The sequence below is a fragment of the Musca autumnalis genome, unplaced genomic scaffold, assembly GCF_047663935.1.
Source record: "Musca autumnalis isolate F117 unplaced genomic scaffold, ASM4766393v1 scaffold_4, whole genome shotgun sequence".
NCBI classification, from domain to species: Eukaryota; Metazoa; Arthropoda; class Insecta; order Diptera; family Muscidae; genus Musca; species Musca autumnalis.
In genome coordinates, this window is record NW_027411977.1 from 151,634,432 (window position 1) to 151,922,789 (window position 288,358).

Consider the following 288,358-nt stretch of genomic DNA (forward strand, 5'->3'; position numbering starts at 1 on the left):
TTAATACTAACCGGCCTCTGTCGCCACCCCAGATTACAAGGTAATCTTTGTTGTTGAATAGAAAAGAAATACATCAATAAACCAGCATATTATTTAATATTTAAACTGATACTGCTTGTGTTTTATTTTCTTGTTCTTTTTACCCCCACTGCTCATCATTACTTTACTGAGTTATCGAAGCCTATGGATTTCCCCTCCCTCACCTAAACAGGGATAAAATGAAATGTTTTTAAATTTGGCAAAAATATTGGCCTAAAAAAAAGAAGCCGTTTTAGTTATGTTTTGCTGAATAAAGCATAAATATTTGTTTAAATTATTATTATTTCGTATTGAATTTTTTTAATGCAAAAATATGCAGGTATATTTGACTAGAGAATAAATTTATTTAGGTAAAAATTATTACATTTAGTTTTCTTAAAAAGTTTTCATTGATATGTCGAGCACTGGGTTTTACAAATGCATATAAATTGAAACGGTTTATTTGAACTCTATTTCCGTTTAAGAGGCCTCATGATCTATCCCAACAACCCAATAGTTTACTCAATGGGAAACCTTCTATGTTAATGTGGATAAAGCAAAATCCGCCCATTTTCTTGGGAGTTTCAAGATAAATTAAAGAAGTATTCCTATTTTTCAAACCAAAATGTATGTTTTGTTACCCAAAATATGTGCTTATTTTGGCTATAATATCCAAACAATGATCCTGATCATGATAGAACAAAGAAGGTAGAGTAAATACAACTCAACAACAATCACATAGGAATTTGTTTTTGTTTGTACTGTTAGTGTCACCGGTAAATGTAAACAAAACAAGGAAATGTCTATAAATTATTGGAATTTATAAAACTAATATTGTTTACATTTGATTGAATATTTTGAAAAACATGAATAAAAAATCGTTACATTTTCAATTTCAATTTCATATCATTCCACTATATGGATAATTTTACGTAGAAAGTAGTTTTTGCAAAAATGTTTGGGGTGGCTAAAAATTCATTGAAAAAGGAGAAGCTTTTTCAAACTTTTGTTTTTGAAATCAAAGTAATTTTGTAATTTTTTCAAATTTAACAAAATACCACAATTATTAGCAAATATTGTACTGGGGCTGGATTCTTGTTCTATGAACATTTGAAATGAAAAATATTTTCTTGATATTTTTTTCATTTGATATTTATTTTCTTTATAAAATTTTTCATTTCACATTTTAATAGAAACAGAATTGAGCCCCTGTGTGTGCGGTGCGGTATTATAGTGTGCGGCACATTGCTTGGACTTGGAAGAGGTTACATATCTCAATGGAGAAGTCTTTACGGGAAATAGTTTTTTTCCGAATGATAAATTTTTCCTCAAAAAATATATATCCCTAATATACATTGAAAATTGAAATAAAAATATAAAATGTCGTATGGTATTTGACACTAACATTACAGCCCAGTTCAGTCAGCTGGGTATTGCTGTTACCTTATATTGTTCTACCATGGATCCCGATCAACTTTTGATTTAAATGTTTTTATAATTTTTGATGGGTAAATGGACCTATATTTTGAAAAAAGTCGGATTACATTTAAAAATTACACATTTTACAAATATTATGTAGTCTACTCACTGATGTTCCTTCGTAAACATTTTTTAGTGATAATTGTGTTTATTAAAATAATTAGCGTTTTTATAATATCTTTTTAAGCAGAAATAAAACCGCGATAACTTTTGCCCACAACAACCAAAAATTGGCTCGCGAAGAGATTCGTACTTCGAATTTTTTTCTTATCATATGTACCAGAAATATTTGATATAGCGCGAAAAAAATGATTTATTTATTTATTTATTTTTGAAATGGAATATGAAATACGTAATTAAAAACATTCCACATATACCCTCGTTAGCCTAAATGCTGAGGGTATAATGAATGTAATTAACGTTCGTTCATATAATCTTAGTCGGGATTGCCTAGCCTTCTTCATCATATACTATGTAAAACTGTAATGACATTCGTACGTGTTTCAAAAACTCGACCAATTTCAACCAATTTGTGTCAAATTCTTCTTCTTCATCTTACAAATAAAAATCAATGTTTTTATGTTCCGTATAGACTCAAAAACGGCTAAACCGATTTTCCTGAAATTTTTCCCCGGGCTTCCACCTCGCTACGTGGGTGTAAGAGATAGCCTCATATGTTCTCCCTACAAAACAGAAACTAATAAATAGACATCGGATTTTGGTATAATTTTGAAATTTCAACCAATTGTAACTACGTTATTATATAGCATTATATCGTTCCAATGATAGAAATTCGATGTAATATTGAAAATAATCAATAATACGTTCAAAGCTCCAGCTTATATTGTTTAATAAAGGAATTGTTTGCATTATAACTTTAAAAATATGTAAAAATCCGATGTTTACTAATAAATTATCGTAAAATCGAAGTGGTAATGAAATTGGTACTGTAGTTAAAGAACAATGCTAAATTAATGTGACGATCAGGAATGACTAAAACTCTGTGCTAATAGTGTGGTTAACAAAAATAATCGCTATTTTTATATAATGCTAAAATAGCGACCGAATATCTAAAAACGCGTTTTAAGTTGACGATTGAAATTTGACTTCCCAACTTAAAAAGATTATTACACAAAAAATAAAATAACTACTTGGAACCTATTTTGCAAACAACTATCCAGCTGATCATAATACGATTCTTCAGGCGGAAGTCCGAGCGATAACAGAGTGTCTGAACTGGTTTGACACTCACACAAACCCTACCACTGCGAACATCCTTACGGACAGCAAAGCAGCCATCACGGCTATAACAACTACTCCCAACATGGTACAGTAAACATTATATGGGGATTAGGGGTAACGAAATAGCAAACTCCTTAGCAAAGCAGGCAAGGGAGCAACCTACAGTCAGCCTAGATAACGCCAAGCCCTTAAAGGCGACGCGCATAGAGCTAAAGGCATGGGCAAAAGATGCACATACATTCTGTTTCATGTCAATAGCACATTTCAAATTGCTTTTTGTTACTTCAGTTTAGTCGATATCCGTGGCATAAACTCGGGAAAGTTTATATATCTTGGTTTGTAATTTTATGAAGTGTTTTTCAACAGAAAGTTTGGCTTCGATAACGTACCGTTAGAATTTTTCTTAATTTTCTTTCAAAAATCCCAAAAGTTGTACGGTTTAAATTGTTTCATCGGAATAGCACATTTTTTAATAACTTGAGTAAAAATGTAAATTTTGAATGCTACTACTGTTACGATTCTTTAAAATTGGAATAAATAAAAGCTATTTCAAGTTTAAAACGCTAAAATTGGTCGAACTATGACTTTAATACCGGGGAAATAAGACCTTATGAAAGCTGTGGACTTTAATTGTCTATAATACGTTATCAATTTGGCATAAATTGACAGTTTCTTCATATTTTTATAATAAAAAAATAAAGAAAAACGACGGAATGAAGAGAGATGGTGCTAAATAAACTTGAAATTCTACTGAAAATTGGGTATTTTTGATCGAGAAACTTTAAATTCCTACGACTTCTAATCCATAATACGGGTCAATGTTGGCATTAAGATAAGTTAATCATTAAAATATCAAGTGATTGTTATTGCTCTGAGTCTGAGCCAGCATACTATAAAGAAAAAACGAGATCCTTCCCATACACAGCAAAATATTGTTGAAAGATACTTCATAAAATTACAAACCAAGATATATAAAGTTTCCCGAGGTTATTCCACGGATATCGACTAAACTGAAGTAACAAAAAGCAATTTGAAATGTGCTATTGACATGAAACAGAGTGTATACCCCTCTGGAATAGAGAAGACAAGGGGAAAAACACAAAAATCCTATGGGGGGAACCCAGACGAGGACAAAACAAAGGGACTACTCGATCACATCATGACAATCGAGCTCAAAACATTAAGAGACTATGTCAATATGACAGAAATCTAAGACTAACGTCAATAGAATAATCAGGAATTTTAACTAATTCATACACAAAGTTTACAACCTCATCCTGACCGCAAATTAGAGCGCACAACAGGCCTACTTTATGGCTTAAGTGTATGTCCACACAGACATGTGGTGATCCTGCATCACCCCTCTTTTCAACCTTACCTAATCTAACCTAAATGGTCGATATCTATATGCATTTCTTTTGCCAAAACAGGTACAAATATTGCACAAAGTAGTCATTATTAAAAAATTTTGCTAATGACAGAGTTTCGGCCGGTAACAGTTATTGGTACGAAATTAGAACCCTTATGGCAAACTTCGAAATGAAAGCCGTTAAATTTATTTCTTTGGTTAAAAAGCTCACGTGTTACTTACTACTGACAATTTCAAATGTTTCGAATACTTTTTTCATCAAATATTCAACTCTTTTTGCATAACTTGCATATGTTAAGATGTTTCGCATGCTTACCTGCTTACAAAGTCCAATTGTCATATTTCCAAAAAAAACGAACATATTTTTCACACATCATTTGGAATATTTTCGGTTTTATTAAAAAAAAAAAAGAAAAAACAACGTAAATACATATACTATGTATCCTTATATTCTACGTCTTTAAAACTAACACAATTTTTGTTTTTAGAGAGAAGTACAAAAATTTAGAGAGGATGAAAAAAGAGAGCAAATGTATGGACATAAATTCACATGTTGGCATCCCACGGATATGGTAAATCCAGTTCACTGCCACACTTGGGATTGTTATCCATCCCACAGGGATAAAAGTGGGGCCATTTCTTTATGATGCGGTAGACATTGGCTCCGGGGCTTCTCGTTTGTTTGGTCTATAGAAAAATGTTATTTTTTAAAATGTATTGACTATTAAATCCTAAAGTTTTGTTTTACCTGATTTTGAGCCACTAATTTGTAATTCAAATCAATAAATTTATTAGTCAGACCGTAAGCCAACAAGTACTGCGTAGCCTCCAACTGCTTCTCGTTCGGTTCGTAGCGTCCATAGTCGCCCATGAAAGTGATCGCCAATGAACTGTTGGCATAAGTATTTGCCCAGTTCCAACCACGACCGACGTAGACATAACCATCAGAGCCAACCTGAAATGGCATAACAAACGCACGTGATTAGATTCGCCATATTTTTGGCATATGAACGTATGTTGTGTTATTAGTAGACATCGGATTTTGCATATTTGCATATTTTTTAATATTAAAGATACGAAGATTCTGATTGGACCAAATTTCGTTTCAAAGAAATCTAAATTCAATGGCAGGGTCATATTTCGTATTTATTTTGCATATTTGCATATTTTGCATATGCACAAAATATGCAAAAAATATGCAAAATATGCAAAAAATATGCAAAATATGCAAAAAATATGCAAAATATGCAAAAAATATGCAGAATATGCAAAAAATATGCAAAATATGCAAACAGATTTTGGCCGAAAATCGTCATAAAAGTCATAAAATTGTCATTTAAAGTTGGAAAAACCATCAAAAAATACATAACAGTGTCAAAACTAAGACTGTTGACCGTATAACGTCGATTTTTTCAGCAGATTATTATGTTATTGAGACCGTTTACGACAGTGTGGTGTAGGGTATAAAAATTTGGTATTGTAATACCATTTTTTTATTATTAAACTCTGTAAAAATATAAAATTTGATAAAATATCAAACGTTTTATGTAAAATTCAATATTTTCTTTTTTGTAGCATCTTAATTTAATTTGTAGCATTGGGCTGGTTTTAACTCAAAGGACCAAATCGATCTCGGATTTTTTAGCCGGGGAGCCGCCTATACCTTTTAGTATTGTTAGATTTTAAGATTGTCAAAGTTTGAGCACATTTTGAATATGTTAAAGCGTGGTACTGGGGACTCGAAGTTATGAAAATCTATTTTTTTTTTTGCTATTTGGCGACTTCGACGGCCCATATATGTGGAACGGTTAAAGCTACTTGCCCGTATTATGCATTTAATTAAAAGTTAATCTGTTCTTAACATTTCTTGCTGAACAACAAAGTACGTAAGTGTTACTGAATTCGAGATAATAAACCCAATGTCCCGAAAAAGGCCTTAGGGCAAAAATGGAGTCTATTAAAAAACCAACTTTTTTCTTCCTATATTATCAAATTTTTGCGAATGAAAACGAATATATTTTACTTTATTTGAAAATGCTGCCTATTAGGGCGAAGATCTATTTTAACTCATTTCTCGTTGGAGTCGAGCTTAATGACCGATGATGTTTGCAAGTGAAAAAGGAAAGCCGAAGATTCGAACCCCCACAACCACCATTATGTGACATGTTTCGCCTTTTGTAGAGACTCATCAGACATATCGGCCGTGGAATGGCATCGCTATCCATCAAACATTTCCCTTTTCAAATGTACCTTCATTGTATGGCTTCAATGACAAATGCTTACATTTTGTTCATACATATTTTAATTTACTTATGCCCGTAATTTCAACGCCTGGGTAAACGGGTAGGTAGCTACCTATTAGTTATCTTTACCTACGCGTTTGGTAATTTCTACATGCCATTTACAGAAGCGTCTAAATTTTGAAATCATGTGGTAATATTGGTGATTTTCATTCATGATTTCGCAAAATCATTGCCACATAGAAGTGTTTTACAACTTTTGACACATTGGCAACGATTAACCAGGTAAAATCCTTGGTGTAAGTAACACGGCCGTTTTTGACTCGGTAACGTTACCTATGCGTTGAAATTACAAAATGTTGCTTACACGGGAGATATCTGTGAACTTATAGATAGCTACGTGTTGAAATTACGGGCATTAAGGGACTGACATAATGTGGTTTTGGAGCCATCTGGGTACAGATGACAACTTGGTGATGAACTCGACTCCTTGCTATGTCGCTCACAATTGTCAAGTTATTTACCATCCTTTACCCCTACTGGTTGTTGATGTTCTGTGGTCAAGTTGCATTATCTTTATCAAGAAATTCGGAGTTAAAGTTTAATCTCTTGAACAACAATATGGTCTCACTTGTAATTATGCCTGGTAAACCTTTTTCTAGGAATTTCGGCAGTTGATTTTTGTAAGTTTAGATCGATTATTTCTGGAGAATTTTCTATCTTTGCTTTGTTAAGATTTTTGTCGTCTTTTCGATCTTTACGGTGTTTTGCACTATGGGATCAAACAATGCCAGAGCATAAGTTCAGGACTCTCAGAACTCTCACTTATATGGGATACCAAATAAATAAATAAAATAGAAAAAACATTCTGGGGGCGTCCAGTCTCGAACGATTTAAACGCAAGGTGCTTCTACGGCCTCTTGTTCTTGGGAAGTGGGTTGGGCAGTAGTTTTAAAACACTCTCGCCTACTTCGTACTTGGATTTGTCAATCGCGGACTATTCTTATAGAAATCGCTTGAATATGTTTGGTTGATGTCCGGATGTGCTTCCAAACTTGCAGTCAAAAATCCATCTCAACAATTTTCTAACAAGTTTGTACGGTGGTACAGAAGCTCTCGACCTAATATCTGCTCGAGCTGTTGAGACCCCATTTTTCTAGGCATTTGTACACTGCTAGTTCTTGTTTCTCCCATGAGCTACTGTCAGTTTCAGGAACACCTAGGAGTTGTTCTTTACCCCCATGTGATACCAGAGCAGCAACCCGTTTTTTCTTCCCTGTTTGAGAATATTTGTTAATAGTTTTCCATGCCAGTGCACACAAATAGCCTCGTTCCTTGAAGCTGTTACGTTTATTTTTCACGGCTTATTCACCGCTGTTCACGGATAAAGCTTTTAGAGATCTTATATTTGTAGGGGCCCTCTCCGATAGCTTCTACTGTAGCCATAATGATACTAGTAACGTTCCTATACACCTTACAGGGGTCCAGCACCAATGACAATTGCATAGTTACGATTTTCTTGAAGCCACGCTTAATTGTTTTCGGGACAGATGGTTCTTCAGATTCTACGATACGTTTAGCATCAAAACTAGACCTAGACCTCATTGAAAATGTATTGAAATATGAAAACATTGACACACAAATTTTCGAAAAAGGAAGTAACAACATAATTAATAATCTGTGGTATCTTAGTCCTGAACTTGCTGACCTGGCATTGTTTGATCCAACGGTGCAAAACGCCGTAAAGAGCCAAAAGGCGACAAAAATCTTAAAAAAGCAAAGATTAAAATTTCTTCAGAAATATTCGATCCAAACTTCCAAAAGAGCAGCTGCCGAAAATCCTAGAAAAAGGTCTGGCATAATTCTTGTTGTTCAAAAGATTAAACATTAACTCCGAATTTCCAGGAGGCGCAAAGGATGATAAGCAACTTGAAAGTTGCGAACTACATAGCAGAGCGTTCTTCAAGTAGTCAGCTGTACCCAGATAGCTCCAAAACCACATGATGTCTGAATCGCGAATAAATTTAAAATGGAGAATAGTCTCCATTTTCTCACAAAGGCGTACCTAGTCACGTTTTTCGGGACATTGGCTTTATTATCTCGAATTCTGTAATACATATTTAGTATTAGATTTATTATATATACTTATATTTTGTTGTTCAGCAAGAAATGTTAAGAATAGAATAGCCTTTAATTTAATGCTTAATATGGACAAAAAGCTTTAACCATTCCAGAAAAATGGGTCGCCGAAATCGCTAAATAGCCAAAAAATCGAGATTTGCATAATGTCGAGGCCCCAGTGGCAGATGTTAACATATTCCAATTGTGCTCAAACTTTGACATTCTTAAAATCTGACCGAAATAAAAACTTAATGCGGTTGCCGCCTTAAAAAATCCGACATCGATTTTTCCCTTTGCACAATAACCAGCCAAACGCTACAAATTATAACAAAGAAAATATTGAATTTTCATAGAACGTTTGATATTTTATCAAATTTTATATTTTTGCATAGTTTAACAATAAAAAATTGTATTACAATACAATTCTTTTATACCCTACACCACACTGTCGTAAGAGGTCTCGATAACACAATAATCTGCTAAAAAATCGACGTTAAACTCCCAACTATCTTAATTTAGAACACTTTGAAGATTTTTGACGATTTTTCTAACATTAATTGACAATTTTACGACTTTTATGACGATTTTCGGCCAAAAACTGTTTGCATATTTTGCATATTTTTTGCATATTCTGCATATTTTTTGCATATTTTGCATATTTTTTGCATATTTTGCATATTTTTTGCATATTTTGCATATTTTTTGCATATTTTGCATATTTTTTGGCATATTTTTTGCATATTTTTTGCATATATTTTGCATATTTTTTGCATATTTTTTGCATGTTTTTGATATGACCCCAAATATCGAAAAATTGGCCCTTAAAACGCCTAGATCCAAAATTTGAGTCCAATCGGATGAGAAATAAAAAACATGCAAAAATCCGATGTCTAGTTATTAGATTTACATTTTTTTGGTTAATAATATACTAGTGGCACTCTTTGGTTGACATACGTAACAATTAATATTATACTTACATAAAAATTGGATTGTATATCCGGGAGACCTTTTTCGGCAATGGCCGAATCTTGAATGGTGCGCATTTTAATGGAACACTTATAAATGGTATAGCAAGATGTCGACTGAACTCCAATGTGGGTGATTAACACATATGGTATGGGATGATTCAAGGGCACTTTAAGCTTGTTGGCCAATTCTGAGGCGCCCCATTGCAAACGGTCGACCACAATGTGCCCGTTTCCTAGATTCGGAACTAAATCACTCTAAATAAAGTTAATAATAAAAGATTTCAAGTCACTGGAGGTTCTCTTACATGTGTCATGCTCATAGTTATTGCTGAAAAATATAGGACCTCGCAGCGGTTCAGGAGGTTTGCGTGTCAGTTCCACGTAAATTATTATAGCAGCTACAATCAGTACCAACGAAATGAGGGCAACTAATAATTTTGATGTCGTTGTAATTTTTTGTGACACTGTAGCACTTGAAGTATTTCTTGTTTGATTTATTCCTGAAACGGGAGATGTTAAAGAATATTTTAAAACAGATTATACAATTGAAGAAAAACAAATTCATCTGTTGAGACATTCTTTTCGAAACGTTATAATTATACAGAGTGTTATAAGTAAGTAATCGATAGTAGTCGATAAGGCTGGGTTTTTGGAAATTCGCCCTAGAAGGGTGCGAAAGGTACTAAAAATTGTGTACTTTGTGTGGCTAACCGACTAATAATTAACGCCCAGACGAAACGGCCGAAGCTAGAATCCTGAAATGTTGGGTGGTGTTTAGTCTTGGTGCGAAGGTAGTCGATAAGGCTGGGTTTTTGGGAATTCGCCCTAGAAGGGTGCGAAAGGTACTAAAATGTACTAAAAATGGTGTAATTTGTGTGGCTGACCGACTAATAGTCAACGCCCAGACAAAACGGCTGAAGCTAGAATCTTGAAATTTTCTGTGGTGTTTAGTCTTGGGGCGAAGGTAGTCGATAAGGCTGGGTTTTTGGGAATTCGCTCTAGAAGGGTGCGAAAGGTACTAAAATGTACTAAAAATGGGGTAATTTGTGTGGCTGACCGACTAATAGTCAACGCCCAGACGAAATGGCTGAAGCTAGAATCCTGAAATTTTGGTGGTGTTTAGTCCTGAGGCGAAGGTGGTCGATAAGGCTGGGTTTTTGGAAATTCATCCTAGAACGGTGCGAAAAGTACTAAAATGTAATAAAATCGTGTAATTTGTGTTGCTGACCGACTAATAATCAACGCCCAGACGAAACGGCTGAAGCTAGAATCTTGAATTTTTGGGTGAGGTTTAGTCTTGAAGCGAAGGTGGTCAATAAGTCTGGGGTTTTTGGAAATTCGAACTAGAAGGGTACGAAAAGTACTAAATATCGTACCATTTGTATTTGGCGAACCAGTAGAGCTAGAATTCTCAAAATTGGAGTGAGCGTCATTGATGGAATATAGAATATACGTACCGACCGGTTTTTATAAACTCGAATTATAAGTACCAAATATACTACAATGTACTAAATTTAGTACAATTCGATATTATGTGAACGGATAGACATAAAAGCTTGAAATTTGGAATGAGAATCAAAGTTGAGAAGTAGGCTTGATTGATACAAGGGGGTGGTTTTGTAAATGTGTACTTATGTATAAGAAAAGTACTAAATTTGGTACAATTTGGATTTGGGTGAACGGATAGAGCTGGAATCCTAAAATTTGGAATTAAGATTACTGTTGGAGTGTAGGACTGAGGTAGTTTTGGAAATTCATACTTATGTTTTCGAAAAGTATAAGCGGTGCTAAATTTGGTACAATTTGGATTTGGGCAAGCGGATAGAGCTGGAATCCTTAAGTTTGAAATTAAGATTACTGTTAAAGTGTAGGATTGACGTAGCTTTGCAAATTCGTAGTAATGGGTACGAAAAGTACTATTGGTACAATTTGATTTTGGTGAATGGATAGAGCTGGAATCCTGAAATTTTGAAATAAGTTTACCGTTGGCGTGTTGAATGGAAGTAGTTTTGAAAATTCGTACTTATGTACTTAGAGTCACAGTTGGTGTGTGGGGTTAAGACATGGTAGGGGAACAGAGAGAGCTGGCAATGAGAATCACATATTTGAATAATATTTGAAGTTTATGCCCTGGTCTACGAAAAGTACTTACTTTGGTACCATTTTGAATACATACAAATACTAAAGTTTGATAAGGGTATTGAAAATACCTCGACTAAGGCTACGAAAAGTACTAAACTTGATCATTGGTGTAGGAATAAAGGTGAAATTATATAATTTGAAATAATACAATTAGTGTATGCAAAGTTCTTAATTGTAATATACAATAAGTGTTTTAGAATTACTAAATTTCACTACATATTGAAGCACTGATATGAATGAATTGGCAATGACATTTATTATGAGTCCCAGTAACTCGCGAACAGTTGTTATATACCATAACTTTTGAACTTATTTCGGTAAAATAAACTGTTTTACCCCATTCAACGAGGGATTTTTTTAAAATAATAATTTGAGCGGATAATGTAAACATATAGGAAAAAAAGCGTTGAAGGAAACGAGTTTTTTGTATCAATTACCAATTAGTGGTTTGCAACCCAATGTAGAGCTTAATGCTCAAAGAAGAAGTTAAATAATACACTTCAGAGATGAGGTTTTTAATGTATGATTTTTTAATATATCCACTGTATGTACCTCAAACGGATGCTGACATTTTGAAGACTGAAAATGGAATTTTTTTGAATTTTTGTTCTAATCGGGAGCAGCAGCTGGATTTATCTAAAAGCGTATTATTTGACTGTAGTACTCGCGATTTCGCATTTTTTAATGTATAACATGAGTGTGTAGCCTTCATAGGATTACAGCAATCTGACCTCAAAGCCGAAATTTTTGTGCGTAAATTTTTCTAAAAAACCTGCTTTTTTGGTTCAAAATTGCGAACGTTATTCGATTTCCGTGGAAACCCGCGTAAATTTAGTTTTTTTTTACGTTCTGAATCTGATAAGCCACGGCGCGTCTAAATCCATCCACTGGATCGGCGGATATGATACCCCTCAAATTTCGAAAATCTGCAAAAAATGTTTTTTGAAAATAACGCGTATTTAAATGCGCTTTGGATGTGTTACTTCTACTCAAATAAAGAACGATATGCCCGCTTAAAATGTGCAAAGACAGATATTTAAAAACTATAGCAAATCCCGAGATACAATTGATTTTGTCTAAAAATTGTGCTCGATGTTACATCCACGGTTCTTCATGGATCGTAATGAATGGACATCAAATGATGTATTTTTTAAAGGTGATCATCGAAATCGGATGCGCATAAAATGTAAATGAACTTCGTGGAAATTATTACCATTTTACTGTTTTTTGCACCCTAATATGCAACAGATACTCCATCATGGTCGCCAAATAGAATTTCACAAACTGTACATCAAATAAAAGAGATTGATTCGCTGCGTTCGAAAATCGGATGCGCATCATGTACATTACATCAAAATATTCGCCAATAGGAAAACTATAAGCGAAAAATTTGTTACAACTGAATATCTTCATTATTGTGTGAAATTTTGACGAAAATGACGATGAACTCAAAAATTTTTTCTTTAATTTTTCTTATGAAACCATAAAAAAATAAAATTGGAGTAATACGATTTTTAGTTTTTTCGTCACATTTTCTTCGTATTTTTGCTAATAACATGAATATTATAGCTCTATTGTATCAAAAATATGTTTGTAAATACGTAAAATTATTTAAAAAATTTAATTTTTCGCGAATCCATTGATACTTTTCGATTTTTTTTGCATCATCGCAAAGGGTACAAATGCAGTTAACGGTAATAGGATATAACATGTAAGCCGCGATTTTTTCTAGAATTTTTTCTATTTATCATAATTAAAACGGTCATATCTTTTGCAAGCAACTATCAAAATTGGTAACGAAAACAGATTTAGAATGTCGATGTTTTTCTTAATCTATGTACCAAAAATCATTGATGTAGTATCAAAAAATTTTGTTGATTTTTTTTGAAATGGAAAAGACGAATTTAGACATTTTTCTTGATATATGTACGTATTTACACTTTTGAGTTATTATCCAATGGATATTGCAACAACTAATATAAAATATATTTACTATGAGATCATATCATTTTTTGTAGCTATTCAAAGGTAAAAAGGGTAAAAAGCCTTTATTTAATTAAAATCACTTTTATGCTATAGAATCAGAATTCGATTAGATTTTACAGAATTAATAAAAAACAAAAGATTTGGAAAGTCCACACTACCTGAGGTAAAGGCCCAAAATATCAAAAAAAAAAAAAAAAAAAAATATGCCTATACCAACTACATTGGGTAGTACGTAAGATAACCGTCGAAGGGAGAAATCTCCCACACTTTCTCTTTTAAATGTTTGGCAACATGTTTTGTGTGCGGCCCTAGTTTAAACGGTACAATTTTTTTTCGAGGCAAATCCATACTCCTTAAGGAGTTGGCTCAAAAACTCAAAAAGCCCCTTGAAACGTCCGAAGTATGTTTTTTGCTTCTTTTCTTTAGGTCCGGGGCTGAGGGTATATCTCAGTCGGCATAGCTGACTGATACTTTCTTACTTGTTTCAAGCAATCTTAAGCATAAGAATAAAACATACGATTTTCGAGGTCCATAAAATTGGAAAATTCTGATCAATAACTTCATTGTTTGAGCCAAATCACTTTCCGTAGAGCTATTTCCTTAGCTTTGAATAATGGAAATAATGGCCAGTGTGGGCAAAATGGGCATATTTTTTTCGTTTTTAATCGATAGAGCGAAAACGTGTCGTCCATTTTTGAGCTTTGAAAATATTGTATTTCATATAATTTACTATGGGAAGATAAAAAAATCACGAAAATATTGATCCACTCTCGTATTTCCCGGGAAATCACGGATTCCCGTGAATGACGATTTTATGATTCCCGTTTCCCGGGAATGATGAAAGCCGGGAAAACCCAATACCCTAGTATGGACATTTCGGAAATGGCTTACTTTAACATCCATTCTTCTATGGACAGGTGCAATAGTGGGTTACAAGAACAAAACTTTCTTTAAAATTGTAAGTTTTTTAAAGTAGCCGGCCTTGGGCTTTAAGGCTTTTTCATATGAACAGGTGCAAAAGTTGGATACACGAACAAAACTTTCTTCAAAATTCTAAGTATACTTAAGTAGACGACCTTCGGCCGGAGATTCAAGGCCTTCTCCTAAACATCATTTCTACCTAATGTTTAGCCTTACAACGCGACGCTAACTTTAAAGAGTTGTGAAGGAATTATCCCATTTGACCATCGAATTGGTTGTAATGTGGTATTTTGTGTTTCCAGAGCCTAGAAAACATTTATACCTAAAATTGTTTATATATGTAGGTCGCGTGTTGATATAGCTCGTTACTTCCCGATATTCTGTATTTTGAAAGTTTTAGTCACATTTTGTCATCGAAGTGGCTGATATGTGGTATTTAGTCTTCATTGGTGGAGAATTGTCGGCATAGATTTACCTTTTTATATAGCCCTCGCCCCTATAATAAGTTTTTAGCAGCATTATCTTATAGAAATGGGTAAAATTCGGTTTGTGGTCTTCGTTGGGGATATGCATTGTGTTTAGTTCTTCATTTCTGACGAAATTTGTTCTAAAAAAGTTTGCCAAATTTTATTGAAATCGGTTCAGATTTGGATATAGCTTCCATATACGTAATATATTCGCCCAATTTGAGGTATTTGGTGCACCAAACACGCAAATTCCGTCTATTTTTCGTGAAATTGACGGAATTTGAAAAATGTGACGGTATTTGGTCTAGAAATAAGTTTGCCATATTATTTTGAAAGCGGTTCAGATTAGGATGAACCTCCCATAAATTTTGTCGGCGGATTTTATGTGTTTGACGTGCGAAATACAGTATTGAACAGAATTTTTGATGAAATATGAAAATTTGAATATTTGATGAAATTTGAAATCGTAGTGTATTATAAAGTCGGCCCCGCCCGACTTTGATTTTTTCCATAATGGTTTATTTTTATTTATTGTTCCCGCAAACAGTGAGTAGACATAATTACACGTTTTTGTGTAGCCCCCATACAAGAGGTACGCCCCGTTTTTGCATTTTAAGCTTTTAGCCATATTATTCATTTTATACCTTCAACAATAAGATGTGGGGTATATTAAATTTGTCATTCCGTTTGCAACTACATTAAATATTTGTCAGAGAATCAAAAAATTATATAAAAATTAAGGTATTTTTATACCCTCCACCATAGGATGGGGGTATATTAAGTTTGTCACTACGTTTGTAACTACTCGAAATAATCATTGTAGACCCACAAAGTATATAAGTTAGACCTACGAGAGCTTAGGTCTGAAAAAAAATTAAGATCGTCTAGATCCTAATTAAGATCTTCTAGATCTTGTACGCGTTACTTTGTCGAAAAAGGACCGCGGACCCTTTTAAAACTGGAGTTCAATTATCAAAATTGAACTTAAGTGACACTTATCAAAAGTTTCGCCGCTCCCGAATTAAAAAAACCGTTTGTTGATTTAAGACGACTTTATTCACTGACAGTTGGTAAAAGAGTGAAGTTAATGTTGTGTTACAATCATAAACTAGATTACAAATATTTGCTTATTTGACATTATGATTTTCCATGAAATCATGTCACTTAGCTTTTAATAATTTGTTGTTACCAAATTCTATTAAATTTGTCTGCACGCGTCGAGCGTTGCATTGGTTGACCGGAAATTGCATTTCTTGGGTTTATTGAAATCGGACAGACGAAATGTTCTGCAAAGCAGTTTCATTGAGTTGGCTGCCTTTGGAACGGAAGTGTATTTTCTGATTTATTAAAATAATTAATTGGAATTTAATATTTGGGGCAGACGAATGTCTGCAATGTGCTTTTGCAACGGAAGTGTATTTTCTGATTTATTAAAATAATTAATTGGAATTTAATATTTGGGGCAGATGAATGTCTGCAATGTAGTTTAATTGGAATTGAGTTTAACAGAGTATGCAACTTTATTGTTGCTGAGCTTTAGTTTTATTAGGTAAAACAACATATTATGTGTTAACTCCTCCCCCTTTAAAAACGATTGTCCTCAATCGTTAGAAATATGGTAGGTCATCCACTTTTTGTGGCCCTGGTACTTGAACTTTGTTTTGAGTGATTGGGAGGATCTGTGTTAACCCGTGACTAGGGGCAATTGTATGAAAGACTACGTTTTGTCGTTTTTTCATGAAAAACCCAGTTATCAATAGACATATAGCAAAAATTGAAAATAGAGAGAAAATTGTATATTTGGTAACAACTGCTTCTGACTTGAGTTCATGGATGGACTTAGTATTATTAATATGCAAATGGAACATTTCCAATGATAAAAGATTTATAAATTCATCTTCGACAGGCGTTTGTTGTATTGCTGGTGGATTAATTCTTGATAATGGAGCTTCTAAATTTTTGTACAATTTGTCATTAATGCGTAACGTTGCATTGTGGAATTCTATCAAAAATGTTCCATTTAAAGTCTTGTTATTTACTGTTCCACTGAAATCATTAAGAAAAATGACACCGGGTGAAATATTTTCTATCGGAGGAATATGATACGCGTTAGTTATTGGACAGGATGAATTCGATCCGTGTAGTAACGGTGGGATGCAAGTATCGTTGGAAATATTTACCAATTGGTCATTTTGACAAAATTTTACATGTTTTGTTACAACGCATTTGCTTTTTACGCCAAATATACTGTTATTATTTTTTATAATTTCATTAAACTTAGTACTTATAATTCTATTATTTCTTTTTACAGGTCTGATTAAAAAATTATGGAATATTTCTTTGCTAGTTAGAGGGATTACAATAATATATAAAAGTTTTTTCTGATTGTACAATACTTTAATTTTTGCAAATTCTAGGGCTTCTTCTATTGATGTAATAATAATGTTATCTTCTTTTATTTTTTCGAATGCAATTTTCATTTCTTCTTTATTTAACAAAAATGAGTTTACAATATTTTGTTTTGCCCATTGCATTGCGAATTTAATATTAGTTAGTTCTTCTTTTGTGAATCTAAGTTTTATCTGCATGCTGAGTGCAGCTTCATTTACATAGTTAGTATCTTGTTTTACTACTTTTGATATTTGATTTGTAATTTGGGTAAGGTTTTGTAATCTCTCTGTGAAAATATCATTTATGATTATTTGTTGATTATTATTTCGGATTGTTTGGTCTAAATCATTTTTAATCAATTCAAAATCGTCGTGATCTGGAGATCCCGCGATATATTTCCAGGCTGTGCCTATCATATTAATGGCTCTTTTTTTCCTGTATGCTTCTACTGGCTCTATGGATTCGAGGATACCGTGTATTTGTGATATTTCGTGCGTAAGGAGTGGGAAAAAAGGATTGGATTTAGGTATGGCTTGTGTTATTTTCCATTGTATGTCATTAACGAGGTTCCTGTATCTGTCTATGTCTATGATGTGGATAATGTTAAATGTTCCATCCTGTACTTTAGCTGGACCATTGTGAATTGGTACAAGATATGACTGTGTGAAGTTAAAAACATGCATGTTGATTTCTGAAGAGGTGCAAAGAAATGCTAGGGTTCTGTAAAAAGAAATATAAAGAAGGTCTCAGTTTTTAATGTTGCTTTTATGTACTACTTTTCCTGATTCTGTAAGAATAGTTGTAGAATGGTTTTCTTTTACTATCTCTTTTTTAAATCTTGGAGACAATTTGGTCCCTAGACGCTTATGGATTTTTACATAAATTTCGTCACCTGGGTCAAATTGTTTGATTGGTTCCCGATTTTTATTATGGGTTTTAAGGTCAGCTACCTGTTTGTCTCGTAATCTTTGGATATTATCTTGTCTTGCTTTATCATACATTTCGGGGTCTATGCTAACTCGTCGTCCGAAAAATACCTCGAGTGGTCTTTGTCCTGTTGTGCTATGTATAGTATAATTGTATTCGTAAATTGCTCTGTCCAATAGTTCAAGAAACGTAGGGTATGTCCGTTCAGTTCGAAGGCAACGCATAATTTCAGCTAGGGTTGAGTGAAATCGCTCAACCTGACCGTTCACGACACTCGCGTATGGTGGAGCTTTGTAGATTTCTATTTCCAATTGGTCTTGTAACATAAAAATTATTGATGCCGAATTAAAGGATTTCTCATTGTCAAAAACTATAATTTTTGGAACACCGAATAAAAATACTAATTCTCGTAAAGGTTCTCTTATATCTTCAATGGCTCTTGACTTAATAATTCTACCCTGCGCGTATTTTGAAAATTTATCCAATGCTGTGAGGACAAGTTTATTCTCCGTTTTGAAAATATCAATGTGAAGGATTTCTCCAGGATATGAAGGTATTGGTGTTTCCCTTAGTTCAGGCTTCGGTGGATGCCTGTCGTATTTGTTTTCTTTGCAAACAGTACATTGCTTTACGATCTTGTTAATTTTATTGTTCATACTGGGAAAATAATATTTTTCGAGAATCTGTATTTTATTTTCTCTGGCATTTCTATGAGCTCTTTTGTGTGTGCTTATAATTATTTCATCCTGTTGGTTACTATCTTTAATATCTTCAACTTGGAGGTTCGTAAATCTAATGCGGTATTTTGCAAAGTGCTGTGGGAAAATTTCTTGAATTTTTCCCATTAATGTCTCGGGTGCTTTGATGCCATTGATTACAGAGGGATTTAAGTAATTTTTCAGAATTTGGATTAACTGATCAGGGGTATAATCTATTCCTGGAAGTATATGCCTGTGGATGGTTGGGAATACTATATCGAACTGATAGGAGTTTGTTGCACTAGGGTCAAAGATTATCTGATTCTTAAAAACGTTTATTGGTGCTTCGACACTATAAATAAGGTTATGTGAGGAACTATCGTCACTATGTGTCATTTCCGACATAGAATTAACTTGCGATACTTCAGGCACTCTGGATAGGGCATCTGCCACTACGTTACTTTTTCCTGGTTTATAAAAAAGCTCGTAGTCGTATTCTTCCAATATGGCTTTCCATCGCTTCATCTTGTTATTATTATTTTTATTACTGAGAGCGTAGGTGAGTGGCTGGTGGTCTGTGTATATTTTTACTTTTGCTGTTCCATATAAAAAATTCCTAAGACTGTCAAGGGCCCAGACGATAGCAAGCATTTCCTTTTCGTTCGCCGCGTAATGCTCTTCTGCCTTATGCAGAGTTCTTGATATAAAGGTAATGGGCTTGTCTCCTTGAGACAAAACTGCTCCGAGAGCATAATCTGACGCATCAGTTGTTAGCTCGAAGGGATTGTCATAATTTGGATAGTACAACAACGTATCTCTTGATAGTAGAGAATTTTTTATCTTTGTAAATGCTTCCTCCTCTTCGGTATTAAATTTTATAGAAATTTTAGACGACTGTTTTTTTGATATTCGACCCTCTTCACCTCTCAAAAGTGACGTCAGTGGTTTTGCCAATTTTGCAAAATCTCTTATAAAACGGCGATAATATCCCGCAAGGCCTAGGAAGGATCGAAGTTCTTTAATAGTTCTGGGTTGGTGAAAGTTTGCAATGGCTTCAACTTGTTTTGGGTTTGTTTTTATACCTGCCTCGGATATTATAAATCCGAGAAATTCCACTTCTTGTTTAAAAAAATGACACTTGTCCAATTGGACTTTCATATTTGCTTCTTCTAATGTTTTGAAAACATTATGAATATCACGAATATGGTCCTCTTCGGATTTGCTGTATATAACTATGTCATCGATATATACGTAGCATATTCTCCCTATATGTTCGCGGAGAATATCATCGAGAGCTCGTTGAAATATCGACGGGGCATTTTTTAAACCAAATTGTAAGCGAGTGAACTCGTATTTGCCATTATTAATAGAAAATGCAGTTTTTTCCACATCAGAGTCTTTTAACGGAATTTGATGGAAGCCGCTTTTTAAATCCAACACAGAAAAGAATTTGCTATTTCCTAACTTCCCTAAAATATCGGCTATTTCAGGAATTGGATATCTATCTGAGATTGTCACAGAATTTAGTTTCCTATAGTCTATTACCATCCTGTATTGTTTATTCCCTTGGGAGTCAGGCTTTTTATCAACTATCCATACAGGTGAATTGTATGGTGATCTTGATGGTTGTATGATTCCATCGTTTAGCAACTTTTCCACTTGCATCTCGACTTCACGTTTTAATGAAGCCGGATAAGGGTAAAATTTGGTATACACTGGAGAATCATTTGATGTACGGATCTCTCCAACTACCTTAGTTGTGTAGGTTAATTTCTCGTCTGGCTCTGCGAAGAGCTTAGAGAATTTATCTATTAAGAGATTCATGGCTTCCATTTGCCTAGTATTTACACTTTGGCTAACATGTTGTTTAAGTCGAACCTTGGTATGCTGGCGAACGATCATATAATTTTTATTTGTGTAAATGACTGCGTCTAAGGCTTTTAGACTGTCATTACCTAGAATGCCATGGAAAGATTTTAGACTAGGCATTAAGTAGAATTTAAGTTTATCATCTAATTTGAAAAGGTTTATGTACGTGTGTGATATAATTTTTACATCGCCTGCTACAGATTTTGCGAAAAACGGAATTTTGTTTGGGATTATTTTTTTTACTAAGTCCGGTTGGATGTAATTTTTACTAGATCCTGTGTCAATTAAAATTTTTAAGATTTTTCCGCTCTCCGTTCGACATTCAAAATATGGAAGCGAAGAGCTTGTCATTCTAAAAAATGAATGTCATCAAGCTCCAAATCTGTTTCATTGTCTGGTATATTACTTTCAGAATAAGGGTCATAGGAATAGTTTTCCTGATCTTGGTCGTAATTTTGTGACGTTTCTTGTTCTGTAAAATAATCCTCATAACTAATGTTGTCGGGCTCGAACGTATCTGGTGTATCTGTATTTATATGGAATGTTCGTTGTGCCTTCGGTGGACTAACGTTATGGTTTGACGATGGATTAGGGGGTCTTTTATCGAGGAATTGATGTTGATGTGGTCTATTTGAATAATTGATTTGCTGTGAACGAATACTACGATCGACATCCATTGGTTCCGCTGGCTTTGGTGCCGTTGGGCGTGGTGGAGGCTGTTTCGGGTGGCCGAAACTTGGTGTACCAATATTGTAATTATTGTTCATTTTAGGAAGATTATGTGGGTTAGGTATGTAGGCTATGCTTGGGTGGAACTCTTGTTTGTTCTTTTGAAAATTATATTTCTGGGTCGGAGATGTTTGATGATGGCTTTTTTTAATTGGCTGAATATTTTGATTTTGGGCATGATTAGTGCGGAATTTCTGGTTTTCCAGTTTGAGGCACAAATGAAGAGCCTGGGGTAAATCCGCAGGTTCTCTCATTCCTAGCAATCTTGGTAGATCCCCATTTAATCCTCTTACAAATGTATCGAGGGCTTTGTTTCGATAAGTTTGTGTTAGTAGACTTAGAGCCTCATTTCCAGCCTCTAATCCTCCTAGTTTGTTTAGTATCAAAGATAAATGTGAATAAACTGCCTGATAAAATTCTTGAACCGTTGAGTTTCCTTGAATTAGACCTGTCATTTGGTATTCTAACGTTGATACATCTCGTTTGTCGGCGTAGTGTAAGGTAAGGCACTTGGAAATTGCTGGCCAATCTAAAGGAGTGTTGTACGACTCTAGTGCTATGTCTGCATTACCTACAATTTTATTCCTAATTATGTTCAAAATACCATAGTATTTCGGAGTACCTTTCAGATTTTCATAGATTTTTAAAATTCTTTCCACACTTTTTCTCCAGGAGTTGAACTCTCCTGGTTTTCCCGAGAATTCCCTTAGACATTTAACAATGTCAGGGATTTTGTCTAAATCTCCTATATTGCCTAAATGTTCCGCGTCGATAGATTGGTCTACCGTGCTTGTATGAATGGCGTGCGGGTTTAACGCAGCCTGTATCTGGTTATTAACAATTTCGAGAATAAGATTTTAAGGTCTGTCAAGTTTATTTGTCCTTCGTTCCTGTTAGGTTGTGTTGGGGGATGTGAAGGATTTGGGGGGGGGACATTTAGGATGGGTGGTCGCACTAAATTATTGGGATTTGCCATCTTAATAAGAAGCTAATTTTGCCAAGTACAAATTTAGGATGTTTCACAGAGATTTTTATTGTTTATTTTAAGATGAATCGACTATTTTCTTTTTCTTATTTTTTCAGAGAGGGCTTGAGATTGTATTAATTCAAATATATATGGTTTCTATTTCTATATCTATTATTGTAAATAGTAATTATATCTTACGATAATAACAGCAAAGTTGTCATCTTGGGACTGTGGGTATATAGTGGGTTTCGCTTCAATATCTCGGCTTCTTAGATTTCTTCCCTTCCTTCAATATTTGGCTTATTGTGGCACTGGCTCGTTTTAATATCTCGGCTTATTAGATTTCTTTTCACTTTTTAATAGTTGGCTTATTGTGGCACTGCCTCGCTTCAATGTCTCGGCTTCTTTAATATTTCGATTATTGTGGCACTTTAGATTTGTTTCCACTTTTCACACCTTTTACTTTTTAGTTTAGGTTTTTGTTTTCAATGTTTTTGTTCTTTAAAACATTTACTTTTTTGCACTTTTTTTATTTTTACTTTTTAATAAAGGTTTCGCTTTTTTTCAATGTGTTTATTTATTAGATGTTTTTTTTTTTTAAAGTGTTCACTTTTTTTTGCACTTTTTGTACTTTTTAGTGAAGGTTTTGCTTTTTCAAAGTTTTTTTCTAATTATTAGATGTTTTTCTTTTTAATGTTCACTATCATTTATTTTCACTGGTGAAGCGGCTTGCGTTCAACGCGTCCCTTTCCTTAAGTACTCGGGGGCCTCTTTCTTCACACTTTTTTTTTTAATTTTGCTCGGGCGCCAGTTAGACCTACGAGAGCTTAGGTCTGAAAAAAAATTAAGATCGTCTAGATCCTAATTAAGATCTTCTAGATCTTGTACGCGTTACTTTGTCGAAAAAGGACCGCGGACCCTTTTAAAACTGGAGTTCAATTATCAAAATTGAACTTAAGTGACACTTATCAAAAGTTTCGCCGCTCCCGAATTAAAAAAACCGTTTGTTGATTTAAGACGACTTTATTCACTGACAGTTGGTAAAAGAGTGAAGTTAATGTTGTGTTACAATCATAAACTAGATTACAAATATTTGCTTATTTGACATTATGATTTTCCATGAAATCATGTCACTTAGCTTTTAATAATTTGTTGTTACCAAATTCTATTAAATTTGTCTGCACGCGTCGAGCGTTGCATTGGTTGACCGGAAATTGCATTTCTTGGGTTTATTGAAATCGGACAGACGAAATGTTCTGCAAAGCAGTTTCATTGAGTTGGCTGCTTTTGCAACGGAAGTGTATTTTCTGATTTATTGAAATAATTAATTGGAATTTAATATTTGGGGCAGATGAATGTCTGCAATGTGCTTTTGCAACGGAAGTGTATTTTCTGATTTATTAAAATAATTAATTGGAATTTAATATTTGGGGCAGATGAATGTCTGCAATGTAGTTTAATTGGAATTGAGTTTAACAGAGTATGCAACTTTATTGTTGCTGAGCTTTAGTTTTATTAGGTAAAACAACATATTATGTGTTAACTTATATATTCTTGATCAGCGTGCAATTTTACATCGATATAGCCATGTCCGTCCGTCTGTCCGTCTGTGGAAATCACTCTAGCGTCCGAACGGATTGACGTAGGTTGATGAAATTTTGGGAAAATATGTTATATTTACGTAGGACTTTTGGTATTGAAAGCGGGCTATGTAGGTCCACGCTTTCGTATAGCCCTCATACAAAATGACGCGTGACGCGTCTTCGTTTTAAGGAATTTTTAAGATATTTGGCCCATTTTACCACCGAATTGGTTGTAATTTGGTACTTTGTGTCTCCAGAGGCCAAAAAATATTCCTACCAAAGTTGGGTTATATAGGTCCACGTTTTGGTATAGCCCCCATATAAGGCCCCATATAAAGTACGCGTCATTTTAATATATTTTGAATGTATTAGACCCATTTGACCACGGAATTGGTTGTAGTTTGGTATTTTGTGTCTTCAGAGGCCAGAAACATTCCTACCAAAGTTGGGTTATATAGGTCCACGTTTTGGTATAGTCCCCACATAAGACCCCTTATAAAGTACGCGTCATTTTAATATATTTTGAATGTATTAGACCCATTTGACCAAAGAATCGGTTGTAACTTTGTATTTTGTGTTTCCAGAGGCTAAGAAACATTTCTACCATAAAATGTTTATATAGGTCCACGTGTTGATATAGCCCCCATAATACAATATCTCACGATTTTCGATATTTTGAACGTTTTAGCCTCATTGTCACACCGATATGGCTGAAATTTGGTATTTAGTCTTCTTTAGGCGTAAAAAACTTTCCCCCAGAAATTTGTAGGTATAGGTCCACGCCATCATATAGCCCCCATAGAACGGTACCTTCCGAATTTCGGTATTTTGAAGGTTGTGGCCACATCAATCCACCGAAATGGCTGAAATTTGTGGTGGAGGGTATAAAAAGTTCGGCCCGACAGAACTTAACGCTTTTCTTACTTGTTTAATTTGTCAACGCAACTTAGGACGGAATTACAACGAAATGTATTTTAATGAACTACAGTGTACTCGAACGAAGTACGGGCTGGCGAACTGCATCCGTGGCTCACACAAGAATCGTTTGTTACCCATAAAAAAAGATGAAGGCAAAGGGCCGATTATTGACTATAGAACTTTGCCTTTTTCTTTTCCTGGCAAAATACGGAATTTTTTGTCGTCACCGATTGTTAATTTCATTTTGGGATTCGATAGTAATCATACTGAAAGTAAAGTTGGATACACATTGTCAGTTTTGAATGACAGCTTTGCTCAAATAATCGGTTATTGTGCGACTAGAGCTGGCAAACTATCGATATTCCCAACATTAGATACTTTCGATATTTCATTTCAAAAAATCGATAGCTATCGATATTATCGTTAATTTGTCATTACCATTAATTTGTTGAAATTTTGCACAAGTACTTCACAGTAATATAAAGGAAAAAACACAATTTTTATGTACATAATAAAAAGTACACAAAAATACGATTAACTTTTCTGAAAATATGTACGTGTGGCTACGAACTTACTGTCTCACATCCACAAAACCAAAAAGCCTCGCAATTTCTATTCAATTGAATAGATTTAAGGTTAGGGGATTTTAGTCCGATAATATCGATAGACATAATTATCTGTCGATATTGAATTTTTAAAAAGTAATCGATACTATCGATAGTGCCCTCTATTTTTTGTCACCTCTAAGTGTGACCGTTCAATTTTATCATTCATCATACAATACATACATTCAAGTTACGCTCTAAGGTCACTGGTTCACAATTTTTAGCAAATCTTGATCTTTCGTTGGAGGATCTTTTCCGTGTTTTTTTTTTTTTTTTCTTAAAATGGACGAAACATTTTATAGGTGTTGGTATCAGGATTTAGCCCGAGGTATTTATCAATTTAGTTTTGTTATATTACATCAGCAATTAACACAAAAAAAATATATATATATGTGATGATGTGGCCCTTGTTGGTAGTTGAACTTGTTTGAGCTTTCTGGCTCCCTTTTGCTGATTTCGAATAATGACTATTAAATATTTAGATGATGCCAATAAGGATGTCTTCTTAAACATTATTATGTCAGTGAATCCGATTTCGCATACTATTTTGATTGGAAAGAATATAGTACCCAAAAATTCGGCATTCCAGCCTCTCCAGTAGCGATTTTATTGGATTTGGAACACTTTTTGGGATTTAATAAGATGGTACAGAATAATATCTATTCATTTAGTGAAAATGGAGTCATTTCAATACTATTGAGAGAGGAAATAATCCTCTGTTATAGGTCGTTTCAAAATACTGCACTGAAGATGCTGTCTTTTCCCTATACTTTCCAGAGGTATTTTAATGTTTTCAAAGAGAAAATCAGACTATTTTACAATGGTCTATTTTCCGACAATACACATTGAGTTAAATATTCGTTCTTTGCATACTAGTCTGTGGCCGATTCGTCATTGTTTGTTATTAACAACAAACAATGACAAATCGGCCTCATGACGGTTTTTTATCAGTGAACTTTGTCACATTCAATACTGTTCGACCATTATTAGCCGCAAAAATCATAGAAATGCTTAATGACCACAAGATATTTGCACAAAAAACCCGTTTAGTTTTTATATAATTTGTTGCCATAAACGAATAATTAATATAATTTTTTTTACAATTTGGTCTTTGGCGTTAAGTTCGGCCATGCCGAAATTTTTATACCCTCCACCACGAGTTTTATTGAAGTAAATGGAACAATTAGTTTCTTTTCGTTTATGAAGAAGACTAAATACCAAATTTCATCAAGTTCGGTAAAACAATGTGGCTAACCTTCAAAATACAGAAATTCGGGAGGCACCGTTCCATGGGGGCTATCAAAACGTCGATCTATACCTAAAAATTTCTGGCGGAAAATTTTTAGACTCAACGAAGACTAAATACCAAATTTCCGATATTTCGGTAAACCTTCAAAATACCGAAAATCTAAGGGGCATATAGGAACACGAGGAACTACATATACTGATAGTTCTCTTCTGGAATATTGTATAACCCCATGGAAGACTAAATAACAAATTTCAGTCTTTCGGTGGGATATTGACGTAGCAACCTTAAGAAGTAGGAAAATCGTGAGGTACCGTTATATGGGAGCTATATCGAAACGTTGGCCAATACCGACGAATTCGAGTCAGAAAGGCTTCTACCTCCAATAAAGACTTATTACCAAATTTCAGCCATTTCAGTAGGTTGCTGTAGCCACAACCTTCAAAATACCGAAAATCGGGAGGTACCATTCTATGGAGGCTATATGAAGGCGTGGGCCTATACCTAAAAATTTCTGGGAGAAAGTTTTATACCCGCAACGAAGACTAAGTACCAAATTTATCCATTTCGGAGGAATATTGAGGCCACAACCTTCAAAATATCGAAAATCGGGAGGTACCGTTCTATGGGGACTATATGAAGGCGTGGATCTATACCGACAAATTCCATATGAAAAGTTTTGTACCCCAAGTTAAGACTAAATACCAAACTTCAGCCATTTCGGAGGAATATTGAGGCCACAACCTTCAAAATAGCGAAAATTGGAAGGTACTGTTCTATGGGGGCTTTATGAAGGCGTGGACCTATACCGATAAATTTCATATGACAAATTTTATACCCCAAACGAAGACTAAATACCAAATTTCAGCCATTTTTGAGGAATATTGAGGTCACAACCTTCAAAATACCGCAAATCGGAAGGTACCGTTCTATGGGGGGCTATATGAAGGCGTGGGCCTATACCAACAAAATTCCTGGGGAAAAGTTTTATACCCCCTACGAAGACTAAGTACCAAATTTTATCCATTTGCAATACCAAATATCCTATGAGTAATAGAAACTTCTATACCAAATTACAAAGCTCTATCTTAAAAATTGCGAGCTGTATCTTGATTTCAACAGACGGACGGACAGATGAAAATGGGTATATCGACTTAGAATTTTACCCTGATCAGGAATATATATATATATACTTTATAGGGTGTGCCATAAATATTTCGGTGTGTTACAAACGGAATGACAATTTTAATTATACTATCCATATTATGATGGAGAACAAATAAAGAAAACAGATTTAGGACAGTACAAATTTCTCATTTCTCTGCCTCCGCTCGTAGTAATCAATTTCATTACCCACTGTTATACATTTTGTTATTTAAATATTGAATCAACTAAATATGGACTTAAGCTGAAATAAACACATAGCAAGTAAAAAACAATTTGTTTAGAACATCAAATGAAGTCTGAGGTTCTCTTGATATTATTTAGTGTATTATAGCTGGTTTACACTCATGCTCCGAAATCCACTGAATTTCACGAAATCCTGAAATACACCCCGTTGTTTATACTTATTTTTTTGCTGATTGAACATTAATGAAAAAATGTGTTGTAAATTAAATTTTTCATTTAAAATATACGAAATATGTAACATTACTGCTTTATGTTGAAAGTTATCGTAAATTAACCAGTTAATACTAACAAATTGACAAATAAAAAATTGTATTATCGTTTAGAAAAAATTTTGAATCATTTAGATTGATAAAAGTTGTGTTCCAGAACCTGCAGAATAATACTACTTGCACTATTTTTCCCTTTTTGTGCTCGAAATGAGTTCCCGTACTTAGAAAACTAGTGAAACTTGTGCTTCCCTTTAAACCAAAAATGGCGCTGAATGACAGACACCCTCTTCTCCTAATTGCTGCTTTGGCCGAGTTGGAACTAGAAACTTGAGCAAATTTGTTTGGAAAGTAATTTTTGACAATACCCTCTTTTGCTTTAAAAAAGTACGGGTACACAATGAAAAATAATATAATAATTGCTCCACAAACATCCCAGATGGGACATGGGGGATTTCTCTCATATCAATGAGTGCACCCCGATTCAGACTAGCTCAATGATATGGGGCCTACTGGCACTATCGATAATATCGATTATTATTTAAAAATGTAATATCGATAGATAGTTTTGCCTATCGATATGATCGGAATAAAAACCCCTAACCTGAAATCCATTGAAATAAATGGAAATTTCGCTGCTTTTGGGTTATGTGTGTGTAGGAAAGTAGGTCCGTAGTCACACGTACACATTTTTCGGTAAAATAAAATGTATTTTTTAATTTTTTTTTTATAAAATAAAAGCAGTTGTTTACTTTTCTGTGAACTACTTTTGCATAATTTCAAGAAAATCATTGACATTTCCGCCATTTTCATCTCCAAATTTATGGCGATGACAACATAACGATAATATCGATAGCTATCGATATTTTAAAACATTATATCGAAAATATCTAATGTTGGGAATATCGATGGTTTGCCAGCTCTACCGCACGCGTGTCCTGAAAGACACCAGTTGTACAGAAGTTTTACATGGCTGAAATACTCAGGAAATGTCGCCAACATCACTGAGGGGTATTTTGCGATCGTTGAAAATTTGATGTTGCCTGACCTGGGAATCGAACCCACGACCTTTAGCGTGCAAGGCGGGTGTGCATACCATTGCACCACGGTGGCACCCAAACGAATTTATTTTGTTCACCTTGTTTACAAATTTTGATATTAAAATTCCTTTGTTACATAAATTCTCCATCTACATTTTTTATTGTGTTACGTGCAACTTTTGGTAATTTTTTAGGCAAATACAACCCTGTTGTATATAATGAGTACTGTGCTTTCGATGTTGATTTCGCTGAAATCACTAAATGAAATTATTTGATTTTTGTATGAGAATCATGATAAATTTTGTGAAATCACGAAACGCCTCCGAAATCACGAAACGATGCCGAATGTAAACCAAGCATTACGACCACAATGATTCGCCTATAAGTATGTTACAACAAGTAAAAAAGAATCAGTCAGCTTTGCCGACAGAGATATACGCTCAGTCTATGTGAATTGGAACTTTCATCTACGGACAGATCGAATGTATTTAGGGTCTTTTCAGAATTTTGTTGCACTTTTTGGACATTTGAACTTGCTGACAAAAATGTGGATTAGGATTAAAGTTCAAAAGGGAGGAGGGAACGGACCGACATAGTGCATTACGGAAGTGGATCTTAGTTTGAGAGTCATATCTTTTCGATAGATATCGCGCCCACCAGTCATTTCAGTGGGTTATCGTATACCTGTTGGACCAGTATTCCAGGAAGCATGGACATGTCCATGGAAAACATATATGGCTGTAAACAGGACCACAAAAAACATCATCGGTATAAATTTGCAAAGGATCTCCGAACAGACCCTAAACTGCACTTGGACACTAATGTTGAACTTTTGTGGGGGAGGTATCCTAAGGAGAGGACCGATATGGGCCACTTTAGAAGATAAACTAAGTTTGGACCAAATATGACGAAGGCCAAATGTTGGACCAAATCGGTTTATCAGTTAGAGAGTTATTGTGCTCTCCAGCTACTACATATGGTGCCATAGGGTTTTTTTACAACTTTCGGGCTGTTTTCCCAAGAAGTATGGACTTGTCACTGAAAAAACTTTTGCCGTTGTTATTGAGACAGCGATTGCAAGTTGCTTCAACAGAAATCAAAGTTAGTCAAGAGCAGGTCTTAAAGTGAACTTAACCGAAATTTTGTGTGGGAGGTACCCGAAGGAATGGGCAAATAAAGTCCATATTCAAACCTGATCTATACCTGGTAGATATATGGACCAAATCGGTAAAGTATGGACCAAACTGGTCCTTCCCTTCAAGAGTTTTGTGTGGGAGGTACCTGAAGGAGTGAACCGATATGGCTTATCTTCGAACTTAAACTAAGTTTGGACAAACTATTGTGAAGGCCAAATTTTGGATCGAATCGGTGGATCCGTTCGAGAGTTATCTTGCGCTCCAACCACTACACACGGTGTCATAGGGTTTTTTTTAACCTTTCAGGCTATTTTCGCAGGAAGTACGGTTTTGCCCCTGATGAAACTTGTACCGCCGCATGGGGTGCCGTGAATACAAGTTGTTACAACAAAAATCAAAGCGATTCGAGAGCAGGTCCTAAACTGAACTTTTCCGAAATTTTGTGTGGGAGGTACTCGAAGGCGTGGACCGATTGAGTCCATATTGGAACTTCATCTAAGCTTGATAGAAATTTCACGATGTGCAAACTTAAACTAAGTTTGGACAAAATATTGCGAAAGCCAAATTTTGGACCAAATCGGTTCATCCGTTCGAGAGTTATCGTGCGCACCAGACATACAGACGGACGGACATTGCTAAATCGACTCCAAAATGTCTGAAACACATTTCGTCCAAACATACTTGGGGTCTAAAACCATTATTTCGATGAGACCCGTATTTAAGTGTATATACCCTCGTTAGCATTAATGCTGAGGGTATAAAAATTCGCGCCATCTGTGACCGTCATCAAAAATTGGTGATAGTACCTTCAACCATTTTGGCATCACTCAAATCTTTTTTAACGAAGATAATAAAGACCGGGAGCCACCGTGGTGCAGTGGTAAGTACGTCCGCATTAAACTAAGAAGGCCTGCGGTTAAACTAAGAAGGCCTGCGGCATTAAACTAAGAAGGCCTGCGGTTCAATCCCTTAACAGAATATCAAAATTTTTGGCGGTGGCAAATGCCCTCAGTGTAATGCTAGCTTAAATATCCTGAGTATTTCAGACACCCCGTTCGGACTCTGCGATAGAAAGTTGGTCCCTTTATCATTGAGCTAATATGAATCGGAGTACACTCATTGATATGAGAATGTCCATTCCGGCGTGTTGTGGGAACATATATAAGTACGTATGTAGATAATAAAACTAATACGCCGGATTAACCCAATGGGTTTGGGTTTCAAATGTCAATTCCATAGAGCAAACGTCAAATAAGTCCTCATGAAGTGGATTAACCCGGCAAAAAACTCTAATGTAACCGTACTATTATTAACGCTTTAAATATGCAACCATAAAAGGAACATGTAACGTGGGAATATGTATGTTGTGTTCTTTTTACACAATGGACAAAACTTTCACATGAATCAAAAAGTTTATCGAAAAAATAGTAGTTTTTTAATGGGTGCATAGAGATGTAGAAGCGGCCAAGATTAACCACATATTGCCTTTTACAAGAATAAATAGTTTAAAAATTGATAGTTATTGCAATTTTAAAAATTGAGTGCATATCCAACTGACTCACTTTACACTCAGTGAGAGGATTTCTTTGTCTATACTTTTGTTAGTCTATGATGGGTGTGAACGATTATGTTATCGTTAACGCACGCAGCTTACATGATAAGACTATGTTAACGGTCTATTATAAATTACGTGTAAATTTATGGCATGGGAAACAATATCAATATCGCGATATTCAGGTTTCCACTTCTCAATTGTTTACTTTGGTGGATAACCTGACATTTCGCAAAGACATACATAAATACTATGTATACTATGTCCATGTCTATACTTTGCATTATGAAAACATGGATCTATACCGGTAATACTCAGCAGGAATGTTTTATACCAAATGTTAGCCAGTTAGGTTAGATAAACTAAACTAAAACTATAAAAATACCGAAAATTGCGAGGTATCGCTGTAAATATATCTCTGCAGGAATGTATTTTACCTCCCATGAATACTAAAAACAAATTTCAGATGTTTTTGTTTTCAAAATTCCCAAAGAGGGATGTACCATTCTACCTTTACTGGGGAAAAGTTTTATACTCACAAAGACTGACTACCAAATTTCAGCCATTTCGGTGGGATAATGAAGCTAAAACCCTTAAAATACTGAAAATCTGGAGGTGCGGCCTATGGGTGTTATATCTAAACGTGGACCAATATAGTCCATTTTCAATACCAAACATTCTAGGAGTAGTAAAGATCCAAATTATAAAGCTACATCTTAAATATTGCGAGCTGTATCTTGATTTCAATAGACATAGGTTTATCGACTTGGAATTTTATTTTGATCATAGACTAATGAATTTATAGACGTCGGAATGCTCTCACCGAGTATGTTCGAATTGAGTGTGGTAACTAAGAAACTCAATATAAAATGCCAAAAAAAAAAATACAACTTAACAACTATTTCGTTATGGAAAAAGACTACATAGGGTTAGTTTTTGATGGGAACTATATCCTCAGATAAAAATTCGTCTTCGAACTTTCTTGAGTTTTCGGGTTTGAGTGACTTGACCGCGGAAAAATTGAGTAATCCGTCGTCTGTATGTTCATTAGTCTATGTTCTGATCAAAAACATGTGGAGGATTTGAGTGAAATCGGACACTTTTCCAAAAAGTGTTTTTTTGATTTTCTTTTTTTTGCACTGTTGGATTGGCCAGTAAAATGAAACTCTGAATCACTGAGCGGTGATCAAAAAGCAACAAATAAAATATATGTCAGGTAAAATCGGTATCCTAAAATGTTGATCACAAAATATTTACAGTTCTTTTAATCTGCTTACTTTTTCCAGGTTTTGATGGTGAATCTGCTTTAGAACTAAAGGAACCAAAATGATTGAGACGCTGACGAGTCCGTTGTGAATTGACCTTCAGTAGCAACTTCATGTTTTTATTGCGAAACACTTGTCCGAGGGAATTGAAAACAAAAGGGAGGATAATTTATACCGTTTTTTTTTTTTTTAATTTTCGGTTTTGTTCTTTATTGCACAAACGACGGAAAAATAAACACAAATATTTCAACGATTCGTAATTCGTAAAAAGGCATTTAGGTATACTCATATACAACAGATGTATGTAGATATGTTTGATTGCACTACGGATGGTCGTTTTCAGATATCAGCACGTACTGCACTAAACAAAGACCGTCTTCTTCTCCTTTTCTTTCAGTTTTAGAATTATTATTACGAGTAGTGACGAATCAAACAAAGCACACAATTATCTTTAATTATCTTCATTTGCGTTTATCATCTTTTGTGAGCGACGACCGTATATCCATGATAGTGTCATTGGCTTTGACATAAGTGGTCTTAATTCGACTTTTTCTTTGTTACATTTCCACACAAATTCCCTCCCGCGTATATGGTATTAATCGAATGACACATTCACTTTTATGACATACAATATGTATTCACATATGAATATTTATGTATGGATGTAGGAATACGTTGGATTATTAGATGGGAATATAAAATTATATATTTGGGGTTTCACTTGAATCTGAGATTACTATTTTGACTTAATGCTCGCCAGTGATTTGAACCACAATTTGTTGATAATTATTTTTTATAAATTTCGATGATTCCGATGCTTTACAATTTCTGGACATTTTACCGGTTATTTAAGCGTGGCGTATGGTGTCATAGCGTCGACTGTTGTACGTATTCCGCTGTAGCGGAGCAAAACACACAATATACAATAATGAACAAAAATCGCTTATGTGATGGTTGTTGGATGTTTGGTGTTTCTCTGAGTGATATTGCTGGTGGTTTGACTGGTCTTCCTACGAGGCGGCGACAATGTGAGTAAACCAACCAACCATTCATATCAATCAGCGATGACACACATTATTATTGAGTACGATTTTACGTACTGTTTATCTATATATAAAATAAAAAAAAATTGTTTGTGCCTTATAGACTCAAAAACCGCTTAAGTGATGTTCCTGAAAATTTCAGAGTACATTACAGCATCGCCTGGAATTAAAATAGGCGTTGATATGGAGATATAGCATCAGAATCATAGGTACCTCCAGAAAATGTAAATTTTATATGCGATTATAATAATAGAATGATGACAGATATGGTCTACAAATTTTGTCGATTGGGAGTGGAAGTGGGAAGTAAGTATACGTCATCTCTTACAAAATAAGGGGGAAGGGTGGGGTTTTAAGGGCAGCAGTTTTCTGCTCTGAGCTACCAATATCAAATATCATATATTTTAATTTGCGAATATCTGTAGAATGGTAATAGATATATTCTCCAAATTTGGTCAAACTTAGTGGGAAGTAAGTATACATCATCTTTAGCAAAATAAGCTGGGTGGGGCCAAGGGAGCTACTCTCCCCTTTGAGATGCTAATACCAAATATCATCTATTTTAACCACTATAAGCTTGAAAGCTTGAAAGGCTATCAACTCATAAGAAGTTATGCTAAATCCAATCGAACGTGTCTCGAAAAGAATGCGGGTAGGCAATGGCTTAACTGCCTTTCCCGTTTAATTGCCTCATAATCTAAATCCCCAAAAGTTTTTAATATAAATGAGTTCAAACTGTCCCGGTTAACTACTTTTCTATAAGTACCCAATTCGGATATTTACCTATCAAATATTTTCCCAAAAAGAACATTTATTATTACTTTTCTCGGTTTATTACCCGCAATGGTATATTTCTGAGACAATCGATTTCGATGACTACGTGAATTGTGATGAAGATGTCCAGTGATATCCCAGCAAAATTTGAAGGAAGGGGTTCTATGCGATGACGTGATTTCATGGCATATTTTGCATTGGTACAAAGCAAGTAGTGAAAGATCCGATATTTTCATTAGCATTTAAACCCATGCAAAGGAAGTCGTGAAAGATCCGATATTTTCATCAGCATTTGAATCATTTGTACATATCACTACAAAGAAACAAGTCGATTTGTACATCCCTACAAGTAGCGACATCAAAACAAAAGAGTATACATTTCCAAAATTTTTGTTATAAAATTAAAAATTACAAATTAAATGTAGGTTCACGAACTAGAAATTCTTAAAGGAGTGCTGTTGGAGTCCATGTTGAAATCTGAACTGGTGATGAGAAGATAATAGAAAAGCTTTTGTAAGATGAAACAAAATCAGTGGCTGAGAGTGGACGAAGTAAACTCTGTTGCGGTGCAGCGGCGGTGATTAAATTGAAATTTTGGGTGTAAACTTTATGCTGATAAATTAGTTCTAATTATTTTATGAATTAGTTTGAATTAATAAAGAGTTTGGTTTGTCATGAAAATCACATTTTAATACAGAATTTTCCATTTTCCAAACAAGACATGCCAAAGGGTTGGTGAAAATGAGATGTCAAAGCATTGGTCAAAATGACATGCTTAGGATCCGACAATGAATGTCATCTTAAGATCCGAAAATGAATGTCACCTTATGGTGGTCACGCTCATATAAAATTCATGAGTGGAAATGCTAAAAAGATGACATGCCAGATCACTTGCACCCATGATTCAATAGCATCCTTGGCATCGAACATTTTGCTGGGATGTTATGGTGTTAAGAGCATTTTACACTTGCACTTAAAACAGGTGTTTTGGGAGTTTACGTCATTTATTTGAAAGATATTGTATTGAATTGTCAACTTAAATGATGAATGTTTTATAAAACATGTTATGTGTAAAATGCATTTTATGATCACAGATGAATAAATTTCTTATTGACTTAGACTTGGTTTTATTTTTTGACTTATTGTTTTCTAATTGTTGTCATTTTTGTAAGGTTGAGATGAGATTTTTGTAACTACCCACATGAGGTAGATATGCGAGATTTTCGTAACTGCCTTTCCCGCATAACTACCCCAATTTTTTAGAATTTTATAAAAGGTAGTTAACCGGGGAGCAGTGTAATCAAACTACAAAAATTAATATGTATTTTTGCTTTATTATCCCCCGCCGGGGATAACAATCTTGGCGCGATGCGGGGGCTAGACGTCACAACACTCTCATTTAACTTCTTGTAGTGTTGAACTGGGAGGTTGTGACTGACCAAAGGTTATCCACTCTCTGTCACGCACCAACACGATGCACTAGAAATTCATAGTGCATCTCTGGACTGAGTGACACATATTTGGTAGCGATCTCCTACCAAAATAATGGTGAGATCCCCTAACACCGGGGTGTTATGCGACCTCGTGCTCATCGGTGTTCCAAAGGTTTGCAGTTAGGGTACCAACTGTATTAGAACGGAGCCTCGCTGATACCTGGGCACCTCAGCGAGTAGTTCAGCTCTAGTCATGGTAGTGGAGGGCTATGCCATGATCGTCCTCATCTCCCCCATTTACTCCTTTTTCTCATGGACATCAATTTTAAAAACTTTAAACCCCCCAATTCTAATTCACCCTCGGTATCGACCAATGCAAATAACCCGGACAATGATGCACCTCGTGCTAGTACGACCCAATCCCTGGGCTGGGACGACAATAAGACACTTGACGCAGTAAGTGACGCCATTAACCAGCAGAGCAGGGAGTTGCTCGATCTCCTAAAGGATAGCGAGACCCTCCGACTCAGCCAGGAGAGCCCCCCTCCATGGGACTGGGAGAGCTGGGAGGACGATGAGATGGATATCACAATTATCCCGTCTCAATCGTCCAAAGAAGTTCTCCCATGTGCCTTGGAGAGCTCAAACCTCGCGGTTGGGGATCCTGCTCCCGCAGGGGATGAAGTGTCGGTCAATTCCGACAAACCTTCCTTATGCAGGCAAGATGCTTTGGTTGAGGAGGTTACGGAGGAGGAAACGACGACGGCCTCCCCCCTTTCCCCTTCAACCAAGTCAAAAAGGGCCAGGCTAAGGAAGGATAAATATAATTATCGGAGAGCCGTGTTCTACTGCACGAAATTTATCGGCAGGAATCCAACTGAGGTAACTCAGGCGGAATTCAGGGAGATTGGGTTGAAGATTCAATTTGTGAGGCGTTTCGAAAGGAAATATCCTCACATTGAGAAACTCTTCCTCCCAATCGACCGAATCCCAACCCCTGCGAAGGATGCTGTTTCCAGCTCAGCGGCTGTGAAAAGAGCATCTTCCACAGGGACCTCGACTAAACCGATGGCGTCGAGTTGCTCGAGTCCTTTGCGGTCATCTTTGACTGCGGTAGGACCAAGCAGCTCGACCTCGTCGGCCCCTACCACGACGATCCGCTCGGGAATCACTGGTGTGAATCCTGGCGTTTCGAAGTTGGCGCAGGAAAAGACGCAGCCTCAAGCTAAGCAGCCGCTAAAGGTACCGCCTATATCGACTGCTTCGTCGGTGGCTGCGGCTGGACCTGCAGGGGATAAGAAGGGTGGAGAGCGAGCAGCGGCGACGATTGTGCAAAGGTCTGGTCAACAGACCATTGCAAAATCGTCTGCAACTGTCAGATCTCATTCTTCTGGAGGAAGGAAAGATGGAGCGTGGCACAGGGCTGACACGGCGAAGATGCATGTGGCGGGTTCGAGGGATGGCCCATCGACCTCAAAACAGGGCGGATCTTCGAGGACATCTGCGCAGGAATGCGTTAAGAGGGTTAGGTCCTCCGAAGATCCACATCCTGTTGCTAAGAGGGTGGTGGAGCATCAGTCGAACAACCAGGTGAAGTCCTTCGCAAAGTTGGCCGGTCAAAAGGAGGTAGAGAAGGCTCAACCGGGGAAGGCCGACCAAGCCGACCAAGGGCTGAAACCTTCTCAACCTACTGTTGAACGACCATCGGTGTCAGCGGGCTCCGAGGTGATGGTCGCTCCGGATGATCTTCGGGTAGCGATTATTGATAGAGCTGATCTGGATGGGAGGATCAGCGATTCACACTGGATAGAGGTGGAACGTCTTCTTAGGAAGATCATAACGTCCGACGAGGTAGACGCCAGGAAGACCGGCTTTGGCCGGGCAGTCGCTCATAGGGGCATCAAAGTCCTCTATTGTCAGGACGAGGAATCTAAGGACTTTCTCATCCAGACGATCGAGGGCGCTGGTGAGCTCTGGGAGGGCTGCAGGCTGGCCGCGGTTCCTGTGGAAGAGATACCTCGAAGGATCGTAGCCACAACATGGGTCCCCCCTCCAGACTCTGACGTGGAGGAGGTCATGAAGATGATCAGAAAGCAGAATAGAGGTCTCTTCATCGACGATTGGAGGTTGCTGAACTTCTTCAGAGAAGGAGAAGGCATGGTGATGAGATTCACCATAGATAGTGAGAGTGCTAACTACATCAGAAACTGTGGGGGAGTGCTGTATTTCGGTTCTGGTGGACTCCGGTTCCGGATCCCGAAGTCGCAGTGAGGTTGTTCAGCAGCATGGCCTGCGAGTGGTGCAGATTAATCTGCATCATTGCAAGGCTGCGGCTGCTGAACTCCTCCTCTCCCTCACAGTTTCTGATATAGATATCGCTTTGGTCCAGGAACCCTATTTATACAAAAATAGGGTTTCTGGACTAAACGATAAGCGCTTCTCACTATTCTTCGCCAATAATGGTGAGAAGGTAAGAACCTGTATTGTAGCCAAGAAAAGTCTTAATCTTATCCAACTCTACAATTACAGCGATGGAGATACGACTGTAGTGAGGCTAGACGAAGATACCGGTAGGGCTTTGGTACTAGCCTCGGTCTACATGCCGTATGATGCACCCGACCCACCTAACGGATTGGTGCGCAGACTGGTGGAGGAGACTACGGGCATTTGCAGGTTAGTGATGGGCTGTGATGCGAATGCTCATCATTTCCACTGGGGAAGCAGTAACACCAATGCGAGAGGTGAGTCCATATTCGATTTTATTTTAGCTAATAATCTGCGAGTATGTAATAGGGGTAATACTGCCACCTTCCATAATAGGGTAAGGGAGGAAGTCATTGACTTAACCCTTACAAATATGGAAGATACATCCATAGTAGACTGGAGAGTATCGGAAGAGTGCTCCTTTTCGGACCACAGGGCGATACACTTTCGAGTCTGCTATGAGTGTAAACGGCAACCGCCTCATCGCAACCCAAGGAGGACAAACTGGGAATACTACAACTCCCTTGTTTCCTCGTGGTTGTGCGAGTTCTCTGAACCACGCACAACGGAGGGATTAGATGGCCAAGTTGTAGATCTTACACGTGTCCTCAAGGGCTGCTATGAGAAGTCTTGCCCATTATCTTATCCTGGTAGGAGAACTCAACCAGTTTGGTGGAACGAAGAGTTAGCCAAACTTAGGAAGAATAGCCGGAAAGCTTATAATAAAGCTAATAACACTAAAGTTGATGCCGATTGGGATCTCTATAGAGAGAGCTTCAATAGGTATAAAAGTGAAATCAGGAAGGCTAAGAGAAATTCGTGGATTAGCTTTAGTGAGTCTATAGAGGGGGTTAATGCAGCAGCTAGATTCCGTAAGGTGATCTCAAAGGATCCTAAGCCCATTGGGAGCATCAAGCGGAATGACGGTACCTGGACTAACTCCGCTCTAGAGACTCTAGACCTGCTAACAGGAACCCACTTCCCTGGGAGCGAGGTTGCCTGCTCGAGTAAACCCGGTGTGAACACGAGGAGGACCCACACCTCAGAGGAGTTGGCACTTGTCGACAGGATAGTAAGCTATCACAGAATCTCATGGGCGATTAGCACTTTTCAGCCCTACAAGTCTTCGGGACCGGATGGTATTATCCCAGCGATGCTTCAAAACGCACCTGCCGTCTTGATAATCATTCTTCAGAAGATTTTTAGGGCATGTCTACGACTATCGCACATTCCGGCACTGTGGAAGGAGGTAACAGTGACCTATATTCCCAAAGCTGGGAAACCAAGTCACTCGTTGCCGAAGGACTACAGGCCGATTAGTCTCTCCTCCTTCCTTTTGAAGACTTTAGAAAGGTTATTGGATTTAGAAATAAGAACTTTCATAGGCCAAGACCTTATAAGCAACTCACAGCATGCTTACATTAAAGGGAAATCGACAGAAACAGCGCTACATAGTGTCGTAGGGTACATAGAGAAAAATCTGAATGATTCGAATTTCACTCTGGCAGCCTTTCTGGATATAGAGGGCGCCTTTAATAATGTGAAACTCGAATCCATTCATTCTTCTCTAGAATCATTGGGTGTCCCCTCTATCCTAATAAACTGGATCGATAGCATGCTTAGAAGCAGGCTAATCAATTCTAATATTGGGGAGAGCTCCATCAGGAGATCTGTTACCAGAGGCACTCCTCAGGGGGGAGTTCTGTCTCCCTTACTCCGGCTACTGGTGATAAATGGGATACTCACTGATTTCGACAAACTAGGAACTAAGGTAGTTGCTTATGCGGATGATGTAGTCATCCTCATTAGTGGGAAATTTTTGTCTACATTGTCTGATCTAATGCAGGGAGCACTTGCCAAACTCTCACGCTGGGCGCACATCAATGGCCTTGGTGTGAATCCGGCTAAGACAGAGCTGGTGCTCTTTACCCGAAAAAGGAAAACCGCCGAGTTCGTACCACCAACGCTGGATGGAGTACGGCTAAATCTCTCTAAGGAAGCGAAGTACCTGGGAGTGATTCTTGACCATCGTCTCAGATGGAAAAGGAACACAGAGGAGCGCACTAAGAGGGGTCTAGTTGCACTCTACTCCTGTAAGAACTCCATAGGTAAAAGTTGGGGTTTGAGACCGCATGTGATTCACTGGTTGTTTATGACAGTGGTCTGCCCAATTTTGACCTATGGATGTCTTGTTTGGTGGCAGGCGCTGAACAGCAAGCCAAACTTGTCTAGGTTAACTACTGTGCAAAGATCTGCTTCAATTCTAATTACAGGAGCAGTGAAGAGCACCCCTCAGGCAGCACTGAATGCAGTGCTGAACATCCAGCCTCTGGATATTCTTGTTCAGTACCAAGCATCCCGTAGTGCCTTGAGGCTCAAGGAGCTTAACCAGTGGCGCTCTTCAGGGTCTGGACATGCTAGCATTTTACAACAGCTAAGTAGTCAGATCGGACTAAGGGTTGGGAGGAGTGTAACCGATTACATTTCGCCTTCACTGGATTTCGATGTAGCGAAGGTGATTATCCCTGATAGAAGTGAATGGGAGCATGGCAGACCACTACCCGATAGCCTTTCCATCTTTACTGATGGTTCGAAGATGGATGTAGGTACTGGAGCGGGGGTGTACTGCGAAGAGCTAAACATTAAACGCTCGTTCAAGCTTAATGCAAATTGCAGTGTTTTCCAGGCTGAAGTCTTCGCAGTATTGAAGGCCTTAGAATTAGTAGCAGGAATGACGGACAACGCAGGCAGGACAGTTACAGTCTATGTAGATAGTCAGGCTGCCCTTAAGGCGTTAGGATCCTACACTATTAAATCTAAGATCGTTCAAAAATGTAGGTCCACCTTAAAAACTTGCAATTTAAGCGTCAACCTTTGTTGGGTTCCAGGGCACTGCAATGTTGAAGGGAATGAGATTGTTGATGAATTAGCAAGGCGAGGCTCCCAGTCCTCTGACCTTATGGTAGAGGACTATGTCAAGCCACCGCTCTGCTACTTCCTCGGCAAACTCTGCCAGCTCTATGCAGAGAAAACCGTAAGAATTTGGCAAGACGCACCTGGTTGCAAGGTGTCGAAGTCAATCTGGCCGGCAATCTCAGGGCGTAGAACTGCGTCCCTTCTCTCACTTTGCAAGTCGGAAATCAGAATCGCTACAGGGGTCATAACCGGCCACTGTAGAATAAGATCTTTGACTTGTAAGTGGGATGATAACAACATTGAGTACTGTAGGCTATGTGAGGATGAGGAGGAAACGGAGACAATCGAGCACCTTTTATGTAGATGTCCTAGACTGATGATCAAAAGGCATAGACTATTTGGTGTACACGTGATTGACTCTCTGTCTTACTTCTCCTCTATTGACCCTACTATCCTGGTGGTTTACTGCAAGAGTCTAAAGTGGCTCTGGGGCGGGTCAGAACAGGCTTAGCATAGTATAGAAAAATAATCTCTTTCTTCTTAAAACAATCTGCTACTCTCCTTCACAATTACTCATCCTTCTTATTCTTGTCTCTTTTGTCTTAACACTTTCTCCTTCCCTCCTTTCCATCTTTCCAACCTAATCCACATTCTCCTTCCACTTAGCTCACCATATCATCATCTGAAGGCCCACAGCACCATTCAGAATACAATCTGCACTCTCGTAACATCGTACAGCATCGCCCATAGCAAAAAAACACACTACACCATCAGCACTCACGCACCACCGTATACCGTATGCACAAATCACCATATACCCATCAGTCACACATCACCACAATCTGTAGTTACGCAACATAACACATGCCCGCACATAGAAAGAAACACATTACACTTTCCGCTACACATCTACTGTGAATCTTCTTTTCAACACTATCCATCATCTATCCATAAAATCCACAACCGCACACTTCATCATCATCAATAGCCTTGTATCATCATATGCAGACAAAGGACAACATTCAGAACATACATCACAGCTCATGACTCCTGTACACCATCATCACCACACGTAACATCATACAACCTCATCGATTACACACAACATATCACACTTCCACTTCACATCATCACCATCTACATTCACACTTCACCATATAGCCGTATCAATAATCACTTCATCAATAGCCGACTTAAACCCACATCATATCACAACAACATCAATAGTCAGGATGATCACAATGGACCTCAAGGTCTCCGAGTGGAGTGGCTGCCAGCACGGCAGCTGCGCATCCTAAACCTAACCTAACCTAACCATCGTATTGAGAATTGTGGCATGTAAGAGTCATCACCATGTTACAGTCCATAATGTCATTAACTGAAAAGTAAGCGGGTCGTTCAATGGGAAAGCTACCCCATAATGTATGGGAATAATAAATATAGTATATCAGACTCACTATAAATGTGAGAAACATCAACCCTGATTGAGCTAAATCTTATAAGAATCTGTGAAGTTGCGAAAAAAATAAGGTGGGAAGGCTCAGGAGACACAGCAATGGACCCAATATATAGACTAGTGAATTTATAGACGACGGAATGCTCTCACCGAGTATGTTCGAATTGAGTGTGGTAACCAAGAAACTCAATATACTCAACTTAATAAATATTTTGTTCTGACAAAAGACTACATGGAGTTAGTTTATGCTGGGAACTATATCCTCAGATAATATCCAAGAAAATATTGCCATTTTCCCCAAAAATATTTGATATTTTCGATTCAACACTGTATTAAGTTTTCATTAACTTCTTACGAATCATCATCATTGTAATGTACGGTGTCGCAATTTGGAAGTGGCAGAGCGAGGTACCTCAAAGGAAAACATATTGACAATATTGTACTTTTAGCCAATATTTCCGTGAAATCCTTCAATGTTTCTGGAGGTTGTCTTTTTACCAATTACAGTGTTAGAAAAATATAATAGGAGCAGTAGTGCGATTTTCTAACTCAAAATTTGAGTTAGCGACAAATGTCGGTAAAATTAAAATGCTTACAATTTCGGTAATTAACGATACTATCCGGTAAGTTAGCGACCAATACAAGTAGTCGTAAATTTCTACCGATAGCAACAGTGTTGTGAACTTTTATTTGAACTTTTCATTCATAATTTTGCGTTTTAATGTTACCGATTTTTGCGGTAACTCAAAAATGAGTTGCAAATATCGTATGTCTTTCTGATTCATTATTTATTATAAGCTTTAGAGCTTTTAAACCTATTAAAAGAAATGAATAAAGCAAACCAATCTAACGTGTCACGAATAAAAAATGAGGGTAGATAAAGAAAGGGAAGTAACCCCAATAGCATTAAACATTAAAATTGAATATTTCAAATTTATTATTGGTTTGGAAATCTACAAACTGTGTTATCATCACGCAAAGGGTCAAAATGTGCCAACATGGTAGGATAAGCGGATAGTCACATTGGGAGGTCATCTAACAGATTAATATAATAAATATATTGTAGTATATCAGTCTTAGTATTTGTATCAGAAATTGGAATCTAATATCAAGGTATGGAGTCGCGAAAAAGGGGTGGTCAGATTCAGAGGAGAAAATAATCCTCAAAAGGTACTGCAAAGATACACAAGAAATTTATGTCGTATTTGTTAATCAGTAGAACATCAATGAAATCATTTAAAGCTATATGAGGTTGCACTTTTAGTAATTGTTAGAGAAATATTATGCGGAAGGACATTAGAAAGAAGTATCCTCAATATGACGCCTATATTTCAGTTTCACAATAACAGGCGTTATTAAGAATTAATGTAAATTAATATTTAATTTTAATAGTGATTTAATCATTTTAATAGTGATTTTGTTATAAGATATTGGATTGAATATCTGTTTGAGAATAAATTTCGTTACTATCGTATAAAAACACAATCGAAAGCGCAATCGAAATTATTCAAAAATAGTTATCGATTTTAACGGAAATTAAACGGTGAAAATGTATCGTTTTGTAAGCCATATTCTCTTACGCTGTTAAATTACTAATCTATAATTCTTCGTAAACATTTTGAATGCTTTTTGAATTTAGTGACAAATATCTAATATATTTGGAATTGGATAGCTTCAACTACGGTGGTGTAGCATTGAGCTCTATTTTTTTTTTTTTTGTAAAAAAAATGTGATTATTTGTTGGATTTGGTGAAAAATTAATTTCTAATAGTTTTGGAATTGAGATGTTTTAAAATCGATTTAGGCATTTAAAAAATATTGTAATGACAGGTTGTCGATGCGTCTGCACAATTTTTATCATAAATGACACTGACAGATTATCTTCTTAAGGTGCTGAATATTTATTTTTGCACAGTAAAATCTTCCTTATTTTTCTAAAATAAGTTACTGATTCTTAATGTAGAATAAATGTCCCACAAAAAAATATGATTACAAAAAAAAAACGTACAAAATGCCATAAATTCCATCACTGGCATCAACAAGCTATTTTGTTATGGCGTTAATAGTTTAGCCAGCGTTGCCGGTTATGAATGACTGATAAAAAGTCACGAATTTCGAATGCCTCAGCTTAAGTTGCAAAAAGTAGCTAATCGCTGACGTAGCATGGCCCAAGATAACTCTAATGGCATGGGTGGTGGTGCTGGTTCAGGCTGCAATGAGGGTATATTGACGTAAATTCCCAAACATAACTTGGTCATTGTACGCTTAATGTAATTTTTACACGTTGCAAATATTTATGCAGTTTTCACAACACTATCTCAAATTGATTCATCGATAGTAGCACACCTACATTCCTACATACAGTATATTTTTATATTTTGTAGAAAGAACATTTTTGAATTTTTTATACCCTCCAAGTAATATGGAGGGTATAATTTTATTTATCTTTCCATTTGAAACACATCGAAATATTCGCCGGAGACCCTATAAAGTATATATGGGGACTCTGAGTGAAATCGGACACTTTTTCGAGATGAAGTTTTTGGTTTTCTTTATTTTTTGCTGCGCTGATGCTGCTCATCAGCAAAACATTTTAGTATACTTTCAGACTTTTTTTGACTAACGGTTCCAGAGATATCGCGCTCAAAGAATTACTCACAACTTCATTAATATTGGTTTGTCAAAAAAATTTGAAAATATACTGAAATATTTTGCTGAGGAACAGCATCAACACAACGAAAAACAAAGGAAATCAAAAACACTTTTTGCAAAAGTGTCTTGATCAGCATGAAATTCTAAGTCGATATAACCATGCCCGTCTGTACGTCCGTCAGTCTGTTGAAATCAAGATTCAGCTCGAAATTTCTAAGATAGAGCTTTGTAATTTGATACAGAAATATTCTCCTAGGATGTTTCGAAAAGTAGAGTCGCGATAATTGCCCATATCCAATATCCCACCGAAGTGGATGACATTTAGTATTTAATCTTCGTTAGGGGTATGAAACTTTCCACCACGTCCAAGTCTTCTTTGGTATTTTGAAGGGTATGGCCTCAATATACCACTGAAATGGCTAAAATTTGGTATTTAGACTTCGTTGGGGGTATAAAACTTTCCACGCCTTCATATAGCCTCCATAGAACGGTACCGATATTTTGAAGGTTATGGCCTCAATATTACACCGAAATTACTGAAATTTGGTATTTAGTCTTCGTTGGAGGTATACAACTTTACACCTGAAATTTGTCGGTATAGGTCCACGTCTTCGTTAGGGGTATACAACTTTCCACATAAAATTTTTAGGTATCGCTCCCAGCGTACGTAAAAATACTTTATGAAACATTTCCAATGAGTTCGTTCCGTATTTTCCATAGGAACAATATAAAACGAAACATAACCCACTTTGACTGAACTCGCTGTTTTGTTTACATTCGTGAGTGCGATAAAACGAATAGCGAAAAGTTCTCAATTCGACAACAACAGATCGAAAACGAAAAAGTTCAAAACACATGAACGATTCAATGAACAAATCGAATAATTCGAATTACAAATGGAATAATTCGAATTACAAATAAAATGTTTCGAATTACAAATGAAATAATCGAATTACAAATGAAATGTTACGAATTACAACTGGAATGTTTCGAATTACATCTGAAAAAGGTGTGTAACTACAAAATGATAACAACAGTGAAATTCATTAGATACGTTTGAAATTACAATCTTCCAATAAAAAACATGACAAAGAAAAATTGATCAATAAAAAAAAAAAACGTCAGAGAAAAAATTTTTTCCTTCGATATTCATACGACATTATTACGGAAAGCACCTCCTATTTTCATATGACATTATTCCGAAATCGTTCAGAAATCTGTACGAAAATTCGGAGGAAAAAAATCGCTTTCCGAATTTCCCAAGGATTTTTTTCCGAATTCTGAACGAAATTGATCCGTTTTCGCTCCGACATTTCGTTCAGAAATTATGTCAACCACTTCATACAACTTTCGTTAAGATATCGTTACGATTTCGGATCCGACGGCGGACGTAGCGTCCGAATTTTGTTCCGATTTCGTTACGATGTCGGTACGATTGGTTTGCAGGGTTGATGTTAGAGATAGGAGGGTTGTTAAGCTATCAAATGTGTGCGTATGTCTGAGTGTGGCATTGATCATTTCGCACAGCAAATGTTTGCCAAAAATTATTTTTGTTTCGGTGGTGAATGAAACAACTCGGCAAAGCACAGCTGAAGTACATTTCAGTAATCATACGATTTTCGTATTTTTGCATTGAAAAGTTTGTGGTTTTGTTTTGAGAGCGAAACGATTCAGAGAAACTGAAAAGTTTGTGACTTTGTGTGATTGGTACGGGAATCGTTTTGTTTGTTTGCGTTCATTGGTTCTAATTTTTTCACCACACACGCTTTGGAAATACGGACGTATTTAGGCATGTCTCTTAAACAAATTGTGTATTGATGCAATTGGGTACCCCAGGAAGAAATTGTAATCAGATAGAGTATTTTAATCAGTAGAGTATTTTATGGTCATTATATTCTGCTTTATTTTAGTAAGCATTCATGCTTTTGAGATAGATAAAAAAACTTAAACTCCTTTTAAAAATTACCTTTGGCATCGAATAACTTTTTGCAACCAATCACAATTGTAATTGACTGGGCTAAAACTTTGGAATGCAATTTTATTGCATTTTAATGGCATATTAATTTCACGTTCAATATGGCCTACTTCATAGCAAACTATCACAGAATAATTAAAATAAATTTATTATTTATGTAAAACAAGAATATTAAGAACTTCAATACCTTAAATGTGTTATTAAAAAGTCAGAAAACGTGAATTAAAAACTATTTCTCGTGATTTTCTCATGAGATTCTCTTATATAAATGATTATATTTGCCGAATAGTTATGTGGGATCTCCAATTTATCCCCTAGTCTGATGGCGTTTCGAACATATAGATAGTAAATTAAACAGGGTTGAAATGATCAGAAATGTAAACCAAAATACACGAAGGGGTGTGGGATTTCTTGAAACAACAACTAGTTCTGGAGTATTTTGCCAAAGGAATTTTCTAAAACTTGGAGCTTAAAATAAAAATTAATTATACTGTGCTGCACAAAAATTTTGCAGGTGTTCTGATGTACCAATTCGATTTTGTTAGAGACCATGGCCTTTGTCTACCCATTAAAATAACATCGAAATATGCCTGATGATCGGAGTCAACCACCCGCGAATCGTACACGGAGGAAAAAAGGCCTCTCTAACATATGTCCCAAACATATTTTGCAGCAATCATATATTTGTTTGCAATCAGTCCCAAACATAACATACATACATATGTATGTATGTTTGGGTCCTTAAAACAAACTTATGCCAAGTGTACACTTAAGCTCCAAAATCCACCGGATTTCACGAAATCCTGAAATACACCCCGGTGTTAACACTTATTTTTTTGTTGATTTCAAACATATCACAATAATCAAGGTAGGTACATATGCGCAGCTGATCGAACATGCATTTTCAAAACAAGCTGTTGTAAATTGAATTAGTCATCAAAAAATACGACAACATAGAACTTTACTGCTTTATTTCGAAAATTATCTATATATCGTATTAATTGTGTATAATACTAACAAATGAAAAAATCAAAAAAATGAAATTCTGATAGATAAAAGTTGTGTTCAGAACCTGCATAATATTACTACTTGCAGTAGTTTTCCCGTTTATTGCTAAAAATGAGTTCCCGTACTCCGAAATCTAGCAAGACTTACACTTCTCTTTAAACAAAAATTCATTTTTGTATGCGATATCATGATAAATTTGTTGGATTTCGCGCGAAATCACGAAACGACGCCGAATGTAAACCAAGCATTATGTTTGGGTGCAAACAAATATTTGTTTGGGTACAAACAAATTTATGTTAGGGTGCAAACAAATATTTGTTTAGATATAATATAAATACAAACCCAAAGGCCACAAAAAAACAAACACATGCACCAGTGGGCGTTGTGTTTTTATTTACAGACTTATATATTTTCTTTTATTTATCTTAATATGTTTAAAGCTATATAAGGTTTATTATTTACAATAGGTTTGATGTTATCGGAGACTCAAAACCACGACCAAAGTTGTTAAAACTCTCGTCGTAAGGTTGTCTTACATTTCCTGCATATCAGACAACTACAACTTCTAAACAATTGGTGTTGTACCTAGGTCGATACTTCTTTCAGACTCTGGAATAAAAAGGAAGAGCTAAAAATAGAATCGAACTGGTATTATAAAAGTTCCCATGCCTGTTCTAAATCTGACATAGAATGAAATTAATCAAATTACGCTTCTCGAAATTTGAACAAAATGTCCAAAACGAAAAGGAACAAGAATCTGAAAAGAAGGAAGTAACGACTTTTGGAAAGAAAATGTTGTATATTAAAAATTAATTAATAATTTCCTGAAAAAGTCTCTCCTCTCTGTTCGTTACATTTTTTTCTCTAGAGATCTCTAAAAGCAAGCCGACGTGTAGATATCAGCGATATTATTTCTACCCGCAACAAAAGAGTATAAATTTCCAAGATTTTTGGTCTGTTCCAAAACTACATGAACTACAAAACTTGTAGATTTTGGAACAGGCATTTTATTATAAAACTAAAAGTAATTCACGAACATGAAATTTGTAAAGATATGCAGTTGGAGTCCATTTCGATGGTTGTTGGGAAGATAACACTATGCAACACTGAAAATGCAAACAACTTCTTGTATTTTTGAAAGTACATATTTAGACTACAAAAACCCTAGTAGGGTTTTGTCCTGTCAGGTCCAATTCGGATTTTATGGTCTCATCCAAACCGGGCCTTTATCTCAGAAACGATTACGAATTTGGCCTTGTTGCCTTTGGCAATATTGTAGTCCTAAACTAGTAGAACTTAACTTTTGAAAAAACCACATAAGAAAAACTCCATCTAGGGCATCAAAATCTATAAAATATAGAAAATTTTACATAATTGCTTAAATTCTGGTCAGTATCGGCTAAACTATTGGGAGCTGAACCAAGTAACCTATTGCAAAAATCTTCCAAATAATGTTCTCAACAATTCTTTAGAACATTCTGAAACTCTAAAATGCTTACTTCATGTTGTTTCAGCGGTATTTTGTATCATATCTTTTACAACACGTATTTCAAACACAGTTCACACCAACAGTTTATTTTCGCATTTCGGATTTCACTACTTTATTGAAATTTTTATTAAATCGTCCTTAAAAAATGTACTGAAAACAACGGGATGGAGGCATTTTACAACTATGACATGTTCTGAAGGGTTGTGGGAATATTTTTCCAGGGAATATTTTTCCAAAAGAACATATTCAGAAAAAATTAATGGTTTTGGAGATACGGTGCGAAATGTATAAAAATTGTGGCATTTTTGCATATATTGTGAAATTTGAGGCAATAAATGTTGTTTTTCGAGTTCAGAAGAAGATTCGCATTGGTTTCAGAGATATAGCCCCGAATTTCTTTAAAAACTCAATATTTAACCATGTTTAGATGGGGCCATAAAATCCGAGCTAGATCTGACACAACAAACCCCAACTAGGGTTTCTTGTCTATTGGGTCTGTACTTTCATAAAATCCTCAGTTCGAATTGTTTGCACAAGATCACCTAAAAAATGTTGCACAGTGTTATTCTATAGCCCGATCTAAGTTTACATTAGAATCTCGCAATGATTACACTGTGCAACATTTTTAAGGTGATCTTGTGCAAACAATTCGAACTGAGGATTTTTTGATAGTACAGACCCAAACGACAAGAAACCCTAGTTGGGTTTTGTTGTGTCAGATCCAGCTCGGATTTTATGGCCCCATCTAAACCTGCTTAAGTATTGAGTTTTTAAAGAAATTCAGGGCTATATCTCTGAAACCAATGCGAATCTTCTTCTGACCTCTGAAGCAAATTGGTAGATAAGAACAAGAATAAAATATTTGGAGAAATAATGAACTCGAAAAACTACATTTATTGCCTCAAATTTCCAAATATATGTAAAAATTCCACAATTTCTATACATTTCACATCGTAACTCCAAAATCGTTAATTTTTTCTGAATATTTTCTTTTGCAAAAATATTCCCTGGAATGTAATACACAACTCTTCAGAACATGTCATTGTTGTAAAATGCCTCCATGCCTCTATTTTCAGTACATTTTTCAACGACCATTTAATAAAAATGTCAATAATGTAGTGAAATCCGAAATGCGAGAATAAACTGTTGGTGTGAACTGTGTTTGAAATACGTGTTGTAAAAGATATGATACAAAATACCGCTGAAACAACATGAAGTAAGCATTTTAGAGTTTCAGAATGTTCTAAAGAATTGTTGAATTGTTGAACATTATTTGGAAGATTTTTGCAAAAGGTTAATTGGTTCAACTCCCAATAGTTTAGCCGATACTGACCAGAATATTAGCAATTATGTAAAATTTTCTATATTTTATAGATTTTGATGCCCTAATTGGAGTTTTTCCTATATGGTCTGTTCAAAGGATAAGTTCTACTAGTTCAGGGCTACAATATTGCCAACGACAGCAAGGCCAAATTCCTAATCGTTTCTGAGATAAAGGCCCGATAAATGCAAAAAAGTGTAATTTTAGCCCGGTTTAGATGCGGCCATAAAATACGAACTGGATCTGACAGGACAAAACCCTACTAGGGTTTTTGTAGTCTAAATATGTACTATCAAAAAATGCACACTAGAAGTTGTTTGCATTTTCAGTGTTGTATAGTGTTATAATTCTTACCCTGTAAAGATGAAAAATGGATTTGAAACCAATCCTAGGTCATTTTATGAATTTGTCAATATGAAAAGGAAGTCCTCCTCTAAACCCTCAGTCATAAAAATGATTAATAGGGAGTACGTCAATGAGAAAGATATTGCACACTGCTTTGCCAATTTCTTTTCGACTACATACTCTTATCAAAAATACCAACAGAATATTCAGTACCCATATCATATTAACTCACTTAACCACATATGCCTTTTCTCCAAACCAATCAAGTCTTAAAAAGTTTACGTTCTTTGAAACCTAATAGTAGTCCAGGTCCTGATGGGATTCCCGCAATCATTCTAAAACACTGTTCAAGTACTTTATCAAACCCTTTGACAATTATGTTCAATTATTCGATACAATTAGGTAATTTTCCCTCAATCTGAAAAGTTCTTTCCTAATACCTCTGCACAAGTCTGGCAGCTTGTCTGATGTCTCGAATTATAGGGGAATAGCAAAATTAAGCGCTATTCCAAAATTGTTTGAAAAGCACGTAACTGAAGTAATTTCACATAAAGCCCAACCCATTCTCAGTCCCTATCAACATGGCTTTCGTAGCGGTCTCTCTACATCAACTAATCTTATTCATTTCACGTCTGATGTTATAAATGGCTTCGTCCATAGAAAACTGTCAGATACCATTTATACCGATTTTAGTAAGGCGTTTGATCGAGTTAATCATATGTTACTGTTATATAAGCTAAATTGTTTAGGATTCACCCGCAACTTGTTGAATTGGATTTCTTCTTATCTACAAAATAGATCTCTGGTTTTTTTTTGAAAATTCTCTGTATAATTCTATTAGTGTTCCATCTGGTGTTCCTCAGGGTAGTCACCTAGGGCCGGTGCTGTTTTTATTATTTGTGAATGACTTGCCTCTCTCAATCCGTAACTATAGTATTCTTATGTAAGCAGATGCCGTTAAGACATTCTTAACTCATAAGTCCTTAACGGAGTCCAACTCACTGCAGAATGATTTAGACTCGTTTTCAAAGTGGTGCAGTATTAACAATATGGAACTGAATTTAAAAAAAAAAATTAAGCACCAATTTCGCCTTAATGGCACAGTATTAAATTCTGTTGATTCATTTGTTGATCTCGGTGTCTTGATGGATTCCAAACTAAACTTCAATGACCATATTACAACTATGGTAAACAAATCATTTAGTGTTCTTGGTTTTACAAAACAGCTTTATATTTCTCTGGTAAGACCTATATTAGAGTATTGTTCAGTCGTTTGGGATTCGTACTATTCAATTCATTCTAAAAAACAGAAACAATTTCTCCTTTTTTCTCTTAGAAGTTTGAATTGGAACAATGATATCATACTTAAAACTAATTAGTCTGTCATCTTTAAAAAGTCGACGGACTATGCTTAATGCAGTAATGGTTTTTAAGATTTTAAATGGAGATCCGATCCGATTTCCTCATATCATCGATTAGAGTAAATGTTCCTCTTAGAGCATCTAGATTTTATCAATTTTTGTATACAAGCTTTCATCGTACAAATTACTCAAGTAGTGAACCTATTAGTAAAATGTGTGCTGACTTAAAATTCACTTTATAGTAATATTGATTTTTGCATGAGCATAAATGTGATTAAAAATAATATAATTCCGTATTTAAATCAATAATCTAACATCGTATTTGTATATTTGTTTGATGTGTGTTTTTAATGTACTAACTGGCTGAAGAAAAAGATTCTGTAGCTAGTGTTCTCCCTACATATCCTCCATAATGCGGATTATGGTGCGTACGCGATCCCTACGTTATGGGGAGGTCGCTCCCTCGGTCGACAGGAGTGGGTATGTGTGGCGTGGGAACGATCGATAAAAAATTGATTTTAAATTTTAAATCTCGAAAATTGCATGCAAGACCACTGTGCACAATTTTTTTTTAAACAGCTGATAAAAAGCAAACAAAACATATAAAACATATTTGGACCTACAGTGGCGGCCAGCTAATTAGGGACAATACATTCAGTTTAATAGATTACTCGATTACTTTTAAAAATGTGAAAATTTTGATGAAATAAATTTTGCACATAAGGTATTGGTATAAGCACTATCGAGTAATGTCAAAACGTACGGAGATTCTCCAAATATTGGGGAAGTATAGCCCACTTTTCTAAAAATGGTCCATATTTTCGTAGTAAAACCAACTTTTAAGTTAATTGATGCACATTTTTATGCAAGAATAGCTCGTATTAGTTAGTTTATAGTGTATTAAAATGATTTCATGCGTTACCCCCGCCGAAAGTCCTTTAGTGCGCCGAAGTATTACTATAGTCCCTAATAATGTACTCTTGGCCTTATTTTCCGTTAAAGCACCAAAAATATGCATATTTTTTCACTTTATAACAAAAATTATATTTTTCGGAACCCCAGACATCATTCCGAATTATATCATTCAATTGCCTCTCCATACTGGGTGTACATTTATCCTTAAATTACTTATTCACCAATTTGGTTGAGTCATTAAGATGAAAATCCTATTTGTAGTATTAGTTAGGATGAATTTTTAAGTCAACAAAATGTTGTAATTTGTAGAGTTGGGTAATCTAGTTCCTAGTTCCTTGTACTAGTTCCAAAACGTATGAGTAACATCATGAAATATAACGTGTGATAGTAAGTATACGCAGTTTGTTCAAAGAAAAAATGTGGGCCATTGGAACTGCGAAGTGAACGAAATAGTTCCATATAGTTCCTTTGGCACAACTCTAGTAATTTGGTCATAAGTATGCCGACATAATATAAAAAAAACTAGTTTGCCGCTACCTATAAACTTGAGCAAAATTTAGATGAGGGATTATTTACATACACAATTTTTAAAAAGGCTGTAAAACCCCCAACGTTTATGGCAGCTCTAGGGATCCTTGTGTTAGCTTTTGTATGGAACTAAGTACATTTTCACATCGAAATCAATTGATACTAATGATTTTTTGAGGAAACTACTTTTAAATTGCTGCAAAAATATCCGATGCATATGAACAAACAGTTGGTATTATTTGAATAGTTTTAAAATGGTACACACAAATGTTATTCCATGCCGAAAAGCTCCAGTTGTTGAAATAAGTTCAAAATGTTTTTAACACATTATGTCAGCATGCTGATGACCAGATTACCATGTTTTGTTGACTTAAAAATGCCTCATAACTTATCCTTCAAATATGATCTTCACCCTAATATCTCATCCAAACTGGTGAATAAGTAATTTAATGATAAATGTACACCCAGTATGGAGCGGCAATTGAAGGGTATGGTTCGGAATGATGTCTGGGGTTGCGAAAAATATAATTTTAGTTATAAAGTGCCGAAAAATATGCATACTTTTTTGTATTAACGGAAAATAGGGCCTAGAACAGACTATAGTAATACATCGGCCCCCTAAAGGACTTTCGGTGGGGGTAACGCATGAAATCATTTGAATGCACTATAAACTAACTAATACGAGCTATTCTTGTATAAAAATGTGCATCAATTAACTTAAAAGTTGATTTTACTAAGAATGTCCCTAATTAGGTGGCCAGGCTAATATGGAACATTTTTAGAAAAGTGGGCTATGCTTCCCCAACATATGGAGAATCTCCGTACGTTTTGACATTACTCGATATGCTTATACCAATACCTTATGTGCAAAATTTATTTCATCAAAATCTTCACACTTTAAAATGTAATCGAGTAGTCTATCAAACTGAATGTGTTGTCCCTAATTAGGTGGGCGCCACTGTATATTAAAGAAGTTATGAGTATTTCTTTGCACATAGCTTTTACAGAATTTGAATTTTTCAAGGCGCGATATCTCTGAAATCGTTAGTCAAAAAAATCTGAAAATATACTAAAATGTTTGAGTAACATCACCACAGCCAAAAATAAAGGAAATCAAAAGCCTCATCTTAAAAAAGTGTCCGATTTCACTCGGAAACCCCACACATATGTAAATTTGCCAAGTTAAAATGAAATCGGTTGAGATTTGTAAAATGTGTGAAGAATTAGGATAGGAAAAATGTTCGACAAAATATTTTGAAAACGGTTTAGACTTCAGGCTATCATTTTATTAAAAATATTACTCGGGTAGAAGTAAGGGATAGTAATAAAATAAAAAAAATAGTTCATGATTTAAGGGAGAGACTTTGAAGTCAAAAGAATTCTTCATACCAATTAACCAAGGCTAAAATTATTAAATATCATATATCTGAGAGACTTCTTAAGTGGGATGGGCAAAGGGGAAACAGTTACCTATGACGATTTTCTTCAAATTTTTTTGTATTAAACTACGATTAATTACAAAAATTGTAAGTCCTATTTCGTAGTGGAATTCAAATGATTACTATTTTTTTGTTAATTTTTTAAAATTTGTCAATACAATGGTTCCTTTATACTAGTGTGAAACATTTGTTATTTGTTCGAATGATTGAATCCTACTACCAAATAGGACTTAATTAATAGAACTTAATTTTTAATCGTTATCATAGTTTAATACAAAAAAATCGAAGGGTACAATCATTGATAAAAATTGATTGCAAATTTAAAATTGCGAAAATTGCATCCAAGCCAACTTTGCTAAAACGTTTTGCTGATGAGCAGCATCCCCACAGCAAAAAATAAAGGAAATCAAAAACCTCATAGTGTCCGATTTCACTCAGAAATTCCCATATACATATCTATTTTAAATTATAAATATATATATAGCCAACTTTGCTAAAATGTTTTGCTGATGAGCAGCATCCCCACAGCAAAAAATAAAGGAAATCAAATCAGCAAAACATTTTAGCAAAGTTGGCTTGGATGCAATTTTCGCAATTTTAAATTTTCAATCAATTTTTATCAATGATTGTATTTTTTCAAAAAGTGTGTAAGAGGTACCGTTATTACGCGTGTGTGAAACATGTTAGTTATTAAAAATTTCGGCAACTTTATACTCTACATGTCCACAAAATAATTAACAATTCCTCTCGTTAGATATAAAAGTATTTGTAGGTGTGTATCGGTGAATCGGAGTGTATGTGATTTTTTATCATCATGTTTTGATATTGTCTCGTAAAATATCAACTAAATAAAGGTGAGCATATCCCCTTAGTAGTATTACACAGATTTTTGATAATTTTACTGTATTCGTTTGCTACACTGCCGATATTTATGACACTTGTTCGATTAGATTAACATTTAGTGAACCTGTTTTATTTAGTACATACATATGTATCCCCAAATACCTACACACGTACATATGTATGAATCAATAGCTCAGTTGGAAAAGCTCTGAAATAACAAGCTTTTCACCAGAAAAACAAATCAAAACCAGTTTGCAAATAATTATTTTATCTTAATTTAGTTGCATAAATGTGTGTGTGTGTGTGAAAATGCATACATACATATGTACATATATAGTGGTAATTAAAAGAACAACATTTAATTTATAGCTAAAAACACTTTTCAACAAACATTAATTTGTTGAATATTTAAAAATTCTTTCAACATTTTTTATTCATTTTCTTTGCATTTTCAATACCAATCCATATCTATGTATGTATATATAACAAAGAAACAAATTTATAGCGACTTAAAAAGTATTTGAAATGCAAATAGTTTACAACAACATTGTAAGAGCGGTACGGTATAAAAGAGAAATCTTTAATTAAACAAGTAAAAAAGTATCAGTCGGTTTTGCCGACAGAGATATTCCCTCAGCCTGTGTGAATTGAAGAGTTTAAAGTTTTCAGAATTTTTGACATATTAACTTGCCGACAATAATCTGGATTTAGATTAAATCTCAAAAATCGCACTACATATGGTGGTATTTAGGCTAACGAGGGTATATACACTTCGATACGACCAAAGATGTTCTTCATCGAAATAACGGTTTTAGACCCCAAGTATGTTTGGACGAAATTAGTTTCAGCCAATTTGAAGACGATTTTGCCATGTCTGCCCGTCTGTCTGTCTGGCTGGTGCGCGAACGGATCAACCGATTCAAACCAAATTAGGTATCGTAATATTTTGCCCAAACTTGGTTTAAGTTCGAAGATGGGCCATATCGGTCCACTCCTTCGGGTACCTTCCCCACAAAAGTTCGAAAATGTTCGAAAATGTTCTTGTAGGGAATAACCGATTTGGTCCATACTATGCACATCGTGAAATTTCTACCAGGCTTAGATTCCAATATGGACTCAATCGGCCCACTCCTTCGGGTACCTCCCATACAAGATTTCGGAAAAGTTCAGTTTAGTTTTTTGTTGTGACAACTTGTATTCACTGCCCCCCATACGACGGTACAAGTTTCATCAGGGGCAAGTCCATACTTCCTAAGAAAATAGCCTGAAAGTTGCAAAAACAAAAAAAGCTCTATGACAGCGTGTGTAGTGGTTGGAGCGCAAGATAACTCTCGAACGGATCTGGCGATTCGGTCCAAAATTTGGCCTTCGTGATATTTTGTCCAAACTTAGTTTAAGTTCGAAGATAAGCCATATCGGTCCACTATTTCAGGTACCTCCCCCAATAAAGTTCAACATTTTGGTCTAAGTGCGGTTTAGGGTATGTTCGAAGACCCTTTGGAAATGTATACCGATGCTGTTCGTTGTGGTCCTGTTTAAAGCGATATTATGTTTTCCGTGGACAAGTCCATGATTCCTGGCATATTGGTCTAAAAGTTATACCATGACCCACTGAAGACTAGTGGGCGCGATATCTATCGAAAAGATATGACTCCCAAAATAAGATCCATTTCCATATTGGACCAAGTGGGTCCATTCCTTAAAATACCTCCTCCGAACTTTTTCCTAATCCACATTTTTGTCGGCAAGTTCAAATGTAAAAAAAGAGCCAAAATACTTTCGATCTGTCCGTAGATGAAAATGTCACTCGACTTTGCTGACAGAGATATACCCTCATCCTGTGTGAATTGAAACACTTTTTTCCAAAAATGTATGTATTTATAGGGTTTTCAAAATTTTGGGTGTATGAACTTGCCGACAAAATATGGATTTGGATTAAAGCCCAAAAGTTTGGAGGGGAGGGCCTTATTTTGGGAGTTATTCCTCCTGATAGATATCGCGCACACCAGTCATTTCAGTTGATCACCATATAATTTAGAGCTTTTGGAGGATTATATTAGGAAACATTGGCTTGTCCACGAAAAACATAATATCGCTGTAAACAGGGCCACTTCGGTAAAAATTTCCAAATGATAATCGAACAGACCCTTAACCGCACAAAAATGTTGAACATTTCAGTTGATTTTACCCCAAAGAGTGAACTGATGGGGACCCCTTTTGAACATAAACTAAGTATGGATCAAATCGATTACTCGTTTAAGAGATATCGCTCCTACCATTTTTGCGAATATTTTCGAACTTTTGTGGGGGAAGTACCGGAAGAAGTGGGCCTATACGCACTACATTCGAATTTTATTTAATATTCGAAGAAATATTACGATATGCAACGTGTGGACCAACCCAGTATTCGGTTCGAGAGTTGCTGTGCACGTGGCTGGTGGTGAAATTCGAAGGTGGTGTTTGCTCGCCGTAAGGGTTTTTACATCTATCGAGTAATTTTTCAAGAAGTATGGACTTACCACTAAAAAAAAATTCTACCATCGTAATATGGGCTGTTGCAAGAAAAATCAAAAGATTCGAGAGGAGGTCCTAAACTGCACTTTTCCGAAATTTTATGGGGGAGGTACCCGAAGGAGTGGGCCGATTGAGTCCATATTGGAACCTCTTCTAAGTCTGGTAGAAATTTCACGATGCGCAAAGTGTGTACTAAATAGGTTACTCTTCAAGAGTTATACGTGCGCACAAATTTTCCGAACATTTTCGAACTTTTGTGGAGGAGATACCGGAAGGAGTGGACCGACATAGCCCATCTTAGAACTTGATTATAGTTTGCGCAAGATATTACGACAGCCAAATTTTTGGACCAATTCGGTTTACCCGTTCGAGAGATATCGTGCCATAGCGGGTTTTTACAGCTATCGGGCCATTTTCTCAGGAAGTATGGACTTGCCCCTGAAATAACTCGTACCGTCGTAATGGGGGCTGTGAATACAAGTTGTTATAACAAATATCAAAGCTATTCGATAGCATGTCCTAAACTGAACTTTTCCGACATTTTGTGTGGGAGGAACTTCTTGTAAGTCTGGTAGAAATTTCACGATGCGCAAAGTGTGGACTAAATCGGTTACTCTTCAAGAGTTATTCGTGCGCACAAATTTTCCGAACATTTTCGAACTTTTGTGGGGGAGATACCGGAAGGAGTGGACCGATATAACCCATCTTCGAACTTAAACTATGTTTGGACAAAATATTACGAAAGTCATGTTTTGGACCTAATCGGTTGATCCATTCGAGAGTTATCATGCGAAGCGGCCAGCCAGCTAGATAGACTGACGGACAGACGGACGGACATTGCTAAATCAACTCCAAATTGTCTGAAACGGATTTCGTCCAAACGTACTTAGGGTCTGAAACCATTATTTCGATTAGGAACATTTTGCCCGTATGAAAGAGTATATACCCTCGTTAGCATAAATGCTGAGGGTATAAAAATGTGCCTGATTCGCTCTCTACTCATTGTTCAACTAGATTATTTAACAGTACGTTTATACTGGTGCTTTATATCATGCATTTATTTTGATTTTATTGACAGATATGTTCATACATTTTACATCAACGCATATCAAGACAGCACCATTATCATGAAAATATTAGAGTTGGGCAATCTCGTTCAATGGACACCGTAATTTGTCTGACAAAACTGCGTATACTTAATTGCACACGTTGGATTTTATGATGTTACTCATTCGTCTTTGAACGAGGACGAATCGTTCAATTGAACGAGATTGCCCAACTCTAGAAAATATAGTGGAGCTTATAGACGTAGTTTAATAGTACATAATATTTTGCGAGAAAATGAAAATTACATGCTTTAGGTTAACTAAACTTTGAATGTCGCAGAAATACATAGGTCCTACCTCGAACAAATATAAGTATTTATTTTTTGGCCCTTAAAAGTTGACGAAAAATTAGTGTCGAAATTTAGTATCCAAAGATTAACTATTTATTTTGTTGAGTTTTAGTTGTCAAAAATAGTTACATAGTTTTGGCGGATGTCCTTGTTAAAATAATGGGTTAGTAAGGAGATTTGTAATGAGGTTTTGGCTGGGTATTTATGGATAAAATAAACAAAACACTTAACACTTGTACGTACGAGTGTAGTAGTTTGATGACTTTCATACAATCGGGTGATGGATATTAGATAAAAACTTGCATATAAGGCATGGTATAATAAAAAGGTATGGCAGAACTCTCAGCTGAGTAATATTTTTTATTTCTAAGTAGAGTTGTATAGTTCATGAACGAACTAGTTCAATTGAACGATTCATTGAATAGAGCGTATGAACTAGATCAGTCGATATAGTTCATTATAGTTCAATAGTTCACTGAACTATAATCAGTCGGCGACCGTACGATCAACGAACGAACGATTCACAATCTAGTTCAACATGTCGTTCACATATGCATAAAGTTACGCCGTCGTCAGTGTTAAGTGATGCCTTCATAATTTGATGAGTTTGTTTACGTTTTGGATCAAGGTACAATGAATAGCTGTTCGAAAGTGAAGATTTCTTCAAAAACACAACAAATTCCACATATTCCCATATTGAATGTGCCTTGTTCTGGATAGAAAAAATAAAAAGAAACACACACACACAAAGCTTTTTCACATTGATAAGATTTTTGCTATTGTTTGTTTCTATTTGGTGTATGTATGTGTTTGATTGAACGATTATGATCCGAATGAATGAACTGGATAGTGAACTATGAAGTAGATTACTGAACTAGTTCAGTTAAAAGAGCTGAACTATTGAACTAGATCTTTCAAATGAACTAGATTGTACAACTCTATTTCTAAGTTTGATCGACATTTGTCAATATGAAGTTGGTATTTTGTGTGTGTATGTGTATTGTTTTGAGAAAAATAGGGTATGTTTATGTATGTCGATAAGAAAATGAATGCGTAAGAAAAACCACCAAATTGGAGTGTGTTTTTCAAATTTGTTTTTTTGTTTTGAAGCAAAAGCAAAGGATATAATATTTCCAAAACTAAAGCTTGGGTGTGTTTCATGCGCACACATTTTCCTTTCGGGGGATAATTTTTTTAATAATTTCTAAATGTGTTGTACTAAAAACGTTTTTTACAGAGCCTCTGTAGAGGATACTTATCAAACATAATTTGAAACAAAAAATAATTTAAAAAATTAAAAGCGCTAAAAGCTAGAAACAAATGTATCGCTTAGCATCACGTAGTATATTCTTCTTCATGATGGAATCTCCCAAATAAAACGCTCGCTCTTTAATTTTGTCATAATTTTTAATTTAAATGCATTCGTCTTATTTGAGAGATTCTATCAGCCAATGTTGGCCGAAAATGTAGATAAAAACTTTAAGATGCCTGAACCCGTTATATGGGGGCTATGCCAAATCCTGGACCTATGTCCACAATTTTTGGTTGGGAACTCCAAACGCCAAGTACAGCCAATTCGGGCTAAGAATGAAGATAAAATCCTCAAAATACCTGAAATCGGGTGGTACCGTTATATGGGGGTTATAGGAAAAATGGACCCATATTGGTTTTGGTTTCATATTCATGTATTGTCATCCAAATCTGAAAAGTGTGCAAAGTTTTGGTTCGATTGGCCATTCGATTGGATATTTACTATCCTCTGAAGTGTAGTCTATTCATCCCTATTTTGTTGATCCAATTGATTCGTTACATTTTTGCAAACAAAAGAAAAGTTATATGACAATCGAATTAAGATTGGACCTTTAACCTCTTTCGTCAGAAGTCTTACTGGTCTTCTCACAAAGGTCTATTGGTATTCTCATCTTGTTTTTTTATGAAAAGTCATCCTTGTCTTCTATTAAGACGTTGTGGTCTCTATGGGAAATCTTACTGAATACCCTGTGACATAAAATAGAAGTTAAGATCTAGGGGAGGAAAATTCCTTTTGGGAATGAAAGCTCCAATTGAGAACCCCAAAGGATCCCATAGCTGACATTTCTGAGTCATGACATAATGATATTTTTGATTGACCCCCATCATTGAGAAAATAGCTTTATATCTCTGATTGGAGATATTGTTTCATCATTTTTAGATGACATGTTTTCAGTTTCAGCTGACACGTTTTCAGTTTCAGCTGACACGTTTCAGCTCAGTTCCTTCCATGTCGTCTTTGTTCATTTCATTGTCCTTTATCAGTTTTACCCGTTACTTTCTCAAAAAAACTCGTATGTTTATGGATTTCGGTAAATTTCGCATAATCTATTAACTATACATCTAATTCGGATGGGTACACTTTTGAATTAGGCATCATAAATTCGTTCTTGGTTAACGACAGATTCATCCCGCTATAAATCAGAAGTCTGACAAACGGCGAATCTTTCTTCTAAGATTCATTATATACTCAATGAGGGCTTTAGATGAAGACATTCAAATAACTGGATCTGTCCGCCAGGAACAGATATGGTTCATGTGTATCCGAGTTTTCTACACAATCAGTTGCATATACGAAATTCAATGAAATACATAATCATAGTGTTTTCATGAGAAAGGATCGGGTAAAAGTGATAAAGGACAATGAAAACATGACAATATCGATTTCTTGTCCTAGTGGACCGACCCTACATAAAATTTTCCTAGCAACATTTTTGTAGAATATTTTCATGCACGAAATCTCATAGTTTGCTAATTCTTCAGTTCCAGAAAACCTCTGAAATCTGCCTACGTGCTGAGTGTGTACACAATATATCTCAAATATTTCAATAAAATTATCCGCTCCATACCAAAGTTCAAAATGTGAGCGCTGAATTTTAGTTTAAAAGGTGATCCCTACTTATAAATTGCAGAAAAAAGTAGAAAGTATAAGTAGCATAGAATATGTGGTCAAATTTTTAAGTCGATCTGAAAAATATTGCCTTAGTATAAGCGTTGGATGGGAACAATTTATTTTATTTTGTATGTAGCATATAAACTGTGTTTTTCTCGAAATCGGCCACAAAAATATATGACAATTGACCAATTAGTTTTCGAGATAGAGTTGGCACCGCAAAATGCTTCAATAAAAACAAGGTTTCGTAGACGACCTCAAAACTTCGTAATATTTTTCTCTTTCAGATGAAGAAAAAGATCTGCCAAAAAGTTACGTAGTTTTCTCGAAAAAAAGTCATGAATAATGGCTTTTATTGATTAAGCACACTAAAATGTTGAAACTTGGTCGTGAATTGCTTATAGTTTTTATTGCATGTAGTCCTTACAATTTGTATTGCCCCATAATTTCCACATATTTTGAAGGCTTAAAGATTTTCTCACGCGGAAGAATTCCGTCCAGAATATAATCGTGCAAAAGAGGAAAACCGACAAAAACTTTCTAACTTTGCTATTTTTTCAATGTAAGATTCGACAGAAACAGTATTGATACGTTCGAATGTATTCGAACGAATGCCCCTTCTAATGAATATGTAAGGAAAACTAACACATTAGCCTATAAAGGCCAAAATATAGGAACAAGTTAAAAATTTGTGCACATTTTATTAATTTTTAGTGGTATAAGAATTCACTCTCGGAGTCGGAGGCGGAATGGTGAAAAAAAATTGCCTGGAGTCGGAGTCGAGCCAAAAATACCTCGACTCCGAAACCCTGGTATATACTAATGCATGTAGTATATCATAGTAGTAATTTCCTGGAAAAGAAAAAACACTAATCTTAGACGAAATGTGGAAATCTGAGTTTAAATGGTTTTCCCATCATGTTTTGATTTCATTCGATAGTGAAATACATACAACAAAACCTAAAAAAATTAGCGCTTAACTGTATCGCTGTAAATGGGGCGTTATATTAATATTATATATAAATCTTATATACATCTTAATTAGTATATGTGAAAGCTATATATAAGTCTGAAACGCTTTGGGCCAAATTCATTCCTTGTTTTCGATTAAATTTGGACGCCCCTTAATTATATTGAATGTGTGTCATATTCATGTATATGACGGATAGAAATATATACATTGGAATTGTATTTAAATGTTATCCAATTATTGTATTGGTTGTGCGTTCCAAATTTGACAAACATTTTTCAAGTTTAATATATGTATAAGGGATCTGAAATATATAAAATTGATTGATTTTAAACAAATTTCCAGACTTTAATCTAGATCGACTATAAAAACTCGTTGCAAATAGCTTCTAATGTCAACCGACATGTCTTGTAGGGTACATCAAAAACATAAAATCAGACGAAAATATGCATATATGGGAGCAAGGTTCGAACTAAAAATATTTCCAGTCCAGTTCTTTCACGACTCCGATCACGAAGATAACTTCCAAAACCACTCAAAATGAAAGAAATACATATATACACAACTTTTCAAATTTTGAAAGATCTACCTCAAAACTCTATCCGTCGAATCAAAACAAAGAAGGAGATAACACCATGGCGGCCAATATTTTTTCTGCATAAATTTATTGCCATCTTTCATCGATATTTGAACTTCTTTGGCCTTCGTTCGAGAATATTAAGCAAAGTGAAGAACAAAAATCTTCTTTAAATATCATTAGAGGACTGTTAAAAACACTTTACGAATGACAAAACTTGTAACTTTATAAGCTGGATCTAATCCATAATTTTGGAGTGATCCGAGAGCCATAAACTAAATCTAAGTCCACATATTTTGAACTTTGAATGAATTGTGCTAGAAAAAGCGGAGTGGAAAATATTAACTATTAAAATGTTTGCAAACCATTGCTTCACTGAAGTCCAGTAGATTGGCTTCTATAAAAGATCAGTAGGATTCCTCAAAGAAGACAAAATTAGAAGACCAGTAGGCCTTTATGAGAAGACCAGTATATCTTCTATACAAGAAATTAAAGAATAAAAGTGTAGTGCTCGAAATATAGCAAATATCCTCTGATTCGTCTTCTAGCTGAGTATAAAATAGCCTTTGCTTATGTGTTGTCTCATAGTTTTATTACAATATTGTTACGAATGTAACTGGTAAATTTAAATTAATTTAGATGAAGTTCCGTTATTATAAATCTGTGGTTTTCAAACAAAACGACATAAGTCGACTTATGTAAATTTTGAGTTATTGGTACCACGTAGTTGTACGTTTTGAAAACTTTCCATATCACTACTGTGTTTTTGACAAAAATGTACCGTTACTGATATATGTTTTGGCTACGTAAGTGAGCCCTTTTGTAAAATAATTGTCTTAAAAAAACGTACCAAATCGACATAAGCAGCAGTACATCGCAAACATATTTATTGCGAATATGAATCGGCGTCAGTTCGGCGATGTTGTGGGTACACAACGAGGGTTGCACGAAAACTTTCTGGCCTAGACAACAATGCGATTTGCCAGGCGCCATTTGAAAATTGTTTGGAAAGTATGACAGTTTTTAGCCTAAACGTACTCAGGACAGGTTGTCATACGACCATGTGTTGTATTGTTTACAGTGACTTGAAAAAATCACTTTGCAAAAAAAATGGAATTTACTTGTGAACATTTTGGTCCGATCATTTTTCAAAACTTTCGACGTGGATAATCACGTCAAGAGAGCATTGATCAAATTAAATCTTTGTAGGTAATGTAGGATGGTTAATTCTCAGTGGTACACTACAATTGTTTTGCCTGAAGTCCCCTGAGAAATTCGAAAAACGAACAAGAGAAGACGAATCAAACCTGCGCGTGTTTGACCGGACAAAACGTGGAATTGATGGGACATCCGCCGTACAGCCTTGACTGGGGATCCAATGACATTTGATTTCAAAGATTTTCGTCGCCCGAAGATGCCGTAAAAGCGTTCAAAAACCATGTTGTGGAGGTGTATCAATCGGAGTAGAAAACAATTGTTTTGACCGCATGAAAAATTGTATAAATCATGCGTAGTCTCCAGCATGAGAAAACAACAAAAAAACAAACTACCCGGGGTGAAGCTAAACATAATTCCGTAATAATATGAATAAAAGACCCATCAAAATTTCATGTTCAAATCTCTACTATAATTCTATCATTAAAGAATAAAATACAAATTCTTTTGAAAAATGAAGAAACAAATTACTCGGAGTCGCGGTAGTGTTATTTTTTCGACTCCTTCTGTCACTGTTATTTCCCAAAGTAGGATTCCGTGATTCCATTCGATGAGCCTGGAAACGCAAGATATTTTATATTTTGTTTAAGTTTGGGATCTATAAAAAGAATCCCTTTCAGATCAATTCGCCTAAAAGGGGAATACTTGCATTTATGGGAATATAAGCATTTTCGGTGGATATTTTCTACTTAAATAAAAAATTGATACAGCATATTTTCTTTTTTAGAAAAAAAAAATACCCTTTATAAACATAATTCTGATAAATGTTTATATTTGTATTTATACATCAATTGTCAGCCTATTAGCAATAATGTCAATATTATAAGATAGGAAAAGTCAATTGTGAAAAATTAACTGTAGGAATATTGACAAAAAAACATTAAAACTCAAATTTTACGGCGTTGACTTTTGTTTTGTTTTTTTTTATTAAATAGAAAATAGTGAAGAAATAAATTTCAGCCACAAAACACGACGTTAATGTTTTCTGCCGCGAGAAATGGGAATCAAAAACGATTGGCATTGCTGTTATCAATTCCAGTGAGTTGTGTAGCCATCTGTAACCAAAATGTGGAACTATTAGCATATGTTTTTGGAAAATGCATTTCTTCTAGTCTTTACTTCTCTACGTTTTTGCTATTAGAGCCAGTAATTTTTTGTGAGAAAACTTAAAATTTTATATGAAAGTTACAATTCGGAGTCTTTTTAAAAATGTTTATAAATAATATTTTTCTCAAATCGAAATTTTTTACATTTTTTCCTTAACATTGGAACCCTAGTACGTATGGTTTTCATTATAATCTTTCTACATAATAACAATCATACGCACCTGGGTTCCAATGTTAAGAAATACAAAAAACACAAAAATAGGAAAATTTATATATTTTTAACCAATTTTCTTGTTTTCTCTTATTTTCGAAAGTTTACCTAATTTTGTAGTAGTAAATACTTATTTTGGTTGGTATCTTTCAAGCAGCTAAGACCCCAGCAAAAACATTTTTAATGCGTTTTTCACACTTCAACCACTATCACACTTACAACTAACCAGTTGTAAAACGTTTTAAAAAATACCTGGCTTCTTCGAAAGATAATATTCGACCCTTCTAAAGTATATATATAATAAAAGTAATCAGACGAAAAACGAAGCTGGACCCGTTTGAAAATGAAAATTCTCTTGAAACGCTAAAGCGGGTTCAAACTGTTACATCTACAGATTTGTGAAAATTTATCTCAGTCTCCATTCCTTCAATCTGGCTGTCTTGTAAAAATGGCTATGTTGTCGAACAGTGTAATTACGAAAGAGCACCATCGCATATTTTCTTAAGAGAAAACTTAATTTGTTTTGACGATTCTGACAGTACTCGTATATAAATACATATATCTATGCAAATCGATGTTTATATACATACATCACAATCATATTTCTAAAAGAGAATAAATACAGAATACTCTTTCTTGGAATTCATATAACCAAACACTTATACAAATGTATACACATATATACTAATGTATATCTTTAATGTATATCTTTAATCTTTTTAGTCATACAACATACACTTACCCCCACCATTCGCCTGCATAGAACGGGCCTCTACTGTGGCGTCCATGTATTGGTATATTGTCACTGGTCCTTGGTATTGGGTCATTGGCCCGATAACCACATCATTAGAATTAGACAAGTTAATCACGCTCGAAGGCTGGACACTGGGATTACTAAATATGCTCTGCGGAATAGATGTTGGGAGAGAAGCTGCATTCGATGCTTGGTGCGAACCCGGACGGCCCGTTAAATTCCAAAGTGCATTATTAGGATTTGGATCGGAAGTGTTTCTTTGTTCGTACATGTTTGAGAAAGCGTTTTTTAAATATTCCGACAAACCACAAACATGCGAGCATTTATTTAGCGATATCAATCAGTGGTTTATTTTTAAAGATTTTGTGCAATATTTATTTATTTATCTTTTTGTGTAAACAACGCATTCGAGTTGTGTGACCAGCCGTATCTCCAATGAGGAGGATCACCAAGATATTCAACCTTCCCGAATGCAGTCACAATTCCTACTGAGAGCTGCAGTTTGCATTTCAGCCGAATGTGTTTCATGTTCAATACGACTCGAGTTGAAACGATCGACCGGCCATTGAGTCTCTACCCGTACTCAATACTATAGCGTTTCAGTTCAATTTTATTTGAATTGAATTCACAGTGGATGTTGATACTGGTTAGTATTTAACCAACTTGTAGGCCCGTGACATAACAACTTTGACAAGTATGTGAGTATGTACATAACAACTGTACGCATTTACATCTATACAATTACTCAAAGCCAAAGTTAGAAGCTAAATAATTAAACAATACTTATTTAAACAAATGTGCAGTTACTATAATGTCTATATGTATGGCCAAGTTGAAATTAGGAAGGTGATACAAATTCAGGCCTTCATTTCCTGTCTAAAAATAAACTTTTAATAAAAAAAAACAAGTGGGAAAAGCGTTAAGTTCGGTCGGGCTGAACTTTTTATACCCTCCACCACAAATTTCAGCCATTTCGGTGGATTAATGTGGCCACAAGTTTTAGAAGAAAGTTTTATATCCCCAACGAAGACTAAATAACAAATTTCAGCCATCTCGGTGTGACAATGAGGTCAAAACCTTCAAAATACCGAAAATCGGGAGATATCGTCCTATGGGGGCTATATCAAAACGTGGATCTATATAAACATTTTATGGTCGAAATGTTTCTTAGCCTCTGGAAACACAAAATACAAAGTTGCAACCGATTCTGTTGTCAAATGGGACTAATACATTCAAAATATATTAAAATGACGGGTACTTTATATGGTGCGTTATATGGGGGCTATACCAAAACGTGGACCTATATAAACCAACTTTGGTAGGAATGTTTTTTGGCCTCTGGAGACACAAAATACCAAATTACAACCAATTCGGTGGTAAAATGGGACAAATATCTTAAAAATTCCTTAAAACGACGACGCGTCACGCGTCAGTTTGTATGGGGGCTATACGAAAGCGTGGACCTACATAGCCCGCTTTCAATACCAAAAGTCCTACGTACAAATAATAGATTTTCCCAAAATGTCATCCACCTACGTCAATCCGTTCGGACGCTAGAGTTATTTCCACAGACGGACAGACAGACAGACTTACAGACGGACGGACATGGCTATATCGATGTAGAATTGCACGCTGATCAAAAATATATATAGTGTGTGGGGTCTACAATTATTATTTCGAGTAGTTACAAACGTAGTGACAAACTTAATATACCCCCATCCTATGGTGGAGGGTATAATAAAGAAAACAAAATTTCTCTTCTATCAAGAATATATCGCTTATTTACTCAAAGAGTTGCATAACTCAAAAAATGCTTTTCTAAGAAAGAAATTTCTAATTTTTCTACGATTTCTACTTTATCTTGTATCAAATTTTCATGCCTATATTTCAAAAACTCAACGAGTTACAAGTTTGGCATAATTCAACAAAAAAGTTTTTTGAGTTTATGAAATTTCAACTTCATATCATGTTTGATCTTGCGCATATATTTAGCACTGATATTTGCAAAATTTGGTCTAAGTTGTTATTTTATTTCTTGTGTTATAATCTGTTTAAGTTGAGGAGTCAAATTTCAATCGTCAACTTAAAACGCCTTTTTCTTGAAACTGGATTTTTTGAGATGTGTCACTCTTTGAGCAACTGGGTGATATGTGTACAATATCTTTATTTGAGCTTCGCAAAGAATATTTTATCGTTTCCTTCTTTCTTTGGTGGATTCCTCACACAAAAACCTTCGACAGCAAATGAAGACTAAGACCTGAATTCACCTTCTGGATGACCTTACTGAATGAACTTTCTTGATATATAGCCATAGGAAACAAAGTTTATTTCATTAGTGGAATACGATTTCATATATCGTCGGTGTCATGCTTAAGTGTTCCATGCGCCATTTGCCTGACTCGAGAAAAACTCAAGTTAATGTTTAAGGCCATACAGGATAAAAATGGTGCAATAATCCAATACTTTAAGAGCTCAGTTCTACTTAACTGAACTCGTAGAATATATCAGGAGTTTATTTTAGTCACGCAGAAGGTCGGGGGTTCGATTCCCCTGCCAAGCAACATCAAAAATTTTTCAACGGTGGCAAAATACCCCTCAGTAATGTTGGCGACATTTCCTGAGTATTTCAGCTTTGAGAAACTTCTCCACAAGTGGTGTCTTAAGACACGACGTTCGGACTCGGCGATAAACTGTAGGTCCCATATCATTGAGCTAATATGAATCGGGGTGCACTCATTGATATGAGAGAAGTCTCCCTTGTCCCGTATGGGATGTTGTGGAACAATGTTTTTTTTATTTTAGTCAGATATCTGTGATAGTCTAGAAGTTATGGCCAATTTTTATAATTGCAAAAAGTTGCTGAATTGTTCCATGGAATCTTTTTTTTCATGTTTTTGGCAGTTTGTGTCACATGGAACACGTTTTGTCACATTTCAACCAAAACACTTTTTATCAATCGTGCTCCACCTCCCTTATATGAAGTGCTACTGTGGAGTTGAAAAATCAGGACTTTAAATGAAACATTTGTTTTTCTCATATAAATACAATAAGGATCATTATTATAGGTTTCCTTAACATTTATTTAAGGGATTGCCTCCACTTATTACTATTTTTTTGTGGTAAAATCGAACAAAACGGATTGATATTTTCATTTCTAAGGTAACATAAAACATTTAAACGCGTTTTTCTTATAATACCATTTTTTAGTCGGTGTCCACACTAGCTTCAAGTCGAATGAACGTTTTTGCGTATATTTTTGTGGACATACATCAAAATTTTGTCTTTAAACTAGGGATTTTTTGTTTAAACGATTGATAAATTTTCGTTTTCATATAACAATACAACATTTAAAAATATTTGGATTTAGAAACTATTATTCTTCAGTTTTTAAACCAAGTCCTTTAAAACAATTTGTTCCATACGCCACATTATTCGTAACTTGACAAAATTTTGCAATTTTTTGTTCCAAATGCCAATTTGTTTTTGTCTCTTTTTGTTCCATACGCCAAACGACATGGATATGGAACTAAAAAGTTCAAAGTTGTTTTGTTCCATACGCCAGGCTTTATGGATATGGAACAAAACGACAAGATTATTTGGGTCACAAAGCGGATATGGAACATACTGGCATCTGAATATCTCAGAAACTAAAAGAGATAGAGAAAAACCGACCAACAAATCTGAAAGAGTATGGTTCAAAACTCCGTAAGGTACCTTTATCTCAAAATGTCAAAAATGGCGTATGGAACACTTAAGCATGAAACCGACGATATGCAGAAAGGTGCCGTAACGGACATAACTTCCAAATCGATGTTGGGAGTTCTGACCGCATTTGAAGTAGGATTGATCCCGATTGATCGGATATCGACCCCTGATGCGGTGGTAGTCTCCATCCAGTCCACCAGCTAGAATGACTACACCGACTCCAGTTAAAAATGGAAATCCGGTGGTTTCAGGCTGCTCGAGTCCCGTCTCAATATCTAGAAAGCGGAAGGGCCAGACGCAGATAATCCATCCAAACAATTATCATCCAGTGGGTCTGCTTCATGTGCGACTGCCTCTAAAGCTGTAAGGAAGAAGAAGACCGAGAAATGTTCAGGAGCAGGCATGCGTTAGGAGGTGAGAAATCCAAGCCCGCACAGTGAGGCGTGGGCGTAGCCAGCTATGGGCAGGGGGGGCAGCTGCCCCCCCCCTAGAACCTTCAAAAAATTTTTGAAAAATTATACTGTAATACAAAAGTTGAAAAAAATTACAGATTTTTTGATGTACTATTTTTATACTCTACACCACTATGTGGGGAGGGTATTATAAGTTGGTTTTGCCCAAAAAGTTTGTAACGCATCGAAATAATGGTCGTAGACCCATACTTATATATACAAAAACGAATGTCTCGACGAGCTGAGTCGATCTGGCTATGTGTGTCCGTCCGTCAGTCCGTCCGTCCGTCCGTCTGTCCGTCTGTCCGGCTGTCCGTCTGTCCATCTAAACCTTGTAATCACGCTACAGGTCGCAATTTTGGTCGGATCGTCGCCAAATTTTGGGTGTTGATGAGGGTCCCGGAGGGGAAGAAGCCTATTGATTTTGGTGATGGTCGGATAATATTTAGGGGTCGGAAAGGGCAAAAAACTTAGGTGGATAAAAAGACAACGTTTTTTCCAAAGCGAATATCTCAGCTTCTATATGAGGTATACCAAAAGCAAAACCTGACAATAAAAGTAGAAAATATCACCTTTCTAATGATGTAAAGTAGGTGCTCGTAGGTGATCAAACAACGATGATATCACAATAGTAGCAAATAAAACCCCAATTTTCATTTTTGCGATTTTAATTATAATGACGAATATCACAGCTTTAGTTGTAAAATTTCCAAAAGCAAAGCCTGACTATGAAAGTAGAAGATCCCGTCTTTACAATGATGCAAACTAGGTCGGCGTAGGTAACCAAATAACGGAGATATCGCAATAGTCGGTAATACATCCCATTTTTCTACTTTTTTGGAAACCACGCTACAGGTCGCAATTTTGATCGGATCGTCACGAAAATTTGAGGGTTAATGGGGGTCTCACAGATGAAGAAGCCTATTGATTTTGCTTATGTTCGGATAATATTTAGGGGTCGTAATAGGCAAAAAACGTAATTGCATAAAAAGACAACGTTTTTTCCAAAGCGAATGTCTCAGCTTCTATATGGGATATACCAAAAGCAAATCCTGACAATGAAAGTAGAAAATATCACCTTTCTAATGATGTAAAGTAGGTTCTCGTAGGTGATCAAACAACGAAGATATCATAATAGTAGCAAATAAAACCCAAATTTTCATTTTTGCGATTTTAATAATAATGACGAATATCACAGCTTTGGTTGGGGACTTTCCAAAACCAAAGCCTGACTATGAAAGTAGTATATCCCATCCTTACAATGATGCAAACTACGTCGGCGTAGGTGACCTACTAACGGCGATATCGCAATAGTCGGTAATACATCCCATTTTTCCATTTTTTTTTTTTTTTGGGAAATCACGCTACAGGTCGCAATTTTGATCGGATCGTCACGAAATTTCGAGGGTTAGTGAGGGTTTCATAGGAGAAGAAGCCTATTGATTTTGGTCATGGTCGGATAATATTTAGGGGTCGGAATGAGCAAAAAATTTATTTGGAGAAAAAGTCAACATTTTATTCCAAAGCAAATATCTCAGAGTCTATAAGGGGTATACAAAAAGCAAAACCTGGCGATGAAAGTAGAAAATATCACCTTTACAAGGATGTAAAGTTGGCTGTCGTAGGTGGTCAAACAACAGAGATATCGCAATAGTCGGTAGTGCATCCCATTTTCCGATTTTTTGTAATCACGCTACAGGTCGCAATTTTGATCGGATCGTCACGAATTTTTTGGGAGGAAGGTGCCTATTAAGCTTGGTGATGGTCGGACAATATTCAGGAGTCGGAATAAGCAAAAAGCTTTTGTGGAGAAAAGTCAACGTTTTTTCTTATGCGAATATCTCCGCTTCTGGTAGCAGTATTCCAAAAGGAAAGCGCGCCAATGGAAGAAGAAAATATCTCCTTTATATTGATGCAAAATATGTTGGTTTAAGTGGGCAAACAACCGAGATATCGCAAAAGTCAGTAATATATCCAATTTTTCCATTTTTTGTAATAACGCTACAGGTTGGAATTTTGATTGGATAGTCACGAAATTTTGGGGGTTGATTGGGGCCCCACCGAGAAAGAAACCTATTGATTTTGGTGATAGTCGGATAATATTTAGGGGTCGGAAAGGGGAAAAACGGTTTCTAGTAGGGATATTTCAACGGCAAAGCCTGTCAGTAGAAGAAGAAAATATTACCTGTACATTGGTGTAAAGTAGGTTGGCGAAGGTGGTCAAACAAGGGAGATACCACAATAGTTGGTAATGCATCCAATTCTTCCATTTTTTGCAATCACGCTACAGGTCGCAATTTTCGGATGGTCACGAAATTTTGGTTGTTTATGGAGGTCCCAGAGAGAAAGAGACATATTATGTTTGGTGGTAGTCGGATTATATTCCCTAAAAGAAATGTTTACCAGTAAACAGCTTATGCACAGGGGTAGTGGTGTAGGGTATCACATGGTCGGCCCCGTTCCGACTATAGCCTTTGCTCACTTGTTTATTTTATAACGGCAAATGCGCGACTAATATCTTTCGAATAAGCTATACGAGTATTTTTTAAAAAAGTGATTAACCTAACCATTTTTAACCACTTATGGTATATAGTTATGGTGATTGAAGTGTAAAAAAACGCATAAAAACAGGAAAATGCTTTTCCTACTTAGAAGATACCAAACAGTATAATTTATTTCTTACTTTATAATATTTAATTTATTATTTGCAAGTAAGCTTTCGAAAAATTGAAAAACCAATGAATTCGCTTAAAAAATAGATGAGATATGTAATTTTTATACACACCACCATAGTATGGATGGTATATAAAGTTGCGTTTTCCGTTTGTGACGCATTGAAATATTTATTTGCAACCCTATAAAGTATACATATTTTTTATCAGAATAAAATTCTGAGTCCATATAGTCATGTCCGTCAGTCTGTAGAAATTAAAATCGGTCTAAATAATGATATCGGTCCAAACATAGTTTAACTTCGAAGAGGGCCATATCGGTCCATCTTTTAGTTATTATGAATTATGAAAACGGTTTTGTTTAAGAAAACATAGATGAAGTCCTTTAAAGTATGTTTGGACGATCAATGTCTCGTAGAAATATTATGATGTGCGCAGTATGGACCAGAGTTGCCGTGCGATCCATTTTAGCGAAAAGTTTCCAATGTGTATGGTAAGTAACCTGAAGAAGTAACCTGAAGAAGTGATATCGGTCCATCGGCTCATCTTCGAATTTAAACAAAGTTTGGATAAAATATTACGAAGGCGAAATGTTGAACCCAATCAGTTGATCCGTTCCAGAGTTATTGTGCGTCCAGAAAGCCAGACGGAAGTAGATTGGCTAAAACGACTTCAAATTGTCTGAAACTGGTTTCGTCCAAACATAATTAAGGCGCTCAGTGCCAAAACCGCCTAACCCACATGTCCACAAAAATCAAACAGCCTATAAATATCTAACCAGAACCTTTTGAAATAACTATTAAAAAAATTACATATTGCATTGATTAACACTAGGTAATACTACCTTCTAAAATAATACAATATGGCATTTTTTAGAATTTGTTTCAAAAGGTTTCAGTTAAATCTTTACAGTCTGTTTGATTTTTTGGGCATGCGAGTTAGGCCGTTTTGGCGCTGAGCGCCTCAATTGGGGTCTAAAATAATTATGTCGATAAGACACATTTTGGTCGTAAGAAAGTGTATATAACCTCCCGGGCCAGGAATTCCCGACCAGAAACTCTAGTAACATTGTTTATTAACGTGTATTTTGCATGTGTCTACTACACAAATGTCAAAACAGAACTGACTTTAGGGGCCAATCGCAAAAATTATAGCATTTTCTGATAGGAAGATTACTTTTGCGCCACCTTGTATGAACATTGTAGTTTCAGAATCCACAAAAACTTCCCAGGTGTAAGCACCTTCCATTTAAATTCGATTCAAGAGCACCGTGATTTTTGAACGAAAAAATGATTAAAAAGTGGTATTGAGTCTTCTTTGGGCCTATAAACTTTTTCCCGGAAATGTGTCAGCACTGGTCCACGTTTTTTATTACCCACCATAGAACGGCCCGATTTTCGGGGGTTTTCAGGGATTTAGCTGCATTATCCTATAGAAATGGTTGTAATTTAATACATATTTAGTCTTCTTTGGGGCTACTTAACTTCCCTTCAGAAATTTGTCAGCACTGGTCCATGTTTTTATATAGCCTGGGATGTTTGTGGAACAATTATAATTGTTATTGTTAATAATTATTATTATAGCGATTTTAGGAGTTTAGGATTTTAGCCGTACTCTGCTACAGAAATGGCTGATATTTAGTATTTAGTCTTCTATGGGGCTATAATAACTTTTCCCCCTTATTTGTCAGTACATTTCCACGTTGTGATATAGCCACTGACATTTATGATAAGTACCAGTATTCGAAATTTCGATCAGTCAACTTTGCACATATGTAAAGTCGTGCTTGAGCATCTAAATCATCTTCTTTATATTTTGTGAAACGGTTCCATATATTGGCAATAATTCACAATGATTACTTTTTAAATTTCATTTTTTTTTTAATTTTTTAAATTAATTTAAAAAGTTCCAAAAATATAGGTTTCAAAAATTTGCAATGTCATTAGGTGTATATTTCGCTTGTTTCGGAATATATTCTGTGAAATGGTGTGAACGATAACTCTCGATAGGAGCAATCGATTTGGTCCAAAATTTGCACATCGTATTATTTTATCCAGTATCAAGTCGGATATGGTCCATATCAATCCCGTTCTTCGTGTACCTCCCATTCAAAATTTTTGTTTTTATTTACATTTCCTCTATAAATTGGGTGCAATTTAAGGGTTCATAGTGATCAAAATACTTCTCCGCCAATAGTTGTGGACATAGGTCCACGTTTTGGTATAGCCCCTAAACAACAATACCGCCAATTTCAACTACAAAATTTTATCTGGCCAGATAAGGTTAGGTAGTAGGTAATTGGTTTATGAAGTGGTTAAACAAATTCGCCTAAAATTAAGGGCAATGGTACTTTCGTAACGGAAAGAAAACTATCTATTCCATATTAGTTCAGAATACTTCATGGTGGGCGTTTTTTACTTGTTTTTCATTAGGTAAGTACCTAAGTAAACGTTTTAAAATTTTGTATGTAAAAACTATACACATCACAAAAAAAGAAGTTGCCTGCCCCCCCCCCCCTAGATTTGATCCTGGCTACGCCCTTGCAGTGAGGCAATAAGAGGAGTTAATGCATCTGCAAGATTTCGCAATATGCGAAATGATGTCGATCAATAATTTTCATGTCTATAAATCTCGTGGACCGGATGGTGTCATTCCGGCGATGCTTCAGAACGCTCCACCTCTTTTGATTACTATACTGAAGGAAATCTTTATCGTCTATTGACGCACGTACCAGCACTGGAAAGAGATGACAGTGACAGACATTTCCAGGGCTGGAAAGCCAAGTAATTCGTTACCGAAGGACTAAAAAACCGATTAGTCCCTCCTCTTTTCTAATGAACATAATTGATTGACTTGGAAATAAGACCATAAACAAATCGTGACCGCATAAGCAACTATCAACATGGTTTACACGAGGTTGTGGGTTTCTAGACATAGAATGAACATTCATTAATGAGAAACTCTCTACTGAGTGTCCTCTCTTTTCTAACTAATTGGATTGATAAAATGCTGGAAAGCATACTAATCAACTTAAATATTAATTGATGATCAAAAAATAAAATCTTCTGATGTAGAAGAGCAATTACTAATGATGTAGGAATAAAACTTACCATAGTATTTGTGAACATTGAAAAATGGGATTACCAAGCAGGACTATAGGAAAAGTTTGGAGTTTCAATTAACTGACATAATTTCGCATATACATTTATCTAATGAAGTTCGATATATACCAGTTACCAAGCTTTGCCTTCGTCTGCCACAAAAACAACATCCTAATACACCTGAAGATCGGATTTACCACCCGTGAAACGTAGTGTAATGGTTGGATGCGTGGGACTTCGGTAGACTCCTAATTTTTCAATGTATCTCTAAAGGCCTAACAGCTCAACTCGAAAGAGAATTAATTAAATATCACTATAAATGGCCTTCGCCTTAATAAGCCAAAAATAAAAAATAACTAAAATTAATTTTTGCTTAAATTTAACACAAGTTTGTTTGTTAAAATGTGCCATTAAACGTTCCATGTGACGCAAATAGCCAAAAACATGAAAAAAGACCCTATGGAACAAATCAACAACCTTTTGCATTTATAAAACTTGGCCATAACTTCTATAACAGATATCTGACTAAAATAAACTCCTAATATATTCTTTGAGTTTAGTTAAGCTCATAAAGTATTGGATTTTTGTACCACATCTAGCCTTTATGAACTAAAACATTAACTTGAGTATTTCTCGACGCAAGAAAATGGCGTTTGGAACACTTACACCGACACTTGACACCGACGATATGCTATCGGAACTGATGTTAGGTCCATTAGTAGAACTCTCTCGCTTAGGTTGAATCCAGAGTTGGTACTATTCACCAGGAAAAGCTATGCTGCTGACTTTGTGGAAATACTGGATGGTGTCCAACCGAATCTCTCTACGGAAGCGGAGCTGCGTCAGTTTTCATTAGTGGACCAGTAAAAACACCTCGGGCGGCTTTGAATGGATATTCTAGTTCAGTATACAGCATCAAGAGGTTCAAGCAGGCATTGCTCACGGCTTGGACATGCAAGCATTCTACCGACAACATTTCGCCAACTCCTAATAATAATAAAAGCACACCTAATAATAATTCCAGACAGGAATGAGTGGAAAGGCCATTTCCTGACAGACTCTATATATTCACTGATGTGTCGAAGATGGAAGAAATGATAGGTTGGCACGGGTTACCGTTAACCGATCGCCATAAAATTTCATATATAAGGTTTTTGGATCAAATGTAAAAAATGTAGGTAGGACATTAAAAAAATACATTTTTCTCGGGTCACTCTAATATACATACGTATGTCTAACTGTAACAACTATAATACAAGGTAATTTTTGAAAGAACTATGTCCATATTTATATTAGGCAATTTTCCTTGCGGCAATTATCAGTTTGAAGGAGAGGGAGGTGAGGCATATGGTAACCCTTTGCCTCTCAACACCCTCTCTCATCAACAAACTGACACTTGCCGCAAGGAAAATTGCTTAATGTAAATATGGACTAAAGCAAACATTCTCAGTTTTTTAATATTTTTCTGAGATAGGTGCACTATATGTTTGTTAAATAAAACAACTAAGTAAAGACTATAGTCCAGACTAGACCCACCATGTCATATAACATCAAAACTAAAGGATTGATATTATAAGTAAGTCTATGTGCTGCCCTACACCACAAAACCTGTGCCAAAGTTTTCACCCACCCTAACTTTTATACCAAATGACTTAGAGCTAACTGAACCACAATAATTAATAATTTTATATTTGACCATTGTCGACAATCTACTGATTTAAAGGTTTGCAAAAGAGAAGCTGAGGTATTTGTCATTAAAATATAAATTTTACCAATGAAAACACATTTGGTATCAATTTAAAACTCAGATGGTCCAGTTTCACTATCGGGCTGTCGCTTTGTAATATGTCCAACAGAAACAGAGATATCCACATTGGAAATAAAATCCCACAAATTGGCATATCTGAGCGTCTTCTTATATATCTCTAGTATTTGGCCACTTTTGGTATTGACCACTCTAGTATAGTATTTGACCAACCTACTTTGCATCAATGTGACAGTGTTTGCTTTTGGAATACTAGAAGCGAATACATTCACATAAGAATAAAACATTGTATTTTTCCCACATACCATTTTTGCCCATTCCGACCCCTGAATATTATCCAACCAACTTCAAATTCAATGGTCCTCTTCCCCACTGGGACCCCATCAACACTCAAAACTTCGTGACGATCTGATCAAAAGTGCGACCTGTAGCGTGATTAAAAAAATGGAAAATGGGATGCATTGCCGACTATTGCGATATTTCCGTTGTTTGACCACCTACGCCAACCTAATTTGCATGATTGTAAGGGGTGAGATTTTCTAATTTCATAGTCAGGCTTTGGTTTTGGAAGACCACCAGCCAAAGCTGTGATATTCGCCATTATAATTGAAATCTTAAAAATGAAAACTTGGGTTGGATTAACGACTACTGCGATATTTCCGTTGTTTTACCACCTACGTCAACCGACTTTGCATTATTGTAAAGGTAAAGTTTTTCCTTTCAATATAAGGCTTTACTTTTGGAATACTCTTAATAGAAGCGGAGATATTCGTATTAGAATAAAACCAAAATCAATAGACTTCGTCCCCTCCGAGACCTCTATCAACACCAAAAATTTGGTGACGATCCGATCAAAATTGCGACATGTAGCGTGATTACAAGGTTTAGATCGACTCAGCTCGTCGAGACATTCAATTTGGTATATATAATATGGGTCTACCACCATTGTTTCTATGCGTTACAAGCTTTTTGGCCAAAACCAACCTATAATACCCTCCCCACATAGTGGTGTAGGGTATAAACATATTTCTCTGACTGACAGCGCAGCTGAATACACTTTCGAAATCAAGGCATCTTCATATATAAACATCGATTACTTCAAAGCTATGTATTTTCCACAGAAAATTGGAAGATCTGGGCCAATTAAAAGAAATACTACGACTAAAGAATGTAAAGTTACGCGAAATTAATTTTTTCAAGTCTACTTATTTACCGATTTTCTTAAATTCAGCAAATAAAATGCAATTGTATTATATAGTAGAACTTATAAAGAGCTCCGTTTAAAGCAGGGCATTCACTATCACGTTTGATTGCCAATCCGATGAACTCCTTATGTACGAGTGTGATTGATAAGTTTCTAGCAAAGCAGTCAATGTGCAACCGAAATCTTCAAACTTTCCTCAAAAATATTGAATTTACATTTTATTTATTTCTTTACAGGCTTAATTTTCTATTTTCCAAAATTGCTTTTTGATAATAAACATTTGTCTATTTTACTATTTTATCAATAGAATTTATTTGCGTAATCCTACCCCTAAAAATTATACAAACATCACCTTGCTAGGACCCTTATTTCCACAAATTTTCTGATGATCCGATCAAAATCCCTACTTGTAGAGTGACACAGTGATGTTATGCTTAGTATGCCTTCCTTGCACACTGAAGGTCAGTGTGCTGGCAAAAAAGCACTCAACTAAATGCTAGCCACATTTCTTGAGACTTCACCCGTTAGTATGATAGAAATATTGATTTGTCTCTTTAAAGATGTTCATAGGAAATACTTTTTAATAAAGTACATAATCAGTTCTTTTGTCATAAAATACGTACATATCCAAACTCCAATTCGATAACTATTCCTGTTTCAGGTGCATATATAGCATCTCCATATATTGGTTAAACGTGTCATCCCTGATATTATCTTACGGATGTCGAAGGTAGATTTACAAAAGCTAACCATTAACAGCCTGTTTTTGTAATTCAATTTTGTGCATTCACTTCGTTCGTTAATTTGACAAACAAAAAGCACATTTTGGTTATTGTAACAAATGTTTGGTCTGTACCAGAAACGCAAGAATCTACTAATTTTTACTATTTTTTAATAATAAATACACTTTTTTTGTTATTATTTAATTAATTAAATTAATTAAAATTATAATTATAATTAATTAATTTCGATTGTCTTGGAATTTGTATGTTTATTTTGCCACTATTTGTCAGTGGTTAGATAAAGAGATAAAGAACTGAGGTGAGTTTCGGCAACATAAGGTGAAATTTCTATAGCGACGACATAAACCTACAGTTATTTATGGTACTGCAGATGGGGACATTACAACGACAGATAGATGGCAGTGTATTGTGTCAATATTGTATTGACTCAGAATATGCCAAAAGACAAAACTTTTAAAAATAAGTTCAGAGATGAATTTAAGCGCATGCTGTGTGGATTGAACAAAAAATCACGCATATAGTTTATAAGCAGCATATATTAAATATGTACATCTGTAAAATGTGTACATCTTGAAATGGTGCATATGTCGGTTAAATTTGGAGCTATTTGGTTCCCTTGACTTTATATAGTTTTTTTTAATATTTTTTCAAAATGTTTCTTTGGCATATAATTTTTACCACAAAGAGAGAAGAAAATTGATATTTAGTGTACAAATTGGAATAATGATAAACACCCATATGATCTAAAGTGTAGAAACCAAGCTATATCAATCAACCAAGTAGAAACCGATTTATATCTATCTGACGCATAAAAAATATTTTAAATAAAAGCCAGTAAGGAAAAGAACACAGCCGGACGTAGCCGACTGACTATATGAAACCCTACACCACATATTTTTCCCTTCAGTAATGAAAGTACTTAACTCCACCGTCACGCAATAACTTATTGCTGTGTATTTATTTGCTGCCTTTTATGTTTCAGGTATGTACTAGAGTGGTCTTAAAATGTACTAGAGTGGCTAGAAAACGAATCCTACAAAAATTTATGAAAATCGGGTAAGATTTTGATATTGCTCCAACAGTATATTTGGCCAATTGGATATAGTATATCCAATTTTTAGTAGGATTACTTGTTTAGCCACAGAAATGAGCTGGTAAAAATTTCTCATCAATTGGATAATAGAGCAATTTCGTGAGAATTTACCTTTGGCCCCATACAAATTGTTATGGAAACTTTGAGGCCCCAGTGACACCTGCTAACGTATTCCGATTGTACTCAAACTTTGGAAATCTAAAAACCTAACATAAATTAATACTTTAGGGATGTGCCGCCTAAAAAATCCGACATCGATTTTTTCCCTTTGAGTTAAAGCCCTAATGCACATAGGGTTATGACTTTTTTACAACCTCGTATCCCTGTATCATATTTGAACGAGCTTTTACCTAATGGCTATATTACACCATATGCTTTTTCACATTTATGACATCAGCTGGTCTGTATATTAGTATACCCAGAGTGACAACATACATGTGAAAAAGCATATGGTGTAATATAGCCATAAGATTAGATAAAATATTAATTATAAGGTGATTCCACAAAAAGCTAACACACAAAAAGCTTTAAAAGTTTTCATATGTGCGCTTTTTTGAAACATTTTTGGAGTCACTTTAAACTCATATATAACTCAAAACAAGCTTCAAAATAATTTTTTTAATAATTAAATGGAATGAACGTAATTTTTGGCATTAATAGGCAAAAGTTTATTCATTCTCGCTACAGGAAATCATTTTTGAGCAAAAAGGTCAAAAAGTCATAACCCTAATGTGCATTGTACATATGTACATACCCTCAGCCTGTGTGAAGTGCAACTTTTATCTATGTACAGATCAAATACCGACTTTTTCCCAAAAATTATGGGGGTTTCCCAAAAACTGTGGGGATTAAAACTCAAATGTGTTGCAGAAAAGGTATCTGAAGGAATGGACCGCATTTTCCATTTTGGAAGTGGATCTTATTTTGGGAGTTATTCATTTCGATAGGTATTGCGCCCACCAGTAATTTCAGGTGGTTACCGTATAGTTTAGAGTTTTTGGACCATTATATTAGGAACCATGGAATTGGATAATATCACTGTAAACAGAACTACAAGGAGTAGCTACGGTAAAAATATCCCAAGTAAAAAAAAACTGCACTAGAACAAAAATATTGAAATTTTGTGGGGGAGGTACCGATATAGACTGTTTTTGAACATAAACTAAGTTTGGACAAAATATTACAAGATCCAAAGTTTGGACAAAGTCGGTTGCTCTGTTTTAGAGATATCGTGTTTCGAACTTTTAAGGAGGAGGTACGGGGCCGAAAAGTACCACACGAGTATTCGAACTTTATCAAGATACGCAGAAATATTACGAAATGCAAAGTTTGGACCAATGTACCATCCTGTTCGAGAGATGCCGTATGCCCCAGTCACTACACTTGGTGGCCATAGGGTCTTTAAAAGCTTTAGGACTATTGTCTCAGCAAGCAGTGACTTCTCCCTGAAAAACTTGTATTGATGCAATAAAAAAATCAAAACCATTCGAAAGTCGGGTTTAAACTGCACTTTACCGAAATTGTGTGGGAGGTACCTGAAGAAGTGAACCGATATAGTCCATATTCGAGCCTGAAATAGGCGTGGTAGAAATATTACGATGTGCAATGTATGGACCAAATCGGTAACTCCCTTCGAGAGTTATCGTACACGCTAATTTATTGAAAAGTTGTGAACCGTGGACCGATATGGCCCATCTTCCAACCTAAACTAAGTTTAAACAAAATATTACGATGCCCAAATTTTGGACCGAATCTGATGATCCTTTCTTCAGTTATTGTGCGCTCCAGCAGGAAAAGCAGACCGATGGTCATGGCTAAATCAATGGATTTCGTCCAAACATATGCTCAATTCCAATGAGTTTAAATTCACCTCAGATTTTTTCCGCATCCTTAGCCTTATTTGGGCCAAAACATTATCTTTCTTAAAGGTCATGGTCAGGGCATTATCACATGATTTTCTTAAGTGATTGTAAAGTATATCATTGATCTGATCGTGCTTGTCTTCGAAACGAAGTGAATTATGAGACAATATGCTTTGATCTCCCACGAACTAATAACTATCAGAACTCCAGTTTAGGTGGATGTGGTAAATTCTTTTTGGGTGTAATTTTTTTATTTGCAGGTGAGGCGAATTTATTATGGGGTGGGGTAAGTTTTTCTTTGGTGGGGGAGGGGGCAAGTTGCCCCCCCCAACTTGCACGAATTCGAGAAGAGTTTCACTGGCGAGTGAAATTCGAGCGAGTATTCGGAGCTCTGATAACTAAAATCAAATCAAAGTATGTATTGTTTAATGCAAGCTATAAAATAGTACGTTATCTTTAGTTCCTGTTATAATTTTTATATTATATTGCCCTTGTACTTTACAATTAAATCCTTAATAACGTAAACTGCACCTTCCTTATCAAGAGTTCGGACATTCGCGATGAACATTCGCCTATCATGCTTCGGCATTTCTTTGGCTTTTTCATAGTATTGTGTTTTTACTGTTGGCGGTTTACCAATCTAAAGCCTAAACCGACGACAACTCTAGGGCTCTCCGCTCCTATCCGCCGAATTTCCAAAATATGCTGTCCATGAGTACACAATCGGTAGCACTCTGCTATACTTCTCAAAGGTCAGGATTTAACTATGTATATGAAGAAATACCCAATACAATCTATCACCCAATTATTTTCATGAATTTTGAATATTAGAACAATTCAACTCAATCCCGATTTAATAATACTACTGTAAGTGTATTACTAGTCATTTGAACCACTGCACAGTTGTTCCATCCATTGGCCAAAAATAAAAAAGTGAATGTCAAATTTTTGGTACAACATCTGCCAACTCTAACAGCTATGTCATGTACCTATTTCAAAATATATTAGTTTTTGTTTCATTCGAACGCGTTCATCTTAAGAATATGTAGTTCGAAAAGTCAAAACATTTGACTAATAATTTTTGTATGGAGTACAACTTACAATTTACGTGCAGGTTAATATATTCAAAATATCGCGAAACTCATACGTATTGAATAATATTATATTGAATTTTTAAGGAGGAGGTAATAGCTTAATTTAAAAAAAATGTGTTTTAATGTGTTGTCGAATTTCAGTTAGCTGCCCAGAAAAAAATACATTACCAGGTAATGGCTTTATTTATAGTAGTAACTACTTTCAAATTGACCGTAAAAGTCATTATTTTTACATGGGGATGTCATAGGAAGGAAGTACTTCCTTAACATGTTCGCGGACGTGAATGCTATAGCATTCACTTCCAAAGTCAAGTGTTAGTCATTTACTTGTATACAATCGAATGTTTTTATACCCTCAGCCTTTAGGCTAGAAAGGGTATATGGTAATATTCAAAAAAGTTTTTCAATCGTTGAAGTTGAGGTTCACCATTTAATAAGTCGCGAACTGTTAATATATTTTATAAAATATGAATATATAAATAATAATTGAAGTGTTTTAGCCACGATCTCATAATATGGACCATAACAAATAATTTTCGTGGAAGTTGCGTTGGTGGTAATATTAAAAAATGGGTAAAAATGTGTTGAAGTTTACAAGTTTTTTTGTGTCCTTTCTTGATTTCTGGTCAAACCACGGAAAATTCAGACAAAAGCTCAAAGAAAGAATTGAAGAATATCCCTTGGGCAACATGGTTCTAATGTATGACTTTTCGATATATACACTGCATCCCCCTAAAATCGATGCTGACATTTTGAAGTTTTGAAAACTGGGTTTTTCGAATTTTTCTTATAAATAGTGGGTGCAACTAGATAATAACCCAAACTAGTTCATAGGATTGTAGAACTCGCGATTCCACGTCGTTCGATGTATATCTCATGAGTGTGCTCCGTATAGCTTCCTAGTAATAGGAGTCCAAAGGCGAAAATTTGGTGCGTAAATTTTCTGAAAAAACCTATTTTTTGGCTTTAAAATTTACAACTGTCGTACAGGTACCCCTGAACCCCGCGTGATTTTAGTTTTTTTACGTGCCGGATCTAATGAGCTCTTCCGCGGTCGAATCCATCCACTAAAACGCCGGATATAGATACCTTGAAAGTAGGAAAATCTGCAAAAATATATTTTGACAATTCCGCGAATTGAACCGCGATTTTCTTTGATTATTGTAATTTCATTATTACGCTCTACTACTTATTTCTATTGCTTATTTCTATTGCTTATCGCAAAAAGCAAATATACTTTCACGATGACTAATTACTTTTCTCGTAGAAGTTTAAGCAAAATACTTCAGGATTTGGATCGAAATTTAGCGAAATAATAGAATAACTCCCAACATTTATTTTTAAAATTTTTCGTATTTAACCAAAAATATATTTTTGAAATAATTTCCAACAATAAGTTTCCGTTCTTTGTTGTTGCTGTAATATGCAAGTTATAAACGCGATCTCACATTTTTCCACGCGTTGTCTAGATTCTGTACGTATTTTTAAATTATTTTTTTAGAGATTTTTTGGACTCTGATTTAGAATAAATAAAATTTATTCCAAGATTTCTTCAATATTTTTTGATTTTCCGCGAAAATAAAAATAAATTTAGCAACTATTTTAGCATCTACGGATAGATATCAAATGCTGCTAACGATTCATATATACATGTTCTTATTACAACACAATAGGAATTTTTAAATACTTTTTCTTTACAAGATAGTAAAACCGCATATAACTTTTGAGTGCAGCATCCAATTTTGTGAACGCGAACAGATTTGAAACCACGATTTTTTTTGTAACCCATGTACCAAAAATGGCGGATGTGCTCACCAAAAAAGTTTTTAATTTTTTTTCTATGTAATTGTAAAGGAAATTTGAAATTTACCATATACACTTTCATGAGGGCAAAATGTGCCTCATCGAAATAATGGTTTTATACCCCAAGTATGTTTGGACGAAATGTGTTTCAGACAATTTGGAGTTGATTTAGCAATGTCCGTCCGTCTGTCTGTCTGGCTAGTGCGCACGATAACTCTCGAACGGACGAACCGATTCGGTTCAAATTTTGGCTTTCGTAATATTTTGTCCAAACTTAGTTTAAGTTCGAAGATGAGCTATATCGGTCCACTCCTTCCGGTACCTCCCCCACAAAAGTTCCAAAATGTTCGGAAAATTTGTGGGCACGATAACTCTTGAAGGGAGTAACCGATTTGGTCCATACTTTGCACATCGTCAAATTTCTACCAGACTTAGATGAGGTTCCAACATGGACTCTATCGGCCCACTCCTTCGGGTACCTCCCACACAAAATTTCGGATAAGTTCAGTTTAGGACCTGCTCTTGAATCCCCCCATACGACGGTACAAGTTTCATCAGGGGCAAGTCCATACTTCCTGGGAAAATGGCCGGAAAGGTGCAAAAAGCCCCTATGACATATTGTGTAGTGGTTGGAGCGCAAGATAACTCTCGAACGGATCTGTCGATTCGGTTCAAAATTTGCCCTTCGTAATATTTTATCAAAACATAGTTTAAGTTCGAAGATGGGCTATATTGGTCCACACCTTCAGGTACCTTCCCCACAAAACTTCAAAAATTTTCAGAAAAATTTTGCGCACGATAACTCTTGAAGGGAGCGACCGATGTAATCCATACATTGCACATCCTAAAATATCTACCAGATATAGATCAGGTTCGAATATGAACTATATTTGTCTACACCTTCTGGTACCTCTCACACAAAATTTCGGATAAGTTCACTTTAAGACCTGCTCTCAACTCACTTTGATTTTTGTTGAAGCGATTTGCATTCGCTATCTCCATTACGACGGTAAAAGTTTTTTCAGGGGAAAGTCCATATTTCTTGGGAAAACAGCCCGAAAGGTTTAAAAAAACCCCTAAGTCACCATATGTGGCGGTCGTAGAGCACGATAACTCTCGAACTGTTAACCGATTTGGCCCAACATTTGGTCTTCGTCATATTATATCCAAACTTAGTTTCATGGGCAATACCGGTCCACAACTATCGTTACTTCTCCCCAATATTTAAAAAATGTCACTAAAATTCTGCCCTACAAAAGTTCAACATTTGTATCTTAGTGCAGTCAATTCCTAATCCACATTTTTGTCGGAAAGTTCAAATGTCCAAAAAGGGCCACAAAATTCTGAAAAACCTTAACTACATTCGATCTGTCCGGAGGTGAAAGTTTCGCTTCACATTGGCTGAGGGTATATATCTGTAGACAAAGCCGACTGACACTTTTTTACTTGTTGTGATTAATGTTCATAATACGACTAATTTCATAAATACCCATAATACAATAAATACAAAATTATAATAATATTAATAGGTAATCAATAAGAGAAGTCTCCCTTTTCCCATCTGGGATGTTTGTGGAATATTTATTATTATAGTTAATTAATAAATACAAAAAACTAATTTCAAAAAAATTTGGTGTAATTTTTTGCACATCTCTGAGTTTTTTTTGCGCTCGCAAACGTGATAAATATGTTTTAAGTGCATATTTAACCACATACCGGTAGTAGAAAAAAAGCTAAAAAGCATACGCTCTACTTTTAGAGCAATTGAGGTAAAATTATATTGAAATTCAACACTCCACAATTCTTTTGTTTTTTTCTTTTATTTCACTCTCTGCTGGTTTTGAACACACGAACTTCTGATTTGTAGCCACTAGACACTAGGCCAATCGTACCCAGCAAAAAATTGGTAAGCACATGTAAGTAAGCACCGTCGGCATGGGAGTTTTTTGTTCACAAAATTACGAAGATAGATTCACTTTGGCAGTTTTCTTGTGATGTGTGTTTACTTCTTATTTTTAAAGTAAGACCAGCTTAATCACAGATTTGTTGTTTTCAAATTTAAAAAAACAACAAGTTTTTAAAGTGGCTTTAGTTAAATTGATTTACTTTAGGGAAAGGCAGAGAAGACTAGAGTTTCGTCCAACGCCGCTTGGACTAATCAGTTTCCTAGTTTTTTGTATTGAAACAAAGAACTCTTCCCCAATTTTATGACGACTCGAGCTCAAGAATAAATGTGACCGACGAATTCGTTTAAATGCTAATTCGACAGAAACATTCAAAAACCCTCGTAGCCGCATATGCAAACCAAATTAACTACTCCCACTGTTACGCGTCTCCACAATGCAGAGAATCGTCATAATAATTTGTAACGCGGATGGGACAGCACGACACAAAACACATTTTCAACTGCCCATCCAAACCTACTCATCTAACTCCAGTGGATCTGTGGTTACATCGCGTCGAAGCAGCCACTTTCCTGGAACTGGAGATAGACCCAGAGCCAGATTGAACAAAGGAACGAACATACAAACAAAATAAAAAACACTGTTACAACAACAAAACTGTTCGTACGATTGGCCTAGTGTGTAGTGTGTTTGGCAACAAATCAAAAGTTCGTGAGTGAAAAAAAACTTCCATGCAGACGGTGAGCTTGGAACACACAACCCTAGGATTTATAGCCGGACACATTAGCTCTGTGCCAATTAGTAATTAAGGAAGTACAGTATTTTTGCTTACCTGCACATTCAAAAATTACACGACTTCCTGTGCAGAAATGGCCAAAATTCAAGAAGCTTAAATTCGCTTACCTGCCCAATAAGGCAGATATCTCTAAAGTTACTTACGTGCATATGATGTGCAGCTATAAGCAATGTTGAGATAATAAAGTGAGAGTCATTTCAACTTCGGTAGAGAAAATATTATATTTTTTATTTTGGATTATCTTTTCTTGTGCTGCCTTTGTATTGCATACTTCTTATCAATACAAAATCAGAGTGGTTACATTTTGCTTTTGTTTTAAGTTCGCAACAAAATTAAAAATTTTTCTTGTGTATGCAATTTCTACAACCAAATTAAAGTAAAATCACCAACATTTTGAGGCTTCTATGTCCAAAATGCAGCTATTGAATGTGCACTAAAACACAGTTTATTGAAAGAAATCTAGGGAATAGTTGTCTAAAAACTCATTTTTGGTCAGGAAACGCCAAAATGCAGTTATGAATGATGCAGGTAACCAGAAATTACTGTAGTTAGTTATGTGTAAGTCATTAAATATATGTACTGCCTGATAATTCAGGGTGTAATAAGCACTCATTACTCAGTAATGCATGAAGTAATGACATGTGCTTACCAAGTTTTTGCTGGGTGTATGCTTTCTTAGTGTATTTTGCAGTTCCTAAGGTTTAGTCATAATGACCATCTGATCCCACCTCGGGAATAATTTTCCAATGTTTCTAAGATTATTCAGTATTAATATCAGCTGCCATATAGTGCCAGACTTTAAATGGTGGGTTACAGACTAAAACTGCTCTAGAACATGGTTTCTATGGATATATTAGGGTATAACTCTGTTATCTGACCACGTACATTAATATAGTTAGCATCAATGGAGAGGTCAAGAAGTTTTCTTTCAAATAGGAATGCTATAAGATCTATATTCAAAATTTGTACCAATATTCATTAGTTAGTTTTTATGTTGTTTTGGAGATTATTTTGCTTCCCCATGCCTATTTTTGCATCATAAGATAATAGGTACGTTTGTTCACATCTGTTTTTAGTAGAATTTGCGTTTTTTTTTTTTTGCTTTTTATAAACTTAACCCAAAAAATTAAAACAACGTATTGAAAGCTCTTTAAGAATTTTATTTACAAAATGTTTTCTTATTTAATCTTTTTAACTAAATCCTGTGTATGTTCTAATATAATTAATGTATGCAAACATGGGAGTGTATATGGGCAAAACTGCCAATTATTTCATATTCCATTTCCAAAAAATTGAATTTTTTCTTTTCGCGCTACATTAACGATTTTTGGTACATAGGTTAAGAAAAAATTCCCCAGTACAAATCCGCTCGCGAGCAAATTTTTGGTTGTTGCGGACAAATGTTATCGCGGTTTTACTTCTGCTTTTAAGAAAAAATTATTATAAAAACGCTAATTATTTTATTGAGCACAATTGTCACTAAAAAGTTATCACGAAGTGACGTCATTAAGTAGATTGCATAATATTTGTAAAATGTTTCTTAGCATTCGCGGAATATACAAAAAATTGACAAAATTTTAAATGTAATCCGAATTTTTTGAAAATATAGGTCCATTTACCCGTCAAAAATTACAAAAAAGTAACAGTTTTAAATAAAGACTTCACGGGGAATCAAATGAGACCAAACTTATAATCATCGGGATAGTAGTTAGGATATTATAGCCAAAATAAGCACATATTTGTGTTGCAAAAAACTAATTTTGGTTTGGAATAATGGTTTTCACATGCATTCTAGAGTCGAAGATATTGGAAAAATTCTATTGGAGTACTTCTTTTATTTTTCTTGAAACTCCCAAATAAATGGGCGGATTTTGCTTTATCTACATTCACATAGAAGGTTTCCCATTGAGGAAAGTTATCGGGTTGTTGAAATAAATCATTAGACTTCTTAAACGGAAATATAATTCAAATAAACCGCTTTAACTTATATGCATTATTAAAATATGTGTAAATCGCGTAATTATCAAAATCGTTTTGTCCGCATATGATTTTCATGTACAGCAAGACCATATCTTTTAATTTGTATATATTTTTCGAAATATAATTTGGACGCTAAGATGTAGCATCGGCTGCATCTTAGCATTAAAAAACCTATAAAACATCGCTAATTTGCGCAAAGTTCATACAATTTCGTTCCGCAACCGGTTTTAGTGTCACCATGAAAATCTGCATCTATATATACCTATTTCAAAGCAATCAGTCAAGAACCGTGGATGTAGCATCACACACTATTTTTGGGATAAAATGAATGTAGTTCCCTTATCAGTGAAGTTTTTAAATTTCTGTTTCCGCAAAACGGAAGATGCTGCACTAGTTTTTTCATAGTAGTGCAAGCGGCCGACAGAATACGCGATAAAATGCGCGATATTTTCAAAAACAATATTAGGTGATTTTCCTACCTTGGAATTTCTCCTATCTCGCGTTTTAGTAGATGGATTTTAACGAATAATGATTTATTAGATCCGCAACGTAAAAATCCAAAATTTGCAATCATGCACGAGTAAATCGAATGCCAATTGTGCAAATTAGACCCGAAATATATGATTTTTAGAAATTTGTTCGCACAAAATTTTCGTATTTGGATACAGATTTCTCTGAAGCTGTGTAGGCTACATTCACGACACATATATCAAATAAATCAGAATCGTGAGTTCTTCATTCCTATATATGATTTTTTGAAAAACCTGTTTGCGGAACGAAATTAGAAGAAAATTTCAAAAAACACTTAAAATCTGGCTTCAAAATGTCAGCATCATTTAATGGTAGACGCAGATCAAATTTTGAGAAGTTATACACTAGTGAGATGATCCTTATTTAGTTGCCTTCTACTTTTACTTTAACGTAAAAATCGTGAAAAGTGTTGTTTAATCACAAATCGAGAGAAAACAAAAAAAGACACGTTGGCTTCAACCCATTTTTACCCATTTTTTAACATAAATATAGCCACAGCTTCCACGCAAATCAACTTTGAAGGCCAATATTTTTTGCCAAGTCTAAAAACATTTTATTTTATCCAAAAGCATGTAAATTGTACAATACACAACCACTATTCGCGGGTTATAAACGGGTAAACCTTGGCTTCAACGATGTTAAATTTTCAATAATATTGCCCATATATGTATGTAGGTGTTTGGGTTTTTGGTGTAATGAGACTATAAATACGCAATTTCGTACGTAGATTATCATTCAACTAGAAATGCTTTAAATATTTTATTCATAACTCAAATATGAGTTTATTTTCGTATGTATTTATTTATGTCTGTCGCGGTCCACAAATATAATCTGACCTCGACTTCAATTGCTTCTTCTGTTTCTTTCTTCTATTCTATTGAAGAAGCGATCTTTACAGGGCTTTACATTTATCAAAATAAATAACAATATTTGCTAGACTAAATAAACATAATTATGAATGCGATTATGATAGTGGACGTCCCTTCGCTGAGGGTTTGTGTGTATTTCAAAACACGTAACAAATTTGACTAGAAAGTTAACAGTAGACACTCTGTGGTGCCGACTTCATCTCAACAATAAAAATTAAATATTTTAACAAAATACAGTGCTATTAAAAGTAACGGCTTTATAGATTTGGTTTAAAACATAACAGACCATAAGATTTTGAAACAATATTCGCTGTTCGATTTGAATAATTTGATTATGCAATTAATTGTTAAGAAACTTCATTTTATCGCCATTTCCGTATAGAATATTAACTGATCTCCAAACGATTTGACAGCCTGTAATGACTATTGAATCTTAACCAAGGAGTGGCCGGCGGTGAAGATGGATTGGGATGGGATGTAAGATGAGTGTAATTTTTGGTGTATGTAAGTACTTGTCTTCTGAACAAAGTCTGATAAAGTAAGCTAAAAATAAATCAAAAATATATGTGTACATATGTTGGATTAAATGTAAAGTCAGGGTGAAGGTGGAAGTGTTCATCCCACTAATGGATGAAATCACATGTTATCAAATCACCATTAAAATTTCAGATACTGATTTGCATTGCACCGTTTCCATAATTTGAGTTAGGTTTCCAACATACCAATGCGATCAACCTGGGGTGATTTAGTATTTATTCTCAGTCGAAAATGCAGGCAAAGACGGCCAAACAATTTAGTCCGAAATTTTCCCAGCATCCTTCTTCCGTAGCGCCTTTTTCTGCTCGTCTCATTTTTTTCGGATAGTTTTTCGGATTACTTCGATCGCTGAGGTGTATTGGCATTTTGGCAAACTCCGGCCGATTTGTTCGAAATTTCTCCAATAATTGACTTTGTTCTGGTGTTAAATTTTTTAGTTTTTTGCCTAAAATGAGAAAAGAAACGCAACAATTAAACTTTTTAAATTTTGAACAATGTAAATATACACCCTAAGTTACATATATAGTATAACACCTGGTCTCCACTTTCACCCCGGGGAATGAATGACTTGGTACACTTCGGATAAAAGCTAAATTTTCCATCATCAGCTTTATTTGCGCTCATGCTCCCACTGAAGACAAGGACGAACAAACCAAAGACCTATTTTACGAGCGCTTTGAAGAAACATATGACCGTTGTCCTGGCCATGACATTAAAATTGTTCTGGGCGATTTTCATGCCAAAATTGGAAAGGAGATTCAGTCTCCGTAGTGAAACATCTGACAATAAAGTGAGGCTGATTAGCTTCGCAGCGGCAAAAAACATAGAAGTTAGCAGTACCAGATTTAAACATCTCCACATTCAGAAGTGTACTAGCTGTTCCAAAAACAAGAAATCAAATTCATCACGTTGTGATAGATGAAAGACATTCATCGAGCATGGACATCGTTGCAGCAAAGGTACGTACCCGGTTGAACATAGCAAATAAAGTACGAACATACACAACACGGAAGTTTGACATCGATAAGCTGCAATCACAACAGATAGCCAAAGCATATTCCACTCAACTGGCCCATATGCGTAATGAAAGCATTCCTCGTTCCGATAACAAAACAAAGCAGTGGCAATGTATTTTCCACTCCATGTAAATAGCCGCAGAAGTAGGGAGAAATTGAAAAACGGGAAAATTCTACCAAAGAGTGAAACATCAAAATGATGTATACCAAGCCATCATAACACATCGTCCTGCAAAAAAGCAAGGTAATGTGTTCTCAGGATATGGAACGAGCATTTTCCAAATGAGTGTATACCATCAGCCAATAATGAGGTGATGCAAAAAATGAAGAATAATAAGGCTGCCGGAGACGATGGCTTATCAGCCGAACTGTTCAAAACCGGAGCAAATAAGGTGTACGCATCGGGAAGAACGCGTACCCGATGATTGGAACCTGAGCATACTGTACCTTTCCGCAAGAAAGGAGATAAGAATGTGTGCTCTAAATATAGGGACATAAGTCTGCTCTATATTGCTCATAAGATGGTGTCAAGGATATTGTGTGAACGACTATAAGCTATAGACAACGAAATAACTGGGCCATAACAATGCGGCTTAAGACCGTTGACCAGATATTTACCTTGGGAATTTTGGAAAAGACCCAAGAAGTGCAGATCGACACTTACTTTTTGTCGATTATAAAACAGCCTTCGAAAGTGCCTTACGTTCAATGCTTACAAACTTTGTAAGATGTCTCTAACCGATACCCGTTCAACAGTTAAAAAAGGAATGAACCTCTCCGAACAGTTCAGTACCAAAAGAGGTTTCATACAAGGAGACAGCCTTTCGTGTGATCTCTTCAACACACTACTGGAAAAGGTTATACGAGATGCAAACATCAAAATAAATGGCACAATGTACACCTTGTTTATGCTGACGATATTAACATCATGGGCCGATGAGTAAAAGAAGTAACTCATGTCTTTAATAAGGTCGAAGGAAGGAATCTCATAAAGTGGATCTGGCAGTAAGCGGCAACAAGACCAAGCTGATTGATGGTTCATATAATTTTGAAGTAGGTAAAACTTCGTCTACCTCGAAACAAGCAGATCAAAAACGAAGTCTCACCTCGTCAAACCAAAATAACACTTTACAAAACACTGATACTACCCGTGCTAATATATGGTTCCGAAGCCTGCAGATAAGGCAGTACTTGGTGTAATGGAGAAACGGTTGACGGTGTATATCGACGTCGCACAGTGGTACAGAAACCGATTTTCCAAAATACCGATTTTTCGTCATCGCCAACTGTTAATTTCTACATGGGATTCGATAGTAAACATATTAAAACTAAGGAAACCAAAAAATTGTTTCCCAATTTTGAAAAAGACGTCATTTTTGAACATTTCTGGAGAAAGAAATATTTATTTCTCTAAAACTAAAACTAAAACTAAAACAGATTGTGTTCATGGTTTTATACCACCACTATGTGGGGAGGGTATTATAAGTTGGTTTTGGCCAAAAAGTTTGTAACGTATCGAAATAATGGTCGTAGACCAATACATATGTATATATATGTATGTATATATACCAAAATGAATGTCTCGACGAGCTGAGTCGATCTGGCTATGTGTGTCCGTCCGTCTGTCCGTCTTTCCATCTAAACCCTGTAATCGCAATTTTAATCCGATCGTCACCAAATTTTGGGTGTTGATGAAGGTCCCGGAGGTGAAGAAGCCTATTGATTTTGGTGACGGTCGGATATTATTCAGGGGTCGGAATGTGAATATGTGTAAGAAAAGGCCAACGTTTTATTTCAAATATCTCTCTTCTGTAAATGTATATCGAAAGCAAAACCTGGCAAGGAAAGTAGCAAATATCACCTTTACAACGATGTGAAGTAGGTTGTCATAGGTGGTCAAACAACAGAGATATCACAATAGTCTGTAATGCATTCCTTTTTCCATTTTTTGTGCAATCACACAACAGGTCGGAATATTGATCGGATCCTCATGAAATTTTGGATGTTGATTGGGGTCTCACAGAAAAAGAAGCATATTGATGGTTGGCGTACATCCCACTTTTCCATTTTTTATTTGAGTTGTACTGACGATGCACTTAAATGCGTTTCAACAAAATAGACCTGTATTAATGAAGACATTCAGAGCAAAGGCGCTAAGCCTTTGAATTTTACCGGTCAAAAGCTTATGCACAGGGGTAGTGTGTATTTTAACAAATGTTAATATGTTTGAAAATTTTGTTTAATTTGTTTATTGGTGTTTGATCTGTTTTAATAGATTGAAACATATCAAAAACTCAAAAACACTCATATGTTGATGCAAAATAAAAAATTCAAAATTTTGACTTTGACCTTGAATTTCTCTGCAACTACTAGACTGAATTTCGTCAGTAATGATGCATCGACAAGCTGAAAGTGTTCTCTGTTGAACAAAAAAATATGAAAATATCTATATCTGTTCAAAATGTACAGGGTTTTGACCATAAAAAAACGATTTTGAACCACTGTGCGTCGTATGACTCACGGCTATTCAAAGACATCAGTTGGATTAGCCATGTCAGCTAAAAAGGCGTATATATGGCTATAAACGCAGAACTAGAAGACCAAATCTTCGATGGATTAAACAAATGGAAGACGAGATCGAAAAACACTATATTCCAAATAGAGAGGAATGGAAATCTTTTCTTACATCGGTTTATAGGATGATCAATTTTCGCTCTTTTGCTAGTTTTACTATTAGAATAGATCTTAATATTTCATAAATGCTAAAAAAATCTGAAATATATTAAATCTTCGTTAACCTCAGATATTCTAAGCCAAAGACGGAGTACAATTAGTTACATTTTATACGAGTTGAATAGAAAAAATACCCGGTTCCTAGACTACAAATGTATACAAATATGGACGGTTACCTTCTATGGCATCACTAACTAAAGATGTCTCAACGGGATTCAACAGTTCCACACGGTCACACGCTCTACGAAACTCTGCAGACGTCATTAAACAATAACGAGGTGTCAAACAAAGAGGTCCCAAGACACGACGACGATTCTCCGCTGTCGCATCCATTTTTTTACGATTACATTCCGCTATACTCCAATCAGCCAGGCAGGTAAAAAGTGTCAGCTCTGAGCTTAGTTGTAGGGCTTCACGTTTTGCAATCATTTCCAATTCTTCAAAACGCAATTCGCTCATTTCCGGTTTGCTAAGGATCAGTTCGGCATGCATGTCGATCAGTTGTAGTGCATTGTGCAACAAGGCAACTCCATAATCTTCGGTTGTAAATGGATTCGGATTTGGGGCGGGTATCTGGGCAGAATTTGTGCTCGGAACTGTATTTGGATTGGCACTTGTTGAATTCATGACAGCCTGTTGGTGCGCTTTGCGTTTGCTTTTCTTCGAGGCCAACTCTTGTGTTGTTATCACAGAGCCGATCTGATGGGGATTGCTCGGGGTTACGCCCTGATAGAACCACAAAGCTCGAAACACGTCAATCACAGTTGCACTACTCAGCTGCAGATCCAATTCACGTATGCAATGTATAATCTAGGGAAGGCGAAAGAAAGTGTAAAAGAGGGAGAGAGAGAAATATTTGCAATAATTCGTATCGGAAACTTAGCATCAAATCTTATCATTTGAAATGGAACATACCAAATCGGGACAATTGTATCGATCAGCCAATTCAAGGATTTTCAATATGTGCAAATGATCACGATATTTGACAAATTTTGTTTCCAAAAATCGTATGACAAGTTCGAAATCATGTTTATCTACGTTTGAGATCTGAAAATGATTATCACCTTTGCGCCCGCTATTCGGACCGGCATGAATAAGTTTGGCCAATTCCACACTGTTCTCCAGTACGGCTTTTCGTTCGCAGCGTATCATGTAGCGGTCATCGCCATTGACGATAATGAAGTCAATGTAGGGACATGGAATTATGGGAACACCGGTCGAAACATTTGTGTGTGCCCTCATGAAATAGGGTGGCGCCGTAGGCGCATAGGCCACTGTACGGTTAGAATTATTAGCTGCAGCATTGCTACTACTATCACCACCTGCTCCACTATTGCTGCTGCCAGCTTTGTTCTTGCCATCTGTACTATTATCGGGATTGTGGTGGCCGTCGGAACCCAGACCAAATGGTAAAACCATTTTCACGTTTTTGAATGTTGGTTGGCTGAGTTAAATGATATTGTTGGAACTCAGGGGTGTGGGGTGTAAGTCTTGTGGACAATTGCTTTCTGGTGTGTTTAAACCGATTCAGCAATAGATCATCATCGAGGGCAGTGGTAATCGTTGGAATCTGTAAATAAAGAACAAAGATAGTAATTGTAGAACTTTAAAAACATTTACAATTTGATTTGGTAAATGTTCGCACTTTTATTCAAACCAATTGAATTATTACGAATTACGTTTATTACAAAGTAGCTGTTATTGTGACGTAAGTATTTACACATTGACGCGTGAATAAATTGCACGTTTCGACACATTCCCACCATATTTGTTATTTGCTACAATATGTTCTTACACGAAAGAAAAGAATGTTGAAGCCGTGGTTAACTCCTCTACCAAATCCACTCTTGTAGTAACCAGCATAAGCCCAAGAAATAATAGCCATTAACAAGTAATTGTTGCGTTAAATATTTCAGTTCGGTTTACATTACAATTCGACTTTAACGTGGCCTTTTGCTGTTAAATACTTGGCCTTAACTTTGCCGCCACGCCACGTCGAATATTCGACATTGAAAATATGATTGCATTTTGTGGCTATTAGGCATTACCCTTCAAATGCTGCAGTATAAATTCGATTTTTTGAGAACAAAAATGGCCTAAACATGGACATAGGTCATAAAAGATTTATTTGAAGGAGGTTTAATTAAAAATTATTTTTATTTTACCATTAAGTAGTAAAACCAATATATTTAAGGACTATCTATTTGGTAACAATATAGGCAACTTATTACATTTAAAACAGACGGACTCTTTTGGTAGCTATAGTATATGTTTATACAGTGATGAACACTGATAAAAGAATGTTCGTGCCGTTTGACTTAGGAGTGCTGTAAAATCCGTAAAATGTATCAATCAATCGTGAAAATGCACCTTCGACCCTATTCAAATTACTATGGAAACAAAGATTGCTCGGGTGGCACTGCTTAACGTTAACCGATCGCCATAAAATTTAATATATAAAGTTTTTGGATCAAATGGAAAAAAACCAGGCATAGGTGTAGGTAGGTCGTCCTAGTGTACCTTCTTCAAAATACGTAAAATCTGGAGGTACCTTCATATTGGGAGTAAACCAAAATATGAACCTTGATTGATCATTTACTTCGTTGAGCTTTTCTACCCATTGAGAATCCGAAATACCAAGTTGCAGTAAACTAATCCTTTTAAAGATTTCACATCGAGTGGCATCGTAGTACCTTCCAATTTCAGAACCCTCAATACCGATTCTGCGGGGGTTATATTAAAACGTGCATCTATACCCGCAAATATCTTTTAAACCCATATTGAGCACTAAATACCAAACTTTAGTCAACTGTTAAGGATAATTTGCTAAAACCTTCAAAATTGCGAAAATCGAAAATCAAAAAGTGGACCTATATCGACAATTCTATGCAGGAATGTTGTATATTCCCAACGAAGACTATATACCGAATGTTGCTCATTTCTTTAGGTTAATGTGGCAAAAACCTTCAAAATACCGAAAATGTGGAGGTACCGTTCTATGGGGGCTATATCAATACGTAAACCTTTACTGACAAATTTCCGGGGGAAAGTTTTGTAGCCCCAAAAAAGATCAAATACCAAATTTCAGCAATTTCGTTAAGAAAATGTGGCTAAAGACTTAAAAGTAGCGAAAATTGGGATGTACCGTTCTATGGGAGTTATATCAAAAAGTGGGCTGATATTACCCATTTTCAATACCGGACATCATAGGGGTAATAGTAACTTCTGTACCAAATTATGAAGCTCTATCTTAAATATTGCAAGCTTCATTTTAATTTTAGCAGATAGACGGACATGCTTATATCGACATAGGATTTTATGCTGATCAAGAATATATGGGAATTTCTGAGTGAAATCGGACACTTTTTCAAAATAGAAAAAATTGCAGTGGGGTTGAATAAAATGTTCGTCATTTAATATTAAAAATCAATTTTTATCAAAGATTGTACTCTTTGATTTTCTTGAAAATTGTTTTTGATTATTGTTGACCTGTTGAATATTACTTTTGTTTGGCGATAGTTTGGCTGAAGGTCATTAAAAAGATTGTTGTTTTATTTTGTTTAATTAAATTTTATTTCCAATATTTCAATTGTCTTCGACAATCATCCTCAGGGATCTATTATTAAATTATAAAATACAAATGTAACACAAAATATTTTATTTACATTTATTTATGGAAGAAGAGCGACTGTTGTCTTTCTAATGTCAACGTCAACTAAGCTTTTGTCGGTACTTATGAACTATGTTTCTATACATATGTGCACAGTGGTCTGTGTCAGTTTTATAATTAATTCTTTTGTCCGTGGGAGTGTTAATAATATGAAGCATCTCTAGAGTATATCGTCTTTTGTAATTATTTTCATGTGCAAGAATGTCAACGTTTTTAAAATCTGGTTTGTGTCCCGTTTTCATACAGTGGGCCCCTAAAGCTGTTTTTTGTTCAATAGGCTTGTCCATCTTTTGATCTGATTTGTGTCCAGAGAGTCGTGTTTTAAGTTTGGTTTTAGTCGTGCCAACATATACCTTTTGGCATATGTTGGCGTCGTCTCCATTACAAGTTATCCTATATACTAAATTGTACCTATCTTCCTTTTTAGTCTTACTTTTTGTTTTGCTAAACATACTGTTGACATTGTTATTAGTTCTTAAAGCTAGTTGGTAGTTGTCTCTATTATAAATATTTGAGTTACAGAGCCTCTCAGAAAATCCAGGAATATATGTAACGGACTTGTATGACTTTTCATTTTCCCTTTCCTTCTTGTTATTGTTCGTTTTAGCATGATTTATTAGGTCATCTATAGTCTTCTTTGGAAATTCATTTTTGGATAGTATTTGGCGTATTTTTATCTCATTGGCGTCATTAAATTGTTGATCACTTATATTTAGAACTCTATTAATGAAGTTTGTGGCCGTGTTTATTTTCATACGTCTAGGGTGTTTTGAATGGAAATTAATCAATCGTCCAGATGCAGTTGGTTTTTGGTACCAATCTAATGTTATAGCGTTGCCTTGTCGAATTATCACAGCGTCTAAATATGGGAGTTTATTGTTTTCTTCAAGCTCATAAGTGAACTGTATGTTTTTGTCAAACTTATTATATTCAATTGAAATAATTTATCTACTAATTTATTGTTCTTATTTTGTAGTGAAGTTGTTGGATCCCGCTTTAATCTTTTGTAGGTGCACATGTCTCGTAGTATATCTTTCATTTTAGTCTCATATTCGTTTTTGTACATGGCCACAGTCTTACCTCCTTTATCAGCATTTAATATCAAAATATTCTTATTATCTTTCACAAATTGTTTTGTTCTACCCACTGTGTCAAGTATTAATTTATCTCTTGTAGTCAATTTGGTATGTGTTAAATGGTCGTCAATAAGAGAGACTAACTTCACTCTCGCATTTTCTTGATCTTCTTTGTTGTCCAACGTTTGAATGCAGTCCTCACTTTCTGCAATAACTGTTAGTAAGGGGAAAGATGTTTTTGTTGTTGGTAGAGCATATTTTGTCCCCATAGACAGTAACCACTGCACGTCGTTAAACTACGATTAATTACAACAATTTTAAGTCCTATTTGGTAGATTTTTTATTTTAGTTGCTTTTATAACCATTTGTTTTGCTATTTTATTTAGGAATTAAAGTGAAATAAAATATCTTTTACACTGGCATAAAAGAAACACGTTATTGACAAATTTTTAAAAATTAAGAAAAAATAGTAGTTATTCGAATCCTACTACCAACAGGACTTACAATTTTTGTAATTAATCATAGTTTAATACAGAACATTTTCAAGAAATTTTAAAAATTGATTTTCCATATTAAATCGCGAAAATTGTATCCAAGCCCACTGTGCATTTTTTTATTTTTTATTACATAGCTGATAAAAAATATAAGAAAGATGCTTCCTATTTGGACCATTAAAGAATTTATGAGTGTTTCTTTTCATATAGTTTTTACAGCATTCGACTTTTTCAAGGCGCGATGTCTCTGGAGCCGTTAGTCAACAAAATCTGAAAATATACTGAAATGTTTTGAAAAAGTGTCCGATTTCATTCAGAAATCCCCATATATACTTTACAGGCCCTCCGACGAATATTTGGATGTGTTACAAACGGAAAGACAAATTTAATTATACACTTAATATTATAGTGGAGAGTATAATTATTATTATGAGGAAGTTAATTCGACAGACTTGTGGAAATTTTAGTCAAATACTACCATTGTCAAGATTTTTGTACTTCAGGTTTACAGAAGGTAAAAGCCCTTTTCGGAAAAGTCGTCGTTCCAAACCCCTACAGCAATACTGTTCGATTGGACATGTCGGAACTTCACACTTTTAATTTTATTTGTTTTAAATGATATGAATTATCTTTTTAAGTTCATGTCATGGGATTTTTTAGCATCTCACAAAATATGTCATTTATAACATTAAAAACAGGAATTTTTGCAAAGAACGTGAGACATGTTTATAAAAATCGGGACTTTCCCACTCGTTCAAAAAATTTTCTGAAAATATGCGGTTTTTTGGATCTTAAGTTATTAAACATTACATACAACATAACGTATAAACATACGACTTATAAAAACCGTTGTCTTCATCTAAAATGTACACTCCAACTTTATAAGATGTAAAACCATACTCTTATTTCAATATGCCGGGGACAAAATTTTCGTCTTTAAATTGACTCCGACCTCTAATATGATTTGTTTACATGTACTGCTTGTGTCTATTTTCTTACTTTTCACTCAATTAGCACCAAAGGAGAAGAGTTTAACAACTCCCCCGCTGAATAATAATCACAGCACCTGATCAACGTTGAATGATAAATGCTATAGAAAATAATTCAATTAGCTGAGTTATAAATTGGTCATAATTCATGCTAACGTCTCTATATTAGTCGAACTAAACGTTATTTTTTATTATATGCCATAAAAATGGATTTGTATTTCGCGTGTCACTTCTATGCATGAGTAAAGAAATCAAAGCATACTTGATCTTAGCTGTTTAGATGTAAATCAGGTTCGGCGCCTATTCATTCCTTTTCGACATCTTGAATATTTCACTACTTTCGCAAACTATTTTTTTTTTTGTATTTTTATTTATTAGCATTTGTCATATCTAGCCGTGTCTTACCACATTTACTTCTTATATCTATGGTGGCGAACTTTTTTTATGTTATCACTCATTTTATGTCAATCACTTGTGTCACTTTTAATGCTACTACTCATCAATCTTTTTGCATACCGTTAAGTAATCCAATTTTGGACGTTTGTTTTTTTCGACTTTGATTTACGCGCTCCACCACGCGCCAAAGTGATCACTCTACGGGCGATCCGTTTAAGGTAGAACTTTTCTGCACGGAACAAAAACTCCGACTGCAAAGTGTTTGGCAAGCATTGATGTGGGGTAGGTAGTAAATAGGTACAACCCCAATTGTTGTTCCGCCACAACAAACGCAGGCATTGTTCCTATTGCTGTGTGTCTGCTGTCGATGTTTACGATGTGTACGAAAATTAAATTTCGCACTCATTCACAGTCATGTACATAAATACACATGTGTGTTAGTTTATATCGGTTCCTTAACGTGTATCAACAAAGACGAACGCATTCACACTCCAGCATTCGAACTAAGCACATAGTTTATGTTGTGATGTCGAGCTCTAGCTCATCTCTTCTTAGTTCATTTCATTTGTTTTAGCAGTAATCGCTTTAATTTCTACAAATATTATCAGACCCACTTTTCAAAAAGGGAAACTCCCGTTATTTACATCTCACGTATATTGTACATACTTCAATAAATTTTATCAAAAAAAAAAAAAAAATAATATTATATTTTGTAAGAATAGGTAATTGCCCCTTATTCACAATACATGTTATAATATTGAACTTTAGAATTCTGAAATTTTTCTGTCCCCATTGCCGATAATTTCGTATTAGCAAAAAAGAAGTAAAGATACAGCAAAAATGATATGTCGTAATATATATATTAAAATTAATTTTATTAATTGACAACACGGGAGGGGGCATACATAGGTCGGCATACGATGTACACCGTCGATATCTGAGCTAATTATAGATTGAAAAAAGTGCAGTTTAATCTTAATCCAGACTTAGGGGAAGATGGTGTCTAAACGGTATTCTGAAGTAACAAGTAGGTCCACAAGCTTTTAGATTACGTAAGTAATACAATTGGCCAGTAAATAGTTACGATTAAATTAGGACATGTGGCGCCTGGTGGACATACACTTATGACAGTGTAGGCCAGTTGTGCATCCTATACTATATTTGTTGAAGAAAAGGGACTCTGTATGTCGTATACTTTTGGAATGCTCTTAACAAAATCCGTTTAATGTTTAAGTTCATTTATCATTATTTGATTAAAATCTGGTATGGTATCGTTCCCTGAAATGGGTGCCACCGTGGTGCAATGGTATGCACACCCGCCTTGCACACATAAGGTCGTGGGTTCGATTCCCCGACCAGGCAACATCAAAACACTTTTCAACGGTGGCAAAATCCCCCTCAGTAATGTTGGCGACATTTCCTGAGTATTTCAGCCATGTAAAACTTCTCTACAAAAGTGGTGTCTTGGACACGCCGTTCGGACTCGGCGATAAACTGTAGGTCCCATATCATTGAGCTAATATGAATCGGGGTGCACTCATTGATATGAGAGAAGTCTCCCTTGTCCCTTATGGGGTGTTTGTGGAACAATTATTATTATCGTTCCCTGAAAACTAGGATCTGATATTTACAATAGCGTGACATTGGGGGGGGGACTATGTTTCAACGTTTCGTCGTCTTCTCCACATACCTTGCATATGTTATTATCTGCACATATAATTCAGTGCATATGAACTTGTAAACCCAGGTGACCAGTAAAGATACCTGTAGGGCGATTCTCTAACTCATTTTTTGAGTTACCGACTAAAATCGGTAAAATTAAAACGCAAAATTTTGAATGAAAACATCAAATAAAAGCTGACAACACTCTTGCTATCGGTAGAACTTTACGACTGCTTTTTATTCGTCGCTAACTTACCGAAAAATATCGGTAATTACCGATATTATAATCATTTTAATTTTACCGACAATTGTCGGTAACTCAAAAAATGAGTTAGAGAATCGCACTACTGTTAGCCTACTCAACTCTGCCTAACCTAGCAAAAATAGGTTTATGGTTTTAACCTCCTTTGGGTGTCCAAACATCCTAGGAGTAATAGGAACTTCTGTTATAAATATTGCGAGCTATATCTTGATTTCAACAGACAGACGGACGGGTGGACATTTTTATATAGACATAGAATTTTATGCTTATCAAGAATATATATACTTTTTTAAAGGTCCGACGGATATTCCTACGTGTTACAAACGGAATCACAAAGTTAATTATAGCCTCCATATTATGGTGGACGATATAATAAAGCAAAAAATAGCAAACATAGAGTACACCCAAATGGGAAATAGTGAACAAAAAGAACAAAAGCATAATTATATAAATATAATTGTTTTGCTCTTACAAAAGAAATAAGTTTTATTCAGTTAAATCCAGGGTTCGACTCCGAAAGTCGAGCCATTTTGGTTAGACTCCGACCATAATTAATAAAATATTTACTAATCAGTTTTTCGTAGTGAGTTGTTAAAAATCATTGAAAAGTAGCAAAAATGCATGCTATCAACTTTACTCTATCTATCACTTCAAAACGAATGCATATAAAACCTACGCTAAGTACGACTGGGTCGAAGACTATACCACTCGATGACACCTTTAATCTTTCAAAATATGTCAAATAGTGGGGAGCATAAAAACTTTGATCTTGTATATTGGCTATTTTTTTTCAAGAACGTTCTTCATCCATTAAGAACTCATTCGATTGAATACAAATTTTGTATTTGACTGTGTTTGTTGATTTCTGCACAACAAGATTGAAATCTTATACATTATAGTGCAGGGTTGCAAGTAAAGAAACATAACCATCTTAAAAATATTACAATATTATAATAATAATAATTGTTCCACAAACATCCCTGAAGGGACAAGGGATACTTCTCTCATATCAATGAGTGCACCCCGATTCATATTAGCACAATGATATGGGGCCTACTGTTTATCGCCGATTCCGAACGGTATGTCTTAAGACACCACTTTGCAGAGAAGTTTTACATGGTTGAAATACTCAGGAAATGTCGCCAACATTACTGAGAGGTATTTTGCGACCGCTGAAAAATGTTTGATGTTGCCTGGCCGGGGAATCGAACCCACGACCTTCAGCGTGCAAGGCGGGTGTGCATACCATTGCACCACGGTGACAATATTATTAATATTTAAAAAAGTAAATTAAATAAAAAATTTATTAATAAAAATTGTGATTCTGATACTAAGCCCCGTCTTGCAATGGAACAATTCTTTCCCTCAAATCTTAACTTTTCAAAAATATATTTTGGAGTTTCTTTGTATATAATTTTTTGTAGAAGTCTCAGGGCTTTCATATTGAAGAGGGAATTAGCATATTGTTAGATATTTTGAGTTTTGGACAAGCCATACTATTAAAAGCTACATTCACTTTGCGTTTGCTCACCGAATCACAATTTGCAAATAGTTCGCATGCATAGATTAATCCAGGTACCAGTTAAGTTTTAGCCAGGAGTAAATGGTAGAAGAAGCCATAAAGAACGTAATTTGCCATAGTTTTTCCCGACGACTTGGTTAATGTGGTTTCTCCAGCTTCGAGAAGAGTTAAACAATTACTAAATTTTTAGCACTTTCAACAAATGCTATGTTTTCTTGATTTAATACTATTTCAATATTTTGCATCTTGAAATTTTTCCTTTTGTGGATACCTAAATACCTCGATTTTTTCGGGTTTAGGACAAGACCGTTGGCACACTCCCACTTGTAAATTCTGTTCAGATGATAGTTAAGCTTTTGAATGCACTGGCGAACATCGCCAAGAGAACTGTTCAGGTATATCTGCACGTCATCTGTACATGTGCATACGACAGTGTGTTAGTTGGAGAGGTAGGTCATTGGCATACATTGAAAACAAAAGTGGTCCTATAACCCCAGCAAACCAATCGTACCGACATCTTAACGAATTCGGAACAAAATTCGGACGATACGTCCGATGTCTGATCCGAAATCGTAACGATATCTTAACGAAAGTTGTATGAAGTGGTTGACATAATTTCGGAACGAAATGTCGGAGCGACATCGTATCGATTTCGATCCGATTTCGTAACGAAATCTGAAGAAAATCCGTGGGAAATTCGGAAAGGAAATTTCTTTCCGACATTCGTTCCGAAATCTGAACGAAATCGTTACAAAATCTGAACTATTTCCGCTGCGAAAAATCGTTTAGAAATCGGAACGAAATCTGAACGACGTTGCTTCCGAAATTGTTCAGACATGTCGGACATCCGACATTTGGTTTGCTGGGACATTATGCAACACAAAAATTTTTAACCATATTCTGACACCGCAGCGTAATGGAAGACCAAAAAAGAGAAGACACGTGTCTCGCCATTTTTCCTATTTCATCAATTTTCGCGGTTATATGCCTTCAAAGGTTTGAGGCTTTGATGTCAATAGGGGTCATTTTGTCAGGACTATATCTTCCAAACCTTTAAGAAAATTGAATTAATCACAGAGGCAAATTTGTAGCACTTCTCAAAAAGAACAAAAATTGTGATCACATAAACTCCATCAAACTTCATCTTCTATGTCATAATCGTCAAGATGTAATTTCTTTATACATTTTATCTCGGGTTTTGGTCTACAGATATCAAACCGATCAAATTTGAAACAAACAACCAACTACAAAAATGTACCTTAGATCTCAATAAACATCTTTTGAGAATATACGCAACTCTGTATAAAGGGTTTTTAAAGGCCAATGACGCTTTAAGCTGAAATTCACAAACAAATCTATTAATGTTAACGTTTTCTCAGATCTGTAAATAACAAACTCTTCAATATTCAAGAAATTTTTAAAGGTTACGTATTTACGGGCCTTAACAGGAAATTATGGACAAATAAAATCGAACTTTTAACTTTGGTTCTTTAATTTTGATCGGTTTGATATCTGTAGACCACAAAGCGAGAAAAACTTATAAAAGAAATTTGACCTTGGCGATTTTGACTTTGCAGATGAAGTTTGAGGGTTTTTATGTGTTCACAATTTTTGTTGTTCAAGACAAGAGCTATAACTTTGCCTCTGTGAGTAAATCAAATTTCTTAAGGATTTGAAAGATATGATCCTGACAATATGATAGTTGTTGCCATCAAAGCCTCAAACCTTTGGAACCTATAACCGCGAAAGTTGATGAGATAAGGAAAAAGGGCGAGACACGTGTCTTCTCTTTTGTGGCCTAATATAACACTGTGGTATCAGAATATGGTTAATAAAACATGACTCAAAAAAATTACACACAGTGTAACAGATCCTTGTGGGACTCCTTCTGTAACTGCCAGAGATTTGGATTTAGTGTTTCAGATTGCGTTCGGTTAAACAGATAGGAACAAATTAGATTCGTCGAGGTATTGGAGAAATTGAAAAAGTGTTGTAGTTTATAGCAAAGTGTTCGGTGATCAACTGTGTCGAATGCTTTTGAGTGGTCAAGTAGTACGAGAAAGCATGCCTTGTTTTCATCGATCTCACTCCTTATTGATTCAGAGACCTCCAGAAGGGCAGTTAAACAGCTGTAATCAGCACGGAATCCAGATTGGATATCTGTGAGTAAAGATTCACGGTGTAGGTATTCTATGAGCTGCCTATGAATTATCTTTTCGAAGACTTTTGATAGATATGGTAGAACTGCGATGGAGCGAAATTCCATATTAAGTTTTGGCACTGGTTTATTTTTGGCATGTTTCCAAATGGTAGGAAACGTACTAGTAGTCAATATGGTATTGAAAAGAAAGGTGAAATGAGGCAATTAACATGGAAGCAGTATCCGAATGAACTTGGGATCCATATCATCAGGACCTATAGCGTTATATTTGACGCTTGAGAAACAATTCAAAACTTCCTCATTGGTGGCACAACGAAATTCTAAAATATCCTCGCCACTTATACCATTATCATCCAATGCATAGAAGGATGGGTCGGTCTGAATCATTAGTAAATTAATGAAAGTTTTATTTAGAAATTCAACATCACCTATACAGGATCCGGATGTTTTGGATTTTCCAATCCGAATCGCGAATAACATGCCATTTTGACTTTGAGTCGATGCAAAACAAAACCGAAATAAGTAGTGTCCGGTTTTAGCGGTTTTGATACTTCTGTTAACCAATCTACGAGCAAGGCGATACTCTTCATTTGGAGTTTTGAATTATTTCCACCTGTAGTATGTTCTATCCCTATCTATTATTTCACTTTTGATATCCGATCTAAATCAAGGTTTGCAATTAGGTGCTTATTTTTGATTTTAACATTATCGTTTTATAATGAGTGAATATTATGTTGAAGGAAGTGGAATTGTTGCTCAACAGAAATAAGGGAAAATATATCATTCCAGTTGATATGTAGAAATTTGTCTTCCAAATCATTGTATCTTAAATTTCTATAGTCACGGAGCGAGTATATCTTATCGAGTGGTTGCATATTAAAGTTGCATGAAAGGAAAATAAGGTCATGCTTTGATAAACACAGTGTTGAAACTTGATCGTATAGTAAGATGTTCGTGGTGTTATTGACAAAAAAAGATCTAGTAGAGTATTAACTATCAATGAATAATGGTTGGGATTTGTGTTGTTAACATTGTATTGTCCCAATGGTAGCATGTTATTCGTTAATATCGAATCGACAAGAATATTAGAGTTAAAATCCCCTGTATGTATGACATCAGTAGACATCGGATTTTAGCATGTTTTTTATTTCTTATCCGATTGGACTCAAATTTTGGATCTAGGCGTTTTGAGGGTCAATTTTTCGATATTTGGGGTCATATCAAAAATATGCAAAAAATATGCAAAATATATGCAAAAAATATGCAAAATATATGCAAAAAATATGCAAAATATATGCAAAAAATATGCAAAATATGCAAAAAATATGCTAAATATGCAAGTGTTTTTTTGACAAAAATCGTCAATTAAATTTGGAAAATCATCAAAAAACATTCAAAATTAAGTTTTTTGACGTTTAACATAGTTTTTTGCAGATTATTATGTTATTGAGACAGCAATAAATCTAGACTAACAAGACTTAAATCAGTTTTCACAAGGTGAGAAAATGTCAAATAACCCAGCATTCCTATTACAACATAATTTGCTTCCTATACAAATGTAGATAGATAATGGACAAATTTCAAAAACTCAATTAGAAATGTCAAAATCAACGTATCCAAATACAGTGATAGTTTCTAATCGGCCAAAATTGTCTAGCAGAAAAACAAAGGAGCTGGAGTTAGTCATCGCTATTTTTGTTTAGATAAAAGCACAATTTTTTCTAGTTTTTGGAAATAGGGTTCGTTTTTTAGCGCAAAATGGGAAAAAGTACTAAAGTACCATTTACGATTCCGAATTAGAGGTATACGTTTGGAATATCCACATATTAGATTTCAATATATTTTATAGTGTTTAGTCCTATATTTGTGGTCAAAAAGCTTCTTTGGAAAAATGCTCTAACTGCCGCTTTAATATTGATGACATGGTTTTAGTTTAATGTACTAAAAATACATAATTTTATATGTATATTGTACGCATACAATGCAGTGTACACTTAATGCAGAATTGGGAAATGTTCACTCCTCGGCGAAAAGTAATGCATTATTTTTAGATTCACTTTTGGCAGTTTTGTTGAGATGTGCATTATTTTATTGTTGTAAAATAATTTCAGCTTAATCTCGGGTTTTGTTGTTTTCAAATTTTTAAAAACAACAAGTTTTATTTGAAGTGGGATGTAGTTAAAACTGATGTGAAGAACACCAAATGATTAGTGCAAAATGACATCACTCAGAAAAACCACACAATAGCGTGGTAGTGGCAAATTAAGTCAAACCCTTGGAATTATCTTTAACATGGCAAAACCACTCAAATATTTCTGCTAGAAAAGCATTTGGAAAGCTAAAAAAAAAATAGTTCTTTCATTCCTGCTACAGGAAAACAATTTTGATAACACAGTCGAAAAGAAATTATACAATTAATTAACTTATACTTGACCGTGTACTCGATAATTTGAACTAATTATTACAAATGTTTCGAATTTGGACAGTTGTTTAATGGAGGAGTTGCTGTATACATTTTTTCAGAAACATTTAGAAAAAATTGTCGAGTATATAACACCTTTTATAACATATTAGTTTTGTTGTCTAGGATATAAATAAAATATTAAGAAAAATATTCGCCGCAATATTGTCATTAAAGTTGCCAAAGGCACTATACACCTAAAAGGCAAAGATTTCAAGGAATCTTAATTGTCAGAAAAAATGAAATTTCAAACCTGTCCCGTGTTTTGCTTACATCCTGATGTATACTTTAAAAACGTCGTATTTCCAGCTCTACTTTCACAATCTGATTGACGTTTTCTGTAATTTGGGAAAATTGAGTCTTGTTGCATGGTAAATTGGTAAAAAGTAAGGAAAGGAACAAATACGGACAATGCCAATAAAAATGTCCGGATTGACGTATAGAAAAATCTCGCTATTTTTAACACTTAGAGCACGTAGAGTTTTATATAACTATCACGAGTTATTTAATCATAGAAAATAATTTATTTTCTTTACTATTCGTTAATCCCGACAATTTGATAATTCGGACACCGCCGAAACCTGTGGTGTAGGGATTATGGAGATTATACTGTATATATGGTTGCAATATCCAAATCTGAATCGATTCTTACCAAAATAAACATGGACCGCCCTAGGGCCAAAAAATCTCCAATTTTTATGCGAATTGGTCTATAAATGTGACCTGAACTTTGTTTTCAAAATGACCTGGCTAGATGGATAAGTGCGAATCTATGCAGATAATCAAAAGGAACTGTGGGTCTATGTTGTTTCCTTTTGCGTGTTGCAAACTCATTCACTAAGACATAATACCCTTAGGGTATTAAAATATAGTTATCAGTGCAATCATGAATAAAAATTCCGTGTATAATTTGTTTCCTTTCCCAAATGTCACAATTTTTTCCATATTTATGCCCAAAAAGGGAATATTTTTGTCGATTCGACTAGAATATGCCATCATAAAGCGAATGTAGTAGCTTTCAACTTTTAACAAATATTGATTTTAAAAGAGTTTCTAAAATTATTTTCCGTGCGGAAAATTCGGAGGGAAATATTCATGATTGCCCTGTATATGTTTTTATATGTTATATGTTTTTAGTAAAATATGAAAGATTTTATGTAATATTCAATATTGTTTTAGTCTTAATTTCTAGCTCATTTGATATTCTGTCAGACAATTTGGCCGAGAAGAAAATATCAATATATTTGGATACGTTCATTTTGACATTTCTGATTGAGTTTTTGAACAAATTTGTATTAGAAAGCAACTTATGTTGTAATAAGAAGGCTGGATTATAGGAAATTTTCTAAGTCTTTTAGTCCAGATTTATTGCTGTGGCGGAATAATAATTAATAACATAATAATCAGCTAAGAAATCGAAGTTTAACGACAATAAACTTAATTTAGAACACTTTTTGATGACTTTCAAAATTTAATTTGACGATTTTCGTCTAAAAAATTAGTTGCATATTTTGCATATTTTTTGCATATTTTGCATATTTTGCATATTTTTTGCATATTTTGCATATTTTTTTGCATATTTTGCATATTTTTTGCATATTTTGTGCATATGCAAAATATGCAAATATGCAAAAAAATGAAAAATATGAGCCTGTCATTGCACTCAGTTTTCTTCAAAACGAATTTTGGTCCAATCAGAATTTTCGTATCTTTATTAATAAAAAATATGCAAATATGCAAAATCCGATGTCTAGACATCAGTATTACCTAGAGTAATAGTTTCAAGGACTTCTTGTAAGCGAGTCAGATCGACGGTATTGTTTGGCCGATAAATACACCCATTTAGCATTTTATTGCTGTGATTTTTAAGTTCAATGACAACATATTCAATTTCATCGCCATTTTGTGACTTTAAATGAAATTTGCATTTAGTGTGTTTTTAGCAATAATAGCAACGCTGCCACCACGACGCCCTGTATCTGACAGTGTAGCCTTTGAAATTACAACTCTATGGGCCATTATTACATGTGTTCTTTTACTATCTGATGGATTTGAAAACGCAAAATAAACCAATTTGGAGGCAATAAAAACGTAATTTATACATTGATTGTTTATTCCAAGAAGCTCCTCCTTGAAATTCAATCATCAAATTTAACATTAAGTTAATCGGAACGCTATAAATCTGTTCGGTAAATCCAAACTATAGCAAAAGAATACATGTAATAATGGGGGTATGAAATTTTGGTTTTTAACTCCTAAAATTCTGTGCCTTAAAACCCCCATAATAAATCTATTGACAAATTATACATTACATTTCATCGAAACTTGATCTGATCTATAGAAGGTAAGTAGCTAGCTTATAAAAACAGTACACTTCCTCATTAAAGACCCATGGTTTTTCAATAGTCCTCCAAAAGGTCTTGTCTTGGGAGACCAATAGTATATTTTTTGGCGATGTAAATAATGCCACTTCATCACAAATTGAAAAAATTACATTTTATGGTAATGGATTTTGAAGCAAAACTTTTGAGGAAAAATTCACCTGTTTTCATGCCAATAGCCTAATTTTAGAGTAGTATACCACTGCACAGGGGATCCAGTCATTGGCCAAAAATAAAAATTTTAATGTAAAATTTTTGGTATAACATCTGGCAACTGTGACAGTTATGACACTTTTATTAGTTTTATATATATATTAGTTTTTATTTCATTCGAACGCGTTCTTCTTATGTCCCAATTTACATTGGGCGAGTTTACTTGCGGCAATTGTCATTTTATCATATGGTAACCCCTTGCCTCTCAGCACACTCTCTCACCTACAAACTGACAATTGCCGCAAGTAAACTCGCCTAATGTAAATTGGGACTAAGAATAGCTCCAAAAGTCGGAACATTTGTCTAATATTTGTTGAAGTGAGAACTACTTACATTTTACGTGCAAGTAAATGTATTCCAAATATCGCGAAACTAATACGTAGTGTAAAATATTATAGTGAATTTTGAAGGAGGAGGTAATAGCTTAATTTTCTTTAGCTGTATATTTTTTGTAATGTCAATTCGATCATGTACTTAAATTTGACCTAAGGTTTTAGTCATGATGCCCACCAGTGCCCACCTCGGGAATAGTTTTCCAAAGTAGGTCATGGGTTTAAGATTATTCAGTAATAATATCAGCTGCCATCTAGTGCCAGACTATTAATGGTGTGTCGCTAACTAAAGCTGCCCTAGAATAGGGTTCCTATAGATATATTAGCGTATAACTCTGTTATCTGACCACGTACATTAACATAATTGGCATCAATGGAAAGGTCAAGAATTCTTGATCCTAATATGACTTACGTGGGCGGTACGTACCTTCCAGGAAGAACGCCATAAGATCTATTTTAAAAATTTTACCAATTTTCAGACAAAAATGTTTATTAATTTAATAAGCTAAATTGGTTGGATTTTACATTGTTTTGAAGATTATTTTGTTTCCCCATATCTATTTTCGAATTATAGGATAATCGGGGCCTTTGTTCATAATATTTTTTATTAACAGCATAAAACAATTCTTACCGTATATCCCCTCCTGAGGGGAAAGGGGGGGGAGAATGCTACGCTCATGGTTTCTTAAAACAATCTTCGCAGCAGCACAAAGCTGTAACCGGCGAATTGGCTTGATATTTACACTGGAAATATTTTTGGCCACTTTCTCCATACAAGTGGATCCACTGTGCACTGTAGGAACTGTTTTCATAAAATTCCAGCATTTGAATGTGCTAATTTACATCCTCAAAAGAAATCAACCTTTAAAGATGTACCTTTAAATGCGTTCTCAGAAACTCCATTGGATTACAATTGAAAATTGTTGGATTATTATTAAATAATTTAAATGAATGACATTTGAGAACATTCGGTTCATATCATTTTTTTCTAAAGCTGCTGTGTTCAAAGTACCAAGCGGATGCAAATAATTCGGCGAATAGTTCAATATATGTATATATATATATATATATATATATATATATATATATATATATTAGATTAATATACTGCTCTTCACCACTTCATTCTAATGGAGATTATATGATTTATTTTGACATATTAATATATGTTTAAGTGTTCCTCAAGTATATATTTCATATAATTGTGAATATTTTTGTTATCAACACCAAGTCATGAAATAATAACGAGTGGTACTCGTATTAATTTCCAATTACAAGCTATTTGGTTAATAGTATCAACTACTCGACAGAGATAACCATGGTAGAGTCAATGCTTGATAAGTCATATGTATTGTTTAGAACTTGGAATGCATATAGTATGACCTGGTAACACCGAAATCGTACACAGATATTTCTCACTGATTCTGAAAAAAATAAATCCTGAAATTACGGCTTTGTTATTGAAAATGTAATTCAATAAATAAATTGGTGCGTCTCTAAGGACACGAGTGGATGGCATTCTTGCTTAAATGATCAAAAGACAATGGGCAAACTACTTTGAATTTGGCTCGGTCGTTCTTTATTCTTTTACCAGACATAACTTAAGGGGTTTTCACCAATCTATTAAATTTCTAGGCGATACACCCAAAAACAATAAATTGTTTGATTTTAAAACGACTCGTCGTTTCAAAGGACGTGATCAATATTTTTCGTATCGTTCTCAGTTTGGGTCAGAAATATGACATCGCCTCAAGATTTGTAAAGAACGATAAAAAGTTATTACAGTACAGTCTCGATAAAGCGGATATCATGCCGAAACATGGGCGAATTGTCCGGATTACCGAATAGTTACAAAAATATATAATTTTGTAAGTTAAATTCATTAATAACGGACGTATACTAGATAATAACCTGACATCAAAGCAAAACGAATTCATGTTAAGCAAATATAATTTGTAGACTTGGTGCAGCTATCCTCGCTACTAAATGTATCTCTTAATTTTACTCCTCCAGCGTAATTTACGTGACATTTCCCGTGTATTTTTGTAATCTACTTCTGGTGTATATTTATTCATAGTTTTTTTTTCAAGAATATAAACTTCGTGCCCATGTACGGCAATTGATATTCAGAGTCCATGGAACACAAGTCTCTTACGACTTGAGATATAACTTCAGAATTCGAATGCACTCATCTCATTATGGTGAATATATTTTAGCTTTTTCTGTAAACATCAGCAACTGGCTTTATCTCGTCGTCGAAGCCAACAAAGGTATTGTTTCATATTAATGTTATAGTCATCGAATAAGACAATATGGAATTTAAATCTATTGGATGCATAATTAAGAGAATACAACAACAATCCGTAGTGCCGGTAATTTTGTATATCCAAGAATGAGAATAAAAAGACTCGTACTTTTTTTTAATAATTTATTGAAATTTCTATACAAGTAGTGCGATTTTCTAACTCATGGTTTGCGTTTGAGGACAAAAATAGGTAAAATTAAAATGTTTATAAGTTCGGTAATTAACGATAGTTTTCAGTAAGGTTCTGCCTATTGCAAGATTTTTATTGTTACCGATTTTTGTCAGTAACTAAAAAAATGAGTTAGAGAATCTGAAAAATCTAATTCTACACTAAGCTATTAATCCTAATGCTTTAAATGTCTTAAACATTCCTAGGTAAAACATTCTTGGAATACATTACATGTTTCCAAGGGACTTTTTCACTAATCAGAAGCCTAATGAATGGTAGAAAAATCAGATCAGAGACTTTACTGTATATCCCTTGAAGTAGATTAGATACATTTGTAACTGATTTTGTAACATAACATTCCATCCAAAGGATGATAAATTTAAACAAAATTTCCTGGCAATTTAGGAAAAAGCGTTTAGGTGGACTGGATAATAGAGGTGAGATTTACCTGTATGCTTAAACGTTCTCTTATGGACAAAAGTAGGGAAAGGTCGATCGATTTAATATAAATAAATCCAAATCGTAGATGTCTGCAAACGGCACGTTACTCTACCACAAATTCCCTATTTCCCTAATTTTTGGTAAGAAGAATTCATTTTATTTTGCTCATTAAGGATTGTTTAAACGCTTACAGGTGCACCACCAACTGATGTTAACAACCCTCGGATTTGTAGTCGGACACACACGCTCTGTGCCATCGAATTCAATACTTAGTAAGGAGTAAAGTAAGTAGTACAATTTTGCCTTGTAAAATTTTTAATAAATAACCCATTATTTTTCAGCTTACCGGTAATGTGGAGATTAGCATGTTTATGTTACTTTGTAATGGATTACATAATGAGTAACGGATCAGAATTTTTGCTGGGTTTCCACAATTTAACATTATTTCGAAACATTTTTTTCATTTCCCTTCCTTTGTAATTTTTTTTAGAATTTTCTAATCTTTTTCCTATGTAATTTGAAATACTTTAGTTGTAACATTTCATAAATAATTTGAGAATTCCAACCGTAACATTTCATTACTTCATTTGCAGTTCGGAGCATTTTATTTGTAGTTCGAAAAAGCAAAATAAAAAACGTAGCCAAGGAGCCGGCCCCCCGAAATGGTAATTTGTTAGACATTTTTTTATGTTTTACTCACAAAACACCAAAATTTGTCGGCCTCCTCGAAATGGAGTCAAAATGCATAACTGACTACGTCCCGGAAAATGATGCACACACAAATATTGTATATTTTTGCTTCGATTTCACGGTGCTCTTGAATCAATTTTAAATGGAAGGTGCTTACACCTGGGAAGTTTTTGCGGATTCTGAAACTACAATGTTCATAGATGAGAAGAATAAAAAAACAAACAAAAAATCGCCGGAGCGCTTTTTAAATAAATCGCGATTCAAGTTGACATTTGTAGGGGTTGTTTAGGTTTTTGCGATTTTGCTTGAAAACCGCAAGACCTATCATCCCCGAAGGGACAATGGAGACTTTTCTCATATCAATGAGTGCACACCGATTCATATTGTCTCAATAATATGGGATCTACTTTTTATCGCCGAGTTCGAACGGCGGATCTTACAACATAAATTGTAGAGAAGTTTTTCACGGCTAAATTACTCAGGAAATGTAAGACAGTGAGGGGATTTGCCACCGACGAAAATATTGATGTTCCGGTGAGCATACCTTCTGAGTGCAAGCCGGACTGGCTTACCACTACACCACGGCGGCTCTCAATATGTGCGAATTACGAATTTGCAAATGATGTAATTTCAATTCTTTTATAAGCTAATCCTTCCTAATCAAAATTTTTTAGTTCCTATTTTTATTTTTATTTTCTTATCCCAATTTGTTTATAAATGTTTCTTTCTATTCTGAAGGTATCAACAAATAATAATCACTTCCAAATGACAATAATAAAGATAAAATTAATAAATATCAACGAATTTGCATTTGGACCCCGAGTTCATCGCATCATCAATTTTGGGTTTATTTTTTTAGTTTAGGCCATAATTATAAAGACGTTTTCAAAGTGTACCAGGTATCTTCTTGGTAACGACTAGCAAGAATAAAATTATTTACCAACAAATTTGTTGGTGTCATGTGTTTGCATTGGATCGTAATGATTTCGACAAATATTCGGAAATGTAAACACAATATGTTATCATTTATCGTATGTATATACATATGTATTTACTCACGTACGTGAGTATGTGTGATATTTTAGAACACTTATGTGGGCAGTTATAATAAAACAAATTTCTAATTAAATTATCAAAAGTTTACATTGGATGGAGCACAAGTAGCAAACAGCAGCAGCGTGATAGCAACACTTATCAACAGTGGCAATTACAGTGAGATTGATTCGAATACGGCTACAATGAAGATAATTTGCTATCATATAATGTAGTCATACATTTGTTCTGATTGATTATTATAAACACAACTGTATATGGAATATGTTGCCAATTTTTTTATATTCCATTTCAAATAAATTAAGTTTTTTTTCGCGCTACGTTAACAATTTTTGGTACGTAGGTTAAGAAAAAATCCTTAGTCCGAATCCGCGAACGAAGCCAATTTCTGGTTGCTGCGGACAAAAGTTATGGCGGTTTTATTTCTCCTTTTAAGAAAATTTTATTATAAAAACTCCAATAATTTTAATGAGCACAATTGCTACCAAAAAGTTGCCACGAAGTGACTTCAGCGATTAGATTGCATAATATTTGTAAAATGTTACTCAATATTCGCGGAATTTACAAAAAATAAATATAAATTTCCCCATCCCATTTTTTTAAACTACTTTAAAAAATAAGTTTTGAATCAAAACTTCGCGCCGAATCAAATGAGACCCACATTATGAAGATCGGTATAATAGTTGGGAGGTTATAGCCGAAATAACCAAATAGTTGTCACATGTATTCTACAGTTGAAAATATTAAACAAAAAACTATAGGAGTACTTCTTTCACTTTTCTTATATCTCCTACGAAAATATAAAAGGTTTCCCATTGAGGAAGACAATCGGGTTGTTGAGATTAAATCTTAGGCTTCTTAAACGGAAATAGAGTTCAAATAAACTGGTTTTGTTTATACGTATTTTTGATATTTGTGTAAATCGCGTAATTGTCAAAATCACTTTGTAGGCAAGAGATTTTCATGTAGAGCAAACCCTCTAAATTTGCATATATTTTTCGAAATTTAATTTGGAGGCTAAGATGTAACATCGGCTACATTTTTTGGATAATATGAATACAGCTCTCTTATCAGATAAGTATTTACATATCTTTTTTCCAATAACAGAAATCATCCACAGAAAACGCTATTAAATACGCCATATTTTCAAATGCAATTTTAGGTTACTTTTAGATTTCTCGTATTTCTAAGTATTTCCAAGAAAACTCAATACTCCATTCCACGTAGTGATGAACTTTAAAGAGTTATTATGTGCACCAAATATAATCCAGTAAACATATATGTATGTATGTATTTAATGTGTATATGTTGCACAAACATGTCGTCTCTTCTTTCAAGCTGGTACATACATATTTTAATTCTGTACACTGTTATCATATTCGAATATTTTGTTGTTTTTTTTTCTGTGCTATTCACTTTGGAGTTTCTCGATGGCTAGTCTTTGCTGTCGTACGCTTAAATAAAAAATTAGCACTTTGACAGAGCAGAGCAACCAGCAATCGTCCCGTGATTAATACAGCAAATAAATATTTGACAATTGTAATTACGATAAGAAAAGTCAATATGGGCAAAAGTAAATACTTTGATTACTTTGATTTTCAGTTCACGATAAACTCCCAATTCAACAGGTCTTTTTGGTGTAGGTGCACCGGTATCTCTATGATAAAAAAGACAGACATAATTAGCTGTCACATTGGATGTGGCATATAAATACATACTTACATACAGTTTGTTCAGTAAATATTTTCAGAGGAGAATAAAAATAAAAAATTTTTGATCGTTTAAGAACGACAACAACTTGTGTAGAAATATAGAACACCACTGGCATGTTTTCCAAGTGAATCGAAAGTAATCAAGTACACGCTGCTCTTGAACCAACTTTAAATGAAAGGAGTTTACACCTGGGAAGTTTTTGCGGATTCTGAATCTACAATGTTCATAGATGAAAAAAATCAAAAAATCCCTCCGGCGATTTTTTTATTTTTGTCATCTATTAACATTGTAGTTTCAGAATCCGAAAAACTTCTAAGATGTATGCTCCTTTTATTTATTGTTGGCAATTCTGTTCTTATAAAGTTAAAAAATTGCACTACTAGTAATCCTCTTAGTAGAGCAAGTGACTGAATTTGAAACATTTTTACAGTGTCTTATTTAACTTGCTTTGGTGTCTGTTTAGTTCAAATCTAGTACCTATTTTTTAACACAGTTGCAGTTGACCAATCGAACTAAAACCTTGTACACTTTTTATTTTTCAATGACAATACATGAATATGAAACCAAAACTAATATAGGTCCATTTTTACCTATAGCCCCTATATAGCGGTACCACCCGATTTCAGGTATCTTTATCTTCATTTTAGCCCGAATTGGCTGTAATTTGGTATTTGGAGTTCCCAATGATACAGAAACTTTATCTTGGCCTCAATAAGTGTATTCTTCTTCATGATGGGATCTCTCAAAACGTTCGCATTTAAATTAAAAAGGGTGACAAAATTAAGTGACAATAAACGGCAAGCGTTTTATATGAGAGATGCCAGCACGAAGAAGAATATATGGTAAGTATACCAATAGTCGACCTTTTAAGCATTTTCTTTTCTTTCTGTCATCTACTATAATAAATTAAATGCTGAAGTATAATTACAGACCATACAAAAACGACATCACAATATTTTTTTTAAGAAACACGATTGAAAATAAAAAAAAATACCAAGTTTCCCATATTTCGGTAAGATAATGTGGCTAAAACCTTCAAAATACCGAAAATTAATAGGTACGCTTCTATAGGGATATAAGAAGACGTGGACTTATACTGATAATTCTCTTCTGGAACCCCATGGAAGACTAAATAACAAATTTCAGTCCTTCGGTGGGATATTGACGTCACAATACGAAAATCAGGAGGAACCGTTCTACAGGGCCTATATATAAGCGTGGGCCTATACCGACGAATTTCAGCCATTTCGGTGGGTTGTAGTGGCTACAACCTTAAAAAAACCGAAAATCGGGAGGTACCGTTCTATGGGGGCTAAATGCAGGCTTGGATCTATACCAACAAATTTCTGGGAGGAAAATTTTATACAACCAACGAAGACTAAATACCAAATTTCTGCCATTTCGGTGGGCTATTGTGGCCACAATCTTTAAATTACCGAAAATCTGGAGGTACCGTTCTATGTGGGCTATATGCAGGCGTGGACCTGTACCGACAAATTTATGGAGGAAATTTTATATCACCAACGAAGACTAAGTACCAAATTTCAGCTATTTCGGGGGAATATTGAGGTCACAACCTTCAAAGTACCGAAAATCGGGAGGTACCGTTCTATGAGGGCTATATTAAGGCGTGAAAATATACCGACAAATTTCATATGGAAAGTTTTGTACCCCCAATGAAGACTAAATACCAAATTTCACCCATTTCGACGGATTATTGTGGCCACAACCTACAAAATACCGAAAATCGGGAGGTACCTTTCTATGGGGGCTATATGAAGGCGTGGACAAATTTCATATGGAAAGTTTTATACCCCCAACGAAGACTAAATATCAAATTTTAGCCATTTCGGAGTGATAATGAGCCTAAAACCTTAAAAATGCCGAAAATCGGTTGGTAGCGTTCTATATGGGCTATTTCAAAACGTGGATCGATATAGCCCATTTGCAATACCAAACATCCTAGGATTAATAGAAACTTCTATACCAAATTACAAAGCTCTATCTTAAAAATTGCGAGCTGTATCTTGATTTCAATAGACGAACGGACAGACGGTCATGGTTATATCGACTTAGTATTTTACCCTGATCAAGAATATATATACTCTATAGGGTCTCTGATGAATATTTCGATGTGTTACAAACGGAATGACAAATTTAATTATACCCTCCATGTTATGGTGGAGGGTATAATATATTCCGGTATAATAAATCATCTTATCCCAATGAAATTTTACACAAATGTATCTGACAGCTTACATAAGTTTATTTTCACACTTTTTTATAATTATTATTAGTTATTTAAGTTTGAATACAAAAATGGCCGACTATTGCTACTGACTGGTTAATAGGTGCTTTTACCCTAATTACACTGTACAACACAAAAAATAATTACAAGATAATTCGGCCAGATTATAAAAGAGGACCGAAAAAAAGAAGACACGTGTATCGGCGTTTTGAAAGTTTACGTCGAGAAGTAACCTAAATAGGCGTGGCAAGTTTCGCCCATTTCTACAGGTTTTGAAATATTCGACATCAGATTCCTTGGAATCCTTGCATTTTAGGTATAAAGTGTCTTTGGCAATATTACTGACAACAAAGCGGTGTATATTTTTATGAATAAAATTAACCCTCATGCGAGTCACTAAAGGTGTCTTTTTGGTCCATTTTTTCAAAAACGTTTAAAAAGTCCTTTAAAATGAGATCGTTTCAGATCAAAATATTCTACAAAATTATTTGTCATAAAATTTTACTATAGGTCCCCGAATACACCAAAACTCTAAATCGTACCTAAACGCCAGGAATCTGCCAAAAGTAAAATCACGTTTTAGGGTTAATGTTGTGCTTTATCTGAGTTTATTAAGTTTTGTCCCACAAAACTTCATTCTAGATAGACAAATAATTTTGTAGAATATTTTGATCTGATACGATCTCATTTTAAATGACTTTTTAAACGTTTTTGAAAAAATGGTTCAAAAAGACCCCTTTTGTGACTCGCATAAGGGTTAATTTTTTTCATAAAAAGATACCCCGCATTGTTGCCAGTAATATTGCCAAAGACACTTTATACCTAAAATGCAAGGATTCCAAGGAATCTGATGTTGAATATTTCAAAACCTGTAGAAATGGGCGAAACTTGCCACGCCTATTTAGGTTACTTCTCGACGTAAACTTTCAAAACGCCGATACACGTGTCTTCTTTTTTTCGGCCCTCTTTCATAACCTGCGCAGGGTTTCTTGTAATTTTAAAAAAAGTTCAATTTTGTTGTACAGTGTTATTGAGGCTAAGAGAAAAATTATTTTCTAGTTTTAGTGCACTTATAAATAAAACCCTGTGACTAAATTTTTATACCATCAGCATTTATGCTAACGAGGGTATATACACTTTCATACAGGCAAAATGTGCCTCATCGAAATAATGGTTTTAGACCCCAAGTATGTTTGGACGATATGTGTTTCAGACAATTTGGAGTCGATTGAGCAATGTCCGTCCGTCTGTCTGTCTGTCTAGCTGGAGCGCACGATAACTCTCGAACGGATAAACAGATTCGGTTCAAATTTTGGCTTTCGTAATATTTTACCCAAACTTAGTTTAAGTTCGAAGATGGGCTACATCGGTCCACTCCTTCCGGTACCTCCCCCACAAAAGTTCGAAAATGTTCGGAAAATTTGTGCGCACCATAACTCTTGAAGGGAGTAACCGATTTGGTCCATACTTTGCCCATCGTGAAACTTGTACCAGACTTAAATAAGGTTTCAATATGGACTCAATCGGTCCACTCCTTCGGGTACCTCCCACACAAAATTTCGGAAAAGTTCAGTTGAGGGTCATCTCTCGAATCGCTTTGATTTTTGTATTAGCAATTTGTATTCACTGCCCTCCATACGACGGTACAAGTTTCATCAAGGGCAAGTCCACACTTCCCGAGAAAATAGCCCCAAAGTTGCAAAAAACCCCTATGACACCGTGTGAGGTGGTTGAAGCGCAAGATAACTCTCGAACGGATCTGCCGATTCGGTCCAAAATTTGGCCTTAGTAATATTATGTCCAAACATAGTTTAAGTTTGAAGATAAGCCATATCGGTCTACTCCTTCAGGTGCCTCCCACACAAAAGTTCAAAAATGTTCGGAAAAATTGTTTGTACGGTAACTCTTGAAGGGAGTGGCCGAATTGGTCTATACTTTACACATCCTAACATATCTACCAGATATAGATCAGGTTCAAATATGGACTATATTTGTCTACTCCATCCGGTACCTCCCACACAAAATTTCAGATAAGTTCACTATAAGACCTGATATCGAATCACTTTGATTTTTGTTGAAGCAACTTGCATTCGCTGCCTCAATTACGATGGTAAAAGTTTTTTAGGGGCAAGTCCATACTTCTTGAGCAAACAGCCCGAATAATGTAAAAAACCTCTATGGCACCATATGATGTGGCTGGAGATCCACTTCCATAACGGTCAGTGTCGATCCATTCCTTTTAGTATCTCCTCCGCAAAACTTTTGATCTTTAATCCTGATCAACATTTTTGTCGGTTCATACGCCCAAAATTTTTAAAACCCCCTAAATACATACGTATTTTGGGAAAAATTGTTTCAATATACACAGGCTGAGGGTATATCTCTGTCGGCAAAGCCGACTTATACTTTTTTACTTGTTTAAATTATTTTTTAAATATAAATACCAAAAATATTTTTATGCATTTCTCCGAAGTTTTTTTCAATAACTTCTTCCACAAAAACTTCTTCTACCCAGACATCAATCGTCGGCTCGAAATATAAGAGTGACCAAAGAAAAACCTCAATTAAAAGTCTTTCTCAGGCAACCTCATATAACCCCAACGAAAGTGTTTTCAAAACAAGGCAAACCCTCTCCACTGTTTATGTTTGGGTTTGTCTTGTTTTGCAAACACTTTCATTGGGGTTATATGAAGTTACCTAAGCAGGACTTCTCATTGAGATTTTTATCGATCCGATTTTACCGGTTTACCGAGCCGAAGATTGTTGAAGTCGCTCCAACAATCAATTTGGGCAAAGTTTAGACAAAATCATTTACTTCCTTCGAGAGTTGTCGTGTGCACCATTTTAGTATAAATGTTTAACTCTAAATTTTAAACTCTTGCAAAAGCACCCGCTTAATAGAGGCGTGCAAAAAAGTACCGCTCAGGTCCATGGTTAAGAGTAAATGTTTTTCTAGGAAAAACTTTATGGTTCTCAGTAATACAGCGCCCAATAGATTTCTCGGTTCGCTAACCTTTACTAGAAGTTTAATTAAATTGTTATTAAAAACATAAATTTTGCGACAATTTATAGTGTTAATACAAATATGAGACATCAAAGTGAACGATACATGCATAGCATATTTATCGTAAACTATTCTTCCTGTTGTAAAATTGCGTTTATGTTTCACTAAAACAATAAAATGCATTCATTCATTCATTTGTAGGTGATTAGTTTTTAAGTTCGAGGTGAAATTTATTGTCGCATAATAAATTAAAAAAATAAATAAATAGAATTTGTAAGCAAGTAAATCCGTTGTTGCATTTGGTGTTGTTTGTTGTTTTATGGCCATCAATAAAATATAATAAGCAGTAAAGAAATACAGTGGCGCTCAGCTAATTATGGACATCTTACTGGTAACTGACTATTGTCAAACTGGTTGATAACTTCACAGAAAAAATATCTCAAGAATTTTTACATATTTTCTTCGTTTTCATACCGTACAGGTACCTCAGTTTGTTATATCCATCCGAAAGACACTATTTTTTTCAAAAATATGTAAGATTTTCATGAGATGCAAAATCAATTTCCTCTTTTTCCCTACATTCCCATTATTGCTCTCATATTTCCTCTCTTGATTGGTAAATTCTCTCAACTTTGTTCTCTTTTTCTTTTGAATGGTCTCATGTCCTCACCGTCCCATGGACACGGTATCAACAAACCACAACATAACAACCTGACTGAAATGCAACTAAACGCTTTACGCTAAACTACCACCGTCGTAATAACTAACAAAACAAACAACTACAGTTCGTTTGGTGTCGAAAAATAAAGTGATTGGCTGTACGATATAGTTCGCATCTACAATTTTTTTAATTTCTTTAATATAAAGACAACATCTAATATCTCAACCTAGTGCTGATAAACTCAACTTGTATGTACATATGGTTCATATTGTTCTACTATGCTCACAGTGAAAGTCATTAGAAGAAACCGTAAATTAAAATAATACAAAATAAAAGCATTATAAATAGCAGCAATACTTATCTCTGGTTTGGTGGTGTGTGGTGTTGTTGTTAGTCAATAAAAACAAAGCAACTCGCCAATTTTTTTTTTCAATCTCAGAAGAAACCTGTATTTTTGCCTTATGGAATTTGAACCTTGACAAGAGTTTATAAACACTATTCCTAAAATGCAGTAATTTTTTTCTATGTTGGACAAGACGATGAGCACACTGCCACTTTGAAGTTAGGGGCTGAGAAGAAATCAATCCGAAATATACGTTGAGTATGAATTAAGACTTACATTGCGACGGCTCTAAACTGCTGCAAGTTCTGGCGAAGACGACAGAGGATTGCTCCAAGGAACGAATGGTCCGTAATCGCAACTGAATCACAAAGCAATAACAGGTTCTCTCGATATCAGAGGATGAAATGAAGGCCAAAGTAAAGATCCCACGACCGCATGGCCCGAATGGAGAAGACAATGTAGATGACGTCAACGATGCCGAAAAGCTGCAGGATGACATGCAGCTAGATAGGCCAACCACATCATCTCCCCAATAAAATGATGCTTAAGGTCATGCAAATAAATCTGAAGCACTCTAGCGTCGCTTTAGATAACCTACGGATCCTTCTGGCGGAGGAAGATCTAGGCATAGGCAATATTCAAGAACCCTACGTTTACGAAAAAGAAGTAAATCGTCTAGATAACAAAAGATACAAAACAAATTACGCTAAGAATAACGGTAAGCATATATCATGTCTAATTTTTAACAACATTCTTAAGTCTCCAGTTTAGCACAGTGGACTACACAGAGGCAGGAGTGAAGCTGGAAAATGGTAAGCAGTTCCTTATCGCCTCTTGCTGTATGGTCACACCAAGCGAGGTCTGGAGCCATTCATCTACACAATACCGTCATCATTGGCTGCCTTGCCAACACAAGACATACCCAGACAAAATAACGACAATGAGTCAGTTTCAGATTTAATTAATACTAACAATCTGTAACTTTTAGGCAGGTTATTGATCTCAATCTAGTATCCGATAGACGACAAATCGAAATAGTTAATTTGATAGTATCCAAAAAAATCTTACTCAGATCACAATTGGATCTGAAATAAAATAACATCAATTAAATGTTCAATAGGTGTTTGAAGGATAAACTTCACAGTATTCCACAAAAAGATACTACGTCATGTATAGATAAACCAGTATCAATTCTGGAGAAATCCCCAGATACAGCTTTTAAAGTTTTATACCCAATGACGCGCTCGAACAAACACTATCCACCATGGTGGACGTCCGAGATAACTTTTGAGAAAAGCTTTCAACGCCATACAAGGATAAGCTGAAAGAAAGCTTTCAACGCCAGCTATCAAAGGGGATAACGGCAGCCACACAAGGATAAGCTGAAGGAGTACAAAAAACTCATAGCCAAAGCAAAAAGCAATCCAGGATAGAATTTCGCGGATCGATAGACAGCACCAAATATACAGCGAGACTAAGTAAAGTTATGGCAAAGGGTCGCTCGAATCCCACTTAATCTTTACTGGTTCTATCCGTGCAGTCGAGGAAATGTGTCGTAAGAAGGATTTCAAGAAATTCGGCCGAGTTTTCCGACCAGTGGACCTTTTCTGTAACTTCTTAACAATCCTTTAAATTGTTTGCTGTAACGAATGTGCTATTCTCTAAAAATATAGACAAATTGTCGATAAGCTTTCAAAGGCTTTCAATTTTAACAGTCTGTTCATGTATGTCGACCGAAAGGTTTTTTGCGCTTCGGAAGTGGAAAAAATCATTTTCTGTTCATGTAAACGCCTTCGAAACGAAAATCTATGCGACCGACAAGCCATACGAAATAACACGTAAACGAACACTTTTCCATTAAATTTGGGTTTATGTATTTCGAAAGGACTGTCTCTTATAGAAAGAGAATGTCAAAATCACTTACTTGCCTTGTAGCTGCCGAGTAGAACGTAAACTCGCGAATAACACCGAAAATCTTAAAACAAATTTATGCAACACATTCTTGAAACAAAATAAAAATTTTATAGACACATTTTAAGGCGGTTTCATTCATTATTTTGAAGAAATCAATAAAATAAAATAATTCAAAATACCGACACATTTTATTTTTCAAACAAAACAAATCACACATCCCCCCATGCCAGATGCGGATATTATTCGAATGTCCGGCACAAGTTTCGGAAACGATATCACATTCGAAGGATTGGCAAATGTTTTTCTGGTTTACACAAGCACGTTGTTCTTTTGTTCGTCAAAAGTTTAAAAACGATATCATTTTCGAACATTTGGCGAATGTTTTTTCTTTACAAGAAAAATTGTTTCGAGAAACATTTTGTAATTCGGAAATTTGTTTGTTTTAAAAAATAATTTTATGAAGTTCGTATAAAATACCCATTTGCTTTTTTCAAATAGTTTCGATATAAATGCTACGTATCATATAAACAAGAAGTGTTGATAAACACAACATATGTCTGGGTTACAAAATACGAAACAACAATGTTTATAAACAGTTACCGCACATCGTATCGCAAACATTATAAAGAAGAAAAAGGTACATAACAAAAATATCAAGAGACGTCAGATAAAGTTAAACACGTCATAACACCGAAACTCCGCTAAAAATGCTTTATCGTAAAAACTATCATCTTTCATTCACTAATAATATTATTAACGATATTCGAATTCGAGGGTTTTTCTGCCACAAACTGAGCGACGAATGAATCGTGTTCAATTCGTTCTCGTGTGTCGTTCTCGAACAAAATATCCGCAAAACTATCGAAAAACATTCGAAAACGAATCGTTTGCGATAGCAATGGTATGGGGGGATATTCCAATGTTTGTATGTATATGTGGATTTTCTCATTTGGCTCTCATTTATGGAACATAGTTGTACAAATGTACATTCAAATTAGTAGTATTTCGCATAGGATACGTAACGGCAGTCGCACGATAGTTTGCGAAATACATGAACGCATTTTTAGACGGAAGTGAGTGACTGCTTTCCTTTTCGTACAGGTTTCCGTGCGCTATACATGAACAGGCGGTAAATGTATTCCAAAACAAAATTTACACACAAAATTAAAAAAAACACAGGCATATTCGGTATTGAAAATTTTTGATCGATTTTTAAACTGCGAAAAGTTTGGTGTTGTTTTCATAACAATATTTGTAACAAACAAGATATCTTCAAGTCAACATGCTTACCTTAAAGAGCGTTCGGAGGATACGGCCCTACACAATATCCACCTTTCTGGATATAGAAGGCACCTTCAAAACTGTCAGTAACTCAGCAATAGAAAAAACTCTATATAACTTTGGCGTGGAACCATTCATTAGCAGATGGATAAACATCATGCTGAAGAGTAGAGCCATTAATGCCACACTATGAAATAGCACGCTGTCAAAGCACGCAAACAGAGGAACTCCACAGGAAGGGGAGATGATCTCGCCACTGCTTTGTCTCTTTGTCATTAACGAAATACTTAGCAAACTTGACCACATGGAGATTATGGTGGTTTCTTATGCGGACGATGTGGTAACACTCGTCTCTGGTTTGTTTCCATCCGTGCTGAGTGATAACACGAACGGAGCCATGAAATCACTGGACACTTCGTCCACAAGCTGTGGTCTGGGGAAAACTGAGATACTTCAATTAACCAGAAAGACCAAATATGCAACCGCCAATTTATCACGACCACGAAGTCAAGAAATACCACTATCATATCACGTCAAATACCTAGGCGTTATACTAGACGTAAAGCTGTCCAATCCTTGTGGTACCACCCACACAAATGTTCAACAGTTTTGTTTGGTTAAGGGTCTGTTCGAGGATCCTTTGGACATTTTTACCGAAGGTTTTCCTAGTGGCCCTGTTTACAGCGATATTATGTTTTTCGTAGGCTAGTGTGATAAAAAAGCTATATGTATCAATATCCCCGCAAATTTTTGAGCTTTAATCCTATCCATACTTTTGTCGGTTCATACGCCCAAAATTTTGAAAACCTCCCTAAATAATTTTTAGTGATATAGGAATTCACTCTCGGAGTCGACCCGGAGTCGGAGCCGTGAAAGTCGTGAAAAAACTCGTCTGGAGTCGGAGTCGGAGTCGAGCCAAAAATACCTCGACTTTATATATTAAGTTTGTTTTTCTGTTTGTAACACATCGAACTAATCATTTGCGACCATATAAAGTATATATATTCTTGATCAGGATAAAATTCAAAGACGATCTAGCCATGTCCGTCTGCTGTAATCACTATAGCGTTCGAGTATCTTTTTTCCATAGGCATGTCAAGTTCGAAGATGTGCTATATCGGAAAATTTTTTTGGTACAGCCCCCATATAACGGTACCTTCCAATTTTCGGTATTTTGAGAATTTTAGCTAAAATGTTTGACCGAACGACCTGTAATTTGATAGTAGGGGTTTCTAGTGATCACAAAAGATCTCCATCAAAAAACTGTCAACATAGGTCCATGTTTTGGTATAGCCCCCATATAACGGTACCTCCCGATTTTCGGTATTTTGAGAATTTTAGCTAAAACTTTTGACCGAACTGCCTGTAATTTCACAGTTGGGGTTCCTAGTGATCACAAAAGATCTCCGCTAAAAACTGTCAGCATAGGTCCATGTTTTGGTATAGCCCTCCCAATTTTCGGTATTTTGAGAATTTTATCTACAATTTTCGACCGAACTACCTGTAATTTGACAGTTGAGGTTCCTAGTGATCAAAAAACAACTCCGCTAAAAGCTGTCAACATAGGTCCACGATTAAAAACAGCCTCATATAACCGTACCTTCCGATTTTCGGTATTTTGAAGATTTTAGGTAAAATTTTCGACCGAACTATCTGTAAATCGATATTTGAGGTTCCAAGTGGTCAAACAACCTCTCCACCAAAAACTGTCAACATAGGTCCATGTTTTTGTATAGCCCCCGTATAACGGAGCCTCCCGATTTTCGGTTTTTTGGATTTTAGCTAAAATTTTTGACCAAAGTATCTGCAGTTCGGCATTTGAGGTTCCCAGTGGTCACAAAACTTCTCCACCAAAAACATAGGTCTACACTTCGATATAGCCCCATATAAGGTTCCCGACCGATTGAATACATTTTTATCCTTTTTACCTTATTTAGGTATCAGTGATCACAAAATATCTCCGCCTAAAATTGTGGACAGGAAAGAAAATAATTATTCCGTTTTAGTTAAGAATATTTTATGGTGGAGGGTATAAAAAGTTCGGCCCATCCGAACTTAACGCTTTTTACTTGTTTGATTTTATGACGGAAAATGTAGTGAAGAGTTTAGAGTTGAAAGTTGAAAATCCAAGACAGCCGGATTTTCAACTTTAAACGGGCATATCTTATTTTTTCCACAAGGAATTTCCACATCCTATTTTTTTCTTGAAATGGGATAGTAATGTCTTTCTAACAAGCCATCAATTTTTAAAATCGATTAACAAATGGCTAAGTTATAGTGGTTTAAGTGTGATAAAAACACATTAAAAACAGGAAAATACTTTTCCTCGTGCTCTAGGCAACATAGAAGATAACAGTGTAGTTATTTGCTTTTAGCAAGAAAAATTTAGTTAGCTTTCCAAAATCGGAAAAACCAATGACATTGGTTGAAAAATAGATGAGTTATGCCATTTTCTGTGTTTTAACATGTTGGTGTTTTTGTATATTTTCCTTTATAAAAGATTGGTACCGTAGTGCGTATGATTGTAACTTGAGTTTGTCTACGTCATTTGACAGTTTTCAGTCTAAACGTACTCAGGACAGTTTGACATACGACCATATGTTGTGTTGACTTGAAAAAATAACTTAGTAAAAAATGGAATTTACTTGTGAACATTTTCGTCCGATCATTTTGCACAAGTTTCGACGTGAATAGTCACGGCAAGAGTGCATCGATCAAATTAAATCTTTGTATCCTTTAACACTATGAAAAACTGGTTTAATGAATTTAATCGTGGACGACGCTAAAAACGAAAAAATTAAGCCATGCGTGAATGGATAATGCACTCTCCATGTTATATACCATGAAACAGCAGTATCCTTGCGCATTTCTTCCACCAACTAACAATTGATATTGCATGAACACCTGGCCGCAAAAATCGGTTCTTCTCGATAGATGCATCAAATTTTGACAATCGCTCAGAAAAGGCTCTTGTCGATTTGTGCAAAGAAATTGTGAATAAATACGATCGCGGTAATTCAAACGACGAATTCTTGATCTAGGCATATGAGCCCGAAACAAAACAGCAAGCGACCGTTGGGGACTTCGTAGGCGAGCCAAATCCAACGAAAGTTGTTCATGTAAGAAACACTTCGAAACAAATTGTCGCCTGTTTCTTCGGCTAAACTGACCATGTGGCTACTATACGACTTGAGGGACGTAGGACGGTTATTTCTGAGTGGTACACTACAATTTGTTTGCCTGAAGTTTGAACAAAAGAAGACGAATTAATCATTGTCTACCATGGCACTGCGAGCTCTCACTCATCGGTTCAAACTAGCGCCTTTTTGACCGGACAAAACGTGGAATTGATGGGTCATTCGCCGTACAGCCTTCAATTTACACCTAATGACTTCATTTGATTCCCACACATCAACATGGTCAACGATTTTCTTCACCAGAAGATGTTTTTGAAGCCTCCAAAAGCCATGTTTTGGAGGTGTCTCGATCAGAGTGGAAAAAGTGCATCAATAACACTGTGCAGCAGCATTTTTGGGGGGTGGAAAATTTCATTTGGAGATGAAAGCCCTTGATGAGTATACTAAGAACCCAAAAGGAAATTTTCGCCATAGGTCAAGTTTCTGAGATATCGCTCGATGAAGTTTTTAATTTTTTCCCTGTAATACTTGGGAAAATAGCTCCATATCTCTATTTGGCGTTGTTGTAGCTTCATTTTGAGGTGAAAACGGTTCTTTTGTTCTAGAACTGCAACTAACAAGGTTTTCAGAAGCGAATTAATTTAATTTGATTGACAACTCTGTAAGCTTTCTAACGGTATACATATAAGTTTAATCGGTTATTTAAAAATCCGTTTTAATGTCCGAATATCCGGTTCAAAAATTGAGATAACCGGATCTATCCTCCAAGAAATTTTGTTACTAACGTGTTCATCATTACAAAAGCTATTTGTGGTAAATATTTCAGAAGCACCCCAGATGTCTCCATAAGCAATAACCAATTGTTATGTCTACATACCAATACTCGTAAATAACCAATGACGAATATGAAGAAAAACAAAACATGGTTTATTTCTGAACCAAAACCGATTAAATGTCAAAAATGACAATGAAAACGAGACAAAATCGATTAGTTATCAAAGAGAACCGTACCTAAAATCTTCTGAGCAACATTTTTGTAGAATATTTGGATGCTGAAAAATCTCATCTTGTGGTACTTTCACTACGGTTCAAGAAATAAAGGACGAAAAGGACATGAAAGGCATTGAGTTAGAAGAATGAAATGTTCTACAAAAAGATTCGCCAATCGATTTGACTGAAGACATGTCACCTCAAAATGAAGCTACAACAACGCCAAACAGAGATATGGAGCTATTTTCCCAAGTATTATAGGGAAAAAATTAAAAACTTCATCGCGCGATATCTCAGAAACTTGACTTGGGGCAAAAATTTCCTTTTGGGTTCTTAGTATACTCATTAAGGGATTTCATCTCCAAAAGAAATTTTTCACCCCCCAGACTTTGAGTTCCATTTTGTGTCACAGTGTAATTTGAGCGTATGAAAAAGTATATAAATCATGCTGGAGTTGGTAAATATTCCCGTTTTCATTGTTAGGCCAGAAAGTTATCGATCCCCCTCGTATATGTGTAAGAATTCTTAAGATAAGGGTTGGGGACTGACCTGCCATTTATATAATGGACGTATAACACTGTGGTCGGGTCCGTTGTAACTAAATAGGTGTCCGATTACCGACAATATGAGGATTTTAATTTTACCGATTTTTGTAGGTAACTCAAAAAATGAGTTAGAGAATCGCACTACTGTGGTGGAATTCTGTAACTTTTTTTGGTTACCGAGAAAAACCAGTAAAATTAAAACAAAACATTATAATAATTTTGATCGCCAACTTAAATAAACAGTTTAACGAAATTTGTCGATAACCAAAAGTTAAGTTAATAAACGCAATGCATAGTAGCAACAGTGGACATGGTGTATCCTAACAAGTAAGAGTATCGATGACTAATGCCGTCTATAAAATATGCTGATTTTAAACCAAAGGTTTTCGTCAAAATACGTGAAATTAGAAGATACCGTTGTGTGGGGCCTACGCCAAAATATTTACGTACACTGTGCGACACGAAAATTATTAACCATATTTTGACACCGCGGCATGATATTAGACCAAAAATGAGAACACACGTATCCCTGCGTTTTTCCCTATCACTTCAACTTTCTCGGTTATGGGCCCCCAAAGACCATATCTTTGGCTTACTCTTGGAAGCAAAGTTGTAGCATTGGTCCTAGAGAATAATCATTGTGAACACATAAAATCCATTCAACCTCAACTTCAACGTCAAAATCGTCAAAGTCAAATTTCCATTATAATTTTTTTCGGATTTTAGTCTACAAATATCAAACAGATCAAAATTGAAGCAAACAACCAACTAGATCTCAATAAACAACTTTCTAGAACATACGATCTCTGTAGAAACGGTTCTACAGATTCTGCTGCATAGATACTAAACCGTTCAAAATTCAAGAAAACAATCAACCGCAACAATGTAGCAAAGATATCAGCAACCAACTTTCTGGAACACACGAAATGTATATGAATGGTTCTTAAATGCGAAAACAGTTTAAAACTTTTGAAAATATTATATTTTTATACTTTTTCCTCCTATTCTGGTCCGCAACAAAAATGTACCTAAGCTTAAATTTGCAAACAATTAAATTATTTTTTTAAAATTTCCCTCTGCTCAGGTCTGGAAATAACCAACTGTTCAAAACTCAGGGAAATCTGAAAGGTTTGTTATTTACGGTCCTGAACAGTAAAGAATCATTTAAAATAATCGAATTTTGAGCTTGATGAACCGTTCCTAGAATCTTTATATGTTCTAGAAAGTTGTTTATTGAAATCTTAGGTAATTTTTTGTAGTTTTTGGCTATTTTCGCATTTAAGAACCGTTCGTAGACATTTCATATGTTCCAGAAAGTTGTTTCCTGATATCTTTGCTACATTATTGTGGTTGATTGTTTTCTTGAATTTTGAACGGTTTAGTATCTATGGAGCGGAAACCGAGAAAATAGGATAAAAATCGTAATTGTTTAGATATTTTGGCCATTAAGAACCGTTTCTACACAGTTCATATGTTCTAGAAAGTTGTTTCTTGACATTTTTCTAGTTGGTTGTTTGCACACTAAAATCCGAGAAAAAATTATAATGGAAATTTGACCTTGACGATTTTGACCTTGAAGATGAGGTTGAATGGATTTTATTCTTAATAATGATAATTCTTTAGGACGAGAGCTACAACTTTGCTTCCAAGAGTAAACTCAAACTCTTAGCGGTTTAGAAGATTTGTACCTGGCAAAATGATCGCTATGAACATCAAAGCGTCAGGGCTTTGGGCCCCATAACCGCGAAAGTTAAAGTGATAGGGGAAAACGCCGGGACACGATTCCTCTTATTTTTTGTCTTCACGCTGTGGTGTCAGAATATGGTTAATAAACCATGACTCAAAAAATTACACACAGTGTTATGCAAACAACTTTTGGTTCGAAATTTTAATTTAAAGCTAATTTTGAGATCCGAAGCTACTTTATATACAACTAAAGCTGTACAAAGTTTGATCAAATTGGTTACTTGGTTCAAAAATTATCGTGCGTTTCAGCCAGCCAGACAGACAGACGGCGCCACACTGTGTACAACAGATTTGGTCTTAACATATTATTTCGATGATACATGATTTTGGTTGTTGGACCAATGTCAAGCACTCCTTTCGATGGTTCTTGTGGCTACTAAACACTTTAGTTGTTCGCCATAGGGTTTTTAGAACTTTTGTACCATCATGTCAGAAAGCCTGAACAGTACACACGAAAACAGTATATAGCAGTGAACACGAGATTATATTGGTAAAAATTTGCGAATGATACTCGAAAAGCCCTTTAACTGTATTTAAGCAAACATTTTGAACTTTTGTAAGGAATATACTCGAAGATATCCGATACAGATCTTCTTGAAAGTTGATGGCTATCTGTGTCCTGTTACACTAATGAATAAACTTTAGCCTACTAATAACTAAAATAACGTTTATTCCATTTAAATATTGAAAAAGGTCACGCACAAACCACTTTGAAATAAATTAGATTTTTTCTTTGTTAAAAAATTATATCTTTGAAAAAAAAGAGTCTTTACGACATTTTAATGATTTTCAGAATTAAAGAAAATTAGTGAGACACAAATATTAAGTCAGTTAGGTTTACTTATTTTATAATTTATAATTTTTGAGAATTTTTTTTTATTTCTCTAACATTGAGATCATAGAACGAGGAACTATCAAACTTTGCTGCCTTCTCTATTTAAAAAATATCTTCAGGCATTTAGTACATCTCGAAAAAACTAATTCATTGCAAGATAATCCAATAAAAAGAAATCCAACGAAAACAGCTTAAGTTTGTCATAATTTAACTAAAATGTATATGTTGATGTTAATCGTCCACCTTGTTTGCAATTTGATATTTAAAAAGGCGCTTTATAAGATTATATTGCTCGTCATTTACGATTAGTTGAGGAATGTTGGTATGTAAATGCTTTTAATTGTAAATGGCCAAAGAAAATTGGCTTAAATCCAATAAGTAAAATAAGTAAACAAATTGTCGAAAAATCAAATACACATATGGGGTGATAACTTATGGGGCAATTCTGGTGAATCACACTCCAAAGTCCGAAACAAACATTCCTGTGTCAAAAACTTTGCATGTACATTGGAATGGTATATTTAAAACTAGAAATTGTAAAAATACAACACAATCCGGACAAATAAATACGTCATTTCCTTAAATAATATTATCTTAAAGATTGTTTTTTAATGGTATTCCGTATGAATACCGAAAAGAGTTTATTCGAAAAATGATACAATTAAAATGTGATAATTGTTTTCACATTTCTCATAAACATTGATATGAAATTAATTTTTTACACAAAGCGTGGAGCACTCTAATAAACTTTAACGTTATGACTGAATGCCATGTAGCTTCAGACGGAAGGAAAATACATCAAATTGCTGTTTATTATATTTTTCCAAGAATTTGTCCATCACTGTGTGTATTTTGTACATTAGGATTATGACTTTTTTACAACCTCGTATCCCTGTATTATATTGTAATGAGTTTTACCTAAGATTAGACAAAATCTTAATTATAAGGTGATTCGATAAAAAAAAGCTCATGCACAAAGTCATTTGAAAAATTTTCTATATGTGCTTTTTCGACAAAATTTTGAAGTCACTAAAACAAATATATACATTAGCCACACGACATAACTAAAATGGTATAACCTTTTTTTCCTCATTAATTTTATCATCATATCGTTACATATACTTATAACATTTTATATAATTTTATTTAATTTATCATATCAATTAACCCCCAGTTTTTGTAAAAAATTTTATTCTTCTCACACGAATTGTCAAATTTTGTAGATCGATTTACTCGCTTTAGCGCAAATGTAGAGCGCTGATTTTTAAATGAGGAATCCTTAACGATATATGGAACGGGTATACTAAAAATTAGATGTGTATGTCATCTGGTGGCTGAGCTATGACTGCCTAAATTATTACGAATATAGACGAACGAACAAAAATAAGTTACAAAAACTGGGGGTAAAAGTGGTTTGTGCGGAAACCTTTTCAATATTTAAATAGTCAATAATAGGCAAAAGATCATTCATTCGTGCAACAGGCAACATTTTTTTTAATTTCATAGCATTTTGTCAAAACAAAAAGTTTTCAAGGTGGTTTGCACGTGACCTTTTTTTAATATTAAACTTTATTTTAGTCATAAGTAGACAAAATTTTATTCATTCTTGCAACAGGAAATCATTTTTGAGTAAAAAAGGTTAAAAAGTTATAACCCTAATGTACATACATATGTATGACGAATTTGTTTTTGTCTTTCCTATTGGAAAAGAAGCATAATTGAAAATTAATTGTTTATCATAACATCAAAATTTTTCTACAAATAAACAAAATTCGTTGGAAAAATCACAATTTGTTTTAAATACTTTTTTGGTGCGTAAAACATATGGAATCTAACAAGTCGTCCTACTATCTGCTAACATTGGTGTACCATCCTAAAGTAGTTTTTTTTGAAAAATGGGAAGAAAAAATGTTTTGCGAAAATCTGGAATAATAATTTTTGTTTACTTGTCTTTCATAGGACAAAATATTACAATCTTAGCTTCTTTAGATTAGAAATTATTGAGTAGAATTTTATAGAAGATACGCGTTTTATTGAAAACTGTGAAAATCGGTTTAAATTTCTATATAGATTTCGTGAATATCGCATGTACCAAATTTAATCCAAATTAGGCAGATTTTATCCATTTGGTGCACAATAAACTAAAAAACTGAGCTGATAATCGCTTCAGACATTTGGCTTTCGCAATATTTTGTCATACTTAAATCAAGTTCGATGATGGGGCATATCAGTCCACTCCTTGTTCGCTAAAATGATGCGCACGGTAACTCTCGAAGAGAGAACCCGATTTGGTCCAAAATTTGCACATAGTAATATTTCTTCCAGCCAGGGATAAGGTTTGAATATGGACTATATCGGTGCATTCTTTCGTGTACCTCGCCCAAAAATTTCAAAAGTGCAGTTTAGAGACTCTTGTCGGATCGGCATGACATTTTTTGCAGCAGGTTGTGCTCGCCTTTCACGATGGTTTAATTTTTTGGGGGGCAAGTCCATACTTCCTGAGATAATGCCCAAAAAGATCTAAATAACCCTGCCGGCACCAACCCAAATGACTGAGGAGCACGAAAACTTACGAATTGATTATTTAATTTGGCCGAATCTTTACAGATTGTAAAACTTCTTCCAAACGTAGATCAAGTTCCCTCATAATAGTTCAACATTTTTATTGTTCGCGGATCGTTGGTAATTTTTTCCCGAAAGTACTTCTTGTGGTCCGGTTTACAGCGATTTGGTTTTCGTGGGCATGTACATGTATACTCACATATGGGTCCAAACAGATTTAATAAATCCACGGCTACCAACTAAAGTGTCTGATGAGCACGATAGCTATGAAAGGACTGATTGACATTGGTCCAACCAATGCCCATCGTAATATTTCTTCACACTTCAAATAAATACGAAAGTTCTGTATTTTCCAAACGAAATTCCAAAAGTTATTAAAAATATGCACTTTATTTTTCAATCAGTACCAAGTAGATTGACGACAGTAGTCGTATATAAAATAAATTATTAATTATTTTAGTTCAGTAACTTTACTTAACTTTAATATCTCGCTAGTGGTGTAGAGTATCACATAATCGGCTCCGTCCCAACTATAGCCTTTGTTCACTTGTTTCAAAATAGCCTAGCTTAATTCCATTGTTGAGATATATTTTAACACAGTTGACAAACTTATTGATATGAGGTTACATCAGAACGCTTGAATACTTTTCTGGTCAACTGTTGTAGCACAGTTTCATTTATCGACATTTTCCGAAAAATTTCCACGTTGTCAAGGCCAAAACTGCCGGAAGAAGCGTTCCAATGCTTTTGCTAAAGAGTTCATAATTATTGTCTTGGCTACCATTTCCATCTTAGTGTTGCATGAAAAATATCAATGGTTTAGCTGTTATATGCCACGTGGATAAAAAACTTCAAGTCAAAATCGGAAGGCTCGATCTTCACTATAGATATATGCTCTAGTAGACTTGTTTGCTCAGTACAATCCCAGGATAGGTTTTAAGGTTTTTCCATCCATACAAATCGTCCCAGCCTACTGAGCATATTTTTTATATCTCCCTTATTCGACCACTTTCGGTAACGCAATTCGAACCAATTTATTGGACAGCTTCATTGAAATGCCCCCGCCTATTGATTATTGTCACATCTCCGTTATTTGACCACGTACGCCAACCAACTTTGCATTATTGTAAAGGTGAGATTTCTTACTTTCATAGGACTTTTCTTTTGGAATATCCATATGGAAGCGGAAATATTCGCACAAAAGTTTATTGACCACACCGAACAGTGAAAATTATCCGTCACCATCTCCACCAAAAATTGAACATGTTTTCACTAATTATAAGGCTAGCAAAGATACTTTATGGGAAGACACCATACCATTATTATCTCTGAGTATTTGCAGAATTTATTAAGTAAAGCAATCAAGTGGTCAGTCGTTGCAGAATCAAATCTTTATATCCTAATTATTTATGCAAACTATTAAAGCTTACCTGTAACGTTAAGGTCAATGTTTATCCAGCAATTTTTAACCGTTAAATAAATTGTTTCACTTCTAATGTTCAACTGGCGCATGTTTATTCCAACTACAGTTAAGAAATATGTGATAAACTACAAAAATCCACATACCTATCTTGTTTGGGTGGCCTAAATGACAACTATAATTAAATTTGCTGACATTTTCCATACATATGTATATACAAGAATACATCTTAAGCATGTAGGCTGCTTGTATAATCTAAAGTTCAAAAGAGGCACGAGTCATATGTATGAGTCAGTCATGAGGACGATTTCTTATGCATTTACCGAGTCACCTACTTATACATATTTTCCTAATCAGCAAAGTCTATGAAACTTACGCAAACACATACACACATACGAACCAATCATGTGTTACAAAACCAAGACTGTGAAATATGAAATTATTATGTGTCGCCAAAGATAGGACTAGAGATGGTATTTACCGAGTATTTACCCGGGTAAATACCCATTTGTGGGTATTTATTTGGGTATTTACTATATTGAATGGCAAATACAACATTTTACACCCTATTCCTGGGTTTAGGTTGTAAATTCGTTTCAAAATGGATAGTTTTACAATACTTTAAACTAGTGGGTAAATACTTGGGTAAATACCCGAGTATTTATTTACCCAAGTGTTGGGTAAAAACTCATTATCTGCCGAACCACTTGATGTAGGCCGACAAAATTTGGCTTACAGCTCAACAAAACTTCTGGTACTGAACATGGGGTCTCTGGGTCCATGTTTTGATATAGCCCCCATATAGCAGTACCTCCCGATTTAAGGTATTTTTCATCTATTAGCCACATTTTACAACCAAATTGGCTGTTATTTGGCACTGTGAGTCCTCAAGGAGTAGAAAATATCCTTGCAAAAATTTGTCAATATAGGTCCACGTTTTCTAATAGCCCCCATATAAGGGTACCCCGATTTCGAGTATTTACCCAAATTTTGGGTAAAAACTCTTTAACTGCCGAACCACTCGACGTAGGCTGACAAAACGTGACATAAATCTTACTTATATCAAAAGAACTTTTGGTACAGAACATGGGGTCTCATGGGACTCACTGTGCCAAATTACAGCCAATTTGGTTGTAAAATGTGGCTAATAGTTAAAAATACCTTAAATCGGGAGGTACGGCTATATGGGGGCTATATCAAAACATTGACCCAGAGACCCCATGTTCAGTACCAGAAGTTCTTTTGACATAAGAAAGATTCATGCCAAGTTTTGTCAGCCTACGTCAAGTGGTTCGGCAGATAAAGAGTTTATACCCAAAATTTGGGTAAATACTTGAAATCGGGGTACCCTTATATGGGGGCTATTAGAAAACGTGGACCTATGTTGACAAGTTTTTGCAAGGGTATTTCTACATATTGAGAACTCATTGTGCCAAATTTCAGCCACTATGATTGTACAATGAGGCAAATAGACAAAAAATACCTTAAATCGGGAGGTACGGCTATATGGGGGCTATATCAAAACATGGACCCAGAGACCCCATTTTCAATGCTAGATATTCTCTTGACATAAGTAAGATTTGAGCCAAATTTTGTCAGCCTACGTCAAGTCAGTTAATGAGTTTTTACCCAACACTTGGGTAAATACTCGGGTATTTACCCAAGTATTTACCCACTTGTTTAAAGTATTGTAAAACTATCCATTTTGAATCGATTTCATAGCCTAAACCCAGAAATAGGGTCTAAGATGCTGTATTAGCGATTCAATATAGTAAATACCCAAATAAATACTCACAAATGGGTATTTACCCGGTATTTACCCAATTTACCCAATTTACCGGGTATTTACCCATTGGGTATTTACCCACTGTCCATCTCTAGATAGGACAAACTTTCGTCCGTTGTCCTTTAAATAAACGTAAATGCTTAGACAAGTTTCATAGAATAGTTGACATAATCACCGATGAAAATTTAAATTTGATTTTAATACATCACTTCTAGTATTTAAATGTAATCGGAGAATAACTTAATGTTACAGTAACACTAAGAGCCACCGTGGTACACTGGTAAGCACGTTTGCCTTGCAATCAGAATGTCTGCTTTTCAATCCCTGACCGGTCAATCGGTCAATTTTTGATAAATAGCCTTATAATTTAACATGGAATGTTTTCTTAGGCCCTTTTTCAGTTTTACCGATTTGGATAAAAATTGGCTTGGATTTGGAATAGCTCTCATACATATTTTCGCCCGGTTTCATGTAAACACGCAATGTATGTGACACATTGATGAAATTTGGAAAATGTGACGTAATTATCCGTTGTTGAGCGACATCGGTCGAAATTAAGTATAGGTGCTATATCCAAACCTAAACCGAATTGGTAAAACTGAACAGGGGCCTAAGAAAATATCGCATATTAAATTTGAAGGATATTCAATTTAAATTGACAGAGTTATAGAAAAATCAGTGAAAGATATATATGGGGGCTATATCAAAATATTAACCGATATGATCCAAAATTTGAATTTTTGATTCCTATCCCTCATAAGTACTTGTATACAAATTCGTCAACCTAGGTCAACTCCTTCTATGTTAAAATGAAGCTGCAACACAGTCATTAAATAAAAGAAAAGGTCGATACCTTTTTCATTAATATTGGATTGAAAATTCATTAAAATATTGATATATTGCTTGGACAGAAAATTTGTCCACATTTCGCTTCGGAAGGGATGTCCAATTAACGGAAACCAAGAGCCAAGGTGGCAAAAGGTGGCAACCAAAGATCTACTCTACAAAGTATTAGGAACTTATATTTTTTATATTATATTAATTATATTAATTATTTACAACGACACTTTGCCCATGCCAAGTTGATGTCAACTTTTTGCACAAAAATGTTATGTTTATAGCCTACCCATCCAAAACTTTTAATATTATCAACAAAATTTTCGGAAATAGTTACATACTTTAAAGGTCGTCTAATTTTCATATCATTGTCGCTTAAGATCACCTGGGAATATTTTTCATATTTCATCATAGATGCACATATCGACAAAATACTTTCAGATTCGACGTATCTGATGTGTTTACTGTAAGAAAGAGACGTAAACATACATATATAAAAGTGAATATCACATTTTTCGATTTTTCTCCACTGCGTTCGGACTCGGCGATAAAAGTAGGTCCCATAGCATTGAACCAATATACATAAATGTGAACTCATTGATGTGAGAGAAGTTTCCCTTGTACCTTCGGAGATGTTGTGGGAATATATCGCCACTATAAATACCCGAAGACGCAACTCTTAAAAATCATTTCTCAATTCCTTTTGCAGATAAAATTTCGCCATATGCCAAGTTTCAGCATTATGACGAACGTAGGGGAAATGTATGTTAAAAGTTGATTATAACTCCTAAAAAGCTCATTTGTAGTCCGATTGACATAAAATTTGGCATACATTATATTTTCGGCCAAAAGACTAACTCTTCAGAAAATAGTGAAAATTGGTCCAGATTTGGAAATATATATGGGCATCCGAGTTTAGATAAATTCGAAATAAAAGAAGAAACTTTATGAATGCATACAAAATTAGCTGAGAACAAAGTATGCCTAATTTGGTACAAATCGGTTTGGATTTATATATAGCCACAATGTACCTCAGGTAACGATTATAAGTGATAAAATTCTAAGACTATTTCAATATCGGTCCAGATGTAGATATAACTTCCATATATATTTTTTAAATAACACACAAAAAATATTGATGAAGATTTTTTTCCTAAGGTAAAGTTTGTTTTAACCGATTTAGTCGAGATATATTCCAATAAATATACATACATATGTATGTATATGTTCCATTCAATTTCATAGTTAAATCGTGGGGGTATAGGGTGAGAGGAGTGGAACGCCACATTTCTATGTCGGTATCCTACAGCGTGAAGTAGTATCGGATGCCAGGGTTACAATTTTGAATAAAATTAACATTTCTTGGCAAGTGTATTTATTTCCTTACACCCGCCATTATTTTGTCTGAACAAAATTGATTTTTTGCCGATTATATGCAAATATGTATTATTTTTACATTTGTTGAAATCATCACTTGTTTCATTATTCTTGTTGAGAAGAAGTTGTAATTTTTCTGAATGTCGCAAACATACAACAAAAATTAAGATTTTTATGATGAATACGCCAGAGAACAAATAAAATTATAAGTTCTGGCGAACACTGAAACCAAAATAATTTAAATTTGAAAAAAATACCTCGTCTTAAAATTTTAATATTTTGAGCCTAAATTAAGAAGAGTTGCTATCGGAAAGGCGCAAACATGAGCAATTTTTTATGATTGAATCTGATATTTGGGACCTAAGCGCAAAATATCAAAAGAATCTATGGTCGGGAAACGACGGGGAAATAGAATTTTTCAATTTTGAAATATAAGTTTTCTTAAAAATTATTATAAAAATATGCATGAAAGAGGAGATGTAGCACCACTATTATAGAGTAAGGATACAAAAAAAAATAAAAGCTTATCTTTTTCGGAGACTTTACAAAAACATTACAAATGCATTTTGAAAAATATAAATTTTCGCGAAAGTAATGTCTTAATGTTCACCTAATTTCTTTTTTGCTATCAACTGTCCTTTTTTGCTTTCCATATGTTTGAGTTCAATCGACTGCGACTTTGGATTAATTAACGTCAGCAAGTTGCGGATGATAATAGCGAATGGAGAAAAGAGTCAGATTCCTGAATACCACCAGTTTGTTTTTAAAAACGCGATTTTCATTTTTTGAGTTTTGAACAACTTTTAGCCTATGACGTGATAATTTTTTTATGGTCTCCCTATAATGCTACTTAAAATACCTTCATATCATTGTTTGGTGATATTGTAGCTTCGTTTTGAAATGACATGTCTTCAGTAGAATTGGATGAGGAATCTTTTCGTCATATTTTATTGAACCGTAGTAAAGGTACTACATGATGAGATATTTAACATCCAAATATTCAACAAAACTGTTAATCTGAAGATTTTAGGTACAGTTCTCAAAGACAACTAATCGATATTTTAAAATTCTCATTGTCCTTTTTGACTTTTTCCCGGTCCACATAGGGGAGACATAGGCCAAAAGTAGCGCAAAACTCAAATTATAAAACAAACTGTTGGTAATCAGCTTCCTGACTCTTTTCTCCATTCGCTATTAACATCCGCAACTTTCTGAGGTTAACCAATCCAATGCCGCAGTTGAGTGAACTCATTTCTAATGAAAGCATAAAAGTACATATTTGAATACTAAGAAATAAGGTGAACATTAAAGTGACTTTATTTTCGCGAAATTTTATATTTTTCAAAATTTATTGTTTTTGCATAGACTCCGCACAAGATAAGCTTTTAAAATATTCAAATTTTTTTGTATCTCTACTTCTTAATAGTGGTGCTTCATCTCCTCGTTTATGCATATTTTATATGATAATTTTTAAGATAAATCAAATTTAAAAATTGAAAAAGTCTGTCTGACCATAGTTTCTTCTGATGTTTTACGCGCTTAAGTCTCAAAATCGGATTCAATCATAAAAAATTGCGCATGTTTACGCCATTCTAAAAAATCTATTTTTTTTCTCAACTTAGGACAAAATTTAAATTTGTTAAGGAATAGAATTATTCAAAAGATTTTGGTTTCAGCGTACACCAGAACTTCTTATTATATTTGTTCTCTGGCGTATTGATCATAAAAATCTAAATATTTGATATATGTTTGCGACATTCAGAAAAATAACGGTTTTTTCTCTAGTGAAACAACATGAATAATGAAACCAGTGATGATTTCAAAATATTTTGGCAACGTTTTAAATAAAAGCGTAAACTTTAACCGTCAAACGTAAAAAAATACATATTTCCATTATGATGAGTTAACTATGAAAAGGGTTGGGACATACTATATGTATGTACGTTGGAATATACATTGACTAAAACAGGCTGAAAGAACGTTGCCTTAGGAAAAAAATCATTAGGATAAAATCAATATTTTTGTATATCCTTTAAAACATATATATGGAAACTATATGTAGATCTGAACCGATTTATATCAAAATATATATTATTTTAGCAAATATAATCGTGATATGAAGTATATTGTGCCTTTTGTGCAACTTTAACGAAATGTGCAATTAAAATGTATATATGTTGGTACTATATAAATCGGAAACGATTTGTTCCAAATTAGGCATACTTTGTTATCAGCTAATTTGGATGCATTCATCATGTTTCGGCTTCTATCGAATTTATCTAAACTCGGATGCCCATATATATGGCCAAATCTGGACCTATTTTCACTATTTTCTGTAAAGTTAGCCTTTAGACCGAAAATATGACGTGTGCCATTTTATGTCAATCGGGCTACAAATGGGCTTTTTAGGAGTTTTAATCAACTTTAGATTAGAAAAAATACAATGTATAAGGTATTGGTTATGTATCTGAAATATATAACCCTAATAGGTCTCGTCATGCTCAACACGTCAATAACAAATTTTCCTGGAGGAAAAACCCGGTTATCTAAGTTTTTCAACCGCATATTCCTCAAATTAAACCAGGGTTTAGAATCGTGTTTAAGTAGCCGATTGAGTTTATCTGTATACCCTTAAGAAATCTTATAGAATTGTCAATCACATGATATTAATTCGTTGATTAAAACATTACTCAAAATTCCAAAAGGAATTTTCCACCACACAGATCAATAAGAACAACTAATAATAAATAAAAAAAGAGCTACAAGTTTTCTATATCCGACTGCAGGGACGTAGGCAGAAACGAATATCGACACCATTGAATGAAATTCCACAAATTGGAAATTGAATTGAGCGCCGTTTTATACCCTCAACATTTATACTAACAAGTTGTACACACTTTCATACCGGCAAAATGTGCCTCATCGAAATAATGGTTTTACGCCCCATGTATGTTTGGACTAAATCCGTTTCAGGCAATTTGGAGTCGATTTAGCCGTTCCGTACGTCTGTTTAACTGGTTGGAGCGCACGATAACTCTCGAAGGAACTAGCCGATTTGGTCCATACTATGCAAGTCGCATATTTCTACCAAAAATAGATCAAGTTTGAATATGGACCATATCGGTCCACTCCTTCGGATACCTCCCACACAAAATTTAGGAAAAGTGCAGTTTAAGACCTCCTCCCTAATCGTTTTCGGGTCCGACAGCTGTAAAACTTTGGCGGTCGTAATACTTTGCCCAAACTAAAATCAGGCTCTAAGAAGGACCGTATGGGTCCACCGCTTTGGGTACCTCCCCCACAAAAGTTCAAAACTTTCGCTAAAATTGTGCGCACGATAACTCCCTAAGGCAGTAACCGATTTGGTCCATACTTTGCATATCGTAAAATTTTTCCCTTCGGGTACCTCCCACAAAAAATTTCGGAAAAGAGCCGTTTAAGACATCCTCTCCAATCGTTTTGCTTTTTTCTTGAAATATGTTGCACTCAAGATTCCTATTATATGATGCAAGTATTTTCAGTTGCAAGTCCATACTTTTGAGAAAATTACCCGAAAGCTGTAAAAACCACCTACGACCAGCATGTGTAGTGGCTGTCGCACGACAACTCCGGAACCGAATACTGAGTTAGTCCACACTTTGCATATCGTAATATTTGTTCGATTAGGTGAAATTCGAAGATGATTCCTATAGGTCCACTTCTTTCGGTACCTGGCCACAAAAGTTCGAAAATATTCGTTAAAATGGAGCAACCGAGTTGATCCAAACATTGGATGTCGAAATATTTTGTCCAAACTTAGTTCATGTTCAGAAGTAGGCCCTTTCGGTCCACTCCTTAGGGTACCACCAACACAAATGTTCAACATTTTGGTTCAAGTGCGGTTAAGGGTATGTTCGATGATCCTTTGAAAATTTTTAACGAAAGGTACTCAAATATATATTTTTCGTGGGCACTTCCGCTATCGAGAGGAATGACTCCAAAAATAGACCACTTCCAAAATGAACTATGTTGTACCATTGCTTTAGGTACTTCCCCAGCAAAACTTTTGAGCCCAAAATTCTAAAACCCCCTAAATATATAAGTTGTTTGGGAAAACAGGTATGAGGGGCTGAGGGTATATCTCTGTCTGCAAAGCTGACTGATCCTTTTTTACTTGTTCTAAATCACTAATATCTGACCACTTTTGTTAACGCAATTGAGACTTTTATTGAAATTTGTCCATGCAAAACTAGGATATCAAAGCCATTAAAAATTAAAAGATGGAAAAAATACCGATCTAACGCGCCAAAAATGAAAAAAATTACATACGCCAGTTTAAAAATTATTTAAAATAACTAGAATCTTCATATGTTCTAGAAAGTTGTTTATTGAAATCTTAGGTACATTTTTGTAGTTGACGGTATCTTAATTTTTGGGCGGTTGGGTATCTTTGGACCAGAATCGGAGAAAAAAGTGTAAAAATTTCATATGGTTTGGAAGATATAGTCTTGAAAAATTACCCCTTTTTACATCAAAGCCTCAAACCTTTGGAGGCCTACAACCGCGAAAGTTGATGAGATAGGAAAAAACGGCGAGACACGTGTCTTCTATCTATTGGCCTTCTATCACGCTGCGGTGTCAGAATATGGTTAATAATTTTCGTGTTGCACAGTGATATTGGTAAGGTTTTTTTTTAAGAATTTGCAAAAGAAACATAATGAAATCGTAGAAGAACTATTTAAACAAAAATTTATATCAGCAATGGAAAGAAAAAGATTGAAAACTGACGTGGCAACAGCTCCGAAAATATATGGATTACCCAAGATACACAAAGATGGATACCCACTTAGACCGATTTGTTCGTCAATAAATTCCCCATCAACAGAACTGTGCAAATATATTGTAAACATTTTGAAAAACTTGACGAAAAACTCTATCCATAATATAAAAGATGCTGTGCAATTTAGGGATAAGATTAAAAACTTGACGATTAATGACGACGAAAAGATGGTTTCCTTCGATGTAGTCTCACTATTTCCAAGCATACCAGTAGATTTAGGATTAAAGATAATTGAAGACAGGTGGGAAGAAATTCAACGATATACGGATATATCGAAGTCAATGTTCCTAAACATAGTTAAATTTTGCATAAAAGAAAATAGATACTTCAAGTATCAGGATAAAGTATATAAACAAAAAGTGGGATTACCAATGGGTTCACCGGCATCCCCAATAATTGCAGACCTTGTTATGGAAACCCTACTCGATGATTGTCTAAGTAAACTGCCCCATAAACCAAAAATCTTGACAAAATACGTAAAATACGAAACCTTAACGATATCAGGATGTCAGCACATAAATCGGACATAAAATTAAGAAACATAAACGTAACACAAAAGACTGCATTGTCCGAACACTGTAAACTACACAATCATACACCTAATATCGATGATGTGAGATTATTACAAACGGAGAATAATTACAATAAGAGACTAACGCTAGAGATGCTCCACATAAACAGCCTCCCAACAACAACAAGAATAAACCACAAAACAGACACGGACAACACAGCCTATTGCTACAGGCAACTCACACGGGGGAAGAGATCATGCAAAAATGAATACTAATCAGTGCAATAATGAAACTTGACGGAGTAGGAACGCTACAGTAGTTTTTTAAGTTTTTATTATTTTTTAGTATTTACACGTAAGCGATCTTTTTTCTGTGTTTATTTATTTACCTGTTAGCATTAGGAATCACTGTGATATAGTTAATAAGTTGTACTTTGTTTATTTTAATTGTAGAACATTTCCCTGAGGATGAAATTCACAGAATTTCGAAATATTGGAAATTAAATAAATACAACAACAAAGGCCTCAAGCTCGAAAACACACTTCTTTTATTAACAATAAAAAGGTCGAATAAACTAAAACACCCATTGTAATTGTTTTTATTATTATTATTTTTTGTCTAAAATTAGCGAAATTCGGGTGGTACTTTTCTATAGGGAGCATATCGAAACGTGAACCTGTGCCGACAATTCTCCGTCGGAATGTTTTATACTCCCAACGTAGACTAAATGCCAACTTTCAACTAATTCGGTTGAATAACGTGGCTATAACCTTCAAAATAATCGAAATCGGGGGTACCGTTCTATGGGTAAAAATACAAATTTACCAAATTTAATAATGAATGGTGTACAACAATCTAGAGCTGTTCTTACCAAATTATGGACAAATGTTCAATAAAACATCGATTTTTATTTTTGGCGCGCTACATCGGTACTTTTTTCCACTGTGCGTTGTTTGACCGCCTACTCCAACCTACTGTGGTGCATCATTGTAAAGGTGATGTTTTCTTTTTCCATTGACATATCTTGCTAAAAGAATAAAACGTTGACTTTTTCTCCAAATAATCCGACCATCCGACCAAATAGATAAGCTTCGTCCTCTCTGCGACCTGTGGTGTGTTTACAAGGTTTAGTACTTTACTCAATTAAAAGCTCAGAATGTCTTCTTTAATATTACTCACTTTTGTTATAATGCGCCCAACCAAAGCTGGGATATTCGTCATTATAATTCAAGTCATAGTAATTGAAAAATGGGATGTGTTACCGACTATTGCGATATCTCCGTTGTTTGGCAAGCTAAGCCAACCTACTTTATGTCATTGTAAAGGTGGGGATTTTCTACTTTCAATGTCAAGCTTTACGTTTGGAAGGTCCCCAACCAAACCTGTGATATTCGTCATTGCAATTCAAATCACAAAAATGCAAAAATAGGTTGGATTTGTGACTACTGCTATATCACCGATGTTTGACCACCTACGCCAACCTATTTTGCTTCATTGTAAAGGTGATATTTTCTTCGTTCATTAACAGAACCGGAGAAAACAGGTCAAAAGTCCCATTTGCTATGCCAGTTTGACCTTTAGGAGCCGTTTTACAGAGTTTGTATGTTATAAAAATATGTTTATTGTTTGATTGGTTTGATATCTGTAGACCAAAACCCGAGAAAAAATTTAAAAAGATATGACATCTACACGATGAAGATGAAGTTTGATGGAGTTTATGTGAGATGTGCTACAATTTTGCCTCTAAGATGAATACAAATTTCCTAGCGGCTTGGAAGATATATTCCTAAGTTTATAGTTTATAGTTTCAACCTGTATCTAGGGATATAAAAATTCCCTGCATACTTTAGCTTCTTTTGAAAGAATAGCTTTTTTACAGTACAAATTTCTATGGGTTTAATGAAGAAATTTTTGGCCAAAACAGTTTTTTGGAGGTTTCAAAATGTTAATTTTTTTGCGCAGTGTAAAAAAAAACACTTAAATTCAACGAAAATAATTAGTTTTTTTTTTTTTTTTTAAATGCCGATAGATGCCGTTAATTGATGCAGTGTCAACGTTGGAACTTTTTTTGTGTAAAATTGAAAAAGATTTTGTGTAGTAAAATATGCTCTCTTTATTGTGTTGTGTCCTTGCATAATATACAGAAATGAGACAAAAGTTACTATGAATAGGGAAGGCTGATGGTGTGTACTTCCATAACATTTAAAAGTCGAACCAAGACATTCCGTTGGTGTCATGCTTTTGACTTTTTGAGATATAGGTGGCTTCTAGGATTTTTTCGTATGCTCTTTCTACTTTTTTGTCGGCTTTTCCTATCTGCTCTAGTTTCCGAGATATCCACTTTTCGGCGTGAATGCTTAAGTTTTTCTCAGGTATGGAATTAATATTTTAATAACTTATAAATTTTCATATAGGCTTTTGTAAATTTTTTCCTTCAATTTTGTATATTATTTCTGTTCAAATTTATATCCCTATAAGCCCATTTTTTGTGTATCTAAGTAGAAAAAGATAAAAACCCTTAAACTCTTTTTGGTATAACAGTATAACAAAAATAACATACATTGTAAATAATATGTAAATAAATGAATTGAATTGAAATTGAAATAACTTACACAGAACTTGTATACAAGTTTCAAAACACATTTCAAAAATCAAAACATTAATTTTCGATTTCGAAATTTTGAATTTATTGACGTAAAGGTGCTAAAATTTGTTGGTCACTTTGTTCCATGTGATTTACAAATTTTGACATTTGTGTCATAAGTGTGGATATGGAACAAATCGACAAAAATTCTATCTTTAAAAAATACTCTATAACTCTATATTAGGCCGGGCGATTTGAAAACCTTAATGAGCCCTTCGCGTTTCTGATTCCCCCACAAAAAAACTATAACTGAATTTCTCAATATTTTCAAAAATATAATTTTTTATTTATTTATTTTGATAATTGTGAGAAATTCAGTTATAGTTTTTTTGTGGGGTTTTTCAGACAGAAACCACTATAACCTAGACATTTGTGAACCGATTAAAAAAATAATAACTTGTTCGAAAGATATTACTCACCCCTTTAAAAGGAAGAAGGATCAATAGAAATCTCTTGTGAAAAAAAGAAGATATGCCCGTTTAAATTTGAAAATGTAAGAAACCCAGATTTTCACTACTTTTAGCGTTATAAAAGAATAAAACGAAGTGACCCAAACGTACTAAAGGCATTTTCCTTGTCCATGGATCCCAACACGATAGAATTTTGCATCAGAACGCTTGAATATTTTCCTGGTCAACTTGTGTAACACCGTGCCATTTATCGACATTTTCCGAAACGTTTGCACATTCTCAAGGCCAAAACTGCCTGAAGGAGCGTTCCAATCTTTTGCGATGTATTATAGAGTTCTTAATCACTGTCTTGGCTACAATTTTTGTCTTTGTATTGGATCGAAAGTCTCAATGGTTTGGCCGTTATATGCTAAAATGTCCAAAAAACGTGGATAAAACACTTAAAGTCAAAATCGGGAGGCTCGATTTTCGCGGTAGACCTATGGTCTAGTGGACTTTTTTGCTCAGTTCAATCCCAGGAATCAGAAACGCGAAGGGCCCATTAAGGTTTTTTTCCTTCCATAGAAATCGCCCCGCCCTACTCTATATAGGTACATACTATTATTAATAACTCAAGTCAAAAATATGAATATTTTATTCAGTCACCTCCACGCAGCTATTGAAGTAATCCTTAAAATGCGATTATCTCAAAAAAAAGGTGTATGGAACACTTAAGCATAACACAGACGATTTGTAAAGTTAGAGCAGTAAAATCAATGTTTCTATGTGTATTGAAAATTGTGTTTTACAGGTATTTTTAAATATATTTAAACATTTAAAAAATGACCAAATATGACCACCGCCAAATCGATTTTGGAAGCTAGAAGGAAGTCTGTACTAACAAATTCAGTAGTAATTTCTTTCCCCTAAAAAAAGACGTTTTTGTATTTTAAGACGGGAGGACTTTTTATAAATACCTCCTAGTAGATCGAAAAGTTTGTACAAATTTGTACAAGCTTTTACAAAATGCTGTTCGATAACAAACTTGTTCAATAAAATAGAAATGAGAAATGAGTTGCAAGAACTTGCAAATACTTTTTACTTTCGAAGTTATCAAACAGACCTATTTGTATATGTTATGTCATTTCTTTTTTCTTTATGTTGTTGGGTAAATTTCAATAATAATAATTTTATTACAAAGGGTTTGACATTTCATATTCGAACAGCTTGGTCAATAGAAACCAAAATTACAACGAATTTCCAATATTTTCCATTTGCCCCGTTCACTTTTATTTTTAAAAGGCCCACATCAAATTTCGCAACAAAAAACATGTTGCGGTTGGCACGGCACATAAAAAATTTTTTTCCGTAAACCGTGTGTGAGGCACATTAGCACACCATAACATGGGGGCAATGAATCCTCACCTCACAACCTATTCTATGTTGAGAGCACATGCCATTGACAGAATGCCCGCATATCCCAAGCAAATGTTGCAACACCAACCACGAAGTCTAAAAATATCCAGAGACGGAAATGTCAGAAGAACTTGCTGGAGCAGAGCACATCAGCGAGGTAGTTGAGAATGTAAACAAATAGAAATGAGATACAAAATTTGGTCAAAACAAAGTGCTCAGCATAACATACAAATGTACATCCATACATGCATACATATGTATGTATGCGACATGTACTGCAGAATGGACCAGATTGTTTGTTTCTGAGATAAAAACAGAACAAATTAATGTATTTGTAATATTGCAGATCATATTCATATTTCTGAAATTACAATTTGTGGATTCAGTTTCGTAGTTTGTTTAGATATATGTATATTAGGGATATAACTTTTTGCACTTTTTTGCAAATATCAAAAATACCACCACATAGCCGTGTAGAGCATGAAAAACTATTATAAAATGTGGTGTCAATTTTACTCTACCGCGAAAAAAGTTTCCGCACCAAATGCATTGAAGTTCTGTAATGCATTTTTTAATTTTATCTTTGATAACAACATATTTGCTTTTCATTAAAATTTTTATTTTTTTGTAATCTAATTAAAATCATTATCAAAGCGTTCTGGACCAATTTGTTCTCAAATCGCGCCATTTCGGACCATATTAAGATTTTTTGACACTATTGCAATTTTTGTTTTTTCTTTATAAATTCGTGAATTTTATGTTTATATTTTTTTAACCTATAGGACAGGAGAATATGGAGTCATTTGCAACTAATTCGCGAAAGTTACAGGCTGTTTTTGTTGACTTTGCCTGTGAGAATTGTATTTTTTTCTATAAATATTTATTCAAACAAAGCAAATTTAAAATTATAAGTAGAAAAAGCATCAAAAGGGTTTTAGTAATCAAAGTTGGTGCGGAGACTTTTTTCACCGAATCGATCTTAGAAACGCGTTTTCATTATTAGGACAAAATTCCCCACATGTTACTGGTGTTGTATTTTTGTAGAAAACAAATACGATTCTCACAAGCAAAGTAAAAAAAACAGCCTGTAACTTCGCGAATTCGTTGCAAATGATCCCATATTCCCTGGTCCGATAGGTGAAAAAAATAGAAACATAAAATTCACGAGTTTATAAAGAAAAACCAAAAATTGCAATACTGTCAAAAAATCTTAATATGGTCCGAAATGGCGCGAATTAGAACAAATTGGTCCAGAACGCTTTGATAATGATTTTAAATTAGATTACAAAAAAATAAAAATTTTAATGAAAAGCAAATATGTTGTTATCACAGATAAAATTAAAAAATGCATTACAGAACTTCAATGCATTTGGTGCGGAAACTTTTTTCGCGGTAGAGAAAAATTGACACCATATTTCGTAATAGTTTTTCATGCTCTACACGGCTATGTGGTGGTATTTTTTTGGTTATAGCCCTAATGTATATATCTATATATATAAAATTGAAATTTGTTTGTCTGTTTGTTTGTTTGTGCCTTATAGACTCGAAAACCGCTGAACAGATCTTACTGAAATGTTTAGGGTACATTGCTACATGGCCTGGAATGAAAATAGGCTATATCATTTTTTGAAATTTCGCGTTGATCTGGAGATATAGCATCAAAACTGAAGGTACCTCCAAAAAAATTAGATTTTGTATGCAAATATCTTTAGAACTGTTACAGATACAATCTCCAAATTTTTTATGCGTGACGGAATTTGATGTAGAAATAAATTTACCAAATTATATTCAAATCGGTTCAGAGTTGGATACAGCTCCCACATACATATATTTTCGGCCGATTTCCTTATTTTATGTACCAAACATGCTATTTATGTCCAATTTCGATGAAATTTGGAATGTATGACGGAACTTGGTCTGGAAATAAACGTGCTAAATTATATCAAAATCGGTTCAGATTTGGATATAGCTCCCATACACACATATTTTCGGCCGACTTTCTTATTTTATGCACCAAACATTTCTAACGGAATTTGTTCTAGAAATAAATGTGCCCGATTATATTGAGATTGGTTAAGATTTGGATATAGCTCCCATACACATATATTTTCGGCCGATTTCCTTATTTTATGCACCAAACACGCTATATATGTCCAATTTCGATGAAATTTGGAGGGTCTGACGGAATTTGTTCTAGAAATAAATGTGCTGAATTATATCGAGATCGGTTCAGATTTGAATATAGCTCCGATATATATTTTTGCCGATTTCCTGTATTTTATGCACCAAGCACGCTATATATGTCCAATTTCGCTGAAATTTGAAATGTGTAACGGTATTTGGTCTAGACATAAATGTGCCGAATTATATCGAAATCGGTTCAGATTTGGATATAGCTCCCATATATATTTTCGGCTGATTTTTCTATTTGATGCACCAAACACGCTATATATGTCCAATTTCGCTGAAATTTGGAATGTGTAACGGAATTTGGTCTAGGCATAAATGTGCCGAATTATATCGAAAACGGTTCAGATTTGGATATAGTTTCAATATATATTTTCGGCCGATTTTCCACATTTTATGCTCCAAACACGCTGTATATGTTCAATTTCGCTAAAATTTGGAGGATCTGACGGAATTTGTTCCAGAAATAAATGTGCTAACTTATATAGAGATTGGTTCAGATTTGAATATAGCTCCCATATATATTTTCGGCCGATTTTCTGTATTTTATGCACAAAATGTGAATGTGAGACGGGATTTGGTCTACAAATAAATTTGACAAATTATATCGAGAGCTGTTCATATAGGAATATAGCTACCCATATATATTTTCGGTCGATTTCATGTTTTTGTTACGTATGTTCAATTTCAATGAAATTTTGAAGACTTAGCAGTCAGTAAAAGTCATCATTATTTAGAGAAGTACTTATAGTCGGGAAGGAATTGACCAAGGCTACAGCTATTAAGTATCATGTCTTTGAGAGACCTCTTAAGATTTATGTTTTATTATGATATATCTAAATCATTAGGAATACTTATAGGCGGAAAGGCTGTCGGAGGAGTGTTACCTCCTGAAACATACAAAAATACCAAAGTAGCTCCATAACAACCATGAATAGGTATATAACACCTTTATATCTTCTATATTTATTCGTTAAAATATTAAAAACGTTAAAATAATTCTGGCATTCCATTATATTTTATCGTAGTCAATTTTTGGGTATTGGTATGTTTATATGTTCTGTATACTGAACCCTTGCACTTTATGTAATTTGACTTGTTTTTTAAGGTTTTTTTATTTATTTAAATATTTATTACAATTTTAAATATTGGCTATGCCTATCGGCCTATCTTTTCAATCCGGGATTTCGTTATGAAATTTTATGAACTGAAAACATAAGTATGCGGGGTTATATAAGCTTACTTGTCCTTTATGCTGGAAATTATGTACTTATTTAGGACGTACCAGTAAATACACTTTTAAGTACTAATCAATACGTGGTTATTTATTTAAATTTTGTATATTAGAAACAAAGGTGACGTAGGGGATGAAAGATACCAAGGAACGGTCCTGACCGGCTTTAACATAACAAAGCCCAGGATTTGTCTTGATCCCTATTTCATCTCAAGTGGACACTGACCTCCCCGTGGTGTCACCTGGGGAACTGACTTTAACATCCATTAAAGGCAGTGAGCTAACATTTGCCGTGCGTTCACCAATAAGTACGATAAAAACTTGGGTTTGGGGGACGCACTGTATTATAGTTGCCATGACATAAATCATGAGTTTGGTTGCAGATTTGTAGTTGGTCGGAGGATAAAACATCTGGTCTCCAGTTTCACCCCAGTGAATGAAAGACTTACCACAATTCCAATTAAAGCTAAATTCTTCAATGTCAGCTTTATTTGCGCTCATGCTACTGCTGAAGACAAAGACGAAATGGCCAAAGATATATTTTACGAGCGCTTAGAAGAAATATATGACCGTTGCCCTGCCCATGACATTTAAATTATTCCAGGCGACTTTAATGCAAAAATTGTTAAGGATAATATTTTTGGAACAACAGTCGTGAAATTAAGTCTCCACCGTGAAACATCCGACAATGGTATGAGGGTGATAGAATTCGCAGCGGCAAAAAACATGGTAATAAGCAGTACCAGATTTAAGAATCTCGACTTTCATGTGGGCACCTGGCTGTCTCCGGATCAGAAAACAAGAAATCAAATTGATCACGTTGCGATAAATGGAAGACATTCATCGAGCGTGTTGGATGTAAACATTGACTCGGACCATGTTGCAATGTACATACCCGATTAAACGTAGCAAATAATGTGCGAACAGACACAACACGAAAGTTAGACAGCGGTAAGCTGCAATTACAACAGATAGCCACAGCATATTCCACTCAACTGGCCCAATTGTTTAATCAAAGCACTCCTCTTCCCGATAACATATCAGGACAATGGCAAAGTATTGGCCACACACCATGCAAATAGCCACAAAATCCATACTTGGATACAAGAGACCTCCACGAAGGAACACGTGGTATGGCCAGTAATGTCGTGCTGCTACCGCGTAGCGCACGGGAGAGGTATCGGGAGAAAAGGAGAGAGGTATCCGCAGGAAAAAGAGAGAAATGGAAAAGCGAGAGTGTGAAAAAATCCAGATGTACAGGAACAAGAATGAAGTCCGAAAATTCTACCAAAGAGTGAAACATCAAACTGATGCCTTTGGTACAGGCACGTCCTCCAGTAGATACCAGCAAGGTAATTTCGTAGCTGATACAAATAGTGTGCTCAGGATATGGAAAGAGCATTTTTTCAACATGTTGGTATCCAATAGTAGCGAAGGCGACGAAGATATAACAGATCCGATTCCAGATGATGGTATTGAATGTATACCGCCCAGGCAAGATGAGGTAAAGTCAGCAATAAACCGGCTGAAGAAAATGAGCCAGTAGGAGCCGATGGCTTACCAGCCGAGCTGTTCAAAACAGGATGTGAAACGCTGATAAGGTGTATGCATCAGCTGGCTGGAAGAACGCGTACCCGACGATTGGAACCTGATTATCCTGTGTCCCGTCCACAAGAAAGGAGACAAGACTGTATGCTCCAACTATAGAGGCATAAGTCTTCTCCCTATTGCCTATAAGATAGTGTAAGGGATATTATGCGAACGCCTAAAGCCTATGGCCAATAAAATAATTGGACGATACCAATGCGGCTTTATACCTGGCAAGTCCACCATTGACCAGATATTTATCCTGCGGCAAATCCTGGAGAAGACGCAAGAGATGCAGATCGACACCTACCATATTTTTGTCGATTATAAAGCAGCCTTTGACAGCCTCCTACCTTCAAAGGTATTCAAAGCCATGTCTGAATTTGGTATCCCAGCAAACCTCATTCGGCTTTGTAAAATCACTTTAACTGATACCCGGTCCTCAGTTAAAATAGGAAAGAACTTCTCCGAACAGTTTAGTACCAAAAAGGTTTCAGACAAGGAGACAGCCTTTCGTGTGATCTCTTCAACATCCTGCGGGAAAAAGTCATACGAGATGCAAATGTCAAAAGAAATGGCACAATTTACACCAATAGCCACATAGGTCGATCCGAAAAAGAAGCAACTGATACCTCTAAGAAGGTCGAAAGAAAATCTGCTAAAGTGGGTTTGACGGTAAAAGGCGAGAAGACCAAGTTGATGGTGTCAACGCGCAATGCGTCCATAGAACTCTGACCAACTGTTGACGTTGGTGTCTATAATTTTGAGGTAGTAAAAGACTTCGTCTACCTCGGCACCGCCGTAAACACAACAAACAACATCAATTGTGAAATAAGAAAAAGAATTGTATTGGCCAACAGATGCTACATTAGCTAAAGTAAGCACTTTAAAAGCAAAGCCGCATCTAGTTAAACAAAAAATACGCTTTACGAAACACTGATACTACCCGTGCTAGTGCATGGTTCAGAAGCCTGGCTTCTTGCGCAAGCAGATAAGGCAGTGCTTGGTATGTTTGAGAGAAAATGTCTTCAAAAGATCTACGGGATCTACGTTGACGGTGAGAATCGAATTAAGTACTTCCTTCCTATGACATCCGCATGTGAAAAAATGAGTTTGATGTCGATTTGTAAGGAGTTACTATTGTCAAAATTTACTGATTAAAGTCATTACATGGTGATGCATTTTTTTGTTCGGTAGTAGTCAAAAAACATATTCATAAAATTTTTGGAGATAAATATGTCCACGCTTTGGTATAGCCCCTATATAACGCTTCAGCCCGATTTCAAGTAATTTGATATAATTTGGTATTTAGCATTCCCAGTAGTCAATTAAATATTGTGGATACAGTTACTAATTATTCGATATTAGTTGAGAATATTTCATGATGGAGGGTTTGAAAAGTTCGGCACTACGACATACTTAAAACAATTATTTTTATATGAAATTAATGTTCATATTTGTAAAAGATTAAGCGGGACAATAGTGATAGCACTTGCAACTTTATTTTGTTGAAGGAATCGGCTGATCCTCCCTCTTTTAATGCGTAGCAATTCGTAACCTATTGAATCGATTTTATTGAAATTTCTAGTTATGTTGGAGGGCGGGAAATCTCCCATTTCGCCGGAAGAACAGAGCGCAATCTTTTAAAAGTCTTAAACTTGGTGCAGGCGCGACATCGATGAGCTAAAAAATCTTAACAGGATTTAATGAGCGGAAGCAAAGACGTCGACCTTCTCTAAAGGTTCGAAATAATAGTTTAAGCCTTACATGCGTTTAGACCAAATCATTCGGGTACCTGTCCACAAAAGTTTAAGGTCTACTTTGCGATCGTTTTTAAATACGAACACCACAATGTACATACATTTATTGAATTACTAGCAGACCCCGGTCCGCGTTGCTGGCCCGTCGTAATTAGTTTTATTCACAATTTTTATGGACTTTATGCTTGAAAATAGATATTTTCTACTTCACTTCTTCGGTCCATTGTCAAACCGAGGAGGATTTTAAATTTATCAACAGATTTTGTCTCTAACCTTTCTTCTCTCTTATGGACTTTGTCGATTTTGTGTCCATTGATGCTGCTTAGGATTTATTATCGTCCACGTTCCATGTCTTTACAATAAAGCAGTCTAACTATCAACCTTTACAAACATTTAAGTCTAATTCTCCCGCTTAGTTTTTTTTTTTTTTTTTTTTTTTTTTTTTTTTTTTTTTTTTATAACAATCTTTATTGAAATATATTGAAAAATTTACAATTCATAAGTCCCGCGAAGCTTTAGGCTTGTCTGCAGGAATATCTTAAGTATAATTTTCGTATATACATTTTACATTGCTTTATAGTTCAGCTGTATTATTATTTTTAATTCATTTATAAACCAATAGAAAAAACATTTTATTGAGAATTTATGAAATGGTTTTTAAACAATTTTTTTCTTTTAATTTTATTTGAAATATTAAATAGTTCTACTGGTAATTCATTAAGTGTTGTTGGAAGGCTCACAGCTAGGGATCTTCTACCATATTCATTTTTGAAGTTGGGGATGTGGTATCTTCCTTCTATTCGTCTTCTAGTGTGCAGAGTGTGGTCAATGTGTTTTAGGAGATTGTTATCGGTCGAGAATTCGTTGATTATGGTTGTTTTGTATAAATTTGTTATGTTTAGGACATGCAGATTTTTGTGTAGTATGTTTGATTGGTTTGTTTGGTTGTGTTGGGTGGCACTTAGGCTCGTGTCTATGTTGTGGTCGATTACTGGTCTATGCCAACGTTTTTGAAGTATTTTGAGTAAACTGTTTTGGGCACATTGTAATATTCGACAGTGTGGTGCATTACCCCATGCTGTAATACCATGTCTTAAATACGATTCAGCAAGTGAAAAGTATGCTTGTCTTAAGACATGATATGGGGCGCAGTTACTTAGGTGGTACATGGCATACGAAGTTTTGCGAAGTTTCTTCCTTACATTTTCAATATGTGGTTTCCATTTAAAGTTACTATCTAAAATAATGCCAAGGTATTTATATGTATCGACCACCTCTATTTTCATAGTGCATGTTTCCTGATACATACTGTCGCTGACGCTTTTATGTAAACAGTCGAAATTGTGAAAAGTTATCGATATTTCTCTTGGGGGGATGTGTATTGGACGGAAGTGCATCAGTTTTGTTTTGCTAGCATTGATAATTAAACCATTATCGTGACACCATTTTGTCACTATATTCATTTCCCGTTGCATTCTTGTTTCTGCCATTTGGATGGATTTATCGGATACAATTATAGTGGTGTCGTCAGCATATGAAAAAGCGGTGCTGTCTTTTAAATGTTTAACCATATCATTGGCGTATATTATAAAAAGTATTGGTCCAAGTTTGGAGCCTTGCGGAACTCCGTACTCGGATCTATATTCGCTGCTAGTATATTTGTCTATTTTGACTTTAAAACTACGACATTTTAAGTAGTTTTCGAACCACTTTAAGCAGTGTCCTCTTATTCCGTTCCTTTCAAGGATCTCTAGCAGCTTTATATGCGACAGAGTGTCAAACGCTTTACTAAAGTCTATAAACATAGCTAAGCATTGCTTTTGTTCGCCTAGATTCTTGTTTATTTCATTTGCGAAGTGTCCCAGAAGTTGGTTTAGGTTTCTTCCCTTCTGAAAGCCAAATTGGTTTCTGTTTATAATGTCGTGTTTTATGATAAACTTATTTAACCTTCTACTAACTATTTCTTCCAAGACCTTTTCGATAATTGGTAATATGGATATCGGTCTGTAATTTTCGTAGGCTGATTTTATTCCACTTTTGTAAATTGGGCGAATTATGGAAATTTTTAATAAGTTCGGAATAATATTTTCGTTTAAGCTTTTGTTAATAAGTTCTGTTAAAGTTGGAGCTAAATGTTCGGCATTATTTTTCAGATCCATTGCCCTGATGCAGTCAGTTCCGGGACTTTTTCTAGTATTAAGGCATTTTAGTATATTCAGTACTTCTACTTCATCGGTATTCTCCAGAAATATGGTATTTAGGCAGTTCGTGTGAACAGTGGGAAGAGTTGTGATATCACAAACATGAACAATGTTCTCCACGTTCCTCTTAAATTGTTGGGCAAATTTTTCGGTGATTTCCAATATGTTCTGGTTTTCAAAATTGGTTTTTACTGTATCATCTATACTACTACTTTTCTTACCTATGATTTGATTTATCGTTTTCCACGTTTGTCTTATATTACTTCTATTTTGTACGAATTCTCGGAAGTAGAATGAGTTTTTGGCAAATATAATTTTTTTGTTTAATTTGTTATTAAATACCTTATATATTTTTTCATTGGCGGAGTTTTTATTTTTTCTATATTTTTTGTATAGACTGTCTCTTATGTTGCAGCATTTAATCAACTCTTCTGTTAGCCACGGTTGCCCATTTCTGTTTTTCGTTTTTATTTTTCTCGATTCAGTGGATCTTTCGTATATCTTATTAAAAGTGTGATAAATATTATTGAAAAGGTCGTTAGTTCCGCCATCAGCTGCAGCCATATCGCTCCAATTTGTGCATTGTATTAGGCGTTTAACTTTATTGTTGTTGATTATAGTTTTCGTGTTATTTTGTTGTCCTAGATTAGGTAATGTTGGTACTTTTTCTATGCAACCGAATACAGTGTAATGATCTGAGATTGTTGTAGTTATTATGGCGGATTTATAACTACACTTCGCTCTATATCTAATGAACAAATGGTCTATACACGTTCTGCTCCCACGCCGTTCATCTTCTCGTGTTTTTTCGGTAATAAGGCATTGCAGACCATGCGTGGCACACATGTCTAAATAATTTTTAGATGATGTACTATTCGCGCTGATGTCCAGGTTCATGTCACCACCTAGTATAATACCTTGGTTTTTATTTAGTCTACTAAGAAGCTGATTGAGTTCTTCAGTGAAACTTCTGATGTTTAAATTGGGTGGTCTATAGCATGCTAATATTGTAATAACGTCGTGATTATTGACTGATATTTCGAATTGCATACTTTCGAACAATTTTGTATTTGTGATAATAGTTTTGAAGGCTATTTTTTCGTGTATGTATACAGCTATGCCTCCTCCTTTCCCTTCTCGGTTAAGAAATGTAGAATTATAGCCGGTTATTTGATAGAATTGATTTTCGTCGTCGTTTATGTTTGTCTCTGTGAGAATTATAATCTCTATTTTGTTTATAATGTTTTTTATTCTTGTTAGGAAATCAATAAAATTTTTCCTAATGGATCTTATATTCAAGCTTATTATTGAAATAGTATTGTTGATGACATGATCACTTAGTTCATCGAAATTGTTAAAAATTGAATTCATTTTGATTTATTATGATAATAATGTTCGTTTTGGTTTCCTTAAATTGCTTTTTTTCATAAAAAAAGAGTAAAAAATTAGGCAGTATTGTTGTTCTTTTAGTTCGATAGTTTGCTGATGAGATTTTTTCAAAGAGAAATATAGAATATTTTAATTGGATTTTGTTATAAATTCTATATCAGCTGAGTTATTGATGATGATTTGTGAAGAATTTTCATTTTGTTTGGCATATATATATCCACTCTTTACCCAAACAAATTTCCAGCCGTTTTCTTTCGCCTTTGTTTTGGCCATCCATAAGATACGTCTATAATTTGACGTGAGTTCGTCATTAACGAAGATGTATCTATTTGTTGGATTGATACTGTCCGATAAAATGCATTCGTCTACTCTGTGTCTTTTCAGATTTGACATTATCTCTTTCTTCTTGTTCATAGAGGAGAACTCCACTATTATTTTACCCTTTGGTTTAACATGGTATGCTTTCTCAATGTGGGCATCGGTTATTTCGACGCCGACTGAGGCGGCAATTTTCTTTACGACGATTTTCGCATCTATATTGGTAACGTTGGGATTGTTTATTTCGATATTGCGTTCTATGGTTTTCTGCTCAAGTCTATTTATTCTCTTATCCATTTCGACGAGCCGTTGGTTTTTTTCTTCGTCTTTCTTTTGCAGTTCAATGACCTGAGACGTAATATTTGAGAGAGTCTCATTTATCTTATTGAGACTGATATTGATATTCTCTGCGTTATTGTTGTTTGTGATAGCGAAGGTGTTTATGTTTGCTATCATTTGCTGCATGGCAGACTTAAGCTCTGCCATGTCAGATTTGAGTTCTGCATACTGCACATTGTTATTGTTGTGGTGTTGAGATTCAGTTGGTACTGCAGATTTGTTAGTGATATTTATTGGTTGTGCGTCTTTAAAACGTTTTCTGTTCTCTTTGGTAACAGAGTCAGCATGTTCATCGTCTTCTTCTCTCTGCTTTTTTTGTTGTTGTTGAACATTTGACTGCTGTGCAGTTTCTACTTCACCTCGTTTTAGCTGTGCAATTGAGTATTGCAATGCATGTTGATTTGTTGTGTTTTGTCTATCATCATGTACAGATGAGTGGTTTTCGTTCGAATATTTTTGCTTTGTTCTGCATGTCTCGCATCTCCAATCTAATTTTCTAATTCCACACATGGATTTGTAGCTAATTTCAAGGAGACCACTACATGGGCCGAAATGGTATTTGTTGTCGCAGCCGCGACACCATACATTGTTACTCGACATTATCGTAGCTTTGCACTTATTGCATATAATTGTTGACACTTGTATCAAATCCATTTTGTTGTTGTTTTTAAGCAGAAGTTATTGTTTTGTTTTTTAACGAAAAAACTTTATAATATGAGAAAAGTCACTGCGATGCGCTAATTTTTCAACACGACCGTTTGCTTCAGAAGCCACAACCGTTGAACCTCACCATTTAAGGAAATTTGTTAATATATCGTTATTCTTGATCGTTATTCTTATCATAGGTATAGCAAATATAGCGATTAGAAAAAAAATAGGCCCCCGAAATTCGTCTAAAAATATAAAGCATTTTGGACAACGGGACATTCTTGAACATTTTTTAAAAATCAGTTTTCTTGATATAACATATTTATTTTGGCCCCGAATCATAAGTTTGGCTTATACATATAGCGTTTTAAAGAAAGGCGTGGGAAAGGTACACAACCTCAACATTCATAATTTTTGCAAATATGAAATTTTGCAAATGTCGTAATTTTTATTTATATACATATACCATTTTTAAATGCAAAAAAATTTGTAGCCTATTTTAACCGGGGGCCACCCCTGTACATTAGGGCTAGTCATTTTTTCATTTTTTTTCGAATATCAAAAATCTGTGGAAATGGCATTTAGGGCAGGCAAAAACAAGCAGAATTGCGTTTTTACTTTTTCGAAATTGTAAAAAAACCTTCCGCACAAAATGCAATTACTTTAGCTAAAAACAAACTTTTTTAGTTTACTTTTTTTTAAAATTTTTAAATTTGAGAAATTTTTTTCTGCAATAGTTGTTCTTGGTAATAATTTTTTTTAGTTGGTTTTAGTGCATCGATTTCAAATATGCAATTTGATCAAAAATCTGTCATTTAGTTTTTAAGCTACATCGATTTTAAAATTTGCAACTCGGTTTCATTTCCCAGTTTTAAAAATTTTAAACGAGTTGCTCTAATAAAAGTTTTACAATCGATATATCTCGAAAAATAAATGAAATATTTTGGATCCAATTACATTTTATTAAAAATTTATCAAAATTTATTAAAAAAAGTATAAAAAAATTAAAAAAAAATATTATCAAATTTTAAAAATCACAAAAAATTTCAAATGAAAAAATTGGTTTTGAGCTAAAGTAATTGCATTTTGTGCGGAACGTTTTTTCACAATTTCGAAAAAGTAAAAACGCAATTCTGCTTGTTTTTGCCTGCCCTATTTGCTATTTCCACAGATTTTGAATCTAAAAAAAATGACTAACCCTACTGTACATGCCCTGGGAATTTCAGGAATATCGGTTCAGTAGTTTTTGTAGAAATGATAAAAATTGAAAAAGTGGGTGTAAAAGTGGGCGTGGTCAAATTTTCTTCGCATAAAAACCCAACCCGACTTGGGTTGTCGCACATTTTACAGAATGAATTATCGAAATCGGTCCAGCCGTTCACAACTGATACCATTACCAACGAACGACATTTGATTTATTTTTTTATTTATATATATTATATTCCTGTCCGTCTGTCCGTCTGTCTGGCTGCCAAACGGTCAACCAATTCGATCCAAAATTCGAGTCTCGTAATATGTCCAAATTTAGTTTAAGTTCGTAGATTGGTAATATCAGTCCTCACCTTTGGGTACCTACCCCACAAATGTACAATATTTTCACTACGATTGGACTCACGATAACTCTAGAAAGGAGAAACCGATTTGATTCATAGTGTGCACTTTGTAATATTTCTACCAGACAAATTTCACGTTCGAATATGGACTATATCAGTCCACTCTTTTCGGTATCTCCCACACAAAATTTCAATTTTTTTCGCAAAAGTGCCCCTTCGAATTTTCGCAGAACATATATTGGATCGTTTTAAAATTTTTTGCAGAATGTTGTCTCGTTGCTCATATTACAATAGTATTAATCTTTTTGAGTTAAGTTCATATCAGCTAAGGCTGTGAAAAACAATCCATATTGGGTTTGTTTCTTTCCATAATTTCACAGGCTGAGGGTGTATCTCTGTCGGTAAAGCCGGCTAATACTTTTTTACTTATTACATATAAATTCCACATAATCATCAGGATGAGGTCACTTATTAGCGTTCTTATATAATAAATTGTTTGAAATGAAAGAAAATTAATGTTCCTTACAATTTAGACCATTTTTAAAATAGAAGTTTTCCATTGTCGTTTAAAGAAACATTGTTCTGCAAAGTAGTGCCGATCGAGTATGAACTTTTTTCCTAATGTTGTTGACAAATACATGTCATTTTTTAACAATACGTCTAAAACAAATTTACTATTTGATTGGCGTTGTCCAATTGATAGGAATATCAATGTTGTACGATGGTACGTATGAATTAAGCTTATTTTATGCTACACAATGAATCTGCATCACTCATACGTACTGTACACAAGAACACATTTTCATGTCATTTGTATGTGTGTGTTTTTTATTTTTACAGATTAAGCGCGACAAGTTCGATGGAGACAATTCAAGTTCAAGCACTAAAGTTATTTATCTGGTGCATCCATCTGTTTACTCAATGCCGCCCTAGCGCAACACACTTTTTGTCATCCATACATGGAATACGAACACCCCACTGACACAGAAATGGCGATAAGTTACAAAATCAAATGAAACACAACAATGGAATCCACCCCTAAAAGGTACAATTACATTTAAGAGTTAGTGGCAGAGTGGCAGCGACGTGAGCAGGCAGCATAAATGGACAAAAAAAACAACGTTAGCTACGAAGAAATGAGAACATAACAACAAACATAAAATTGAACAAAACAAAAAACGAAAAGAAAAGCTAGCAGCAACATAAAAACATAGACCTACCCGAAAGCTTCCTCCCTTCACCGTTTGCACGTACCCAGACAATACATTTGACGGTGTGTGTGCGTGAGAGGGTGACTCTTTATTACTCTCCAAATCATGTTGTCTATGGAAATTAAAATGGGCCAACAACAATAAACAACGAAACAAACAAATCTAACGAATGTTAAGTAGTCAGTGTAACTTTGACAACAAATACATACTTCCATATGTTTGTAAAATAAAACTTGGTCAATACTAATAAAATAGGATAAGGTTTTGTCCAGACATTAGGCGGTAATCTTCCACAAATTTCCGTAAAAAATTAAGTAGAATGTATTTAAAAAAAATCAACATATCGCTCATTTACTCAAAGAGTGGCATAAATCAAAAAATAAAAATTAAATTTCGATTTTTCTATGACTTTTATTTTATCTTGTGTCAAAGTTTCAAGTTGATATCTCTAAACCTCAACGAGTTACTGCTTATTTTCTAGGTGTTTGGCTTATAACCAAAAAAGTTTTTTGAGTTTATAAAGCAGTAACAATTTTAAATCATGCTTGATCTTGCACAGAAATTTAGGTCTTTACAAATGATAGTCCAAGTAGTTATTTGATTTTTTTGTTTAATAATCTTTTATGTTGGGAAGTCAATTTCAATCGGCAACTTAAAACGCGTTTTTCTCGAAACTTGATTTTTTTGAAGCAGAAGCATTGCAATAAAAATTTCAAAATATTAAAATTGGCATTAAAACAAGTAAATATGTATCCGTAGTCGGTGTGAACTGAAACTTTATGGACAAATCGAATACTGGCTACATAATCAAAATCCTTTTACCCAAACATTATGTATTTAAGATGCTTTTACCATTTTGTGGGTAGTTTTGACGTTTTGCAGAGGTACCTGAAGGAATGGACCGACATAGTTCATTTTGGAAGTGGATCATATTTTGTGATTAATTCCTTTCCATAGATATGGCGCCCACCAGTCATTTCAGTTGGTCGCCAGTCAGTTGGTATATCTTTTAGACTTTTTAGACTTTATGTCAGGAAGCATGAATTTGTTCACGAACTTGGCCACGTAAACATGACAAAGAAATCCTCAAACAGGCCTTATACAGCACTTAAACAAAAATTTTGAACTTTGTGAGGGAGATACCCTAAAAAGTGAAGCGATATGGGCCGTTTTCGAACTTAAACTAAGTTTGGAAAAAATATCAAGAGATCCAAAGTTTGGAGTAAGTCCCCTGCTCCGTTTAAGAGATATCGTGCAAACCATTTTAGCGAATATTTGTTAACTTTTGTGTTGGAGGTACCGGAATAAGTGGACCGATAAGCATCATCTTCGAACTTTATCTTAGATTCGCTGCAATATTGCAATATGTAACGTTTGAACCAACACAGTATCCGGTTCGAAAGTTTACGTGCGCATCAGCCACTACAGCTTTCGAGCCATTTGGTCAGGAAGTATGAACTTGCCCTTCAAAGAACTTGTTCCGCCGGTATGGGTGCTTCGAGAGGAACCTGTTACAGAAAAATCAAAATTATTTGAAAGCAGATCTTGAACCGAAATTTTGTGTGGGGGGTACACGAAGGAGTTGACCAATATTTTGGACAGAATCGGTTGATTCGTTCAAGAGTTATGGTGCGCTCCAGGCAGCCGAACAGACATGGTTACATCGGCTTCAAATTGTCTGAAACGGATTTCGTCCAAATACTCTTGGGGTCTAAAACCAATATTTCGATGAGGCACATTTTCCACTTATCATTAGCCTAAAATATAACTAAGCGCATTTTCCTCTATCTTTGTATTTTAAGTTTTTCAGTAAAAATTTTAAGCTCAAATAGTGTTCTTTAATATTTGTCACTTTTATTGAAATGCCCCCAACTAAGCTGACTATTCATCATTATACCCTCAGCCTTTAGGCTAAAGAGGGTGTATACACTTTGATATGACCCAAAATGTGTCTCATTGAAATAATGGGTTTAGACCCCAAGTATGTTTGGACGAAATCTGTTTCAGACAATTTAGAGCCGATTGAGCAATGTCTGTCCGTGTGCCTGTCTAGCTGGCTGGTGCGCACGATAACTCTCGAATGAAGTAACCGCTAGGTTCCACAATTTGGCATTTAAGTTCGAAGATGGGCCATATGGGTCCACTCCTTCCGGTACCTCCCACACAAAAGTTTAAAAATGTTCGCTAAAATGGTGCGCACGATAACTCTCGAAGGGAGTTACCGAATTGGTCTTATCTTTGTATATGGTAATATAACTTTCATGCATGGATCGGGTTCGAATATGGGCCATATCGATCCACTCTTTCGGATAACTCTCACACAAAATTCGGAAAAAGTGAAATTTAAGAGCTCCTCTCGGATAGCTTAAATTTTTTTTCAGCAGAATGCCCTTGTGGCTCTTTTCGACGGTACAATCTTTTCGGGGACATGTCCATACATCCTGAGATAATGGCACCAACTAAAATGGCGAATCCAGAACATAGCTCTCGCAGAGAGTTTCTGATTTATCCAGACGTTGTACGTAGTATTATTTCATCTAGTCATGTATTAGGTTAAAATATGGACTATATCGGTCCAGAAAATTTGGGAAGAGTGCAATGTAGCAGCTCATCTCGAATCGATTTGAAATTTTTTGACAAAAAAGTGTTTTATGCGGGCCCTTCAAAAATGCCTGTCAGTACCAACTAAATTGGGTAGTATGTAAGATAACCCTTGAAGGGATAAACCGACTTGGTTCAAACGTCGTACATCGTATTATTTCTTACTGCCTCGAACTATGCCCGAATATCGACTACATCAGACCACTTTTTCGGGTACCGCCTACACAAACTTTAGAAAGAGTGCAGTTTACGGACTGGTCTGGGAACGTTTTTTAAAGTTTTGGCAACATGTTTTGTATGCGTCCATAGTTAAAACGGTACAATTTTTTCGGGGCAAATCCATATTTCCCGAAACATTTGCCCAAAACCTCAAAAAACCCTATAGACGTCAGAAGTATTGTGTTTGCTTCTTTTCTTATGGTCGGCACACCTGACTGATACTTTCTTACCTGTTACAATAAACATTTAAAACCGGTAGGAAAAGACCAAAGTCGGGCGGGGCCGACTATGTAATACCCTACACCAGTCGAAATATGTAAAAATGGAATAATTAGTATACATCCCAATACTAACACGTAATACCCCTTATCACATAGTGGTGTAGGGTATAAAAAGTATATAAAAACTGCAGAGTGCCTAAAATCTAGCGGTACTTTAATATGGAAGCTATACCAAAATTCGGGGCTATATCAAAACGTGGACATATGTATGCCCATAATTCTTGGTGGAGAAGTTTTTTAATAACCCAAAACAAACATTAAAGTAAATTTGTTGAACTCATTAAACTCCAAATGGCAAATTGGAGCCATATTTGGGGAAAATCGTTAAAATACCTAAAATCGGGAGGTACCGTTATATGGGGGCTACAAAAAAACATGGACCTATCTTAACAATTTTAAGTGGCGAAATTTCGTGGCCACTGGGAACCACATATGTAAAATTTCAGCTAGTTCAAGCAAAAAATGTGGCTAAGATCCCTAAAATACCTTAAATCGGGAGGTATCGTTATATGGGGACTATACCGAACCGTGGTATAGTGGAGCAATTTCGCGGCCATTGAGAACCTCAAATGTAAAATTTCAGCTAGTTTGGGCAAAAAATGTGGCTACACTGAAAGAAAAATGCTTCGTTGTATCAATGAACGGGTTTCATTGATTATTTTTCATTGATGCTATGAAACATTCCATTAATATTATTAAATGTTTCATTCATGCTATGAATCTTTACGTTATTTAAAATTTAATGATTTTTGGTTTCATTGTATAAACGAAACGGATTTCATTGATGTAATGAAACTTTTAATGTTTGTAAAGTTAAATATGTAAATTTTGAATTCAAACTACATAGAATGGGTATAAAAGAACAAGTACGCAAAACATTTTTTAAAAAAATGGCGAAAAAATTTATATATTCGATGTTTTTAGTTTGCTCCAAAAATTAATAAAACAGTTTCATTAAATAAATGAAACAGTTTCATTAAATAAATGAAACATGTTTGAAATCCCTAATACTATCGTATCTAATATTATCTTATGAGTAGGTATTATTACCCTTTTCGCATTTGTATTCTTTATAAATCTGTTTATGTATAACATTTGTCTTCTAATTATTTTGTCTTTTTTAAACAAATTATATTTTTGACAATCACAAAAAGAACACATACATATATTGGCTACATACATACCCAGTTGTTCGGGTAACTAGGGAATAACTAGCAATTTTGCTAGCTACTGGTAAACACCCCTAGTTACCACCCAATCTACTCGCAATGCTATAGACTGGTGAATTTAACATGGGGATGTCATAGGAAGGGGTCTATTGTCCCCCCACTGCATTACCAGTAACCACCCAATTCGATAGTTGTGTGAGAGGGAATCGTCTCTTCATTGCATTACCAGTAACCAGTCAAATCGATAGTCTTGGGAAACCCAATAGTCCCTTCGCTGCATTACCAGTAACCAGTCAGTTCGGTACTCAGAAATGATAGCCAAAACTACTAGTAACTTGAAGTCATTTATTTTATTACATGGAGTGCAAATATTTTACAAAGGACAATATAATCTTGTATACAAATAGATCTTGATCCTTAATACTGGAACTAGTGTATGACTACTTGATACAGCGACTTATGTTTATTTGGTCCTCGGAATGTTTTTCCCGTGGGTCCTTCAGATCATTCAAAAGTTCCTGGAATAAAATGTATAGAAGTTTAATGAAATAGCGCGATAATGAATTGTGTCAAGATATGTATCAATACTTACCACATATATATTATAAATATTCTTCTTAAATTAATCATCCTTTCTATGATTTAGCTCGTAACACGTTCTTTTTTGCATCTTACATTTTTTCACAACAAACGCATCAATAATTTTCTTATTTATGAATAAACAAAATGACAGAACATTTTTTTCTATTTTGTTAAAAAAAGAAATATTGTTGAAAAGAGATTACAAGAGAGAAACATTGTCGATTACACTATCCATCGGTATTCTGTAAAATAGTCAATATATTACACGCCGCATTACCTGTAACCAGTGGCAAAAGCAGGCTATAGGCTATTTTGTGTGCCATTTTTGGGTGTAAAGTAACTAGGATCAATGAGTAACTAGTTACATGCCTATGTCAAAGTAGACAATTGCTATTTATTGAACAACTGGGATATGTATGGAGTCACATACATAAATATGTATGCATGAATATTTACAAAAACTATCAGAAGCGGCATCAACTGTACACAAATTCGCTACTGTCGCCGATTGGCGTTGGTATACATAAATATTCATTCGCATTAAAAAGAATACTATCCTCAGTTCTTTGTTATTTTTTGTATTGTTGTTCATTGAATTCCAGCTGTGGTTGTGTGTGTGTATTTAACAAGCAGAAAACACGCGTGGGCAAAATTACTCTCTCTTTGCAAAATGATGTTCACGAACTTTTAGTTTGTGCTATACCACAATCAAGTGTGGATGAAAAAAGTTATATTACGTCTGGTGTTTTCGACTTTAAAAAGTGTGATGCATTTAATATGAAAAGAAAATGTAAATATTGTTTTTTATGTGTTCAGTTGTTCTTTTACATATATTTTTCTTTGTAATGGAAGCATTCAATAGAAAATCTAAAGATGAGTGGAATGGCGGAGAATTGGCCAACGAAGCACCTCAAATTTAGAAAAAGGAAATCTTGTATCCTAACAGCTTGGAAGTACACATTGAATTGCCCATAGTTTGCTGTAGAACGGCAAAAAATAAAGGTAAGTTAATGTTTAGAAAACCAGATAAATTACTAAAAATTGTTTGTTTTTTTTTTTTTTTTTTAATTTTGCTTACAGATGACAACGCCCAGAAGGATAATTAACTTCGCTGAAAGTAAGTATGAAGTGTTTAATGTGAAATAAAAATTCAGATATTGGTAAAAATATTTTTTATATTTTTTATGTCTTGGTTTTTTTTGTCAATTTTCATTTGTGTTTGCAATGGCGATAAAAATAGAAAATCTAATGATCAGTGGAATTACAAAGACCTTCCATGGTCAATGAAGCACCACTCCCTTAAGAAACCAAATGCTGTATCCCAACATCATCGACGTACACAGGGGATGACACAGCGACAAAAGTTGGATTTAAGTTATTGTCAAGAATACCAGTTAATTAGTTAACAATTTGTTTATTATTTCAATTTTACTTACAGATGACAACGCCCAATACTATCATTAATGTGTTTAATACCTGATGAATTAAAAATAACTTGTTCTATTCATGGTCAACACTAATTGCAATAAAACGAAATAAACATATTTAGCATTGACTTCATTTTTGTTCATTACGTGAGTATGAAATGACTTCATAACATGAATGAAATCTTACGTTACATCAATAAAACGTGTCATTGATTTTGAACCAACGTAAGGCTTCATTGCATAAATGAAGAAGTTTCATTACAACAATGAAAGTATTTCATTGCATTATTGAAAAAGTTTCATTGCATCAATGAAGGATTTTCATAGCATTAATGAAAAAATTGCATTGCATCAATGAAGAAGTTTCATTTCATAAATAAATAAGTTCCATTGCATTAATGAAAAAGTTTCATTGCATGAATGAAGGATTTTCATTGCATTAATGAAAAAGTTTCATTGCATTAACGAAAAAGTTTCTTTGCATCAATGAAAAAGTTTCATTGCATTAACGAAAAAGTTTCTTTGCATCAATGAAAAAGTTTCATTGCATCAATAAAAAAGTTTCATTGCATCAATGAAGGAGTTTCATTTCACTAATGGACAAATTCGTTAATTTTACTTCAATGAAACTCAATGAAACTTTTTTCATTTATTCAATGAAGCTCTACGTTGGCTCAAAATCAATGACAAATTTCATTGATACAACGTAGGATTTCATTCATATTACGTAGCTTTTTCTTTCAGTGTAAGATCCATAAAATACCTTAAATCGGGAGGTATCGTTATATGGGGACTATACCGAACCGTGGACCTATCTTGACAATTTTTAGTGGAGCAATTTCGCGGCCATTGGGAACCTCAAATGTAAAATTTCAGCTGGTTTGGGCAACAAGTGCGGCTAAGATCCTTAAAATACCTTAAATCGGGAGGTACCGTTATATGGAGGCTATACCAAAACTTGGACCGATATAGCCCATCTTCGAACTTGATCTTCCGACGGCTAAAAAAATGGTATTCCCCAATTTTCAGCGAAATCGGTAAACAAATGCGACCTGTATGTTGCGAACGGACGGACGGACGGACATGCATAAATCGACTCAGAAAGTGATTCTATGTATATCCCTAGAAGGAACTATGGGTCTATCTCGCTTCCTTTTGTATGTTACATACAAATGCACTAACACATAATACCCCTTACCACATAGTGGTGTAGGGTATAAAAAGTAGGTAATGGGGAATGAGATGGGTTAGCGCATATTCCATACAACAACCTACTTAGCATGAATAAAAAGGTGAGATGTTTTACTTTAATTGACAAGCTTCTTAAATATCCGTAATATAAAAACAATGTACCTATATCTCCCACAGACGTTTTTTTGCCGATTTCGGCAGATAAATATTATCCTACCATCACCAAAATGAATGAAGAAACCTCCTCGCTGGGGCCTGCACAAAAACTGTAATGACGATCCGCTTAAAATTGTGATTACAAGGTTTAGATGGGCGAGTAAATCAGCATACATTTGATACAATCCTATCTGATAATAACCTCCTCAAGTACTGGTCTAGTTTATAAATATGACCCAACCCTCTACTTTTAGAGTTTTTTGAGGGCAAATCACTGAGCTTTGCCGTTAGCTATATGCCCTTATTAAAAATAGAGATCCGGCAATTCGAACAAAATATACTTCTCGATTAAAAAAATATTTATATATGTATGTTGTAATCGGGACCAAAGGACTGCAAGCGATACAAATTTTCCAAGAGATCCCAGGCCATGCTTGGAAGCTGATGTCAACGCAAATTCTTAGGCCATTTTGTAAAAGGTGTAACAAAGAGGGGGACATGGGATCTAAATGATTACTTCGAGGAGTTACAAGCGATAAGTTTTTAAAGGATATTTGTGGGACCATATACTATAAATAATTGTCCATAATTTCGTGTAAAGTTTATCATTCTGTGTTTCCAAATACATATGTTGGAAAATCACACGCTTTACATATAAACAGCTTATTATTTTTGATAGAGGAAACGAATTATCTTCCCATTCCCACTGATATCACTTTAAGATGACAAAAACGTATCAATCATTTCCACAAAATTATTATATGTATGGACCCCTTATTCCAATGGCAAATGTAAAAACATGAGTTTGCCTTATGTCATATCCTTTAAAGAAGGAAACTTTAGAAAATGATTACGGGGGATGATGTCTAATTCAGTATACATCCTTTTGTTTTTTCGCGAGGTTTGATAACCGTTATAAATGGCAGCGAAAAATGCCAGAAAAGTAGTACTTACACACCAACATTGTTCATTTGTAAATAGAACGTTAATTATTATAACATTTTGTATATACGCAGCTCGTCCTCCACTATCCTCTGCTAGCATATCAAACATTCCGACACACATACGGATAATATTTCCTTTCATCCTTTCACATTCATCCTTTTTTGCTTTCCTTCACCTTTAATGTTTTGCTTTTCACTTTGTCGTCATCGTTGTTTTTGTATCTACTGACACACTTATTTTCCATACATTGACTCACTGTAACATACCAATACACTCACGTGTACGCAACGCAATATATGGGTGATGATGATGATGGCGATGTTGTTGTTTTTTATAAGTTTGCAATACTTATACACTCCTCACTCACGTTCATCTATCGTGTTACAATTTTCTCAAATTGTTCTGCTTTATGTATCCACCAGAAAATATTTATGATGACTACAAAAATTTACAAAATTCCATGGCAAAGGAAAAACCAGCAACAAAAAACACATTGGGAAAATTGTTGTAAACAATATCACAGAGGCACACATACAGATGCAGAAGATTTTTAAGAATCATAATTTGCAAACCAAGATCAGGGAAATTACTTTTTTAACTGATGGTTTCCCAAGTATTACCAACAATTTATACTTACGTAAATACATATGTACATATGTACATTCATATGTATGTATGTATCAATTTGACATTTTCACAAAGGAATTCCCAAATAAACAAAGAGATTTGTTCCGTCGTTCACTTACTAATCACTTTGAATTGCACTCTTTCGCGAAATTCCTTATACAATTTTTAGCCTTTGGATTACTCACCGCGATTTGTGGTAGATTAAATAGATTTTTTTGTTTTCTGTAAATTTCACTTTTTTTAATTCTTTTACGATTTCTTGATTCAATCTTTAAAGAATATTTTTCACCAAACGTTATTTGTTGTTCCTTCACGATTTTCCACTTGTTTCCGCGTTCGATTTACTGCGTGCAGTTCTGTGTGAACGTTGAAAACCGTATACAAGAATTTTTCTGTTGTTGCTGATTTCGAAGTTGCCCAATCTCTCACACACACCAAACAAATATGGGCAACAATATCTGCGGCATTAACTGCGACGGCAACAGCGACTGCGACAAAGGCTACACGATAAACAAATTACCAAAATGGCAGAATTCTGAATGAATTTTCTTTTGAGAATTTTTGTTTTGTATTCGTCATGTGTTTAGTGTTGCTTGGAAAATTAGGGAAAATGTTTGAAACTTTGTGCCAGTAGCATCACTCAATGTGCACGGCCTTTTTTTCTCTCTTACATATTTCATTTGCCGCAAAAGCTTTACAAGTACTCTCAATAAAAAGTTCATAGCAAATATTGTGTGCTGATCGGACATGCGCATTTGCGTTTTCGCTTCTAGCCACATATCCTTTTATGCCAAAAGCTCTTTTAATAGAATCAATTTTAAATTAACGTCAACAAGACTTTGACAAGGACTATGAAATCAAAATTTAAAGACTCGAAATTTGGAAGAGAAAACAAGCGAAAACAGCGTTAAGTTCGGCCGGGCGTTAATACCCTCCACCATGAACTGTACTAAAGTAAATAGGAACACTTAGTTTCATTAAGTTTTTGCAAGTACTAAGCTCTTCCTCTGTGTTAAGGCTTATTCCTTGGAGGAGCAGAATATCTGAACTGTTGATAATCACTTTATATTTATAATTTCCGGCGTAGATGTTTTCTACTCATTGAGATTCTAAAATACTTAGTTATTTGTATCCACGTCAGAAGGAAATTGTAGCAAAACCCTTTACAAAAGATCATATTGGGTGTCATCGGTTTTTTTTTCAAAATATGGATTAACATTTTAAAATTTTACGAATTGAGCTTCTGTATCCTCCAACACCACACAATACCAAATTACAGCAATCTCTGTTCGAAAATTTTACAAAAATATCCACTCGAAATACAAAAAATTGAGCAATACCAGTTCATAGGAGCTAAACTAAAGCCCGGATATACATACATGGGTAGTTGTTTGGGAGTAAGTTTTCTATCTTCTGGGAATACAAAATTCCAATTAACAACCAAAGTCGTTAGTAACATGTGACTAAAATCTTAAATCGGGTGGTCCTCTACATTGGGGCTATACCAAAACGTGTCTGATTTTTTGCAATGGATGTTTTTTTGCCTGTTATAATATTTTGTACCCATGGCGAAGACTGAAATTTGACATTCCGTCTGGGGGTATAAAACTTTCCAGCAGAAATTTGTCGTTACTGGCCCAGAACGACAAATTTGTGGTGGACATTTTTATACCCCCAAGGAAGACGGAACGACGAATTTCAGCCAGTTCGGTCGAATATTGAAGCCAGAATCTTCAAAATGCCGAAAATCGGGAGGAACCCTTCAATGGGCTATATGAAAACATGGACCTATACTGATAATTCTTTTCTGAAATATTTTATAGCCCTATCGAAGACTAAATACCAAATGTTCTTCCATTTCGGTTTGATAATGACGCTGAAACCTTCAAAAGTACCAAAAATCCGGAGGGACCTTTGAAATACCTAAAATCGGAAGGGACCGTTCTGGGGGGGCTATAGGAAATATGCAAATATCAAAAATTTCAGGTGTAGAGTTTAATACCACCAATGAAGACTAAATTCCAAATTTCATCCATTTCGGTATGATAATGTCGCTGAAACCTTGAAAAGTGCCGAAAATCCGGAGGGGTCGTTCTATGTATTTGAGCTATATGAACATGTGGACCTATATCGACAACTTTCTGATGGTAAGTTTTATACCCCAAAGAACACTAAATATCAAATTTCAGCCATATTGGCTGGATATTGGGGCCACAACCTTCGAAATTACAATAATCGGTAGGTACCCTTCTATGGGGGCTATACGAAAACGTTTACCGATTTAGCCAATTTTCAATACCAAATATCCTAGGATTAATAGAAACGTCTATACCAAATTATAAAGCTCTATCTGAAAAATTGCGAGCGCTCTATCGACTTAGAATTTTTTACTATATATAAATATATATAATATACTTAATAAGGTCTCCGACATATATTTCAATCTTTTACGAACGGAATGACAAATTAATTTATATCCTCCATTCTATGGTGGATGGTATAACAAGTGAAAAAGGCGGTAAGTTCGGCTGAGCCGAACTTTTTATTCCCTCCACCATAAATTAACTATACTGGAACCGGCAATTTCGGTTAGTTAAAACTTTACAAATAACGAAAAACGTGGACATATACCGAGAGTTCTGTACAGGAATATGTTATAGCTCCAACAGAGAATGAAAATTAAACATATTCCAGTTATGAGCCAAAAACTCAGATAACATGGAGGACTAGAAAAGTTTCTGGCCTTGGCAACAGCTCGTAATGGCAGACGCCATTTGACAGTTTTTAGCCTAAACGTACTTAGGACAGTGTGACATGTGTTGTGTTGTTTGCAGTGACTTGAGAAAATAACTTTGCAAAAAATGGAATTTACTTGTGAACATGTTCGTCCAATCATTTTTCATATCTTTCTACGTAGATAATAACGGCAAGAATGCATCTATCAAATTAAATCTTTGTATGTCGATAAAGGAACATCCTATAGGTCGCCATGTTATATACCGTGAAATAGAGGCATCCTTGGGCATTTGTTTCAGCAAATAACATTTGATATGGTATAAACACCTGGCCGCAAACATTTTTCTCGTTAGATCCAGTACAATTTGACAATCGCTGAAAAAGGCTCTGTCGATTCGTGCAAAGAAATTGTGAATTAATACGATCGAGATGCTTCTAACGACGAATCTAGGATCTATAAGTATGAGCTCGAAAAAAGCAGCAATCGACATTTGAAGTCTTCGAAGGCGAGCCAAATACAACAAAAGTTGTTCATGGAAAAAACACTTCGAAGCAAATGGTCACTTGTTTCTTCTGCTAAACTGACCATGTGGCTACGATAAGGCTCGATGAACGTAGGACTTCATTTGATTCCCGTACATCAATAAAAAGGCGTGGTCAATGATTTTCGTCGCCAGAAGATGCTTTTGAAGCGTTCAAAAGCGAAATTTTGGAGGTGTCTCAATCGCAGTGGAAAAAGTGCTTCAACAATTGATTTAAGCGCATGAAAAAGTGTATAAATCATGCTAGAAATACTTTGAAAAATAATAGAACCATTTCTGTAGTGGGATTCTCTAACTCATTTTTTGAGTTACCGACAAAAATCGGTAACTTTAAAACGCAAAATTATGTTCAAATAAAAGCTGTCAGCACTGTTGCTATCGGTAGAACTTTACGACTACTTTTTATTGGTCGTTAACTTACCGAATAATATCGTTAATTACCGAAATTAAAACCATTTTAGTTTTAACGATTTTTGTCGGTAACTCCAAAAATGTGTTAGAGAATCGCACTACTGATGATAAGTATTCGCATTTCCATTATTAGTTCCCCTCGTAGAAATGCGAACATAAATTCTATTACAAATAAAACCCTAAGGGATGTTCTTATATCTCATCATTAAAGTCCATTTTGTTATCCCTTACTTTAAGAAAAGTGACGGATAACGTGTTTGTTGGGATTTGTTATTACATCTTCCATATGCAATAAATGTTATATTATGTAAAAAATATGGCAATATCAAGCCAAAAAATCAGTATACTTCAAGTTTACTCAAATCTGATTGGATGATTTATTTTTTTTATTATTTTAAAGCGATCACAAAGTCCCTTTTAATTTACCTGACACTTCTTTTTTAAGCAAACTGGTATAAATAAAAACGACTTATCCGTCAGATACCGACTTATCTGTCAGATCCTACCGAAAGGTCGTAATAATGGGCCATACTCGTAATGAAAACATTACTACTCCTAAATTAAAACGAAAAAAATCAGCTCAATTGTAGTTGTAATTTTTTTAATACTAATTCTTTCGAAAAGTTTTACGAAAAAAAAAAATTTTAAGTAAAAAATCTAAGTAAAGAACAACATTATTATTACTAAAATATTATTTAGCCTTGTTCTAACTATGTATTGAAACAGCTGTTTGTGTAACCAACGAAAAGCTGCATGAACAATGAAAGCTTTCATGATTCACTGAAACTTGCATACGTACTTATTTATCAATGTGTGTGAACATTCATGTTAAGTATGGTGGGAGAGGTCCACTAGTTGGGGAAGGTGTAACTGCGCAATGCCATTAAACAGCAAAAACATACAAAGGAAATACTTGAGGTAGGAAAAGTACAAACCTAAAAAAGTTACCCTATTTTATGAAATTTCAACATTGTGTGAATGAATAACTCTCATTATTTCTTGTTCATTTATATAGATTCACGATGAACATTCTGTTTCGTTTTGTTTTTTTTTTATGGCGAATTTTAAAGTCAACAGTTAGTTATTTTCGCAATTCAAAATTCCAGTATTTTGTGTTACCAGCTTCAAGCTTTCCAAGAAGATTTGTGACAATGAATTTGTATTTATTCATCCATTCGTGTAAATTAAAAAATATAAAAATTGAAAATTAAAAGAAATATAAAATTCTGTGCTTTTCTAGTTTTCATAGAAAAGTAAAAATTAAAATTGATAGAAGAGTTTTTTGAAATTCCCCGGGATTACTAGAATTATTTGACTTACATAATTGTTCCACGATTGTTTAAAATACCTAACATTGCTATTCCCTTGGTATTGGTATTCAGGAGAACTCCTTTACTTCTACAAACCCGAGTTGTACATGTCCAACTACGTTCTGGTGTGGTTCAGTCGCCTATTGGACATGAATTGATTGTGGTACAGGTTCGTAAACACGGCAACGTTTCAAGTACAAACCTATCAAAGTAACTCCAGAAACTTTGCTGTTACGTCTAAGGTAGCGACATTCATACCGCTGTAGATTAAACCAGGAGGACGTCCCATATCATTGAGCCAAAAAATAGAATCGGGCAGACTCTGCTGGGATTGTCGTGGGAAACAGATATTCTATATAATCTCCACGAATTACTCAGGATAAGTGGTTTTGGGCCCCTACATAATTACGTATGTTTGTACATGTTAATATTCTGTCCTATAAGATTTACCAACACTTTCACAATTTTTGCGTAACGTCGTTTTAGAATTCCTAGTTTACATGTACTCGTAGTATTTCCAAATGGTTATACATACATAGACTTTTTAAAGGAAATAGGGGCTATATCTCCGAAACCAATACGAATATTGTTTTTACCTCTGCAGCAAACTTGTAAATAAAATATTTAAAAATGCCATAATTTGTATATTTTTTGCCGTTTATCTCAAAAACTGTTACATTTTTCCTAATGTTAAAATTGGGAAAAATATTCGCTGGTATGAAGTATGTACACCACTTTTCAAAATATTCCATTGTTGTAAAAGGCCTTGCATAAATATTTATATTAATAATCACGGTGTTCTTGAACCAAATTCAAATGGAAGGTGCTTACACCTAGGAAGTTTTTGCGGATTCTACAATGTTCATAGCTGAGAAAAATCAAAAAACAAAAAAACATCGCCGGAGCGCTTAAAATTTTTAAGGGTTTTTTAAGTTTTCACGATTTTGCTTGGAAACCGCATTCCCTTCCAATTGGGGACTAAAGAAAATGTTGTAGCTATGAAAATTCACTACCAGATTGATTTCATGATATCTTCGCAGTTTTTACCGTTATTAAAATATAGACGTTCAAATTAGGACAATGGATTGACTGTATCGCCTGCTTATAAAACAATGTCATGACTGCAATTTCCCAACTTATACTTATATATCTCAAAAAATGGTACAACCTAACAAAAAAATTACGAAAGCCAATCTTGTAGAGAATTTTCACAGCTACAACATATTCCTTAGTCCATTTCGAAAGGATTTGCAGTTTTTAAGGTAAATCCTGAAGACCTAAGAAAAAAAATCTGAAAGTTTGATCCGAACTTCTATATCTCAGAAATAGTAAAACCTAAGCAAATATCAATCAACCAAACTTGTACAGAATTTTCACTGCTTCACTGCTTGCGGTTTTCAAGCCAAATCGTGAAAAGCAGAGATCATCAATGAGTTACTTGCCCCCGTAAGCCAATTGAGCACGCACAAGTTTTTTGGGCCTTTTGCTTTTTTAACGCATGTGTTTTTTCGCACTCGGTATTTTTTCGACCACCACAAAAAATACTTACGTCGCATCAAGACCGTTGCTTGTGCGTAATAAGTAAAACAAGTGTCCATCGTATTTTGCACTGTATACAAAACACGCAATCGTAGATAGTTTGCCAATTGGCTTATCAAGTAGAAGCACACACACAACACTACAAAAAATAAACAATTGTAATTTTAATTCATCATCTTTCTCTAGAAGACAAGGAGATATTATAGAAGATGATAAGGTCTTCTTGTAGAGCACATCAAGATCTTATAGAAGATGAAAAAGTTTTCTTATACAATCGTTTAAAATATTATTATAAGGGGCAAACAGGTTTTCTTATAGAAAAAAGACTTCTCAGACCTAAAATTGATCTTACAGAAGACTAACATTTAGGGAGACCATATAAGGTCTTCCTATAGAATACCAGAAAGTCTTCTTATAAGAGGTCTTTATATTAAAGACCAGAAGGTCTTCAATACTAAACTGTATTCTTATAGAAGACCAGTAGTAATTATCCGTTATTTAACAGAATAGCATAGCGGTAAGGACTTATGAAAGAACACATAGTGGAATCTTTAAGTAAGAACTAGAAAAATATTCGGTTATGTTTCTCTTGTATCGAGATACAACGATTGCCATTGGTTAGGCCATGTCATAAGAATGAGCGATGATGAAACCACTAAAAAGGCGTATAAATACCGTCCGCATGGCTGTGCACGCACAACTGGAAGGCCAAGGCTTCGAGTTCGTAAACAAGTGCAAAACGAGATCAAACAAGTAAGAAAAGCGTTAAGTTCGGTCGGGCCGAACTTTTTATACCCTCCACCACAAATTTCAGCCAATTCGGTGGATTAATGTGGCCACAACCTTCAAAATACCGAAAATCGGAAGGTACTGTCCTATGGGGGCTATATGATGGCGTGGACCTATACCTACAAATTTCTGGGGGAAAGTTTTATACGCCTAAAGAAGACTAAATACCAAATTTCAGCCATCTCGGTGTGATAATGAGGCTAAAACGTTCAAAATATCGAAAATCGGGAGATATTGTATTATGGGAGCTATATCAACACGTGGACCTATATAAAAATTTTATGGTAGAAATGTTTCTTAGCCTCTGGAAACACAAAATACAAAGTTACAACCGATTCTTTGGTCAAATGGGTCTAATACATTCAAAATATATTAAAATGACGCGTACTTTATATGGGGGCTATACCAAAACGTGGACCTATATAACCCAACTTTGGTAGGAATATTTTTTGGCCTCTGAAGACACAAAGTACCAAATTACAACCAATTCGGTGGTAAAATGGGCCAAATATCCTAAAAATTCCTTAAAACGACGACGCGTCACGCGCAGTGTTGCCGACAGTTTTTGATCGGAAATCGTCAAAAAAATCGTCAAATCGTCAATAAAATTAGGAAAATCGTCAAAAATCGTCAACATGTTCCAAAACTACATTTGATTGCCGTTTAGTGCCATTTTTTCGCTGATAGTAATGGCTATGAGACTAACAACATTAGATATGCAACCCACAGCAATAAATCTAACCCAATCTCACTTAAATACCGCTATAAACAGCAGCTATCACAAGATGGGTTCCAATTGTCAGTTTTGAATAAAGTTTTGCTCAAATATCGTTTGCTCGACAATGTGACCGTCCGTGTTGTCGATCATCCACATACATTTTACATTTTGAATAACTGACTGACCGATTAAAGGGGGCATAAGTAGGATGTTAACGATTCTGGGCATAAGTAGGATGTTAGTAAGGCGTACAGAAATAAGGCCGCATGAAATAACACCCCAAATTGAAAGTGGAAATAGGCCCCAAACAGATATAAGGAAAACAACAACAAAACTTTTGGGACCTATTTTCGTCTTTTTGGGACCTTTTTTTATTCAGCTGTTGGGGCCAATTTATCTTCACAACAAGTAAATCGAAAATTTGAAAATCAAATTGGGGTCTAAATAATATTGGGGTCTAATTGCATTTTTCATTGAGACCTTTTTGCACATGTTTCGGCCCAAATGCAATCCAGTGTTTAACAGAAAAAATAAATTGTGGTAAATTTTCGAAAGTTATTATGAAGAAAACGAACAAAAATTAGGGTGTAATTTCATAAAATGTTAAAAAAAAAAACAAAACGGTGCACGGACATAACTTCCAAAATTCGTTGGGAGTTATGTCCGTGAAGCAAATCGAAAAAAAACTAAAAAAACGCGGACATAACTCCCAACGATTTTTTTCTTAATGTCAAAGTTACTTTTTTTGCTTTTCGAAATTATTTTCTGTTGATGAAAGAACTGTTGTAAATTTTAGAGAAGAAATTAGAATATTAAAGGAATTGCCAAACAATACCGAAGAAGATTTTGTGGATAATATTCCAGATTTCATGAAAGTACTTAAAAATTAAATTATATTTGAATTTGTCAGTAGCAGTTCGGAGAAATTTTACCAGACTAAGGTATTCGATGAAGATATTTCGTATACAGAGTATATTAATTATTTAAATTGAAAATAATTAAATCGGGAAATTTTTATGTGTTTGCATTTTTTACAAAAAGTCTGTATTTTTTTAAAAAAGCAAAAAATTTTTTTGATAAAAATTCCCGCGAATATTTTCAAATATATTTTATCCTGCGGCGTTTTTCGGTTCTATAAAATTATTTGCAATTTTTTAGAAAAAATTGTATTAAGTAAGACTGTGAAAATATTTTTGTAAAAAGATCGCGCGATTTTTTCAAAAGTAGTTCCGTTTGGGGTGTTATTTCATGGGGCCTTATTTCTGTACGCCGTTAATAAAGCTGGGTGTTAATAATGCTCACAACGCGATGGATATAATTCCCATTTTATCTCGAAAACTTTTCATGGGAGGTTTTCATCCATTAACAATCCTAAACGAACATTTTTATCTGATATAATTAGAAGGTGAGACAAAAACCATTAAAATACCTGTATACCAGAATGTACATTAACATTGCCAATTTCGTTGGAAATTGCTTAGAACATTAAAAATGCTCATAAAATCGAGTTTGCAAAATTGTTTTCCATAAAGACTTTGGTGAAATTTTTGTCAAAATTTAGTTATCATGTGTTATTTCATGCAATTTTGATTTACGTGAAAAATCGTCATTTTAGACCACAAAATCGTCAAATCGTCATTTTTCGATTTTGTGCCTAAAAATCGTCAAAATGACGATAAATCGTCAAATTGGGCAACACTGGTCACGCGTCATTTTGTATGGGGGCTATACGAAAGCGTGAACGTACATAGCCCGCTTTCAATACCAAAAGTCCAACGTAAATATAACATATTTTCCCAAAATTTCATCAACCTACGTCAATCCGTTCGGACGCTAGAGTGATTTCCACAGACGGACAGACGGACGGACATGGCTATATCGATGTAGAATTGCACGCTGATCAAGAATATATATACTTTGTGGGGTCTACAATGGTTATTTCGAGTAGTTACAAACTTAATATACCCCCATCCTATGGTGGAGGGTATAAAAACACGAGATACTCCAAATTGTAAAAGTAAGGCAACAAATAGAGAAGACTGGAAATTTTTTCTTATTTCGGCTTATGGAACAAATGTTCTGTAGAGGGCCAACTAAGGGGTAGTTTACACTATATGTAAATGTCATATGACATGAAATTTTCCATCGTTATATATTCGCTAATATGTGTAATATTGGAGATTTTCCTTACGCCATTTATTCTGTGCGTCCACCCCAACAAAAATGTAATAAAATTACGTCTCCACAGTGCCTCCGTGGGTAGATATGGAATGTTTTTATTTCGTGTCGATATGACATTGATAGATAGTATAAACTACCTCTAAGTAAGCAGATAAGCTTCTGTTATGGGTGGTACACCAAAACCACTATTTGCAGTTAGGGTTTGTTGCGGATGCAAGCAGTTATTGCTTATAGAATTCACTGCCCTGCTACTGCTACTTATTTTTTTTTTAGTACCCCTTAAGTTCGATTTTCAAAAAAAAATCAGCCGTATCTCACCCTTACACATTAACAGCGAGACCAACGTTGCACACCAATCCTTTAACTAAATCCAAAAAATACAGATTCCAACACTGTCCCTACACCCAACAACAAATTGAGTACCCTTAAGTACTTTTCATATACTTATGGTACGTATTTCGACGACATATCTCAACCCTACACTGACATTAATACAAAATAATAACAGTAATCGTAATTCCAACTGTTCGTACCCACAAGTACGAATTTTCAAAACTTCCTGAAACCTACAGCCTAAGAGTAATCTTAGTTCCAAATTTCAGGAGTCCAACTCTATACATTCATTGTACCAAATTTAGTACTGTCCGTACCCATAAGTACAAATTTCCAAAACTTCCGCAATCCCACACTCCTTAATGTAGTACCAATTAGTACTTTTCGTATCCATAAGTACGAATTTCCAAAAAAAAATACCTCAATCCTACACTCCAACAGTAATCTCAATTCCAAATTTCGAGATTCCAGCTCTATCCGTTCACCCAAATCCCAATTGTACCAAACTTAATGCGAATTTCCAAACTTTCCTCAATCCTACACTCCAACAGTAATCCCAATTCCAAATTTCAAGATTCCAGCTCTATCCATTCATACAAATCCCTATTGTACCAAATTTAGTGCCATTTAGTACTTTTCGTACACATAAGTACGAATTTCCAAAACTACCTCCATATCTCATTCCTACGTTCCTACAGTGCACAGTGCGAAATATAAGCACTTTAGTGGAACTGTACTCATAACTTTTGATGCAAAGGACGTAGGTTACTAAAATTTTCCAAAAATGTTTCTTATATTTGTGGGTCGTATGTGGATAAATATGGACCACATAGACCTGCGGTTTCCTATAACCCCCACATATCGGTGGTGACCGTTTTTACGTATTAAGTTTATTTTTCAACCGATTTTGCTGCAAATTGGTATATTTGGGTTTCAGTGGATGGAGAACATATGTACAAAATATAGTCAATATCTCTTTGCGTATTGGTATAGCCCCCATTGAGCGGTACCAGCCAATATAACATATTTTACAGATTCCAAGCACATTTACCAATATATTTGTTTGCATTTTGGCATTTTATGTTCTCCGCAGGTAGAAAACCGTTGTGCGAAATATTAGCAACGTATTTCCTCGTTTTGCTATAGCCCCAATATGAAGGGGCACCCCTTTTGGGAAATTTAAATAGTGTTAGGTAATTATTGCCCACCGACTTTGGTTTACTTTAAAATTTGTCTTCATTAAATAGAAAATATTCTAAAAAAAAAACAATTCAGAGCATAGATCCTTGCGTTGGCCCCTCTCCCCAAGCATCCACATACATTAGTAAATGAAAATAAAAAAATAATTTTTGAGATTTTTTTATTTTTAGTATAGTGTCATTGATATAACATAAATTGTACAAATTGAACGTTTCGACTGAGGATATACATAATTATCTTATTACACGGTTCTGCAAATGAGTATATCATCGAAAAGCATCTGGTGCAACTATGCTTTGACTTAGGTACTTAACGATGTCCTGAGGAAACTGCTCAAATTTGACCATTTTTTCTATAAAATCTGAATGAAATTCGCAAGAATAGTCATAAAACTATTAAAAACAACATTTCTTACCCCCTGTTTTTGTAACTATTTTTTGTTCGTTCGTCTTTATTCGTAATAATTTGGGCATCCATAGCTCAGCCCCTAGACGACATACAGATCTAATTCTTCGTAGATACGTTCTATATAGAGTTAAGAATTCCTCATTCAAATTTCAGCGTTCCACATTTGTGCTAAGGCGAGTAAACTGATCTACAAAATTTGACAATTCGTGTGAGAACATAAAAGTTTTTTACAAAAACAGGGGGTTAGTATTGGTGAACCCATTTAGGTATAACCAAGACCAACATTGACGTCAAATGCCGGTCCTTCTATCAAATTTTCAAAAATATAGATATAAGAATATTCCAATGACTTTCTGAAAAAGTCGCATATCTCTCAAAGCTGCGCAAACCTGCAGCTAATTTTTGGTTTGAAAAATGTCCTACCTCTCAGAAAATGTGCGATTTTTTCTGCAATTCACCAAAATTCTTAAAAAAACCTCCAAAACTTATAAAAAAATAATTTAGTACACTTTAAAAGACACATTTTTGGGGAACGAATAGCAACCAAACTAAATTAGATATTACAACTCTATAAACGCCAAATAATTAAAAAATTGTCAAGAATTAGAATACTGACAAAAAATGTAGTCAATTAACTTACCTTTTGTTTATATAACTATATTACTTAAGCAAAGCTAGAAGCAATTTTTAAGGCAAATAAATATTGTAAACCAAAAGTGCAACTTTTAAGTACATTTCTAGTTGTTTCGCGGGGTAAATCAAAAAACTGAATATTAGGCATTTGTCGTGGGATACTTAGCAATGGATCCCAACAATAATATTGTTAGTTCTATGTACTTTAATTCTTGAGTATTTCGCACTGTGCAGTGATCCTAATTCCAAATTTCAGGATTCCAACTCTAACGTATAGTAATGCCTTGTTCATACTAAGGCTAATTCGCTCTATATTCGTTGTTCGAACCCAAATTACGATATAATTACTTCATTTCCCATACAAAATTTTGAGAACGAACAACATTGTTCAATTAAATTTACTCTCAGAACGACGATAAAATGTGTCCCATCTTTATCAAATAAGAGAATTTATCGAAATAAATTAATTATGACAGGACAAATAAAAAATAAAAATTTATTAAAAATCCAAACCTTTTTAGAAAAACTGCAAAATATGAATGAAAAGTAAACTGTTTAACGACTAGTACACATTCAAATCATAGCAAATTTTGTCTTTTCTTTCATTGCAGTTACATTTCTTGTCAATCGTTTCAAATTCGCGTACAAATTTAGAAACAAAAATCAAATGCCTGCCGGAAAGTCTGTATAGCAAAAAGTTATTTTGGCAGGTCTCCCTCTCGTTAATATTTAAAATAGAAAAATTTGAAAATACACTGAAAACACCAAAATTTTGAGAACAACTAGAAAACATGAATGAAAATATGATTATTTAATATTAAATAGATATCTGTAAGAAGGACAAATATATTTTCAGTTCATATCAATTAATTTTACTTGTCTTTTGACTGAAACTTTCTTTAAAATCAGTAAACAAAAACTATAAAAATATGAATCATGTTGCTATGAATTGTGTACCATGTCGTATGAACGGGTTAATTAGTAATTATGAGAACAAACGACGTGATTCAAGTCCTGGTATGAGCATGACATTAGCACAAATCCAAATTGTACCAAATTAAGTACCATTCAGTACTTTTCGTACAAATGAGTACACATTTCCAATACCATCTCCTTGTATCAACCCAATTTCCCAACCTTGATTCTCATTCAAAATTTCAAGCTTCTAGCTCTAAATGTTCATATAATACAAAATGGTACCAAATTTGTAGTTCGAATTTTTATAAACTGTTCGGTACGTTTATCCTATATTCCATCAGTGACCCTCATTCCAAATTTCAGAATTCTAACTCTACCCGTTCGCCAAATACAAATGGTACCATATTTAATACCATTTCGTACCCTTTTAGTTCGAATTTCCAAAAACCCAGCCTAAAGTGACACCTTCGGACCAAGAGTGACCCTCACCCAAAATTTCCAGATTCTAGCTTTAGCCGTTTATCCTGGGCGTTGATTATCAGTCAGTCAGTGAGTCAGTCATCATTACTGAACTCTTTATATTATTACATTTACGAAACCGAGTGGATTTCAACTGTCAATTTCTTTGTGCATACGTCAAATGAAATCTCATCTGAAATCCATTGGATTTCATTTGACGTTTAAGCAATGGAATTTACAGTAGAAATCGAGTGAGTTTCGTAAATGTAAACCTAGCATAATATTAGATAAATTAGAAATAATTATTCCATGACGTATTTTAAGTTTTCTTACAATTCGATGGATTCATCGCAGTAAAATGTTCGACAGCAACAGAAGATAAATGTCTAAATTCGACTACCGTTCATTTGGAAAATTTGTTTCGAGTGTCAGTTTGTCTTAATGGATGACTTAATACATACTTGAGCCATGTATACCATGGCTGACTTCCGTATCGTCAGTTGCTTTACAAATGACTGAATATCTGCGAAGTATTACATTTCTTAACGCCGTTGTACTTAATAACTGCGAAGCTACGAGTTTCAACACGTCAAAAATACCCATTTTTAACGCTGGTAAAAAGCAAACATGTATCATTTTTATTTATGATACATTTTGTTGCATTTTCCAGGAACAATGTATGAGTGTGCAACTGAAATATTTTGACGAAGTTTAAACAACCAACACAAAGCAATTGACGACGGAAGATAGCCCATCTTGACAGTTTCTTGTTTATGTATTACGCCTAAAAATATGCGAAACAGTTAAATAAAACATGTACAACAAATCTACAAATTTAAATAAAATGAAATACCCAATAAATTGTTGTTGTTTTTAATTTGTTGATATTTATTAATGCATTACTTTGAAATGGAAAATGGGTACAGCAACAACTGAGCAGGTATTGAATTCGGCTTAAACAATCTTATGAAATACATAAATTAAATAACGTAAATAGAGACCGGCTAAACCGGTAAAATTCGTATTAATTAATAATCGTATACTATGAAGAGACTTAAATTGATAATACTGTTGGTGAGTACGATTGTCAACAACCCAAATTTGCAAATTCACGTAGCCACAATTTAAATTACATACAAAATATTTATGCTAATAAGGTACACACGCTTATTTTGTTTTCTAATCTATGACTAATTTTAGAATAGAATTAGGACGGACTCCAGATAGGCACATGGCACTAAAAACAAACTAAAACTCATTCTCAGCAAAAGAAATCCTCATCGCATTTATTGAAGCAGCAATACGAAATGCTGTTGCTGTAACTTTCCTCATTCCGCTTGAAGCGTAATTTCTCGTCATGGTGTAACTGCCATACTTTCTTTGCCTTGTAACGGGGAATGATATCCAACTTGCTAAGTTTTCGATAGTGATTAAGACCAACTTTCAAATAGCCACCTTGTGGATAGTTACTGCGTCTGACATAGTGATAAGCTTTGTTAGCTGAAAAGATAGAAGGGAGATGAAAATAAATGCATAATATGTAGACAAAATTGATTACATGCTACATATGTATGTATGTTTTTAAGTGAGTATATGTAAGTTCTACGAGTTTTTATTTCCGTATTTGTTTTTTGGAAATAAAATTTAATTTTAACTGTAAAGATTACGGTATGTGTATGTTAAGTTGGGGGCTATAATATACTTACGTATGAATATTGAAATTAAACTTTATAAGATTGAAACGTTATAATTAACTATTGACGTCCGAGAGATTACCACAAAATTAAGACACCGATTTTATTGGTTTTTCCCATTTTGGAAAACTAATTCTTCAGAAATTATACTATTTGGCATCTTATAAGCAGCCTAGACTACGAGGGTTTTTAATGCGTTTTTTTCACACTTCAACCGCTTTAACTTAGCCATTTGTTATTATGGTTATTTGAAAGATATTATTTGCCTCGTTAAAAAAATAGTCCGTCCGTTGTGAAAAAAAGAATTTATGCCCCTTAAATGTTTAAAATCTAAGAAACCCCGTTTTTCACCACATTTACCCTTAATGAAGTTATGATCGAACGAAACCAATGGTACTTTCGTCTTCCATGGACTCCAATAAAACTGAATTAATATATGAGTAGTGGAATTCTGTAACTCATTTTTGGTTACCGACAAAAATCGGTAAAAAAAAACTCGAAAGAGAAATAATCTACGTTGGTATTACGGAACCCACTGATGCTATGTTTTTTGATGGTTTTTGTCTATTTATGTATATCAATCACGAATCCAAAATGCACACGGAGAAGCAAAAATGTCATATACTGCTTTTTTCCCAACACGGCTCTTTTACTCCTGACGTCTTTAATATAAGTTAATTTTTATTACAGTGTTTTATTTAACTTGCTTTGGTGTCTGTTTAGTTCAAATCTAGTAACTTATTTTCCACGCGGTTGCAGTTGACAATACATGAATATAAAACCAAGACCAATATGGGTCCATTTTTCCTACAGCTCCCCATATAGCGGTACCACCCGATTTCAGGTATTTTGAGGATTCTATCTTCATTTTTAGCCTGAATGGGCTGTATTTTGGCATTTGGGGTTCCCAATGGTACAGAAATTTCCCCACCAAAAATTGTGAATATAGATCCAGGTTTTGGTGTAGGATTTTATTTTATTGAGGATTTTATCTTAATTTTTTGCCCGAATTGGCTGTGACTTGGCATTTGGAGTTCCCAATGGTACAGAGCCTTCTCCACCAAATATTGAGAACATATGTCCAGCTTTTGGTATAGACCCCATATAGCGGTACCACCCGATTTCAGGTATTTTGAAGTTTTTATCTACATTTTTGGCCTAAATTGGCTGTAAATTGGTTATGGGGTTTCGTTGAAGGTGTAAAGAGCAGGTTGAGTGGGGTAAGTTCGGATGAGGTTTTTCGGAAGTTCGGTGGAGGTTGCACGGAGTAGTAAAATCTATTTACTAAAAAATTAAAAATAAACAAAATCATTAATAAAATTGATTTACAGTGTTTTATTCTCAATTAGTATATTCTTCATGATGGGATCTCCCCAATTAATTGCAGTTAAATTAAAAACGGTGACAAATTTAAATGGCAGTAAAAGGCAAGCGTTGATTTGAGAGATCCCATCATGAAGAATATACTAATTGAGCCTAAGAGAAAAATTATTTCTAGTTTTTAGTGCATTCATAAATAAAACACTGTAACTAAATTTTTCAAATTATTTTTTTGTGATTGTTATTCATCTAAAAAATGTTTGTAGCAAAAATAACTGAATCTTGAGTGCCAGTAATTCCGGACTACACCTTTTTAAGTGAAAAAGATTTTTACAAGGGCATGGTGCGTTGAGGATGAAGTCTATCTTGCATCTTGAAGACGTTTTTTGTGTTTTAAAGACGAATTTTTCAACATAAAAATTAAAAAACAACCATTACTCATCATATTTTTTTGTCGTTTAGATGACGATATGTAAAAATTCATAAATTTCGCAATAAACAATTAATTGGGTAAAAATGACGCAAATCTGATGTTGTAAAAAGATGAAGAAAAAACTGTATATACCATGCCTCTTTAGAATGCTTCGAGAAGAAACTTTTAAAGTACTACTTTATCATGAAGTAGTTCAATTTTATTTTGCTGGGAATGTATCCTCAATTTCCCATTACATACATTTATATTGTTGAAGTGAACTTAACGAACAACTGTTGAACTGTTTTGATAAAGGAACCTGAAGGAGTGGATCGAAGTAGTAGATCTCAGATCTATATATAATTTTTAGTAGGAATATTATCATAAGAACAGTATGGACATAATCGGATACACTCTGCGAGAATTATACTGTACATCACACAAACGGGCAAAAATAGAGAAATCCACACTAAAAGTTCGAAAAAGGATTTCAGTGAAACAATGTGGAGCTTTCTAGGGAAGTATGGGATTTCCCAAGAAATATAATATATCAAGAACAAATGCAATGAATGTGGTAAAACGATATACTAACAGGCCTTAAACTGCGAAAATAGTTTTTTAAACAAAGTTAGACAGTAGCTGCTCCGGATAACCTTGGTATCGAATAAACTGGATTCTGGCATAGTATCCAAAACTTCTGTTCAAAAACATTCCGATTAGCTCTCCAAAATGATTTTGTGATACCTGTGTTAAAAGATTTAGCCAATTTTCATAAAAATACTCAGACTTGGTCCGAAGACAAGGCATGAGTTACAAGTAACTGTGATCATCACTTGAACGCTCATATTTTATAATTGCTATAAAAAAATGTATGTGGGGCTATGTCCACAATTTTTGATGGATAAGTTTCTAACCACTATGAATCCTAAATGCCAAATGACATCTAAAATACCTTAAACCACTATGAACCCTAAATACTAAAGTACAGCCAAATTGACAAGTAAATACATACTTCATAATACATGAAATCGAGTGGTACACTTATATGGGGCTAACCCAAATGCTAAACTACAGCTAATTTTTGAAAATTTAGCTAAAAACTTAAAAATACCTCAAATGGGTCTGTACTTTATTTCATATATCATATTAATTAAAAGAGGATAGTGCGGGACCTTTTTCAACATTTAATTGGAATAAAAGCTATTAACGTCAATAATAGGCAAAAGGTCATTCATTCTTGCAACAGGAAATAATTTTTTGAGTTTTACACCCTGAGGACAGAAAGCCATTAATTGAAATACCTCCATGTTGATTTGCAGGTTGAGATACGGCCGATTTGTTGGGAAATCTAACTAAAGTGTTACGAATAGTACTTAAATAAAATTACATTTCAATTAAAAAAGGTAGTAGTACATCATTTCTTTATTAAATATTATTTGTTGATTTTTCTTATTTCCTTTCCGCATACGAAGTTGCGGGCACTTTGCTAGTAAACATATAAATGATGTGTCTTTTAAAACAACTATATCTCAATAATGGTTTGTTATAGGAAACAATCGTAAACACAAAGCTTGTAGAGAATTCTTCCATCTACAACATTTACCCTAGTCAGTTTTGATTGGACCTACCATTTTCAAAAAGAAAAAAAACCTAAAAATCCTTCTAATTTGACCTTTGACCCGGAATAACTGTTCTTGCACACATGAGATCGATGGGGAATTTTAAAATATTTCTTCTAACTGCCAGCCCTAGCTCTCCATCAATGTATATGGGGCCTATATCGAAATCTTAACCGATTTTCAACAAAAACAAAAGCGGTCTTACCATGCCTAAAAAATGATATTCCCCAATACAAATGCACAACGATATAATACCACTTACCATAATGTGGTGTAGGGTATAATGAAGCCACTACACGCAGAGAAAAAATATTTTTCGCTTTTGTTGGAACAAAAATATAAAATTTTGCTCCAAAATTGTATTTGTTTTGTTCAAGCATTGTATTGCAAATCCAAAAATACAAGCTTTTGCTCCAAACATAAAAAAACAAAAACAACTTTATTGTAAAAATAATTAACAATACCGATTGGTAGGAACTATCATAATCTAGAATTTTTACAAAAAATATTCTCATTTAAAAAATTCGCTTTTGTCGTGGTTTTAAATACGTATTGTTATTTTGTTTTTTCAGTAGATACACAATTTTGGATTGAACATTTCTATTATTAGTTCAAAAATACAAATTTTTGACTATACTATCTCCCGTTAACTTGTTGAGTATTTTCTCTGGATTCTAGTAGCTGCATTCTTGTTGGCAGTTATTTGTGTTTGTGCATTCTTTGTCCCTAATTAGTTTTTGTTTAACAGTCGAAAAAAGTGGATGAAAAAAAGTAAAACATTAGTGATTATAAACTTATAAAAACAACATTCCAACACAAAAATGCAAAAAATCTAATAATAATAAAAGTGTCATACATTATTAAATCTATTGAATTCTTTATTATTTTAAAACTGTCGGTGTTTTCATTTTTTATCGCGTTATCTACTTTTAAAATGCAATGTAGTTTTTTTTTCTCATGTGTTTTTGTGGAGCGCTGAATATAAAAGTGGTGGTTGAAGCAGATTTGGCGATATTAAAGAAGATATTAAAGAAGAATTCCGATAATTCATACATCTTTGACCCAATAAATTACATTTTCTTGAAAACGTCTATCTCTTTTGGGTTCTATTTATACTGAATAATGTTTACAACACGCGTTTGTAGTTTTGACCAAAACTATTGTAAATATAGTTAATTTTACCTCAACTGAATTCTGAATTTCAACAATGTTTATGGTCAATTTGGCCAAAACTATTATAAATTCTAACAATATTTATTGTCCATTTTGACCAATACTATTTTTCATTGTTGTTCGACACCACCTCTTTTGAGTCCCTTCTTCTACTATCGTATGTAAGTTGTTATGTGTGTGTGTGTTTTGTGGAGAGCTAAAAACAAAAAAGGTGGCTGAAACTTATTATACGAAGAGAAAATAGAAATAGTTTTTTTAATTTGTGAACGAATTGTCGGAATTCTATTTTAATTTAAAATATAAAGAGCGCGTGGCAACTGTCTAATAATTTTTGCAATGTATGCTCAATGAAAACCAAAGAAACGAATACTGCTGACTCTTGTATTTTATTGCGTAGTTTTGTGTGTCTGTTTTTATTTTAACTAACTTCATGATGCTATTTTTTTAATTTAGCGGGTTAAGGATTGTTTTGCTGCAGGCTTTTTAAATTTAGTTAAAAAAACATAAAACTAATCACCGACAGCTGAAGTGGAATTTTTTAATGAGAATTCTCTCTAAAACCAGTTATATTCAGTAATTTGGTGCAACAATACATTTCTTCAACCGATTTTGTTTTTGGCATAGCATTAATTAGTAAGTATCTTCTTTTTGTCCTTTTACTAAGCGATATTTCTAACACATTTTCTTTTTCTAATTTAGCTTCAAATTCTACTAACGACTTGGATTCACAATTTTCCTGACGGAATAAATCAGAAGAAATAGTTTGCGCATCAAGAGACGAATCTTTATTAAACTAAATAAAATAAGCGTCAACAGTGTTATTGAAATTTTTTAAAAATCATATATGAAATAAATAATAAAATGAAACTTTTTATATTTTATTTAAAGGCAACACACTTATAAGGTTTGTTTACAATTTTTATTCCAACTATTTCGTTTTGCAACAATAAATATTGTTACTTCTGACCAAAACTATTGTAAGTTCTAACAATATTTATTTTGACCAAAACTATTGTGAATTGCAACAACAAAAATTTTGTTACTTCTGACCAAAACTATTGTAAGTTCTAACAATATTTATTGTCCATTTTGACCAAAACTATTGTGAATTGCAACAATAAATATTGTTACTTCTGACCAAAACTATTGTAAGTTCTAACAATATTTATTGTCCATTTTGACCAAAACTATTGTGAATTGCAACAATAAATATTGTTACTTCTGACCAAAACAATTGTAAGTTCTAACAATATTTATTGTCCATTTGGACCAAAACTATTGTGACTTGCAACAACAAATATTGTTACCTCTAACCAAAACTATCGTAATTACATGTTTGGTCCAAAACGTTATAGTGTCAAAGAGACAATACATATTTATATTTAGAACAGATAATATAGTCCAGTGTGACAATAACGATTGTTGGATTGACAATACTACATAAGGAATCCAACAATATGTTAACAATACATATTTTGCTCTTGGAATATTTTTGGATCAAACTATTTTTTTCTCTGTGTGTACCCAGCAAAACCTCCCATAACCATTAGTCGTAACTACTTATAAATCAACTTACTAACTAACTAGTTATTCTAAAAGTCCCCAAATAAGATGAAAAAAACATAAGTTCTACTTTTAGAACTGTTGAGGTGAATTTCTAGTAGAAATACTTGAGAAAATTCAGTTTCTTTCCAATAAAACTGCATTAAAAAATAAATGAACATGTACAAAAGTATCAGTTGGTGTTGCCGACAGGGGGAGAGGTATTCGAAGATGTGCCGAACAGTTTTTAACTTTTGTGGGGAGGTACGAGAAGGAGTAGACCGATATGACCCATCTTCGAACTAGTTTTGGTGATAATATTAGGATGTACAAAATTTGGGCCCAATCGGTTACTCAGTTCTAGAGTTATCGTGCACTCCGACCAGCCACACAGATGTACGGACAAGGGTAAATCGACAACAAATTGCTTGAAACTGATTTAGTCTAAATATATATGAAACACATCTTTATCGAATCAGAGGGCATTAACTGCGAGTGGTACTCGAAAGAGTGGACCGACGTTCATCTTCGAATTTAATCTAAGATTCAAAGTTTGGACCAGTTTGGACGTAGTATCCGTCTCGAGAGTTGTCGTGCACATCTACGCATGGTGGCCATAGGGGGACTTGGAAAAAAATTGTACCGCGAACAGCGAATAGTCTATTTAGTAGTCTATTTTATCTATTTATGTTGGACGTAGTCTATGCCCTCTATTTTTGATTTGTTTTACGAATACATGTGAGTACAGTCGTAATCCTATGAAATCAGAGAAATTTAGAATATTGTCTTGGTTCAAATGAAATCACTGATTTTCTGCTGATTTGAAAACTTTGGAAGGTATGTTTTTAATAATAGAAGCATTATTGAGCACCAAAAAGCCATTTGCCTTGAATTTTTTACAAGAAATCTTCCAAGCTTTTTTAGATGTTTTTTTTCATCTGAATGGTCACTCTTTGGGCTAGTTTCGAAATTATTTGTTGAAAAATATTGTTTTTTTTTTCGACAAACTCCCGCATACGAAACACTGTTTTTACTGAAGCAGTTTTCGTATCAGAATGTATTTTTGTGGGATCATTATGAACCTAATAATCTTGTCCCTAAATGGGGAACTGCGAAATTCAAAATTTCGAATTAACGAAAAATGGATAGTTTTTCGCAATAAATCCGTTAAAAATCTAAAAAAGTCTCTTTCTTAAGGGCAATATTTTTACATTTACAAAAACCCACAAAAACGTATGAAGATCGGATAAAGAATACCGTCGAAATTTCAAGGAATTACCCATCAAGCAACCATTCTCCTGCGATTGCACTCTCAAACAACACAACGGGTTCTTACCTTTGAACACTCATATCTCAACTTCACAACTTTTGTCCGATCGACTCGAAAGTTTTTGCAACTAGCCAGAAAAGTTGCTTTAACTTCTCAATATTAGTTGAATTTTTTGATAAAGTATTACAAAATCCGGTCCTCTTTTTGGCCTGTAACTTTTCATTAATGTGTTCATGTACTCTTTTTTCATCCAAAAATATTGATCACCGTACCTATATATCATACAAATATTAAGATGTACTCCCTTCGAGTGTTATCGTGCGCACCATATTGTGTCGGCGATACCCGCAATTACATTGTAAATCGAAAAGTGTCTATTGGTCATTAATTTTTACTACAGCATTCGTACAGGGTATCACAGACTGCTGAACTGCCGAACCCAAGTTAATAAACAGTTCGCACAAAGTTAGATGTAACCACAATGAATGTATGTACAGAGTCAGAGTAAGTTATGAGGACACTCGAATTACTATTCATAAATGTAAACAAATTTAGGTTTTGTTTTTTTTTTTTTAATAATTACAAAATTTAATGCATTTTTCCGGTTTCAGTTACTATACACCTACCAAGCAATTTTTTATTAATTTTATATATGTATGAATGTATGTACATTTGTATGTCTTGTATGAGTATATACAGCAAGTGTAGAAATAAACTTGTATCGGTAAAATTGTACAGTGCTTAACATAGTCAAGAGTTGACTGACATTTTGACCTTTAAGTGTTAAGATGCCGAAACAACTTGAGGACATAATCAAAATTTATAAAATTACAACATTTGCATACGTATAGTGGCTCAAATAAAAATAAAAAATAAAAAACATATTTTGTTACCACCGGCATTATTCAATTATTCTCATTTCATTGTATTTTAATGTGTTATAACCCACATAGCATTTAGAAGACTGTTTTTTCAAAAATCACATTGAGGAGTCTTTTTAGAGTCCTTTTGGTGATCAAAAATTGATTAAGTCGCTTGTGTGATCAGAAAGGGACTCGAAAGTGACTCCCTGTAATGATTAAAAAGAGTTCAATTTAAAATACAACAACAAATGTGTAGCAATCACAAATAAATCATTGAGGTGTTTAAAATGTGACAATTTTTTGTTATTTATTGTCACATTTTGATCATCTGGAAGATTAATCAAAAAAGGGTCATACAGGTGTTTGAAAAGTGATTATAATTATGTATATTCTGATCATATTTTGAACAGTTAGGTGATTAAAAACTGATTGTTATTTTATTTTTGTTTGGTTGTAAATAATTCTCATATACACTTTCTACAAAACTTTGATATAAATGTAACGTATAATATTAAGAGTATAGACAAACACAACACATGTTCAGGTTTTGCCAATGAAATGAAGAAGCAGTATACTCACCGCGCAACATAAAGAATAATTAAAAGACATAACAAAGCAGAAAAGACAACAAAACAAAGGAAAGAAACAAAAAAGAATAAAGAGAAATTTCTTTTAATTTATTTTGTCTAATAAATGACTCCCTAAAGACTCATAAACGATTATAAACATGACCCAAAAAAGACTCGAAAAAGAGTCCCAAAGTAATCAACAAATCACCAATAAATGATTGAAATACGACTCGAAAAAGACTTTATATACTATCAGAAAATGGGCAAAAATGACTCGAAACTAATGCAGAGGAAGACTCATTTGTGATTTGCTTAGACGAGTCGCCTGAGGTTATGTTTTCCTACCGACAAAGGAGTCATTTATGATCAGAAAATGAGCTCATATTCCAGCTTTTTAATCGTGCAGTCGGATCAAAGAAGACTCGAATTTGATTAAAATTTTAAAAAAATGCTGGCTGGGAAGCTATTATTGCTGGAGTGTAACTTGAAATGTTATACGAGGACTGCACGAAAACTATCTGGCCTAGGCAACACCGCGTGTTGCCAGACGCCATTTAATTTTTTTGTTGGACAGTTTGACAGTTTTTAGCCTATACGTACCCAGGACAATTTGTGATACGACCCTGTGTTGTGTTCTTTACAGTGACTTCAAAAAATTACATTGCAAAAAAATGAAATTTACTAGTGAACATTCGTCTGATCATTTGTCACAACTTTCCATGTGGACAATCACGGCATCGATCAAATAAAATCTTTGTATGTTTATAAAGGCCCATCCTATAGCACTATAAAAAAATCGTGGCCGACACTAGCCAAAAAAAGAAGGTCGTGGCGGTTGCCTAACAACGGGAGTTATGCCAGAAAAAAATTAAGCCGTGCGTGAACAAATACTGCAAGATCGCCATGTTATATACCGTGAGATAGATGCATCTTTGTGCATTTCTTCCACCAAATCACATTTGATTTTGTATGAACACCTGGCCGAATGTTTACGTTAGATCCAGCACAATTGGATAATCGCTCGATTGCTGCAAAGAAATTGCGAATAAATACGATCGCTGTGGTTCAAACGATGTTTATAAGATCGTCACAGACGACGAATCTTGGATCTATGCATATGAGCCCGAAACAAAACAGCAATCGACCGTGTGGATCTTCGAAGGCGAGCCAAATCCAACGAAAGTTGTTCATGGAAGAAGCACTTCGAAGGAAATGACCACCTGTTTCTTCGGCAAAACTGGCTATACGGCTTTAGCAGCGTAGGAGTGTTAATTCTGAGTGATACACTACAATTTTTTTATTCGAAAAAAGGAACAAGAGAACCATGTTTTAGATGTGTCTGAATCGGAGTGGAAAAAGTGCTTCAACAATTGAACTATGGGCCCAATAGCAGGTTTCTGATGCAAAAAGTGTATTTTCAAGTCATATATTTGAATAAAATAGTAACGGGATTAGATTTTTAACACTTTATACCACTTAAAAAGAAAAACATTTCAACCTGACAACGTTTCATGATGGCATGCCGGTCTGCCAAAGATAATACATCTTATATTGTAAAATTTTATAAAATTCAGTCACAAGAAGAACAAAATTGTTTCGCTCGACAATTAAACACCGTTAACATAAATAACGTTTTTTTTTAATGGAAAATACGTGGAAGGGCATGCTAATTAAGATTGTGATAAAAAATTAAAAAAGTTAGATGTGATAAGATATTGTAGGTGTAGACACGTGATGTATTTTCTGTGTAGTTTGTATAGTAGTTTGTATGTTTTTTGGAATAGAACTCTCGGTATCGCAACGTATCCGCGAAACTGCATGAGTACTATACAGTCGAAATCGCTTATAACGTCGGTCAAGGGACCGACCAAAATCGGACGCTATAAGCGATTGTCGTTATAAACGATATTTGTAAAAGAGTTGAATTTATATTATGTATAGTGACATTTGGATATAAATCCGTTTTTTATTAAGTAAATAAATAAATTCAATTCATTTTTGCTTTTTCATTCTATATATATACGTGGAAATGATTTAAAATACAAAATAATAAAATAGAACGATATTAAATTCATTTTTTAGCATATATATTACGTTAATATGGGATATGGTTCTTTAAAATAGTCAGTTATTTTAGTTTCTGCTTTTGAATTCCAAATACGTTTAACGCAGATCTGTATAGGAATTCTGTAACTTTTATCGATTGAAAAGTTCTTAATTTTGAAAGGGTTTCCAAAACACATTCTTTGCTTGTAACGTCTTCTGAGTAAATAAATTCTTGAAGGGTTTCTAAAGCTAGACATGCCTCTAACACTAACGGTAATTGAAATTCTGGTTTCGTAGTATCCTCAATTACTTGTTAAAATTGCCTTCATCGACAACTTCCAATATTATGTCGTCTTCATTATACATGGCAGATGTGAAAACATTCTCATCGATGGCAACTAATTCATCAATATATTCCCTATCAAACCCGCATGATGAAAAGAATTAGCAATGACAGAAGACGTTACATTTTTCCACGGTCCACGTAATAATAACACGGCATCCAACACATTTAATTTCGTACTTTGATCTTTTTCTATTGTTGCCAAGATAGTGGATATTTGCCGATTCCGGCAACGCGATTTAAATGATTTTATAACACCTTGGTCCATGGACTGTAAAACAGATGTGACATTGGGTGGCAAAAATTCAAGCTTAATTGACTTGAGACCGCCTACATGTGAGTCCAACCCCGTATTCGAAAATATTGTGTTTATTTTTGTTTTTGGTATTTTGTTGTTGTTTGAGTTTAAAAAATATACATACAAATAAATATTGAGAGAGAAATTTGTTTTCATCGTATGGTTCGACGTTATAACCGATAGCAAAATTCAGATATTTCACAAAAAAAAACCGACGTTACAACCTATATGACGTAATAAGCGATATTTATTTGTGTGGAACATAAAGGGCAGAAATTCGGGACTTTTGGATTTCGTCGTTATAAGCGATATGACGTTATAAACGACGACGTTATAAGCGATTTCGACTGTATGTGTAAAAAAATTTATCCGCGTATGGCCACGAAAACTTATAAAAACCTATTAATAGATAGCTGAACACTTAAAAATTTGAATATTTTTATGTATTGGGCTGGGAGTGGGATTTGTCAATATGGCATAAGTCGCCAAATTTTTTAGTAATATTATACGAGTTATACCAAGCATTGAAATTATGTATGTTCAAGATCTCTAAATTTAGTAACTGGGACTACAAACACCAACTAAATTTAGAGATCATAACCTGTAATTATAAAATTTGCAAACAACGGACGCGATCGCAGTATTCTACTTTGAAACCTTAGGTAATGATATAAGTCACAATTACTATTGTATACGTCTAATAATCTCTGAGATTTCGCGTTTGGCTAAAACCCGTTGTGGGGGAGGTCCCCCGCCCCTCCATTTTCTGTATAAAAACTACCTGAGAATAGATCTAAGATCTAACGAATCTACGAACAACTTTTTTTCAAATTTGGTCCAGCCATTTCAGAGAAATTCTATTTCGAACATCATGACAGGCCTGAAGAACTTTCTTTTCAGAACCAAATTTTCAAATCAAATTTTAAAGCGATCGAATGTAAGTTGTGACCTTTTTGCGTCTTATATATAAAATCGGATAACATCTGATGAAACGTGTATATATGTATATCTATTGGTCTGTTCATTTACTTTTGAAAATGGTAAAACCGGAAAAAGTAGTAAAAGTTGTAAACTCCTCCCTAATGAATTGTATGGTGCCTGAAATAAAGGAACGCTTTTCGAGTAAAAAGTGGTAAAATTTGAAGATTCTTGCACATAAAGGAACAGAGCTTATATCTGAAACGATTCCTACCAAATTTTGCAGATTTATTTTTATGATCATTATAAACATAGAAACGAAATTTGAAAGGTTCAGCTGCATCCAGTGACTTGTTGCCTCAAAAACCTGTCATTGGGCCCATTGTGAATTGGTTTGAACGCATGAAAAGGTATACAATTCATGCTGGAGACTACTTAAGACAATAAAATTATTTTTGATGGTAAATATTCGTGCTTTCATTCTTAGACCAGAAAGTTATCGAGCAACCGTCGTATATCTCAGATTATATAAAAAATGCGAACACATTAAAAAGATTCTTAATCACGGGATCGAAAGAGCTAGGTGATCTGTATAACAAGAAAAAACAGTTAAGTTTTTTACACTCCACCACGAAATATTCTGAACTTTATGGAATAATTAATTTTCACACTTTTATGTGCAAATTTTTTTGAGCACTGGAACCCCAAATACCTAATTTTAGCTAATCCTTTCAGCTAACAACGGGCGGTACCGTCATATGGGGCTATACCACATCGTGGGCCAATGCCCACAATTTTTGATAGAGAAATGTTTAACCACTGGGAACCATAAATGCCAAAGGAAATCGATGATACCGTTTTATGGGGCTATATCAAAACATGGACCTATTTATATTGACAATTATTGGTGGAGAATTTTGTGACCACTGGGAAACTCAAATATACATATTGCAGGCAGTTCGGTCAAAAATGTAACAAAAATCTTCAATATACGTTAAGTCCGGATGTACCGTAATATTGGGGATATACAAAACCGTGAACCTGCATTGAGAATTTTTGGTGCAGAACTTTTGTTACCACTTTTATCATCAAATGTCAAATTACCACAATTTCGGTAAAAATTTTAGCTAAAATTCTCGAAATACAGAAAGTCGTAGGTACCGATATATAGGAGCTATAGCAAAACATGGACCCATACTAAAAATATTTAGTGAAGAATTTTCGAGACTGTTCCCTGACTAATAAAAGCTAGTTTGGTTTAAAATTGCAGATAAAATCATCAAAGTACATAAAATCGGGAGGTACCCTTATATGGGATCTATACCAAAACATGGATGTATGTTGACAATTTTTGGTGCAGAATTTCAAATATCAAATTAAAAGTACTTCAGTCAAAAAAAGTAGCTAAGCCCCTCAAGAAACCAAAAATCGGGAAGTTCTGTTATATGAGCTATACCAAACATTGACTTTCTGGATAAGTTTTGTGACCTCTACGAACCTCAAATGTTAAATTACAGCTTGTTCACTTAAAAATTGTATCTAAAAATTTTCAAAATACGGAAAATCTGGAGGTACCGTTATATGGGTGCTATACCGAAACATAGACCTATCTTGAAAATTTTTGGTGGAGAACTTTCGTGACTGTAGTGAACCGCAAATGTCAAATTACGGGTAGTTCAGTCAAAAAAATGTAGCTAAAATCCTCAAACTATCGAAAATCGATAGGTACCGTTATATGGGGCCTATACCTAAACATGGACCTATGTTCACAATTTTTAATGAAGAAGTGTTGTGTTCGGTAAAAATTTGTAACTAAAACCCATAAAATACCGGAGATCGGGAGGCACCGTTATATGGGAGCTGTACCAAAACATGACCGTTATAGCCCATCTTTGAATTTGAGCTGCCTATGGATAAAAGAGATGCTGGAGTGATTACAACAAACAGATAGACAGAAATTGCTAGACCGAGGCAGAATTTCATCCTGATCAAGAATATATATACTTTATATGGTCGCAAATTATTATTCCAATGTGTTACAAACGGAAAAATAAACTTACTTACCATACTACGGTGGAGGGTATAATAAAAAGTTTGATAAACGCAATGTTCTCTATTATTTTAGCATACGCTTTTACTTTTGAAGCAATTTATACTTTGAAGCAATTTATATTGTAAAAGCATTTAAAAATTGGTTTTCCTGCTTTTTTTAGCGTGAATTTCAATATAAAGAGTGTTGAGTGTTACATATTTTGTAGAATTTCGGAGGAGGCAGGGTACCTCCTCTCAGGGACCTAGTCAGAATTGCATCTCGACCAGTGTTGCCGAATTTGACGATTTATCGTCATTTCGACGATTTTTTGACCCAAAATTGAAAAATGACCATTTTATGGTCCAAAATGACGATTTGCACGTAAACCAGAATTGCATAAAATAAAAGACAATAACTATATTTTGACCAAAATTTCACGAAAGACTTTAAGGATGAGCTTTTTTAATGTTAAAAAACAATTTCCAGGATGATTGCCTATATTTAGGCACATATCTGGAATAAGGGTATTTTCATAGTTTTTGCCTCATCTTCGATTTACATCAGCTGAACATTTTCATTTAGGATTGTCAATGGATGAAAATCTTCCTTAAATGTTTTCGAGATAAAATACTTCCTAGCGATGCCCTCTTTAATGCCAGTTTTTGTCGATTTCCGACTGCCCATCAAACGAAATGTACGACATTTGAGCTAATCTGTCATTCAAAACTGACCCAGCTATACCCAGCTTTACCTTGCTGCATTTTTTCAAACTCGATAACCACAGGGAAAACTATCATCTTCTGAATGCTGTTTTTATAGCAGCATTTAAGTGAGATTGGGTTATATTTATTACTGTGGGTTGAAAATTTTATGTTGTCAGTCTCATTGACAAAACTATCAGCGAAAAAATCGCATTAAACGGTAACCAAGCCTAGTTTTGGACCACGTTGACGATTTTTTACGATTATTCAAATTTTGTTGACGATTTGACGATTAAACGGTAACCAAGCCTAGTTTTGGACCACGTTGACGATTTTTTACGATTATTCAAATTTTGTTGACGATTTGACGATTTTTTTGACAATTTCCAGTTCTGCACAGACCTTTCAAGCGAACACACGTGTCATAGTTGCGAACGGTTGAACAATTCAACGAAAAACAGTCTCTCAGTTTTAAAAAAAAATACTCTTGTTTTGTAACCGAATCTATCCGCTCTCATTGAACTCTGTCGCGGTTCGGTTTTTTATAAAACGCCCAAATCTTTAATTTTTCTATGGCCCCGGGGGCCAAAACTAAGGGCAGGAGGGGGAGACCTCCTAATGCTCTAAAGAGTCAAAAAGCTTCAAGGCCTTTACGTGATCAGTCCTTGTTCAATTGGGCAAGTACTTCAAATCGATTTAGTGCTTTAGCTGATGAAAATGAAATGGATGCAACTCCGGAATCTAACATCATCAATGTACAACAATCAAAGCCTCCACCAATTGTTGTGGATGCGAAAAAGCCTCTAAAAGTGGTAATGCAACTTCTCGGACAAAATTGTCTGTACAAATCGACTTCAATTGGAACAAAAGTCTTTCCAAATACTGATGAGATGTATGAATCTTGTAAAAAAGTTTTATCGGAGAATAATTTTGAGTTTCACTCCTTTAACTCAAAACAAAATCGTCAATACACAGTATTTCTGTATGGACTTCCAAAAATTGATACTAAAGACATTGAAGAAGAATTAATTAGTTACAATCTTATGCCCTCTTCTGTTAAAGAGGTAGCAACAAAATACAGTTCGGAGAGTAATGCTGTTTACAAAGTCCAATTCCCACGTAAGAATTTTAATCCAAGCTCTCTCAAAAACGTGAGGAATATTTGCAAAGTCTTCATCACTTGGAGAAAATATAAAAATAAGAAAAATAACCAACCAACTCAATGTTGGAATTGCTTAATGTTTGGACACGGTGGGGAGCACTGTAATCGTCTCTCCGCTTGTATGATATGTGCTGGACGGCATCACACAAACAACTGTCCACTAAACAATAATGATAAACGACCTGCTATGTTCACTTGTTTCAATTGTAAGAATCATGGAAAGGAGAAATTCGATCACTCTGCTAATGATGTAAACTGTCCTCTGCGTGCCCTCTACCTTGAAACGAGAGCAAAAGCAACATCAAAAAACAATCGTGGAAATAATAACACACGAAGAAACATACCCAACTCCAATTATCAAGCGAACTCACAACATGTTCGTAATCAAAACAACAACATGAATGGCGATGCTCATTTCAGCAGTGCTACTTATGCAAATCATGTTCGATCGAATAATGATTTATTCAATATCGATGATCTGTTTCAGATATTTATGAATACTTTAGATGATCTAAAGAAATGCAAAACTAAAATGCAGCAAATTAATGTAATTATGTCTATGGTGAAGTATGCATATGACATATAATCCTAACAACGACTTACGCTTATTTCACTGGAATGCAAACGGCATGTCCAACATATCTTGTTTGAGGCAAATGGAATATATTCTTGAAAGAGAAAAAATTTCAATTGCTTCAATCAATGAAACTCATCTAAATGAAAACCATAAAATATATATGAAAAATTATGTTGTCTATCGACTTGATAGAGAAGATTCTAGAGGAGGGGGCGTTGCCCTAATTATTAGAAAATCGATTAAGCACAAGCTATTGCCATTAACTCCAACTCATACAATTGAAAATATCTCAGCCGAAATTGTAATAAACAACAGGAAAGTTATAGTATTCTCTGCATACTCTCCTAAATATTCTCGCAGTTTCAAAAATGATATTATGTTAATGACGTCTTCTAGCTGCGAATTCATCATTTTAGGCGATTTAAACGCAAAACATTCCTCCTGGAACTGTCATACCAATAACACAGCTGGTAATGTGCTTCACAATTTGGAACAAAGCTCCAACTTTTATATACTACATCCAAGTTCACCAACGTACTATCCGTATCAGCAAAACAGAAACAGCTCTACAATCGATCTTATTATTAGTAATTCTACCCTTAACTTGTCAGTAAATGTACTCGACTATGAAATTCCCTCTGACCATCGCCCTTTAGTTTGTTCGATTTCCCACTCAGAAGCGGTTCATGTTGATCTAAGCTATTATAACTACAAACTCGCCAATTGGCCAAGATATAAAAGTTATTTGGATAACTCTATTGTGCTGAATAACGAACTATATAATAGCAAAGAAGCTGTTAGTAATGAAATCAACAACCTGGTTGAGATTATCTTGCGTGCAAGAGATGTATCTATTCCAAAAGTTAATAAATCTGAAAACTATGAACTTCCCGCAGACATTATTAACTGCATACGAGTGAGAAGGACATACAGAAGAAAGAGCCAACGTGCTAATAATATAGCTGAGGCTAATTATTATACACAATGTTCTAAACTGCTCAGCAAACTAATCGATGAGAAAATTAAAATAGAAAATAATAGGAAATGGGATTGTCTACTTTCAAAAATGATGCCTGGGGATAAATCTTTTTGGAGAAACAGCAGGAGTCTACGTGGTAAAGGGAGAAATAATATTCCACCTCTTATACACAACAACAATAAATTCATAACCGATGGAGAGAAAGCTCAACTTCTTGCGGATACATTTATAAAAGCAAACAGTATAACCTCTGATTATACACATTCGATCGACACACAAGTAAAGTTGAAGGTTATTCAACTTTTATCAGAGAGTCCTGACACTGAAGGTATAGTCTACGTTACTCTAAATGAAATTGAAAATATTATAAGAAATCTTAAGTCATCCAAATCACCTGGCCTCGATGGCATATCAAACTTATTAATTAAACAACTTCCTACAAAAGCACTAAAACTACTTGTTTTAATCTTCAACAGTTGCTTAAAACTTAATTATTTTCCATCGAATTTTAAAACTGCGAAGGTCATTGCCATTCACAAGCCCAATAAGAAGAAGTCTGATCCATCTAGTTACAGGCCCATAAGTTTACTGAGCAACCTGTCAAAAATACTAGAAAAACTTGTTCATCAGCGGTTATTTGAACATGCAGAAAATAACTCGCTGATCTGTGAAGAACAATTCGGATTCCGCAAGGAACACAGCGCAGTTCATCAGGTCGCCAGAATTAAAAATATTATTACCGATAATAAACGCATCAGACGTTCTACAGGACTAGTTCTTCTTGACATTGAGAAGGCGTTCGACACCATTTGGCACAACGGTTTGGTTTACAAATTGCTGGAGGGCCGTTTACCAAAATATATTTGTAGATTGATATATGATTTTCTCGATTCGAGATCATTTATTGTTGCTGTAAACAACTCTTATTCAAACATAAAAATGCTGACCTCTGGCTTACCACAAGGATCTGTACTTTCTCCTTTACTATATTCTATTTACACGGCAGACTTTACTGCACCTACATATCTGAAAGTAGCTTATTATGCAGACGATACTGCGCTAATTACGTCCGCCAAACTAACTTCATCACTTTTAAAGAAAATGGAAAAAGGATTGACGCTATGTAGGAAATACTTCACGAAATGGAAAATTAAAATCAATCCTAATAAAACACAAGCCATTATATTTCCTTTCAACAAATCGCCAAAAAGAATTCCCAATCGTCAACTCGAATTCGGCAATGAAATGATTAATATTAATGATGATGTTAAGTACCTTGGCATTACTTTGGATAAGAAATTAACCTTTGGAAAGCATATTGAAGAAATTCGCAATAAAGCAATGAGGACGATTAGATCACTTTGGCCTTTATTGCACAAAAAATCACGTCTCTGTCACAAAAATAAAAATCTATTGTACAAATGTATAATTAGACCAATTATTATGTATGGTTGTCCTGTATGGTACAAAGCGGCTAAAAGTCATTTGAAGAAACTGCAAATAATTCAAAACAAATGTCTAAAAATTATAAATAGAAAACATTGGAGATATGGCACATCTCTACTTCACGATGAAACCGGTTATGATACTATTGAAGAGTTCCTGGACAAAATTATTTTCAACTATATTAATAAAGCAGAAAATTCCTCTTATCAGTTGATAAGGTCTTGTGTGGAAATATAAGAAATCACTAAATACTGTTGTTATGCTATAAACCTCATCAAATTGAAAATCATATGTTACTTTAGACTATTATTTATAATAACCTTTAGTATACATATTTATTTTCAACCCTATTTGACTTAGGAATTTATATAAAGGTTTTTATCCTATTTTTCCTTTAAAAATTATTAATCAATAGTAAAAGTAATCTCATGTTTAGATAAATATTGTTATTTGTTGTAATATCGTTAAAGATAGAATCTCATTATTATATTTTTATTTTTATGTACAAAAATTTTCCAACCAATAAAGATGAATATGAAAATTGAAATTTTGACAATTTCCGACCAAAAACTGTCGGCAACGCTGAACTCGACACCATTTCGGGGGTGGGGCCCAACGGAGAAAAATTTACATAAAATGTCTAAAAAATGACAATAGAAAAAACTTCTGAACTGGAAAACATTACAATTCATGAAGAAAATAGTCTTCGATTGTATATGTGTGTGTATTGAAGAAGGAAGACCAGAGACACTAGACTGACTTGATAGTAAAAAGGCTTCAAAAATACTTCACAACTGCAAATTTGCAATAAGTTTAGTATATATACAAGTTTTCAAACTCAGCCTTTGTCTAGCACCACATCTAAATATGCCTGATGAGCTGGCTTAAACCACAAGCGAAACGATCGTAGCATCTTGGTTGGATGTGTGTGGACTTCGCTAGATATCACTTTTTCAATACAAAACTCCTTAGGTCATGATAAGCTCAATTAGTTCAAGAATTAAATAAAAAAAATATATTTTGATGAATTTCGGAGGTGGTGGGGTACCTCCCCTGTGTCCTATTTATAACCTACACCACACTGTGGGGTATTATGTTTTTGTTTTCATTAGTTTGTACCATGCAAAAGGAATTGATATAGGTAGGAATATTCACAGAATCACTATCTGAATCGATTTACACATGTCCATCTGTCGGTCCGTTCGCATTTACTGTCCTATTAGCATGAAAATTGGGAAAGATAGTTTTTATGGCCAAAGGACGAAAGTTATTTACCTTGGTAAGAATCGGCTCAGATCCGGATATAGCTCCCATATAATTTTTCGGCCGATTTTATGTATGTATATGATGCACCAAACACGCCATTTATGTCCAATTTCAATGAAATTTGTGTGACAGAATTTGATCCAGAAATAAATTATATTGAAATCGGTTTAGATTTGGATATAGCTCTCATATATATTTTCGCCTGATTACATGTATTCGATGCACCAAACACAAAATTGGACAGACATGTTGCTGACATTTGCCAACTTTGACGGAATTTGTTCTAAAAAAAAAACTTCGCCAACTTATATTTAAATCGTGGTGGTGTAGGACATCATGTAATCAACCCCGCCCAACTTTGACCCTTTTCTTACTTGTTTTTAAAATGCTATATTTGGAAAAATTTTGGACGTAGTTGCATTTCAGAATAAAAGGTACTTTTTTGGGCCAAAAGGTCCGACCACGCCCATTTTTAAAAATATGATATATATCCAAAACTTCTGAACAGTTCTTCATGAAATTTGTTCTATGGAAGTTCTATAACAATATCTACAGTAATTCGTGTGGTAGCATACTCCAAGAAACTCTAACAAAAATTATTGCTCTGAAAAAGGCATAAGCACTTTTTTCGTAGTTGAAGGTTTTACAAAGATCTAGTAAAACTTTTTGGAGCATATTCACAATATAGCCAACTGTCCCTGAAAAACGTCTGTACCAAATTAGATCACTGGCATTATTAAAGCCCGAACAATGTATTTCTTCACTACCAACGAAAAGAAATAGTATCGACGGTAAACCATGAGCGCTTTCAAATACATTTATGATGACCTTACGACAAATAAAATAAATTCTCACATCAGTCTTGAAGTAATATTAAGCTAAGACAGAAAAAATTTAAAGGACTTACATTCAGAATCAGCATTATTCAACGTGTGCTCGTTAGCTATAGATCGTCTTTCCCTGACATCATATGCTTCAAATAGATGTTCGCAAGCTTCCATTGCCAATTTCTTCATGCGATCTAAAGAACAGTAATTTGCCGCTCCTCGTCCATATAAAACCCCCAGCAGACAAATAAACATAATGCTTCGGATAAAACCTGCCTGAAATCCAGAAAAAAAAACAATTTAATATTATATGTAGTACATGCATAATGAGTATTAACTCATTAATAGAGCTTTTAGGGCATGGCCGAAACATAAGGAGAAATCGACAGCGGGATTCCTTTACGGTTAGAATAATATTAATATAAATACATATGTTCTATTTGTGGATTTGTTATTCGATAGAGTAACCGACCGGAGGGTGTCAAGCAAGAACTGCTATGCCGTGGCTATAACAACGTACGAGTACACCAAATCTACACTTTTATCAATAATTTTTGTCAATTTTGTCAATAATGTTTGTTTATTGTAAATGTAAAAACTTCAAAATACACAAATTCGACAAAGACATAAATACAACAAGATAAGACATTTTTTTGCTATCATTCTTCAGTGAATGGCTTTTGAATTTAACATAATGTTATATTACGATATGGTGATATAACATTTTCTTTCTTTTATACATTTTTACGTATTTAACCGAATTTACCGATCCAATTGACATAGAATTATTCTTGGATAGATCCTTGAATTCATAAATTTCGTTTCTGATACCATTACATGAAATGCTCTTCCTTGGTTGCGATTTTGAATTAACTGCAACCTGTTAAGGGTAATGTTTCTATACAAAGTTTCGTAAACATTTTTTGTTGCATGCATTTTGTCTAGTCTTAGTTGTATTTATCAGGCATGTCACAGAAACGAATTCCGATCGAAAGTGAAATTAATTCCGTATTTAGTTTCTTCAGAAAACGAAAAACGAAGAATTTTTCGGAATGAAACCACTTTTGATTTTGCAAACGGAATTGTATTTTTATTTTTTTAAATTTGCCACTTTAAAACTCATACCCCCATTATTATAAGTCTTCTTTTGTTATAGTTTGGATTTACCGAACAGATTTATAGCGTTCCGGTTAACTTAAAGTTAAAAGTGATGATTGAATTTCAAGGAAGATCTTCTTGGCATTAACTTTCAATGTAAAAATTATATTTGTAATGTCTCCAAATTGGTTTATTTTGCGTTTTCAAATCCATCAGATAGTAAATGAACACATATAATAATGGCCCTTAGAAATAATAAAATGCTCTGTTCCAGAACTTGCAAGAAGCTACTATTTTTTATGTTATCGAAAAAAATAGTAAAAATTAGTAGATTCTTGCAGTACTGAAACAGCCCAAATATGTTGTTTTGTTAACAAATTTACATTTAATTTCATATTTAAACTAAATAATGAGGTTTTCCGATTTTACAAAATCGATCGGAATCTGAAGAAGCTAAAACAAAAACGATCGAAATTAAATTACGGAATTGAAACCATTCCGATCGGAATCTTTGACATGCCTGTATGTCTTTGAATTCGACTGGTATCGTTATATTGGAAGTACATATATCAAAGCGTGACCATATGGTCCATTTTTGTAATAAATATTATTTTGCTTTTGTAATAATTATTACAAAATATCGAGTACATGGACACACTTAATATTTCAGTTCAACCAAAAGTATACATTAGGGCAGCCCCAAAAACGACAAAAATTTGTTTGAACGTCCTACTGTTGTGGCTAAAAACAATTTCTTCAGAAATGGATGATGATCGGTTAACGATAAATATTTCATGCATTTTTACATATTTTCATTCCTGATGTAGTTTTTTCATACTGTACATGTACCTTGCGCTTTCTGTGGATCGTTTCCATTTCACTGAAGAAACTGACACATCGCTCGCATTTAAGCGAAAAGAGCGGTTTAAAAAAGTTAGTGGCATGGGAGCTGTATCCGATTTATCCAAAAAATAGTGTGTGATGCTACATCACATCGAAATAGGTTTAGATCGTCGTATTTTTTCATGGATGATAGCGAAATCGGATGCGCATAAAAAGTGTATGCTTTTTGTGCAAATTATAAGCGTTATACAGTTTGTTGCACACTAAACTACATATGATGCTACATCTCAGCTCACAGTAAATCCTGGCAGATGTGTACAAATTAAAAGAGAATAATTCGCTGTATTGGTAAACCGCATGCGCATCAAGTTATTTTGAGAATTTCGCGATTTACACGTATTTCAAGATTATACTCCATTTAAAGGAACCCCAAATTTATTTGAACGATACCCATATCTACCGCTAGATGTTGGCGTGTATTCGAGAAGTGATTAGAATAAAAAATGTGATTTTTAACTCCGACCTATGTTTCCTATATTTACTTCAACTAACTCACATAATAAATTTTAATAAATATTTTCTTCAAAAACTTTATAAATTTCCTCAATATATTTTTTTGTTTTTGCTATAATATGCAAACCACTAAAAGGATTTGTATAGGTTTGGTTTCATTTGAATCTACGCGATGTTTAGATTACGTACATATTTTTTATATATTTTTCAGATACATAAACAGCTTGAATTTTTTTAAAACAATTTACAAACTACTAATTCAAAACAAATCCTAATTTCCGCGAAAATTTATAACTTTTTCACTAAAGTTATGGGACCTCAGTAAACATATAGTATGTAGGAAGCCATAAATTAACAATGTTTCTCGATATAATGAATAGCGTTTTTATAAGATTTTTTCTAATAATGAGAATTGAAACCGCCATAACTTTGGCGCGCAATATCCAAAATTAGTATCTCGAACAGAGTTGAGAATGGGAATTTTTTCTCAATCCATGTACCCAACTTGTCTCTGGTTGTGTTAGTCAATAAAAACAAAAAACTCACCAAAAATTGTTTTCAATCTCTCAGAAGAAACCAGCATTTTTCTTTATGAAAGGCGTTCATGAAATGCAGAAATTTGAACCTTGGCAAGACTTCATGAACACTATTCCTAAAATGCAGTACTTTTTTTCTGCGTAGCACTGCGAAAGACTGGTTTAATGAAATCAGTCGTGGTGGACGTTCGCTCAACAACGAAGGTAGTGACAACTACATATGGTAAAAATCAAATTTCTTTTGCAATTCCATTTGGAAAAATTAAAAAAAAAGAGGTTAAGGAACAAATCCTGGTTTCAAACCTGTTCGCGTTCACAAAATTTTTATTCTCTTTTAACGAAAAAAACATTTAAAAATATCTTATTGTATTGAGAAAATGCATGTATATACAGTCTGTCGCAAAAGTTAGTATGCAGCATTGATATCAAAATGTATTAGGTATAAAAAGCACTATAATAGCTCATTTAGACTAGCAATAAATCCTCAACTGGATTTAATAAATCCAGTACAAGTCTCATTGCATTTTGATATATGTACCTTAGCACAATTACCAAGGTAGATGCATCAGCCCATCTGATCGAATTTGAAACGTCAAAAGAATTTTTTGTAAATTGAATTCGTTTGAAAAAACATACGTCAAATTACAAATTTATTGTTTAATACTGAAAATGTTAGCACATTATGCTACTAATGCTAACTAAAGAACAAATAAAGAATTATTTTATCGCAGTTTGCCTATCTATAATAAATAAACGAACAGAGTTGTATACGAGGATTTATGCCAGATTTAAAACAAATCCACTCAATAGGAGGATTTATTTTCGTATGGGAAATCCGGTAGATTTTGGCTGGATTTAGCAAATAAAACCTGATAATGTGCTAAATCCGGCTAATGAAGTCATATCTAAATGACCTATAAGTCGTAGGTCACACTAGCGCTGTTTCAACATGGCGACTTCGAGTTTATAGGCGAGGGGTATGAGGTAGTGAAACCGCTGCACATGGCAAAGATGTAAATATACTAAGATGGGAAAAGTCAATTGTTAAAATTTGTCAATAGATGGAGTTAAGCTCTGTTATGATATCATGACAACATTCTGTTAAGTAGTTAACAATTTCAGACGTTTTTAACCGCTTAGTTCATATTTAATGAACTGGAAACTGCTATGGAATACAATCCTAAGTCCATCTTTTTGCTTTCCTACAATTCGTATAAGCCGAAATGCGCTTTAATGGAGTTTTTAACATTAGCTGTGTCTTTTTACGTGATAATTTGTAATAATTATTACTAATGTTGCAGATTTTGACAGTTGTATAAAGGAAAAGTTGCTGAAAAATATGTTTCAGCAACATTTAGTAAGTAAAAAGACACCCCTATTAACATACCTCTGTTGTTGATAAAATGATTATATACTTTGTTTCTTAAACATATTTGCATTATGCACCTTTTCCAGTCTTTACAGTTCTATGTCTTTGCACATGGTTCTTTGTGTTTGCGATGTTGCCTCTGTCTATTATTTTTTCAAGAAACTCGCTAGTGTGATCAAGAACTAATGAGCAAATAGTTAATTATGTTATCGTTAAAACATCGTAAAATCTATATCAAAGTAAATTTAATTTTATTACCTTGTTTACAAATTTTGACATTTTAAAATTTTAATTATTTTTGTTGTAGCAATTCACCGATGCATCTACCTTGTTCCTTGTGCCAGCTTGCAACTTTTTGTATTTTCTAGCAACATGTTGCAGAAAAAAGAGTTGTATACGAGCATTTATGCCGGATTTAAAACAAATCCACTCAGTACGAGGATTTATTTTTGTATGGGAAATCTGGTAAATTATCGCCAGATTTAGCAAATAAATCCTGATAATGCGCATATCTAAATGGCTTATAACTTATTGAAAACAACAATTTGTTTTATTTGATAGACACGAATTCTAAAGTTATAAAATGATCAGAACAGCTCTAAAGTTTCAATATGTGGCGATCTTAATCGAGTTTCAACTTGTCCTGTTTGAACAAATTGGAATTTCTTGAAGGAAACCCATACTTTTGGGGCCATTGTCCTTTTGGAATGTGTAAAAATCCTTAATCCTTACACAAAAGGTCTTTCCTTTTGAGATAATTCTTTCACAAATTGTGTTCCTTTTCATATTCCCAACAAAAATAAATAGTAGAAAACCTCAATTTGCGTTTTGTGCCCTATCATATGCGATATAAATTTTGGGCTTTTTGGGATTCGAACCGTACATTTTTTATTGAATATAAAACACACATTTTTCCCATGTAATTTCAATAAATTTAAAAAAGTATTAAACGGGCGGAATGGGACCTGTACAAAAGTATCTTTTTGCGAAAATGAAACGTCGTTCCATGTTGTTCTCCACTAAATTTGGAATTTCACTACAAGTTAGTATCAGAGAAAAAATAAAATAGTTCACTTTGTGTAAACGGTACGGTGATTTTACGGTAATAAATAAAAGGAGCACGCCGCAACCACACCTTCAAATATTTTTATCTGCTTTTGGTTTCCTTAGTTTCAATACGTTTTCTATCGACAAAAAATTAGGGATTTGGATACCGTGTCGGTCGCTGCTAGAAATTTTGAAAAAAAAAATTACGATCAATGGGAGTGGAAAAAGGGCTTCAACAATTGGTTTGAATATAAAACAATTAAAATTTCTGCCTAGGGTTGGTTCTCTGATTTCGTTGGATTACGTATGTATATTCCCATGCATTTGTACGCCCATAAAAAAATAGAGGACAAATAGAGGACGTTAAAAAAATAGAGTACAGACACCTAAAATAGAGCACTGTCCTCTATAATAGAGTACGATTGGTCACCATAAGCATAGACTGTATCTTAGCATTAAAATCCCTGCAAAACGTTGCTAATTTGCGCAAACAATTTTTGTCCGCAACCGATTTCAGTGTCACCATGAAAATCTGCATCGGTATATATCTATTTCAAGGCGATGAAATTTAGCTCCCTTATCAGTGTAGTTTCCGCAAAAACGAAAATGCTGTACTAGTTTTTTCATTGCAGTGGAAACGACACACAGAAAACGCGATAAAATACTGGCTTTAAAATATCAGCATCATTTAGTGGTAGGCTCAGATCAAATTTTGAAAAGTTATACATTGGAGATATGATCCTTATTTAGTTTGCTTCTACTTTTACTTTGTCAGGAAAATTATGAAAAGTGTGGTTTATACCCTAGAGAGACGGCAGCGTTAATTTGTATTAACTGCCTTAATTTAAATTAATTCGTGCATTATCCACATTCTTAATGCACAAAATCAAAGGAAATTTAAACTGAATTTAGAAATTTCAATATGGCAATGCTGTTGAAAATAAATTGTCTTTTGTCAAATTTCCATGTTTAAGAAAATAAAAAGGGAAAGCAAATCAGCAATTTTCGCGTTTCTTCAAAATAAGTAGTGGTCTTTCGCGAGTAGAATAGCAGCTAATCGTTTTTTACGCCTTCTAACAAATCTCTTTTTCAAATTTTTATTTTCACAAATAATTTCATTACCCACCATACCAATTCTATCGAAAATTATATCTTCCTCAAATGTTTTTTAAAGTTTTGCAATATTTTTATAATATTAAAAAGACTCACAAATATCGCGAATAAATTAAATTTATTTTTGCTTCATCGTGATGAAAAGATCAAAGGTAGAAAGTGTATTTGTTTCGCATATTTTGGCGAACTTTTGTAAAGCTTTATGAAATGGTCTGCTGGGTACAAACAAACAACACAAACAGCTGTTTCATAAATACAGATAGTCCCAATTTACATTAGGCGAGTTTACTTGCGGCAATTGTCAGTTTGTAGGTGAGAGAGGGTGCTGAGAGGCAAAGGGTTACCATATGCCTCACCTCTCTCTCCTAAAAAATGACAATTGCCGCAAGTAAACTCGCCCAATGTAAATAGGGACATACTATCGTCTGTCAGGGTGAAAAATTAATTCAAATTAGGACATTTTTAATGCAAATTAACTCTGCCGTCTGTCTAGGGTATTAGTCGCAAATCGAGAGAAAATAAAAAAGACACGTTGGCTTCAACCGATTTTTACCCATTATTAACATAAAAATAGCCGCAACTTCCACTCAAATTAACTTTTAGGGCCAATATTTTTGCCAAGTCAAAAAACATTTCATTTTATCTAACAGCATTTAATTTGTATAATAAACAACCACAATTTGCGGGTTATAAAAGGGTAAATATTGGCTTCAACTATGCTGAATTTTCAAAAATATTGCCATATACATACATATGTATGTACTTATTATTTGGCAAACCGGGTTAGGCATATTTATTTAAATGTGCATGCGTTTAAATCAAACACCTGTTAATCCACAAAAATGTAACAAATTCCATTTCGGTTTAAATCAGTGACGACCTGTCATGAACTGGATTGTATTTGACATTAAAAAATTACCAATAGTTATTCCTCTTTCAAAGCATGGTAGAACAAAGAGGGTAAAGTAAATACTACAACAAATACAACTCAAAAACAACCACATAGAAGTTTGTTTTTGTTTGTAACGTTAGTGTCACCGTCCCACTCGTTAGTTTTGGGATTTTGATAATCAATGCATTTTGATAATTACTGCTAAACCTAAATAACGACGGGACGTACACAAAAATTTAACTTTTCTACCACAACAAATCTCTCTGTGCGTCCGTATTACGTTGAGTCCAAAATCACATTTAAAACACAAAATCCGCGACCGAAACTTACTTAAATGTTTTCATTCGTAAAACAAATAATTTTCCTTGGCAATGAATTGTATTTCATGTTTTGTTGGGCTTTTGTTTTTAAAATACAACACACACATACAAACAATAACGTTCTGTCAAAGTTAAATTTTTTCAACTTACAAAAAGTATACGCTCGACGTATTTCGGTAGTTCTCATAAGAATACATGTGTTCTACTTTTTCACCACACACGCCCTGGGTATACGGACGTATATAGGTATGGGCCTTATTATTGGAAATCATATTTTTTCACATTTGAATTAACATTTTGAAAAACATGAGTGAAAATTCGTTACATGTTCAATTTGAATCTTTCCATATAATTCCACTTAATACTAATATCTCGCACCAAGTAGAATTCTTGCCAAACTGTTTGGTGTCGCTGAAAATTCACTGAAACGGGAGAAGCTGTTTCAATCTTTTGTTTTTGAAATCAGAAAGCACATATTTATTAGAGCTTTATTTTTTTCAAATTAAACAAAATTCCACACATATTAACAAATTTTGTACCTCCTTTATAAGCGGTGTTTTAGTGTGCGGCACGTCGCACAGTGGATCCACCCATTGGCCAAAAATAAAAAAATTAATGTCAAAATTTTGGTACAACATCTGGCAACTCTGGCATGGACCTTTTTTAAAATGTATTAGTTTTTGTTTCATTCGAACGCGATCTTCTTAAGAATAGCTTCAAAAGTCGGAACATTTGACTAATATTTTTTGTTGTGAGTACAACCTATATTTTAAGTGCCAGTAAATATAATCAAAATATCGCGAAACTAAGACGTATAGCAAAATATTATAGTGGATTTTGAAGGGGGAGGTAATAGCTTAATTTTCATTAAAAAATAGTGTTTGAGCGTGTCGTGGATTTCAAGTTAGCTTCATATTTTCTTAGTGTATTTTGTAAGGCCAATTCGATTATATACTTAAATTTGACCTAAGGTTTTAGTCATGATGCCCACCAGTGCCCACCTCGGAAATAATTTTCCAAAGTAGGTCATGGGTTTAAGATTATTCAGTATTAAAATCAGCTGCCATCTAGTGCCAGACAATAAATGGTGGGTCGCTGACTAAAGCTGCCCTAGAATATATTAGCGTATAACTCTGTTATCTGACCACGTATATTAACATAATTGGCATCAGTGGCAAGATGAAGAAATCTTCTTCCAAATTTGTCTTTCGTTGGCGGTACGTGCCTTCGAGGAAGATGTTATAAGATCTATATTATAAATTTTACCAATTTTCAGACAAAAATGTTGATTTTTTTTTAATTCGCTAAATTGGTTGGATTTTATGTTGTTTCGGAGATTGTTTTGTTTCCCCAAGCCTATTTTTGCTTCATATGATAATCGAGGCCTTTGTTCATGTCATTTTGTATTAACAGCATAAAACAATTCTTACCGTATACCCCCTCCAGAGGGGAAAGGGGGGAGAATGTTACGCTCGTGGTTTCTTAAAACACTCTTCGTAGCAGCACAAAGCTGTAACCGGCGCAATGGCTTGATTTTTACACTCTAAATATTTTTGGCCACTTTCTCCATACAAGTGGATTCACTGTGCGTCGTTCGGACTTGGAGGAAGTTACATGACATTGATATGAAGAAGTGATTATAGGAAATAATTTTTTCTGAATGATATATTTTTCGTCAAAAATATATATATCCCTAATATACATCGAACATAGAAATAAGTATATAAAATGTAGTATGGGATTTGACACTAATATTACAGCCCAGTTCAGTCAGCTGGGTATTGCTGTTACCTTATATTGTTCTACCATGCTTTCAAAGAGTAATTTAAACACAATGAAAAGTTAAATAACAGTTTGGAAATTGAACATAGTATTATTAAACATAGTATTATTTATTATCTACTTCACTAAAACTATTCAAATTGAAATGCGTTTGAGCTGCTACCAAATTTCTGTTAATTTTTTAAATATTTCGCTCATTTTTGAAATCTATCCGAATCGTCTTAGTGAAACTGGTCATTTAAATGTATTGAATACTAAAAAAGAAACATTTTCAATAAGTGCATACCGATCCTATATTTTACTATCTAAAGACACCAGATAGAGACAAACTCTTAATAAATATATCCTACATTACCCTGAGGGGTTTATTTTGGCTTTAAAAATATATATGTATAGCAGAAAGTTTCCAAAAAAAACGACAAGGTTTTTTTTAAAGTTTTCCCAAAAACCTTATATGTATATCGTCACCATAAATGCCCGAAGACGTAACCCACAAAACCAAAATTTTACAGGAGAAGCAAAAAACGTTATAAAATTAAAAACTGTATTACGGAATATTAATCTTATGAAGACGAGTATATGGGATATTATCGATCATATACGAAGGGGAATAAGTAGTGAAACCAAAACCGCTGAATTGCTTAGTTTTGAGATCCTCCATTACAACAAAATCTGCAATATTATCCCATTTTCCGAAATGCCATTTCTTGAATAGGTTCGTATAACGTAGAAGCTTTATGTATCAGATTACGTAAAAAACGAATTTCGATTTTCATGTCGGTTACGTCTTCGGGCATTTATGGTGACGATATGAAATTTTATGGCGATAGGCTAACGTTAACTGGTGCCACCAGAGGGATCGATAACATGCTACAAACGTTGAAAATCATTACAACAACCAAAATTAATTAATAAACATACCCCCATTATTATAAGTCTTCTTTTGTTATAGTTTGGATTTACCGAACAGATTTATAGCGTTCCGGTTAACTTAAAGTTAAAAGTGATGATTGAATTTCAAGGAGGAGCTTCTTTTCATTAACTTTCAATGTAAAAATTATATTTTTAATGCCTCCAAATAAGTTTATTTTGCGTTTTCAAATCCATCAGATAGTAAAAGAACACATGTAATAATGGTCCATAAACAAATTTCAACAAAAAAATATGTTTGTAATATTTTATCGACATGCTACAAAAGTATGGCGACTAAGCTTTTAATTACAATTTTCAGTGTGGCTTTTTTTCTCCTCACGCATCTAATAAACACAATTTTTACCCAAAAATACCTTGTCATCACTGATTGCGTGCGACATTGTTTTCTTAATCGTTAACCAATAAAATTAAGAATACCGCAGCGACACCGTAAAAACAAGATAATTACTTAGTTCAAAAATGTTTGTATAATCCGTGAAGTGCCCGAGTATCTTATTGGGTACGAATCATAATTGTCAGTTTGATGGAGAGAGGCGAGGCATACAGTAACCCTTTGCCTCTCAACATTCTCTTTCACCGACAAACTGACAATTGCCGCAAGGAAAATTGCCTAATATAGATATGGACTATAGCACATTGGGGCAAGATTCAAAAAAAAAACGGAGATTAATTCAGGGAAGCATTTGGGTGATCTAATGATAATATTTTTCGAATGTTTACACCTCAATCAATATAACGGAACACAATTTTGGTGCAAATTAAAGGATTAGAGAGGTATATTCGAAGCCCTCATAATGAAATGTTTTTACGGCTTTACCTTCATCTCTTATTTGATTAATCTAAAATCTTCTTACATGTTAAATTATTGGTTAAGCTAATATTTGGAAAAAAATTATCAACTTAGGTCTGTACTTTAATGTAGCTTCCATGCAAGGGTATCTCCCGATTTTATGTATTTCGAGGGTCTTGACCACATTTTTAGTATATTTAACAGCAAATTAGGATTTATAGTTCAGAATGCCTAAGAATTCATCGTGCGAAAATGTGTCAATATAGGTCAATGTTTTGGTATAACCCCCATATAGATTTACAGTTAAATTTGAGTGTTTAGGATTTAGGATTTATAGTTTAGGATTTATAGGTCAGAATGCCTAAGAATTCATCGTGCGAAAATTTGTCAATATAGGTCAATGTTTTGGTATAACCCCCATATAGATTTACAGTGTGGGTGTTCTCGAACATTTTAGGCATATATTGCAACTAAACTGGCTCAAACTGTGAATTGTGAATTTTGAAGGGATTGAAAATATGCTTACACTGTGTGTGCATTTGTGAGTCATGTTTTATTAACCATATTCTGACTCCACAATTTGATAGAACACCAAAAATGAGAAGACACGTGTCTCGCCGTTTTCCCCTATCTCATCAATTTCGCGGTTATAGGTCTCCAAAGGTTTGAGGCTTTGATGTAAAAAGGGTCATTTAGTCAGGACCATGGTACAATAATTTGGAAGGTAGGTCAGGTTCGAACAAATTGTGAAAAACAAGGCCTGGGTGTATTTGCTTATTCTGTCAGAATTACCATAACTGAATATGCAACAGGTTTTACTGTTTATTCGATATTTTGGATCATTAACTAAAAACGCGAAAAATGAATGGGAGGCTATGTTTTCTTTACAGAGTCAGCTTCTGTATATGTTCAAAAGTTTGTTTCCTCACAATGTTGTAATAAATGTTGTAATAACAATTTTCATTTCGACTGAATTTTAATATGTATAAAATATTTTGTCATATTTTTCAAAACTATACACATACATACTCAGTTTGTTTATATTGATTTGAAAGAATAAGCAAACCAATAAAAAAATGTAATCAGCTGTTTGCTATACCCTACCTTGTAATGATTCTACCATGGTCAGGACTATATCTTCCAAACCGTTAGGAAATTTGAATTTATATCAGAGGCAAAGTTGTATTTCTTGTCTTAAAGAACAAAAATTGTGAGCACACATAAAACCCATCAAACTTCATCTGCAAGGTCAAACTCGCCATGGTCTTAATGGTCAAAATAGCAAAACAATTGCGATTTTTATCCTCTTTTCTCGTCTTCTGCTCCATAGATATTAAACCGTTCAAAACTCAAGAAAACAATCAACCACAGTAGCGTAGCAAAGGCTTCAATAAACAACTTTCTGGAATATGCGAAATGTCTATGAACGGTTCTTAATGGTAAAAATAGCAAAAATCTTTTGAAAATATCCAATTTTTATACTTTTATCTCCGACTCTGGTCCAAAGATACGCAACCGCCCAAAAACTACAAAAATGTACCTTAGATTTCAACAAACAAGTTTCTGGAACAAATGAAGATTCTAGGATCGATTCTTCAAGCTCAAAATTTGATTGTTTTAGATCATTCTTTCCTGCTCAGGTCCGTAAATAACAAACCTTTCAAATTTCCTTGAGTTTTTAACAGTTTGTTATTTCCAAACCTGAGCAGGGGGAATGTTAAAAAAATGTAATTGTTCGTGAATTTCCGCCCTAAGAATCTTTCCTAGAATCTTCATATGTTCTAAAAAGTTGTTTATTGAAATCTTAGGTACATTTTTGTGGTTGACGGTATCCTTAATTTTTGGGCGGTTGGTTTGGACCAGAGTCGGAGAAAAAAGTATAAAAATTGGATATTTTCAAAAGATTTTTGCTATTTTTACCATTAAGAACCGTTCATAGACATTTCGCATATTCCAGAATGTTGTTTATTGATGCCTTCGCTACGCTATTGTGGTTGATTGTTTTCTTGAATTTTTAACGGTTTAATATCTATGGAGCAGAATCCTAGAAAAGAGGATAAAAATCGCAATTGTTTTGCTATTTTGACCATTAAGATCCGTTTCTACAGAGTTCGTATATTCTAGAAAGATGTTTATTGAGATCTGAGGAACATTTTTGTAGTTGGTCGTTTGCTTCAAATTTGATCGGTTTGAAAGCTGTATAACAAAACTTGAGATAAAATTTTAAAAGAAATTTGACCATGGCGATTTTGACCTTGCAGATGAAGCTTGATGGAATATATGTGCTTACATTTTTTGTTCTTTAAGACAAGAGCTACAACTTTGCCTTTGAGATAAATACAAATTTCCTAACGGTTTGAAAGATATAGTCCTGACTAAATGACCCTTTTTACATCAAAGCCTCAAAATCACACTGCGGTGCCAGAATATGGTTAATAATTTTCGTGTTGCACAGTGTTATCAAATATCGTCCCCCCATACATTTGGAATAACCTCCATATAAAATATTCCGCTACTTTTCAACTCTATATACTTTTCAAAAATAGGGAAAATATGGATACATTTTAAATTAATTTTTAATATGTTTTTCTAAACTTCTTCTGCTAAAAATTCTATAATGGCCACTTTTGATGCGTAAAAAATATTACACCAAAAATTTAATTTTTTACGGTACTCTTCAAATTATAAAAAATTCGTTAACTTTAACACAGTAAATATAGAAGTAAACAATATATGATCTTGACATTCCGGTTAGAGACTTAGAATTTTGTAACATATAACCATGTAACGACAGTTATACGAAACCCCAATTTTCATCTGTTTTAATTAATCTTAATTTTTTGAGTTTTCACCCCTTTTTACATCGCCATCATTTCATATAAATCGTTATATAGTACCGATAACATAATAGTGGACCTGCACACATAGACTTATGTAGGGTGAACACAGACATTATGCTAAAACACGACACCCTGTACAACAATAACAGAGAAAATTAAGACAAAGACCCAAAATGCACAAATTTGACCCATGACTATTTCCACCATTTTTAGCATAACACAAAATGCGCAAACAAGACGCAAGTTTTGTTTCCGCTATATCAACGAGAACACTCAAGGGGAAAATACAAAAAAATTCTCACGACCTTCTCGACACTCTTTTTTCTATACTCCAATACATTTCAAAATTATGCAAAATCTGGACACATTTTGACGAATTTTTTAAACACAATTGCTAGAACAATTTTTTCTGAAATATTGATAATTATCTCCATTTAATATATCCACACTAAAAATCGGAATTTTATATAATCAAAACTACGTTATCATGGTTCAACTCCACCCAAATTTATGTTTTTGTCACGTACTGACAAAAATTGAAAATTTTCTCAAATTTAACTCAGTGCAACCAAGAAAGTATATGTTGTTACTTTCTTGGTTGCACTGAGTTAAATTTGAGAAAATTTTCAATTTTTGTCAGTACGTGACAAAAACATAAATTTGGGTGGAGTTGAACCATGATAACGTAGTTTTGATTATATAAAATTCCGATTTTTAGTGTGGATATATTAAATGGAGATAATTATCAATATTTCAGAAAAAATTGTTCTAGCACATTGCTTTTTTGGACAGTGAGGTAGAATTTTTTACTCTTTAACCCTGTCGAGACAGATAAGAGCAATTATTTTGAATTTGGCCCCTTTGTGTATGGCTTGAAAGAATTTATAAACATGTAAACATTCAAAAACCAGCAAGATCTACAATTTTTCATATTTTGACATTTTGTTCCTTTCTAAATATGTCAAAAATTCAAAACTAGCATATATCACGCAAGTTCAATAATTAATATAATAAAGCCCATTTTGGTTGGTTGGATTCGGCGAAAAAGTGATTCCTAAGTGCATTGTGTATATAATCTGCGTTATGCAAAGGAGCACATAGATTTCACAAACCTACATATATTTGGATCTCACTGAAAGTTGTTGTTCTAAATTATTGTTAAATGGAAATCCTAAAACCTCGGTACAAAAGCACCGTGGTATTCTTTCATAAGTCATTTCTGATAAAATAATAAAGAATATCCGTGTCAAATTCGCGCAAATAAATTAAATTAAACAAAAAACGTTATGCACAGGATCACATAGATTTCACAAATCTACGTATATTTGGATATCACTGAAAGATTTTGTTGTAAATTATTGTGAAATGGAGATATATAGATTGTGTTGAATGAAGCTCTTAAGGCCTCGGCACATTAGCAGCATGGCATTCTGGCTTAAGTAATTTCTGATAAAAGAATAAAGAAGAGCGAGCTGCCCTTTGCATTTTAGTCATTTACCAAAAATAACTTAAATAAGAAAAACAGTCACTTATGTACCGAGGCCTTTATTATCCTACAAAAATGTGCAACAACATTTACCATGTGCTTTTTTTCCTTCAAGTTGCAAAATAATGAGTTATTTTGTTTTTTATAATTCTAAGGCGAAAGTAATTAATTATATCACAACTAAGTAATGAATACGGTGGCACAGACATGTGTGTCAGGCTACAAAGCCGAGAGTTATGTGTTCAACACTCAACGGTCGGCAAACATTTTGTTTTTTTTTCTTTTGTTAGAAAATTACGATTACTTGCTGGTGCAACAACACTTAGTGTTCGTACGGGTGGCCCAGTGTGTAGCGTGTTTGGACACAAATCAGAAATTCATATGTCCAAATCTAGCAGAGGGCAAAATAAAAAAGTGGAGTGTGTTGAAATTGAACCACAAATTCAACTCAACTGTTCCAAAAAAAAAACAATGTATGTCTTTCAGTTTATTTTTTAACTTCTAGTGGCCAAAGAATAACAAATTATCCAGAGCGACATGTCCTTGCCATAATAATGATTTAGTAAGTTGATGTGAAAGTAGTTACGACTATCAACAATAGATCTACAACAGATTTAAACATATTTTTGATGAAGATGTGTATCTGTTTCTATGAAAGTGTGAAATGAAAACTTCTATAAAGGAAAAAACTGTCAAATGAAAAAAATTATAAAGAAAATATTTTTCATTTCAAATTTTTATAGAACAGGAATCCGGTAGCGCGATTCTCTTACTTCTTTTTTTGAGCTAGCGACAAAATGCGGTAACATTAAAACGCAAAATTATGAATAAAAAATTCAAATAAAAATTGACAACACCGTTGCTGTCGGTAGAACTTTACGACTACGTTTTATATGTATCGCTAACTTATTGAATAATATCGTTAATTACCGAAATTATAAGCATTTTAATTTTACCGATTTTTGTCGGCAACTCAAAAAATGTGTTAGAGAATCGCAGTACAGCCGCGGAACTCAATAAGTTCTTCCAAAAGGCAAATTATAGAATTACAAAGAGGCTCTGGAATTCCTTTATAATTTGACATTTGGAAAGCGAAGAAATGAAGCGAAAAGCTGATTGATGTCTTTTTACAAAATTTTACCCCTGTATCATTTTAAATGAGTTTTTATTTTAGATTAGATAAAATTTCAAGTACAAAGTGATTCGATAAAAAACTTTAGAACATAATGATTTGAAAATTCAAAAAAAAAAAAAAATAAGTAGTGGAATTCTGTAACTCATTTTTCGAGTTACCGACATATATCGGTAAAATTAAAATGCTTATAATTTCGGTAATTAACGAAATTTTTTACAACCAAAGTAAAGCAGTTGCTATATAATTTTGCATTTTAATGTCACCGATTTTTGTCGGTAACTCAAAAAATGAATTACAGACTTCCACTATAGAGGTTAGTATTAAAATATAAGATTTTATCTAATCTCAAATAAAAATTATGATACAGGAAAACGAACAATCCCACAGCAGCAGGTTCTTTCGTACCGTGTTGACCCAAAACCAAGTGTTTCGACCAGCGGCTGCCAATCCAGCATCATATGCTGCTACAACAAAAGGGAAACAAGGTTCTAATAAATGTGACCGCACAAGAACTAGTGTTGGGCAATCTCGTTCATTGAGCGGATCGATCTTTTTCATTCCGTTCACCAAAAAGATCCAGGTCGTTCACTTCGTTCGTTGGCTCTTTTTCGTTCAAACGAAACGATATGAGCCACTTTGTGTGTGTGCAAATTTGTGATGCTAGTGATCTAATTATAAACGTTTGTAAATGAAAGGCCAAATAAATCTTAAATCTTTGTAAGCAGCAATGTCTTGGCCATCAGGGATCTAAATGAACGATATAAAAGAATGTGCTGGATACGGATCCGTTCGTTCTTTTCACGGAATCGTTCCTTTGAACCGGTTCGTTCATGAACGACACAAGTCTAACAAGAATACAATCGCTCGTCTTTCTAAAAAAAATATATTTTCGTATTTTAGTATCAACTTGCATTAGAGTCTTAACTTTAAACAATCTCTTTGTTAGTATGACAACTTTTATATATATATATATATATATATATAATGTGTGTTCTCGTACTTTTTTAATGGTAAAAGAAGTAAAAGAGCGAACTGTGAAAAATGAGATACAAGTACAACTTTATTCAAAACGTGTGGGAACGGAAAAATGGATAAAACGTAAAAAAACTGGAACAAAAGTCAAAGTCGGCATACCAGCCAATTAAAAGCCACGTTACTATTTTATACACGCTCAAATTCGTCGAGTAAAAAGTTTTTAAAGAGAGCGTCATTCAGCGCCATTTTTGTTTAAAGAGAAGTGACAATTTTACAACTTTTTTGTGTACGGGAAAGTTCTGGAACAAAGCTAACATAATTTTTAAATTTGATTTTAAAAATAAACAAGTAAGAAAAGTCTATAGTCGGACGGAGCCGACCATGGGATACCCTATACCACTATCCTTGGACAATCGCTCTCCAGGGAACTTCTTTTCAATGATTGTGAAAATTTAATTATCAAATATCAGAGATGTAATGTATAGTACTTATGACCGAAACCAAGAAGTTATCTAGCATGACAAAGACATTTTTATAGCAGGATAGGAAATTTAGTTCACACAAACTAAAATGTATTGAAACCCACTTATGTAGTACTACTACTTCCGTTGTTTAACCGCTACGTTATTGAAATTTTTACCAATTTCACACAAATGTTTCAGTCCATTTAAACCGCTAAGTATTATCTGATCTTCACGTTGGATTGTACGCTTCTTCTTTATCATAAACTCAAACTCTGTTTAAAATTTTGCGGGTTATTATTTTGACCTACAGAGCCGCTACAAAATTGGTTAAAATTTTGTTTTTGGTCCATTTCATCCCCTGAACATTTCACGATCATCACCAAAAACTAATCATTTCTATTCTGGCCCGAACCCAACCTCATCAAAAAAATTCGTTACAATCGGTCATAATTGCGGCCTTAAGCTAGTTTACAATTTTTAATGGACGGACACACATCGCTAAATCGCTTTATCTCGTCGAGATATGAAGTTTGGCATACCAAATAAGGGGTCTAGGACGAATATTTCGTGGTGTTACATTAACTTTTGGAGAGACAATATGTAGCATGGGATAAAAATGTGGTTCTCTACACAGAACCCATTATATATTAGGCAGTAGGCCCGTTATCTGGCAAACACTTTATTGCAATTTACATCAGAGGAAAGGTCAGTAGTTTTTTTCATATATAGGCTACTTTGCGAAATATATATGGTAACATGGGGCGGCTTCGCCACTGGGGCGCCTTCGCCAGCACCGATTTTCTTGATAATTATAACTGTTACAGAAAAGCCGTTAAAGGGAAAATTGTGAGTTTAACGAAGATCTTTCATCTCCCAAAAATTGGCATTTCTATCAAATATATGATTGCTGATGCACGCGGTTTCATGTTTTTGGGGTATTGAGAAAAATATTCATGGTAGGTATATTTTGTGATATCTTGTATACCTTTTGTGATATCAAAATTATATTTTATACCGTTAATAGACAACTACTGAAGAATATAAATACAAAAAAATTGCATGATAAAAGTAATTATAAATGTCAATATATTCATATTATGAACTATGTAGGGGGTGGGGCGGCTACGCCATGATAGGGGTGTTGTGGGTTAATGTGAGAAATATGTCAGGTTTCACTTAAATTGTTTCTGCTATTGATATACCACGCTATAATGTGAAGTTGAAATCAAATATTGTGCTAAACCTATCTAATTTGGCAAAAATTGCATTTTTATGCCTAAATTCAAAGTACCTACTTCAATTAACGGCTAGAATATGTTTCTTTTTGTAAATTTTAGAATCATTTTTGATTATTAAATAGAAAACATATTCTTTTTATGCATAATGTTGATATTTGGGGAGGTAGTATTGTAAATGTCAGTTTTAGAGTCCGTTGCTATATGTCCTATATCGATGGCGAAGCTACCCCATGGGTGGGGAGGCTTCGCCACTTTTTAGACATTTTGTAAATTCTCAAAAATAATATTTTAAAAACAAAATTATAATCATTTATATATCAATACTTATATTCAAGACATGCTAATATTCTTACCAAAAATAATATTTGGAAAAACTTTAATAATGTCGATATGAGAACATTTTGAAAAAAACGTGGCGAAGGCGCCCCATGTTACCATATGTCCTCAAGGAATTAAAATATCGACAAAAAATAAAATTTTTATATTTTCATACAAAAGTAATGGTCCATTTCACCCGCTAAGAAATATCAGATCATCATTCAAAATTGTAGGCATCTTTTTCGACCTATACTCTTACCCGATGCAAAATTTCGTGACTATTGATGTATAATTGCGACTTCTGGCGAGTTTATTTTTACACTACAAACAAATAACGGAATATATTAGGTTGTAACTCTGTTATCTGATCATGCACACCAACATAATTGGCATCAATTGAAAGGTCAAGCGTTCCACTTTCAAGTATATCTCACTTGTCCGGAATGTCACTTCCAGGAATTAAGATATAAGCTGTATATAAAAATTTTCACAATTTTCACACAGAAGTATTGGTCCATTTAACCCTCTAAATATTATCCAATCGCCATCTCAAATTGCAAGCTTCTCCTTTGTGATATACTCTTACCTTATTTAAAATTACGCGTTGATCGGACTATTATTGAGACCTACAGAGCCGCTAGAAAATTCGATAAATATTATGTTTTTGGTCCATTTCACCCGCTAAATATTTCACGATCATCACCAATAAGAATAGGGATCTATTCTGATCTGAACCCGACCTCCATACAAAATTTCGTGACGATCGGTCCATAATTGCGGCCTGGGGCGTGTTTGCAATTTATAATGGACAGACGGACGGACGGACACACATCTCAAAATCGCTTTATCTCGTCAAGATATGAAGATTGGTATACCACATTGGGGGTCTCCGACGAATATTTCGCAGTGTTACATGAATTTTTACCAAAACAAACTTATAATACCCTTTTCCACATTGTGGTATAGGGTATAAAAAATGTATCGAAGTTGTTTGTACGGAAGTTTTTTCAATATTTAATTTAAATAAACGCTATTTAAGTCATTACAGAGCAAAAGTTCGTTGATTCGCGCAAAATTAAATAATATTTGAGAAAAAAATTAAAAAATGGCACGGTGCTCTTGCTTACACCTAGGAAGTTTTTGCGGATTCTGAAACTACAATGTTTATAGATGACAAAAATCAAAAAACAAAAAAAATCGCCGGAGCGCTTTTTAAATAAATCGCGATTTAAATTGACATTTTTAGGGGTTGTTTAGGTTTTCACGATTTTGCTTAGAAACCGCAAGTCCCATCAAAATGGAACTAAAGAAAATGTTGTAGCTATGAATGTTGTAGCTATGAATGAAATTCTCTACGAGATCGGCCTTTATGATATTTTCGTAGTCTTTACCATTTTTGAGATATAGAAGTTCAAATTGAGACAATGCACTGACTGTATCGCCCCCTTATAAAACAATATCATGAAGGGTGCGCCTTAACTAACTTTTGAAGAAAACCGCTAAAACAGGGGACGTTTTTGTGAATTCTGAAACAGCAATGTTCATAGATGAGAAAAATCCAAAAACAAGAAAAAATCGCTGTAGGGATTTTTAAATAAATCGCGATCAAAATTCACATTTTTAGTTGTTTTTTAGGTTTTCACGATTTTGCTTGGAAATCGCAAGTCCAATCGAAATGGCGCTAAAGAAAATGTTGTAGCTGTGAAAATTTTCTAGAGGATTGACGTTTATCATTTGTTCCCAGTCTGTACCATTTTTGAGATAAAGAAGCCTAGTTTACATTTTTAGGTTTTTTGTTAGGGTTTCGCGATTTTGCTTGAATACGGTAAGTCTTATCGATATAGGACCAGAGAAAACAAAACTTACTTAAGAAACTTATCCTAAGTTGTACCATTTTTTTTAGATATATAAGTTTAAGTTGGGAATTTGCAGTCATGACATTGTTTTATAAGGGGGCGATACAGAATTGAATTGAATTTGAACTGTCCCAATTCGAACTTTTATATCTCACAAAGGGTAAATTCGACGAGAATACAATAAAGGTCAATCTTGTAGAATTTTTATAGCTACATCATTTTCTTTAGTCCCATTTTGATAGCACTTGCGGTTTCTAAGCAAAATCGTGAAAACATAAACAACCCCTAAAAATGTCAACTTAAATCGCGATTTATTTAAAAAGCGCTCCGGTGATTTTTTTTCGTTTTTTGATTTTTCTCATCTATGAACATTGTAGTTTCAGAATCCGCAATAACTTCCAAGGTGTAAGCACCTTCCATTTAAAATTGTTTCAAGAGCACCGTGATGGTTATACCAAAACCTAATTTACAGTCTAATGAATTTATTTGAGCTTACTTCAAAATTCACGTCTCAACTGTAGGTAGGACGTTGAAATAAGGGCCAAATTTGCTGAAATCGAAGTTGACACATATTACACTGGTAAACACGACTTTTGTTTCAACCGTTGTTTCTAAATGAATTCGACGAGTTATTTTCAAATCCGGTCACCGTTTTTTCCATCAGCTCTTGTTCTTGAGATATAGCTCAAAATCGGATTTTACAAGTTTTACCCAGAATTTCGTTATTTCCGGATATAAACAAATATTTTATTGTGTGTTTTTCGACACTAATATATTAAGGAGATGTTGTACGTTCGATACAAACATAGAAATAACGAAAAAATATAGAAAACATACGACGGACCTTGTAAAAATTGCATATTTTGCGCACTTTAAGCTGTAATTACGTCATGGGGGGAAGTCATAGGATCTTCATATGGCAATGCGGATATGCTTAGGGCATCTACTATATAGTCCAGTATTCAAATATATAATATAAAGTTCATAGCGCCCATGATTCGGCCATAACCTAAAAATCATCATGAAGACTGCCATCGAAAAGTAAATGAACTTTATATTATATATTTGAATACTGGACTACATAGTAGACGCCCTAAGCATATCCGCATTGCCATATGAAGATCCTATGACTTCCCCCGATGACGAAAAATCCACAAAAAATATTTGTTTGTATCCGGAAATAACGAAATTCTGGATAAAACTCGTAAAAACCGATTTTGAGCTATATCTCAAGAACAAGAGCTGATAGAGAAAAATTCATTTAGAAACAACAAAAATTTCGGTTGAAACATTCAACTTTTTCAATTTTGTTGAGCAGTGTTATCGATATATTAGGTTCAATTCCCAATTATTGGGTTGTATAAGATTTTTTACCAAGTTAATAAATTCTAATTCTATTTTTTGTTAATTATAACTAACAAAATTGCATAATTCACGTGATTACTTTCACCGTATTGGACAAACAAATTTATTTAGACGAGGGTCAATTTTAGCTGTCATTAATCAATATTACATATACCAATCGGTTTACGTTTTTTCATTGCTCACTAAATCCAGTTAATTAAATAATATTCACATGTGAAAATAAATATTATGTTGGTTGGTTTTAAACGTGTTAAGGATTACCATATTGACACAGTTAAAGACGCTACAAACACGAATTTAATTAGATATGACCAGTTTAATGTGTTAATAAAAAAATCATGCTAACAAGTTTGAATATTTTCACACTCATCGAAGTCGACCACATAATGAGCTGCTGATTTAAAAAATATAAGTATTTAATAATCGTCTGCCTATTGGTATTGATTTATAATGGAATTATAATTTATTCACGAAAAACTGCATAAGTCGAAAATTTTAAATTGTTGGGGGAACGAAAACAAGTAAACAAAGTATCCGGAATACCGGAAAGTGCGCACCGATAGTGTCCATCTTCGAATTTAAAGATTGGTCAAAATATTACGAAGGACAAATTTTGGACCGAATCGGCTGATCCGTTCGAGAGTTATCGTGCGCTACAGCCACTTCACATGGTACCATAGGCGTTTTTACAGCTTCCGAGCCATTTTATCAGGAAGTATGAACTTGCCTTTGATGAAACTTGTACCTACCGACGTATTGGGGACGGCGAATACAAGTTTTTACAAACAACAAAAATCAAATCGATTCCAGAGCAGGTCCTAGAACTTTTCTGAAATGTTGTGTGTGGGGTACCCGAAGGAGTTGACCGGTAGAAATTTCACAATAAGCAAAGTGTGGGTCAAATCGGTTACTCCCTTCAAAAGTTATTGTGTGCACAATTTTTCCGAACATTTTCGTACTTTTGTGGAGGAGATACCTGAAGGAGTGGGCCGATATAACCCATCTTTGGACAAAATATTACGGAGGCCAAATTTTGTACCAAATCGGTTCATCCGTTCGAGAATTATCGTGCGTTCTAGCAGACAGACGGGCAGACAAATATTCTGGTGTCTAAGAACATTATTTTGATAGACACATTTTGCCGGTATGAAAGTGTATATGCCAAAAACCAAAAATCCTTTGCAATTCCATTTGAAAAAAATTAAAAAAAAAATTTGCGAACACATATACTATTTTTGGCATAGAGGTTAAGAAAAAAAAATCTGATCCCGTTCACAAAATTGGACGATGCGCGCAAAAGTTATAGCGGTTTTTATTCGCATATAAAGAAAAAATATTTAAAAATATCTTATTTGTTGTTTTGAGAAAATGTATGCATAAATCGTTAACAGCATTCTATATCTATTCGTAGATGTTTAAATAGTTATTAAATTTATTATTATTTTCGCGGAAAATCAACAAATAATAAAAAAAGTTGAAGTAAATCCAAATTATCCTGCCCCAGAGTGCATACAAACCCTGAAAATATAAATTAAAAATGCGTAGAAAAATATGATGCCAAATTTATAGAGATTGGGTACATAAATTGCATATTATAGCAACAACAAAAGAGAAAAAATTATTGTTGCAAATATATTTTTTGGTTTGATTCGAAAAATTAGAAAAAAAATATTTGGGAGTTCTCCAACTATTTCGCTAAAATTCCATACAATAACTAATGTGTACTGCTAAAACTTCATCAAGAAATATGGTTTACCATCGTAAAAGCTTATTTGCTTACTGTGATAACTTATAAGGATAGGAAATTAAGAGTAATATTGAAATTACAATCATTCAAAAAATGTGGAAATTAAAAAGCCTATTATTCGCGAATTAGTTAAAATTAGTTGATGCGCATCCGTTTTTGGATACAGCGAATCAATCTCTTTCAATATTTATGCATATTTCGATGTTTCACTCAGCGGTCAAAGAGTGGCACCAGTTGCATCACACCGCGGATGTGCTTCCACATTCTATTTTTGGTAAAAAACCCATATTACTCGCGAATCTCTGTAATTTATGACACGCGTTTTCGCAAATATTATAATCGCGTATAAAGGATTCCATTTACGTAAAAAATGTTAAAGAAAATCGCGGTATAATACGCCGATTTGTCAAAATACATTTTTGCTGATTTTCGTATTTCCAAGGTATCTATATCCGCGGTTTAAGTGGTTGGATTCGATTGCTGAAGGTCTCATTAGATCCGTTCACGCGGGGTACAAAGGAAATTGAATGACACTTCAACAGCAATCTATATTTCAAATGTAAGGATTCCAGCTCTATGCTTTCACCCAAATCCAAATTGAACCAAATTTAGTTCCATTCAGAACATTCCGTACGCAATATGTACGAATTTCCAAAACTACCACAATCTTAAACTCCGACAGTAAGCTTATTTTCAACTTTCAGGATTCCATCTTCATCCGTTGAATCAAATCCAAATAGTACCAAATTTAGTATATATAAAAACGAATTCCCAAAAATGCCTAAATCCTCCACTCCAACAGTAATCTTATTGGCGAAATTCACCTCTATCCGTTCACCCATATCCATATTGTACCAAATTTAGCACATTTCGTACATATAAGTACGAATTTCCAAAACTACCTCCATATGTCAATCCTACACTCAACAGTAATATTAATTCCAAATAGGAGGATTCTAACTCCATCCATTCTCCAAAACTGAAATTGTACCAAATATAGTACCATTTAGTTTTTTTCGTACACATAAGTACGAATTTCCAAAACCATTTCCATATCTCAGTTCTACACCTTGGCAGTAATCATAATTCCAAATTTCAGGTTTCCAGCTCTATTCGTTCACCCAAATCCAAATTGACAACATTTAGTACCGTTTAATACTTTTGGTACACATCAATCCTATACCCCAACAGCAATCATTATTCCAAATTATAGGTTTTCAGCTTTATTCGTTTACCCAAATCCAAGCAGTACAAAATTTAGTACCATTTAATACTTTTCGTATACATAAGTACGAATTTTCAAAACCATCTCCATATCTCAGTTCTACACTTTAGCAGTAATCATAATTCCAAATTTCAGGATTCCAGCTCTATCAGTTCATCCAAATCCAAATTGTACCAAATTTAGTACTTTTCGTACACATAAGTACGAATTTCCAAATCTATCTCCATATCTCAATCCTAATTAATTCCAAATTTCGGGATTTCAGTTCTAACCGTTCATCCAAATCCGAATTGTACTAAATTTAGTACCATTAAGTACTTTTCGTAGACATAAGTAAAAATATCCAATACCATTAATTCCCTTACCAAATTTCAAGATTGTGGCTATATCCGTCCAAAATATACAATTGGTAGCAAATTAAGTAACTTGTAGGATTTTTGTACACTTATACGAGTAGGTCGAATTTCCGAAAACCCTTTGGTACATCTTTCTAAATTTCGTAATTCTAGCTCTTCCCGTTTGCTTTGAACAACTTTCTAGTCTTAGCGGTTTCGTCTGGGCAATGATGTGTCAGTCTGGCCATCACTCACTCACTCATCACTAAGCTCTTTTATATAATAAGATTTGCTCAATACAACAAATAAGAAATTTTAAAATATTTATTCTTCATAGGAGAATAAAAACCGCTATAATTTTTCCTAATCGCTATACCAAAAATCATAGATGTGCTCACATTTTTTTTTTTTTTAATTGAATTGCAAAAAAGTTTTATTTTTACCATATACATATAAGCGGTTTTGCCAAAATATGTCCTACGTAAATATATTTAAATTTACTAAAATTAAGTTTTTCTATTTTTTATACAAAAGATGTGCTCGATTTCACCCGCTAAATCAGCTCATCATCCTAAATGATTTTCTTTGACTTACAAAATGTTCACAGTATTGGACTTTATCTGCGACCTTTAGATTGATTGTGAACTATGTATACTAGTGTTATGACTTTTTGACCTTTTCTCTCAAAAATGATTTCCTGTTGCAAGAATTAATGAACTTTTGCCTATTATTGACTGAAATAATGTTTATTCCAATTAAGTATTAAAATGGTCCGGCACAAACCACTTGAAATTATATTTTTTTTTTTTTTTTGTGAAAAATTACTACGAAATGAAACATTTTTTCTCAAACGAATATTTCCTTTTGCACGAATGAAAAAAATGTTTGCCTATTAATGACTAAAATAACTTTTATTCGATGTAAATACTGAATAAGGTCACACACAAATCACTTTTAATTGATATGATATAATAAATAAGGTTACATAGGATATGAAATGAAATACATACAGTTTGGCAAGTAATTGTTTTCAAACTAAGAAGACGAACACTTTTCATGCATTAATTAGTTAAAAATGGCAAATAGTTGTGATAAAAATTTCTAATTTTTTACAAAAATTAGGTTGCCGAATTGTTTAAGACCAGATTAAATGCATAAATAAAAAATTAGCCCACGTAGATCAACAATAATAACCAAAACTAATAATTAACATGTTATACAAGGTGACAAACAAATGTTTTCAAAATGTCATTTTATGACTTTTATTCCTAATAAGGATTAATTACTAACAAGTATCAACAATATTAGGTTATAATATCCCTACTAAGAGGGTTATCATATGGTCCAAAGATCGTATTACATGTAAGCAATGTCCTATAGGTCTCAAACCGGGAATATCTGAAAACTAAGACGTTTTATGAGTTTTTTGGTTCACCAGGATGGACTGCCATCAATTACAATAAATATTGCCTACAGAATAACTCGATCAGGAGGGTTGCCAGATCGATTAAAAATGTACAAGGTCTTATTAACAGTAAACGGGACAACCTAGGCCCATAATCACGTCTTAAAAGTTGTTTATTTAACTGACATCGACTTGAGGGATAAGGACATTCTTAAAACAAACCAAAATATAACCAAACCAAAACCACTTGTAGGCCGTGGTTGTGGGCCTAGGTGGTCCCGTTTACTATTAATAAGACTTGTTACTTTTTTAGTCGATCTGGCAACCCTCAAGCTATTCTGTGGGCAATATTTATTGTAATTGATGGCAGTCCAACCTGGAGAACTAAAAAACTCATAAAACGTCTTAGTTTTCAAATATTCCCGGTTTGAGACCTATAGGACTTTGTTTACACGTAATACGATCTGGTACCTCCTTGGACCATATGATAACTCTCTTAGTAGGGATATTATAACCTAATATTGTCGATACTTGTTAGTAGTTAATCCTTATTAAGAATAAAAGTCATAAAATGTCATGATTTTTAAGTATTTACCGAAAAATGGGGTATTTTGAAACCTTCATTACATTTTGAAAACATTTGGTTGCCACCTTGTATAACATGTTAATTATTAGTTTTGGTTATTATTGTTGATCTACGTGGGCTAATTTTTTATTTAGGCATTTAATCTGGTCTTAAACAATTCGACCAACTAATTTTTGCAAAAAACCCGACATTTTTATCAGAACTATTTGCCATTTTCACTAATTAATGTATGATAAGTGTTCGTTTTCTTAGTTTGAAAACAATTACTTGCCAAACTGTCTATCTGCTTACTGTGACCACAAATTGCCAAAAGTACTGTTGAAAAAATTCGTAGGTAAAAACCCATCAAAATATACGAGGTTGTAAAAAAACATAAGCCTAGTGTACCTAGTGTCTTATTTTTTCGTAATTGTGTATATCATATATGTCAAATATCTCACCTCTGAATGTTGAACACATGGAATGTGAGTGTGATGTTATTTAGGTATGGATAAAACGTTACAGCTCATTCATTGATGGCTAGTCCGATACATCAAAATTTGTCAATGAGAAAGGATTTTGAAAGGTAATTAGGTCCCATGTGCAGAGAGATTTGCCAAATTTAAATTTTGACAAGGAAATTATTGTCAAAATTTATTGTAAACCTTATAAATTTCCCGAAAACTTTCGTTAACTGGAAAAAAGATTACAGAATCCCGCTATAGCCAGTAGTGGGTCAGTAGTTAACTGAAAATGCTGTCAATTATGTTTTACTTATTTTTTGTTTTGTTAAGGTTAAGGATAATTTCCAAGAAGCTTGAAATTGAAAGAAAGAACAAATGATTGATCTCCGATATCGTTCAAATATAACAATCGAAACTTTTAAGAATGGCCCAAAGAGTAGTAGTTCTCAAAAGTTTAGAATAAAACAGTTCATAAAGTGGATAATGTTGATCGACAAATTAATTTTCGATCTAATCAAACGCTACTATCACTAAACGATTTATATATATGTGATTTTCACAGAAAATTGCATATGTCGAAAAGTGAAAAAATTTCAGGAACGCAAAAACGTGATTTTTGCCTATATTTGTTTATTAATGTCCATTAGAATTAAATAGATTTTTGTTGCTTTTTAATACAAATAAAATATTACCAAAAATGTATCCTGGGAAGATTAATTAGTTTATTTTTCAAAAATGTTTGTTTGTGATATTTATTATTTTTTTCTTAAACTCAAAAATCAAACATGAAAAAATGTATAATTTTTTAAGATGAAACAACATATCGCTCATTTACTCAAAGAGTGACACATCTCGAAAAATCAAGTTTCGAGAAAAACTTGTTTTAAGTTGGCGATTGAAATTCGACTTCCCTCCTTAAAAAGATTATTACACTAAAACTAAAATAACTACTTGGACAATATTTTGCAACCAGATAGCCAGATATCAGTGTTAAATTTCTGTGCATGATCAAGCATGATTTGAAGTGTTTTAGTCCTTCATAAACTCAAAAAACGTTTGTGTTGAATTATACGAAACTCGCAGAAAATGAGCTGTAACTCGTCGAGTTTTAGATATAGCAGCATGAATATTTGACACAAGATAAAGTAGAAGTCGTAGAAAAAATAAAAATTGCTAACTCAGAAAATGCATTTTTTAGTTATGTCACTCTTTGAGTAAAGGAGCGATATGTCAGTATACATACATACGTGCATTTGTATGTAATTTTGTCTTAAGACAATGCACACATTTTTGTAAAAACATGAAGTGCAACTAGGTGGTACATTTGACTCAAAATTTACATAAGTCGACTTATGCTACATTTTCTGAAAACCGGAGTGATTGTGAATATTCATTCATTCATTTATTTGTTTACTTGATCAGACTGGCAAGAGCGCGCGGGAATTCAGTGAAATCTGAGATGTCTTAATAATAAATACGGAAATGTTAGCATTTCCAAGTGAGAACCAAAACGCGAAAAGAGTAACTTATTTTTGGAAGAAATATCCACACAGTAAACACCATTTTTTGCGGCCTTTTTAAATTCCAACCGTAAACAAAGAACATCGTTGGAAAAACCTTAACGTTTTCTTGTACAACAACACTACGATAAGAGAAAGAAAAACTCACCTTAAGGAGCATGATTCAATATTTCCTCAGCACAAAGTGTTGAATGCAATTTCACAAATGGTTAAAATATTGTAATATGCTTTTGCCAGTTCAAAACTTGGCTTTTGAGAACAAACACACGTTCTTTGTAATTTTTTTCAAACTAGTCACACACAATTTAATTAAACAAATACTATTTTTTGTTTTTATTTTATATTAAGGCGGGAATTTACTATAAAAACGTTTTCGTATTGTTTATTGTTTTGCTCGTTTTCTTCAAACCCGGTTGGTTGCTGTGGCTTGTTTTACGACCGCTATGCTGTTACGGTTGTTTCATAATTGAATATTGAATACAAATGAAAACATCAATTTCAGGTGAGAGCTTTTTATATCAAACGCAACAGACAAGAGGATTTCGAATTTCTGTGGAAAAAATGATCAGAATTTAAGCATTCATACGTAGTTGAGTTAACCTGCGCCAGACAGTTTTGCTAAATAAAAAAGAGATATTTGAAACACAATAACGACGTTTGTCGAAGCCAACATTCGTTGTATCCAGTGGAGTGCTATGCAATGAAGGTTTTACGATTGGTTGGAGATTGAGTTGAATTTTGTCTTTCGTTTATATCTTATAACTACAACCATATAATCGATCTGCCGCAATTAGTTAATACCGCGGTTGTGAGGCCCAATACATATTGTACACGACGCACATAGGGGAAATGTATGTATGTTAAAAGTAGATTAAAACTCTTGAAAAGCACATTTACAATCCGATCGATATAATATTTTGCACAAATCGGTTCCTGTAGAAAATGATGATAACACTATGCAACACTGAAAATGCAAACAACTTCTAGTATGCATTTTTTGAAAGTACATATTTAGACTACAAAAACCCTGGTAGGGTTTTGTCCTGCCAGATCCAGTTCAGATTTTATGGCCTCATCTAAACCGGGCTAAATATACACTTTTTTGCATTTATCAGGCCTTTATCTCAGAAACGAATAGGAATTTGGCTTTGCTGTATTTAGCAATATTGTAGCCCTAAACTAGTAGAACTTATCTTTTGAAAAAACCACATAAGAAAAACTATATCTAGGGCATTTAAATCTATAAAATATAGAAAATTTTACATAATTGCTGAAATTCTGGTCAGTATCGGCTACACTATTGGGAGTTGAACCAAGTAACCTTTTGCAAAAATCTTCCAAATAAAGTTCTCAACAATTCTTTAGAACATTCTGAAACTCTAAAATACTTACTTCATGTTGCTTCAGCGGTATTTTGCATCATATCTTTTACAACACTTATTTCAAACACAGTTCACACCAACAGTTTATTCTCGCATTTCGGATTTCACTACTTTATTGACATTTTTATTAAATCGTCGTTGAAAAATGTACTGAACACAACGGAATAGAGGTATTTACAATAATGACATGTTCCGAAGAGTTGTGTATCACATTCCAGGGAATATTTTTCCAAAAGAAAATATTAAGACAAAATTAACGGTTTTGGAGATACGGTGCGAAATGTATAAAAATTGTGGCATTTTTGCATATATTTGGAAATTTGAGGCAATAAATGTAGTTTTTCGAGTTCCTTATTTCTCCAAATATTTTATTCTTGTCCTTATCTACAAATTTGCTTCAGAGGTCAGAAGAAGATTTGCATTGGTTTCAGAGATATAGCCCCGAATTTCTTTAAAAACTCAATATTTAACCATGTTTAGATGGGGCCATAAAATTCGAGCTGGATCTGACACAACAAAACCCAACTAGGGTTCCTTGTCGTTTGGGTCTGTTCTTTCAAAAAATCCTCAGTTCGAATTGTTTGCACAAGATCACCTTAAAAATGTTGCACAGTGTAATCGGTCCAGATTTGGATATAGCTTCCATATATATTAGCATCCGATATGAGGCAAATAATGTACTTAAAGTGCAATATAGGGCTTAAATGGCAAAAAAGGGTGTTAACATTTTTGTTTTTTAAGACCAAACATTATCACGACATTGTTAACAATATTTCTAAAAACTATTTTGCCAAAATATCTTTTTATTGTTTATTGTTTTACACAAATTTTACATGAAAAAACCCGTGATTTTTCTGAATGACGCAAACATAAACCAAAACTTTTGATTTAGGGCCATTATTATATGTGTTCTTTTACTATCTGATGGATTTGAAAACCCAAAATAAACCAATTTGGAGGCATATGATTTTTACATTGAAAGTTAATGCCAAGAAGCTCCTCCTTGAAATTCAATAATCACTTTTAACTTTAAATCCAAACTATAACAAAGGGAGACTTATAATAATTGGGGTTAGTCTGATAAATAAGAGTCCCTTTTAAATGGCGGAACAAAATGTAGTGTCGGCAAACGTTGCCAAAATATCTTTTTATTTTTTTTTTTAATTGGTTTGCATAAATTATTCCAATTTTACTTCAGAAAAAAATTTCAGTTAAGAAAAATGTGTGTTTCGGATTAGCGAAACTATACGTAGCATATTTGAATCTGAAGTTCGATATTTAAGCGCATAAAACATCGAAAGTAACGTTCACATCATGCAATTTTTCACCAATGAAATTTGAGTTATCATAAAAACAAGTAAGAGATCGCTATAGTCGGACGGGCCGACCATGTGATACCCTACACCACTACATATATGTATTAACTCATCGCGTATTAAAACCGTTTTAAAATTTGATTTTGCCTGGCTGAGGAATCGTTTTGAAAGAAGGTGGCAAAGCGAATCATGCTGCAATGTATGTATAAAAATCTAATTGGACAATTAAAACGTTAGGGCACCATGTAATATGCAACAATGCAAGAAGTGGGAATGGGAAAATGTGGTTCTCTACACATAACCCATTATATATTAAGTAGTAGGCCCGTTATCTAGCAGACACTTTATTGCAATTTTCATCGGTGGGAAGATCAGTAGTTCTATTTTCATATGTAGTCTACTTTGCCGGTATATGCCCTCCAGGAAAAAAATATAGACCAAAAATATTTTTTTTTTGTTTTTTTTTTTCATACAAATGTAATGGTCCATTTCACCCGCTAAATAATATCCGATCATCATCCAAAATTGTAGGCCTCTTCTTCGACCTAAACTCTCACCTCATGCAAAATTTCGTCATTATTGAACTATAATGCGACCTCTAGCGTGTTTATCATTACACTACAAACCAAAGATGTCAATATTATAAGATAGGAAAAGTCAATTGTGAAAAATTAACTGTAGAGGGGGTTAACCTCTGTTGCTACGACATCATAGCAACATTCTGTTAAACGAAAACTGTTATTCATTGGAATATTGACAAGAAAAACATTAAAACTCAAGTTTGACGGCATTCACTTTTGATTTTTTTATTAAGTAAACAATAAAAAAAGAAAAGAAATAAATTTCAGCCACAAAACACAACGTTAATGTTTTCTGCCGCGAGAAATGGGAATCAAAAACGATTGGCATTGCTGTTATCAATTCCAGTGAGTTGTGTAGCCATCTGCAACCAAAATGTAGAACTATTGTCATATGTTTTTGGAAAATGCATTTGTTCGGGTCTTTATTGCTATACGTCTTTGCTACAAACAAATAACAGGGTATACTAGGCTGTAACTCTGTTATCTTATCATGTACACCAACACAATTGACATCAATAGAAAGGTCAAGCATTCTTCTTCCAGGTATAGCTTACTTGCCCGGAATGCCTCTTCCAGGAATAAAGCTATAAGCTGTATATTAAAAATTTTCACAATTTTCACACAAAAGTTGTGGTCCATTTAACCTGCTAACGATCGTCACCCATTAAAATAGCGATCTATTCTGATGTGAAACCGACCTCTATACCAAATTTTGTGACAATCGGTCCAAAATTGCGGCCTGGAGTTTGATTACAATTTATAATGGACAGACGGACACACGGACGGACGGACGGACACACATCTCAAAATCGCTTTATCTCGCCGAGATATGAAGATTGGTATACCACATTGGGGGCCTCCGACGAATATTTCGCGGTGTTACATGAATTTTTACCAAAACAAACTTATAATACCCTTTCCACATAGTTGTGTAGGGTATAAATATTTATGAAAGACGAAGTGTACCGCAATTAACTAATAATGAAGATTCAAAAACAAGTTTCTTTGGTGGTTTTTATGAACTTTAATACACAGAAGTACAAATAAATAAGTAGATTTGGCGAACACTGAAAACAAAATTTATTTCTATTTTACAAATTGTTTTTTTTTTTTTTTAATACTCCCATATTTAAATATTTCAATGGTTTTAGTTGATAAAAATTAGATTTTTTCAGAATGGCACAAGTATGCGTAAAATGTTATGATTGGATATGATGTTAGAGACTTAATCGCATAAATCTCCAAAAGCAATTATGGTCCGCAAACGTTCGCATCAGGCACTAATCACGTTTGAAAATTTGAGTTTTCTTAAAAATTATCATAAAAAATATGCATGAAAGAAGAGACGTACCATCACCATTAAAGAGTGAAGATGCAGAAACAATTTGGATTTTTTGTAAGCTTATCTTGTACGGAGAATATACAAAAACAAAAAATCTTGAAAAATATAAATTTTCGCTAAAATAATTCTGTGGTTTTCTTGGAAAACGACATAAGTCTAAAAATCAAACATTTCTGGAGAGCGAAAACAATATTTTTTGTAATATTTGCTAAATTTCGATGATTTTGTTTTGGTTTTTTTCAACATATTATTAGAGCATGCCAAAAAAAACTTTAGGAATAAAAAAATTAAATTTTTTATTATTTTTTTAACGTATCATTTCGTGCGCTTTTTATTTCTTGCATAAAATGACACATTATACTTATGTTGTTTTCTATGAGGAGGAAAATGGAAAACACATACATATGTATATACTTGTGTTGTTTTTCGGTGAAATTTATTTTACAAATTATTACGCAATCTGCATAGAAATTAAAAACATTTGATAAAAAGCAAATAAAAAAATGTAGTTCAAAAATGTTATCAGTTTTTGTAGGCGATTGTTAAATAATGAGCGAAGATGAAAATAAACCAAAAGAAAATCAAAATATTTAGAAATGGTGGCATGTATTATAAATTATTCATTATAGATATATAATACGCTTTTAGATTTTGATGAATTTTGACTTATTTATTCATTTTCTTGTACTGCTATTACATCACAATTATGTACTTTAGTAGTTAAATGAATGATCAGTAAGTAGTTCTTGCTGAATTTTTGGGTCATGGATCTCGTGTTTCATATAAATTACGCATCGAGACTTGTGTTAGGGAGTAAACTACATACAAATAAAAAAGGAATATAAAATTACATGCAAAACTTCACGTTTAGTTTTACGTCGTTTTCACTTGAAAGAGAATTGATAAATATTTTAATTTTATTTTTATCGAAAATGACCTAAGTCGTCTTGTGTCTTTTTATGTAAATGTCTGGGATTTATTGCTGCTTATATCCAGATAATAAGTTTATTATGAAAATTATGTTATAAAATAAAATATATCAAAAGTACAATTACGTGGCGTTAATAACTCAAAATTTACATAAGTCGACTAATGTCGTTTTGTCTGAAAACCACAGAATTATACCCTCAGCATTTATGCTATCGAGGGTATATGGGCAAAACTGCCAATTATTTCATATTCCATTTCCAAAAAATTGAATTTTTTCTTTTCGCGCTACATTAAGGATTTTTGGTACATAGGTTAAGAAAAAATTCCCCAGTACAAATCCGCTCGCGAGCAAATTTTTGGTTGTTGCGGACAAATGTTATCGCGGTTTTACTTCTGCTTTTAAGAAAAAATTATTATAAACACGCTAATTATTTTATTGAGCACAATTGTCACTAAAAAGTTATCACGAAGTGACGTCATTAAGTAGATTGCATAATACTTGTAAAATGTTTCTCAGCATTCGCGGAATTTACAAAAAATTGACAAAATTTTAAATGTAATCCGAATTTTTTGAAAATATAGCTCCATATACCCGTCAAAAATTACAAAAAAGTAACAGTTTTAAATAAAGACTTCACGGGGAATCAAATGAGACCAAACTTATAATCATCGGGATAGTAGTTATGATATTATAGCCAAAATAAGCACATATTTGTGTTACAAAAAACAAATTTTGGTTTGGAATAATAGTTTTCACATGCATTATAGAGTTGAAAATATTGGAAAATTCTATAGGAGTACTTCTTTTATTTTTCTTGAAACTCCCAAGAAAATGGGCGGATTTTGCTTTATCAACATTCACATAGAAGGTTTCCCATTGAGGAAAGTTATCGGGTTGTTGAAATAAATCATTAGACTTCTTAAACGGAAACAGAGTTCAAATAAACCGCTTTTGTCCGCATGTGATTTTCATGTACAGCAAGACCATATCTTTTAATTTGTATATATTTTTCGAAATATAATTTGGACGCTAAGATGTAGCATCGGCTGCATCTTAGCATTAAAAAACCTATAAAACATCGCTAATTTTCCCAAAGTTCATACAATTTCGTTCCGCATCCGGTTTTAGTGTCACCATGAAAATCTGCATCGATATATACCTATTTCAAGGCAATCAGTCAAGAACCGTGGATGTAGCATCACACACTATTTTTGGGATAAAATGAATGTAGTTCCCTTATCAGTGAAGTTTTTAAATCTTTGTTTCCGCAAAAAGGAAGATCCTGCACTAGTTTTTTCATAGCAGTGCAAGCTGTCGACAGAATACGCGATAAAATGCGCGATATTTTCAAAAACAATATTAGGTGATTTTCCTACCTTGGAATTTCTCGTATCTCGCGTTTTAGTAGATGGAATTTCACGAGTATTGATTTATTAGATCCGCAACATAAAAATCAAAAATTTGCAATCAAGTACGAGTAAATCGAATGCCAATTGTAAAAATTAGGCCCGAAAAATATGATTTTTAGAAATTTGTTCTCACAAAATTTTCGTATTTGGATACAGATTTCTCTGAAGCTGTGTAGGCTACATTCACGACACATATATCAAATAAATCAGAATCGTGAGTTCTTCATTCCTATATATGATTTTTTGAAAAACCTGTTTGCGGAACGAAATTATAAGAAAATTTCAAAAAACACTTAAAATAAGCATTTAAATTGTACAATATACAACCACTATTCGCGAGTTATAAAGGGGTAAACCTTGGCTTCAACGATGTTAAATTTTCAATAATATTGCCCAAATGTGCCCATCGTAATAATGGTTTTAGACCCCAATTGTGTTTGGACTAAATCCGTTTCAGACAGATTAGAGTCGATTTAGCCATGTCCGTCTGTCTGTCTGTCTAACTCTCGAACGAAGCAACCGATCGAGTCTAAAATTTGGAATTCGTAATATTTTGCCAAATTTAGTTTAAGATCAATAATGGGCCATGTCGGTCTACTCTCTCGGGTACCCGCACAAAAATACAATATTTTCCGCAAAAATTATGCGCACGATATCTCTCGAAGGGACTAACCGATTTGGGCCATATTTTGCACATCGTAATATTTCTAGCAGACATAGATCCAGATCGAAGATGTAAAATTTCGTAAAAGTGCAGTTTATGACCTCCACTCGGATCAATTTGATATTTGTTGTAACGAATTGTATTCGCTGTCCCTACACGCAGAGAAAAAAATATGATTGATCCAACAATATTCGAAGAGCAAAATATGTATTGTAAAGATATTGTTAAATTCCAAATGTAGTATTGTGATTCCAACAATTGAGTTTTGTTAAATCCAAAAATTGTTTTTGTCAACTGGACAATAGTTCTCTCTTTTCTTCGACAAATTTTTCTCTTCTCTCGCTATTCGATGCCGTGTTGAAAAAAAACAATTATGGTGAGTTTTGTTTGTATGACATGATGCCTTTATCTTTGTTTTTGTGTGTATGTATGTATACCAACAAGGAGACTCTTGTTTTTATTTGTTTCTGTTTTGTTTCATTCTTCTATCTTCATTGTGCTTTGAGGTTTGGTGTTATACCGGAGTTTGTTATGGTGTTTAATTATTCCTTATGTTGTGGTGGGTGCTTGTGGCTTTTTGTTTGTCTTTGTTGTCAGCCAATGCAGCAAACCATGTATTGTGTTCATCAATGATTGCAATATTATACGCGACATTTATATCCAAGTTATGCGAAAAGTGTATATGAGAAGTATATGCACTCAAATCAAAAATTTCTGGGCTGGTTTTCTGGGTTGACAATACTTTTTGTAAACAAAATTAGATTATGATAGTTCCTACAATCGGTATTGTTAACGATTTTAACAATATTGCGGAAATTCGAAAGTGGTTTTTGTTTTCTATGTTTGGAACAAAAGATGGTATTTTTGGATTTGGATTACAATGTTTGAACAAAACAAATACATTTTTGGAACCAAAACATATATTTTTGTTCCAACAAAAGCGAAAAATATTTTTTCTCTTCGTGTATTACGAAGGTATTCATTTTTTTCAGAAAATGGCCCGAAAACTGAAAAAAAAACCCTTGAACGGATAAACTGATTATGTCCAAAATTTGACAGTCGTAATATTTTGCTCAAATTTATATCAAGTTCGGTCCACAAAAGTTCAAAACTTTTCGCTAAAATTGTGCGCACGATGATTCTCGAAGCAGTAACACATACTTTGCACATCGTAATTTTTCTACGAGAAATGGATCCGGTTAGAATATGAAATAAACATGTCAATTCCTTCGTGTACCTCCCACACAAATGTTCGGAAAAGTGTAAATAGATACTTTTTTGCTACTTTTATTTTAATTTTCACCTAAAATTATGTGTATTCGAACCTATACTTTTTGCTTTCATTATGGTTGAGTTCAATCGACTGCTGCGTTGGATTGGTTAACCGCAGAAAGTTGCGGATTGTCATAGCAAATGGGAAAAAGGTTCAGGTTACGGTTTACCAACAGTTTGTACTTTAAAACGCTATTTTCATAATTTGGGTTTTGAGCAACTTTTGGCCTATGTTTCCCATATGTGCGATGGAATAAACGACAAATACCGAATGATAGTGACATTTGTCGGTAAATGCTATTCTGTATACAAATTTTACCGATTTTTGTCAGAAATTAACCAAAATCATCGGTCAGTTACCGACGGATAAACCAGTCGTTAATTCACCCGACATAAGCAACGTTAATATTTACATATTTATTACTTTCAGAATGAACTTGTGTGGAAAATAATTTAAGAATCGCTTTATATTTGCAAAATATTTTTGAAATTTTTGATATTTCGCAGTGCTGAATTGCTGATGCATCTACCTTGACGCTGTCGTTGTCATTGTGTTTTCATGTTTATCTGGGAGAGAATACAAACTCTTAATCAACTTACAAAGCAAGCAACAGTTTCAAATACAGTATCTTTCTAACGTTATTGTAGGTGACTGGAAATGATCGCCGGCCGGTTAATGAGCCCACAGTTCTAAATCACAAGAAAAACAAACTTTACGCTTGCTTGTTGGCAACCATCGTGATTACGTTCGTACATACATGCATATGTATGTATGGATGAAGTATAAGTAGAGTAAGGATTAACGGCATTTTTACTACGTCAACCAAAGGCACATTTATTCAACTGCAGCGCCAAAATATCTCTGGCGGTGATAAACGAGGTAGTGATTGGCTGTGTGACGCATGCGCCAACAAAAAGTTATTTTTGCTCTCATATTTGGGAAAAACGGTCAGTGGCAAATATAAAAAACAGAAAGCGTATTATTCTTAAAGAAGCATTAGGAACGAGGGTGGTCAACTAAAAATAGTGGTCCAATGCCCTACATTGTGACACCTCAATGATGTAAGACGGTTTATTTAGGTAGTTCGTTCACATTATAAATAAGGATAATAAATATTGTAACAGTATCGCGTGTATGAAATGGTTTGAGAACCTAAACGGAGTCAATCATGTGATACCTTACATCACTACACCTAACTAGTCTTTAGAGAAGTCCTCGCCCAGAAATCCTATAAATATACATACATAGCTCAATCAATATTTCGTAATGACATTGATTTTATTCACCGAATTCTTTGATCATTTATAGTTTCGTGTTAGTAATTTTTAACAGAACAACTACATAACAAGGGAGGACTTGTAAAAAAATAATTCCGGCCTACAAATATGTATATGAATACGGTGACCAACTGTACTCTATTATAGAGTACAGTACTCTATTTTAGGTGTCCGTACTCTAATTTGCTATTTCCTCTAATTTTGATTTTTTTAGAAATACATAGGTAAAGAAATCCGATAACCCTAGGCAGAAATTAAACAAAATATAGTATTGTTGTTTTAGCATGTGACTTTTCATCAATGGGTTATATAAGTTTCTGGCCTCATTATGAAAACGCGAAGTTTTGCCATTAAAAATAGTTTTATTGTTTTCTAAAATAGTCTTCAGCATTATTTATACACTTTTTCGTGTGCTCAAACCAATTATTGAAGCCCTTTTTCTACTCCGTTGTTATGGCGTTTGCTGTTTTTTTTCTCGCTTATACGAATAGATCCACGATTCGTCACCCGCGACCGTATTTTTTTATCTTTTTTCGAAATTTCTTGCACCGATCGACACGATATCCAACGAGAACAAAACCCTTTTGGATGTAAGTCCCGAGCCACACTACAGTAATTTCACTGAAATTTTGATATGAAATTATGCGTCTCTAGATCGACGTCCATAGTAGAGTAAAATCATAAAATTGCTGTAGTGGGGAGTTCGATTTAAGAACACCTAATTTCATGAAATTTTTTAATGAAATTCACGCTAGTGTGGCCCGGGACTAACTTCTGCGATATTACGCAGGGCATCAATGTTTTCTGGAACAACGGCCGTTTTTAGACGACTTTCGTTCGTTCGTTTTTGAGTGAGCGTCGACCACGTTTGAATTCATTACTCCAGTTTTTCAAAGTACTAAAAAATTTTGTTTCATCGCCATACAAAGATTGAATTTCATCGATGCACTCTTGCCGTGATAATCGACGACGAAAGTTGTGAAAAATGATAGTTCCTACAATCGGTATTGTTAACGATTTTTACAATATTGCGGAAATTTGAAAGTTGTTTTTGTTTTCTACGTTTGGAACAAAAGATGGTATTTTTGGATTTGGATTACAATGTTTGAACAAAACAAATACATTTTTGGAACCAAAACAGATATTTTTGTTCCAACAAAAGCGAAAAATATTTTTTCTCTGCGTGTAGTTCAGTCAATTGTCTGGCAGATTCTTCTTGTAGGTTCCTTAAGTCTTAAAATGCATTTTTGCATATAGTATGTATTTTTTGAAAGTACGTATTGAGACTACAAAAACCCTAATAGGGTTTTGTCCTGTCAGATCCAGTTAAGATTTTAAGGCCTCATCTAAACCGGGCTAAAACTACAGTTTTTTGCATTTATCGGGCCTTTATCTCAGAAATGTTTAGTAATTTGGCCTTGCTGTCTTTGGCAATATTGTAGCTCTAAACTAGTAGAACTTATCTTTTAAACAAACTACATAAGAAATACTCCATATAGATCATCAAAATCTATAAAATATAGAAAATTGTACATAATTGCTGAAATTCTGGTCAGTATCAGCTAAACTATTGGGAGTTGAACCAAGTAACCTTTTGCAAAAATCTTCCAAATAAAGTTCTCAGCAATTCAGAACATTCTGAAACTCTTAAATGCTTACTTCATGTTGTTTTAGCGGTATTTTGCATCATAAATTTTACAACACGTATTTCAAACACAGTTCACACCAACAGTTTATTCTCACATTTCTGATTTCACCACATTATTGACATATTTATTAAAAGGTCGTTGAAAAATATACTGAAAACAACGTGATAGAGACATTTTAAAACAATGGCATGTTTTGAGGAGTTGTGTATTACATTCCGAAACATTTTTCCAAAAGGAAACATTAAGAAAAAATTAACGGTTTTAGCGATATGGTGCCAAATCTATACAAATTATGGAAATTTGCGATATTTTATAAAATTTGAGCCAATAAATGTAGTTTTTCGAATTTATTATTTCTCCAAATATTTTATTCTTTTATTCTTATCTACAAATTTGCTTCAGGGGTCAGATGAAAATTCACATAGGTTTTAGAGATATACCCAGAATTTCTTTAAAAAGTCAATAGGGGTGTCTTTTTACTTACTAAATGTTGCCGAAACATTTTTTCATCAACTTTTCCTTTATACAACTGTTAAAATCTGCAACATCAGTATTAATTATTACTAATTATCACGTAAAAAGACAAACCATGTTTAGATGTGGCCATAAAATCCAAGCTGGATCTGGCACAACAAAACCCAACTAGGGTTTTTGTCGTTTGTCAAATTGTTTGCATAATAGCTGTGTTTTTTTTTTACGTGATAATTAGTAATTACTAATGTTGCAGATTGTTGCAGATTTTGACAGTTGTATAAAGGAAGAGTTGCTGAAAAAATGTTTCTGAAACATTTTTTTCAGCAACTTTTCCATTATACAACTATGAAAATTTGCAACATTAGTAATAATTATTACAAATTATCACGTGAAAAGACACACATATTACCTTAAAAATGTTGCACAGTGTTATCAGCATTTCGCCATTACTAAGAGCTTTATGATATGATCCTTCCAGATCATCAGTACTTTATCTGTATCACTTACCAGATTCCCATCATCATCTTTGTAAGAGAATGTGCCTGCACCATAACCTTTAGTCTGATACTTTACACTCTGGTAAAAATGTCGGACTTCATTCTGACTCCTGTACTTCTCGAGTTTCTCACGCTCAATTTTTTCTTGCTCTTCTTTCTCTTGAAAATACGTTTCTCTTCTCCCGATATTTTATATTAGCATTTCGTGTTGCTACTGAATGCAGGGTTGCTCTGTATGCCGCGTTCTTCCCTTCAGTAGTCTTACGACACTCCTGATGGTGGATGTTTATATGGTGGGTTTTGGCACCCAAGTATAAATTTTCCAGCAGTTTAAGGAGAGTGGGCTATTCTTTGCAACTGCGCTTCCACATTATCGGGACAAGGAGTGCCGTCTTCCAGCATGTGGGTCAGTTGAGCGTAACTTGGCTGCTAGAGGGAAATGGTCCGAATCGATGTTCGCTCCTCGAATCGATCGGCCATGTAACACACTGCTCGCTACCATGATTTTTGCCGCTGCAAAATCGATCAGCATGAAATTGCAGACCGTGGGAACAAAAATATGTTGCCTCCCAATTTTAGCATTAAAATTTCTTAGAACAATCTTAATGCCATGGCATCGGCCAAATGCACTTCTTCATCTTTCTCTTCGGTCGCGGCATGAGAGCGTATCGTTTGTGATCCTTACGTTTGCCCGATTCCACTGCACTTTCTGTAAGGCTATCACCTTTGCACTTAACAAGTGCATCCACCAGTGCGCAAACTGCACCTACTCGGTAGAGAGTCCGGACATTCCAGGTGAAGATTGGCAGATCATGGTCCTTGAAATGTTTGCAGGAGTCTTCAACTTTAGAGGGGTTTTCTTTCTTTTTTCATAGTATGCTTTCTTTTGACGTCACTCATTTATAAACTAAAAAATTTAAAAAAAAAATTTCGGGTTAATCTTCTTTATAAGAATTTCTTTGACGTATACACAGTGGAATGTCAGTTCCAGTGGATTTATTAAAACCTGGCTATATGCAAACGTGCATTAGTTAGTCTCTGTTGGAGTTTAGCGGAAGTTTGAAATAAAAAGTACTAACCACGGTATTTTTAGTTTACTTTCTGTTACGAAGTACTAATGTCCAAAATTTTACGTGGAGAAATTTGTTGACAACTGGGAACTCCAAATTCTTAACTTTAACTTGGTTACACTACAAACAATTAAAACTGTGGAACCCGGTATATATTTGGCTGAAACTCTGTTATCAGACCATGTACATCAATTTATTTGGCATCAATGGAAATGCCAAAAATTTATCTTTCAAATATAACATACGTTGGTGGAACGTGTCTTTCAGGAATAAAGATATAGTCATCATAAAAAATTACCAATTTTCACCCAAATGTCTTGGTCCATTAAACCCGCTAATTATTATCTGTTCATCATGTTAAATTGCAAGCTTCTTCTTTGTCGTAAACCCAATAGCGTCGATCAGACCATCATTGCGACCTCCAGAGCCGCTGCAAAATAAGATAAAAATTTTGTTTTTGGTCTGTTTTTGTAATTAATCGTAGTTTAATACAAAAAAATCGATTATCATTGATAAAAATATGTTTTAACCATTAAATCGCGAAAATTGCACCCAAGCCCACTGCGCAATTTTTTTTATTTTTTTTTTTATTTTTTTCTATTTGGATCTATATTAAATAAGTTACGAGTATTTTTACTGAATTCGACTTTTTAAAGGCGCTATATCTCTGGAACCGTTAGTCAAAAAAATCTGAAAATATACTGAAATATTTTGCTGAGTAACAGCATCAACACAGCAAAAAACAGAGGAAATCAAAAACAATTTTTGCAAAAGTGTCCGATTTCGCTCAGAAATCCCCATATATATTTTTAACAATATTCAGAATTGTTTATTAGTCGAAAAATTTATTTATTTCATTTATACAGCGGGCACTAGTAAAACATACAAAAAATTTCTAAAAATTACCATCACGGGGGTCCTATTCTCCTTGACCACGTATGTGGTGCTAACAAATAACTTGAGAGGTCTAACCAAATTTGGCTTAGACTTAGGGCATGTTGAAATTTTCTTGTAAAGTAGGACACTTCATAGATATTTTTAGATGGCAATTTAGTCCATTGATAACACAAAATGATGAAGCAGAACTAAATTGCTTGGAAATTGTGAAATTATTGATAAATGTATGTTGTTATTGAGAAAGTTAAAGAAATATTTAGCTACTTCGAAGTGTACGTCCCATTGAAGGTAAACATCAAAAATTAGTTTTTCTTATTTTTATTGTCATCCAAATTAGAAAAAAAGAAACGTGAGATTCCTTGGAATTGTGAACATTCCAATTAGTAGTTGGATTGTTTTTAGCCAACTTTCATCTGTTGATTTCTATTGTGTCTAAATATATACTTACATATATAGCGGAGGATGTTGTTGGAAATGACACGTGCGTTAACTATTTCATTTATTAATTGCGTGTTTAAAATTAATGTTTTATTGAACTTATGATAAACGATCAGATCCACTCAATATACATATAGACTATTGCATTGGAATCCAATAACTGATCGCAGAAATTAAATATTCACTTTCATTGCGATATTTGTGCTACTATTTCTAATTGGATACCTGAGCTTGCCAACATTTTTCATTTTGTTTTGTATTTTAAACTGGGCAATAAACCTAATTGCTCTGTAGTGCGATTCTCTAACTAATTTTTGGAGTTACCTACAAAAATCGGTAACATTAAACCGCAAAATTATGAATGAAATGTTCAAATTAAAGTTAACAACACTGTTGCTATCGGCAGCACTTTGTGACTACTTTCTATTGGTCGCTAACTTACCGAATAATATCGTTAATTACCGAAATTATAAGCATTTTAATTTTACCGATTTTTGTCGGTAACTCCAAAAATTTGTTAGAGAATCGCACTACTGTTATGAGGCATGATACAAGGTTACCTCACGCTCACAGAGTTGTATTCGCTTTGCCGTCCCTTCATTGACAAAATAATTTTGACAGACTTTGTATGTACATATATGTTAAAATATACATGTTAGGTTTGTTTACATTTTAAATTCCAAACCAATTAAATTAAATGTTTTTTAATTTAAAAATTTCACACAGATGTGAGTCAATTTTGCCCTGTACGTCTAGCTGGCTGGAGAATAACTCTCGAACGGATCAGCCGATGTGGTCCAAATGTTGGTCCTCGTAATATTTTTTCAAGCATTATTCAATTTCACATTAGCTGCCGTGACAGAAAGCATGAATTTGGTTACGGATTTATAATTTTACAGAGGTTAAAACATCTGGTCACCAGCTTCACATAAAGGCTAAATGTGTATACCCTCAGCCTATGCTGAGGACCAAGCGTTTTTGGAAGAAATGCTTTTCAGACGATTTGGAGTTGATTTGTCCATGTCCGCCCGTCTGTCTGGCTGGTGCGCACGATAACTCTTGAATGGATTGCGCACGATAACTCTCGAACGAATCAACTGACTTAGTTCAAAAATAGCATTTCTTTCGGGCCTAGATAAAGTATGAACTATATCGTTTCAGTTCTTCGAGTACCTCCACACAAAATTTTTCCTTAAATTCAGTTTATTTGATATTGCACATCGTAATATTTCTTTCAAACATGGGCATGTCCTTGTTTCCTGACATAATGACCACAAGGTAAAAAAAATCCTGCAAGGAAATGATTCCAAGATGGAATATGGCGTGTCGAAAATTTAATTGCACGTAGTGACTGTAATCATGACTACAAAATTATATTATTTTTCCCCGAGGAAAACAACACTTCCCACTTTCTTTTCGCGCCCAGTATTTTCAGTTGGTAAACGTATTAATTAGAGCTTTTGGACCACTACGTCAGAAAGCATGGACTTACACACGAAAAACTGCACTTAAACACAAATGGTGAACTTTTGTGGGGGAGGTACAATAAGAAGAGAGCACATATGGGCCATTTTAGAAGTTAAGCTCAATTTGGACAAAATATTATCCATAGTTTTTTCGTTCAAGAGTTATCGTGTACCATTTTAGTGACATTTTTTAACTTTTGGGTGAGGTACCGGAATGTGTGGACCAATATTAGCTGTGTCTTTTTACGTGATAATATGCCTGTCTGCGTACTCGATAATTTGTAATAATTATTACTAATGTTTCTAAAACTGACAGTTGTATAAAGAAAAAGTTGCTGAAAAAATGTTTCAGCAACATTTAGTAAGTAAAAAGACACACCTATTGTCCATCATCGAACTTATAGCCCATTTAGATATGACTTCATTAGCCGGATTTAGCACATTATCAGGTTTTATTTGCTAAATCCAGCCAAAATCTACCAGATTTCCCATACAAAAATAAATCCTCGTATTGAGTGGATTTATTTAAAATCTGGCATAAATCCTCGTATACAACTCTGTTTTTTGCAACATGTTGCTAGAAAATACAAAAAGTTGCAAGCTGGCACAAGAAACAAGGTAGATGCATCGGTGAATTGCTACATTAAAAATAATTTAAAATGATAAAATTTTTAAACAAGGCGCAAAAATTAAATTTGTTTTTATGTACAAAGTTGATTTTAATCAACGAAGACTAATATTTACGATGTCTAAACGATAAAGTAATTCGTTTATTTATTTTAGATGGGAAAACTACGATAAAATATGTAATTCTTTATTTGCTCTTTAGTTAGCTTTAGTAGCATAATGTGCAAATATTTTCAGTATTTAACAATAAATTTTTAATTTGACGTATGTTTTTTGAGACGAATTCAATTTACAAAAAATTCTTTTGACGTTTCAAATTCGATCAAATGGGCTGATGCATCCACCTTGGTAATTGTGCTATGAACAAAAATCAGCTGACTGCCATTTAAATCCTCCAAAATGTATATCTAAATGCAATGAGATTTGTACTGGATTTATTAAATCCAGCCGAGGATTTATGGCTAGTCTAAATGAGCTATTATACTAAGTATAGACTCCAAATTGTCTGAAACGGATTTCGTCCAAACATACCTGGTGTCTAAAACCATTATTTCGATGGGCACATTTTGCCCATAAAGACTGAGTGTATAAAAAAGCGGAAGACTATGGCTGACATCCGAAACATCAGTTGCTTTGTTGCTATTTCATAACGTCGCAGTTGTGCATTTGAAACTCAAAGTAGATTTTGCAACGGTGTGCATTTTAAAATACTTTTACAATGCACGAGCAATAATTGAAACAACGCAGTTTTATGACGTTTCGGAAGTTGAATTGATTTTTAATAAGGATAATAACGACTTATGAGATAAATCTGTGGCTGTCCTTTCTCCAAAAACACGATCTTTTTATTTTTTCCACATCTTCAACCGATTCGGTACAAAATTCGGATTTTGTCCAAACTTAGTTTAAGTTAGAAGATGGACAATACCGATTCTCAACTTGCGGTACTTGTCCCCAATATTTAAAAAATATCACTAAATTGGTTCAAAATTTGGATCTCCTAATATTTTGTCCACATTTACTTTAACTTCTAAAATGGGCCTCTTCTTAGTGTACCTCCCCCACAAAAGTACACCATTTATGTTTTAGTGCAGTTTAAAGTCTGTTCGAAAATTCTTTGGAAATGTATACCGATCCTGTTCGTAGTGGTCCTGTTTACAGCGACATTATGTTTTCCGTGGACAAGTCCACGTCGGCAAGTTCAAATGTCCAAAAAGGGCCACAAAATTCTGAAAAGACCCTAAATACATTCGATCTGTGCCTAGATAACAGTATCAATTCACATAGGCTGTTGGTATATCTCTGTTGACAAAGCCGACTGATACCATGGTATAAGTAAAGAGGTAGATTTAAATGAAAAAAATCTATAGAACCCTTGTTTTTCCTGAATTCCTAAAACTTCAAAATTAAGCAACAAGTGGGTTTGTTTACAACACCAATTTTGAGCATTTTATAAAAATCGCGAAAAATAAATGAAGGACCAATGTTTCTCCGCATAATCAAGTTGTGGATATGATAAAATGTTTGTTTCAATGATAACCTGACGAACTATTTCCATACAAATGTTCCAAAAATAATTTTAAAAATCATTGAATTCGATTGTTTTTAAAATTGTTTGGCATTTTATTCAAACACCACACACACATACACAGTTTGTGTTTATTGTTTTGAAGTTTTAGGAATACTCGAATGAAAAAATTTAAATTGACATAAAGCTTTGGCTAACCTTTCTTATTAAACCATGACTGATACTGATAGAGCCAGATTGAGCAGAAGAACAAACATACAATAATAAACACTGTTACAACAATAACTGATACTTTTTTACTCCATTTTATACATTTTATTCATACATTTTGCAGCTTTAAACGAGTACTTTAAAAACACGACTCACATTCAACTTGTAATCTGTTCAAAAGTATACTTCTACTTGGGGCAGCAGCGGTTTTCTTCTTGCTAACTTCAAGTGTCTTCTTGGCGACAGCCTTGACAAAGCGGAGGAGATCTATAACGTAAGAATGCAACTTGATGGTTAGACGTTGGACAATGTGATACGGATACCGAAGAAAACCGTCATCCTTGTAGTATACGACGACGGGACCAAGACGTAGTGCGGCGACGGTCGCTGGCCCAGATCTTCATGGGCCTATGGATGGCAATAGCTTGCTAGGTCTTTGTACTTTATCAGAATTGACCAAAGGGAATTCAGAGAGCCCATCAATTATGTGGCCCGTAGAGACCCAGGCGTTGGTTTGCATTGACATCGAGGAGTCTAGGGCAGAAAACCTTGGTAGGAACGAACATGATACCACCACGGCACATGTTATAAAAATCATTCTGTCCAGAGCGATGAGTACCACCCCACGGACACAGGATTACGCGAAATAGCGCGACCAGTAGGCCAAAATTCCTTGATGGTTAGACGTTTATTTATTATTTATCATCGCTACAACCCGCGCATCAATTGGTTGTTGTTGGTGCATGTTGGTGGGTTGCTCTCGGGACAATCAATTGGTGGATTCGTTGAGGACATCACTGCTGCCAAATAAATGCACTTTACCTTGATTTGTTCATTGTTCACTGGACCAGTGGGCTTACGTTGTCTATATTCTGCAATAACACGAAAAACATTGAAGTAAAATCTTTTTTACGTTGTATTTCACAAATTAATTTCGAGAAACAGAAAATCAAAATATTTATATCTGCTTTTTACCGAACTTTCACATAATTTTGGTATATCCACATTGACCGCGATGTCTGTTTGTTTTGTGGGCACTTAACCCATTAATGCCCATTGGCAACTTAAGTTGCCAAATGACATCTTCCCCTTTTTGTACTCTGAGAATGAATTGGGAATTGGGAATAGAAAAGTAAAGGCCTGCGTACATAAGCTGCCTTGCCTGCTTACTTCTGATAAAAGAAAAAAGAAAAGCTTATGTACGCAGGCCTTAACTTTGCTATAATTAGGTTAGGTTAGGTTAGGTTGAAAAGAGGGGCGCAAGTCGCCACATGTCCAATGGACACACACTTAAGCCAGAATAGGCCTGTTGTGCGCTCTAGACTAATTGAAGAAATGGGTCGTATTTGTTATTTTAGGAATTCTGTGCCCTTAACAAAATCCCTTAACTGTTTAACATCTTTTACCGTTATCTGATTTAGTCCCGGTATGGTGTCGGTCCCTAAAGACTGGGAAAGTGTTCCAACGTTTCGTCGTCCTCTCCGCATGCCCTGCATAAGCTGTTATCTGCGCATTTAATTCTATGCAGATGTGCTTGTAGGCCTAAGTGACCAGTAAGGATACCTGTTAGCCTACTAATGTCTGCCTTACTTAATAATAGTAAGTTTTTAGTTTTATCCTCGTTTGGGTCCCCCCCAGAGAATCTTAGTGGTTTTCCCTATCTCCTCTCTATTCCATAGGGATATATGGGCCTGCTTTGCCCAATTTTTTAACTCTAGACGTGACGCATTTAGAGGCTTTGCGCTGTCTAAGTTTATTGTTGCTAATTCCCTGCCATTTTTTGCCAGAGAATTTGCTCTTTCATTACCTTTAATCCCCGCATGGCCTGGTACCCATATATTGCGCACTGTTCCTTGCTGGGAATAATTGTTTATCGTATTTATGCAGTCCAGTACATTTTTCGATTTTACTGTCTTGGATGTTATTGCACTGATTGCCATTTTACTGTCCGTAAGGACGTTAACGGTAGTTGGTCTCGAGTTAGCATTAAACCAGTTCAGACACTCTGTGATCGCCCTGACCTCCGCTTGAAGGACCGTATTGTGATCCGGCAAACGAAGAGAGATTTCGGTCTCTGGTTCTTCAATAAAAAGTCCCAGTCCCGTCCTCCCCCCTAACATCGAGCCGTCTGTATAACAGCAGTTTCCAGGAGGCTTTCCAGCTAGGGTCCCGCCGATCCACGAGTCTCTGTCAGGTATTAATGTTTCACACGAGGCAACTACAATTGTTTCAGGTATACGGTCCGAAATAACGTTATCCGTTGACTCCCCCGTTGTTACCTGTAGAATTTTTTGATGGTATGTTACGTGGTCCTTTTCGATCCACTCGTCTGTCGCCTTCAGCCTTATGGCTGCGACGGCAGCTTCATACCTTATCTGAATTTCTATTGGGTGTACGTATAGAATAGTTTCTAGTGCCCTCGTTGGTGTTGTCCTCATAGCACCACTTACTCCTAGGCAGCACATTCTTTGGACTTTTTGTAAAATTTTTATATTGCATTTTTTATCCATCGCTGTCCACCAGACTACTGACGCGTATGTTAGGATGGGTCTAACTACGCTTTTGTATAGCCAGTGTGTCATCTTTGGATTGAGGCCCCATTTAGAGCCTATGGCCCTCCTACAGGTTGACCAACATCTGTATGCTTTGTTGGCTCGTTCTTGGATATGATCCTTCCATTTAAGTTTCCTATCCAGGATTACTCCCAGATATTTGACCTTATTGGAAATCTTAATAGTCTTGTTAAGGAAAACAGGTTCCTCGATGTGACCCAGTTTTGTTTTCCTAGTGAAAAGACATATTTCTGTTTTTTCCGGGTTTACGTTTAGACCTCTTGGTCTAGCCCAGTTATATGCAAGTTTTAGAGCCGATTCGGCCCTTCTGCTTTCCCCTCAGAAGTATTATAACGTCGTCTGCATAACAGACTGGTTCAAATCCTTCTTTGGTTAAAGTCCTCAGTAGGCTATTTATGGTAGTAACACACAGGAGAGGTGACAAAATCCCCCCTTGTGGCGTTCCCTGACCAACATTATCCCGTTTCGTTACGTCGTGTAGCCCGCAACTTATCCATCTATTCCTTAGCATATTGCTTACCCAGTTCCTAAGGGCCCGGTCCACATAGAAATTATCTAAGGATTGGATAAGGGTTTCAGTGCTGACGTTATTGAAAGCACCTTCGATGTCAATGCATACTGCCAGTGTATACATCTTCTTGTCGAAGGTGTTTTCGATGTGGTGTACTACCTCATGTAAAGCGGTTTCCACTGATCTGCCTTTAACGTATGCATGTTGTTTATATTTAAGCATATCGTTTGGGATCTTGCTCTTAATCATGGTATCGACTATACGTTCCATGGTTTTGAGTAAGAAAGAAGTTAGACTTATCGGGCGATAAGACTTAGGAATTGCGTAGCTAGCCTTTCCAGGTTTGGGGATAAACACTACCCTCGCCTCCTGCCAGGCTTTTGGGGTATACGCAAATTTTAAGCATGCGTTGAAGATACCAGCTAATTTGGACGAAATATAGTCCACCTCCTTTTGGAGTAAGGCCGGAAAGACCTGGTCTGGTCCCGCTGCTTTAAAAGGTTTGAAACTGTTGGTGGCATCTTTGACCATTGTTTCATCAATGTTTGGTGCTTCGTCCGTAGCATTTTCCCCAACTGCCGATATCCCTACATTTGCCGTAGTGCTCGGCGGGAAATGCGTATTCATCAAAAGCCCTAGCGTGTCCTCGATTGTTTCCATCTTATTTCCCATATCATTCACCATAATCTCGGTTTGTGTATGGGTTTTCGATAGAAACTTTTTTATTTTAGATACATCATTTACGCTCTCTACCTGTTCACAAAAGAGTTTCCAGGAATTGCGCTTTGCTGTTCTTGTCATTTTGTTGTATTCTTTAAGTTTTGTGTGATAGTTATCCCAGAATACAGCTAATTTTTTACGTCGAGCTCTGTTGTAAAGCCTTCGGACCTCTTTGCCTTTGTTACGAATTTCTCCTGTCATCCAGGGTTTTTCGTAGGCCGATTTCCCTTTCTCGAAGGGGACAACTTTCTTCGAATGACTTTACTAAGCCCTCCGTTATAATTTTGACATTTCTGTCTATATCTTCCGTGCTTGAGCATTCATAGCTATCGTGCCCTAGCCTTTCTTTTATTAGTTTTCCAAATTTTATCCAGTTGGTTTTGGATTTATTTCGGAAACTTATAGGTTTCGGCGGTGGCCGAGTTAGTTCAAATCTTATATACCGATGATCTGAGAAGGAGTGCTCTTTCGAGACCCTCCAATTCTGCACATCGTTTATAAGATTTTCGGAGCATATTGTTATATCTAATACCTCTTCCCTAATCTTGTTAACAAAGGTGGACACCCACCTGTGTTAAGTGTTATTAGGTCGTTAGTATTCAAGTAATCTAAAGGGCTTGGCCCCTTTTGTTAGTATTAGTACTTCCCCACGTGACGTGGTGTGAGTTAGCGTCGCTACCTACTAGTACTTCGTTACCTGTTTGTTTTGCTTCCCTCACCAGCCGCTGCAGCTCCGACGTAGGTGGTAGTGTCGGTGAATCATACGGCAGATATATTGAGGCCAGGTATATGTTGCCATTCCCCTGCTTCAGTACAGTTGCGTCCGATGTTGACAACTCTGGGGAGAAAAGAAAGCTTAAGTTTTTGTGACATATTATACAGGTTCTCGGGCGAGACCCTGTATTAGCATAAAAAAGTTGGTAATTTGTATGGTTTAGTCCAGAGACCTTGTTCTGAATAGTCCATGGTTCCTGAATCAAACCGATGTGTACTTTACCTGTGTTAATTTGCTCCATCAGTGCCATGGTTGCCGTCTCGCTCCGATGGAGGTTTATCTGGATGACTCCGATCATTGGTCCAGTAAACGGGATTCTTGGGAAGCGCTGATTTCAATGTCGGCTCCCTGTAGGTTGTTGCTCGGAGGTGAAGCCTCCTCGCTGTTATTTTTGGCTTCCTCGTTTACGCCGATGCTCGCCTTTCCCGTTTTGAAGCGGACAGCGTTTGAAACGTAGTAGGCCATGTCCTTTGTCTTTGTCAGACTGGACATGGAGAGTTGGTCAATTCCGACCACAAGGAGAGTACCATCTTCATGCTTCTCCCTGTGGAAGACCTCCCAACTCTTCACATCCAATGTCCTGTTTTGACGACCAAAGACCTCGAGCATGCGTTCCGTCTCGAACTTGCTGCCCCAACCTCGGACAAAAACGGATGCCTTAGTCAGTTGAGGAATTTGGTCTTTCCTCACCAGCTTGAGTTTGCCGCTTTCCCATGGAGGTCTTATACTACTGACAATATCCTTGAGGGCGGCAACGTTTGCATGCTGGGCAAATTGGTAAACAATCATGTCCCCTTTGACCCCGCTGCTGACAATTTGAATTGGATCTCCTCCCTGCATTAGGTGGTCCAATATTAGGTTATTGACCTCATCTTCAATGGCTTGAATTTGGTCCTTGGGTAGCTTGCCGGAACCTCTACTGGTGTCGATCACTGCATAGCAGAGCTCGTCCCTGTAGCGTTTCTTTGCTACCTTGGCATAAGATGGCGGCTCTTTACCAGTTTCCGCAGCCCTCTTCCTCTTCCACTTGGTCCGGGATTTCTTTACGGAAGCCCCAGGTTTTGCAGTCGATTCCGCGGCCGGGCACACCTTTTTCATGTTCGCGCTCACTTTGTCGCCCTCTGCCAAGGGATTCTCGGAACAGCCTCCCTTGCGAGGTTCTTGACGCGGCTTGCTCGGAGCATCCTGCAGAATTGCCTTTTTGCTTGCCTGTTGCTTCTTGAGCTTGCGCCGTTGAGCCCCAGACAGCTGTTTTTTGTGTGTAGTGAGGTTTTCAAAGCCCTTACCCACATCATCTACCATCTTGTGGATCTCCACCTTTTTGCGGTTTTCCACGATGGTTTTATTTGTTTGGGATTCGGAGTCTGAGTCACTACCTGTATCTGAAGGCTGGGTCGAGCTTGAGCTTCCCCTTAGTTCCTTAGCTTCCTCCTCCCTGTAATTGCCCTTCGGCTGTGTGCTTGTCGCGCTACCTTCGACCACAGATGCCAAGGCACCCACATCTGTGGGAGAGATTTGCTTACGATCGCATGATGACGACGGGGTGTGACTCGTAGGCAGATCAACAACACCCGCCGGTACTGGGTTTATTAAGCCCTGCACCGTAACTTTATTTTCTTTTCCGACTTCCTTCATATTTGTTTTAGGGGAACACCCCCGTAGTCAGTTTTTTGTCCGCGAGGAAATTAAATTCCCAGAGGCAGGTGATCTCACTACTTCGCACCGACAGGTCATACCACAAGTGATTTCCCTAGTTCAGAAACGAAGTAGTATGATCATCCACCTCCCCCTATCCGCCGGTGGGGACGCGCCCGGTAGGTGAACTGACAAACACCCTCGGGTTGCTATAATTAAATAGACACATGTTCTTTTAAACCCAGATATGCCCAAGGCTTAATAGTGATCATGATCATTTTTTAAACATTTTTTCTATATTTTCCTCTCAAAAATTAAAATTTTGTGTACTGGGCCCCTCCGAAATGGTGTCGAGATGTATTTCTAGCTATATCCTTGAGATCAGAAATAAAAACGGTACCTTGATAAAGCTGACATGTCATGAAAACAAGAATTTTGTGTATCCTATATATAGGACCATGGCAGAACTACCAGAGGTAGTGGTATAAGGCCAGCTGATCGAATATGAAAAGTCAAATCCCTTTATAAAAAAAAATTATTTTTGTTGTAATTTCCCCAACAACATAAAGAAAGTTTTGACATAACATATTCCAAATTTTACGATGCCACTACCTGGGTAATTGTGCCATGTATAGGACATTGGGCATATCTGGGTTAATTTTGGTTTATTTCATGTCAATTGCTTCTCGTGTTTGCATTTTATAAGCCACTAATTTTTGAATGTTTCAAAAATCCTATTTCATATGAAACTGATGTTTTAAAATGAAAGCTTTTCTATTATAGTAACTAATTTTATAGCAAAGTGTTTTTGTATATATAGAAATATATCTTAATTATGTTTTAGATCAAAAATATGTAGAATTACTGTTTTATACTTAGAGATATAATGTGAGCACGGGCATCAAAATTTCAGGCAAATCTCCAACAAAAAAATCTGGGCATTAATGGGTTAAGGCCTGCGTACATAAGCTGCTCTGCCTGATTGCCTTGCTTTCCTGCTTCATTTTTGACATAATAAATATAAAAGAATAAAGAAGGCCGAGGAAATTTCGAACTGGGTTGCCCTTTTCTTTTTTATTCTTTTATCAGAAGTAAGCAAGGTAAGCAGGCAAGGCAGCTTATGTACGCAGGCCTTTAAGGCCTGGGTATATAAGCTGCCTTGCCTGGTTGCCTTGCTTTTCTGCTTCATTTCTGACATAATAAATATAAAAGAACAAAGAAGGCCGAGCAAATTTCGAACTGGGTTGCCCTTTTATTTTTTATTCTTTTATCAGAAGCAAGCAAGGTAAGCAGGCGAGGCAGATATGTACGCAGGCCTTTATTTTCTTGATGATTTTTGATTAAAATAACGAAAATATTGTTTTTCTGTTCTATAAAATTATGTAAACAAACCATATTTTGTTATTGTTGTCATTAACACACAATAACAACAACTTTCATATTGTTTCGAATGCATGGTTGTATTTGACAGCTCAAGGACGGTTTTTTGAAATGAGATTACCTTGTTATTCTGCCATGGGTATGAGGCTACCATATTTATTTTTCTTATATGGCGTTTTTCGTTATTTCTGTTTTTCCGATGTTTAGAAGTAAAAACGTTAAGTTCGGTCGGGCTATACATGTTTTAATTTATTCTTACTATCGGTAAATTATAAACATTTAAATTCATAATTCATCAGTATCATCAGTGTTTTGTAGAGCGTTATTTTTGTTTGACGAGATGTGACTTTGTTTTTAAACTGCTTACTTAAACCAAAGTAGCATCTGTTGGCCAATATAATTCTTCTTTTTATTTCACAACTGATGTCGTTTGTTGTGTTTACGGAGGTGCCGAGGTAGACGAAGTCTTTTACTACCTCAATATTATAGGAACCAACTTCCACAGTCGGTCCGAGCTCAATGGACGCATTGCGCGTCGACACCATCAACTTGGTCTTCTCACCGTTTACCGCCAGACCCACTTTAGCAGATTCTCCTTCGACCTTCATAAAGGTATCAGTTACTTCTTTTACTGATCGGCCTATGATGTCTATATCATCAGCATAAGCAAGTAACATGTGACTATTGGTGTAGATTGTGCCACTTCTTTTGACGTTTGCCTCTCGTATAACCTTTTCCAGCAGGATGTTAAAGAGATCACACGAAAAGCTGTCTCCTTGTCTGAAACCTCTTGTGGTACCAAACTCTTCGGAGAGGTTCTTTCCTATTTTAACTGAGGACCTCGTGTCAGTTAAAGTCATTTTGCAAAGACGGATGAGCTTTGCGGGGATACCAAATTCAGACATGGCTTGGAATACCTTTGAACGCAGCGGGCTGTCGAAGGCTGCTTTATAATCGACAAAAAGGTGGTAGGTGTCGATCTGCATCTCTTGGGTCTTCTCCAGGATTTGCCGCAGGGTAAATATCTGGTCAATGGTGGACTTGCCAGGTCTAAAGCCGCATTGGTATGGTCCAATTATCTCGTTGACCATAGACTTTAGTCGTTCGCACAATATCCCTGATCTTGTAGACAATAGGGAGTAGACTTATGCCCCTATAGTTAGAGCGTACAGTCTTATCTCCCTTCTTGTGGACGGGGCACAGGATACTCAGGTTCCAATCGTCGGGTACTCGTTCTTCCTGCCAAATGGTGCTAACTAGCTGATGAATACACCTTATCAGCGTGCCGCCTCCGGTTTTGAACAGCTCGGCTGGTAAGCCATCGGCTCCTGCTGCCTTATTATTCTTCAGCCGATTTATTGCGCGTTGCTACGGATTGTAAAGTAGCCCTATATGCCGCATTTTTCTCTTCGGTGGCAGCACGACACTCCTGATCATACCATGGATTCCTTAGTGGAGGCCTCTGGTATCCAAGTATGGATTTTGCGGCTGTTTGCATGGAGTGGGCAATGCTTTGCCATTGCGCTGATATGTTATCGGGATGAGGAGTGCTTTGATTAAGCAATTGGGCTAGTTGAGTGGAATATGCTGTGGTTATCTGTTGTGATTGCAGCTTACCGATGTCTAACTTTCGTGTTGTGTCTGTTCGTACTTTGTTTGCTACGTTTAAGGTAGTGGTCCGAATCAATGTTTGCGCCTCGGAACGATCGTACATCCAACACGCTCGATGAATGTCTTCCATCTATCACAACATGATCAATTTGATTTCTTGTTTTCTGATCTGGAGACAGCCAGGTGCCCTTATGAATATCGAGATGATTAAATCTGGTACTGCTAACTACCATGTTTTTTGCAGCTGCAAAGTCTATCAGCCTCATACCATTGTCAGATGTTTCATTGTGGAGGCTGAATTGCCCGACTGTTGGGCCAAAGATATTCTCCTTTCCAATTTTGGCATTAAAATCGCCTAGAATGATTTTAATGTCATGGGCAGGGGGTAAGAGTTAGATAACTTAAAAAGAACTTAGTGTTGTTTTAAAAATGAAAGTGCGCGCGAGAATATGATATACCAAAACCAAGGAAATTGACAGAAAATTTAAATCAACCAATCAGATTTGAGTAAACTTAAAGTATACTGGCTTTTAGCTTGATATTCACATATTTTCACATAATATATTTGCTCTGTTCCAGAACCTGCAAGAAGCTACTATTTTTTACTACCATAATAGTTCTTCCTTTATGTTATCGAAAAAAATAGTAAAAATTAGTAGATTCTTCCAGTACAGGAACATACCAAATATTAATGTCAAATGGGATATGTAATAACAAATCCTTGGTAATGCGAACTGTTTTCCTTATTTTTCTTAAAGTGAGGTATAATAAAAATGGACCATAAAGATACGATATAAAAACGACCCTAAATGCATTATCCGTAGAAATGCCTACAAATTTCTTCTACTGAAAGTCATTGCATTCTAATAAGATAGATAAGATAACATTGCAAATGTCTTCACTTGATAAGAAGAAAGGATCTTGACTGTAGACGTTGTGTGGATCGAACTGTCTGACTACCATTACCAAACATTTTCGTTCATTCCTACAAACCGAAAAACTTGTTTTTACAGATGCAAATAGCATTTAAAAACAACTTAATAGGAAAACGTGCCATATGTCACTTCAACCCCTTATTCAAAATCGCGAAGTTCGACGATTTTTCTACTGCTCTTTGTGATTTAAGTAGAGAGTTTACATCAAGGGTAGGCATTGTGACTCACAAGAGAGCCCATGTGCTCTAAGTGAGCGTAAATTTGTTATCGCTCACAGCCTGTGTAGATGCTAACACGTTGTGAACAACAACAAATTTACACTCATTGAGAGCACAAGAGAGACCCAAAAATTTTCTCTGCCTCACTCTGGTTTACATTACAATGCAAAGAGAGCTTCTCTCTCCACTCACAAGTGAAAAACCATGCACTCACATAGGTCTTGCTCAAATTTTTGCTGTTGTGTGCCGATTGCTGCTTTAGTGCAAGGCTGTTCAAAGTGCGCACTTCTCCTGTCGGTGTGTGTCAATTTGCTCACTCACACAATTGAAAAAGAGAGCTTTTGTTTTTGAAATGAAAATTTTCAGTACACACATTTTTTCCATTACACAAGACAACCCAACAAACCAACATTACTCGAACAAAACATCATATTTGAATTATAAATTCTTGTGTAGCCACTGGAGAATAAACGAAACTTGATTCTCTTGAAAATAATGAATGTGTATGCTAATTATAAGTTTATCCGTGTAATTGTAGAATGTATTTATACGAATTGTTTTTCGTAAATTTTATAAAATCAGACTGAATGGTATGTTGGGAAACTATTTTTTTATTTGTTTGTGTTTCAAAACCAACACAATAACAAAATGTGTTTGTATGTGTGTGAGCAGGCCTACTTTAGTGGCACAACGGTCACGCATTTAAATCTAAAATAACATTCGCAGGAAAGATTAAGGTCTGAGTACATAAGCTACCTCGCAAGGCCTACAGAAGGTCGGCCATTCAGAGTTCTGTTAACAACTTTTGACAACAAACATAATAGATTGTTCATTATTGTGATTTGATTTCCTTTGTATTTTATGTCACAATAATGTATTTGACAGCAAACTAAATAGTCAGGGCTAACTAGTTTGGGCTGAGTGTCCGACTGTATAGACTGTGCTACCTCGCCTGCTTGCCTTGCTTGATTCTGATAAAAGAATAAAAAAGAAAAGGGCAACTCAGTTCGAAATTTGCTCGGCCTTCTTTATTCTTTTATTTTTATTATGTCAGAAATGAAGCAGGAAAGCAAGGCAATCAGGCAAGGCAGCTTATGTACGCAGGCCTTTAGTGTTTTCCCTGCTTTTCGTGTTATGTGTTCAAATTCCCATGAAAACGAGGAAACAAAAAGTAAGGAAAAATAAATTATTGCTCTGTTCCACAACCCGCAAGAAGCTACTATTTTTTACTACGATAACATTTTTTCCTTTATGTTATCGGAAAAAATAGTAGATTCTTGCAGTTCCGGAACAGACCATATGTTTCTCTTAATTACGAATGGTGTCGTGGACGTATTTCTAGAATCGAGCAACGTACTTCAAACGCTCGTGTGAACATGACATAAAATAAAATAATGTAAAGTTTACATACTACAGTTTGCTCCGATAATATCGATAAAACAAATCGATAGTAATTTTTAAAATAGGGCATCAATACTATTGATAGTGTCATCGATTGTTTGCTAGCTCTGCTATAGGACAATGTTTTAATATAGCACCCGGTACGGCCCCATTTTATGTATTTCGAAGGTGTTTCTGTAACATAGAAAATCTCCACGCAGATAAAAACAATATAACGTCATCATAAATGCCCGAAGACGTAACCCACAAAATCAAAACTTTACAGGAGAAGCAAAAAACTTTATAAAATGAAAAACTGTTTTATGGAATATAATTCTTATGAGGGCGAGTATTCGGTATATTATCAATCCTATACGAATGGGAGTAATAAATGAAACCAAAACAGCGGAAACGCTTGTGTATAAGTTTGATACGTTCCAACTCAACTTCCCGAACTCAGTCGATCACGGATGCTGATTGACATCGTCGTGCATCTTCTCTGCACGTTCCCTCTGCGGACACCGTAGAGCGCAGATGCCAACGAGCGGTGGTTGTTGAGTTTTCTCTCATTGGAATACGTAAATGTAGTTGTATAAATCGACTCGGATCCTCTGCGATTGCAAAAACCTCTGCGTTCTCTGGTCGATCAACCTTTGCATAGTTAACTTGTCGCGCATTAACTCTAACGTCTTCGCACTTACTAACCGGCCTTTGTCGCCACCCCAGATTACAATTGGTAATCTTTGTTGTTCTCACAGGCCTGTGTCGCCACCCCAGATTACAAGGTATGTAATCTTTGTTGTTAAGAGAAAGGAAATACACCAATAAACCAGCTTATTATTTAATATTTAAACTGATACTGATTATTGTTTTATTTTATTCTTTTCATCTCCACTGCTCATCAAACGGTATCCTGAGCTATCGTTATCCAAAAAACCTATGGATTTCCCCACCCTCACCTAAACATTTGGTCGCATCGAGCCGAATAGAAGCCAGCCTTTTTGTTGTCGCTGCTCCAGTTGCCTATTCCCCCTCTCTTGTATTGTGATACAACGAGATTTGAAGCCTTTGTTGTTGTCTTAGCACGGAAAAATATTGGATAAATTTGCATCATCTCTAAACAACAACAAATCACCATACTAACACCAGGTACGTAAACTCTGATTTCTATAAAAAGTGAGCTTCCGCGAGTGTTAGTATTTTTCGTTTGAGCAGTAAATAAAAAATACTCGTGTGAATTAAATTCGTTGCACAATTTCGCCTACCATACAGTCCACACATAATTTTTTTTTAATTGTTGTTGTACTGATCTTCCGACGTCGCGTTGATCATACAAATCATAATCCGTGTTGTTGTTATTATTGTTCGATTTGCTCTAACTTATTAGTTCTCACCATAACAACGAACACACTCCTTCCAGTCACATTAGCACTTCTTGTGTTAACACTTGCTTTCCCCAGTACCAAACATCTTAGTTGTCGTTGTACTGATCACCCTACTTCGCGTTGATCATATAGGGTATTCGGTGTTGGTACATTGTAAAATTCTAATTGTGGATCTTCTCATTCTAACTGAAAACTTGCAATATATGATAACAAACTGTTCTCATATCGACACCGTTAAAGTTTTTTCAAATTTCTTTTGTTTTAGTATTGTTCGGCTACAGGCTTTTTTAATAAAAAGACTTGATGTTCTATGTTTTCAAGTTTTCTTTATTTCCAATATTTCGATTGGAGTCTCCAATCATCTTCAGGGAATTAAAGGAAGTAATGGCTGATTACTGCCCAAAACACTTTCTTTTTTCAAATTTTATTTTTGGTAAAAATATTAGCATATCTTGACAATATGTTCTGATATATGAATGGTTATAAATTTGTTTTTAAAATATTATTTTTGAGAATTTACAAAATGTCTAAAAAGTGGCGAAGCCTCCCCACCCGTGGGGCAGCTTCGCTATCGATATGGGACATTCACCAACGGGCTCTAAAACTGCAAATACCACACTTCTTCCTTAAATATCAACATTATGCGAAAAAGAAACATGTTTTCTATTGAATAATCAAAAATAATTTTAAAATTCACAAAAAGAACCAGAGTCAGTACTTAATTGAAGTAGGTACCTTGAATTAGGTACAAAAATCATAATATTACTAAAACAAGATACGTTTAGGATAATAATTGATTTTAACTTCACATTATATGTGGTATATCTATGACATACAAATTTAAGTTAAACATTACAAATTTCTAACATTAATCCACCACACGCCTATCATGGCGTAGGCGCCCCACCCCTTACATATCTCATAATATTACTATAATGACATTTGTAATTGATTTTTTCATGCGAATTATTTGGATTTATAATCTTCAGTAGTTGTCTTTTAACGGCATAAAATATGTTTTTGATGTCGCAAAAGGTAAAGAAGATATCACATAACATACCTACCATATGGTTTGTTCCAGTACTGCAAGAATCTACTAATTTTTACTATTTTTTCCGATAACATAAAGGAAAAAATGTTATCGTAGTAAAAAATAGTAGCTTCTTGCAGGTTCTGGAACAGAGCAATAATTATTTTTCCCAATACCCTGAAAACACAAAACCGCGTGCGTCCGCTATCATACCTTTTTAAAGAGGCGAATAATATCATTCGAGCAAATCTTTAATTTTTTAAATTGTCTTCCAAAACAAAACCAAATTTTTACTTCAGAACCCATGAATAATTTGTTGGTCAACTTTTGTAGAACAGTGTTATTAGCAGATGATTTTAAAATTTTGTGTTTTATTAGAAAGCGTAAAGGATTTAAAAAGTAATAATAACTACATCGTCATCCTTTATTTACAGCACATACAGATGTGGTATACCTAGTTGGACTAAGCGCTGTACATAATTTGGCTTATTAGCAAATTTTTCTATTGTAAATGGAATTGTCTTATTTGTTTAAATTTCTAATGTGGCCCATACATTTACCGAACTGCTGCTGCCGATGAACCCTTTGTGTACGAGTGAGATTGTGTAGCGTGTGGCATTCCTTCAATCCACATTCCTGTAGGCCTATTCTGTAACTTTTATCGATTAAAAAGTTGTTAAAATTTCTTTTGTTTTTGTAACAACTACAAAACAAACAAATGAAATTGTTGTAAAATAAACAATGAGTAAAGTTGTTAAAAAGTTACAGATAGGGGGGCAGAAATTATAAATTTTCCTCCAAAACACGGTTTTTAGTTGAAGTTTTCAAAAATTGTTATTGTTGTTTTTCTTCGACCTTTTGATGTTTAATAAAGGAAAGAGTTTTTTCGAGCTTGAGGTCTTTTTGTAATTTTTTCCTTTATTTTCCAATATTTCGGAATTCCTTGAATTCCATCTTCAGGGATTTTTATTGCATCTACAAAAATATAAATAATAAAGTACGACTTAATCTATATCACAGCATTTTGTTACAAACTAAATAAATTGTATAAATAAATAAAAATTGTATAATCACAGAAAAATAATAACAAGATCACTTACGTGTAAATAATATGAATAATAAAAACTTAAAAACTAGCGTAGTATGTCTACCGTCGTCAAGAGTTTTTATTGCACTGAATATTATTTTCTAATTTCGCGATCTCTCTTCTGTGTAAGTTGTCTGTAACCATAGGCTGTGTTGTCAGTATCTGTTTTGCTATTTATTCTTTTTGTTGTTGTTAAGCTATTTATGTGTAACATCTCTAGTGTGAGTCTCTTGTTATAATTGTTTTCTGTTTGTAATATTCTCACTTCGTCAATGTTTGGTACGTGGTTGTTCTGCTTGCAGTGTTCGGCAAGGGCTGTCTTCTGTATTATATTATTATTTCTCAGTTTTATATCTGACTTATGTGCCGACATGCGAGTCTTTAATTTGTTTTTAGTTGTACCAACATAAAGTTTTCCACATGTTTCCTCATCGTTACCTCCGCATTCAATCTGATATATTATATTGTGCTTGTCCATCTTTTGAATCTTACTTTTTAAATTGCTGAACATTGATTTCGTTGTATGATTTGAACTATGTGCTATTGCGTATTTGGATTTATCGTATATATTTGACTTTTCAAATCTTTCTGATTTATTTAGTTTGTAACAAAATGCTGTGATATAGATTAAGTCGTACTTTATTATTTATATTTTTGTAGATACAATAAAAATCCCTGAAGATGGAATTCAAGGAATTCCGAAATATTGGAAAATAAAGGAAAAAATTACAAAAAGACCTCAAGCTCGAAAAAACTCTTTCCTTTATGTTTTCAAAAATTGTTAATTTCCCCACAAACAATATTTATTATTCTCAATAATTGTTTCGGTATTTCGAAGTTTGTGGCCTCAATATCCCACCGAAATGGCTGAAATTAGGTATTTAGCCTTCGTTGAGGGTGTAAAAATTTCCACCTGAATTTTGTCGGTACAGCCCCACGTCTTCACATAACCTCCTGATTTCGGTTTTTGGAAGTTTGCGGCCTCAATATCCCACCGAAATGACTGAAATTAGGTATTTAGCCTTCGTTGGAGGTATACAACTTTCCACCTGGAATGTGTCAGTACAACTCCACGCTTTCATATAGCCCCTATAGAACGGTACCTCCCGATTTTCGGTAATTTGAAGGTTGTGACCACATCGCACCGAAATAGCTAAAATTTGGTATTTGGTCTTCGTTGGGGCCATACAACTTTTCACCAAAAGTTTGTCGGTACGGGCCCACGTCTTCATATAGTCCCCCATAGAACGGTACCACCTCCCATTTTTCGGTATTTTGAAAGTTTGAGCACATTATTCAACTGGAATAACTGAAATTTGGCATTTAGTCTTCGCTAAAGGTACAAAACATTTTCCAGGTACAAAAATCAGAATCTGACGTCCTCATATAAGGGTGCCCCCATTTAAGATTTTTTGGAAATCTTAAGTCCTGCGTATATAAGCTGCCTTGCCTGGTTGCCTTGCTTTTCTGCTTCATTTCTGACATAATAAAAGTAAAAGAATAAAGAAGGCCGAGTAAATTTCGAACTGGGTTGCCCTTTTCTTTTTTATTCTTTTATCAGAAGCAAGCAAGGTAAGCAGGCGAGGCAGCTTATGTACGCAGGCCTTTAGTTACATTTGTCTACCGAATTGATTGTTAAATGAAATTTTAGCTCTGTTCCTTTACGTGCAAGAATCTTCAAGTTTTACCACTTTTTACACGAAAAGCGTTCCTTTACTTCAGAGACCATACAATTCATATGGGTGCAGTTTACAACTTTTACTACTTTTGCCGGTTTTACCATTTTCAAAAGTAAAGGAACAGACCATTTGTGTTCCCAGAAGCAAGGCAAATTGAACAGGTAGTGGTATCGACAAATTTTGAATATGTTATGTCAAAATGTTCTTTATGTTGTTGGGGAAATTACAACAAAAAATTTTAATTAATTGAATTAATCGAGCTAACATGACCTAAGGAGTTTTGTATTGAAAAAGTGAATTCTAGCGAAGTACCACATACCCAACCAATATTCTACGATCGTTTCGCTGGCGGTTTAATTCAGCTCATCAGGCATATCGGGTGTAAATGGCTAGAAGACAAAGGCTAATTTTGATAACTTCTATTTGAACAAACATTATTGCAAATTTGCAGATATGAAGTATTTTTGAAGCCTTTTTCTTATTATGTCAACCAAGTGTCTTATCTAGAATCATTTCTCAATATATACACATGTACAAGTCGAAGGGGGGTTTCCTTCATAAATTGTAATGCCTTCCATTTCGGAAGTTTGGTAGATTGACAGTGGCTTAGAACGCTAAGACCTCGACAACATTGTCTGTTTGTTAGAGAGGACCCAGGTTCGAACCTCAGCCGGGCTCTGCTGTGAATTTTTATTTATTGTTTGTCTTATTAGGACGAAGGTCATTACTTAGGAAAGTTTTTAATTATTTATGTTATAAAGGGTTTTGACATTTCATATTCGAACAGCTGGTGTTATACCACCACCTGTTCAATATGCCTTGTCCAGAAGATAGAAAACTTACTGTGAAACAAGTAAAAAAGCGGTAAGTTCGACTGGGCCGTACTTGTTATGCCCTCCACCATGAAGTACTCTGATCCGTCGGTCGTTACCGTTATACACATGTCCATAATTTTTGTTGGAGAAGTTTCTTGATCACTCGAAACCCTAAATGAAAAATTATATCTAATTCGGTCTGCAAATGTAGCTAAAAACGTAAAAATACTTGAAATTGGGAGGTACCGTTATATGGGGGCTATACCAAAACGTGGACCTATCTTGGCAAATTTTAGTAGAGAAGCTTTTTGGGAACTTCAAATGTCAAATTTCAGCTAATTCGGTAAAAAATGGAGCTAAAAGCCTCAAAATACCTTAAATCGGGAGGTACCGTTATATAGAACCTATATCAAAAAGTGGACCTCTCTTTACCAGTTTTGGTGCAGAAGTTTTTTGATCTCTTGAAACTCAAAGTGCCAAATCCTTAGAATACCTTAAATCGGGAGGTACCGTTATATGGGGAGTGTGATTGCAACAGACGCACATGGCTAGATTTTATCCTGATCAAGAATATACATATATACTTTATAGGGCCCCAACTGATTAGTTCGATGTGTTACAAACAGAAAACAAACTTAAGCGGGATGCACACGATCAGTTTTGACTGTCGATTTTTCGGAATTATCGATTACTGTCAAACAGTCCAGCAACCACAAAATATTTTGTTGTTGCCTGATGACTGACAAAAGTGAGCGGCCACACTGGCAAGCAACCGATTATTTGAGCAAAACTGACAGTCAAAACTCATCGTGTGTACACCACTTTAACATACCATTCATACTATGGTGGAGAGTATAAAACTTTCCATGTCTAGCCGGTATTTCCCACTTTTATGTATTTCCTTTTTTTCTTGTTTTGTACAATTTTCGAACCGAGATCGCTGTTATTTTATATTAGGTATATTTTTTATACGTCGAACGCCCCAGGCAGAAATTTTTCGCACACTCAAAATCCAGTTATTTCCGGCATCCTATATGAGTCACAGTTATTTCACCACTCTATCGAAACGTTATTGACCAAAATCCTTAAGTTCAGATGAAATTAGTTTAGTATGAAACAAAAAATACCGCAAGGGTCAAAGATCTTTCGTTCTATGAATGTCAGCGTGCTTCGAATTCAGTTGTTTCTCATTAGAACATGTTTGTGACAAAAGGATGCATAACAGCATTGAATCTACACACGCAATTTTATCTATCGCCTTTGGAGTTGCTTCGTCATAAAAAACGTTTTCTACGGGGATCTGAATCAAACGGTGTGCGTGACTGTGAGTCCTCACTGAATGAATGTTCATTAATTCAGAGAATTCTTTGATTCATGTTTGCAAGTAGAATGGATGGGTAAAAAAATACAAACGTTTAAATTGTTATGAACCACATCTCTCTTGGCAACAGGCCGGTTATCTGCGACTATACCACATGTATTTATTTCACTTTCGCTTTCCAAACGTAGTAACATTTCAGTTATTGGGAAGGGCATTTTTCTATAAAATTAGCCCAGATTCTGCGAATAAAAGAATGGAAAAGAAAAAGAATGGACCACTCAAAAATTAATAATGTCGTTATTAGATTTGACTCAAACAAATGTAACAAATTATTTGACGGAGAATAATAAGAATCAATTCCAAAAATACAAAAACAATTATTAACTAATTTCAATTGTATTTATTATGTAGTTCGTAAAAAATTCCCATTTTCTTTTTTCAAATAGTTTCGATATAAATGCTACGTATCATATTAACAAGGAGTGTTGATAAACACAACATATGCCTGGGTTACAAATTACAAAACAACAATGTTTATAAACAGTTACCGCACATCCTATCGCAAACATTACAAAGAAGAAAAAGGTATATAACAAAAATATCAAGAGACGTCAGATAAAGTTAAACACGTCATAACACCGAAACTCCGCCAAAAATGCTTTTTCGGCACTATCGTAAAAGCTATCATCTTCATTCGCTAATAATATTATTAACGATATTCGAATTCGAGGGTTTTCCTGCCACAAACTGAGCGACGAATGAATCGTTTTCAATTCGTTCTCGTGTGTCGTTCTCGAACAAAATATCCGCAAAACTATCGAAAAACATTCGAAAACGAATCGTTTGCGATAGCAATGGTATGGGGGGACGATTCGAATTAAAATTTGCTCAAACTACTACAAAGCTTCTGTTTTTTTTTTTTTTTTTCAATATAACATATTTGGTCTGTTCCAGAAATACAAAAATCTACTAAATTTTACTATTTTTTTTTTCGATAACATAAAGGAAGAGTTATATCTTTTTCGATAACTTCGCAAGTAAGAAGTACTTGCAAGTTCTTGTAACTACTTCTCTTTTCTAGTTTACTAAACAAGTAAACTATCGAACAGCATTTTGTAAAGCGACGTACACACCGACAGTCAAAAATGACAGGACAATTTTCTGGCAATTAAAAGCATTTGTTTAGCCAAGAATATACGAAATACAATATGTAAAGTATTATATAAAGATTGGGAAAGTACTTAAGGCCTGAGTACATAAGCTGCCTTGCCTGCTTGGCTTGCTTCCCTGCTTCATTTCTGACATAACAAAAATAAAAGAATAAAGAAGGCCGAGCCAATTTGCAAATATGTACTTTTTATTTGCGAAGTTTGCTATTATCGTAGTAAAAAGTTGTAGATTCTTGCAAGTTCTGGAACAGGCCTATTGATTAATTTTTTTTTATTAATTTTCTCGTTTAGAGTTAGTCCCAATTTACATTGGGCGAGTTTACTTGCGGCAATTGTCATTTTGTAGGAGAGAGAGGTGAGGCATATGGTAACCCTTTGCCTCTCAGCACCCTCTCTCACCTACAAACTGACAATTGCCGCAAGTAAACTCGCCTAATGTAAATTGGGACTTAAGCTTGATGATCGGAAATTATTTGCAAGTGAAAAAGGAAAGCCAAGGACTCGAACCCACATAGTCACCAAATTACGTTACCTGGTTTCATTGGTGGTAAAGCAAATCTTCGGACGTATCGACTATGTAATCGAACTTATCGTTTTTCAAATGCAAATGT

At 34.6% G+C, this 288,358-nt stretch overlaps 3 protein-coding genes across 16 annotated transcripts; all 3 read right to left on the reverse strand.

The window, feature by feature from the left end:
* Positions 1 to 4,470: 4,470 nt before the first annotated feature.
* On the reverse strand, positions 4,471 to 69,765 carry PGRP-LA (Peptidoglycan recognition protein LA). Of its 3 annotated transcripts, none has more exons than XM_073984206.1 (5): positions 69,132 to 69,765; positions 9,743 to 9,937; positions 9,447 to 9,682; positions 4,857 to 5,063; positions 4,471 to 4,795 (listed from the first exon to the last, which is right to left on the reverse strand). In XM_073984206.1, the coding sequence occupies exons 1-5, from the start codon at positions 69,412 to 69,414 to the stop codon at positions 4,655 to 4,657; spliced, it is 1,062 nt and encodes a 353-aa protein (XP_073840307.1). In that variant the 5' UTR covers positions 69,415 to 69,765; the 3' UTR covers positions 4,471 to 4,654. The 3 variants fall into 3 exon arrangements, with proteins under 3 accessions (XP_073840307.1, XP_073840308.1, XP_073840309.1); XM_073984207.1 differs by lacking the exon at positions 69,132 to 69,765 and adding an exon at positions 33,508 to 34,518; XM_073984208.1 differs by lacking the exon at positions 69,132 to 69,765 and having other exon boundaries at positions 9,447 to 9,692; positions 9,743 to 9,880.
* axed (BTB/POZ domain-containing protein axundead) lies at positions 4,471 to 181,739 on the reverse strand. 10 transcript variants are annotated; one of them, XR_012412670.1, is made up of 8 exons: positions 181,270 to 181,739; positions 99,919 to 100,573; positions 99,180 to 99,813; positions 95,440 to 95,699; positions 9,743 to 9,937; positions 9,447 to 9,682; positions 4,857 to 5,063; positions 4,471 to 4,795 (listed from the first exon to the last, which is right to left on the reverse strand). XR_012412670.1 is itself a non-coding variant. In XM_073984202.1 (5 exons), exons 2-4 carry the CDS (start codon positions 100,420 to 100,422, stop codon positions 95,476 to 95,478), a joined length of 1,362 nt encoding a protein of 453 aa, XP_073840303.1. In that variant the 5' UTR covers positions 100,423 to 100,573; positions 181,270 to 181,739; the 3' UTR covers positions 94,571 to 95,260; positions 95,440 to 95,475. The 10 variants fall into 10 exon arrangements, 4 of the variants coding, with proteins under 4 accessions (XP_073840303.1, XP_073840306.1, XP_073840305.1 ...); XR_012412674.1 differs by having other exon boundaries at positions 181,204 to 181,689; XR_012412673.1 differs by lacking the exon at positions 181,270 to 181,739 and adding an exon at positions 181,095 to 181,206.
* Positions 181,740 to 196,125: 14,386 nt separating this feature from the next.
* On the reverse strand, positions 196,126 to 248,989 carry Ilp8 (Insulin-like peptide 8). 3 transcript variants are annotated; one of them, XM_073984210.1, is made up of 3 exons: positions 248,641 to 248,989; positions 218,399 to 218,594; positions 196,126 to 196,761 (listed from the first exon to the last, which is right to left on the reverse strand). In XM_073984210.1, exons 1-3 carry the CDS (start codon positions 248,650 to 248,652, stop codon positions 196,523 to 196,525), a joined length of 447 nt encoding a protein of 148 aa, XP_073840311.1. In that variant the 5' UTR covers positions 248,653 to 248,989; the 3' UTR covers positions 196,126 to 196,522. The 3 variants fall into 3 exon arrangements, with proteins under 3 accessions (XP_073840311.1, XP_073840313.1, XP_073840312.1); XM_073984212.1 differs by lacking the exon at positions 248,641 to 248,989 and adding an exon at positions 218,791 to 218,935 and having other exon boundaries at positions 196,134 to 196,761; XM_073984211.1 differs by lacking the exon at positions 248,641 to 248,989 and adding an exon at positions 218,657 to 218,783 and having other exon boundaries at positions 196,134 to 196,761.
* Between the last annotated feature and the right edge of the window lie 39,369 nt (positions 248,990 to 288,358).

Excerpts from the sequence above, each read along its gene's own strand:
- PGRP-LA (XM_073984206.1), bottom strand. The coding sequence starts at position 69,414 with ATGTACGAACAAAGAAACACTTCCGATCCAAATCCTAATAATGCACTT. Across the intron at positions 9,938-69,131 it reads TATGCAGGCGAATGGTGGGG|GAATAAATCAAACAAGAAAT; the intron begins GTAAGTGTATGT and ends CTCCCGTTTCAG. Across the intron at positions 9,683-9,742 it reads TAACTATGAGCATGACACAT|TTCCGAATCTAGGAAACGGG; the intron begins GTAAGAGAACCT and ends AGAGTGATTTAG.
- Ilp8 (XM_073984210.1), bottom strand. Across the intron at positions 196,762-218,398 it reads GAATAATGCTGATTCTGAAT|CTAACAAAGCTTATCACTAT; the intron begins GTAAGTCCTTTA and ends CTATCTTTTCAG.
- axed (XM_073984202.1), bottom strand. The coding sequence starts at position 100,422 with ATGGTTTTACCATTTGGTCTGGGTTCCGACGGCCACCACAATCCCGAT. Across the intron at positions 99,814-99,918 it reads GATACAATTGTCCCGATTTG|ATTATACATTGCATACGTGA; the intron begins GTATGTTCCATT and ends CGCCTTCCCTAG. Across the intron at positions 95,700-99,179 it reads AGTTAGTGATGCCATAGAAG|GCAAAAAACTAAAAAATTTA; the intron begins GTAACCGTCCAT and ends TTCTCATTTTAG.